Source organism: Pongo pygmaeus, chromosome 22, assembly GCF_028885625.2.
Source record: "Pongo pygmaeus isolate AG05252 chromosome 22, NHGRI_mPonPyg2-v2.0_pri, whole genome shotgun sequence".
NCBI classification, from domain to species: Eukaryota; Metazoa; Chordata; class Mammalia; order Primates; family Hominidae; genus Pongo; species Pongo pygmaeus.
In genome coordinates this window covers 36916173-37204530 of record NC_072395.2, presented here as the reverse complement: position 1 = coordinate 37204530, position 288358 = coordinate 36916173, and the positions used below count along the sequence as shown (strand labels likewise).

The following is a 288358-nucleotide window of genomic DNA, read 5'->3' as shown; positions in this document are numbered from 1 at the left end:
TTCATATGTTGAACCAGCCTTGCATCACAGGTATGAAGACCACTTGATTGTGGTGGATAAGCTTTTTGATGTGCTGCTGGATTCGTTTTGCCACTATTTTATTGAGGATTTTCACATCAATGTTCATCATGGACATTGGCCTGAAATTTTCTTTTTTGTGTGTGTCTCTGCCAGGTTTTGGTATCAGGATTGTGCTGGCCTCATAAAATGAGTCAGGGAGGAGTCCCTCTTTTTCTATTGTTTGGAAAATTTCAAAAGGAATAATACAAGCTCCTCTTTGTATCTCTGGGAGAATTCAGCTGTGAATCCGTCTGGTCCTGGTCTCTTTTTCGTTGGTAGGCTATTAATTACTGCCTCAATTTCAGAACTTGTTATTGGTCTACTCAGGGATTTGACTTCTTCCTGGTTTAGTCTTGGGAGGGTGTATGTGTCCAGGAATTTGTCCGTTTCTTCTAGGTTTTCTAGTTTATTTGCATAGAGGTGTTTATAGTATTCTCTGATGCTATTTTGTATTTCTGTGGGATTGGTGGTGATATCCCCTTTATCATTTTTTATTGTGTCTACTTGATTCTTCCCTCATTTCTTCTTTATTATTCTGGCTAGTGGTCAATCTATTTTGTTAATCTGTTCAAAAAGTCAGTTCCTGGATTTACTGATTTTTAAAAGGGTTTTTTCATGTCTGTATCTCCTTCAGTTCTGCTCTGATCTTAGTTATTTCTTATCTTCTGCTAGCTTTTGAATTTGTTTGCTTTTGCTTCTGTAGTTCTTTTAATTTTGATGTTAGGGTGTCAATTTTAGATCTTTCCTGCTTTCTCGTGTGGACATTTAGTGCTATAAATTTCCCTCTAAACACTGCTTTAGCTGTGTCCCAGAGATTCTGGTACGTTGTGTCTTTGTTCTCATTGGTTTCAAAGTACTTATTTATTTATGCCTTAATTTCATTATTTACCCAGTAGTTATTGGGGAGCTGTTTGTTCAGTTTCCATGTAGTTGTGCTGTTTTTAGTGAATTCCTTATTCCTGAGTTCTAATTTGATTGCACTGTGGTCTGAGAGACTGTTATGATTTCCATTCTTTTGCATGTGGTGAGGAGTGTTTTACTTCCAATTATGTGGTCAATTTTAGATTAAGTGCAATGTGGTCCTGAAAAGCATGTATGTTCTGTTGATTTGGGGTGGAGAGTTCTGTAGATGGCTATTAGGTCCACTTGGTTCAGAGCTGATTACAATTCCCGAATATCCTTGTTAACTTTCTGTCTCGCTGATCTGTCTAATATTGACAGTGGGGTGTTAGAGTTTCCCACTATTATTGTGTGGCAGTCTAAGTCTCTTTGCAGGTCTCTAAGAGCTTGCTTTATGAATCTGGGTGCTCCTGTATTGGGTGCATAAATATTTAGGACAGTTAGCTCCTCTTGTTTCATTGATCCCTTTACCATTATGCAATGCCTTTCTATGTCTTTTTTGATCTTTGTTGGTTTAAAGCCTGTTTTATCAGAGACTAGGATTGCAACCCCTCCTTTTTTGCTTTCTATTTGCTTGATAAATATTCCTCTATCCCTTTTTGAGCCTTTGTATGTCTTTGCACTTGAGATGGGTCTCCTGAATACAGCACACCATTGGGTCTTGATGTTTTATCCAATTTGCTAGCCTGTGTCCTTTAATTGGGGCATTTACCCCATTTACTTTTAAAGTTAATATTGTTATGTGTGAATTTGATCCTGTCATTATGATGCTAGCTGGTTTTTTTTGCCCGTTAGTTGATGCAGTTTCTTCATAGTGTCGACGTTCTTTACAATTTGGTACGTTTTTGCAGTGGCTAGTACCGGTTGTTCCTTTCCATGTTTAGTGCTTCCTTCAGGAGCTCTTGTAAGGCAGCCCTGGTGGTGGCAAAATTCCTCAGCATTTGCTTGCCTATACAGGATTTTATTTGTCCTTTGCTTATGAAGCTTAGTTTGGCTGGATATGAAATTCTGGGTTGAAAATTCTTTTCTTTAAGAATGTTGAATATTGGCCTCCACTCTCTTCTGGCTTGTAGAGTTTCTGCAGAGAGATCCACTGTTAGTCTGATGAGCTTCCCTTTGTGGGAAACCTGACCTTTCTCTCTGGATTCCCTTAACATTTTTTCTTTGGTTCAACATTGAGGAAACTGATGATTATGTGTCTTGGAGTTGCTCTTCTCGAGGAGTATCTTAGTGGTGTTCTCTGTATTTCATTAATTTGAATGTTGCCCTGTCTTGCTAGGTTGGGGAAGTTCTCCTGTATAACATCCTGAAGTGTGTTTTCCAACTTGGTTCCATTCTCCCTGTCACTTTTAAGTACACCAATCAATCGTAGTTTGGTCTTTTCACATAGTCCCATATTTCTTGGAGGCTTTGTTCATTCCTTTCATTCTTCTTTCTCTAATCTTGTCTTCATGCTTTATTTCATTAAGTTTATCTTCAATCTTTGATATCCTTTCTTCCACTTGATCAATTTGGCTATTGACACTTGTGTATGCTTCACAAAGTCCCTGTGCTGTGTTTTTCAGCTCCATCAGGTCATTTATGTTCTTGTCTAAACTGGTTATTCTAATTAGCAGTTCCTGTAACCTTTTTTCAAGGTTCTTAGCTTCCTTGCATTGGGTTAGAACATGCTTCTTTAGCTTGAAGGAGTTTGTTATTATCCTCTTTCTGAAGCTAACTTCTGTTAACTCATCAAACTAATTCTCCATCAAGGTTTGTTCCCTTGCTGGCGAGGAGTTGTGATCCTTTGGAGGAGAAGAGGCATTCTGCTTTTTGGAATTTTCAGCCTTTTTGTGCTGGTTTTCCCCCATTTTTGTGGATTTATCTACCTTTGATCTTTGATGCTGATGACCTCTGGATGGTGTTTTTGAGTCGGCATCCCTTTTGTTGATGTTGATATTGCTTTCTGTTTGTTAGTTTTCCTTCTAATAGTCAGGCCTCTCTTCTGCAGGTCTGCTGGAGTTTGCTGGAGGTCCACTCCAGACACTGTTTGCCTGGGTATCACCAGCAGAGGCTGCAGAACAGCAAAGATTGCTGCCTGTTCCTTCCTCTGGAAGCCTCATCCCAGAGGGGCACCTGCCAGATACCAGCTGGAGCTCTCTTGTATGAGATGTCTGCTGACCCCTTCTAGGAAGTGTCTCCCAGTCAGGAGGCATGGGAGTCAGGGACCCACTTGAGGAGGCAGTCTGTCCCTTAGCACAGCTTGAGCACTGTACTGAGAGATCTGCTGCTCTCTTCAGAGCCAGCAGGCAGGAACATTTAAGTCTGCTGAAGCTGCGCCCACAACTGCCTCTCTTTCCAGGTGCTCTGTCCCAGGGAGATGGGAGTCTCATCTATAAGCACCTGACTGGGGCTGCTGTCTTTCTTTCAGAAATGCCCTTCCCAGAGAGGAGGAATCCAGAAAGGCAGTCTGACTACAGCGGCTTTGCAGCACTGTGGTGGGTTCTGCCCAGTCCGAGCTTCCCAGTGGCTTCAGTTACACTGTGAGGGGAAAACAGCCTACTTAGGCCTCAGTAATGGTGGATGCCCCTGCCTCCTCCAAGCTCAAGCATTCCAGGTTGACTTCAGACTGCTATGCTGGCGGTGAGAATTTCAAGCTGGTGGATCTTAGCTTGTTGGACTCCGTGGAGGTGGGATCCACTGAGCAAGACCACTCGGCTCCCTGACTTCCACCCCCTTTCCAGGGGATGAACAGTTCTGTCTCATTGACATTCCAGGTGCCACTGAGATACAAAAAAAAAATTCCTGCAGCTAGCACAGTGTCTGTCCAAATGGCCACCCAGTTTTGTGCTTGAAACCCAGGGCCCTGGTGGTGTAGGCACCCGATGGAATCTCCTGGTCTGTGGGTTGCAGAAACCATGGGAAAAGTGTAGTATCTGGCCGGATAGCACTGTCTCTCAAGGCACATTCCCTCATGGCTTCCTTTGGCTTGGGGAGGAAGTTTCCCAATCCCTTGCACATCCCGGGTGAGGTGACGCCCCACCCTGCTTATGCTTGCTTTCCATGGGCAGCACCCACTCTCTAACCAGTCCCAATGAGATGAACTGGGTACCTCAGTTGGAAATGCAGAGATCACTGGCCTTCTGCATTGGCCTGGCTGGGAGCTGTAGACGGGAGCGGTTCCTATTCAGCCATCTTGCCAGACCTCTCAGCACATGTTAATACAGACCAATACAATGACGCTATACAAATGCCATGTTGGCTAAAATGCCAAGCAAATGTTTGCAAACATGCTTAGTGTAAATTGTCATCATGGCATTATTATCACTTTGGGGAAAAATGACCCTGTGATACTTTGCATCAAGGTAATTAAATGAGAAATTGCATGTTCAGATAGTTAGCCCAGGTCCCAGCTCACAGCAAAAGCTCAGTAAAAAAGTGAATTATTCCAATTACTAAATTTGTGGTTAGTCTTGTGCTTACCCTAAGTTGCTCCTGATTTATATTAATGGAAAGAAATGTGAATTTATTAGATATTTTTAGTTATTCCAGTTAAATATACAAATTTTCTATTACTCATCTTCAAACATCTGAAACAGTTTAATTAAAAATTATTCTCAGACTAGACACACAATAAAAGATAATGTCCTCATTTAGTAGTGTGTCATGTGTGCTCTTTAAGGCTGTAAAAGTTGAGATTCATGGAAAAAAAGAAACTGATATGTCATTAACCATAAGCCTTTATTCAGAATATAGCAGCTTGCAAAATACCTCAAAGGTGTGTACTAACTTGGGAGAGGGTAGTTAAAATGTTCTTGGGGCTTTGCCAATGGTTTCAGCAGATGTTAAGCTGCTTTGGGGGAATGTTTGGTCAAATACAGGTCTCAGAAGAAATAATTATTTTGGGCTTTAACAGCTGTTTGTTTGAGTAATATAGTTTTAGCAAGAAGGTTGGGTTAGAGGTTAAGATTATGCAAATATCAGAGTGGGAGGACAAGCTACATGGACCAAAGTCAAGAGGAAGCAGGTAGGTGGCCAAGCGGTAACTTTTCAGTCTTCCAGAGTCTCCTACAATAACTCCTTTTAGTCAGAGAAGGGATTGAGTCTTATTATTTGACAAATATTGTTAATTCCTTCAAATCTGTACCAATAGGGTCAATTGAACTTTCAGATTTATTGGTAATAGCTGCCATCAAACTTCTCATGACTTGTACTCATTGTAGTTGAATTTCCATAAGTTATCAAATGAGTTGTTATATGGAATACTTTAAGACACTGGAAAAAGTGAATTTTAAAAAGCCCTATGAATACAAGAAGAATGAAAATTAGAATTATTAGAAAGTCTTGAATAATCTCCTTAAGCCAAGATTCTTTCCAACCTGAAATCATCAAAGAACATATTCGATCCCAATAAAAACTCTGTCAGAAAAAGAGCTTTGATATTAGTAGGTCTATTTAATACAGCATATCACCCGATATACAAAGTAACAAGTTTAAGGGTAAAGCTCTTAAGAATATCAATGTAACCCTCAAAAACATTAAATGAATAGAAAGATGGAAAAATGAACATGGAAAAGAAGATAAAGAAACAAAGGAGAATCTAATTATCAGTGAATACCAGCGTTTGTGTGTCTCTATCTGAAGATCTTGGGCAGAAAAATTTCATTTCTAATAATCTCCTACTATCTAAGTTACTTGGAAGAGATTTTTCCCTAGTTATGACTTGTACTTCTGGAAATACCTGAAGAAATCTGCATTTTAGATCTACCATCAGCGGGGAAATCTTGGAGGTAAATAGGTGAAGTTTTAATTGGGAAACATAAATTTAGTGGAGTTTTCTGAGTGTTTGTGGTTAACAGTAAGGTCCCTCCATTAAGCCTAAAGAGCATCCTTACATGGCTGCTGTTTCTAGTAAACTGGATCTCTGGGCTGAAGGTCATGCAGAATGTTTTTAGGTTTTATATTTGAAAAAGGCCACAGAACCTATTGTTGATAAGCGTAGGCATAGAGCAACACACTTGTATATTATTTGGTTTTATCAGACTATTTAAAGAGCAGAATCAAGGTTAGGGAGTGAGAAGTCCAGATGCAGAGTATATTTAGTAATGTGATCCCATGGGAATGTATGTTTCTGTTGGAGTGGACATAATGGCCATGAGAACTCAAAGCAAAGCCTTTGACCTTGACAGTGTTTCTCAAATAGGTTTGCAAGTATCATTTCAAATATCCATCCCTTGATATTTCCTGAGTACTGAGTATAGCCAGTACAGCGAGACTTCTTGGTGATAGAATTTTAAAGATATACATTTTTTTGATGGAGTGTTGCTCTGTCATCCAGGCTAGAGTTCGGTGGAGTGATCTTTGCTCACTGCAACATTCCCCTTCCAGGTTCAAGTGATTCTCTCGCCTCAGCCTCCCAAGTAGCTAGCACTGCAACATTCCCCTTCCAGGTTCAAGCGATTCTCTCGCCTCAGCCTCCCAAGTAGCTAGCACTGCAGGTACCCGCCACCATGCCCAGCTAATTTTTTAAAATTTTTATTAGAGAGAGTTTCCACCATGTTGACCAGGCTAGTCTCAAACTCCTGACCAGAGGTAATCCACCCACCTCGGACTCCCGAGGTGTGGGATTACAGACGTGAGCCACCGCGTCCAGCCAGAATTTTAAAGAATTTCTTAATTATTGTTCCAATGAAATACAGACCCTATTGTGGTAAGTTGAATAATTCCTTCTTCTCCAAAACATATCCATGTCCTAATCATGTTCAGATAAAAGTACACATTTTAATATTTAAAAAGTTATGTGATGGATAAGTATATGTTGCTATGAAATAAGTTTATTACAATTGGGCATCGTGGCTCACACCTATAATCCCAGCATGGGAGGTTGAGGTGGGACAATTGCTTGAGCCCCAAAATTGGAGACCAGCCTGGAAAACAAACTGAAACCCTGTCTCTACATTAAAGAAAAAAAATGCAGGTATTGTGGCTCAGGCTTGTAGTTCTAGCTCTCTGGAAGCTGAGGAAGAATTGCTGGAGCCCAGGTGATCGAGGCTGCAGTGAGCCAAGATTACACCATTGCACTCCAGCCTGGGTGACAGAGCAAGACCCTGTCTCAAAAAAAAAAAAAAAAAAAAAAAAAAAAAAAGAAAAGAAAAGTATATTTGAGATTTTTTGTTTGTTTGTTTTTAACTATTGTTTAAACAGTTTTCTAAAGCAAATACTCCAATGCTTAAAATAATAATTGTTTCTTGTGCCTATAATTCTCAGATTGGGTAATGCTTGTTAGAAATAAGCTTATTGCTTCTCAATATAATGTCAGCAGGAAGATCCCAGCTGGAACTGGAGTGTTTTCCAATATTGCCCCCTCACATCCCTAATGGGTAAGGCTGTTTTTTAATTGTAAGCTCAACTAGACTTTTGATCAGAATATTTTTTTCCTCTTCATGTGAGCTTCTTCCTGAGGTTTCATATGCTCCTTCAGATTATAGTAACTGAATCCATAGAGCACATTAAAAGACCAGGTAGGAATCTGTAAGACTACTTCTTATCTCACCTCAAGGGCCATGCAGTGTCACTTCTATTATATTCAGTTAGCAAAATCAACTATCAAACCACAGCTCTAAGGCAGTGGACAATATAGGTGAACTGTTGCTGAGAAGAGTATTTCACTGGGGCCACTTCAGTTTCTGCTAAGGAATAATTGATTAAGTTGATGCTTTAAAAATGAGCATAAGTTAGATTGGCAAAGTATGCCAAGGAGAGTTTTCTGATTGAATAAATAATGTGTAAATGTCTTGAAAGAGGAGTTATTTCATTAAACGAACTTGAAGTCTAGTGTGAATAAAGTCTAGTGTGACTAAGAAACCTTCATCCAAAGAATATTTCAACAAGGTTTTCAAGAAATGTTTTATTCTCAAATATTAACTTACAGACTTTTAACTGGGCTCAACAATTCTATCTTTTTCACTAACTCCTATAATGTATGAGCTATGTTCTTTTTGTTTTGATAGGCAGTTTCATGGAAATATTGATAGATAGATACCGTACATGTATAGATGAATATTGAATTTCAAATCAAAAATATTTTTTACTATTTATTTATTCTATAATTGCTTCCTTAAAATATTTCTCAAATGTTTAAATTCACTCTACCACTATTTTCAGGGTCATTATTAAAGTTTAACTTTGTTGTAATGCATAAAATATATTTTTCAGTAGCTCAGGATATAATTGGAAAAAATAAAAACATGCAGGAAAAGTCACTAAGAAATTAGACAACCACCCTCTAAACCAGGATTGTATGAAAACTACTACACATGATTTGAATGACATTAGAAAGCACACAGGTTTGGAAATATCCAGAGGTTATTCCTTAAATGAATAAAAACAATAATTTATTCAACTTGAAAGTATACCCAAGGTGTTCCAAAGTATGACATTAATGTGAATTCAACTTTTTGCAATCATTAAAAAGTCCATGGGTTCTTTTTATCTTTAACTAAAAGCAAAATATAACTCACTAAGGACCTACATGTTTTCCTTTTGAAATTTTGGCTTGCAGTGAATTTCTGCATCATTTCAGGTTGAAATTCTGCTGTTGATGTCGATACAGCCTTTCCCCATGGAAATTAAATCTACATCTTAAAGAACTTCAATGTGAAGCATTTGTTTTGTCAAGAAGGTTCCTCTTGTGGTTGTGTTCCCCTCTTTGCTGGGAAGCGGCGTGTAGTTCAGCATCCACATTCAGGCTCCTTGCTGCCATTATAAATGTATGTGAAGCCAACTCCCACGCAGAAAAATGGCTCTAGGACTGACATATTACAAGTAATATAAGAAGCTAGTGTTCAAGGAATTGCCACAACAATGAAATATTTCTTCCTCAGTCACCACTTCTCCAAATAAGAAAGAAAAAAAAAACAGGAACAGAATGCAATATAGCTTAGCAGGGATCCATTCAACTTTAAAATGTACAGTTTTGTAAGTAGTATGTTTAGCTGTATCTGCATACTTTACAGAAAATTTAATGCAAATTTTTATCATAAAATATACTTGACAAGAACTTTAACAAAAACTACATAAATATATCTATTCATTCCAGAGCAGAATCCAGAATAAAAGGGGGCATCAAGATTGGGGCAGGGACAGGATAAAAAACAGTGGAGCTTCTGGAGCATTAGGATACAGATTATCTAGATATGTCTAAGTTTATGTCGGCACTTGTTTACCATGTCACAGATCTTGCCACAGTTGCTTTCTTGTTTCCTGCTCAGAATAAGAAAAGAGATAGACCGGCCACTGTGGTTTAAGCCTATAGTCCCAGCACTTCGGGAGGATGAAGCCAGCAGATGGCTTGAGCCCAGGAGTCAAAGACCAGCCTGGGCAACATGGCCATCTCTACAAAAAAACACAGAAATTAGCCAGGTGTAGTGGCGCATGTCTGTAGTTCTGGGTACTCGGGAGGCTAGGGCAGGAGAATTGCTTGATGTCGAGGCTGAAGTGAGCCATAATCACACCACTGCACTCCAGCCTCGGTGACAAAGTAAGAGTCTGTCTCAAAAACAGAAAGAATGAAATGAAAAGAGATATTATTTAAAAAAATACATTGAAAGCTGTGAGCTGTGTGTGCTAGTTTACAGAATGCTCTTTACGTCTTGACCAGTGTCATCATTAAATCAATAATGATCTAACAAAGTATAATATTTCAGATGCTATTCTTTGAAATAATGTAGTTGTGCACGGAGGCAGGGATTTGAAGTTCAGAATTTAGAAAACTAAAATTCATTTTTCTGTTTTTTTTCCCCAAAAATATGCCATGAGACAGAGTGCTTATTCTTCATAATTACCTAAAAGAGAATGTTGATCCATGTTTTAACTTATATATATAGTTTGTGTGACAATTTAGCTGGTCATTTTAATTAATTTATCTATTTATTTGGCCACTGTTTCAAACAAAAAGCATTAAGTAAGTGTATGACCAAACACAGCATAAACCAACTCTTACCTTTCCTTTCTCTAAAAAAAAGGCCCCAAATGCACACACACACACAGACAAACACAGACACACACATACACACACACACACACACACCAGTAGGCTTAAAATGTCTATAATTGAATACTATTAATTTTGTTTTACTAAAATTACACTAGGTTATTGGAAAAAGAAGAATGAGAGCTGTATATATTGAAATATTTGACAGATCTAGTATTCTCCTTGGAATCTCCAGATGTCTTCTGGTCTTAGCCTTGGAAAGGTAAACATTAAGTGAAGGAAAAACTAGGCTTAATAATGTGTAATTGAAGAAAAGGCTTTAATTATTTTTTTCCATTTTATGCCCACATTATTTCATTAAAATGCCATTTTAACCAAGTTCAAAAAAAGTCAAAGAACAATTGTTTGACAAATATGAACGAGCTTGCTTTGGTCAGAGAGGTTAAATAAATGAAAGAATGCCATACAATTTGCAGTTAATGTTTCATTTTCGTATTTTGAATATTTAATTTTGTAAATTCTATATTTATGTGTATGGCAATTACTTTGGTTATTACTTTGGTAAATGACTGAATAAATTTTAATAAAAGCATTTTATAACCTTTAGTAGGGTTAACAATAATTTTGAAGATGGTATTTATAACAACCTGGTTAATTTTATCTAAACATGCTTCTTTTTTGTAATGCATGGAAATTTGCACATTTATTTCCAGGTATTTTCAGCTAATATTTTCAGGATGTGGCATCAATTCTTGAAATTAGTACATTATATTCTATTTATACATTGTTTGTAAGATTATCTTGACAAAGTTAGAAAAAATGTTATGTGTTAATTTATGTAATGAGTTTAGTTAGATTTTTAAACATTTTGCCTGGATCCAAGAAAATACAAATTGTGAGACATAACAAATGTAAATGGAATCCTTTATTAGTTTTTATCTTTTATCCAAGCTGAAGAGCTTATTGACAATAAAGATGCCTTCGAAACTTTCTGTCTAAAAGTATTAAAATTCAAGACTTTCCTAGAACTCAATGGATAACAAAATTTGATCACTATAAACTTGAGAAACACTGTCACCTGTAGCACTAAAAAAATACATACTGTTTTATGTCTAAGCAAATATATTATTTTTAACCAGAAACTTAAATTTATAGAAAAGTGTCTAATTAAAATTCTGCAACTAAAAATAAGAATTAACACGTGTCACATACCCAAGTCTACCCATTCCAGTAATATCACACTTGTCAGAACCGCTTTGTATTTGACTACCATTTGGGTATGTGTCCTATAGTTCACTGCAATCTGTCATCATGTATTTGATTTTTGTGTGGCCAAACAAGTGATTTAAATGAGAATACAGTAGAAACTGTGCCTCTGCAACTTTTTAGGTTTTTAAAAATGGCACTGATCTCTTCTATTATATCTGGAAGGCAATATTGCTTTATGAAGTCTCTTGGCTGTGGCTTAAAGAAATTTTTCAGTCTTTTCCTTGACCTTTGCTATCACAATTATTATTCATTCACATTTCAAGGAACTGGAGTGAGTGTTCTGCCAGGTACTATGTATGTACATCTAAATTATTAATTCAGGAAATAAAGTTTTATTGTGCATATATGGATTCATTGGACCCATTGTGAAATGAATTCGTGGTTAAACTAAATTTATTACCTGATTTTCATATGTACCCACTCTTGAAGGGAGGCTATGGTAAAAATGGACTTTCCTTCAATTCACACTATATCAAAAAATGTGGGTGCTCCCTTTTCCATATGTACCTATGGCTATAGACACTTTGAGTAGAGGAAGAGAATTATCTTTACAGTATATATTTGCTCTGCCATCAGGTCATTTCTCAGAAAAACACAGCTTCCGCTTTAATCATTGGACTCTCAGTCTGAAAGTTGGCTCAAGCTTGGAAAGTAGATGAGTGACTGAAATTTCCACTGGAGTGACTGACATCGACCTTCTGCTTCTCCACATTAGCTGCTTTCTGAATATTTATGTACACGAACAAAAATCCTTGTTGGAAGCCTTTCTATAGTTCCCCTAAAAACTGTGATGATAGCTTATCTGTGATCTTAGATTCCTACATAATAGAGTTCCTTAGTTGTTGAGTTGCTAAATGGCAGGGAAATTATGTTGGTCCTTATCTCTCTGTACTGTTTACATGCTACCACCTTTCCTTTGCTCTTCTAGAATTGTATATCGTCTTCAACATTTGTTTCATAAAGCATTACTTGCTAATCCATCTTGGCCCGTAGACAACAGCCATTGTTAAGCCTGTAAAAAGTTCAGTCTTTATAAACTTAGTGAAACTAATGTTTTTGTTAATCCTGAAGTGCACAGTCACTCTAGCTTGTCCAGTGACTCAGTCTTTATATTGGTTCCACAACACTGTATCAGGGCAGGTCTAGAAACTTGACACTATGTAGTGTGGTCTGTCGTATTTCCAAGAGCCATGGCTAAAGCACACTAGGGCTGATGTCAGACGCTTTTGCAATCCACTGAGTTCGGTGTTCCCTTTAAACCCTAATACTTCATATCATCAAAGTCTCTCTCATCCAGCTTTATATTCTACTCTAGTACTTGCAAGATGCGGCCAACAGAACTGCTTTTTCTGTTTCCTTCTGGTACATATTAACCAGGTCCAGTGACTCCAACCATGAATGATGTCTTTTCTCATGTATAAGGTCCAGAAGTTCTAAAGGCCATGGAAATGAACTTAGCCTTATCTTCTGGTTAAGTTGCCAAGAGGGAATGTGGGGAAAGTTCTCAGGGAGGGAAGTTTTCTTTTGCAAAATATCTGCCTCAGGGGCGTCCAGTGGAAAGTCTTCAGGGGTCTGTTACAGTCTAAAAAAGAAAAGTGAACCACTTCTTTAGGTGTAGAGAGCTAAGGAGATCTGGTTCTTTAATGTTCCTGAATCACTTGTCTCTGGGTCCCGTCCCTTCACTTTATGACCCTGATTTTGACTTGCTGAGAAAACAGTTCAATTTGAAATTCTACTCCTCTTATAATCAGATCTTGGGCCAGACCATCAGCATCAATTACATTCCACTTCCAAGAAATTATGGTCTCTTTAAATAATTCCATGGATACATTGTAACTTTCCTACAATGCATTCAATTACCAATTGGCTGATTTGAGTCTGTCATTTTCTCTGTTAAAGGCATTAGTGATTACAGCAACAAACAATAAATTCCATTGTCCTTGTATTAGGTTGGTGCAGAAGCAATCGCGGTTTTTGCCGTTAAAAGTAATTCACTTTTTTTTTTTTTTGCCAATACTTGTAATAGCAAAAAATAGGCTATACAGAGGCCTGAAATGTCCAGTATAATTTGACCTTGCATTATTTTTCTTACTTATATCCTACTATTCTCTCTCTTGCTCCTCCTTTGATGCCTTTGTATAATGGAAAGATATGACCCCAGCCCAGAAACTTTGCACTTTCTTTTATATATACTTTCAACATTCTTGCCCTAGAACACAACATCGCTACCTTTTTTCTTTGTTCTTTGATTAAACATTATCTTCTTAGTAGATATTCTCTTATAACCCTACTTAATATTGGAATAAACTCTCCAACTTCTGGAAACATTTTCTCCCTCCCTGCCTTAGTTCTGAAGTATTTGCAAACTTCTAAGTAGTTAAAATATTTACTTTGCTTAATATTTGCCCATTATCACTAAAAATAAAAGTTCTAAGAACAATTTCATATTTGCCTCACTGCTAGAATCAGAGTCCAGAGCAATGCTGACACATGGGAAGCACCAAGTCACTATTCGTTGAACAAATGAAAGAATGACTGAAAGGAATAAAAGATTTTAAAAAACTTTGTATTTTAGAACAAATTATGATCCAATAATTATCCAATTACTAGTGGATTCACTGATAAATATCTGAGTGATTTCAATAGCATAAATCACTAATGAAATCACTCAGATATTTATCAGTGAATCCGTTAAGTGAAACTATTTGTTTCTGAATAATGCCACACCATCATCAACAACAAGGAATGCAATGTATACGTGAAAATCAACAAATACAGAGCAATTAAACTTTGGACTTTATGTTTTAGATATGTTTTATCATGGATTATCTTGTTATTTACTTTGAGTCTCTATGCAATTAAAATTTTGAAAAATAGTTATGCTAGGAAAAACCTGCTTATTGTAACACTAGCAATGTAAGATCACTTTGGAATGACTTAATTTAATTGGTTTATGGGTTAAAAGTTATCAGTTTAGGTTAAATGTGTATGGAAAGTATATATTTATGCATGCTTAAATACATAATCAGTTGTTCTGATAAGTTGCCAAAGAGTGAAGTTTCTCACATATCGCTCTTATTTGAATACTTTTTAAGGTGGCATCTTTTTTTAGAAGCTTAAGAAGGAACTAATTTTGTTCCAGCTGACAAACATTCTATTTGATGTGATTAAGAAAGGTTTTTACATAAAATTGTATGCGTTGCAAGCCAGTTATCTTTCAAATTTATTTCTTTCAAAAAAACAATGTGTCAGTAGAAATCTGTGGTTTTGCTCCATCATTTGAATATAATGGGAGCTCTGGAATGTGTTAAATGCATAGAGTTGAAGCATGATCTATAGATTTATAGGAAAATCTGCAGATAATGCCATCTCAGTATGATGCTACCTCATCCTTGTCTTAATTTTAAAACATATTTCATATTTTAAAGAAAAGCAGCATATTCTGACTTGTTATGGAATGACAATTTTATCTTTTGTATAAAATATTGTTCCAATCAATACCACCTGCAAAAATTTACTTATTAATGGTCTTCTCTTCCTACAGAAAGTAGTGCATAAGCTTCTAACTGATATGAGGAAAAAGTAATATAATATCAAAACTTAATTCCATAAAATATCCTTTTTCATCCATAACAAACAAAGACAAACCGTGATGATTTGAAAAGATTAGCAAATTATATTCTTAGGAAGAATTCTGGGATATTTATTTCAATTATTTTGTTTTCTGTATGGTCTCTGGTGCAACAGGATCTCCGTATCTCCTTTATTATCCCACTCCTATCTACCTTATTTTTTTCCCAGACTTTCTGCTAATGCAACAGAAGCATCTCAGACAATATAAAGTAAGTTGCCTCAAAAATTGTTATTCCATAATCTAATTTTAAATGAAGGGAAATTCAGTCAGATGCCAAATTTATTTTCATTTGTTACAACTGGGACCTACTCCACTGGTAAGAGTCAATGATTTTGAGGCATGTTGTCAGGCTGTATCACGTAGTGGGATGAAGGAATTTAAACTGAATAAAAGATAGGATGATATTCAAATGTGAGAGAAAACCTGGGGTTTATACCAAACGGACTTTTCTCTAACACTCTCAATTTCACATTAAAATTCTGACATTTTAAGCCTGTTTTTGAAGGGATTTTATGTATTTGTTTGCATATGTAGTGGAACAACCTGTGTTCATGCGTGTCTTAAGAAAGACATCATACAGAAAAATATTGTAAATCCTGATATTCTAGTATCCACAAAATGAAAAACACAGCCCTTATGCTACTTTAACTCGCTTTATTTTTGAAATATCTTCACATTAGACTTCAATAATGTGCACCTGTACACACACACACACACACACACACACACACACACACACATCCCAAACTTTTATAAATTTAGAGTAATATTATAACAAACCAAAAATTTTATAATACTGGTTTTTATGTTTGCTGATATAGTTACCTTTACTGGAGATTCTTATTTCTTCATATGATTTCAAGTCATTGTCAAGGGTTCTTTCATCTTAACTTGGAGGACTCCCTTTAACATTTCTTGTAGTGCAGATCTAGTAGTTATAAATCTTTTTGTCTTTATTTATCTGGTAAAGGTATTTCTCATTTACTTAATTTTTTTTTCTTTAAATACTTTAAACATGCTGTACTACTTCTTCTGCTCCCATGGTTTCTGAAGAGAAACTGTGAGTTTTATTGAGATTCCCTTGTAAAGGGTGAGTCACTTCTTTATTGCTCTTTTCAAGATTTTCCTTTCATCTTTGTCATCCAACAGAGTGATTATAATGTGTCTCAGTATGTGTCTATTTGAGTTTTTCCCTACTTGGAGTTTATTGAGTTTCTTAGATTTGTAAGTTTATGTCTTTCAACAAATTTTGGAGGTTTTTGTCATTGTTTCTTTAAACATTCTTTCTTTTTCTCTCTTGGTTTACTTTCTGGAACTCTGGTGATGTATATTTCATTCTACTAGATGGTGTTTCACAGTTCCTTAGGTTCTGTTCAATTTTATTCATTTTTTTTCTGCTCTCAAAACTCAAATGTTTTTATATTCAGCCAACCAAAGATTAATTTGAAGATTTGTGTTTGTTCTAATCTGCTTTTGTACCCCTCTAATAAAACTTTATTTAAGTAATTATATTTTATTACCAGAATTTTTGTTTTGCTCATTTTTGTAATTTCTCTGTCTTTATTGATATAATCATTGTGTTTATACCACACTTTCCTTATTTCTTTTAGTCCTTTGACCATGCTTTATATAACTCTTTGAACACATTTTAAAGTTATTGTAATATATTTCCTATAGTTAAAATGCTATTTTCACCTCCAAAATTTATGTTGAAACAACATCCAAGGCGACATTATTGGGAGATGTGACCATTTAAAGGTGATTGAGTCTAGAGGTTCTGCCCTTATAAAAGGGAGTAGGGACCTTTATAACAAGTATGAAGGGAGTTGCTGGGGAGGAGTTTATTCTTCTTTTGCCCTTCCACCTTCTGCCATGTGAAGACACAGTGCTCTTCCCATCCATGGATGCAGCATTCAAGGTGCAATCTTGGAAGCTGAGACTGAACGCTCACCAAACAAGAAACCTGCTGGGGCCTTCATATTGGACATCCCAGCTGCCTGCTTGTGCTAAATAAATTTCTGTTTTTCAGAAATTTTCCAGTGTCAGGTATTCTGATATAGCAGTATAAAATTGACTAAGAAAAAACTGATACCAGAGAAGTGAGGTGCTGCTATAACAAATACCTAAAAATGTTAAAGCAGCTTTTGAACTGGGTAATAAGTAGAGCTTAGAAAAGCTTTGAAGTGAATTCTTGAGAAGCTTGTTTTGCCATAACTTGAAACTGAAGGGTGATTCTGATGAGGGCACAGAAAAGAGAAAACTTCAAATAAAGACTGAATCATTATTAGATATTTTTTAAGTAGTTGTAAATAGAATCTTGGGGGAAATATGGACCGTAAAGGCCATTCTGATGTGGTCTTATATGGAAATGAAGAATATATCATTAGTAACTGGGTCTTTCATCTTGTTACAAAATGGCAAAGTACTTTGCTGAATTATATCCATATCCTAGGACTCTGTGGAAAACAGAACTTAAGGACAGTGAACTAGGATACTGACCACAAGAAATCTCTAAGAAGCAAAGTATTTAGAATGCTGCATGGCTTCTCTTAACTGCTTATAACAAAAGTTGAGAAGAGAGAAATGATTTAGAGATAACCTTTGTAATGAAAAGGAATGCTTAACATACAGATTTGGAAAATTCTCAGCCAGGCTATGTAAAGAATGAAAAAGCATGTTTTGGAGGGAAAAGCAAGGGGGTGGCCAAATGCCTGTTTGGTAAGGAGATTAATGTGGATAGAAGGAAGCTACTTGCTACTTACCAAGACATTCGGAGAATGACCTCGAACACATCTTGGAGATCTTTGAGGATACTCTTCCTAACACATCCATGGCCATCTCATGTCTCTGCTCCCCACATTCCTACACAGTGCTCCTTAACTATCCTAGCTATGTCTCCAGTAGGCCCATGTGAGTCAAGAACTACACCACTAGAAGGTACAGCCATTAACATTGGCAGTCCATATAGTGCTAATTTTGCAGGAATGCAGAGTACAGGAGCTGTGGAGGCAGGCTGCCTCGACCTACATTTAAAAGTACGCCTCAGAGAGCCTTGAGGTTCAGGAGTAGACCTGCCACAGGGGCAGAGCCACTGCAGCAAGTGCCCACTAAACCTATATCTAGGCTATGATGTCCCCAGTACCCAGTGACTGTGGAGCCACCAGTATGCAATGCCACTCATAAAGAGCCACAGGCACCCAACTCCAGCACACAAGAGCTATGCTGTGGGCTATGCCTAACAAAGTCATGAAGGTTGTACGCTTTTGGACCTTGGAGACTCAATTCATAGCCCAGTGTGTTGAGGAGGTAAGCCAGGGAGTCAGACATTATTCACAAACCTAAAGATTTAATTTTGTTTGCCCTATTGGGTTTTTGGCTTACTTGAGATCTATTGTCCCTTTCTTCTTTTCTAGTTTTCCATTTTGTAATGGGAAAATCTATCCTATGCCTGTTCCACCATTGAATTTTAGAGGCACATAATTTATTTTCACAGGCTTCTCAGTTCTAGAGGGAATTTGCCTCAAGATAAATCTTATAAAATAAGATTCTAATCTTACAAAATATTATAAAATAAGTCTTATAAATATCTGATTTACATGAGACTCTACATTTTAGACTTTTATGTTGGTACAAAAATGAGTTAACATTTGGGATGAAAAGAATGTATTTTTTATTTGAAAAGGGCCTGAATTTGGGGGGACCAGGGACACAGTGCTATGGTTTGAATGTTTTTGTCACCACCAAAATTCATGTTGAAAGGTAATCCTCCATCCAACAGTATTGGGAGGTGTGGCTTTGAGAGGTGATTGAGTCAAGAGGGCTCCACCTTCATGAATGGGATTAGGTGCCCTTATATAATGAGGGAATTTATTCTTTCGCCCTTCCGACTTCTACCACATGAAGACACAGCATTCTTCTCCTTTAGAAGATGAAGCATTACAGGTGCCATCTTGGAAGCAAGGACGGGACCCTCATCAGACAATTAACTAGCTGGTGACTTGATCTTAGACTTCCTAGCCTCTGTAACTTTGAAAAATACATTTCTATAGTTTATGAATTACCCAGTCTCAGGTATTCTGTTATCGCAGCACAAAATGAACCAAGACATTCTCTGTCTATTTAATCTAATGTCTATTTAATTTCTGTCTATTTAATCTAATGTTCGGTTGATTTACTTTGTTCCATTAAATGACACATAATTGTGTGTTTCTTTGTATTCCCTGTGGTTATTTGTTGAAAACAGCATATTTGAATATTAAAATGTGGTAACTCTAGAAATCAGGTTCTTTGCTGTTCCCAGGGTGTGTTTTTTGTTTGTTTGTTTGTTTTTTATTTTGAAGGCTTTCATAATCTATTTGTCTAGTAACTTTCCCAAACTATTTTGCAGAGATTGTATTCATTGCTGTGTGTTGGTTACTGAAGCCTTTGTTCGGTAGCTGTATGAATGTAATGTTTCAATATACATTTCTTTGAACACTAGGAGCTAGAAAACAAACAAACTATCAAAACTTGTGTTTCTTACTTTTTGCCAGTGGATTTCACGCTGCAGTTCTCTTTCAATACTTTTAGCCAGATTTGCACTGAGTCTAGAGATTGGCCAAAGGTGAGAGCCCCTGATCTTCCAAAACTTTTTGATCATGCATCTTATCCTCATCATGTGTATAGCTTTCTAAGTTCCCCCATCTACACAGGTGACTTTGAACACCCTATTTTCCCAAAGAACTGTCTAGCAGATTTTCCTCCCTGGTTTTAAGAATTCTATTTTATGTCTGTCTCAGCCATGATTTTTAGCCCCAGACATCTGTGGTTTGTTATTCACCAATGTTTTCAAAAAATGCCTACTACTTTTCTGGCCTTAGGTGAGTTCAGTGAAACAGAGATGAGTACATTTTTATTAGTCCTTCAGCTTGTCTCCAGGTAGCTAAGAACAGATTTACACGATAATTTATGAATAAGGTATGCTTTTTTTTTTTTTTTCTTCTGAATCCAAGGACCAGGATGGCACCCTAGCAACACGGACAGTTGTCTTCAGGACTAGGACTGCCACCAAACTGGGCAAGAGGTGTGACAAGAGCAAGTAACAATGCCACAGATCTTCTCTATCATTGTAAAATTGCCTTTTTCTTGTTTCAGTGTTCACTTGGTTGCTATAAATCTTTGGCTGTTTTTCAGAGTTCTGACAAAGTTGGTTCTGACGGTTGTTCATTGTTCTTTAATGTTTTAGTTGTGAGAAAAGGAGCTTAGAGCTGCCTACTCCACCATTTTTTTTTAAATCACTTTTGTGCCTGTCATATTTTATCCTCACTTAGAAATATTTCAAAATGCTACACAGGGGGAAAAAAGCAATCTGTCTTCAAAATCTCTGCTTTTCAGATGTTCAACAGGCCTGGGAATACGTGTGACCTTCACTGTGACAGGAATAAGTCTATCTTTCTAAGAAAATTGTTGGCTTTCTCTACTTTTCCATGTTGGTAGATAGTTCCCAGATATAAGGTACAGGCAGAATTCACAAAAAGTCATTTGCAACTGTCACAAAAATATTATTTTGCTATTGTAAACATTGGAATTAGGGAAATATCATAATTGTACATGTTTTAAATATATTACATTAAATACAAATCACCCTCTAAGGAAAAAAAAGGGACAGAAAAAAATCTTATTTAAAGTTACTGATTATTTTTAAAGTATTTGGGGCTCAGATAAAGCCTAATTGACATTGTTGGTTTAAAACTTTTATTTTTAAAGCAAGAAGAAAGTCTAACGTGAGAGAAATGTTTTTTGAGACAATAAGGTCTAGTGAACTCTAATGTTTTAATCTATATACAAGTTTATTTATTGAAAACAATTCATCTTTTAACTCTTAAGACTCTAATAAATTTCTTTGTAAATGATGAACAATTTAGGCATATTATTTTAATCATCTTAATATGTGATTATTTCTGGCTATCTTTAATTTTTCTTTTAGATTTTCTTTTTTTTTTCTTAGACAGGATCTCACTTTGTTGCCCAGTCTGGAGAGCAGTGGTGTCATCATGGATCACTGCAGCCTTGACCTCAGCCTCCCAAGTAGCCAGGACTAAAGGTACATGCCATCATACCCAGCTAATTTTTGTATTTTTGGGGGAGATGGGATCTTGCTATGTTGAACAGGCTGGTCTTAAACCCCTGGGCTCAAGCAGTCTTCCTGCTTGGGCCTCTTAAAGTGTTGGGATTACAGGCATGAACCACTATACTTAGCCTTATCTTTAATTTTATAGGAGGCAATAAAATGAGCAGGGAAATGGATGACACAATTCTTTCTTTTTTGCTTAGACAGAGTCTCTCTCTGTCGCCCAGGCTGGAGTGCAGTGGCACAATCTTGGCTCACTGCAAGCTCTGCCTCCTGGGTTCATGCCATTCTCCTGCCTCAGCCTCCCAAGTAGCTGGGACTATAGGCACCTGCCGCCATGCCCAGCTAATGTTTTGTATTTTTAGTAGAGATGGGGTTTCATCATGTTACCCAGGATGGTCTTGATCTCCTGACCTCGTGATCTGCCCTCCTCGGCCTCCCAAAGTACAGAGATTACAGGTGTGAGCCACCACTTATTGTGAAATGTAATTTAAATGTAATTTTTCTTTTATTTCTTCCTCTAATTAACAACCAGAAATTCACAAATTTATTATCAGCCACTTTGTTAGAAAAATAATATTTGTATTTGCTCTTTCCTAATTAGGCAAATAGATAACAAGGAAGATAGAGAATAATCTTTAAATTAAAATTCTATAAGTTGACTGCATTTGAGGGTTTATGTATTTAGCATAATTGAAATATTATATGAATACCTTAATGAGGCAGGTTCTTTCACCACTTAAGATAGTCCCAGGGAGCTATTCAGGAATTTTTGGAACCTAGGTTTCAATTATCAGGCTCAGTTGGACCATTTAGTTTTAGTTTTCTGAAGCATGGTTTAGTTAAATTGTTTCCTGAGGGCCTGATACACTTAAAAAAAAGTCTTACAACTTTCTATAGTGTCAAAAATATCTTTAGAGAGGATCTTAAACACAAAAATTACCTAAAATATGGTAAACTGGTTTTGCATTTTTAAATAATGATATTCTCCTCAAAGTCTTTTATTTTCTTTGTTTTCTTTTTGAGAGAACTGGTTACCATTCTGAGCATAATCATATTTTATATTCAAATCAAATTTCAGAATTTGATTCTTTTTAAATGAATAATTGTAATAGTCCTAAAAAACACTCTCAGTCCATTTTTCTCCATACTTTAATGATCTTGAGGATTTCCTTGAACCTATTACAAAATGTCACAATTTTATTTTTTTCTAGAGCTTAGAAGGTTTCCATTGCCTTATTAAAATGTGCTCTATGGTATTTATAAAATGATGCATCACAGTAAATGAATGTTTGCCAGATGAATCACTAGATGAAAAGGAATATGAGGTAGTGGTTAATGTAGAGTAAGACAGTGAGGATTTGAATCTAACCTCTGCCATTTACAAGTCTTAAGACTTGCTATTTAGCCAATTTATATCTCAGTTTTGTCAACTATAAATATGAGTATTGATATGGTTTGGCTGTGTCCCCACCCAAATCATATCTTAAATCGTAGCTCCCATAATTCTCACTTGTTTTGGGGAAGGGACCCAATGGGAGGTAATTGAATCATGGGAGATGGGTTTTTCCCCATGCTGTTCTCATGATAGTGAATAAGTATCACAAGATGTGATGGCTTTATAAAGGGGAGTGTGCTCTCTTTGCCTGCTGCCATGTAAGACATGACTTAGCTCCTTATTCACCTTTCACCATGATTATGAGGCCTCCTGAGCCATGTGAAACTGTGAGTCAATTATACTTCTTTCCTTTATAAATTAGCCAGTCTTGGGTATGTCTTTATTAGCAGCGTGAGAACAGGCTTATATACCAGTAGGCAATACATCCATGTAACCAAACTGCTAATGTACCCCCCTACATCTATAAAATAAAAAAAATTATATTGTTGAAAACCCCAATAGGAAGAACATCATAAAAGTCTGGAAAAAACTGAAGTTCATATGGAACCAAAAAAGAGCCTGCATTGCCAAGTCAATCCTAAGCCAAAAGAACAGAGCTGGAGGCATCACGCTACCTGACTTCAAACTATACTACAAGGCTACAGTAACCAAAACAGCATGGTACTGGTACCAAAACAGAGATATAGATCAATGGAACAGAACAGAGCCCTCAGAAATAATGCTGCATATCTACAACTATCTGATCTTTGACAAACCTGAGAAAAACAAGCAATGGGGAAAGGATTCCCTATTTAATAAATTGTGCTGGGAAAACTGGCTAGCCATATGTAGAAAGCTGAAACTGGATCCCTTCCTTACACCTTATACAAAAATGAATTCAAGATGGATTAAAGACTTAAACGTTAGACTTAAAACCATAAAAACCCTAGAAGAAAACCTAGGCAATACCATTCAGGACATAAGCATGGGCAAGGACTTCATATCTAAAACACCAAAAGCAATGGCACCAAAAGCCAAAATTGACAAATGGGATCTAATTAAACTAAAGAGCTTCTGCACAGCAAAAGGAACTACCACCTGAGTGAACAGGCAACCTACAGAATGGGAGAAAATTTTTGCAATCTACTCATCTGACAAAGGGCTAATACCCAGAATCTACAATGAACTCCAACAAATTTACAAGAAAAAAACAAACAACCCCATCAAAAAGTGGGTGAAGGATACGAACAGACACTTCTCAAAAGAAGACATTTATGCAGCAAAAGACACATGAAAAAATGCTCATCATCACTGGCCATCAGAGAAATGCAAATCAAAACCACAATGAGATACCATCTCACACCAGTTAGAATGGCAATCATTAAAAAGTCAGGAAACAACAGGTGCTGGAGAGGATGTGGAGAAATAGGAACACTTTTACACTGTTGATGGGACTGTAAACTAGCTCAACCCTTGTGGAAGTCAGTGTGGTGATTCCTCAGGGATCTAGAACTAGAAATACCATTTGACCCAGCCATCCCATTACTGGGTATATACCCAAAGGATTATAAAACATGCTGTTATAAAGACACATGCACTCGTATGTTTATTGTGGCATTATTCACAATGGCAAAGACTTGGAACCAACCCAAATGTTCAACAACGATAGACTGGATTAAGAAAATGTGGCACATACACACCATGGAATACTATGCAGCCATAAAAAATGATGAGTTCATGTCCTTTGTAGGGACATGGATGAAGCTGGAAGCTATCATTCTCAGCAAACTCTCACAAGGACAAAAAACCAAACACCGCATGTTCTCACTCATGGGTGGAAATTGAACAATGAGAACACATGGACACAGGAAGGGGAACATCACACTCTGGGGACTGTTGTGGGGTGGGGGGAGGGGGGAGGGATAGCATTAGGAGATATACCTAATGTTAAATGAAGAGTTAATGGGTGCAGCACACCAACATGGCACATGTATACACATGTAACAAACCTGCACATTGTGCACATGTACCCTAAAACTTAAAGTATAATAATAAAAAAAAAGTCTGGAAGGATTACACTTTTGAAGATGCCGTTACTGGTATAGAAGCAGCCTTGAAAGTAATCAAGCCTAAAACAATAAATTCCTGCTGGAGAAAACTACATTCACAAGTTGTGCATGACTTCACAGAATTTATAAAAAGCCAATCAAGGAAATCATGAAAGATGTGAATATAGCAAAAACAATGGGGTTTGGTGAAGAATTTCATGATATGGGTCACAGAGAAATAAAAGATCTAATAGTTTCTACACCAGAGGAATTAACCGAAGATGACTTGATGGAGATGAGTGCTTCTGAACCACTGCCAGATAATGAAAAAGGAGACATAGAAACAGCCAGAAAATAAATGGATCTTAGGCAATTTGGCAGTAGGGTTCCAATTACTCAAGACTGCTTTCGACTCCTTCTATGAAACGGTGGGCACTGAAACTAGAGAAAATGATAGAAGGATTAGTATCATATAAAAATATTTTCAGAAAAATAAAAAAGCAGAAAGTCAAGCAAAAATCACAATGTATTTCCATAAAGTTATACCAAGTGTGCCTGCCTACTCTGCCTCTCCTTCAATCTCCTCTACCTCTTCTCTCTGCCCTGAGAAAGCCAGACCTACTCCTCCTCTTCTTCTTCTTCCTCAGCCTACTCGACATGAAGACAAGGAGGAGGAAGACCTTTATTTTGATCCACTTTGACTTAATGATCAGTAAATATATTTTCTCTTTCTTATGTTTTCTTAATAACATTTTTTCTCTAGCTTACTTTATTGTAAAAATATAGCATATGATAAAATAACATACAAAATATGTGTTAATTGATTGTTTATATTATAAGTAAGAATTTCAGTCAACAGTAGGTCTTTAGTAGTTAAATTTTTGGGGAATCAAAAGTTATATATGGATTTTTGAGTGCTCAGAGGGGCTGTGCCACACCCCCCTTGCAATGCTCAAAAGTCAAATACACACACACACACACACACACACACACACACACAGAGTTCTCTTTTTCCCATTATGTGACTGGTTTTCATATTTATTTTCATGTGTGATTGCTTGTATTAAAATGTTGTATATCATTGAAAACATTACACATATATTTAAGCTATGTGAAAATAACAAAGTTTTAAAAGTATTACATAAAATGTTAAAGACATTTACATCTAAATCTAAAAATTTTGAGAGTAAATTAACACACTTTAACAATGTTGGACTTACTCTGTGAAATATCAATATTATGAAAGTATTGAGAAAGATTTGAAATAGAAAAGAGGATATTTAAGATAATTTACAGATAATATCAGATAATATATGGGTTGAATACTACATTCCATATCTTATGTTCCTTTAAATATACATATGATTTTACGATAGTGAAAAAGGATTAATATCTCAATAACTAATACATATGCAAAATGTCAATATATATGTATTAGTTTGGTCTGCTATTCCGGAGGTCAAAGATGGTGCATGCCAGGTCTGTTGTGTGTATTGCCAGGGTATCCCCAATGTTCAGTCAAGGACCAGACTCCTCAGTTAGCATGTGGTGAATGCCACCAGGCATGAGATGCTCACTACAGGTCAGTGGGCTCCCTTCTGGCCCAGGGCAGGTCCAGAAATGCTGCTAGAGAGCCAAGGCCTGGAATCAAGGCCCCAAGAATCTGCTTTAGTGCTCTACTGCGCTATGGCTGAGCTGCTATCTAAGGTACCTGACAAAGTCCACTTTAGTCTTCTCTCTGCTTTTCTCAAGCCAACTGAGTCTCTCCCTTTAGCCACCACAGGTGAGAATGTGCTAGGTCTCATCTGAAACCAGCACATCTGAGTCTCATCCAAGGTCCATGGCAAGTACTGCCTGGCTATCACTGTTGAATATCTTAGGGCCCAAGGGCCTTTTTAGGCAGCAGGGGCTGAATCCTGTCAGGACTGGATCCTCTTCAAGGCAGTGGTTTTGCATGTGGCCCAGGCCTTTTCTAGAAATGTCCATGAGCTAGGGTCTAGAATGGAGGCCTGCTTGATGGCCTGTTTTACTGTGGCTGAGCTAGTATCCAAGTTGCAAGACAAAGTCTTCTTTACTTTTCCCTCTCCTGTCTCAAGCCAAAAGAAGTGGTGTCTCCCAGAGCTGTGAGCTGCATTGCCTGGGGTTGGGGAGGGATGACATAAGCATTCCCTTGGCTGCCCCAGGTCACAGGCCCCACAAATCCACTGGCTCCAAGCCCAGCACAGCGCCAGGACTTGACCAGGAATTGTAGTCCTTGTGGCCTAGACTGTCTTTCAAGTTTATTTAGGACCCCAGACTCCTTTAGCTCATAGTGGCAAGACTTGCTAGAACTCAGGTTCTGACCACTGGGATGGGCGATTCCCCTCTGGCTAGGGCTAGTCTAAATGCCTGCGGGCACTGACTGACTTCTGCCTGGTGTTGCTTTCTGCTTTGACAGGGCAGCACTGAGGTTTAATGGAAATTCCCACAATTACTGTGTTGTCTCTTCCCCAAGCACACAGAATTTGTCTCCATGTCATGGGGCCACTGCTGGGATATTAGAGAGGGGTGGCATCAGCTCTTCAAGACTGTCATTCCTACCCTTCTCAGTGCTTCTTCCAGTGATAGAAAGGGAAAACCAGTTAAAATCAGGTGATCACTCCTGGGGTCATAGAGACCTCATTGCCACAGAAAATTTTAAAAGTAGCTGGGCATGGTGGTGCAGGCCTGTAATTCCAGCTACTTGGGAGGCCGAAGAGAGAGGATCACCCAAGCCCAGGAGATCGAGGCTGCAGTAAGCCATGATTGTGCCATTGCACTCCAGCAAGGGTGACAGAGCAAGACCCTATCTCAATAAGAAACAACAAACAAAACAAACAAAAAACAAAAACAAAAACTCAAGAATGGGCTAAAAACCACCTAGTGTATGCTGTTCTGTTGTAACTGCCTAAATGGACTGAGACAGTATGTTTGAAAACTGACTTGTATAATTCCCTAATATTCACTCTTGTTAACTACAAATATTGATTAGTTCCAAGGCATACTTGGGCCCAGCTGTGCATCCTCCTGTCTTGGTTCTGCCACCTCTCCAACTGCCATGGAGCAGGCTTGGCTCAATGTATAGAAAATGGCAACCTGATCTCTCAACTTCTTGCCATTCCCTTTACCCCATATTATAATCTCCTCTAGGACCTCAGGGTTTAGAAATAAAAAGTCAGAAAAACAAGTGTGTGCAGAAAACTCCTATAGTCCTGTAGTACCCATCTATCTTGACACAACAGAGCATGGGGTTGCCTTTGTCTGTGTTTTCTGCAATGGTGTCCATAGGGAATCTTGACAAAGTTAACCTGGCGAAAGTTCACTGACAAGTTTTATACTCTGAAAATGGATTAAAAATTATACTGTTAATCTAGCAGCTGTTTATCTATGAGACAATGAGAGTAATCTGGGCATTAGAGGTCTTTTCATATAGAGCGTCTCATTTTGATGTTTATTTTTTCAGCATTTGTATATACCATTATCCTATTTACTAAAGAGGAAATGACCACTCTCTGGCATTGGTGTTAAGTGCTAAAAGCACAATCAGAAAGTGAATGAGCATAGCAGTTAAAGGCCAGAAAGAAACAAATACCGTAGGCATCCCAGTTAGTTTCTGGTTTTGACCAAATGGTAGAGTTCTGTGCCGATTATGATGTGCATCTGGACAGCCACAGACCTTACTGATTTAAGGCAGACCTGGCAGCAAGAAGAAAAATAAGGGCTTTCAAAAATGGAAATAATAAAGCACCTTTCCCATTCATCTTCAACTGTGATAGAAAGGGAGGCTGCTGAAATTGCAAGCAACAATAGTAAGTGCAAAATAATTATACTTTACATAATCTGTCTGTAATTCAGTCAGACTCCATTCTCTCTCTCTCATTCCCAAACATGCATCTTCCTTAACATTCACTCAGAAAATTTCTCTCCTCTCTTCTGTTTACCTACTTGCTCATGGGAGTTATGTTTGGAATATAATCCCCATTTATTTTCTAAATATTTTAAATTTTTATCACTATTTTATTATTTCCTAATTGTGAAGAACATTATACTGTGTATGAACAGTGAGATACAAATATAAAATTTTATTTCCAATACAAAATTCAAAGAGTTTTATGAACATAAAACAAGTGCCAATGGGGGGGGTATCCCAATTAAAAGATAAATTTAATTTGATGTCTCATTTCTTCAATTGCTTCCTCTCAAAAAAAAAAAAAACAGAAAAACAAACAAGAGTTTGACTTCCACTGTTCATTGTTTTCTACTTTCGGGTAATATACTTCTTTGATTACACACACAACACACACAAACACACGTATGTGTATATTTATACATTTATTCAAAACCATATCAGTCAAATGTAATAAATTGGGTCACATAATAACGTCCATAGGAACAAAAGAAATCAGTGAGTGGATGGGAATGGAGTGAAAGAGATAGGAAAATAGCTAAACCTTATAGATTTTAAACCAGAATGCTAGTTAGGAACAAAACCCTGTTATCAAACAGGACATACCCCATCAATGTAGCTTAGCTCCAGGTGTTTTCATTGTTTCACCATCTAATCAATTCTGTCACCATACTTTGGTTCCTGTCTCAAAGCAAATCATTTGATAAGCCTATTTAATAGCCATCACCTGTATTCAAGCAGAGTCTCCTACAATCATATTTAGAAGTTTCCAGGATTACTTTGAAATTCTTCAAAATTGCATCTTAAAATTTCTAGTGATATCCATTTATCCTTTAAATTATAGATTAATCCCATCAAAGTCTCTTTTCTTAAATTTTGCAAATTACTTAACAAATGTTTAGTTCAATCCAAATACAACCAATTAAAAATACGTAAACAAGCTGGCAAAAATAGTATATTTTTAAAGAATTAGAAAAGCCAAGAGTGATAGGGTAAATAATTCATCAAATTGAATATCCAAATTTAGAGAAGCAAAAAAATTTAAATACAAGTGGAAACAAGTTTTTATTTCTGAAAATGTTTATGGGGCATGGCTGCTCTTCATCCCTACCTTTTGATACTGACTTTCCATGTTGTCCTAGTTTGTACTCAACAGCTAGATGCCGTTCTTTGCCTGGTGATCAAAACTAAAGCTCTTTTCCAGTCATGAGAGTTCTTGAAATGTGTCTATCAGTATGTACCATTTAGCGAACTCATTTAATGACTGAAGTATTTTACATGCATTATTTCATTTTTACCTCAAAATAGCCCAATATGGTAAATATTAGTTACACAAAAATCTTGGAAATATTTACACATACAATTTTCACATAACAACTATTCTCTGTTTTCATAGGTGATATGGTTTGGCTGTGTTCCCACTCAAATCTCATCTTGAATTGTAACTCCCACAATTCTCATGTGTCATGAGAGGGACCCAGTGGGAGGTAATTGAATCATGGGGGTGGATCTTTCTCATGCCGTCCTCATAATAGTGTCTCACATGATGAGTCTCACAGGTCTGATGGTTTTATAAAGAGGAGATCCCCTGCACAAGTTCTCTGTTTTTGCCTGCGGCCATCCATGTAAGATGTGACTTTGCTCCTCTTTGCCTTCTGCCATGATTTTGAGGTCTCCCTAGCCATGTGGAACTGTGGGCCAATTAAACTTCTTTTCTTTCTAAATTATCCAGTCTTGGGTATGTCTTTATCAACAGCATGAAAAAAGACTAATACAATAGGTATGTTCTTATTCATATAGTGATGCAAAATACATTGGTAAACAAGTTTTCTCTTTAAATATTATCATTAAATAATTTTTAAAAATGTAATGTTAAATAATTTTAATGTAAGTTCATTTTATTTTCATGTGGAGCACCAATGCATTATTTTCTTGGAAATAAGAAGTAATTAGCTTCACTTTAAATTCCTATCATGATCTAAAATCATGTCAGAAAAATAACCCATCAAATCTGAATACATTAATTAACAACACCATAACGTCTAACATAATAATCTGCTGAGGATAAGCTGGAGAAGTTATGGGGTAAGTTGATTGATTGCAATTGATCTGAAATTATCTGTTCATTACCACACTACTTCTTTGACAGCTTAACATGTAAACCTTCATAATGATAGTGAAGCCTATAACACTACACTATACATAAAGATGTGGTTTGACAAAATTCTAGGTGTTTACTCATAAGATACTAAAGCTTGACTATACTTTTGAATATAGTTTAGAAAACTATATTCAATTGCATGTTTATCAGTAATTGAAGCTGTGTTTTTTTAACTAATCTAAAATGTGAGCATTCTTCTAAGAGCATATATTTATGATTTTCTAATATTTTATATATGTATACAGTTGAATATTTAAACAACTATTTAAATATAATTTGATAATATTGCACAATGCCTATGAGTAATTAAATACTGAAAAAATCTTTTTAAATAATTTTACGGAAAATATTGCAAGTATAATCACAGTGAGAGCTATTATTATAAATTCTTGGGTTTTAAAAATGTTTTGGATATTTGTTACACTTGAATGTCTTCTACCCCTTCAGTAAATCAGTGTGATTAAAATTTTAATTACAAAATTTATTTTGAAAACTTTAGTAAAATTTTATTTACTTTAGAAGCCCTAGGATTTCTGAAGAAGCCATGTGAATCTTGTAAGTAAAAAGCATTTAATTTAATAAAGACTCCAATAGGCTTTGTTGGAAATGACATGTCTGAGACATATAATGGAAACATTGTCTCAATTCATTGCTATACATTGCTGCTTTTTTTGTAATGTGTTGGTGGATGATTAGGGAGGCATTAGAATGTGAAAAAACATGAGTAAGTATCTTAAATACTTCTCACTGTTCTTCTTTAAGAATGAAAATAGGTCTTTCTTAGCCGGGTGTGGTGGCAGGCACCTGTAATCCCAGCTACTGGAGTGGCTAAGGCAGGAGAATCGCTTGAAGCCGGGAGGTGGAGGTTGCAGTGAGCCAAGATTGCGCCACTGCACTCCAGCCTGGGCGACAGAGCGAGACTCCATCTCAAAAAAAAGAAAAAAAGAAAAAGGAAAAGGAAAAAAGAAAATAGGGCTGGGCGCGGTGGCTCACGCCTGTAATCCCGGCACTCTGGGAGGCCGAGGCGGGCAGATCACGAGGTCAGGAGATCGACACCATCCTGGCTAACGCGGTGAAACCCCGTCTCTACTAAAAATACAAAAAATTAGCCGGGCGTGGCGGCGGGCGCCTGTAGTCCCAGCTACTCGGGAGGCTGAGGCAGGAGAATGGCGTGAACCCGGGAGGCGGAGCTTGCAGTGAGCCCAGATGGCGCCACTGCACTCAGACCTGGGCGAAAGAGTGAGACTCCGTCTCAAAAAAAAGAAAAGAAAATAGGTGTTTCCATAGATTTAAACTTTCTTAGAAGTCATTTTGTTTCCATGCTCCTACTGCCAAAATAATTTAAATACTGAATTTAAAAAATCAAGAAAAATGTAAAATATACAAAAGTCCCAGGATATGTATTTTCTTTTTGGAAGTATGCAGGTTCATAGAATTGATACTGTCTATAATCAGATGATTGTAAGGAAACATGAGGTGAGAAACTATTTTAGGTTTATAAAAGTAGAAACTCACTAATGCAACAGCATTTCCTTAAATCAGTCGTACAATGTTAATGAATTTTGCGGCCATAACTGAAAGAAACTAGGAGAGATTAAAAGTGAATCACTTCTCAAAATACACTTGGGTGTACTGAAATTGCCTAATGAAAACATGAACATTAAAATAAAGAATTAGCCAGTGCAGTGGCTCATGCTTGCAATCCCAGAACTTTGGGAGGCCGAGGAGGGTGGATGGCTTGAGCTCCTGGGTTAGAGGCCACCCTGGATAACATGGCAAAACACTATCTCTATCCAAAAAGATACAAAAATTAACTAGGCATGGTGGTGTGGGTCTGTGGTCCCAGTTATTCCGGAGGTGGAGGTAGGAGGATCGCTTGAGCCCGGGAGGCATAGGATGAAGTGAGCCCAGATCGCATCACTGCACTCCAGCCTGGGCAAGAGGAGAATTTGTCTTAAAAAAAAAAAAAAGATAAAGTAAAAACATATAAATTACAAACATAATTTATAAGAAACAGATTTATATAGGTCTACAACATAAAGACCTCTATAGCTTCTCCCAAATAGAATAACAATTTCTAATTTCCTAAGTATCCTTTTAATACATCAAATTATTTTTAATTGTCTAAACATGAAAATGGTGAACTAATTTTTCCCACAGTGTTTTGTATGAGGCTGTGTTTCAACAGACTATCACAAGAAGTTGCTTTATTCAAAACATTTTCAAATAATTGATACGCATTTCCAAAGGATTGCTCTAGCAAAATATAAACTTTTGATACTGATGATAGTGAAAACTATGTATTTTTCAATAACAAAATACAAAATTAAAAAATACCAATTAGAGAAGCAGTGTATGTGTTTCTATATCTTTCAAATGTTTAATGAAAAGTGATCAGGCCTCTTCTGTATAAGGTAAAATAGAAAAAAAAAACAGCTAGTAATAGAGATTATTAAGAATATAGGAGAGAAATTTGTCTTTTATCTACTTCATGCTTGTATCTACCACCATAACTCAAAATACTATGACAGGAGGGAATAGTAATTGGCATATGGCTCCCAAATGACTCTAATAACAAAGTACATATATTTGGTGCTGTTGGCACCAATCCTATAATTAATAAGATATGAGATTTATGATGCAGTTGATATTGTGGATGAGAAAAGACCCTGATGCCTGAGGTTATTATGGAGCCTATGGATCAATCAACCTGCGGATACTTGTTAAAATCATACGTTTTCATTGAAATGTGAAAGGTCATAATTGATTTAAAAGAACAGATATGTTCTTTGAATACTTACATTACTTATGTTGATTATGCCACTGAAAATGATGTGACTGATTTTAAACCGTTCTAGATTTAAAGAAAGAATTAGCGATGTTGAACATTTTTCGTATTTCTGGTTTGCCATTTGTATGTCTTCTTTTAAGAAATATCTGTTTGGGTACCTTGCCCACTTTTGATTCCAAAATTTGTTTGGATTAAAACAGACCATTATTTGTTTGTTTTCTTTCTATGATTTGTTTCTTTCTATAGAAAGAAACAAATTTGTTTTCTTTGTTTAGAAAAAAATTGTTTTCCTTCTGTAGAATTGTTTGAGTTTTATAGAATTTGTTTTCTTTCTATAGGATTGTTTGAGTTCCTTACATATTTTGGATATTAATCCCTTATCAGACGTATGTCTTGCAAATATTTTCTCCTGATCTGTAGGTTTTCTCTTTATTCTGTTGTTTCCTATCTTGTACAGAAGCTTTTTATTTCTATGTAATTCCATTTGTCTGTTTTTGCTTCTGTTGTTTGCACTTTTGGGGTCAAATCTAAAATACCATTGCCCAGATTAATGTCATGTAATTTTTTCCCTTGTGTTTTCTTATAGTAGCTTTACAGTTTGAGGTGTAATGTTTAGGTCTGTATTTCATTTTGAGTTGATTTTTCTGTATGATGTGAGATAAGGGTCCTTTTCTTAGCCTTCTGGTTTTTTTCAATTTATATTTACAAATTAAAAAATAAATGTACTGATACATGGTACAAAAAGGATGAAAACATACTGATTCAAAACACCAGTTACAAAGGACCATATATTATGTGATTTATAAGAAATGTCCAGGATAGGCAAATCTATAAAGACAGAAAGCAGATTAGTGGTTGCTTTAGGCTGGGTTGTATGAAAAGGTTTTAGAGGGTTTTTTGGAGGGAAATGATGAAATGCTCTAAAATCGATTGTGGTGATGCTTTCACAACTCAGAATATACTAAAAGCCGTTGAATTGTACACTTTAAATGAGGGAATTTTATGGTACAGGGATTATATCTGAAAGCTGGCAAACATTTTTAAAAATAAAAGACAGTAAGTAATGAAGAAAACTTTCTAGAAGATTTTACTTTCTGAAATTAATTATCATGCAGTATTAACAGTCTTATAATCACTTTGGGGTCACTGCCATGACTAACTCAATCAATGAGTCTAAATCTTTCCTATAGAACCAAGAAACAACAAAAGAGAAAACTGGATCAAAGACTATATAAATATAGAAGTCATTTAAATTATTTTTCTCTATTTTATGTTAAAATATAATATCACATTAAATTCTAGAAAATAGAAATTTGGGATACATGTGCAGAAGTAAAAAATAAATAAATAATAAAAATGCACTGAAAAAAAGAAAATACAAATTTGAGAATTTTGTGGTAGATTAGGTTAAATGCATAGTAGTTCTGGGTATTGTTGACACAAAACTTCTCTTATAATCAATTCTCTATGATTCCAGTGGATTTAGCATTCAAACAAAATCTGTTTGTGTAACCTCCCCTGTTTAAAAGCTTTATTGCTTCTTTTTCCCTGGCATCAAGACTACCCATAGTTGGACCCATTTTAGTCTCATTTTACAGATTACCCGCCCATGCAATATACAACTTTGTCCAGAATTTCACAAATCTTTTTGGTCAGATAATATTATTTATTTTATTTTAAGTATTATAATGACACAGTATCTGTGTACAAAATATATACACTTATCTTTAATAATTTATGTAAAGTATATTTCATTTTACTTTTATAAAGTAGCAAAGATGGTTGAAAACTCATATTAATGTTGCGTCAAATGTTTTGTGTGATTTTACCCTATTAAAGAACACAAGAAATAAATATCAATTAATATCTTTCACAAACTGCTTAACAAATCCTCTTCTCTTTTGACTTTGCTTTTCCTATCTCTTCTCCTAGGTAAATTTCAATAATGCATAGGGTTTATGATTTTTAAACATAATTGTGCTTTAATCTCCAGTCTAGTTCCTTGCTTGAGATAGGTTGTGTTGATTCAAGACATAATCACAAGATATGTAAAGATTGCCACACCTGAAATTGTTGTTAGTGGAAAACCCGCATTTTCTAATCTTATTCTTTTATTTGAATGTAATTATTTTAGAAATACTAGGGACCTGGGACCTTTAGGGAGTGTGGTGGGAGGGAAAGCATCAGGATAAATAACTAATGCACATGGGGCTTAATACCCAGGTGATGGGTTGACAGGTGCAGCAAACCACCATAGCACACATTTACCTATATAACAAACCTGCACGTCCTGCACATGTATCCTGGAACTTAAAATTAAATTAAATTGAATGAAAAAAAAAGAAATACTAGGAAATATTCTTTCCCTTTGCCCTCCTTTCACTTTTTCCTCTGGATAAAAGACAGGATTTGCATGCTTCCCTTTGGTTTCTTGAAGACAATATTAAATTCTCTTCTTGAGAGTCAGCATCTTCACCCAATTCTGGTGTCTTGGCCATGGTCAGTTCCCTGCTTTGTGGTCAGGGTCTGCACGCATGGGAGGAGCCTGCTGTTATCCACATTTGCCAGTGAACATTTGAAAATGACTTTTTCAAACTCAGGGATAAAATATTGATTGTCCTAGTAAACACAGATTTACAGACATATTTTGTAGTCAGTATCAACAGCCAATATATCCCTACCATATTTTTTGGTTAGTTACATGTAAGTTCTGTAGTGATGTAATCATGGTGAGGAACTGAGGCCTCTCCCATCAACCAGCATTAACTTGCAATCATTTGAATGAGTTACCTTAAAAGTGTACCATCCACACCTGTTCAAGGATTGAGTGAAGGCCCAGACAACATCGTAACTGCAACATCATAAAAAAACTTAAGAGGCCGAACTACCTAGTTAAGACACTGAAATTCTTGGCTCTAATAAATTGTGTGAGACAAATATGTTTATTGTTATTTAAAGACACTATTTTTGTGGTTAATTTTTTACATACAATAGATACCTGATACAGGTGTGTTATTAATTGAAATGAATATTTATTTTTGACATACAAATATTCAGGATAATTTGTCATATAACAATGGGTGTCTATCTACACAGGGGTGTCACTAATTGCCCTTCTCCAAAGCCCAAATTCAATACCCCTAACTTTCATAAAGGAAAAACCAATCTACTTTTCTCATCTCCATAAGTAGAGTCACCAGTGATGTTCCTCAAATGTATCTGAGACTTCCTTTTGTTCTTCTACTGTATGTATGTGATCAGTCATCAATTCATTCATGTTGTTTCTTGCAATTTTTAATCAAATTTTTTAATATACTGAACCTCTTGAAAAGCAATCTATGTTAAGTTGCCCTAGATTATAATTTATGTGCTAAGTCTCACTTGGTTTCTTCAAAAACCTTAAATACATTCTCTGCAACACAGCAAATAGGAATATTTATGAATTTAAAAATGCTTCACTTATAAACACTGTTATATTTAACACCTTAGGGTCTTGAACATGTAGATCTCATCACATAATTTACATAGTTGTCCACGTTTATGTTTCTGCTTCCTCTTTCATCATTATCTTCTCTACCTTTTGCTTCATGAGCTTAATCAGGTGGTGCTCTATATGGAATGTATCTTCTAGGTATTAGCTCCTAGTGTGGAACAATTAATTTAGTGCTTGGTTCTGGATTCTCACCTCTTGACTTAAAGAATTCATTTCTTCAATTTTTATAACCAAAAACATCAGAATATATTTTATTTTACATCACTGAGACAAGAGAATACTTTAGCTATTCAGTCTAAGTAGTAATTTTTCCTTCTCAAGAGATGTGCTGTATATGGAAGTATTCAGGATATAGATCACGTTGTCTACAATGTCTTTCAAATGGTTCAGGAAATAACTCTTTCTTTTTCTTTTTCTTTCTTTTTTTTGAGATGAGTTTTCGCTCTTGTTGCCCAGGCTGGAGTACAATGGTGCAATCTCAGCTCACTGCAACCTCTGCCTCCCAGGTTCAAGCAATTCTCCTGCCTCGGCCTCCCAAGTAGTTGGGATTAGAGGCATGCGCCACCACGCCCAGATAATTTTGTATTTTTAATAGATTTGGGGTTTCACCATGTTAGTCACGCTGGTCTGGAACTCCAGACCTCAGGAGATTTGCCCCACCTTGGCCTCCCAAAGTGCTGGGATTACAGGTGTGAGCCACTGCACCCGGCCCTATTTTCTTAATATATATAGAAATAAAGAAGGCAGAATTTTAAAAATTAATGAATCTAAGCAAAAGGTAATTAGGTATTGATTATAGTCTCGAAAATTTACTATAATTTTATATTGTTCAAAATATTTTAAAGATAAAAGTAAGTTCTTATGCCATAACAGGGACCAAATTCCCATCTGAAACAACTGAAAACCAACATAAATATATGAAAAAAATTGTTCAAAGATATTGGATAAATAACAAGTAAATCTAATAATTGCTAAGTGTCAATGAGCAAACCAACCGAGACCTAAAATTTTCCCAGCTTACTAGCCAGAAAGAATCCAGGCTATGAATACAGAGGAGGAACCCAGGAAGTACTCCCTGAATTGAGGAGACTGAGATAGTAATCCAGGGAAGCCAATGTGTCTCGAGTTTGTAGGTCACAAAACCAACATGCCAACGAGTAAAAAGCTGTGCAGAGAAAAGACATTGCGGATGTGCAAATTTCTCATCATACCTTACAGATCTGAGTATAAATTAGGATACATGTAAGAGAAATTCACCTGAGGCCAAGGAAAAATTGCCTGAAATGCTTAGAAGTAACTGTGCCAAAACACACACATGACAAGTAAGACGGGCCTTACTTTGGTACCCACAAAAAATTAGCCAGAGAGAAAGTAAGCACTGCATAAGCAAAGCATAAAGACTCAAGAGAATCGAACTGGTTTTAAGTAACTTAACTGAATCCCCCAATAACCTCAAGAATATTTATTTAGGAAAGCAAATATTTAGCACCCAACTGGGTAAATTCACATTATCTAGTATGCACTCAAAATTACCAGACATTCAAAAAGGCAGAGAAATACAACTCATAATTAAGAAAAATACACAATTAACCCAAAATAAATAAAACAAAATGACAGTCATAATAAATTAGTAGAAAAATCTTAAAATACTTTAAAAATAAGAATTTTGAGTCTAAACAAAATGAAACATAGCAAAATTATTATTTCATCCAATTATATCTGCATCATTGAAAAGCCAAAATAAAACCTGTTTCCCGTATTTATTTACCCAGTGAACATATATTTCAAGAAGAAAGTGAAAAACTTTGCTTAATATATAAAAACTTAAAGACTTAGTCACCAGTGGATATGCACTATAGCATATTTTAAGGGAGTCCTTAAAACAGAAGAAAATGGTAGCAGATAGAAACCTGGATATATAGAGTACTGTCAATGGTAGCTCCATGGATTACTATAAGAACTTTTACCTCTTATCTTTAATTGAATGTTTAAAGTAAAAATACTAATGGTATTTTTAGAGTCTAAAACATATGTTCCAGGAACATCACAAAACTTGGTCCTACCAAGAGAAATGGAAATACACTGTTGTAAGAGTCTTCATGCATAACTTGAAGGTATATTGTGACAACTTAAAGTTGCATACTATAAACCTTAGAGTAACCACAGAAATAATGCAAAGTGCTACAGCTAATAACTTGGAAAAGGTGATGAACTAGATAAAATGAACAGAATAATATTTAAACCCAAAGAAGGTTACAAAAAGAGGAAAGAAAAAAAAAGGAATGAAGAGACAAAAATAAAAAAAATAGCAAAATGGTAGACAGAATATTTGCTTTACAAAGATGTGATGTCCTAATTCCCATAACCAGTAAATATGTTATTTTACATGGCAATAAGAACATTGCATATATGTCTAAGTTAATGATTTTAAGAGAGGGAGATTATCCTGAATTATTAAGTTGAGTTCAGTGTAATCACAAGTTTGTAAGAGAGAGAGAGAAGTTTCAATGTCAGAGAAGTAATATGACAACAGAAGCATAGGTATGTGTTTGCGTGTGTGTGTGTGTGTGAGAGAGAGAGAGACAGAGAGAGAGAGATTTAAAGATACTTTACTTTTGTTCATTTAATTTCATTTTTTTAATCTTCAACTTTTAAGTTCAGGGGTACACGTGCAAGATGTGCAGGTTTGTTACATGGGTAAACATGTGCCTTGGTGGTTTGCTGCACGGGTCAACCCAACACCTAAGTATTAAGCCCAGCATTCATTAGCTATTCTTCCTAATGCTCTCCCTCGCCCCCGTTCCATCCCCGTGATAGGGCCCAGTGTGTGTTTTTCCTCTCTGTGTTCTCATTGTTCAGCTCCCACCTATAAGTGAGAACATGAGATGTTGGTTTTCTGATCCTGCATTAGTTTGCTGAGGACAATGGCTTCCAGCTCCATCCATGTTCCTGCAAAGGACATGATCTCATTCCTTTTTACGGCCGCATGGTATTCCATGTGTATATGTACCACATTTTCTTTATTCAGTATATTATTTATGGGCATTTGGGTTGATTCCATCTTTTTGCTATTGTGAATAGTGCTGCAATAAACATACACATGCGTGTATCTTTATAATAGAATGATTTACATTCCTTTGGGTATATACTCAGTAATGGGACTCCTGGGTCAAATGGAATTTCTGCCTCTAGATTTTTGAGGAATCGCCACAGTCTTCCATGATGATTGAACTAATTTACACTCCCACCAATAGCATAAAAGTGTTCCTTTTTCTCCACAACTGAGCCAGCATCAGTTTTTTTTTAACTTTTTAATAATCACCTTTCTGATTGGTGTAACATACTATGTCATTGTGGTTTTGATTTGCATTTCTCTAATGATTGGTGATGTTGAGCTTCTTTTCATATATTAGTTGGTTGCATGTATGTCTTCTTTTGAGATGTGTCTTTTCATGTCCTTTGCCCACTTTTCTTGTAAACTTGTTAAAGTTTCTTACAGACTCTAGGTATTAGGACTTTGTCAGATGGATAGGTTGCAAAAATTGTCTCCTGTTTTGTAGGTTCTGTTCACTCTGATGATAGTTTATTTTGCTGGGCAGAAGCTCTTTTTAATTAGATGCCATTTGTCAATTTTTGCTTTTGCTCCAATTTCTTTTGGTGTTTTTGTCCTGAATGGTATTGCTTAGGTTGTTTTCCAGGGTTTTTATAGTTTGGAGTTTTGCATTTAAGTCTTTAATCAGTCTCAAGTTAATTTTAGTATAAGGTGTAAGGAAGAAGTCTAGTTTCAATTTTTTTTTTTTTTTGCATATGGCTAGCCAGTTCTCCCAACACCATTTATTGAATAGGGAATCCTTTCCCCATTGCTTGTTTTTGTCAGGTTTGTCAAAAATCAGATGTTTGAAGGTATGTGGTCTTATATCTGAGTTTTCTATTCTGTTGCTTTGGTCTATGTGTCTGTTTTTGTACCAGTACCATGCTCTTTTAATTACTGTAGCCTTGTAGTATAGTTTGAGGTTTGGTAGCGTGATAATCTCCAGCTTTGTTCTTTTTGCCTAGGATTGTCTTGGCTATTCGGACTCTTTTTTGGTTCTATATGAATTTTAAAATATTTTTTTCTAATTCTGTGACAAATGTCAATATTAGTTTAATGGGAATAGCATGGAATCTATAAATTGCTTTGGGCAGTATGGCCATTTTAACAATATTGATTCTTTCTATCCATGAGCATGGAATGTTTCTCTATTTGTTTGCGTCTTCTTTGATTTCTTTGAGCAGTGGTTTGTTATTCTCCTTGAAGAGGTCCTTCATTTCCCTTGTTAGCTGTATTTCTAGGTGTCTTATTCTTTTTCTAGAAATTGTGAATGGGAGTTCATTCATGATTTGGCTCTCTGCTTGCCTGTTGTTGGTGTATAGGAATGCTAGTGATTTTTGCACATTCATTTTATATCCTGAGACTTTGCTGAAGTTGCTTATTAGCTTAAGAAGCTTTTGTGCTGAAGCGATGCGGGTTTCTAGATATGTCATCTGCAAACAAAGATAACTTTATTTCCTCTTTTCCTACTTTTTTCCTTTATTTTTTTCTCTTGCCTGATTGCCCCGGCCAGAACTTCCAATACTGTCTTGAATAGGAGTGGTGAGAGAGGGCATTCTCGTCTTGTGCCAGTGTTCAAGGGGAATGCTTCTGGCTTTTGCCCATTCAGTATGTTATTGGCTACAGGTTTGTCATGTATGGCTCTATTTTTAGCTATGTTCCTTCAATACCTAGTTTATTGAGAGACTTTAACATGAATGGATGTTGAATTTTATTGAAGGCCTTTTCTGCATCTATTGAGATAATCATATAGTTTTTATCTTTAGTTCCATTTATGTGATGAATCACATTTATTGATTTGTGTATGTTGACCCAATCTTGCATCCCAGGGATGAAGCCAACTTGATCATGGTGGATAAGCTTTTTGATGAGCCGCTGTATTCTGTTTCTTAGTATTTTATTGAAGATTTTTGCGTCAATGTTCATCAGGGATATTAGCCTGAAGTTTCCTTTTTATGTTGTATCTCTGCCAGGTTTTGGTATCAGGATGATGCTGGCCTCCTAAAATGAGTTAGGAAGGAATTCCTCCTTTGCAATTTTTTGAAATAGTTTCAGTAGAAATGGTACCAGCTTTTCTTAAGATATTTTATTTAAGTGATGGATTTGAAAATGTAAGACAGAGTCATGAGTTAAGAAGTACATGTAGTCTCTAGAAGTTGGAAAAGCCAAAGAAACATTTTCCTAGAACATCCAGAAGGAATGCAGCCCTGTCAACATGTTGTTCCCATGACTTCTGACTTTCTGATAAGATAATAAATTTGGGTTGCTTTAAGGTGCCAAATTTGTGGTGATTTGTTATAATAGTAATAGAAAATTAATACCCATGTCAATAATCACAATAATGCAAATGGTCTGAACATCTCAATTAAAGGGCATAACTTTTCAGAGTGGATGAAAAAGCAAGACTTAGCATATGCTTGCTCCCACTTTAACATATGAAACAAATCGGTTAAAACAAAACAATAAAAAATATATCACCTGATAACACTAAGGAAAAGCAAGCTGGGATAACTATATCGATATAAGGGAAACCATTTTCAGAACAAGGAAGATTGTCAGACAAAAGAGAGTCATTTGATAACAGGGTCAATTAAAAATATGACATAACATTTATTAATACTTATCAATCTAAAACAGTTTTAAAATTAATCAAGGAAAATGATAAAAAATGTAAAGAGAAATACAAAATCTAAAATTATAATCAGATTTTAAACATCCTTTCTCAATAGAAAATTATGAAAAAAGTTACTAAATATGTAGAAAATTTAAAAAATACTATCAATTTGACCTAACTGATATTTATGAAAGACTTCACTTAGGTACAGTAGAAAAGCGCTGTTTAAAATGTAGACCAGATTTTATTACCTAAAACAAATCTCAGTAAAATTAAAAGTATTCAAGTCATACACAGTATGTTCTCCAACTACAATGAAATTCCATTTAAATCAATAGCAGAACAATATCTGGAAAATCATCAAATATTTAGAAAGCAAATAATGCTTCTAAACAATTCAAGAGTCCAAGTAAAAAATCGAATGGGAAATTAAAATGTATTTTGAATTGAAAGAAAATTAAAATTCAACATATCAAAATTTGTGGGAAGTAGAGGACACAACACTCAGAGGAAATATTGTAGCACTAAGCACATGGGAGAAAAAGAAGAAAGCTCTTACATTGTTGAGCTCAGTTTACAAATTGAGAATCTAGAAAAATAAAATCAAATAAATCTCAAAGTAGAGTGAGTAGATAGAATAATAAAAACAGCAGTTTAATAAAATCAAAACAAGGAAAAAACAGAAGAGAAAACCAAGGAAATCAAACAATCAAATTTATCTGCTTATCCACAACTTAGGATATGAAAGAGGAGAAGAGGAAGAAGGAAAAAGAGAAGGAGCTTCAATGCAAACAAGATCCTGTCTGTCTCAGGGAGTTATTTGCAGACACTTTTGGAATAATGTATGGCCCATGGGAGGATCTCAATAAGTAGTCGGTGAATAAATTAATTAATATTTCATTGAATATATTCTTATAAGAGCATCCTTTTTTCTGATTAAATAGCATGAGACATTAAATAGAAAGCATTGTGTGTTCCCAGGTGTGGTGTTGTGCCAAAATATTTTGTGATTAAAAAAAATACTCTCTATATTTTTTGACATAATGAAACATCATTTTGTTAAATTTTTCCTAGCACAATGTATTATGCAAATGTAGAGAACATGCAGAGCAAAATGAAGGCTAGTCTTAAGTATATGCTACATGAGAAGAGTGAGCACTGCATATAGAACATCTGTCCAAACTTCAAGCAAGCAACAAAAGCATTCAGGTGTATTTTAAAATTTAATTTTACTTTTATGTAATGTTTCGCTTATACTTGCCTGTTACAGTGATCACATTATGGATATGTCTAGCAAAAAAAATGCTATTTCTTGTACAATACCCCTGTGCAGAATCACAAGAATTCATGCTACTTCTTTGAAAATATACTATTCAAGGAATATATAGTATTTTACAAATAAGAATATTTTCTTATTAATTCTTATATTAAAATTCTACATTTTAATAAATGGACATTTTATTTCCAAGAGATAAGTTTCTTTAAGGTATTTAATGTCTCTAATCTATGGTTGCTAATTTAAGCTAACAGTTTTCCACATCTACACCATATGTAGTATTATGTGAGCAAACCCAAATACACATTTATTAAAATAAATGAGATAAATGCATGTTTTAAGTGAAATATTCTCTTTTAAACTGTCTTAAGCAATGTAGAATATTAATGACTACTTTAGCCAGGAAAATTATCTTCAATCATTCTGTAAAGACAATAGTTTATTAGTTTTTTCCTAGTCACATCATAGTAATGTCTATTTCCTTGTGAAAGTGCTTAAACTGTAAAAGTAAACGGAATAAAGTGCACAGCAGTTAAGAACCTAACAGATGCATAATTTTGATAATTATTGCACACTTCATTTAACCATAACACAATCACACATCAGCCTGGTCTTTTCTAAAAATATTTGAATAAGAAAATATTTTGCTTTGAGCAGCATGTGCGACCACTAGGTGGCAGTATCTCCTTTATTCTTCATTGAATAAGGGCATTGAAATGGCATTCAGCATCTGGAGATCACAATTTCTGTTCATAGATTTAAATAGTGATGAATCAAAGAAAACGCATTATTTGCAGTGAAATTTTGCTTCTTAACCCTCAATATTCTGTAAGACATCAGCTTTCTTTTATTTCATGTTTCCAGGAGTCTAGTAAAGATGTATGAGCTAAATGTATTTACAATGGTTATTGTTGAGGTTTGTTATTATTAAAATAATAGGAATGTCATTGAGCTTCTTAATATCTTGAGAGTGGTCTAGACAATATGTGTTGCCCCAGATTGAAATCACATCACTCTGTACAGCTGGATTATTTTGATACTTAGGTTATAATTTACAGACTTTCTATCTCACCACCCCTACAAAAACAATTGCTCTTCTATAAATGTTCTACTTGGTGAGAAGGATCAACATTTCAGTATTTTCAAAAGAGCAGAAAACACAATGTAATATAATTTATTTTTTAGTTAAGTATAACAAAAGATTTTACGGGGATATTAGTGAGCTATTTCTCTTCCCTGCTTTTTTCTTTTAATCGGTGTTTATATTGGTTCTAAAGAAGTCCTGAGAATACCTATAACATTGTTATTTTCAATACTTACCACCATACATTTTATGCAATGTTTTTGGAAATGTGATCTATTTCTAAGATTTACTTATTATGACAAATTAAACATTCTTAATATGAAATATTGGTAAATTTTTAGAGAGTTATGCTTCTCAAATACAAATGATATATATGTAAACCAGGATAAACAATCTGGAGGACAATTGGGCAATATGTTTGTATTTTGAAAAGATAAATGAGTACTGAATATATATTTCCAAAGAAATATTCAGAAAGAGTGAACAAATCGGCCATGAAGATGTCTAGTATAGTACTATTTATAGCAGTAAAACATTTGATACAATCTCAATATTCAGTAATAAGAACTTGTCAATTTTTCATGATACGTCATACAATGGGAAATAAATATGAAAATACTATTAGATAAGAATATTTATCAACATGAAAAATTTATGGTTAAAAATCAAAGTAAATTTTTTAAAACATTAAGAAAATTACTTTTGTAAAAATATACTGACATGTTTATACCTATGTGTGTATCTAAAACCATATGTATAACATCATGCCTCCAAATATTTTTTTGGGTTGGCATCTCTGGAAAACAACATTGACCTTCAGATTAGCTACAATAATAAAATACTTAACTAAATACAGGCACTTCAGAAATTTATTTTTAGAAAATCAACATCAATTAGATTTTCAGAACACTCTAATCAATGATATAGTTCGAGCGTGGAATGAGAAAGCGCATATTATATCATATCATCCATATTATATTATATCTCATACCATATTATATCATATATCATATCATAGCTCATATGATATATGATATATCATATATCATATCATAGCTCATATGATATATGATATATGATATATCATAATATATCATATTATGATATATCATATATCATAATATATCATATTATGATGATATATCATACATCATAATATATCATATTATGATGATATATCATATATCATAATATATCATATTATGATGATATATCATATATCATAATATATCATATTATGATACATGAAATGAAGTAGAAATCACCTAACATCAATTTACAAATATCAGTTGATATCATATGATGATATATCATATGAGATATGATATAATATGATATATATTATATATATCATAGATATCTCAAATCATCCATAGAATAAATGATTAAAAGCTTCAACAGTGGATAGTTAATATAATAACTGCGAAGTGCAAATCCGATATACAAAAATTAGGTAATCTCAATCTAAAAGTCGATTTTTAGATGCATATAAGTCCATTTGTCTTTCTTTTGGTACTATGACTAGCAAACTCTTCCTAAGCTCCTCTTAGGTAGAGAACACTGGACATGATGAAACTCTATTATGCATTTTGCAGTACAGGAATCTCAGATAATAAAGTTACTTCATCATCCCTAGTAGACACGGAAGGGGCTGCAAGCAGGTGCCGAACTTCATTTGACAATTTTCAGAGTAGGAAGGAAATGAAATGTCAAGGCTAAAGGAAAATAATTACTCTTGCAACTTCCACAAGCATATTGTCTCTTCTTGTCAATTCTTATTTCTAATTACATATGAAGTGTGTACACAAACTAATGTTTACCAAAGAAAACTCTTGAGTATAAGGCCAGTTTCATGTTTTTTTCGTTGTTAATTATTTTTTGATAACCTATTTAATCTAGCCTTATGAGTGCTCCCTTGAAAAACAGAATATCTCATACCACCCTTTTTATATTCATGTTCTTTTCGTAAATTGATGTTAGGTGATTTCTACTTCATTTCATAACAAGTCTTAGTTTCAGTTTTCCAAGTTTTTTTTTTTTAATTTGGTACCATTAATCCTCATAGTAACCACTTTATTTTTATTTATTTATTTATTTTTGAGACATAATCTCACTCTGTTGCCAGGCTGGAGTGCAGTGGCTCAATCTTGGCTTACTGCAATCTCTGCCTCCTGGGTTCCAGCTATTCTCTTGCCTCAGCCTCCCAAGTAGCTGGGACTACAGGCATGCACCACCATGCCCGGCTAATTTTTGTATTTTTAGTAGAGATGGGGTTTCACCATGTTGGCCAGGATGGTCTCGATCTCCTGACCCCATGATCTGTCTGCCTTGGCCTCCCAAAGTGCTAGGATTACAGGCATGAGCCACCGCGCCCAGCCCATAAGCATCCACTTTTATGACACACAATTTGAACATTTAGAAGTCAGTCATGATATTAAAGACTTTACATTATCTCGTAATCTGTACTTTACATTATCTATTTCTGTTTTATTAAAGTAATTAGAATGTTCTTGCCTATTTTAAAGGCATAGGATGATTTTTTTTTCATAAAATTTTGTAACCTCTTTAAACCACATTTTAATTGACCAATCACTCTAGGGAGCACAGGCTCTGAGTGAACAGAAAATATCAAGTAGCAAAAGTTGTAACTCATTTGTTATCCTTATATTTCAACTAAGCAATTATACTTGATTGAATTGCTGTCTATTCACTTAGAATATGACTAAATGATATAGTTGCCACATTTTGAACCAAATTCTGGTTCAAATTATACTGAATTTTTATTTTTGAGACAGGAGTTTCTGTTTAAATAAAAATACACTTTGCATAGCTCAAGCACCTATGTCTTATTCAAATCTCATATGGTTAACAGGTATCCATTTCTAAACAATATTTTTACAAAATAAATGCTCTTCAGATGACACCATTTCATTTCAGGATCTCCGCTAACGAATTTGTCAGTTGTTGTTTGTAATTATTTATGAGCCATTAGCTCAATGTTGTTATTACATACTGACAATAGTGTCATTTTAAAGAGCTTTGGATAATAAAATACACTTCTTATATACAATGCAATGTATTCTCCATTATTTTTATAACAACATGTCTCTAGAAACCAGAATTTCTAATGTCTCCCAATACAATCGTTTGCCATGAAGCAGCGGTTCCTTCTCAAAGTGTTTGTTGTGCCCCAACCAGTAGCACCAGCATAACCTGGGAAGTTTCTAAAAATAAAACATTATCAGGCCCCCCTTTTACTGAATTAATCAGAAGCATTGGCAATGGAGCTCAGCAATCCATATTTTAATACTTCTTCCAGGTGACTATGATGCATAGGGCAATTTAATAGCTATTGTTATGTATTTAAAAGAGAGGTGAATAGTGTTTAATTATTATGTTATTAATGTATGTTTTATGAGATACTCAAAGTTTTCACTTTAAATTACAAAGGATCTATTAAATCTATGAATGACTAACCTGTAGATTCAACTGTCCAGTATTAGCCCAAATGCTCAACTGCAGAGAATAATAGCGCAGGAGGTGTCACCATACTGCTTCTTCCAGAAACATAGCACATAGTTGATGCATGTAATAGAGACACATGTTTGAATTTCAGTTTTTTATTAAATGAGAAACATTCTAAGGTTTTCTAGAAAACCATTCAGAGTAGGTTAATTTTTTCCCAAGACAACTATGCCTGAAGACATTCATAAGTAAAAGCAATAATCTTCTGATAATGATTTACCAGGTTCTCCTTGGCAGGGCAGTCTGATGGCCACATTTCAATTAGGACTTGGTGGTACAGTCACCACCAAGAAATAAATGTCACCTGTAGCCTTACCAGTCCTCACTTCCAAACATCCTCAGTTCTTACTATCTAAGTAAGATAGTCTGCCTTCCATCAATGGCAGTCTTCTTACAGCCTTCATTCTTTTCAGGGGTGTCCAATATTTTGGCTTCCCTGGGCCACATTGGAAGAAGAAGAATTGTCTTGGGCTACACATAAAATACACTAATAATAGCCGATAAGCAAAAGAAAAATGCCAACTATTTTCATAATGTTTTAAGAAAGTTTACTAATTTGTGTTGGGCTGCATTCAAAGCCCTCATGAGCCACATGTGGTCTGCGGGTCATGGGCTGGACAAGCTTGTTTTAAATCTTCCTCAAGCTATTTAGTTGGTGTTTTCAAAGGTACTGGATTGTCCTTCAAACAATGCATTACTTCTCTATATGTTCATATTTCTAAAGTTGTTAAGGCCCCTTAGCGATTCACGATCACATATCCAGGGAAAAAAGATGATAACATGTTTCGTTTTAGTATTAAGAACCTGTTGTATTTTGACCCCTCTTAGTGTGAAATAATAAAGCTTCCACAGCGTGTAAGGGGACCTGAGTGGGTTGCTGCTACTGCCTGGGGTGGCCAGCTTTTATTCCTTTATTTGTCCCCACCCACATCCTACTGACTGGTCCATTTTACAGAGTGCTGATTGGTGCATTTACAATCCTTTAGCTAGACATAGAAAAGTTCTCCAAGTCCCCACTCAACCCAGGAAGTCCAGCTGGCTTCATCTCTCATTAGGATTTATACAACACTGAAATCTAAATAATTGTATATGTTTAAAATGGAAGTTATAGACTTAGAAATCTAGTTATTGACCATGTGATGATTTTGTAAGAGTTTACAGAACAATATTTAACTTTTGTCAGTAGAAAGATTTCTACCTGTAAAATTAGAGTACTCACAATAGTTTCTACTGAAGAGTAGGCTAGTCCATGGGGACAATTTATATATATCTGGAGACAGTGTTGTCAAAACTACTGCAAGCGATTCTCTTTCTTTCTCCTCTTCTCTCAAAATAACAGCCAACAAATAACTGAGCCATAAATCAGATTGCTCTATTTGTTAAATCAGCAGAAGCAAGCTGGTGACTGCTTTGTGCACCATTTATTTTAGTTGAATTCTACTCAGTTCTTCGCATGCCCTAAATTTTACGTGTATAATGGGTTAGTGGGGTTTTCAGAGTGTTCTGACAAGAGATCTAAATATATATGTTTGTTAAAATTCAAAGATGTGTGCTAATATATAAAATATTTTGATGACCTTACTGCTTGGAAAAAAAACTTATTTGCTTATAATTTATTTAACAACCAGTCAGTATTAGAGTATTGCATAAATACTTGTTCTTTACAATGCACTGTGGTACAAGAGCCTTAAAAATAAGGTAACAAAATCCTTTCTTTCCATGTGTTTGAGTAGAGGCATAAACATGATAATACCACGTGAGAGATGACAGGAACCTTAAGAAATTAGAGTGAGCAAAGAACTGAGAAAATATCTATAAACATACACAGGTAAAATATGCAAGTTTTCTTCTACAATATCCTGCTAGAGGCTGGAGTCTAGAACTTGTAACACTGCTGAAACATTTTGAAAGTATTCTGAACCACGTTACAGTTCACATGTCTTTCCTGAAGTTGTTGCATTTCCAGAGTAACCACGAGGTAGTATAAGTAATACAATTTGAAGTGATATCTGAAGGTAGAGTTGCTGGATATAAATTTCTTACACCAAGTTATGTTACTGAGGTAGGGAGGGGCGCGGATATTCTCGAGCATAATGAGCAGGACACTTTTTTGGTTTTGGTCACAAAAAATAAATTGTCTGATTTTCTTTGAAGTGAAATAGAGTAGGAAGTAGGATGAGATCTGTGAAAAATATACCTAATAACTGTTTGGAAATAAGGGAAGAAATGTTCATAGGAATAGGAATCTAGTCTCCAAGTAGTTGAGGAAATGTTTACAGCTATCTGTTTAGATACCAAACCTTATTTTACTTATAAAATTAAATTAAATTGTGGTAATAGGGAGAGGGCATAGGTGAATGGAACAATATTCAGTATAACCACTTTTCTTTTGGTCCTAGCTCGAAGGTCTTACTAAAAATACTTCAAGTCTCTTATAGAAAAAAATAATATGTCAGAGGCATGCAGAATAAAATTTATGGCCAGGAGCAGTGGCTCACACCTGTAATCGCAGCACTTTGGGAGGCCGAGGCGGGCAGATCACGCGGTCAGGAGATCAAGACCATCCTGGCTAACATGGTGAAACCCTGTCTCTACTAAAAAATAAAAAAATTAGCCAGGTGTGGTGGCAGGTGCCTGTAGTCCCAGCTACTTGGGAGGCTGAGGCAGGAGAATGGCGTGAACCTGGGGGGCAGAGCTTGCAGTGAGCCAAAATCATGCCAATGCACTCTAGCCTGGGCAACAGAGTGAGACTCTGTCTCAGAAAACATAAATAAATAAAATAAAATAAAATAAAATTTATGTATCAATGAGAAACAGCACTTCCAGGATGAAGAACAAAAAATAATTCAGAATAAAATGATGTATTAAGTAGACAAATTTAATCTCTATCCTAATTAGGTGATAGAGTTGAAAGAATTAGGTAGAAGCTCAATATAAACTTTAAAAACTCAACTCTACTAGCAGAATAACGGCCCTCCAATGATGTTCACATCCAAATCCTCAGAACTTGTGAATATGTTACCCTATATGGCAAAAGGACTATAAATATGTGATTCAGCAGACTTTTCTGGATTTTCTGTATAGGCCCGATGTGATCAAAAGAGTGCTTTTAAGAGGACTTAGCCAAGAGCCACGTCAGGAAACAACTCCCATTCACAATTGCCACAAAAAGAATGAAATATTTAGGAATGCAGCTAATTAGGGGGGTGAAAGATCTCTACAAAAAGAACCACAAAACAATACTCAAAGAAATCAGAGATGACACAAACAAATGGAAAACCCTTCCATGCTCATAGATAGGAAGAATCAATATCATTAAAATGGCCATACTGCCCAGTGCAACTTATGGATTCAATGCTATTCCTATTAAACTACCTTTGAGATTCTTCATGGTCCTAGAAAAAACTATTTTAAAACTCATATGGAAACAAAAAGAGCCTGAACATATGAGGCAATCCTAAGCAAAAAGAACAAAGCTGGAGGTATCATGCTACCTGACTTCAAACTATACTACAGGGATACAATAACCAAAACAGCATGATACTGGTATAAGAACAGACACACAGACCAGTGCAACAGGATAGAGAACCCAGAAACAAGGCCACACACCAACAACTATCTGATCTTTGACAACCTTGACAAAAAACAAGCAATGGGGCAAGGATTCACTATTTAATAAATGGTGTTGGAATAACTGTCTATCCATATGAAGGAAATTGAAACTGGACCTCTTCCTTACACCATATACAAAAATTAACTCAAGATGTATTAAAGACTTAAATGTAAAACCCAAAGTATAAAAACCCTGGAAGACAACCTAGGCAATACCATTCAGGACATAGGCATGGACAAAAATATTATGACACAAATGCCGAAAGCAATTGCAGCAAAAGCAAAAATTGACAATTTGGATCTAATTAAACTAAAGAGCTTCTGCACAGCAAAATAAACTATCAAAAGAAGAAACAGACAACCTACAGAATGGGAGAAATTTTTTGCAAACTATGTATCTAACAAAGATCTAATATTCAGCATCTATAAGAAACTGAAACAAATTTACAAGAAAAAAACCAACCTTATTTAAAAATGGGCAAAGGATATGAACAGACACTTTTTAAAAGAAGATATTCATGTAGCCAACAAACATGAAAAAAAGCTCAACATCACTGATCATTAAAGAAATGCAAATCAAAACCACAATGAGACACCATCTCACACCAGTCAGAATGGCTATTATGAAAATGTCAAAAAGTAACAGATGCTGGTGAGGTTGTGGAGAAAAAGGAGCACTTATACATTGTTGGCAGGGGTGTAAATTAGTTCAACCATTGTGGAAGACAGTATGGCAATTCCTCAAAGACCTAAAGACAGAAATACCATGGAACTGGAGGCCATTATCCTTAGCAAAATAATGTGGTAATAGAAAACCAAACACCACATGTTTTCACTTAAAAGTGGGAACTGAATGATGAGAACATATGGATACATATAGGGGAGCAACACATATTGGGGCCTATTGGAGGGTGAAGGATGGGAAAAGAGAGAGGATTATGAAAAAGAACTAATGGGTACTATGCTTAACACCTTGGTGATGAAAAATCTGTACAACAAACCCTCATGACACAAGTTTATCTATGTAACAAAGTTGTGCACATACCCCTGAACAAAAAAATAAGAGTTGAAAAACAAGAATAAAAGAGGAAAAAAAAAAGAGTAAGGCAGGAGACACAGAGTTAGAGAAGGAGATGAGACCACGGAAAAGTTGTCAGAACGATGGCACTGCTGGAAAGGGGCCACAAGCCAAGGAGTATGAACAATCTTTAGAAGCTGGAAAAGACTAGGATCTTTCAAAACAAAAAACAAAAAACAAAACAAACAAACAAAACCACAGCTCTGCAGACATCTCAATTTTAACCTTGTAAAGCCCAATTTTGAATTCTGACCAAAAAGTACTATAATAAATTTGCATTGTTTTAAGGCCCTAAGTGTTTGGTAATTTGTTACAGCATCAGGAATCTAATATACTTGCTTAAAAATATATGTAATAAAAATCTCCATAGAATTTTAGAAAGAATCGGAGCCTCATAACAATATACTGAGGATATAAACCAAATTAATCTGGCATATAAAGAACCAGGAAAATGTCAACTTGCATGGTAGAAGAAATCAATAAGATATAAAGCATAGACAGGCACGGTGGCTCACGCCTGTAATTCCAGCACTTTGGGAGGCCGAGGTGGGTGGATCACGAGGTCAGGAGATTGAGACCATCCTGGCTAACATGGTGAAACCCCGTCTCTACTAAAAATACAAAAAAAAAAAAAATTAGCTGGGAGTAGGTGGTGGGCCTACTCAGGAGGCTGAGGCAGGAGAATGGTGTGAACCCGGAGGCGGAGCTTGCAGTGAGCCAAGATGGTGCCACTGCGCTCCAGCCTGGGCAACAGAGCAAGACTCCGTCTCCAACAAACAAACAAAAAAAGCCCCCAAAAACAAAACAAAAGAGATATAAAGCCTAGATGTAACAAATACTAGACTTACCAGAAATTAGTTTAAAACCCATTACTCAAATGTCCCACGGAGTAAGGGCAGTTCTTCTTGAAATAAATGGACAACTAGAAAGACTAAGGAAAGAAATATAAGTTATTAAGACAAAACCACCAAAAAACAAAGACAACTGAAAAACGTAGTAAAGAAAATTAAAGATTCAAATGGTTTGAGTAGCAGAACAAAGATGAGTCAGTGAATTTGAAAATACATTTAAACAAACTGAAACTATCAATTTGAATAATAGAGGACAAAAGATTGAAAAAAATATTGGCAAAACATCAAGAACCTGTGTGACAATTACAAAATGTCTAATATTCACGTCATCAGACTCATGGAAATAAAAAGGAGAATGTGACATGCACAAATATTATTTGAATAAATGGTGGATGAAAATTCCCAGATAAACTGAAATATATGTAACTAAAGAATCAAGAAACTCCATTATCCCCAAACAATATAAGCACAAAAAGAAATCCATTCTCAGACATATAAAAATCAAACTTAAAGACAAAGGAAAAAGTCTTGAAAACAGCCAGAACACAATGATACATTGCTTTAGGGGGGCAATAATTTTAAATACTGAGCATATCTCAGGAACTACGGAAGCAAGCAGAAATGGAACACTGTTTAAATATTGAAAGAATTGTCAACCCAGAAATTGGTATCCACCAATAATATATTTTAGGAATGAATGTAGAATATAGACATCTTATAGTAAAAAGGAACTGAGATAATTTTTCTCCAGCAGTCCTGCTCTAAAAAAAAAATTCTATAGAATGATCTCCAGACAGGAAGGAAATGATATTAGAAGGAAACAAAGAACATCAGAGTTAAGAAAAAAAATCATAAATAATAGTTATCTGAATAAACACAATTGACTATTCTTCCTCTCTTAAGTTCTTTAAGATATGCTTTCTAGTTGAAAATAGAATTATAAACTTGTCTGATAGTGTTTTCAATATATGTAGAGTCAATGTGTAAATAGATAACTACATCATGAACATCATGAAGAAGAGAAGTAGGCACACCAATATGGTGATAAAGTTTCTATATTTCCTAAATAAAGTGATAAAATATTGATTCCAACTAGACTGTAAACCTTAGGTGTGTATATTTTAATTTTCAGAAAAACCACTAAAAATAAAAACTAAAACATAGGTGAAATAAAAAGAAACAAAATAGATGAAATAAAAAATGAATAATAAAATATGTACAAATAATCTCAAAAAAGGATAAATTGAGAATTAAAAAACAGAGAAAAGTGACAGAATAACAAATAAAAATATGGTAGACATGAATTCAAACATGTATATAATTGCATTACATTTAAATGATTTTGATACTACTAAGAAAACATTGAGATCGACAGACCTGATAAAAAAGACACGATTATATACTGTCTACCAGAAATTCATTTCAAAAAATAAAAGAATTAAAATTAAAGAAATGGAGATACACTGCATAAAACCTGGTTTTAAAAAATGTCTATAGTGGTGATACTAATACCAAAGTAGAATTCAGAGCAAAGAAAAGTACTAGCAATAAAGAGAGACATGAGATAATTGTAAAATTGTCTATTTACAAAAGATACATAGCAATCCTAAATAAGTAGTAGGGTGTCATAAATTATATGAAGCAAAATGATAGAACTGAAAATAGGCATGAAAAATCCAGAATTTTAGAAATAACTACTGGACAAAATAATCAGTTAGAAGATGAGAAAATTGAACAACTTTGTCAAACTAAATCCAATTGATATATAGAACACTTTTTAAAAACAAAAGTAGATACAAATTTTTTTCAGATACACATAAACATTAACCAAAATGGACCCTACTATTAATTATAAGTAAACAGAAACATGGATGCATACATACATACCGTACATAGATATACCATACATAAATATATGCATGAATATAACAAATAACAAATAAACATTTTAATAGATCTTAAATTTAAAATACTTAAAAGCATGTAAAGTATGTACTCTGGCCATTCAACTAGAAATTAATACAATAAATATTACAGAAAAATGTACAAACACTTAGAAATTAAACACTACAATTCTAAATAATCTAGGAAAGTATTAAAAGAAAATATGGCCTGAAGGAAATTATAAATTATTTTAAACTGACAAAAATACAATGAAGTACATTAAGTTTCTGTGACACAACTGAAGCACTTCTTGAAGGGGAATTTATACTGTTGAATCTGTATCTTAGAAAAGAAGTCTTAAATCAATTACCTAAGCTTCAATTTGAAGAAACTAAAGAAGACCCACACACAAAAAGAAGAAAATAGCATCACATATGCAGAGGAAAAGAAATAAATATAGAGGCAGAAATTAATGAAATGTAAAACTGAAAATCAACAGAAAATCAGTGATACTAAAAGTGGTTCCTTGGAAAGATCAAGAAAACTGGTAAACTCTAGCACTGATGACAAAGATAAAAAAGGGACACATGCAGTGACAATAGCAGGAAAGAAACAAAAGATATTAATACAAATCCAACCAGTAATAAAATGATAACAAGGTAATGCTATAATTGAGGACCTAAATAAAGCAACTTAGACGGAATAGACCAATTCCTAGAAAACCACATTGTCAAACCAATGTCAAAATTTAACCAAAATGAAAAAGTTAACTTGTGTATACCTACACTTTAAAAGCTTGAATTTGTACTTTAAAATTTTCTAATGATTAAATATCTAGTTTCAACTGGTTTTATGATGAGTTATACCAACCTTTTAAAGCACAAGGGACACAAATAAACACAGGTGGGGCACAGTGGCTCATGCCTGTAATCCTAGCACTTTGGGAGGGCGAGGTGGGTGAATGACTTGAGGTCATGAGTTCAAGACCAGCCTGGCCAAAATGGTGAAACTGTGTCTCTGCTAAAAATACAAAAATTAGCTGGACGTGGTGGCATGCACCTGTAATCCCAGCTATTTGGCAGGCTGAGTCAGGAGAATCACCTGAACCCAGGAGGCGGAGGTTGCTGTGAGTTGAAATTGCGCCACTATACTCCAGTCTGGGGGACAGGGCAAGCCTCTGTCTCAGAAAAAAAAAAAAAAAAAAAAACAGAAAAAAAAAAGAGAAAAATAAACACAAAGCTCTTCTGAAACATAGAAGAGGTGGACATATTTCTCAACTTATTTTAGGAGGCAGAGTTGCTCTCATATAAAAAACAAACACATATAGCTCATGATAATAAAAATATAGACCAATTGCCCTTATGTAATAGACATAAAAATCCACAATGAAATACCCAAAATATGACAGCAATGTGCTATTGAAGTGATATTTATCCTGTGAGTGCAAGACTGTTTCAATACTTTCAAATAAATCAAAGTGACAAATCATATTAAGAGCCTAAACAAGAAATAATCACGATTCTATCAATTAATTCAGTAAGTTTTTGACAAAATTCAAAATACACAGAATCAGTGTGCTGTAAATGACATAACACTGATAAAATAATTAAGATGTGTAAATGAAAATATGTATCACAATCATCTATTGAAAGAATAAACATGGTAAAAATGTCATATCTCCTAAAATTAATCTATAAATTCAGTATGTTCCAGTGTATAAGCAATCCCTATTCTCCACAGCCTTGCCGGGCATTTGCTATATTTTGTCTTTTTAATAATAGCCATTCTGACTGGTGTGAGATGGTATCTCATCATAGTTTTGATTCTCATTTATCTGATGATTAGTGATGATGAGCATTTTTTCATGTTTGTTGGCTGCTTGTACGTCTTCTTTCTAGAAGTGTCTCTTCATGTCTACTTCATCCCTACTTTTTATTGGGGTTCTTCGTTTCTTGCTTGTTGATTTCAGTTCCCCATACATTCAGACCTTTGTCAGATGTATAGTTTATGAATCCCCCTTCTGTGGATTGTTTACTCTTTTGACAGTTTCTTTTGCTGAACAGAAGCTTTTTTTTTCTTTGGGATGAAGTCTCACTCTGTCCCCTGGGCTGAAGTGCAATAGCAGGATCTCGGCTCCCAGGTTCAAGAGCTTATCGTGCCTCAGACTCCCAAGTAGCTGGATTACAGTTGCACACCACCATGCCTAGGTAATTTTTGTATTTTTTAGTAGAGACAGAGTTTCACCATATTGGCCAGGATGGTCTCGATCTCTTGACCTCGTGATCCACCACCTCGGCCTCCCAAAGTGCTGGATTACAGGTGCAAGCCACCACGCCTGGCCTGCATATTCTTATTTAGAAGTGGGAACTAAACATTTGGCAGTCATGGACATAAAGACGTCAATGATGGATACTGGGGACTACTAAGGGAAGTGGGAGGAATGAAGGCAGGGGTTGAAAAACTATTGGGTACTATGCTCAGTACCTGGGTGACTGGATCAATTATACCCTAAACCTCAGCATCATGGAATATACTTATGTAACAAACCTGCATATGTGCCCCCTGAATCTAAAATAAAAGTTGAAATTATATAAAAAGGTAAATGCAGATAATGAAAATTGTATTAGACAATAAAGAATAAAAAAAATCTGCTTACTCTTTTCAGGAGCTTAGATATATAGTGTGCTTTATCAGGCTTCACCCTTTTGAAGCTCCTTTTCCTCTTTCATGGAATATTTTGATTTTAGAACTATAGGACTAATGAGAAAATCGATAAAACTATGCTGGAGTTCAAAATGTAATTAGTAGAAGAGCAAAGAAAACTGAGTAGGGATGAAGAGGATTAGTATAGTAGAGACATACAGAAGTGATGGTCACTATTGAGAAAACAAAATTATTTCACTTGGTATTTTAAAAAATTAGAAGATAATTACATGAAAATTAAAAACACAATACAGATAATTTTTGTATATTCTTCACTGAATTTTCTCTAATATTAACATTTCTATATGAGACACTATTGAAAAATCTTAACTAAATAAGCATTAGACTAGTTCTATTAATTAGACAGATTTATTTACAATTTGCAAATTTTTGTCATATTGTTCTTGTTCTGTCCCAGGTTTAATCTCTGGATACCATATTGCAGTTAGGAACATGATAATTTTAATCATATACATGAGAAGATATCTTCCCTACATCTTAGTTTTATGGAATTCGTAAATTCAACTTTTTTTTTTTTGAGGCGGAGTCTGGCTCTGTTGCCCAGGCTGGAGTGCAGTGGTGCAATCTCGGCTCACTGCAAGCTCCGCCTCCTGGGTTCACGCCATTCTCCTGCCTCAGCCTCCCGAGTAGCTGGGACTACAGGCGCCTGCCACCACGCCCGGCTAATTTTTTGTATTTTTAGTAGAGACGGGGGGTTTCACCGTGTTAGCCAGGATGGTCTCAATCTCCTGACCTCGTGATCCCTCTACCTGGGCCTCACAAAGTGCTGGGATTACAGGCATGAGCCACTGCGCCGGGCCCAGTGCAAACTTTTGATTAAGAAGTGATGGCCATTTCCTGTTATATTAATCTTAGGAACTAACCTGATTCACCAAAACTTCCTCAGAGATTATGTCAATGAGCAGATTTGTACAACTGGATTCAGGTACAACTAACAGAACAGAAAAAATAATTTACATCTGATTTCCATTTATCACAATCTAATAAAGTACATTTTTTGCAGAAAACCCCACATTTATTATGTCTCTACAATAAATATGACAAAGAGATTGTATTTTGTTATACATTTTATTTTCTAAATTTTTATTCAGATCATTGTACTTAGTAATTCTGGAAAACCTCTTTAGAAGTCAGTAGACTAACCATGAAGGAAGCCTTGGTGGACATTTGAGTAACTTTACAAATGTTTTTTAAAAAGTTATACGGCTCTTAAAATTCATACAATTTTCCTTTTAGCACTTACCGGAAAATAGAAAGTGGCTGAAGTCATTGGTTACATTCTGCTTTTATTAAAACATTGACATTCAATTTTTCTGTGGGCTATATGCAATAAAACTGATTTCAATTATATTGACGATTTTATGGATAAAGAGTGATCTGCTCATTAATGCATAATCTAAACCATCATATAGAATTTAATTTGGAATGGGTATCAAAATAAAATGCTTATTGAACTACTTTGAAAGTTGGATCTCCTAATGTTAAAATATTTTTATTAATCAAAACTTTTAGAAAATAGCTGGATGTGGTGGTATGCACATGTAGTCCTAGCTACTGAGCAGGCTGAGTTGGGAGAATTGCTGGAACACAGGAGTTCAAGGCTAAAAGGGGGTATGTTCACACCACTGCATCCAGCCTGGGTGACAAAGCAAGACCCTGCCTTTAAGTATATATATAAAAAATATATACACATATGTATATACTAAATATATACATTATATATTATACTAAATATATATTAAATATATACATATTTAATAGTAGTATAATATATATTGTACTAAATATATATTAAATATATACACATACATATATACATAATATATTTACTTATTTTACTCAATATATATTATATATAATATATGTCATATATTATATGTCATATAATATATTATATTATATATGTCATATAATATATTATATTATATATGTCATATAATATATTATATTATATATGTCATATAATATATTATATGTCATATAATATATATGTCATATATTATATGTCATATATTATATATGTCTATATATGACATATATTATATATGTTATATGTCATATATATGTTAACATATATGTTATATGTCATATATAACATATATTATATATGTGTATATATGTATATTATATGTCATATATTATACGACATATATTATGAATATTATATATGACATATATTATATATATTACATCATATATGTTATATATTATATATAACATATAAAATATATATTATATAACATATATAAAATATATATTATATAACATATATAAAAGATATAATATATATAACATATATAAAAGATATATAACATATAAAATATATCATATATAACATAAATAAAATATATATTATATATAAACATAATATATATTTATTATACTAAATACATATATTTTGTATTTAGTATAGAAAACACAGGACCCTTCCTCAAAAGACAAAGACTGTTCATTAGCCATGATAAAAGCCAGCAGCCACAACCATACGTTGTGCTGATTCTGTGAGCCCCAGTTCCCACAGGGCTGCGCAGTAAAGGTCAAAGTTATTTTTCAGTTTCTTCGAGAAATATTTCTAAAACAGCAAAGTACAGTTCAGTGAAACATTATTTTAATTTATAAACAAGGTATAGAGGTACTTGAGTTACTTAGAAAAATAGATATTCCTGCAATGCTTTGCATTTGTAACTTGTTTTCTTTTTTTTGAAAGACATGCTTGGGTCTGTAAATACTAAGTGTTTTCAAAAGTTAAGGCCTATTAATGCTTATCTTTTAATAGTATTTTCTTACAGTGCGATGAAGAAATTGATCAAGAAAGATCAGGCTGGAAAGCAGAATTTAAGGCCCCAAATAGGAAAAACAAGATGAATAGAAAATATGAAGAAGTTCGAATGTATACTAATGTCTGATTGTGCGTGTTCTGACCCCTTAGAACACTACTAAGGTGTTCTCTTATTCAATGTATTTACCACATTCTACTACAAATTAGAGTATTATGAACTAAAGTATTATAAATTTAGCAATTAAAAAATCATACAATACCAATATTAATGTATGTGATAAATGGTTTCCTCATGCCTGGATTCCTACTTGGTTTTCAAAGAGCATTCTGTTCATATAATTTAATCCCTTTTCCTTCCAAGCATCTCGCTTCCATTTTTCTCCCCCTTACTTTCTATTTATTTGCCATGAATATGCTGCCTACAAATGAGCAGGTAAAACCTTTCCAAACTGGCATCTTTTTATGTTTGAAGCATTTTGATGCACTGCTTATTGGGCCTTTCTTAATGTCTATTAGAAAAGCCTAAATCCATCTCAAGATAACTTGTGCATTCTATTTGTATATTTTCAAATACTTTTCAGTTTGCCTTCTAGATAACATAGAAACTTCTATAATCCAAATTGGCATTGTCTTGTTTTCTTAATCAAACCTCTTGATTTGATTCTATAATCCATTGGTTCTGTCTTTCCAGTCACCAGAACTACAACTTCAAGTACTTCCTTTCTTCTTTTTGGCCTTTATAGTAAATCTATAATCAAGTTTTAATATTTTGTCATTTTGTTTATATGTTCCTGTCTATCATATATATCCAACAACATAATCTGGGGCAATTTTTGTCTCATAACTGCATTAGAGAAATTAACTGTAATTCATATTTTCTAAATGTCCTCTCATTGCAAAGTGCAAAAAAAACTAGATTAATTTTCCTTAAGGACTGATTTTATAACAAAATCTCAAACTCAAAATCTTCTGTAGAAAATAAAGACTAATTACTGTAATCTGATATGACAGTCCTTCATAGCTAGGGTTCCACATTACTGTCAACCTTATTTCATCTAAATATAGTATACACATTTTAATTGACATAGTAATTTTTAAAAAGTGAAACAATATACTTTTCTCTATTTTTTCCTAACTCAAGTTTTTATTCTATGTGAGTGTCAGAACACTCGGAGTAGGTTTGAAATTCCATGTTGCCAGCATCTGTCCTTGAGTTGGAATTAGTTCTAGGTGGCGTATTTACGGCCAAGGCATCAATGTGGACAGGCCCACAGTCTCAGATATCTGATTGCATTTTTCAACAAAGATATTTTGATTTTTCTTCTTGAGTCTCAGTTATTAGTCCATGTATATTGCTGCTAAGATAACCCTGATTCCCAAGAAGATGTTCCCTTCTGGTCCAGTGGCAATCTCCGTGCCTCATTTTAGTGTGTGAACTGCAGGTCCAATGTCTCACTAAAGCCTGAGAGTCACTGAAGTTTGTTTAAATATGTGTCTGCTTCGATCGAATATACAGGCTTTCTTTATTAGACTTTTTGAACTGTTCAGGGTTCTTCTCTTCAATTTTGCAAATTTCTTTTGAGTATTACCATTTCATTCAAGCCAAAACTAGAAGCAGCATATATTTTTCCTCCATATATGAGTTGATAAATTTAAACTTCATTGTCATTCCTTCTGTCCTCTTCTCCTGCCCTAGAAATACCTATACTTCTATATCTGTATCTATATATTATGTTTCTTTTTTTTTATTTGGGGAAGGGCAGGCCAAATCTAATCAAACCATATGTTAGCAAACCATTTGTTTAAACTTCTTTATTTCCTTAAGGATATCTACTCATAGAGTTCCAGGGGAAAAAATATTTTTGTGATCATCCTTGAAGTAATGAACATAGAATAACCCTATTTGTCTATGGGAAAGGAGAGAAACACAAAGAAAAGAAATACATGAGAAAACAATGAATAAGTAAAAATATACTCCAACATCAATTAATGTACCAGAATCTAGTGCATATTAAATATTTTTCAACTTGACAAACCAGTATATATGATGGTCCACATAACCTGCATTTAATTTTCCCATTTCTCGTTTGCACTTATGCAAATCCTTTTACCTGTCAGTCTCCTTCAAATTTAAATTATTCTGTAAAAATTTTCATGACTACATCAGATGAAAGTGGTTTCTTTTTGTGGTTGATCCATGCAATAAGAATGTACACTCAACCAAACATTTAGTCAAGTTGTCGAGGCTGATAATACCATACACAGACATCAAAAGGGTATGAAGCAGTTTATTACTCACATAATGAGGCTTTGTGGGATGAACATGGCTAGTTCTTAAGCAGGAAGAAAACAGTTTGAGACAGCAGAGTTTGAGATGGGGGTGCAGCCAGCGGCTTGACTTTTCTTATGGTTAGGGAGAGGAATCAGAGTGAGGGTTCGCACATGCAGGCCTGAATTTGGATCTGCATTTGCCAACAACCAATATCAAGAGAATGAGACAGACTTACTTATAAGCTCCTGCTTTGCACTAAAATATTCCATAGTGTGCATAGATGATGTGACCCCAAAAATAATACATTAAAATAAAATTAAATGTTTGTCACTTACAATCAGCTTCACAGAATTGGACCTCATGGGTTTTCCCCTCTGGTCAAAATACTTAATGTGGCCACATACAAAGTTAAACAGAGCCTTCAAAGATCAAAACACATTATACAAGAACTATTTAGAGAAGGGGTAATTATCCCCACAGTTTCTCTTTATTTAATAACTGTATTTGGTCTATTCTTAAAACTGGAAATAATGAATAACACTTAATGATGGATTATTGCAACCTTAATGTCATAATCTCACCCATTAAGTCTTCTATACCCGATATTACTTAAATTACTAACTCCATTCAATCCAATTAGAAACCAGTAAGTACTTTGCAGTCACAGATTTAGCTAATAAATTCTTTTCATTGCCTATTTCAACAGCTTCTTAGCTGCAGTTTTTCTTCACCTTCAAAAAGATGATACATCCTTATGCAGCAACCCAGGGGCATCGCAACAGATTTACTGTTGCACACAGCCTTTGTAGATAAGACCTTAATCTCATTAACATTTTTCTAGGAACATATGTATGACATTATATTGATGTCATCCTCCTAGGAGACTCTATTTACACATTTGTTCAGGACAACCAAACAGTCACAAAAGAGCTCATCAAAATTAGTGGAACAGAGCTCATCAAAATTAGTGGACTATTGACTCACACAAAGTGAAAGGCCTCACCACCTCAGTAAAATTTCTCACTATCATTTAATTAGAGGGTGCTCCGTTCCTGACATTATAAAGAAACAGTTGTTCACTCTGTCATCACCCACAATGTTAAAACAAATTCAACATCTTTTCGACCTTTTGGATTCTGAAAGAAACATATTCCTTATTTACATTTATTTAAGCTCATTTATGTTGTTGCTCACAAATTGACTTACCCTGAATGGGTCACCCTACAACAAAAGACTCTAGAATCTATCAGTATTGCAATACAACAGAGACTTAAGTTAGTGTCCCCCAAAGATGGTTCACTGTAGAAGCTTTGGCAACCTCCTCTTATGTCTTTTAGAGGTTCCAGACTACCCATGTGATATGGTTAGGCTGTGTCCCCACCCACTTTTTTTCTTGAATTGTAGTTCCCATAATCCCCATGTTTCACGGGGGGACTGGTGGGAGATAATTGAATCATGGAGGTGGGTTTTTCCCATGGTGTTCTTGTGATACTGAATAAGTCTCACTAGAACTGATCGTTTTATAAAGGGCAGCTCCCCTGCACACTCTCTCTTGCCTGCCACCATGTAAGACGTGCCTTTGCTCTTCCTTTGATTTCCACCATGATTGTGAGACCTCCTCAGCCGTGTGGAACTGCAAGTCCATTAATACACCATGATGGTTGGAAGCACTGCCATTACACATAATAGAGCCAACTGCATAACAGCCACTTTCTGTTGCTTAAACAGAATGTCCCTGATCAAGAATGAGACCCAAGGCTCAGTGCAACTGGCCAAACATCATGCAGTAATCTTAACAATAAATGCTCTGGCCAAGAATCAGCCACATCTGCATAATTTTACGGAATATTTATCTGTGGACAATGGTCTGGCCATTTGGGCAGGCCAATGGTAGCAACAAAATTTTCATGTCCAACATTCTCCTGTTTGGAAAAAATAACTCTGAAATTTTGTGAATTACCAGTACCCACTATATAACCAGGGTTGCATGTCTTTTTACATAATGATGCCACAATACAAATCTTTATCAAATTATTCCTTACCCCTTCAGGGTTCTACACATTAATAATAGTGAGCAATTGATTGTGAGCAATTGTGAGCAAGGAACACATTTTACTTTACAAAATACACAATGCTGGGCTCACGTACTAGTTAGAGTTTTCCAGGAAAAAAACAAAACAAAACAAAGCAAAAAAAAAAAAAAAAACAGAACTAAGAGAGGAGAGAGAGAGAGAGAATGAATGAGATTTATTAAGGAAATTAGTAATATCATGGAAGTTCATGGAGGCTAGCAGGTCCCAAGGTTTACAGGGCAAGTCACAAAACTGGAGACCCAGGAGAACAAATGAAGTAGTTCCAGTCCAAAGGCTGGCAGGCTTAAAAATCGGAAAAAGCTGATCTTTCAGTTTGAGTCTGAAGTCAGGAAAAGAAGCCAATGTCACAGTTCAAAAAGTGTCAGGTAGGAGGATTCTTTCTTACATTAGGGCTATTCAGACTTTTTGTTTTATTTAGATTTCCAACTGATTAGGTAAGGTCCAACCACGATATGGCAGAAAATCTGCTCTACTCAGTCTACTGACATAAATGTTAATTGCATCCCAAATACCCTCACGGAAACATCCAGAATAATGTTTAATCAAACACTGGAACATCCCATCACCCGGTTAAATTAACAAATAAAATTAACCATCACATCTGCTGACTAAGGTATTCAATGAAAGTTTTATTTCCTTACTGTTCTCATGCTGTGAGCCTCATAGGTAACCATAATGGCTTACTATAACAACTTCAAATGCAATTAAATAAATCATAGCACATTTTAATCCTCAGTCAAACATTGGAGTGAGTTATAATAAAGAGTCTGGATTGATTTTTATTGCCTTATTGTTAATAATTTTTATGCCTTACTACCCACCCTTCTGTTTTGTTCTACATCTTGGCAAGCCAGTTATATATCTTAGATCTCTACCTCAGTGCCAGTGGAAAGTTCAAAACATGTAAACTTCATCCCAGATGCACAACTCCCAATCCCAAGCAAAATAACAGGCAAGCTACTCATCCCTCCATATTATCTTAAGCCATTTTCAGATCTGTTTTTGAGTTTGCCATGATCTGTCCAGAAAGTCTCATTATGTGAGAAATAAATCTTTTCATACTCTCTTTGTGTATGTGTGATATAATCAGCTTTAATATCCAAATTAAGTTTGGCTCACGGGTTTATTCTTCTATCACATAGTACTCGCAAATTCTCCCTTTCTTCTGTCTTCCTGTAAAATCACATATATCACTTTCTAATCTAGAATTCTTGCCTGTATATCCCTACCCTTGCAACTAGTGATTAAGGTATGACCTTATAAAATTGGCATGAAGATGCTATATGTACCTGAAACCCAAAATTCCCAGAGAAAATGAGGTTATTAAAAATGTGATTATTAAGGAAATAAATATGAAGCATATTGAATAAGGTATTTTTTTTTTCTGAGAGATATAGTGAAAAGTGTTATATGTGTTATCCAGGTAGGCAGCTTTTTTTGGTGCCACCTGTTAATCGAATTTTCTTGCTGGAAAATGTGTGTCAATGTGTTGTAAACTAATGATGATTAGTATTTTCCTATTGCCTACTTTTCTGCCATATTACTAAATTGTATAAGGAAAAAAGTAAAAAAAAAATATATAATGGAGCTTACTAAAGAGTGTATATAATAGTTATGGTTAACAGTAAAATGGCTCCAGATGAAGCCCTTAAAATATAAAATAACCTAAGATTATAGAGCAGAGCAGTATTGTAGCATTCATTATCAAGTTCAAAATGTGTTCGAAAGTAGACCACTTATTTTCTTTCCTTAAGAAGCACAGACTGTATAGGTCAGGTAGTCAAGCAAAATCTCCACAGCAGGATACATAAATTTGAAATCTTTCAAAAGGCAATGTTTTTATTCCTTATAATTAGGCAACTAATTCTATTGGCATTTATAGGCTGCATGTGGTGAGAAAAAGAGATGAAGAGTAGTAAAATTAAATATTTCAATTTTACTTTAAAGGTCACTGAATTATATGACCCACCTTAGGAGTATTTAACTTGGAATAAAGAAGTCAGGAAACAAATGAGCTGAAAAACTCAAGTTGTGAAGTTTGCTACTTTAATTAGAACATAAAAGATTTCCTTTTTAAAGAACTCACTGGTGTGTTTGAATACATGATCTCTTTATGTCTTGAACTAAATCTTATTTACTCCCCATTGTTTTATTCTATATATGCATATTCTGTATTCCATATCTGGTTTCTCTTTTATGATACAAAATACTGAATTAAAATAATAGAATTTAATTTCTCTCATATGGCAGAAAATCATATGTCCACAGAGTATAAATGAGCTAGTGGAAGTTTAACTGTCACACTATTGGAGCAGAATGACTTTATCTGCTAATAAATCATCAATATTTACCAAATTTATTTATTATCATTCTAAAAAATTCAGGTAATAGTGTTAATAAATTTGCCTCTTTATTAATGATTTCTCCTTTACTGGAAAAAATAAAGAAATATTTCTGAAGTATAAACTTTGACTCATAAAATAATTCAAGAGAGATATCTACAAAGGTTTTGAATATGATGCATAATATAGCTCTATGTGAAAAATGTTTTCTAAAAGAGATATTTTTTATTTGAAAGCCCCAATAGGACACACAGGAAATATACATTTATTACATATTAGGCAATAGTAAAATCTGAATACATTTCTGAAAGGGGAAAAAAAAGTACTGACAACAAATAACTAATCTTCCATGAGTAATAGTTTATGTGGTAATTACAAATTAGTGCATTTAAAAATACTTTTCTCTTTCCTTTTTTTACATATACAGGGTCTGTTTATACATAAGAATATAAGGATGCAGCAGTCTTTATCCCAGAGATAACACACACAAGTTCTCAATAACTTGATTATCCACATGAGGTGCTCTTTAAATGCTGTCTGTTATTATCATTATTATATTACAAGCTTTAATTTAATGCACTGAAGTTTTACTGGATTAAATGTAAATTTCAAAGTATTTTTCCTCTGCCCAGAAATATATTTTTTTATTATGCTTAAGTTCTAAGATACATGTGCAGAACGTGCAGATTTGCTACATAGATGTACATGTGCCATGGTGGTTTGCTGCACCCATCAACCCACCATCTACATTACGTATTTCACCTAATGCTATCTCTTCCATTGCCCCCAACCCCCAGACAGGCCCCAGTGTGTGATGTTCCCCTCCCTGTGCCCATACGTTCTCATTGTTCAACTCCCACTTATGAGTGACAACATGCAGTGTTTGGTTTTCTGTTCCTGTGTTAGTTTGCTGAGAATGATGGTTTCCAGCTTCATCCATGTCCCTGCAAAGGACATAAACTCATTCTTTTTATGGCTGCATAGTATCCCATGGTGTATATGTGCCAAATTTTCTTAATCCAGTCTATCATTGATGGGCACTTGGGTTGGTTCTAAATCTTTACTGTTGTGAATAGTGCTGCAATAAAGATACGTGTGCATGTGTCTTTATAGTAGAATGATTTATAATCTTTGGGTACATACCCAGTAATGGGATTTCAGGGTCAAATGTTATTTCTAGTTCTAGATTTTTGAGGAATCACCATACTGTCTTCCACAATGGTTGAACTAATTTACACTCCCACCAACAGTGTAAAACCGTTTCTATTTCTCCACATTCTCTCCAGAATCTGTTGCTTCCTGACTTTTTAATGATCGCCATTCTAACTGATGTGAGACGGTGTCTCATTGTGGTTTTAATTTGCATTTCTCTAATGACCAGTAATGATGAGCTTTTTCTCATGTGTTTGTTGGCTGCATAAATGTCTTCTTTTGAGACGTGTCTGTTCATATCCTTCACCCAATTTCTGATGGAGTTGTTTGTTTTTTTCTTGTAAATTTGCTTAAGTTCCTTATAGATTCTGGATATTAGCCCTTTGTCAAAAGGATAGATTTCAAAAATTTTCTCCCGTTCTGTAGGTTGGCTGTTCACTCTGATGGTAGTTTCTTTTGCTGTGCAGAAGCTCTTTAGTTTAATTAGATCCCATTTGTCAATTTTGGCTTTTGTTGCCATTGCTTTTGGTATTTTCGTCATAAGGTTTTTGCCAATGCCTATGTCCTGAATGGTATTGCCTAGGTTTTCTTCTAGGGTTTTTTTGGTTTTAGGTCTTACACTTAAATCTTTAATCTATCCTGAGTTAATTTTTGTATAAGGTGTAAGGAAAAAGGTCCAGTTTCAGTTTTCTGCAGACGGCTAGCTAGTTTTTCCATCAGCATGTATTAAATAGGGAATCTTTTCCCCATGGCTTATTTTTCTCAGGATAGTCAAAATTTCGATGGTTGTAGATGTGTGGTGTTATTTCTTAGGCCTCTGTTCTGTTCCCTTGGTCTATGTATCTGTTTTGGTACCAGTACCAAGCTGTTTTGGTTACTGTAGCCTTGTAGTATAGTTTGAAGTCAGGTAGCATGATGCCTCCAGCTTTGTTCTTTTTGCTTAGGATTGACTTGGCTATGTAGGCTATTTTTGGTTCCATATGAAATTTAAAGTAGTTTTTTCTAATTCTGTGAAGAAAGTCAATGGTAGCTTGATGGGAATAGCATTGAATCTATAAATTACTTTTGGCAGTATGGCCATTTTCATAATATTGATTCTTCTTATCCATGAGCATGGCATATAAGAATATTTTCCTTGGCAGAGACTGCCATTTATCACTTAATGGAAGTTCTCAACTTACCTATTAACTGTAGTTTTGGATGGAACTCTGTCCAGCAACTGAAGATTACTTTAATAAGCCTCTCTTCCACGTATACATGGAATTGGGCCTGGATTCTGACCCATCTTAAGATGGTAGAAGTGGTGTGTACAACTGTTGGGTTCTGCCATTAAAGGGAAAGCACACACTACCACTCTCCTCTTTCTTCTTCCATTTGCCTGCAATGAGAATGAGATGATGAAAGCAAAAACAGCCACAAGGATGGTTTGCTGAACATGACAGAGTAACAAGAGAGAACCTGGAACCATGACACTGTAAGCTATTTCCAGCACTGAACAGAACTACTTGGATTCATACAAGACAGCTAGCAGACCTTCAATTTTTCTACACTACCATACCTGAGATTTGTATTTCCAGTTGTAACACTGGCGCTTTCCACTACAGCAGAGGAAATACAATGCATTGCTATGTCTACCGGAATTCATTTCTTGCCAAATTATTATGTAAATTAAAGTAATAACAGTAAAAATTATCACTTTAAATTAGTTCATTTGTTTGGAAAATTATTTAACTGCAAAATAAAAATAATTTAAGAAAATAACTGAAGACTTATGAAGACTCTTTCAAAAATGCTATTAATTATAAAGCAATTAAATGGTGATATACTAGAACAAACTGAAAGACTAGCTATAATAAGGACTGTGGTAACAAATCTTATAAGAAATTTAATATATACAAATTTATTGATGGCATTTAAACACTTGACAGCACATGTGAACAAAATAAAGTTAAAACTCCTACTTCATTCAATGTTTGCAACTTATGAGATTCACTCAGGAATAAAATTTTCAACAAAAAAGATTCAGAAAAGAAAAATCTACAAGAAAAAATAAGCAATTGGTAAAATATTTTTAAGAGACATACACCTATGTATCACAAAAGATGAAATCAAATGTTCAATTACACTAATAATCGAATAAGCAATTGGTAAAATATTTTTAAGAGACACACAGCTATGTATTACAAAAGATGAAATCAAATGTTCAATTACACTAATAATCAAGGCAATATAAACAGAAATGCTAGGTTAATACTTTCCAAGCTACTAGAGGTTTCCTAATACAGTATTAGACAGCATTTGGGGTTAGGGTGGGATTACCTGAATCAGCATTTTCTAATGCAGTTGGGAGACACTATGTTTGATGCAAGGGGGGTTGGGAAAAGTTTGCTTTTCCTACATTTTCAATATAACTAACTCATTTGTTACGTAATAATAATAATACAGTAGGGCACTCAAGCTTAAACTCAATTTTTAACATTAATTTTATGAAAAAGTAGACTTGTCAATTAGCTTCTGTATTTAATTTATTCAAATTCATGGTGTATATGACATCCTTAACATTTGTTGCCAATGTTAATGCCATATTAAAAAGGTGAAGTGGCTTATCTATGTAGTATTGCTTTAAACGGAACAGATGCTGGCTTGTGTTTATTTTCACTTTCTTGATGAAAACTCTACAACTATTGTTAAATTATCCACTCAACAACAATTGGGCAATCTCAAGGTTATTATGCCCTTATAATATAGAATTATCATTTTGTCATTTTAAAAGGAAAATAGACAAGACATTACAAACAAAAACCCGAACAGAACACAGCAGGGACTGATAAAGTAAAGTCTTTGACCTTTTGTCTAGATGATAATATGAGCTGCTAAAAATAAACAGAGATGACTAAAAAATAGGTGAATAGGAACTGACATAATGGGGATTGTGAAAAGGATTGGAGAAGATATATGCAAAATAGTTGAGAAGTAGATTCAGGATTCTTCTTGCTTTAAAGGGTGTTACTTTATGAAGCATGCCTAGCTCAGCTGAAGATTCTGATGCTACATAAAATTTAATAAATAAATGTCTTTATTTTGGGTTTTGGTTTTTGGATTTTGTTTTAGAGACAAGGTTTCACTCTGTGGGCCAGGGTGGAGCGCAGTAACACAATCATAGCTCACTGAAGCCATAAACTCCTGGGCTAAAGGGATCTTCTTCTCTCAGTCTCCAGAGTAGCTAGGACTATAGGCATGTGCCACCATGCCCAGCTTTTATATATATATATATATATATATATACTAGAGATGGGGGTCTCGCTATGTTGCCCAGGCTGGTCTCCCACTCCTGGCTTCAACTGATCTTCCTGCCTTGGCCTCTCAACATTTTGGGATTACAAATGTAAGCCGCCACACTTGGTCTTTTCGTTTGTATTGATCAACTATTTTCTATTTAATACCGTGTAAAAATCTATGTTTATAAGTGTATTCTACATTCTAAGACTATCCTTGTCACATTTTTGTATTTAAGTTACTCTAGCTTCAGAAAATGATTGAACTAGTGTTCTTTTTTTCATACAGTAGAATAATTTGTACTATGTTAGAGTTATTTATCAACAGGACTATTCTATGAATTGATCTATTCTATTCCCATTTCTGATGTATTCTTAAATTCATTGCATTGTTGATAATTGTTGTTTTTATGATATACATATACATTGATATAGATATAGATATAAATGTGTAGATATATTTTATGGTGTATAAACTTATGGCATATTATGGTATGTATGCTTTTGATTCTCATTTTCATGTATTGCTTATTGGCAAATGCACTTACTTGCTAAAATTTGTTTGCAGCTTGAAAATCACTTGCTGTGCTTTCATGGTCATTTATGGATATCTGCAGAGAGCCAAAAATACAAGTTGCACAATGCATACATTCCCAAGTGAGATTAAACACAGTGACACTTTGCCTTTCTGTTTCAGCTCACTTACTGCAAGCAAATGTCCTTTCTGTACTTTATTTAGAGCTGTGTTTTTCACATTTTTGTGTTTTTTGTTGAAAATTTCACGTTTAAGATGGCCCCCAAATGTAGTGCTTAAAGTGCTATGTAATGTTCCTAAGTGCAAAAGGTGGTAATGAGACTTAAGGTAAAATTATGTGTGTTAGATAAGCTGTGTCTAGGCATGAGTTGCAGCGCTGTTGGCTATAAGCTCAATGTTAATGAATCAACAAAATACATTAAATAAGTTGTCTTTAAATGGAGACATATAAAACAAAGGTATGTGTTGATGGATTAACAAAATAATGTGAACAAAGGGTCACAAATCTAACTGTATTTTTGTCTGAGTTCAATATTGGCTAATTCAGTGTTTGTGGGGACTTATAAAACAGAAATACTGCAAATAATAAGAATAAACTATAGCTATGTGTAACTATATTTTAGCTATAAATATAGGGACATAGAGATAGAGATGCAAATAGAGATGTGTGTTGTATGATAGTGTAATTTTTATATTTATATAATTAAATGTATACACATTTTTACGTGTCCAACTTTGACACTCATGTTTCTAGTCTCTGCGCTTTCTTCCTGCATTTATGTTATTATTATTTTTTTTTGTAGAGATGGACTCTTGGTCTGTCACGCAGTCTGCAGTGCAATGCCACAATCATGGCTAGTTGCAGCCTTGAACTCTGGGCTTATATAAGCCCGCTGAGTAGCTGGGACTATAGGCATGTGCCATCATGCCTAGCTAATTTTTTATAAGTATTGTTTTAGAGACAGGGTCTCTCTTTGTTCCAGAGGCTAGTCTGGAACTCCATGCTTCAAGTGATCCTCCCGCCTTGGCTTCCCAAAACGCTGGGAGTATAGGCGTGAGCAACCACACCAAGCCTGTATTCTTAACAATGTGTATTTATGTGGTTTTTTTTCCCATATTATTCTCACTAAAGATTTGTCAGTTTTATCTCTTCAAAAATTATCTTTTGCTTTTTCTTATATTTTGGATTTCTTACATGTAAATAATTTCTGATGATAATATACAGTTTTGTTTGTATTCTGTATTATGTTAATTTTTCGAGTTCTTGAGTCTTAAGTTTGGTTATTGGCTCATTCACTTTCAGTCTTTCTTTTTTACTGTATAATCAATTAAAGTTAAATATGTTTTATTTAGGTGTTAGTTTTGATATGTAATATTTATATTTTATTCAATTTTATGTGTTTTCTGATTATTGTTACAGTAACTTTGGACCATAAGATGTTTAGAAGTGTCTGGTTTTTTTCATAATTTCTACATATAAGGGTTTTTTTTCTCACTGTTTAAACTAACATCAAACTTAATTTTATTGGAGTTTTGAAATATATGACCTACATTACATCAATGTTTAAAATTTGAGATTCAATTTTTGATCAATTTTTAGGCAGTTTCCATAAACTTTTTAAATAAAAGTAATTAGCAACAAAATCACTATGAAGTATTGTTGAATATGGTTTTCCATTTATTTCTGTTTAATCACCTACCTAGTCTTCTACATTCTTATTATAGAGTCTGGTTGATTTACCAATTTTAAAGAGAAGCAATTTATACTATATCTCTTAAAATGATAGTGAATTTTTTCCCCCTTTTTTAATTGTATCAGTTTTTCTTTATCTATTTTAACCTAGATTATTAGATACACACAAATTTATTAGATGCGTGCAAGTTTCAATGTAATTTTATCGATAACATTCATCTACTTATCTATATATATAGATGAAGTAGGCAAATCTTAGTAAGATAGAACTATTTAGCATCATACATTTTCTCCTACATTAATTTATGGATTTAATAGAAAATGGCAGCTATTTAGTTGCCAAAGGAATAACATGTGTATGACGACATTGATGCTTTTTGTTTTTGTTCCTTTGTTTCATTATTTTTACTATTTTATTTTATTTTATTTTATTTCATTTTATTTTATTTTTGAGACAGAGTTTTGCTCTTGTTGCCCAGGTTGGAGTGCAATGGCACAGTCTCTGCTCACTGCAATCTCCACCTCCCAGGTTCAAGCAATTTTCCTGCCTCAGCCTCCTGAGTAGCTGGGATTTCAGGCACGTGCCGCCACGCCTGGCTAATTTTTGTGTTTTCAGTAGAGATAGGCTTTCACTATGTTGGCCAGGCTGGTCTCGAACTCCCGACTTCAGGTGATCCATCCACCTTGGCCTCCCAAAGTGTTGGGATTATAGGTGTGAGCCACTGTGCCCAGCCTGTTGCATTATTTTTAAAAGTCAAGAATAGACTGGGTTTCAAAAATGAAGAGAAAGTTATCAGATGAATTTCTGGAGATAAGTAGATAAAATTAAGAACAGGAATATAAGTATTGGGCTTAGAAATAATTTGTACCAACATATCCATTGCAAATAAGGGATAAAAGGAAAGAATATTTGCTAATCCAGCTATGTTAGCAGTTCATTTTTTCAAAGATAAGATGAATTTTCTGTATTTTGTTTGTAAAGTCAAAGTGACAATATAAACTTTGACTTAGATGGAAGAAGGGTAGCAAGTTTAAGAAGAGTAAGGAGAGCAATGACAGAAAAGGGAGAAATAGACCGGGCTTGGTGGATCACGCCTGTAATCTCAGCACTTTGGTAGGTCAAGGCAAGCAGATCCCCAGGTCAGGAGCTCAAGACCAGACTGGTCAACATGGTGAAACCCTGTCTTTACTAAAAATACAAAAAATTAGCTGGGCAAGGTGACGCGCAGCTGTAATCCCAGCTACCGGGGGGGCTGAGACAAGAGAATTATTTGAGCCTTGGAGGTGGAGGCTGCAGTGAGCTGAGATTGCGTCACTGCACTTCAGCCTGGGTGACAGAGCAACTCTGTCTCCAAAAAAAAAAAAAAGAGAAATAATTTCCTTGGGTAGTTCAGCATCTAGTCAGATTAGAAACCATAAAATTGTGAACAGCATCATTTAGTAAATGTTCTTTTATTTTTAAATTTATTTATTTATTTATTTATTTATTATTATACTTTAGGTTTTAAGGTACATGTGCGCAATGTGCAGGTTAGTTACATATGTATACATGTGCCATGCTGGTGCTCTGCACCCACTAACTCGTCATCTAGCATTAGGTATATCTCCCAATGCTATCCCTCCCCCCTCCCCTCACCCCACAACAGTCCCCAGAGTGTGATGTTCCCCTTCCTGTGTCCATGTGTTCTCATTGTTCAATTCCCACCTATGAGTGAGAATATGCGGTGTTTGGTTTTTTGTTCTTGCGATAGTTTACTGAGAATGATGATTTCCAATTTCATCCATGTCCCTACAAAGGACATGAACTCATCATTTTTTATGGCTGCATAGTATTCCATGGTGTATATGTGCCACATTTTCTTAATCCAGTCTATCATTGTTGGACATTTGGGTTGGTTCCAAGTCTTTGCTATTGTGAATAATGCCACAATAAACAAACGTGTGCATGTGTCTTTATAGCAGCATGATTTATAGTCCTTTGGGTATATACCCAGTAATGGGATGGCTGGGTCAAATGGTATTTCTAGTTCTAGATCCCTGAGGAATCATCACACTGACTTCCACAATGGTTGAACTAGTTTACAGTCCCACCAACAGTGTAAAAGTGTTCCTATTTCTCCACATCCTCTCCAGCACCTGTTGTTTCTTGACTTTTTAATGATTGCCATTCTAACTGTTGTGAGATGGTATCTCATTGTGGTTTTGATTTGCATTTCTCTGATAGCCAGTGATGGTGAGCATTTTTTCATGTGTTTTTTGGCTGCATAAATGTCTTCTTTTGAGAAGTGTCTGTTCATGTCCTTTGCCCACTTTTTGATGGGGTTGTTTGTTTTTTTCTTGTAAATTTGTTTGAGTTCATTGTAGATTCTGGATATTAGCCCTTTGTAAGATGAGTAGGTTGCGAAAATTTTCTCCCAATTTGTAGGTTGCCTGTTCACTCTGATGGTAGTTTCTTTTGCTGTGCAGAAGCTCTTGAGTTTAATTAGATCCCATTTGTCAATTTTGGCTTTTGGTGCCATTGCTTTTGGTGTTTTAGACATGAAGTCCTTGCCCATGCTTATGTCCTGAATGGTATTGCCTAGGTTTTCTTCTAGGGTTTTTATGGTTTTAGGTCTAACATTTAAGTCTTTAATCCATCTTGAATTCATTTTTGTATAAGGTGTAAGGAAGGGATCCAGTTTCAGCTTTCTACATATGGCTAGCCAGTTTTCCCAGCACCATTTATTAAATAGGGAATTCTTTCCCCATTGCTTGTTTTTGTCAGGTTTGTCAAAGATCAGATAGTTGTAGATATGCGGCGTTATTTCTGAGGGCTCTGTTCTGTTCCATTGATCTATATCTCTGTTTTGGTACCAGTACCATGCTGTTTTGGTTACTGTAGCCTTGTAGTGTAGTTTGAAGTCAGGTAGAGTGATGCCTCCAGCTTTGTTCTTTTGGCTTAGGATTGAATTGGCAATGCGGGCTATTTTTTGGTTCCATATGAACTTCAAAGTAGTTTTTTCCAATTCTGTGAGGAAAGTCATTGGTAGCTTGATGGGGATGGCATTGAATCTGTAAATTACCTTGGGCAGTATGGCCATTTTCACAATATTGATTCTTCCTACCCATGAGCATGGAATGTTCTTCCATTTGTTTGTATCCTCTTTTATTTCCTTGAGCAGTGGTTTGTAGTTCTCCTTGAAGAGGTCCTTCACGTCCCTTGTAAGTTGAATTCCTAGGTATTTTATTCTCTTTGAAGCAATTGTGAATGGGAGTTCACTCATGATTTGGCTGTCTGTTTGTCTGTTGTTGGTGTATAAGAATGCTTGTGATTTTTGTACATTGATTCTGTATCCCGAGACTTTGCTGAAGTTGCTTATCAGCTTAAGGAGATTTTGGGCTGAGACAATGGGGTTTTCTAGATATACAATCATGTCGTCTGCAAACAGGGACAATTTGACTTCCTCTTTTCCTAATTGAATACCCTTTATTTCCTTCTCCTGCCTAATTGCCCTGGCCAGAACTTCCAACACTATGTTGAATAGGAGTGGTGAGAGAGGGCATCCCTGTCTTGTGCCAGTTTTCAAAGGGAATGCTTCCAGTTTTTGCCCAGTCAGTATGATTTTGGCTGTGGGTTTGTCATAGATAGCTCTTATTATTTTGAGATACGTCCCATCAATACCTAATTTATTGAGTGTTTTTAGCATGAAGGGTTGTTGAATTTTGTCAAAGGCCTTTTCTGCATCTATTGAGATAATCATGTGGTTTTTGTCTTTGGTTCTGTTTATATGCTGGATTACATTTATTGATTTGCGTATATTGAAACAGCCTTGCATCCCAGGGATGAAGCCCACTTGATCATGGTGGATAAGCTTTTTGATGTGTTACTGGATTCGGTTTGCCAGTATTTTATTGATGATTTTTGCATCAATGTTCATCAAGGATATTGGTCTAAAATTCTCTTTTTGGGTTGTGTCTCTGCCCGGCTTTGGTATCAGGATGATGCTGGCCTCATAAAATGAGTTAGGGAGGATTCCCTCTTTTTCTATTGATTGGAATAGTTTCAGAAGGAATGGTACCAGTTCCTCCTTGTACCTCTGGTAGAATTGGGCTGTGAATCCATCTGGTCCTGGACTCTTTTTGGTTGGTAAGCTATTGATTATTGCCACAATTTCAGCTCCTGTTATTGGTCTATTCAGAGATTCAACTTCTTCCTGGTTTGGTCTTGGGAGAGTGTATGTGTCGAGGAATTTATCCATTTCTTCTAGATTTTCTAGTTTATTTGCATAGAGTTGTTTGTAGTATTCTCTGATGGTAGTTTGTATTTCTGTGGGATCGGTGGTGATATCCCCTTTATCATTTTTTATTGCATCTATTTGATTCTTCTCTCTTTTTTTCTTTATTAATCTTGGTAGCGGTCTATCAATTTTGTTGATCCTTTCAAAACACCAGCTCCTGGATTCATTCATTTTTTGAAGGGTTTTTTGGTCTCTATTTCCTTCAGTTCTGCTCTGATTTTAGTTATTTCTTGCCTTCTGCTAGCTTTTGAATGTGTTTGCTCTTGCTTTTCTAGTTCTTTTAATTGTGATGTTAGGGTGTCAATTTTGGATCTTTCCTGCTTTCTCTTGTGGGCATTTAGTGCTATAAATTTCCCTCTACACACTGCTTTGAATGCTTCCCAGAGATTCTGGTATGTTGTGTCTTGGTTCTCGTTGGTTTCAAAGAACATCTTTATTTCTGCCTTCATTTCGTTGTGTACCCAGTAGTCATTCAGGAGCAGGTTGTTCAGTTTCCATGTAGTTGAACAGTTTTGAGTGACATTCTTAATCCTGAGTTCTAGCTTGATTGCACTGTGATCTGAGAGATAGTTTGTTATAATTTCTGTTCTTTTACATTTACTGAGGAGAGCTTTACTTCCAACTATGTGGTCAATTTTGGAATAGGTGTGGTGTGGTGCTGAAAAAAATGTATATTCTGTTGATTTGGGGTGGAGAGTTCTGTAGATGTCTATTAGGTCTGCTTGGTGCAGAGCTGAATTCAATTCCTGGGTATCCTTGTTGACTTTCTGTCTCATTGATCTGTCTAATGTTGACAGTGGGGTGTTAAAGTCTCCCATCATTAATGTGTGGGTGTCTAAGTCTCTTTGTAGGTCACTCAGGACTTGCTTTATGAATCTGGGTGCTCCTATATTGGGTGCATATATATTTAGGATAGTTAGCTCTTCTTGTTGAATTGATCCCTTTACCATTATGTAATGGCCTTGTCTCTTTTGATCTTTGTTGGTTTAAAGTCTGTTTTATCAGAGACTAGGATTGCAACCCCTGCCTTTTTTTGTTTTCCATTTGCTTGGTAGATCTTCCTCCATCCTTTTATTTTGAGCCTATGTGTGTCTCTGCACCTGAGATGGGTTTCCTGAATACAGCACACTGATGGGTCTTGACTCTTTATCCAATTTGCCAGTCTGTGTCTTTTAATTGGAGCATTTAGTCCATTTACATTTAAAGTTAATATTGTTATGTGTGAATTTGATCCTGCCATTATGATGTTAGCTGGTTATTTTGCTTGTTAGTTGATGCAGTCTCTTCCTAGTCTCGATGTTCTTTACATTTTGGCATGATTTTGCAGCGGCTGGTACGGATTGTGCCTTTCCATGTTTAGTGCTTCCTTCAGGAGCTCTTTTAGGGCAGGCCTGGTGGTGACAAAATCCCTCAGCATTTGCTTGTGTGTAAAGGATTTTATTTCTCCTTCACTTATGAAGCTTAGTTTGGCTGGATATGAAATTCTGGGTTGAAAATTCTTTTCTTTAGGAATGTTGAATATTGGCCCCCACTCTCTACTGGCTTGTAGAGTTTCTGCCGAGAGATCCGCTGTTAGTCTGATGGGCCTCCCTTTGAGGGTAACCCGACCTTTCCCTCTGGCTGCCCTTAACATTTTTGCCTTCATTTCAACTTTGGTGAATCTGACAATTATGTGTGTTGGAGTTGCTCTTCTCGAGGAGTATCTTTGTGGCGTTCTCTGTATTTCCTGAATCTGAATGTTGGCCTGCCTTGCTAGATTGGGGAAGTTCTCCTGGATAATATCCTGAAGAGTGTTTTCCAACTTGGTTCCATTTTCCCCGTCACTTTCAGGTACACCAATCAGACGTAGATTTGGTCTTTTCACATAGTCCCATATTTCTTGGAGGCTTTGCTCATTTCTTTTTATTCTTTTTTCTCTAAACTTCCCTTCTCGCTTCATTTCATTCATTTCATCTTCCATGGCTGATACCCTTTCTTCCATTTGATCGCATCGGCTCCTGAGGCTTTTGCATTCTTCACGTAGTTCTTGAGCCTTGGTTTTCAGCTCCATCAGCTCCTTTAAGCACTTCTCTGTATTGGTTATTCTAGTTATACATTCTTCTAAATTTTTTTCAAAGTTTTCTAAATTTTTTTCAAAGTTTTGAAACAGCTCTGATTTTTAGAGTTTACAGTTTTTCTGCTCTGTTTTTTCCCCATCTTTGTGGTTTTATCTACTTTTGGTCTGTGATGATGGTGATGTACAGATGGGTTTTTGGTGTGGATGTCCTTTCTGTTTGTTAGTTTTCCTTCTAACAGAGAGGACCCTCAGCTGCAGGTCTGTTGGAGTACCCAGCCGTGTGAGGTGTCAGTCTGCCCCTGCTGGGGGGTGGCTCCCAGTTAGGCTGCTCGGGGGTCGGGGGTTGGGGGTCAGGGACCCACTTGAGGAGGCAGTCTGCCCCTTCTCAGATCTCCAGCTGCATGCTGGGAGAACCACTGCTCTCTTCAAAGCTGTCAGACAGTGACATTTAAGTCTGCAGAGGTTACTGCTGTCTTTTTGTTTGTCTGTGCCCTGCCCCCAGAGGTGGAGCCTACAGAGGCAGGCAGGCCTCCTTGAGCTGTGGTGAGCTCCACCCAGTTCGAGCTTCCCAGCTGCTTTGTTTACCTAAGCAAGCCTGGGCAATGGCGGGCGCCCCTCCCCCAGCCTCGCTGCTGCCTTGCAGTTTGATCTCAGACTGCTGTGCTAGCAATCAGCAAGACTCCGTGGGCATAGGACCCTCTGAGCCAGATGCTGGATATAATCTCCTGGTGCACCGTTTTTTAAGCCCGTCAGAAAAGCGCAGTATTCGGGTGGGAGTGACCTGATTTTCCAGGTGCTGTCTGTCACCCCTTTCTTTGACTAGGAAAGGGAACTCCCTAACCCCTTGCACTTTCCGAGTGAGGCAATGCCTTGCCCTTCTTCAGCTCGTGCACGGTGCGCACCCCCACTGACCTGCACCCACTGTCTGGCACTCCCTAGTGAGATGAACCCGGTACCTCTGATGGAAATGCAGAAATCACTCGTCTTCTGTGTCGCTCACGCTGGGAGCTGTAGACCGGAGCTGTTCCTATTCGGCCATCTTGGATCCTCCCCCAAATTTTCTTATTCTCTCAATACTGTTCAACTTTTCACTTGTAGATTCATAGTAAGAAAAAAATTTCCAAGGAGACGAGGAAGTAGAGAAGGTTTCCAAAAAAAAAAAAAAAAAATTGTTGGGATTAAAAAAGGAAAATCTCAAACAATTGAGGAAGTAAGGATGGCCACCTAGTTTAAATGAAAAGGTTCAGGTCACACTGGAAAAAGTCCTTATGAAAAAAATAGAGGTTCAGGGAATAGATATCTTTACATAAAATACAGGTATAGTTATATAATTATTTAAAAATGTAGAAGATTGTGGTCAAATAATAGGATATCTCAATGTAATATTGCACATGCTGAAGGTTAAAACTACTAGTAAATTCATGAGGTATGGAGAAACTTCAGTTTGAAGTAGAGGTGAATTAAAGTATCTGAAAATGTGAGGTAAAGAACTCGTCTAGAGCAGTGTTTCTCTAGAAAGAGGAAAAGGAGATTTTTCCTTAATTTCACATTTTTTTCACAGCAGTGCTTTTATCTAAAAATAAACTAATGAATTTGGCAAATTATTATATGCAGGGATCCTGTGGTTTTAAGGTTTCTAATGTCTTACTTTCAAATTCTGTGCTTATCTCATAGTAGACGAATTATAGTTTTTTGACTGGAAATCATATTTTCAGTAATACTAAACAGTTGGAATATCAACATGAAAAATCAGACTAATTAGGATGTTGGAGATAATTTGGAATTGAAAGAAAACAAAAACAAAAACAAACAAAAGCCTCCATTCGGTTGGGCACTAAGTATAATAAATGGGGCATTAAAATGTTGGTTGAAAACCAGAGGAGAAACAGATGAAACATGGTAAAGCCAAGATTTTCAGGAGTAAGCATATTTTCTGGAGGTTAGCAAGGTAGTAATGTAACTTATAGGATAATGGACATAGTATAGGATACAAGAGAGATGATATAATGGAAATACAGTTAGTTTTTAGTTATTTAAAAGCCTTTAAAAATGTTTAAGTTTTGTTGATGTTTAAACAAACAAAGTAAAAACAAACAAGTGTTCCAGCAAGAGAAATAGGTATCAAGCTGGTAAGAAGAGAAAACTAATGAACAGTCGGGGTGGAGTACAGTGGATGGCTACCCAGAGGGGAAGCAAATACGACGATGACCAAAGATATGGTTGTATTGACGGTGTTAGTTGATGCTACGTTGTCACAATAATTTTGATTGAGCTGATAAATGGCTGGGGCAGGCAGCCATTTAAATGATAAAAGGAGGGGCAGGCAGGGTTTAGGGTAACTCTGGTAAAAGCCTATTACATAGCCTTGTTTCAAAGAGTGCCAGGAAAATGTTCTTTTCTTACTAAGATATTATTTTTCTGCATTTTTAAATTTTATTTTTCTTTCTTTTCTTTCTCCTCTGGTCTCTTAATGCAGACTTATGCTAAAACTGATTACAAATGAAATCAGATCAATGACCTACAAAAGTAAAATTAAATATTATACCATTGTTGAATTGATTAATTCTATTTAAAGTTAATGAAAGATTATTAACTCTTTTGTAAGGTAGAACAAAAATGTGTATAGTAAATAATATCCAAAAAAGTACCTGATGAATTCCTCAGTTATCTTAGTATCTAGTTTTGATTCCTGTTTCACAAAACTGTAATTTTTTGGGAGATAGATTTCTAGGTCAATGTTCAAATTAAAGAGTTTATTGTTATATTTGCTTACAAAATGTAAGTGATTTAGCTCCGAATTTTAACTTTGCAAGTGATTCGGAATTACTATTGCCACTAATAATCATGTTTATTTTTAAGGTGACTGATTTCTTCATGAGACCTTATCTCTCAGTTTTGATTTTAGATTTCTTTTATGTAAAAGATATTGGACATTTTTGATTTGTGCAGGGAGGAATAGAGAATTGGCAAGAAAACTGCATACAATAAAGTTTATAAACATTCAGCATGCAAAAATCTTCCTGGCTAACATGGTGAAACCCCGTCTCCACTAAAAATACAAAAAAAATTAGCCGGGCGTGGTGGCACGCTCCTGTAGTCCCAGCTACTCGGGAGGCTGAGGCAGGAGAATGACATGAACCCGGGAGGCAGAGCTTGCAGTGAGACGAGATCGTGCCAGTATACTCCAGCCTAGGCAACAGAGCGAGACTCCGTCTAAAAAAACAAAAAATCAGCATGCAAAAATCTGTTGCTGTAGTGCATGCTTATGCTATTGTTTCCGGGTGAAAATTACTCTGTTTGTTGGGGAGGAAATAGGCTTTTGTTTTTACCCAACTCAGGAAATGTGATTGGTGAAGATAAAAGTGTTGTATGATTGATAAACAAAAAACTCCACACACTTAATATATACTATTTGGTGAGTTTTGACATATACATATACTATTTGGTGAGTTTTGACCCATGAAACTATCATTAAAATCAAGATAATAGACATATCCAAAACATAACATATTCAGCACCTTCAAAATTGCATGCTTTGTGTGTGTGTGCATATGTGTGTTTGTGTGCATGTGTGTGTTTGTGTGCATGTGTGTGTTTGTGTGCATGTGTGCGTTTGCATGTGTGTGTGCGTGTGCATGTGTGCATGTGTGTGTTTGTGTTTTGTGGTAAAAACACTTAATACGAGATTTACCCTCATAATAAATTTTTAAATACACAGTATAGCATTGTTAACTGTAGACACTGTGTTGCAGGGCAGATCTCAGGAACTTATTCATCTCACATGACTGAAACTTTATACTCATTAAACAGCTTCCCATTTTCTCCTTTCCGCAATTCCTGGCAGCCACCTTTCGTCTTTCTGCTTTTATGAGCTTAACTATTTTAGATACTTTGATAAGTAGCATCATGTAATATTTGTCCTGTGACTGACTTATTTCACCTACCTAATGTCCTCCAGGTTCATCATGTTGTCCCATGTGGCAAGATTTTCTTCTTTTTGAGGCTGAATAATGTTCCATCATATGTATATACTGCATTTTTAAATCTATTTTTTATGGGTGGATATTTAGGTTAGTTCCATATCTTAGCTATGGTGGATAATTTAAATTCTTTAAACAATCATAAATGCTGATGGCTTAGAGCATGTTATTTAATGTTAACTGAAGATTACAGAACAGAAAAATAGTAATGAAGAGCTTAATTAAAAGCTACCACATTTTCAACTAAGTTAAGAAAACTCAAGTGAAATTTGCTGTTTTGCATGAGTTAAATGATGATGATTTTACGTGGCAAAAATAGTCCATGCTTTTAAATGTTACACATTAATATATTTTATTTATATAATAAAATAAGAAAAAATATAACTATCATTCAAAATTTCCTGTAATTCTTGACTTGATATATGCCAAAAAAAAAAATCTGGTTTTAATTGTTAGTAGGTACTAATTGGGTTGGCTATGTTCCATTATCTCTCAGTTCCATACCAACCTTTCTCTGTTCAATCACAACATTTGCAGATTACACTTTTCAGGCTCTTTTTATAATACATATAATTTCTGTTTTATTCTGTCAGTAGGATACAGAAGATAATATCTTTGTAATTACTTAATAATTACTTTGTGATTCTGGCTTGAACAACAAGGAGTTTACTGGTAGTTGCTGAGGGTTGAAGAAGCAGCAGCAGTTAGTTGATTCTGGAATCCAGCAGCCCAGCAAATGTAACATTATTTTGACAGTTCTAGCTTTGGTTGAAAAAGTACCTCTTCTTCATTCTATATAAAATGCAGCAGCTGGCATAGGCTTATGGCTTCCAAACTGGGGGGCTTTAGCTGCTTCAAATCTCTGAGATTAAAAATTTTTCCTTTTGTTCCTCCATTTCTTTTCATTTAGACGATTCCCTGTTTCTCTTTTAACTAACTGATTTGTAAGATTACTCTACATTAAATTGCCTCTATTTGAAACAAATTTTATTTCTGTATTCTAGTTTTTAAAACAGCAAAATGAGAATATATTTTCTTAAAACATATTTTAGAGCATTTTCTATAATATTTTTTCCATATAAAATAATTTTGAGATATATACCTCGTATGTTCCAGAAATTATTTGATGCCTTTAGGAGATTAAAACATCAACAAATAAGAAAGAGAAGGGTCTTTTCAATGATAGTGCTTAGATTATAGCAGCACAAAATAAACAATAAATTTGAGAAGTATGTTATCTAATATATCAGGTATTAAATGTTATTCATACAATGAAAACATGGAGATGGCTCAAGGAAATGGGAGGGCTAATTAGAAAGAGAAACTTAATGATTATCATTGGACATCCAAGAAAGAGACCTCATTGTGAAGGTGACATTTGAGCAGATTTCAAAGAGATGTGAGTGAGTACTGGGAAGAACCAGTGCAAATGCTACAATGCCAGATGGTGCTTGGTTCACTGATATCTGGAAGGGACTCATGTGGCTGTAGTGTGGTGTGAAGGGAAAAGCAATACAGAGATGAGCTCACTGAGAAAGTGAGTGGAGGACAAATCACAGAGAGTGAAACTGTGTAAGGACTTTGTCTTATCTCTGAGTAAAATGCAGGACTACTTTTGGGTGATGAGCTGGGTATTGACATGATCATATCTTCACCTTAAAAGGATCTTTCTGTATCAGAGAGCACATGAAGAGGTGGAGAAACTTAGCAGGCTTTTGCAGTAATACCAGTGAAGGTGGCAAAAGAGGCTGAAATAGAGATGGTAGCAATGGATGTAATCTAAAGCAACTGAATGTTGAATATATTTTGATGAAATCAGAAAGAGAATATTCCATTCCTCAGTCAAGGTAGTAAAAGACCTGGAGTTCCTCCTAATTTTAAAGATGTATCCAACTTTGATCTGATGAGTATAACAAAAACAAGGTCCGAGGATAAGAAGAGTGACTCTCATTTTGCATATTTTCTTTTTTTTTTAAATTATACTTTAAGTCCTAGGGTACATGTGCACAATGTGTGGGTTTATTATGTATGTATACATGTGCCGTGTTGGTTTGCTGCACCCATTAACTTGTCATTTACATTACATATTTCTCCTAATGGCATCCCTCCCCCATCTCCCCACCCCATGACAGGCCCCAGACTGTGATGTTCCCCACCCTGTGTCCAAGTGTTCTCATTGTTCGATTCCCACCTATGAGTGAGAACATGCGGTGTTTGGTTTTCTGTCCTTGTGATAGTTTGCTCAGAATGATGGTTTCCAGCTTCATCCATGTCACTACAAAGGACATGAACTCATCCTTCTTTATGGCTGCATAGTATTCCATGGTGTATATGTGCCACATTTTCTTAATCCAGTCTATCATTGATGGACATTTGGGTTGGTTCCAAGTCTTTGCTATTGTGAATAGTGCCACAATAAACATACATGTGCATGTGTCTTTATAGTAGCATGATTTATAATCCTTTGGGTATATACCCAGTGATGGGATTGCTGGGTCAAATGGTATTTCTAGTTCTAGATCCTTGAGGAATCACCACACTGCCTTCCACAGTGCTTGAACTAGTTTACAGTCCCACCAACAGTGTAAAAGTGTTCCTATTTCTCCACATCCTCTCCAGCACCTGTTGTTTCTTGACTTTTTAATGACTGCCGTTCTAACTGGTGTGAGATGGTATCTCATTGTGGCTTTGATTTGCATTTCTCTGATGGCCAGTGATGAAGAGCATTTTTTCATGTCTGTTGGCTGCATAAATGTCCTCTTTTGAAAAGTGTCTGTTCATATCCTTTGCCCATTTTGATGGGGTTGTTTGATTTTTTCTTGTAAATTTGTTTAAGTTCTTTGTAGATTCTGGATATTAGCTCTTTGTCAGATGGGTAGATTGCAAAAATTTTCTCCCATTCTGTAGGTTGCTTGTTCACTCTGATGGTAGTTTCTTTTGCTGTGCAGAAGCTCCTTAGTTTAATTAGATCCTGTTTGTCAATTTTAGCTTTTGTTGCCATTGCTTTTGGTGTTTTAGACATGAAGTCCTTGCCCATGCCTAAGTCCTGAATGGTATTACCTATGTTTTCTTCTAGGGTTTTTATGGTTTTAGGTCTAATATTTAAGTCTTTAATCCATCTTGAATTAATTTTTGTATAAGGTGTAAGGAAGGGATCCAGTTTCAGCTTTGTACATATGGCTAGCCAGTTTTCCCAGCACATTAATTAAATAGGGAACCCTTTCCCTATTTTTTGTTTTTGTCAGGTTTGTCAGAGATCAGATGGTTGTAGATGTGTGGTGTTATTTCTGAGGCCTCTGTTCTGTTCCATTGGTCTATTTCTCTGTTTTGGTACCAGTACCATGCTGTTTTGGTTACTATAGCCTTGTAGTATAGTTTGAAGTCAGGTAGCATGATACCTCCAGCTTTGTTCTTTTTGCTTAGGACTATCTTGGCAATGTGGGCTCTTTTTTGGTTCCATATGAACGTTAAAGTAGTTTTCTCCAATTCTGTGAAGAAAGTCATTGGTAGCTTGATGGGAATGGCATTGAATCTATAAATTACCTTGGGTAGTATGGCCATTTTCACGATATTGATTCTTCCTATCCATGAGCATGGAATATTCTTCCATTTGTTTGTGTCCTCTTTTATTTCATTGAGCAGTGGCTTGTAGTTCTCCTTGAAGAGGTCCTTCACATCCCTTGTAAGTTGGATTCCTAGGTATTTTATTCTCTCTGTAGCAATTGTGAATAGGAGTTCGCTCATGATTGGGCTCTCTGTTTGTCTGTTATTGGTGTATAAGAATGCTTGTGCTTTCTGCACATTGATTTTGTATCCTGAGACTTCGATGAATTTGCTTATCAGCTTAAGGAGATTTTGGGCTGAGACAATGGGGTTTTCTAAATATACAAACATGTCATCTGCAAATAGGGTCAATTTGACTTCCTCTTTTCCTAATTGAATACCGTTTATTTCTTTCTCTTGCCTGATTGCCCTGGCCAGAACTTCCAACACTATGTTGAATAGGACTGGTGAGAGAGGGCATCCTTGTCTTGTGCCAGTTTTCAAAGGGAATGCTTCCAGTTTGCATATTTTCTATAGATCACTGACCCTGCTTGGATCCTTCTTTCAGAATACTTTAACTCAACTTACTCAACACTTCAATGCATTTAAATTGACATATTGATTACATTTGACAGCACTTTTTCTTGGCAATTGTGTTTTTAAATATGTAAAGTAATAGTAGACTGTATGCATAAGTAATATAAAGTATAGCTTTGGGAAAGTGGATTACGTATTTTAAAGAAGACATTTTATAGAGTATATTCTCAGTCTATTGTTTGAATAAGTAAACTAACATGGGCAATCTTCTATTATGAGTCACTATGATTAGCTGAAGGAATCCAACATGTTCTAATGTTCATTCTAAGTAAAATAATGGCTAATGTAATTGAATTTTGCATATAAAAATTTAATAGTAAATACTTGAGCATAACAGACTTTTCTTATTACAAAATATAATGCTTTATATTTCAAACGCCGAATTTATGATAATTGTAAAGGGACAACTGAAAGAAATAAAACTAGAAAAATTATATCAATAATTTAACATTTTCTACCTTAAAGAAGAAGATTGGTATAAAAATTAAATGGTTTTATGTTTCAAACATAATTCAGTAGAAATAAACTGCCATCTGTTCCATTTAAGATCATTATAAAAAATAAGGCATATAGTGCATCTCATTTTGTGATCTTATTTAGGCTATTGAGAACAATTTTTTCCCAATACTTCATAGATTGAACAGTCTGCATAAATAGCAGCCTTCTTCATTCCTTATTTAAAGTAAATGGAGCCATTTAAGTAAGATGAAAAAGATTACCGAGCGAACTAGTTTGATTTAATAATACATATTAGCATCCAAATGTAACGTTTCTTAGTATTGTTCTAAGCTATGAAATGGTGCATATTTATATCATTTTTCTCACATACATTTTAAAGCATTTATTCTTTATTAGTTATGAAAGTGTGAAATCAACAATAAAGCACACCTCTAACAATTTGTATAAGAAACACACATATCCATATGCACACACATACATACCCATATGTTAAAGGTTGTTTGTATAGTATATTCGTATTTTAAATAAAGTGTTCATGCATACATATGATTATATCCAAATACACACATGCATATTCACTGAAAAAAATATTTCTTGAAGTCCTACATTAAGAATGTACAGCCAGGGTTAGCCAGGGCATGAGTACCTATTCTGCTCAAGAGAAAGATAATTTTAAAATAAATTGAGCAGAGTGATCAGAAATGCAAATAACCTAAGTAAATGCAAAGTCTGGATAACAGGTGGCACATCTTTAAATTCCAAGGGACCACTCAGACTGATGAGGTGGTAAAGTATGTTAAATTAAGTAAAGTACATTTTAAGTGTGGAGAGAGGTTGCGTGGTGTGTTTTTCTAGACAGTGGTCTATGGAAGGCCCAATTTGCCTGTAAACTTAAGACCTGGTATCTCTGTCTCCACATTTGGCATAATCCAAACCTTTACACCTTGCCAGATATTAGTCCAACCCTGTGTGGTTTAGCCAAGCAGGCTTAAGAACAAGCCTGACTGGATAAATAGCTAACTCATTTAGAAAAAGAATGAAAACATGATGGAGACAGCTCCAGGACCCTGAATCTTTATATTTTTTGTTTTTATTGCAAGTTTAGATTCCAAAATCAGGTAAAAACAAAGCTACGCAACATAGCATTTTTCAAAAGCATTGTCAATTATAAGCAGTTAATTTCTATTTAATGATACAAATGCATCATTAGACTTATTAATTCATCTGTTGATTATGCAATTAGCACTATTCTTCATACTTTGCAAATATAGTCACTGTTTTCAGCCTTCTATAATGTCATAAATTATGTTTCCAAGTTAATGAAGAACTGTCATTTATTAAAAATATATAACTAAAAAAGTACAACATCATTATAAGATATCACTTCCTACAGTTAGAGGGTGCACATTTAATTTTTGTTCTTTCATTTGAGTCTGCAAAAATATTTAGTCTTGAAACTTACTGTAAGTTCTGAAACTTAGAAATTAAGCATTCTTCAGCTACTTACATTAGGTTACAGCAGGTTGTCTGGAAACAATCCTGGAGCAACACACTTATTTGAAAATATTTATTCCATTCCTTTTAAAGGAGTATTTTATATAAATATCCAAAGCAAATAAACTTCTTTAAGATGAAATTTAATGTTTGCATTTTATAAGAAAAAAATATATATTTGAAATAATTACACCTGACACATGCAATCTTTACATTCAGTTTCTTAATCATCTGTCATTATATAAATAGAATTTGATGCCACCTAAAAGCATAAATACTAATAATGCATAAAAGTTATTAAATGATATATTCAAAGGCAGTGATATAACTGGAAGTGTTAACCTTCAGGGTGATTTCTGTGAGTTATCATTTAGTATAGCTACCTCATATAACTACCTTACAAAATCATCATTTGCCTGAAACAAATGAAACCAAAGATTTCCCAAAATATCATGACAGAAATGTTATTGTGAAAGCTGACATTAGTTGATGTTTAGGTTTTCTGGTTAATCCAGATATTGAATAAAATAATAATTTCACATTTGAATTTAAAAGATAAAATGTTCCTTTAATGTGTTATGCATGATTGCTTAACAAGCTGATTTTTAAATCCATCTCACACCAATCAGAATGGCTATTATTAAAAAGTAAAAAAAAAAAAAGCAAAACAGTTGTTAGCTGATGGGAATGTATATTAGTTCAGCAACTTTGGAAAGTAGTTTGGAGATTTCTCAAAGAACTTAAAACAGAATTGACCCAGCAATCTCATTACTAAATATCTACCCAAAGGAATATAAGTTATTCTACCAAAAAGACACATGCACTTCTATGTTCATAGCAGCACTATTTGCAACAACAAAGACTGGAATCAACCTAGATGTCCATCAGTGGTGGACCGGATGAAGAAAATATGGTACATATTCACCATGGAATTCTATGCATCCATTTAAAAGAAAAGAAATCATGCCCTTTGCAGCAACATGAATAGAGCTGGAGGCCACTATCTTAAGCAAATGAATATACAAACAGAAAACCAAATACCGTGTGTTCTTACTTGTAAGTTGGAGCTAAACACTGAGTACACATGGATATGAAGATAGGAACAATAGACATGGGGTCTACTTGAAGGAGAAGGGTTGGAGAAGTGGGAGGGTAGAAAAACTACCTATCAGGTACTATGCTCACTACCTGGGTGATGGGATCATTTATACATCAACCTCCAGGGACAGACAATTTATCCAAGTAATAAATCTGCACATGTAACCCTCTAAACTTAAAATAAAAGTTAAAAAATATCCAATTTTTAGAGATAGCTAAATTGTCATTGGATCTAACAAATTACAGATGTTTAAAATCAAAATCTCTGATTTTAATATTATGTAGTTGAATAATTTGGATTTAAACTCATTTTACATTGTCCTAAGCTTCTATAAGTCACCTTGATAGGTAAAGGGGAGAACAAAGGTTGATTTTCTAGGCCCCCAAACCACACTTCCTTCTCTTTTCCTGGTCAGAGGAACCTGAAGACAGAATGTTAAGAGGAATAAATTTTAAATAATAAATGAATCAATAGCAAAACTGGAGGAAAATCAAAGATTGCTGGCTTCCTCCCTTGTACTACAAACATCTGATGTCTTTCTCAAAAAGCCTCTTAATATTCTCTTTGACTTAATTTGAGATCCCTTGAAGCCCAGTTATTTCTGTCTTAGTTGCTACTCTTTGCCCTAAATCCATCCATGACTTCACGTGGCACATACAGTTTTTTCAAATTTTTTTACTTACTGATTCTCTTATTTCACTCAAAATGCAAGCTAGCTGTTATATCAGCAAATAATGTTGAGATTAATATTTTTTATTTATCGTGACAACAGGTTTACAAGAGCACAGTTTAGAGTTTGTCCAAAAGCTTCATTTAACAATAAATAGGATTCAGCAAAAATTTACCACACAGTCTTAGATTGTGAGGTTATAATTTACCAGTAGGTTCAAATACTAGCCTATTTGACCAAGTAATCATGCCAATACAATAATATATATTAGTATTCATTAGTCACACTTGAATTCATCAAATATTAAAAAATTGGTCCTGTGCATTAAATACACAAGACTGGAAAAGTTGATAAACTGAAAATGATTAACACTAGAAAATTGCAGAAAAGACATGAAAAGAAATAAATAAGAAGAGATATCATATTCAAAATTATAGAACAGTAAAATTAAAAAAATGACATTTTTCAAGTAACAGCTTGGAAAAAAATGTTCACAGTTTGCATTACAAGCTTTTTGCAGTATTAGGGGAGAGGGAGGTGTAATGTGAAGTTGTTATTTGTTGCCTCGATGGCTTCCTGAGTGCCAGCACCTGCCATTCTTGCTTTGAACTATTACACACTTATTGCCCATTTCTGGGTACCCGTCTCCAACATGTGTCTTCAAGTGCCAAGCCTCATGATGACTTCCCCATTTTATCAGTTCCTCCTTTGCATGTTGACCCAGCTACATTCAAATTACTCAGATAGAGCGTCCCCCATGTGCAACAAACTACCCCTGCTATGAGCCTCAATAAAGGAACTAGCCCAGGGGTCCTTGCTGCATTTTCTCTCTGCTTGCCGTGACTTTGTGTGGCCCTCTGGACTTGCCATGCCTCCCTCTCTAGGACCTGTGAGTATAATAAACCCTTCAATTTCATATGCCTCTCGGAGTGTAATTTCTGCAGTTACACTGAAGTGATTCTTAAAGACCCCACAAGAGAGACTAGCTCTCCCAGTGACAACACAGTGGGTAAGTATAATTCCTATACTATTTACAGGAATATGAAATAACTAATAAATGACATAGCTGATAACATAATTGTTGAAAATTTTTGGAGGAAAATGTGAAAGTGTCAATTTAAAAGGTTATGCACATGTTACGTTTCTTTCACAAATTCCAACCTTAGGACTTTACTCTTCAGGAGGACTTAAGAAAATATTAGACTATAGGTATAATGTATTTACTATTGGTTACATTTGAAATAAAATGGTAGGAAATGACATTTATATTCATTAGTAGGAAACTATTTTAATATGTGGTGATTCATGCACAAGATGAAATAATTTGTAGCCATTAAAAATGAATGAAATACACCGGCATGTGATACGTGGAAAGTTCTCCAATGCATATTTTAAGGTAATTAAAGCAAAATTCAAAGAAAGTATATGTGAAGCCTCTGAAGAAGGACTGTCTGAAATTGGTATCCTCATTTTGAGGGTTATGTTACACTATTTCTATATCTATTACACAACAAAAGTTTCAAGACAGTTCTCATAGAGTTATTTCTGATTGTTTTCTAATGATACTTTATTTTCCTTCTATTCATTACAATAAATGTAAATATTTGGCTAAATTATTGTTTAGTAAATTATATATTTTCATTTATATTGATTTTCAACTTTGGACTTTTTGGGAGAATGGATCTGAATCACAGAAAACATTGTTCTTTGAAGTAGTAAATCTGTTAATTCTCACTTCTCATTTACAAATTACATTTTGTTCTAAAATTTGTCTGTGAACATTTGTTAGATCAATAAAATAAACAATGTTTCAAATATTTATACCATCATTTTTAGCAAAATGCACCATGAATTTACATGTAAGTTACATTTTTTGATAGTCACATTTTTTTTTCCACACGTTCTCCATAAAATGTAGTTTCAGCCCCCACCTACTTGTTTGTCATTCAACAGACTTTTTTCCAAAATTCCCACAGTTTTCATTTCCACCAGCAATATATCAAAGGTCCTTATTTTTCACATCCTCACCAATATTTGTTATTTCTGATTTCTGTCTTTTTTTTTTTTTAACTAGACATACTATTAGTTTGGTGCAAAAGTGATAGCGGTTATCATTGGAGGTAACGGCAAAAACTGCAATTACTTTTGCCCCAACCTAATAGTATGTATGAAATGGTATCTATGTTTGAAATTTGCATTTCCTTGATGACTAAAGATGCTTTTACTGGTAATATAAATCTCTTATTAGTAATTTGTATACCTTAGTTAATAAAATGTCTACTTTTATATTTGTCCATTCTAAAATTAGGTTGGTTATTTTCTTATGGAGTTTCAAGAGTTTATTGTATATCCTAGATAAAAGTCCTTTGTCAGATATATGTATCTTTGTACTTCACAAACATAGTCTCCTAGCCTCTTGTTTATAGTTTTATTTTCTTAATACTGTCTTTTGAGATATAAAAGTTTTGAATTTTGATAAGGTCCAAATTATATTTTGTTGGTTTAACAGACCATGTTCTCACTATCAAATTTAAGAAACTATTACCGAATCCAAATCTGAAAGATGTCTTTCCACATTTTCTCCTAAAATTTTTAATATAAGCTCTCATATTTAAATATATCACCCATTTTCGGTTAGTTTCTGCGTGTTGTATGAGGTAAGTAAGGGTTTAAGTTAATCTTTCTACATGCAGATAATCAAATGTCCCAGCACCATTGGTTGAAAATGACAATACGAATGCTAACATACCCTGATTTTGTGACTGTGAGCAGGTTACTCAAGTTCCTTTGTTTCTGCATGGTTTTTTTTTTTCTGTTTCTGTTTTTGTTTTTTGTTTTTTTTTTTTGAGATGGAGTCTTTTTCTGTCACCTAGGCTGGGGTGCAGTGGCATGATCTTGACTCACTGCAACCTTCGCCTCTCAGGTTCAAGCGATTCTCCTGGGATTACAAGTGCCCACCACCACACATGGCTAATTTTTTGTACTTTTAGTAGAGATGGGGTTTCGCCATGTTGCACAGGCTGGTCTCAAACTCCTGACCTCAAATGATCTGCCTGCCTCGGCCTCCCAAAGTGCTGGAATTACAGGTGTGAGTGACTGAGCCTGGCCCTTTTTTCTTAATGAAAGGGTTGAAAAACCCCAAATATACTGTGGAAGCACATACATGTGAAAGCATATATGAAGACTCTTACTGGGTACTGACTAAGCAACACTTGATGATATTTTGCTGTTTTAACAGAGCCCTGATGAATATAATCCATTTTTGTAATCAAAAATTAAATATCCTTCAGACATGTATATATGTTGGTAGACAGATAAAATATTTTCTCCTAGAATAAAAAGCCCACTAGTAACTATGATTAATTCGGGGAAGAAAAATTTGGAGTGAGAGCTGAGAAGAGCTTTTAATTTTATATTTTCATCTACATTTTGAATTTTTAATTAAGTTTTTTATCATCAGCACTTTTGTAGTTTATGAGTTTTTTACCCATTTCTCTATTTCTTTATATGTTATTGTGTTTTTACAGTGTACCAATCAAATTTTAAAAACTATATTTAAATGTGTACCTTGTTAAAAGGTGAATTCGTTTTTTCTAGACTGTTATTAACTTAACGTATGATTTCTCATGAATTATGCCAGCTTTGATTTTAAATGGCATAATGGTAATATTAATATCAGCCTAAGTGTAAATCAGCTATTTGTTTATACATTGTGATCTGCATATAAAACACAATACTCACACATTCGATAGGTCTTCTGGATTAGAAGATACATTTCCCAAGTACAAACATAAAAATCTTGTAAATATGTATGGTTGGATGAAAAATATTATTTACTTATTTATTTATTTATCTTTTGAGATGGATTCTTGCTCTGTCACCTGGGCCAGAGTGCAGTGATGTGATCTCGGCTCTCTGCAAGCTCCACGTCCCGGGTTCGCACCATTCTCCTGCCTCAGCTTCCCAAGTAGCTGAGACTACAGGTGCCCGCCACCACGCCCGGCTAATTTTTTGTATTTTTAGTAGAGACGGGGTTTCACCATGTTAGCCAGGATGGTCTCGATCTCCTGACCTCGTGATCTGCCTGCCTCGGCCTCCCAAAGTGCTGGGATTACAGGCGTGAGCCACCGCGCCCGGCCAAAAAATATTATTTTTTTCATGGTCAAATCATCAATTGCTTCGTAAGTTGAATATGAAACTGTCAGACTAGTTATTTTTGTTCAAAATCTTGGCATTTCTGCTGTCATCGAGCCAACTGAGAAAAATTTAAATAAAATCCAAATAGTACCATTGAGAAAGCTAATTAAAATAACAGTATACCTCCACTTTTCTAGAACTGAAAACAGTTTAATGCCTCAGCAATCAGAACATCGTATACTAATCTTAGATAAAGATGCAGTGTTGATGTGGAACTTTAAAAAATATTCAACGTCTAGACATATGGAAAGAGACTTCTTAGCAATAAATAAAACATAAAACAGGCTGTGGGTTGAATATAAGAGATTTTTTTTCGACATGCCCTGAAACACACCAGGGGGTTCTTTTTTTCATATTGTGCCTTAGAATTCTTAATAGATCTGTAAGGGCCTCTGAATGAAGGCAAAATGGGCTCTGAAGGTCCTTGTGCCTCTATCAATTAGAGAAGACCAAGTTTATAGGTTGTAAACAGTCGTGTGTTTTATAATATTGCACTTGAGATAAAGTTATGCTAGATAGAATAATAACCTATAAAAAGACGTCTACATGCAAACAGTAAATGATATAAGTCTGAAACTCATATTCAAACTCTCAACAACAATAATAAATGAAAAAGAAAGTTTAGGTGGGAGATTTCATTAGGGTAAAGGATGCCTACAAAATTAGGATCTTAATATTTAGAATGCCAAATTGATTCCACTTTTAAATGTTATCACTCCCTGAGTCTTACTGTTTAGCTCAGTGTGCTCTTCCTATTTTGCCCAAAGGCCAGTCTCTTTCAAGAATATTTGTAGCTATGCCTGTACCATTAGTATCACATCAGATTTATGGTCATGCTCCTATATGCATTCATGGTACCTATGACCACGCTTCTTCATAAACATAACTCAGTTTCTACTTTCTTTGTGTATCCTGGTAATTGGTTCATCAAATGTTTGTTGTTGGTGGTGATGTTGTTTTATGTCATGGTTATGTGTCAGTTACTTTACTAATGAAAACATGAGTGAGAGAACCAGTGTTTTTATTAGTTATCTGCCTTAAAGGGGAAGACAACTGGGTGACAAGTATGTATAAAAATAATTACATCAAAAGAGTGGTAAACCTTCATAACAATACATATGGAAAGCTGTAGGGCTATGAGTTGATTTAAAAAGGTTTTAACATTTAGAATCACACTGATTTGGGAGCTGTTTGATCAATAAGCACACTCAACTTATATGTGATACACATACAAGTATGTACTTTCTACTTTCAGGGCTAGTGGAAGAGTAGATAATTACAAGAAATCTGGGGGGCATAACCAGCATTCTTTCACCTTACAAGAATTCTAAATCAGTTTAAAAATGAAGACAAAAAAACTGATACAGGTAGAACAAAAGTATCTGTTTAGTATTGTCAAACACTAAGGTAAAAGGTATAGCTTGATTAAGAGACAAAAACACTTTGTTGATGCTTTAATCCTGGAACACCTTGGGACATCCTACTGCAGGGAAAGTTGGAGCTCTTATTCTATCACATCATCAAGCTCAAATTTTCCAAACGTTTGAGGTTTGCTTCCCTTTTAAACATAAGTTCCAATTTCAAATCATCTCTCTCAAGTTCAATGTTACACAGATCTCTAGGGCAGGGGCAAAATGCCAAGAGTCTCTTTGCTAACGCACAGCAAAAGTGACCTTTACTCCAGTTACCAACAAGTTCGTCTTCTCCATCTGAGATCACCTCAGCCTGGACTTCATTGTCCATATTGATATCAGCATTTTGGTCAAAACCATTCAACACATCTCTAGGAAGTTTCAAACTTTCCCACATCTCCCTATGTCCTCTGTGCCTTCCAAACGGATCAGTCTCTGCCTGTTACCTAGTTCCAAAGTCACTTCCACATTTTTTGCTATCTTTATAGCAGTACCCCACTCTCTGCAGTGCCAATTGACTATATTAGTTTATTCTCATACTGCTATAAAGATACTATCTGAGACTGGGTAACTATAAATAATAGAGGTTTAATTGACTCAGTTCCACATGGCTGGGAGGCCTCAGGAAACTTACAATCATGGCAGAAGAGGAAATAGGCACATCTTACCTAGGGGGAGGTGTGAGAGTGTGTGTGAAGAGCGAACGGGGAAGAGCCCCTTATAAAACCATCAGATCTTGTGAGAACTCATTCACTATCATGAGAACGGCATGGGAGAAATTGCCCCATGTTCCAATCACCTCCCTCCCTCAACATGTGGGGATTACAATTCAAGATGAGATTTCAGTGAGAACACAGAGACAAACCATATCATCTGTAGTCATAAGACTCTTCATTTGGCGGGGCTGGATGGCTTATGCCTGTAATCCCAGCACCTTGGGAGGCCAAGGTGGGTGGATCACCTGAGGCCAGGAGTTCGAGATCAGCCAGGCTGAGATGGCGAAACCCCGTCTCTACTAAAAACACAAAAATTAGCTGAGTGTGGTGGTGGGCACCTGTAATCCCAGCTACTCGGGAAGCTGAGGCAGCAGAATTGCTTGAACCCAGGAGGCAGAGGTTGCAGTGAGCCAAGATTACATGATTGCACTCCAGCCTGGGTGGCAGAGCAAGATTCTGTCTCAAAAAAGAATCTTCATTTATTCTCTATCACAAAAATTAGCATTGCTAAAAATTATTAAAGAATACATTACTTTCCTCTCTCACTGTCACCTTGTCGTCTTACACCCAGCACTGTGCTAAGGTCATGAAAGCACCCTGCTTCCAGAATAGATGTATACATACAAACTCATATACACAGAGTTTGGTTACTTCCTCAGATTTTATATTTGATTAATAAGTTATACGCCACCATTGTTGTTTCTTTATTTCCAATATATGACTATCTGTGTCTTTGTAGAATTAGGCAACATTTAATGAATTATAAGCTTGGGATTTTGAATAAAAAGTATTTGTTTCAGTATGGCTTACTACACGCTCACAGATACATGTTTACTTTTGAAATATAATCTGAAATTTCCCTGTTTTTCCAAACTCATACAACCTTATCCTTGCTAGGCAATGTTTGCTAGGATTTTCCCATTGTCAGACAAAATTCTAAAATGTTCAGCTTTACTTCAGTAATTATGACTTTATTTAAACCACACAGGAAGAGCAATAAAAAGACTACAAAACATTAACAAAAACCCTGCATCTTTATATCACACAGAATAAGTTATCATGCAGAAACTAGAATAACCTTCATGATATAACACAAACTGCATCTTGCTCTCTTCACAAAAGACACAAATTCAATTTTCTCCCTTCCAGTATTTCTCCTTTGTAGCTATTTCTTCTTAGGCTCCAACAAACTAAAGCTATTCTTTCCTATATATTATGGCTCATGCATTTTACTTTATCTTTGTGTTTCTGTAGAATACTATGATATTTATTATTCTCTTTCAGTTAATGACCACAAAGAGGACCCAGTTACAGAGATATCTGGAATTAGACCCTGTCTTAGGGATTTAATAGCCACCCAACAGCTGACTTAGAATTAGGTATCTATCTTTATTTGTTGTTGACAGCAACATGCTTTTACAATTACAAATATGGTACTCAGAGTATGTATTTATAGTAATATTTATATGTGTATTTATTTTTAAACATATGTATACTTATACATATTTTTATATCTGAATATATATATTTATAATATATATGACAACCTTTGAACATGATAACACTTCCCAACAGTTGCATCACAAGGTGGATGAATATTATAGAATTGGCGACAAGTTGGGAAACTATAGCATTATGTTTATTCATTATCTTATCTGAATGAATCAAGTGTTACTTTCCTAGTTTAGAATAATATTACAAATATTTCAGTTTGACCCGATCGTTCTTCTGAATGAGGAAAGTTTATGTGTGTGGGTGCATATATGTAAATGTGATGTTGGCTGTATGTATAACCTCATATGTTTCATTTGTTAAATGATAAATAAACTTTTCATAATAAAGAAAATGTAAGGCCACATTAAATCAAAATACTTAAGAAGTCTAATTTTAACATAGATATTTTACAGGTCATTGTTTCATGTCACCATTGTGTGATCGTCCTCAAATAATTTGAGGGTATTTACAGAGAATAAATATAAAAAAATAGAAATCATTCTCAATATCAAAAGAGAAACAGAAATATGATGGCATATATCATGAGTTTCTGACTCCCTTACAGAATTTAATATAGGAATTACAAAAAAGAAAAAGGAGAAGTTGACAGACCCCAGACTCTCATAAAAGTATTAAGATACCTCAAGTATACAGAAGGTGCTCAGCCATTGCTGGGTGTATGGACTAAAGAGGAAAGTACACTGAGAGCTAAAGTTTGTGCGCTCCAAGGATCAGGCAGTCTTTGCAGGAGCTTTACGTTCGTTCATTTTCACTTTTATCACATTTCCTGTTTTATTTTATTTCACTAAGTTTAATTTTAGGATTTTTCTTTGAGAATGCTAATACATGGAAATGATTTAAAAATGCGAACTATAAAATATTTACAAATGAAGTAATTTGAGGGTTTACACAAAAAATGCAGCCATCTGTTTGTATCATTCTCATAGCTCATGTTCTCACTTCCTTTAAGTCTATTTCAGTGTTGGAACACCTTAGACAAAACAGCATCCACCACCGTTTCTCTGTCCTCTTTATATTGCATTATTCTTTTTCATAAGTGTGTCTCTTACTTGCAGTACCAGTATTGATTGTATATTAGCATTTGTCTCCCTACATTGGAAGGTATGTTTAGGGATATCAATATGTCAAGATCAGTGAAGGGTCTGAAAACTTACTTTATCTGTAAGCTTGTGAGTTAGTGTGTCACAGCTTTGTAGATGCTGGCAGAAGACACAGCCTCCTGGTTTAGAGCCAAAGGCATTTTTTTTTTTCCTCACAGCACAGTAGGTAGCATACATTTGCAACTATTCCCCTTTCCCTGAGGACCATGAGGCTGATGTGAAGTAGTGCAGGATGATACTGAAAACACAGTAAATTTATGTCACAGCTGAGGAACCTTAGCTTGGGAAGCCCAAAGCCTTATAAGTGTGTTGCTGAAAACCGGCTCAAATTTTTCCCTGAACAGGAGTATCATCTTTATAATCCTGGTCAGGAAACAAATCTGCCCTCCTGAAAGACACGAGTAAGGAAAATTTTACTTATATCTTTCAAAAGTGTTTGATATACAAAATATTCTTAAAAAGACAATCTGGAATAAAGTTGTTAATGTCCCTTGCTCAGAAAACAGGCAGTAGTGCGAGAGACCCATGGAAAATTTCCACTCCCTCTCCAAAATTTTTCCCTTATTTCCCCACTGTTTTGGCTTCTGGAAAGTTTTCTCATGAATACACCATTTCATCAGCTAATTTGACTGATGTGTAATGGGACAACTTTGTTAATTTTGATTCATGCATCATTTAACTGAGGCCACTATCAATGTACTGAAAATAGCAGAATGATGCAAACCTTCAATGATAACTTAGTCATGCCCAGACCTCGCCAGGTCCAGTTGCCCAGCTTAACTAATCCAATAAACTATCAGAACCTACCTTAAAAAGTTGGGTATCTTTCTTTTCAAGCTTCCATATTCCACTTGTCAAAATGCAAATATTACTTTTTTCACATGCAAAATGGTACAGTCATTTTTGTTTTGTTTTGATTTTAATTTAAACCTTCAATTACCGAATGACTAAGTATTTCTACTGTATGTGTACACTCAAGAGAAATAAAACTGTATGTCCACACATGCTTGTAAATGAATACTCATAGAAACTTTATTCATGAGAGTCCCAAAAGGAATAAACTAAAATGTCAAAATGATAAATGGATAAGCAAACCTTGGTGTATGCATGCAATGAAATACTGCCCGGCAAATAAAAAATAAGCAAGATACTGATACAGCAACCTTGAAACCTCTAAAAATAAACTAATGATAAGTGAAAGAAACAAGTCTCAAAAAGGACATACTGTATGATTCCATTTATATGAAATTATTTAACAGGCATAACTATAGTGTCAGAAATCTAGTCATTGCCAGTGGCCAAGGATCAGAGGACAAATTGAAAGCAAAACAACATGAAAGAACATCTAGGGGAGACGGAAAGTTTTCTAAAGCTATATAGTGGTAGTGGTTACATTTCTTATAGTTTTACCAAAACTCATCCAACTGGATACATAACATGAGTGGATTTTCGTGTATGTAAATTATACTACAACAAAGCTAAAGAAAATAACCTTAGATGAAGGCATATACATTGAATTATGTTGAAACATAACTATGAAATTGATGATAGCAAAACTCATCCAACTGGATACATAACGTGAGTGGATTTTCGTGTATGTAAATTATACTACAACAAAGCTAAAGAAAATAACCTTAGATGAAGACATATACGTTGAATTATGTTGAAACATAACTATGAAATTGATGATAGTAGTTGTCTTGAGGAGAGAAACGGATAGACATTAAGGCTGGTTTCTTCTCTATGCAACTGACGAAGTAAGTAGGGCTTGATGGTGGCTTGAGTACCGTTAGTTACAGTCTCAACTCCATGAATATACATATGATAAGTATAGAATGTAAGTACTATATAGTACTAAGTATAGAATCTAAGTACTAAATAGTACTAAGTACTAAGTACTAAGTATAGCTTACTCAGTCTATAACTACTTTCATAAAATTCCTTAGACCTTTGTTTATTCATTCATGCTTGCAATAAATACATTTATTAAGACCCTATTGTGCATCTAGTGATCTTATATTTCTCATATCCATATTCCTTCATCTGCATCTTAAATTTGAATTAGATCTATCTAATAAATATGTCATATCATATTTTTTATCTTCAAATTGTCTTTAAGATTAATTTTATTTGGTTTCATTGAGATTTTCTACCTGTTCACTTATTTTAAGCATATATTACTTTAATTCTGTTAATTAATATATTTAGGAAATTAAAGAAGCATTTGTGTACTAAGTCTGATATCTCAGTCTAACTGGAGTCATTTTATGTTGAATGCTTTTTTCAGATCAAGAATCACATTTTCTTATTGAATGTGATTTTTGGCAAATCACATTCTTCTTCCAGTACATAATCATGATTTGGCAGTACAGTTATGGCCTGTTGCTATTTGAACATGCATCTATTTTCTGAATTCCAAGATTCACCTTTTTCACTTTATAATTTTTACATATCATAATTTTACAGGAATCTTAATTTTTATGTATTCAATAATGTGTGAGTGATATTTTCATGAAATGAGAATTCTTCATGCTGTCAGGAACCTGTGGGTCTTCAAAGAGTATAGGATTTTAGAAGCCAGCAGTAGAATCAGACACTACTTACTACAGCTAGTGCACATTTCACCAAGATTTTCCTTACGTAATGTGTCTAGAACTGTCATATTCAATTATATAAATTATTTCAGTTTTAGAGATAAGAAAACTGAGAGTTTGAATAAGTAAGTGATTCTCAGAAGCCTCAGAATGAGCAAATGGTGGACACAGCACTCTAATTGACTTCTACTTAATAATATATTAGGCAGGACACAATAAGTTTTGTGCTAAAAATAAAAATATGTAATTATTAACAACATATCATGCCATATCTCAAAGTCAAAGCTTTGGCCAGGCATACAACATGTATAGGTAACAGTTAATTAATGTGAGATTATTCATGTCACATAAAATAAGAAACATGAATTTTTAAATTATGATTAATATTAATATTTAAGTATATCAAAGTTATATTTAAAAGTAGTTGTTCATTGACATTGTTATTCAAATAATTTTATTATCAATTAACTTAGAATTCACAAAGTTAAATATTAGGATGCTGTTAAGGGCAAGGAGTTCTTTTATATTACAAGTTTTCATAATCTCTTATTTAAATTTGTATAAAATAATTTTAAGAAATAAGATTAGCATTTTACTTACTAAAGTTGTTTTGCAGCATCATCTAAAATAGTTTAAAAGTGTTATACAGCTATGGTAAAAAAATGAAATGTATTGTAAACTTAAATTATGAATGTAAAAATATCCTTGGCAAAATCATGACATATTTTAAGTGGAATGAATAAAAAAGAACTCATTAATATACCTTCATTAATATCACTGAAATAGTTTAAGTATACATATGTATATGAGCAAAAAATGAAGTAATTTTTGGGTTTGGGAAATTAGTTTCAGATTTTAAAAAATAATATTATATGGCTTTTCAATAAAATAAAATGAACTATATTCTATCTAACCCTATTAAATTTTTTTTCATTTGACTCATATTAATCAGGTTCTTCTCAAACGAAGGGAAAAGAAGAGTGTAGAGGTAACAAATTTGACAAAAGAGTGAATGTATTTTAATAATATAGACTAAAATTATTAAAAATCTATTAACTGCTTCCTGACACATCTATTAGGGCTATTAGGGAATATGAGTGCATTTCAAAATATTTTATCATAAATATCATCATTAATAACATAATGATAGAATGCATACATTCTAGCTTCTCATTGGCCATGGACCATTGATAAGTTTTCTCTCACCTCAATTCGTTGTTTACTTCCTTTTTGTTTGCTTGCTTGATTTTTTCTAGAGCAACAACTGTGTGGACTTAGAATTTCCTGATCACACGTTTTTTACTTGTGCCGCAAGAAGTTTCTATTTCCATGTTGACAAATAAGAAACTAATCGATTGTAAACTAAAATTGATGATTTACATTTGGAGCAATGAGAAACAGGTTTTTCTAAATTTTTCAAACAAAAAATATTAAAATTATAAAACACATTATTTCTTCCAAATGATGGCAGTGGTGGCCTGTGTACAGCAGCCACTGCCATGATACTGGCTGTTGTTGGGGAGGTGCAGTTGGAGTTGCTTGTGCTCCACAGAGCCACTGGGGGCCAGGAGCGGGCAGGAGCCCAGCTCTCCCCTGTAGAGTTGCAGCTGCCCAAGCTGAGGCTGCGAACCTGGCATCTCTGCAGTCTCAGGGGCCCAAGAAGGCCCCTCACTTCCCCAAAAGCCCTGGAGATGTCTTCTTCCACTTGCCTGCCTCTCCCCATTCCCAGCTTCCACTCCAATCTCAGAGCAAGATTGGGGCCAAGTCCAGATATTGTGGCAACCTGGCTGAGTGTGAAAACACTTCAGGCAGTGTTGACATGCCAGCCCTGTGCCACCTCAACCCCTCTAGACTTTGGATGTCAATGAGCATGGGAAGGAGGCCGAAGTGGGTATAACGGGAAGCTTGGCAATGGCCTGCAGGCACCCCATGGCACAAACAGCCTGGGTTCCATGAACTGTGGCAAGAGGTTGACAGGCTTCTGGGCAGAAGGTGGAGGGTCCCCAATGGAGCTCTACCTTCAAGCCGGGGAGAGCCTGAAGCCTCGGGGCCAGGTGGTGGGCTCTGCATACTGGAGCGGAAACTTGGGGTCCTTTTTCCAGACCAGCCCATGGCCACCCATGGACCAATGGGCACTCACTTCCTCTGCTCTGAGGCCCATAAAAGCCTGGGACTCAGCCAGACTCAGAGAGTTGATGGGACGGCAGACTGTGGAGAGGAGCTACCCACTCCAGGGTCTCCTATCTGCTGAGAGCTGAGCAGACCATGGAATGACTCGACTGCATATAGCAGCTACCCACTCCATGGTCTCCTGTTTGCTGAGAGCTGAGAGCAGCTACCCACTCCATGGTCTCCTCTTTGCTGAGAGCTGAACATTTGTTGGGACAACAAGCCTGCAGAGAGGAGCTACTCACTGTGGGTCTCCTCTGAGCTGTTTTGTGGCTCAATAAAACTCTTTGCCTTGCTCACCATCCACTTGTCCATGTACCTCCTTCTTCCTGGATGCAGGACAAGAACTCAGGACCCACCAAATGGTGGGGTAAAAGAGCTGTAACAAAAACAGGGCTAAAATACAACCCTTCCTTGCTCACCACAAGGTTGTGGGAGACAAGAAGGAGAGAAGAGAGAAAGAGAGAGGAGCTGAAGCCCTTTGGGGAGCCCTGACCCAGGAGCTCCCCAAGCCAGGGCTATACCCTCTTTGGGACTTCGTGGTCCCTGGCTTCTCCATGCTTCACCACATTCCCCAGTGCCAACCATGGAAGCTGCTTGTGGGACACCTGGTCCAGCTGCAACTTCACAGTTAACCAGTACCCATGACAGAGTCTGATGCTACCGACCCTGCCACACCCAGCATGCTTGGCTGTGTGCAGTGATCAGAATCCATGCTTGCTTACACACCCCTTGCCACTTTGCACTTGGCTTGCCTTTGACAGGCATGGGATCCAGGCCAGTAGCACAAGCTGAGCACAGCGTGCCATGCTGAGTGGGCAGAACAAGCCCAACAGCCGAGCACAACTCAAGCAATGGTGCCACTGACCACAGAGGTTTCTGGCTGGTGAAGCAATACCCCAAGATTCCTGTGACATAGGTATGAATGTTTTGTTAAAATGCCATTCCAGAAAATTGAGGAATGCAGTTACTGGTAATTATGGCTATTCTAAAATGAAGTTAACAATAGAAGAAAAAATTAAGGAGAGGCCAGCGTTTGTGTATAAAGAGAATGTAACCATTCTAACCTGAGGGATTAAAGCAAGAGGCTCCCAATTATATTAATCAGAATATCAGGAATATTTAGAATAATAAAGATCCAAACAATACTTCACATAGGTTTACAATATTATACCATTTAGTAGTGAGATATTTTATGTTGAATTTGTCACCTTAATCAGGTTTAGTGGTAAACTCACAATTACGTATACATCATATTTATTCTACTTATTAACTCATGAGCAAATGCTGCTCATGACCAGATACTGTCTTCCAAAAGGTGATTGTTGCATTGGAGTAACTGACATATTTTGCAACAACCAAACATTACACAATAGCATAATTTTTAAGTAAACTTACCATAGGAAGAGTCTACACTTGCTTTTAAAAACATGTGCACTAAATTGCTCTAGTGCCTTTTAAATTCCTCTTATCAATAAACATTATTAATGACAATATGTGCTAAAATAATATTTTAAGTCACTAACTGTATAAAATATGTCACGTAAAATTGGCAAATGAGTCTTTTTTGTAGTTAAAGATTAAGGTTGCTATTCTGATTAAGTGAAAAAGTATAATTATGTCTTTAATTAAATTCACCATTCACCATGGTGTGACTCTTCTGATTACATGACAGTTAGCCCAAGTGAGCTTCATTTAAAATAATGATCTAGTGTAAAACTGGAATTCTAGTTATCTGTTTGAAGAATGAGGAAAGAAACATTCCTGATGGTTATAATTCCACATATTCACAACACAATGGCATTTAGTAACCTAAAAATGAGACAATCCATTTTACAGCCTGAGTATAAATAAAAATTCCAGTATTGATTGTCTTTGTATTAGTTCAAAATTAAGTCGAATATAAATAAATTTATCCAAATCTTACGTTTTACCCTAATTAATTCAAATGATCTAGAAAATAAGTCAGGTAAAAGATCTGTCAGTATGCTCTAGTTCTGACTTTATTTGTATCAAGTTTTTTAATACCACACTAATGTTAGGTCACTTTTGTAATAAAACAAGCAATACTCTTAAACCCTTTTCCAAATATAGAATAACTCCTCTGCAGGCTTCTCTGAAGTTAATACAAAAAGAATGAGTTTGAGCCATTTAATTAATTATGAGAGGTCATGTGCTCATAGGCAAAGTAATTTAACATCTGATGTATTCATTAAATTTACCAAGCAGAAATTTAATTTTTTATAATTATTACTAGAATTTATTTTTAAATACAAAATGGAAGCAATCAATAAAATTGCATTTAGAGGGCATCTATTACAGACAAACTACCTAGAAGAATGGAGTAATTTTTTGTTGCATCCCAGAGTTTCGTAATTACTTGTTTGCCAGTTTTCAATCAAATGTTTCCTAAAGGTAAAGAGCTATAACAATTTATTACACAACTGCTTTAAGAGTGCTAAAAATGTCTAGCAAATTTAAAAAATGGGGTAACAGCAACAGAAAGCTTAAAATCAGAATTTGCTTGAAATGTGTTCTATGAAAAACAAAAGTGAATGTTTGAGGAGAATAAATCATGCATGCTATTTTTACTGAGCGAAAATAGATCTAGAAAGTTTCTTATGGACAACTGCCAAACTATTGTCTTATGTAAGTCTCCTGGATAGAATAGTTCTGTCTGATTCAACATGCTTTTTCTTAATATCTGAATTTAGACATATTAGATATATTTGTCTCAATTTAGCTTATTTGAAATTGGAATCATAATGTAGAAAAAATTGGTTTTGGAAATGTAATAGAATGTAAGAGAATAAGAGTAATTCTAATATTTAGGTCAAAGCTAATGAAGTGTAACAATACTGGGGTCGGTAGGCATTTAATTGACTCAAATTTACAAATCAGCAGACACACTGTGATTAGAAGTGTAGTGTTCAGAAACAACAGAGCTCTACTCCTCAGATCACACCTTAACTAGTCGTTTATTTTTAAGATCAGTTTTCAGTGAGGGATATTGACAAACTGAAGGATAACCAAAAGGATTACACATTTGAAAATTCACGTGTTGTATAGTGGAATTAGTTATTCCTCAGTGTGGGAAACTGCAAACCATAATAAGTTAAATATATATTTTCATTTAAAAGATTGTCTCATGAGGAGGAATGCATCCCACATCATACAATTCAAAGATCAAAACCAGGACTAAAGGAAAGATGTCATAGAAGTTTCTTGATCATATCAGCACTTTTGCAATGATGAAAGCTATTATCACACTGTGATAAAATGAGTTCCCATAATGGTGAATGCTAAATTAAAGTATTGATGACCCTATGACCTTTCAAGCAGCAGCAATTACTTCTAATTTTGGTATGGGATTGTGCTGAATGATCTCTATTATCTATTTATAATTTAAGACTGTAATTAATTTCATCTACTATGCTACATTGTTCTAGTTGGTGGAAGCATATTTGTATACAGCTTCCTGTTGATGTCCCACTAGGATGTTTGTAGAATATATTATGATATATCCTATATAGAATATATCATGCAATAAAATGCATAGATTAGTGTACAGCTCAATGATTTGTAGTGTAAGCTCAATGACAAATATATTTGTTTCTGTACTCACCATTTCAGCAAAGATACAGACCATTATCATCACCTTAGGAAGATCCTGTTTTTCCTTTTAGGAAATCTCTTTCATGTCTTATCTAAAGCAAACATTGATCTGACCTTCACTATCATAATTGTGCCTGTTCTAGAGCTTCTTGTAAGTGAAATTGTACAATATTTTCTGTTTGACTTCTTTCATTCAACATAAACTGAGATTCTTCCATACTGTTGCATTATTGGCAATGACTATTAGCAACATTTATTTTTGTTGTTGTTGAGTAATATTCCATTGCATGGCTATACTATCACTTGGGTTGTTTACAGTATTAGATTTTTAAAAAATCAGAGCTCTATGAACATTAGTATAAATTCTTCCTGTGCTTACATACTCTCATTTATCTTTGGTGAATAACTATAAGTTAAACTTCTTGGTGTAAGAATGAATGTGTGTTTAACTTGATAAGAAATTGTCATATAGATTATAAAATGGATATACCATTATATGGTCTTTTCAGTATAATGGGTTCCGGTTGCTTCATGTCCTCAGCAACATTTGGTATTGTCATTCTTTCAAATTTAAGCCATGCTAGTGCACTGAATAATAGTAGTATCTTGTTGTTCTTAATTTGCATTCCCTTCCTGACTAATGATATATTGAGTATTGTTTTACTCACTGGTTTTCCATTTACATAACTTTTGTTGTGAATTGCCTGTTCCAGTCTTTTTGTCTATTATTTAATTTTAATATCTTCTCATTATTGAGTTGTTGGAGTGCTTTTTTGTACTCTATGTAAAGCTTTTTAATTATGAATATGTTTCTTTTTTTGGTTAATTTATGTATTAGTGTCATTTCTTTTTCTACAAAAAAAATATTGTAATGAATAGATATTTTTAACTTTGATGTATCCCATTTGTCCTCTATTTCATATGTAGTGCTTTCATGTTCTGGCCAAGAAACATTTACCTCCCCTAGGTTTACAGATATTTTTGTACTTTTAAAATATTTTTTCTATGATTGATTTGCAAGTTAATTTTTGTATAAAGTGAGGTTGTGATCAAGGTATTTTGGTATTATTGTTATTTTATTTTTTAAAAATACAGATAATAGGTTATCTTAGCACTAACCAACAAGCTAAGGGTCATTTTATTCTATAAACTATTTGATTAATTCTTTCTTTTCAGGAGAAAATAAAACATTATTTGTATTCCTGTGGGGTTGATTCCAATACATGTTTATTTTCACCCCCAGAAATATTAAAATTATACTTCTTATCACCACAACCTGAGGTCTAGATTTTTATTTAAAATATTGTCATTCATTATGTTTATGATATAATGTTGATTTCTCCCTGGACTCATCGTTTGACAACTGGGGGTTAACTAATAAATAGCTAGTTAAAACACTGGGACAGCAAAATGGTGAAATTATTAGGAATTACCTGGGTCAGAGATACCAGAGCTCTTACACACACACACACACACACACACACACACACACACACACACACACACACAAGTTATTCTCTGCAAGCTCCAAATCCAAAAAAGTGCACAAGACTAATTGGATTTTTGGTTTCTAGACAAATTTCATACTATATTGAGGAACATACTAACCTATTATTCAAACTAATTTTTTCTTTGTTTTGTGTTTACCAATTTATTTTTCTGAATGTTAATTTGCATGGGACTCTGAGCAAAAGCCATCTCTCTTGGAGCTTTAAAGAGTCATAACCCAGCTAATTCCTCTGAGAATGCAAAACAGGCTCAACAGTATTTGAAATGTCAGCCACTGTACTCACATTACTAGGAATTTTGGAATAAGTTCTTAAATGCCACCCATGACTGTTAAGATTTTACTAGAAAGTGACTTGAGGCTGCTACCAAATACATTTCTTTGAAAGACAACTGTTATTCTGGGCCTTATTTAAAACTGCTTTTATAATTATTATTTTTAAAATTCTTCATTATAAGAATGCATAAATTATTATTTGATATCATATACCCATCATGAAATGGACTATGTCAGAACGACATTCCAGTAGGGAGGGAAATGTACAAACATGTTTCCACATCAAATGCTCAAGCACCTGTGTCGGAGGACCCCTGGAGGCACATATTGCCTACATGAAGAGTTTCTTCCATGTCTTTGAGTCTTGTTATTTTGGTTCCTCCTGAGGAGTTGCCCTCACTTCACTGCCAAATGAGTTCCTATATATGATCAGTTACTGGAGGCTGCTAAACAAGCAGCAGATTGGCCAGGCACTGTGGCTCACACCTGTAACCCTAGCACTTTGAGAAGCTGAGGCAGGCAGATCACCTGAGGTCAGGAGTTTGAGACCAGCCTGGCCAACATGGCAAAACCCTATCTCTACTAAAAAATACAGAAAATTAGCTGGGCTTCATGGCGCCCACCTGTAATCCCAGCTACAGGGAGGCTGAGGCAGGAGAACCCAGGAGGCAAAGGTTGCAGTGAGCCAAGATCGCGTCACTGCACTCCAGCCTGGGTGACAAATTGAGACTCCATCTCAGTAAAAACCAACCAACCAACCAAAAAAAAAAAAAAAAAACACACACACAGCAGGGTTTACTTTTCAAGGGTGGAGAGCTGGCCTTCAATCTGGAAGCAGCTGTATTACAACTGGTAGATAATTGCACGTATTTCATAAGAGATAAAGATAAATCCACTCAATGGGAAGAAAATAGTGTTGCCCATGCTGTCAGAGAAACTGGGGAGTGATAATAATATTAGTGTATGGATTTATATCAGTTTTGGACTGTAGCCAATAAACTGGCTATGTGGTCAACAAATGGGCCTTAAATGACTGGAAACTAAAAGGAATCACAGTGTCGAGTGCTTATTATGAAAAATTATCATGCAGTTAGAGAAGGAAAAAAAAGCATTTCTTACTTCAGCAGGGGAATAGAATAAACAAACTGATGACCTCATTCTTTTATTGGAAGTGGCCTCTTAGGTAGACATAATGAGAGGTAATTAAGTCATTTGAGCAATGCAACAATTAGCAGAATAAAAGGAGAATACTCCACTTTCTTTTTCAAAAATTTAACTTTGAATAATGCTTGGCCTTTTGTCAACAGAAATATAAGCCTAAAGACAGTTATGTTTCATGTTACCAAGAGGATCAGACTGACCCATAAATGACAAATCTGTTACATTTACCCATCTTCCAGGATTCTAACTGAATAATTAGGGGATACTGACTTCAATTACATTGATTCTGGATTTGGACTTGCATATCTGATATCTGGTACCTGAACAAGATGCCATAAAGATACTAGGGGTCTTGGGCTAAAAACATTATTTCAGTTTGGATCCACTGCTTTGTCAAATGATGAAGAGATCATTCTTCTGCAGGTGCACTATAACACTTGTTTAAGATTAAGAAACATGTACAATGAAATTATCATTTTCCTTACAAGTCACAAGATAGTAGACTGATTTAAAAAAAAAAAAGGACAATTGAAACACCTGTTTGAAAAACTGAGGTTTCAGAAAAGACCGAAGAGATGAGTCACATGATTGAACAAATGTATGTAGAAGTGAAGAGGTCACCATCTAATCAATGGTTGAGATAAGGTAAGGAATATAGGAAAGAGATATCGGGGAATGGCATAGGAATTTACATACATTTTCACTTCTTCTATTTTTTTTTTCTCTGCCTAAAATTGCAGTGGCAGGAAATAGATTAAATTTATGAAATCCTAAGAAAAGCTTGGTCACTAAACATGACATCATGATCATACCTTTAAATGTTGCTGTGAAAAAGAGACTTAAATATAATTGACATAAAAATAGGATTCCTAGAAAAGCATAAATGAACCTAAAAAAGAGTCATATTGAGGAAAAAAACATTGATTATATTGGCTAATTAGAAGGGATGATATTTAAAAAGTGTCAAGGAATTTGAACAGATAATATAGATTAAAAAATAGATTACACAAACTCAGCAAACTGTTGGACGATATGTTAGAGGACGTCAAATTTGGGAAAGATCACGGACACTGATTCAAGATGAAAAATGAGACATATTCCTACAGATATTCAAACAGACAGGTGAAGCATCTTGTTAGTAGAAGTACAGTAAATCGATGTACATGATAATTATTATCCCACCTATCTATGAGAATTTAAACAGGCAGAGTATAATTTACACTTGGTTCCTCTGCCAGCACCCAATGCCCAAATTAAAAACTGGCTGTGGGATCTCCTCCAAAACGATTTCTACCTGTTAATATCTGATACTGATATTACTTTGCATTGCATATGGAACTGTGTGGATGTGATTAGTTGAGGATCTTTAGATGGAGAGGTTACCCTGCATGGGATCACAAGGTCCATATAGGATGGAGCCAGAGGATCAGAGTCAGAGAAAGAGATGTAATGAGAACAAGTAGAATTTGGAAGGATGTGGAGACACAAGCTCAGACATGCTGGTGGCCTCTAGAACCTGGAAAAGTAAAGGAAATTGTTCTTCCCTACCTCTTCCAGAAGGAATGCAACCTTTCCAATCCATTCTGTACAGAATATATCCAGAATGCATGTTTGCATCTGGTGACTGTTTTGACCTATTTCTGCTATTGAATATGGCCATGCTTCCAGAGGGGTATAAAATACAAACAACACCCCCTCGAGTATGAATGAGTCTTCCCCAAGCCAAGATATTATACATTTTTGGCAGTTCATGATCTGGAGACAAATTACATCCTATGTGATTGACAGTTAACCCTGGAAGATATGCCTCAATGTCTCAATCATCTTAGATGTTTGTCTGTATTTTCTTTCTACTGCTGTATTTTATCCTTTGACCATCATAAAAATCTTACAGTAGTATCGTATCCCTTGTTAACATCTTGATTAACTGAAACCCTGTGTTGTCTCGAAATGCAGATACCTTGCAGTATCTGAATCTTGAGTGGGGGTCTGCTTATTCATGTGATTCATGTTTAATTTTCATTGGCGCTTTTAAATCACAAGCTGCTGTTGTCCTGCAGATCCTGAATAAATCAGATTTGCTAAAATCTATATTTTTAATTTATTTGTATAGTTTTTTAAATTTGTAGAAAATACTCATTTATTCTAAGTTTTGTATATTGCTTTAAGTGTATACGTTATGCTTATAAATTTAAAATATCCACATGGAACATATACAAATGGAAAGCACATATAGTTAAAAATATGATTAGTTTTTTAACATTCTTGCTTTGCAAAATGTTATATGAATAACCTGTGAAGTAAGAACCTCCTTGGGAATAAAATGAAAATTTAACAAATAACCAATTAATGTCAATGTTTCTTGAGAACTTATGCCATGCTTAGTGCTAAGTACTAGAGATATAAAGAACCCCAAACCAAAATTCCACCAAGCTTACAAGTTTGAGGGTTAAATGAACAAAACCAAGTTCAATAAAATCTGAAGAATTCTAAGATTATGAAAACTATAGATTGACACGAAAGTGCTGGTTTCATGGATTATGTTTAACACATTTAATCAAAATGAATGGAGTGGGGTAGTGGTCAATAAATATATTCTGGAAAAAATTGATGACTAACTAAGATGCCAACAATAGGTGTTAACCAGAAATCTCTGGGCCTGGGGAAACTGCACTGGGTAAGTGAGATTGAATGAACATCACATAGCAATAAAGAAAACAGGTGAAAATACCTTTTTTGAAGAAGAAAAATATTTCCTGTTGGCAAATAACAGAGTAATTGTGGTGGTAGAGTGATATGGTTTGATTCTGTGTCCCCACTCGAGTTTTATCTGGAATTGTATTTCCCACATGTCAAGGGAGAGACCTGTAATCCCCAAGTATCAAGGGAGGGAGGTGATTGGATCATGGGGATGGTTTTCTCCATGGTGTTCTCATGATAGTGAGAGAGTTATCATGAGATCTAATGAATTTATAAGTGTTTGGAAGTTTCTCCTTCGGTCTTCTCTTTCCTGCCCACTTGTGAAGAAGTTGCCTGCTTCCCCTTCCACCATAATTGTAAGTTTCCTGAGGCCTCCCCAGCCATGATGAACTGTGTGTCAATTAAACCTCTTTCCTTAATAAATCACCCACTCTCGTTCCATGGATGTGAGATATGGAGTCAAAGGAGATCATTTTGGAGCTTTAAGATTTAATGACTGTCCCACTGGATTTTGGACTTGCATGGGGTCTGTAGCCCCTTTGTTTTGGCCTATTTCTCCCATTTGGAATGGGAGCATTTGTGCAATGCCTAAATCCCCATGGTATAAAAGTTACTAACTTGATTTTGATTTTACGGGCTCATAGGTGGAAGGCACTTGCCTTGTCTCAGATGAGACTTCAGACTGTGGACTTTTGAGTTAATGCTGGAATGAGTTAAGACTTTGGGGGACTGTTGGGAAGGGATGATTGGTTTTGAAATGTGAAAAGACATGAGATTTGCTAGGGGCAAGGGGCAGAATGATATGGTTTGGCTCTGTGTTCCAACCCAAATCTCATCTTGAATTTAATCCCCATGTATCAAGGGAGGGACCTGTAATCCCCAGGTTTTGTGGAAGAGAGGTAATGGATTATGGGGGCAGCTTCCCCCGTGTGGTTCTTGTGATAATGAGTGAGTTCTCATCAGATCTGATGGCTTTTTATGTGTTTGAAAGTTCCTCCTTTGCTATTCTTTTTCTTGCCAACTTGTGAAGAAAGTGTCTGCTTCCTGTTCCACCATAATTGTAAGTTTCCTGAGGCTTCCTCAGCCATGCCGAATGGTGACTTAATTAAACCTCTTTCCTTTATAAATTACCAAGTCCCGGGTATTTAAAGCAGTGTGAACATGGACTAATACATGGAGGATTGTAGAAATGATATCATATCATGCCTCAGAGGTGCAAGAACACAAGTTTATGTAGTTAGCAGTGGGGAAGAGATCCATAAGGTAGAATTCCAATGGCCTGTCATGCCCATGTAGCACCTAAATGGAGAAATCAATGTAACAATTTCCTGTTTCCGATAATATGCTCCACCTATTGATCAATATTGGCTTCACAATGTCATTCTAGGTTTTACACTTGCCTTTCCATTTGAAATCTTTTGTAATAATCTCCAGGTGATATCCCATTTATCTCTTCAAAATGAGGTGATATCTGGAAATGAAATGAGCGAACCATTTCGTCTTCCATTTTATTGGTGGATATTTTAAATAATAAAATAAAACATGCAGCAGATGTATGTTCCACTTATTCTGCCTGAATTGAAACCAGTGCTAAAATATTTTTATGATTTATTTTGCAGTCTTCAGTATTAATGAGGCTCTTATGTAGTACATTTGAGAAAATGAATATATGGACACACACACACAAACACAAACACACATATGACCATTTTTGCATTCTTGGAGTTTCCTGTAGAATTTCAGATAATGGCAAAATGATCACTGATATTTTAGAAGTAAAATATTTGCTTCATGTACAGAATTGAAAAAAAATTATTGAAAACAAAACCTGTGCATTGTTTCCTACCTTTCTGAAAATCCATCAGCTTTCTTCATTCTGGGATTCAAGACAGAAGGATGGTGATATTCAAATAATGTTGTTTCCCTATTGTGATATTTATTATTCAATTAATTTTTTGATGCTTCCATCTCCTAGTTGCAAGAGTAATAAGAATTCCCCTAATCACTTTGCATTGCACATAAAGCTGTTTTGAGTGTTCTCAGAAAGCAAATTCTAATTAAGAAACTTAGAAAAAAACTGGGAAGTAATTTTACCTTATGATTTTCAGTGACTGTTGAAATTAAGGGTCAATATAGCAACAGTCAAGATTATAAACAAACCAAACTCAAGTCTGTATCAAATCCTTTTTAATTTTTTTGTAGTTTACAGAATTTTTAATTTACTTTTATATTTATTATCTAGATTAAGTCTGTGATAATGAGGTATGAGATTCAGAATTATTTACGATGAATTTAAATTTAATAAATATTCTGAAATGATTATAGCCTTACATTACCTGGATTTTTTTTTCTGTTTTTGATATTTTGATGACTGTGCTGAATGTTTGCACAGTGGTTATTGTGCAGCTGATCAGAACTCTCCATTTTAGTCTGATGTTGTTATAAACATGAACAAATATGGTCACAAATACATTACTCCAAAGTCTTTATAGCAGAGATACTTCTTCATTTCATCATATAAGCCATTTTACAGGCTGGCATCACTATGAATTAAGTCTACAATCAAGTATTCAGTCCAGTTGTGCACATATATCTATAATCTTTCAGTCAGATAAAATGGCTATGTGGGAAAAAATAAAGATAGCTAGAAATCAGATCTAAATTCTAATCGAGAAAGTGGAAAAGTCCAGGTAAGCACACAGGCTCTAAAGTCAAACCACTTCGTTCTAATCTCAGCTCTGCAGTTTACCAGCCCTGTGATGCTTTGCTTCTCTGCTCTTCTTTTTCATCTATGTAATAGGCTTAATGATATTTCCTTTTTCACAGAGTCATTTGAAATATGAATTATTTAATCAATAAAATCACATAAAATAGTCTCGAAAATAGTATGTGCTCAATTAATTCTTGTTTTTACTATTGTCACTGGTTACAGAAAACTAGGACATAACTCTACTTCTTGTAACTTTAACCAAAAAATGTGATGGTAAAATAAGCAAGTACAAATATAAATAAACAAATAAATTTTATTTCCAAACAACAGTTTATTATTATCTCAGAATTCTATAGTATCAACCTTCTGCCTTAATAGTGTTTCCTTTATTTGCTCTACTTCACTCCTATTCAATTGCCTTGCCCAAACCATAGTTTCTACTACCTTTTTACTCTCTAACCACCAAATGCTCTCACTTTCCATTTTACTAAACTTAAATTCTGTGGCTTATCATCATAATCTTCATCTTTCACATACCCACAATTCCCATTAACATCCTCATTTTATGCAAGTAGGAAAAGCACAGGTTAAATCCAATTATTTACTTGTTCACATCTTCTCATCATGCAGGTGTGAGAGGACTAGTGAACACAAAATCGTTATGAATGACTTCATTTTAATTTGATCACCTCCAATAGGCCCTATACCTCTAGGGAACCCTATAATCCTTCCCTGGACTAATTACTCTTCAATTATCTTAGATAAATATTTAAGTATCCTATTTTCTCAAACTTCCAATGTGTAGTACTGCCTCCAGACATATGGAGAAGTAAATAATTAAATGGTTTCAAAATCATAGATAGGGATTAAGGTGCATGTTTTAGACTGGGTTTCCAAATATGGGGTCCAGAACAACAGGCACATTAGTAGAAGCACATAATTCAACCATCTTTGAGACTGTGTTGGAATCAACAGTCCTCTTTTGCAACTCTGGCTGCACCAACACCATTATTACTTGAAATCAAAGAATTTGATAAATGGCATCTGTACATCATAGAATATCTGAAGCTGTCATTGTTTTCTGCACCTGCAGAAGCAATCCTTGAGTGTCAGGAAAATGGCTGCTGTTTTACTTCACCTTTCCAAGTTTGTTTCAAGTTTATTTAATGATCAGAATCTCATTTGAATTCCCCTCCTCCCCCGCCACACACACCTCGACATTCTGTCCCCCTTACTTCTATGTCCATGAAACTTACCACGTCAAGTGATGTGCTGTGTGCTTTGTTCACCTTTGAATCCTCGTGCCTCAGAAGATGCAACCTGAGACTCCTCATCTTCTGCCTTCACTGTGCACTTTTGTCTTGACTTATGGTTTCCTTTTTGACCCTGGTGTGGGAACTTGTTCTTTTGAAGGCATAGGCCTATGCAGACAGGAAGTGTGGGGGAGTTAATTCTTCATAGTGTGGACTTTTACCAGTTGGAAGCCAACTAGCTTTATTTTCCTGCAATCATACTTTCTGAATTTCACCAACTCTGCATTGTACAGGTCGAGTATTGTCAATATTTTTTCATCTTTCTCCATAAACATCTATAAATACATATAACTTTCTTTTGTTCTTCAGTTTAATAGCAGGTACTCACAGTTAAATGTTGTGCTTAGATCCATCAAAATTCAAAGTTCAAAGAGTCTTTGTCTGTGGGCAGTAGAATGTATTCCTCCTTCTTTCTAACTTCGGATAAGTCTCAAGAGATTACACAATAAACATGTCGCTCCTATGATGGTGTCAGCAGTCTCAGAAATTCATCATCTTTGTCCATTTTGTGCTTCTATAACAAATACTTGAAAATGGGTAGCTAATAATAATCAGAAAAGTATTTCTCATAGTTTTGAAGGCTGAGAAGTTCAAGATCCAGGCTCTAGCAGGTTTGGTTGTCTAGGAAATGGTTGCTCTCTGCTTCCAAGATGGTTCCTTGCTGCTAAATCCTCCAGAGGGGGAAATGCTGTGTCCTCACATGGCGGGAGGCAGAAGCACAGCTAGAACCAAATGGTGTGTGAAGCCTCTTGTATAAGGACCTTAGTCCAACTAACGAGGGAAGAAGTCCTCATGATCTAATCACCTCTTTAAAGCATCACCTCTTAATATCATTGTATTGGACCAGGCATGGTGGCTTATGTCTGTAATCCCAGCGATTTGGGAAGCCAAGTCAGGCAGATTACTTGAGGTCACGAGTTCAAGACCAGCCTGTCCAATATGGTGAACCCCATCTCTACTAAAAACTACAAAAATTAGCTGGGTTTGGTGGCATGTGCCTGTAGTCCCAGCTACTCGGGAGGCTGAGGCAGGAGAATTGCTTGAACCTCGGAGGTGGAGGTTGCAGTGAGCTGAGATGGTGCCACCGCACTCCAACCTAGGTGACAGAGAAGGACTCTGTCTCAAAGAAACAAAACAAAACAAAGCAAATCATCACATTGGCTACACCTGAATTTTGGAAGGAACACATTCAAACCACAGCATTCATCTAACATTCATTGTTGTGAAAGACCCATAGAAAGTTATATTTCTATGAGATGAACAACACAAGTGCTATGAGTTGAATTGTGTCCCTCCCCCCCAAAATTAATATGTTGAAGTCCTAATCTGTAGTACTTCAGAATGTAACTGTATTTGGAGATAAAATATTTAAGGAGCTAATTAAATTAAATTAGGGTTGTTAGGGTGCAGATTTAATTTAATATGACTGGTATCCTTGTAAGAAGAGGAGATTAGATTGTAGAACACACAGACAGAGGGAGACAGTGTGAGGATACAATGAGAAAGCACACAACTGCAAGCCGAGTGGAAAAGCCTCAGGAGGAGTCAAACCTGCCGACACCGTGTTCTTAAACTTCCGGCCTCCAGAATTGTGTGAAAATAATTTATGTTGTTCAAGCCATTTAATGTGTGTTATTTTGTTATGGCAGTCTCAGCAAACTAATGCAATTAGGTATTCACTAAAATACTTAGCAATCATTTAAAATATTTTTCCAATATTATTTTTGCATTTTATTAAGTATGTTTGCCCCCTTTCCATTTAAAAAAACACCAAATAGCTAGTCTCATCAAATAAAACATTATAATTAAGTACTTTAAAAAATATCTCACCACATATATCAAACAATGCACATTTACGCTATTTTTAGAAATGCAATTAAATAGGATATTTAACCAAGAAAATTCACTTTTGTTTAAAACTTTCAAAGTAGATAATTTTAGAATCCTTTTCTCTATTTAATGTGTTAGACTTTGGACATGAAAAATACAATCATGCACTTCTAGTATTTTCTAACACAGTAGTTTACCTACCTCTCCAGAAATCTAAGTATGCAGATGTTGGATAACAGCTACTGGACAGAGGTGATCCTACAATTATATTATTTCTTCCTCACGTTGCCTTGTCCCAATACATATAAGCTGTCTAGAGTCTATAACAACAGGGCTTCAGTTAAACACAAAAATAAAGTGATTATATGAAGAATAATGTTTGTATCAAGATGCAAGATGTTAACAAATAATTCATCTAAAGGTTAAATTATAATCATCAATAGAATATAACTATTCTCTATAAATTTTATATTTGGAGAAATTCAAGCTAAAATAAAATATGTTTTGTTGGAAAATGTGTTCAGTATACTATCCCTTAAAATTTTTAATTGAGCGTGTATCCTCTGTAAAAAGGTTTGAGATGCAGAACTCTTGACAATACAACCATGAAATGAGAGTTTACAAAGAAGTCTATGCAGCCACCTCATCTGGCTGCCATGAGTTTCTACCTCTGGTCACAATGCTTGCCTGAGAATATTGGAATTTGTTTTTCTCTCCCTTCCAACATTCACATGATTTAATCCCATTGGTAAACTCTAACCTGGAAAGAGATTCTTGGACATGTAGTTTCTGCATTCTTCTCTTGATTACAGAGGAGAACTTGGATGCAAACGGTAGTCATGTAACTCACAAAACACAATTCTCTTTCAAGGGTTTCAATATTGTAGATTTGCCATCAAGAGACCAGATAATCTTTGAGAAACAGTGATATATGACATTGATCCCTGTTAAATATGCAAGGATTGTAAACATTAGTAAATAAATTGGTCTTGGTAAGTACAAAAGTCTCAGTTCTTGGAACCATGCTTAACCCCATCTCTGCCACTGTTATGAGTCTGTTTATATTGGTGTGTACTGGCATGTCCAAAAACAAATATAGTCAGAGGCTGAGGCAGGAGAATCGCATGAACCCGGGAGGAGGAGGTTGCAGTGAGCCGAGATTGTGCCACTGCACTCCAGTCTGGCTGACAGAGTGAGACTCCGTCTCAAAACAAACAAACCAACAAATAAATACAGTCAGCATATGAACAATCTGTTGTCCAGTTTGTTATGTATGCTGCCTCCATATTCCTCTAACACAGCACTCCTTGTCCTTGAAGTTCCAGTACTTGTACTTACAGGCCCTGTCATCCCCATTAAGATGCTAATATATTCCCAGTCCTTCCTGGTGCTATAGCTCTTACTGTTGGTTACTCCAACTGCTAAGAACATCAATCCCAGCAGCGCACCTACTGGACCTCATTTATTATATGGTCCCTGTAATTCCAGATTGTAAAAGGGGATCCAGGATGAGACTTTGGGTATCCAAATTGTAACTGGTCCAGGAATAGAGCAAAGAACCATGATTTTTATTGGGATGACTCTCATCACCCTCTTACCCTTTTCTGATTGTAGATATTAAACAGAACCTTATTTTTTACTTCTAAAGAAGGCAGCTTCCACTGTCACTACAACTCCCAGCGTCTGACTTTCTGACTTTGCCAATTCTTAGGAATTCTGTGGTTATGTGCCACCATCTGGTCTCTGTTGATCCAGGATCTCATGTTCTCCATCACTATTAACAAACTAAACCCTGTGATCACCTTTTCCACCATCAGTCCTGATCTGCAAAAGATAGCTAATCTTTTATGATGTTGGTGCCCTAATTAACAGCATATTTCCGGTGATCTTAGCGAATAGTGGGTCTTCTGGGACCTCTCATATATGACAATCATCTGGTAAGTTTCATGGCCTCACACAACCTCATTTGATCACAGCTACTTTTCTGAGCTTTTTAAAAATTCCTTCCTCTACCATCTGGCATAGAAACATATATTTAAACTTCATGCAGCATAGACAATTTACATTTTCTAGGCTTCTACTTAACTGTGCAGTGAATTTGCCCTACACCCTAAGGTTCTAAACCAAATGTTAAATCTTGTGTTTCATAAAGGGCCTCTAGTTAGTGATTTATTACTTATCCATTTTACATTCTAGGTCCCTTGATGAAGAAGTCTTAAAATATACTTTAGTCATATTTGCGGCCCAGCACATTGCCAGATGGCTTATACTGGAAATTAATGGTAATTATTGGTTAACATCTAGGACGCAAGGTAGGCCACATTCCTATAGGAAACATCTATTGCCTTATGAGGGAGTGAATGGTAAAGGGTCTTTTCACATGTGATATGGTTTGGCTCTGTGTCTGCGCTCAAATTTCATTTGGAATTGTAATCCCCACGTGTCTACAGAAGAACCTCGTGGGAGGTGATTGGATCATGGAGGAGGTTTCCCTATGCTCTTCTCATGATAGGGAGTTCTCACAAGATCTGATGGTTTAAAAATGGCAGTTTCCCCTGAGTTCTCTATCTCTGTCTCTCTCCTGATACTGTATGAAGACGGTGTCTGCCTCCCCTTTGCCTTCCACCATGATTGTAAGTTTCCTGAAGCCTCCCCTTGCAGAACTTTGAGAAAAATAAACCTCTTTTGTTTATAAATTACCCAGTCTTAGGTAGTATCTTTATAGCAGTGTGAAAACAGACTAATACAACATGGTAGAAACATGAACTCTTACTTAAGAAGGGGGGGCAAAAAACATGTTGCACATATTAAATAAATATAAACAATTTTTTTTGAGACAGAGTCTTGCTCTGTCACTCAGGCTGGAGTGCATTGGCACGATCTCGGCTCACCCTTTTGGGTAACCTCTGCCTTTAGGGTTCAAGTGATTCTCCTGCCTCAGCCTCCTGAGTAGCTGGGATTACAGGCACCTGCCAACACACCTGGCTAATTTTTGGAATGTTAATAGAGACAAGGTTTCACCATGTTGGCCAGGCTGGTCTCGAACTCCTGACCTCAAGTGATCTGCCCGCCTTAGCCTCCCAAAGTGCTGGGATTTCAGACATGAGCCACCACTCCCAGCCAACAATTTTTTTTTAAAAGAGTGAGTCACTGTTGCAAGCTGGCATAGATATAGCATGCCATATTTTAGAGTTTCAGATTTTCTCAATTAGGACCTGATTACAGCATGACAGATCTAATTTAGCTAATCATTTCAACATATTTGGCGCTCTGTGACTCTACTAAGTCCTGTACTTGCTTCTCAGCTGTATCCTTTCTTATACTCCTTATAAGCTGTATAAGAGGCCAACTTTCACTGTTAAATATTATTTGTGCAATGGCATCAGGTTTTTTTTTATCATTTCTTTGTGGTATCGCAATATACCTTAGCCTTTACAAGTTAATTTCATTACCCTAACATGCATACCCCATTCATTGCCCTTGCCCTTTCAAATATCTAAATCATCTCACTGGGAAGAGCTTTCCCTTATATCAGACTGTTTTCCTAGGTCACCACTGGTGAAATATTTGTAAGTTGGGTCACCACCTAGTTTCAAAAACTATCTGCACCCAACCCAACATGCTACTTAGGATGCAATATTGATTGCCATTCAGAAGGTGGTAACACAATTATTTTACCTAATCTTACCACCAGCTTTTTCAAGCAACTTCAGTTTCCAATTGTGTCAGCTTATGTCTTCTGGGATGCACACTCCAGGATAAAATTAGAAGAGCGGTGATTTGGAGGGAGCAATGCCTATGAAATTTGAAAGAGGAGTGAGTGCAAAAATAGGCATGTCAAGTCTCAGGCTCTGATGTAAGTCTGACACCTGTGAAGGGAGAGAGAAAAGGAAGAAAGATTGGAGTAAGAAGAGCAGGGCAGCTCTGAGATGTTTTGCCAGGTCTCCAAAGAGGTTAAGAGAAGAAAATACCCAATAAAGGAATTCCACTTTTGACAAAAATATTTTAATTCTGTCAGTCTTGCTATGCTGAGACATTTGTTAACGGCATTTCCACTAAGAACACGTTCTTTTTTTTTTTTTCTTTTTTTTTTGGGACAGAGTCTCACTCTGTTGCCCAGGCTGGAATGCAGTGGCACGATCTCGGCTCACTGCAACCTCCAACTCCTGGGTTCAAGATATTCTGCCTCAGCCTTCCCAGTAGCTGGGATTACAGGTGCATGCCACCATTCCCAGCTAATTTTTTTTTGTACATTTTTTAGTAGAAACGGGGTTTAACCGTGTTGGCCAGACTGGTCACAAACTCCTGACCTCAAGTGATCTGCCCTCCTCGACCTCCCAAAGTGCTGGGATTACATGTGTGAGCCACCATGTCAGTCCTAAGAGCAAGTTCTTGACATGAATGGTGCAGTAGGTCCCCAAAGGTACAGCAGCTGAAGGACTTCAGAATGTGCTTTTTTTTTTTTTTTGAAATGAGGTTTTCCTGTGTTCTCATGGCTGCAGTGCAGTGGTGCAATCACAGCTCACTGCAGTGTCAAACTCCTGGATTCAAGCAAGTGAGCCACCCACTGCATTCAGCAGAGTGTGCTCTCTTGATGGGAGGTACAAGAAGCATATTCCACGACTGCCACACTATTAATATATTTTCATTGTTAGGGGCTATCATAGCAACTTTACACTTTTGATACAGCATTTATTAAAATATCAGTTTTAGTCCAATATCTCTTTCTTGTAAACCACGCTTCTCCAATATTTGTGTTCCCTAAGAGAAGCATGCTGTTTTATATGCTGTTTGATATATATCTGTGCTTCATTTCACATGCAAACACCTAGCACAGTAAATTGTACAAACGTATATATTTAGTATTATTATCCATTTGTGGAAGGATGGAAGAAAGGAAACAAGAAAAGTAGGAAACAAGTAAAGAAGAAAGAACAAACAATGAAAGAAAGGCTAGAATGTAGGTTAACCTATTTGCAAGAACTAATAATTTACCTTAACGGAGGACAAAGATTTCTATTTTGTTCTTACTCAATAATGAGTATCACACACATCACAAATACAATCATTATTGAGCAGTACCCATCCAGAAACTCAAGGAGGTCAGGGTGAATGACGAACTGGCACGAATGAATGTGAAAGAAAGTTTAATAATCACAGTGTAAACTTCAAAGGAATTCTCCAAATGGAAGGGCTCCTATTTAAGCTAGAACAAAACAAAGGAGGCTGAAGTGATGATGGCAGCTCTTTTGCATGGGTGTGTGTGGTTAGAGGGTGGGGTTAGAATGATATTTTGCAAAGGCACAGTTTGTATGTGACTTTACCTAGTTTCAATTTACCTGTGGGTGCCATGCCAGGCAGTTGGGCTTTCTTATTGTCTTCCTTAGATGTGGAGCAGAAAAACAGAAAGCAGTCAGCTATCAAACAGAAAAAATGGAATCATCTACTTTAGTACTCATAAATAAAGCATATTATACAATAATCTGAAATTTAACTGTATATTAAATGAATTATATTCATAAGCATAAAACTAATTACACAAACTCTATTCATAATTATGTGTACCAATTGCACCAAGAACAGCAAAATGTACTTTTAAAGAGCCTTTAAATATGTTACTTATATATACAACTCTATGGCATCATGAATTAGATATACTTTATTAAACTATTTATAGTAAGCATTAATTACATAAACAAAACTAATAATCTTACTTGGCCCCTCAGAGCCAGAAAGGACGTGCAGAGGTGGCCTAAATGACGAAAGAATTTTGCACAGTTAACATGAGAGTTAGTGGATGCTGTTTTTTCCCATGAAAGAGTTTTCCTGAAAAAAAAAAAGAGACAATCTTTACTATTACACTATTTTAAAATATATCCAAAATATTGTACTATGTTTGAAATATTATAACTACGTTTTAATGGGAATCTTGGCAAAATGTTAGGGAAGAATCCTCACTGTTGAACAAGATTTTCCTACCCTTCTTAGTAACAATTTTAAGACCATACTTTCAATGCTTATAATTATGTAATAATGGTTAATAATTGGAGATGTTTATAATATTGCATGGCTCTTTCTTGTTGTGTCTTCTTTTTTTGAATCATTTTTAAAGTTTGAAGAGAATTCCATGCTTCTTTTCTTCTTATATCAGTGGATCATGCAAAAAAAAAAAGTTTTATCTATTCCATCTCAAAGTTTATTGACATAAACTGATCCCAGATTCACACCTATGAAAAGAAAATTGTTACGTCTCATTTTTAATCAAATCATGCAAGTAGAAAAACTATATTGTTTAAAACAAGATGTGGGCTGGGTGTGGTGGCTCACGCCTGTAATCCCAGCACTTTGGGAGGCTAAGGCGGGTGGATCACGAGGTCAAGAGATCGAGACCATCCTGGCCAAAATGATGAAACCCTGTCTCTACTAAAAATACAAAAATTAGCTGGGCATAGTGGCACGCACCTGTAGTCCTAGCTAGTCAGGAGGCTGAGGCAAGAGAATCGCTTCAACCCAGGAGGTGGAGGATGCAGTGAGCCAAGATTGTGCCATTGCACTCCAGCCTGGCAACAAAGTGAGACTCCATCTCAAAAAACAAAGAAAAAACAAAAAACAAAAACAAAATAAACAAGATACGAATAACATGTTTGAATATCTCATGCATTTGTTTCTACTTACTTCTCATTTATAAAAATGGATTAACTTTATTTTTATTGAGCAGTTTTAGGTTTACAGAAAAATCATGTGTAGAGTACAGAGCTCCCGTAATTCTCTCACACTCATCCCAGCTTTTCCTAATACAAAACCTTGCATAAGTGTGGTACATTTGTTACAATAGGGGAGCCAAGTTTGATACATTATTGAGTAAGGATTATAGGATACATTAGATTTCACTCTTTCTCTTGTACATTCTATGAATTTTGACAAATATATAATGACAGATATTCACTATTACAATATCATACAGCATAGTTTTACTGCCCTAAAACAATCTCCTGTGTTCCACTTATTTGTTCCTTCTTTCCTCCTCCCAAAGCCCTGGCAACCCCTGATCTTTTTAATGTCTCCGTAGTTTTCTACCTCCAGAATGTCACGTAGTTGGAATCAAACAGTATGTAGCCTCTTCAGATTGTTTTTGTTTACTTAGCAAGATGCACTTAATTATTCCTTATTTTTTTTTCATGGCTTCATAACATTATTTCTTTTTCATTCTGAGTAATTCACTGTTTGTATGTACCAAAGATTATTTATCCATTGGCCTATTGAGGGACATCTTGGTTGCTCCCACATTTTTGAAATTATAAATAAGGGCATTATAACTATTTGTGTGAATGCAAGTTTGCAGTTCCGTTAGGTAAATACCACGTAGCACAAATGCAGGATAACATGGAAAGAATATGCTTAGTTTTCTAGGGAACTGCCAGACTGTCTTCCAAAGTGACTACCATCTTGCATTTAAACTGGCAATGAATGAGAGTTCCTGTTGCTCCACATCCTCATCAACATTTTCTATCATTCATTTTTGTTTACGTAAACTATGTCTTAAGTGTGGTTCTGTTCAAATGTTAGAGTTTCTATATTTTACACTGTTTTAAGAATAGGAAAGTATTTTCACAGAACAAACATCAAGATTTTCTAGGAATCCCTTGGGCACCCACTACTGCTGGTGTGGTCTTTTGTGCTAAGGGTTATTTTCTAAAACACCCCACAATTCTCACATATATCATTCTTTTCTGAGTCCAAATCTAGCAATTGTAACTGCCAATTTATATAAGAATAAGCCAAAAACTGTGATCATCTTTGAGACACTAATTGATTTCCTGGTGTCAGCAATCAAAATATTTTTTCTTTATAAATACTTCTAGACTACTGTCATTTCATTACTGTGATGTTTTAAAAGTTTCCTTTGTAAAATTACTAAAATTAGCCTTTCATAAATAGACTAGATTTCCAGTGTTTTATACACATGTAGAAATTTAGTCATAAAGGCTCTGAGAAGCATGTTTATAAATTACACATATGTAGAGAGGAGAGTGCTACCTTAACTGAGCAAGGTAGAATATGCCTGGGGTACAGCAGAATTCAAGACAAATCTAATCTCAGCTTTCAGGGGGTTTACATTCAGTGCAGAAAAAAGAGAAAACAGTATTCACAAAACACATAACTAAAAATAGATTAGCAAAATCAGAAATTACAAATTCTTAAGGGTTGTGGAGGAATCCAAAACTAGTAAAGTAATTAAAAAACGAATTACTTTTTTAAAATCTGGGCCCAGTGAAGTTATTTTTTCTAATTTTTTTTTCAGAAATTCTTCTTTTATCATCATCATTGCCTTTTGAGCATCACAAGTCTGAGGAAGCATTAGCAAAAAACCATATCCCATCTGATGCCCAATTTAGCCTAATATTCTTTTCTGCTTGTTAAATTCCTCTTACATAATTTCAATTCTAGAACAAATATTCTTCTAATGACATTTCTTCCAAAGTTCAATTTTTGGCTAATGGATCAGAGAAAATGCATTCGAGAAAATAATGCTCATTTTGGTGAATAGTGTGTGCAAATATAAAAATATAATCACAAGTGATTCTCCAGGGAATTAAAAAAAAAGTGATTCTGCCACGGCTTTAGGAGGAGGAAAGGAGGAACAAAAATGTGGAACACAGGAGATTTTTTTAGGGCAGTTGACTCAAAATATCTTTATATTATATTTTCAAATAGAAGACTCCAAGGCTCACTGCTTTACTGTTGAATATTGGAATATTTTCCTTAAAAGTTTAGATTTTTTAAAAATGACTTGAGTATACTCACTAAGCTTTTAAGGTAAATATTTTAATAGCTATATTTGACAGCAAAGCAGTAAGCCTGGTTTAGATTATTCTTTTAAAACATAGCCTAACATGGAGTCTATATCTATATATAATATTTATAAAGTATTTATAAAGAAAAAATGTTGCCCAGTTCTTTTAGATTTCATTTATCTGTTCCCACAGAAGTGTCCTAAACTTTCAAAATAAAGCCTGGAAAAGCTTTTTAATATAAAGACTGGTTTCAAACACACATGGTGGATCAGAAAAGTTACTGAGACATGATCTTGTCCAGTTGCCTCCTATTATGTTAAAATACACTAGATAAAGGGTAAACAAATTATTTCTTCATAAATAATCTCAATACAAGTGAGAAAAATTATTTCCCCTAATTAACCCATTACTAGCTCTGTCATTCCTATCTGTGGGTCACTAGATAAATTGTATAACCAAACCTCATTTTTCTTTCACAATATCAAGAGACTTTGGCAATTCCACGAATATCAAAAATCTTCCTCACATAAGGGAAAGACTTCTATGTTGAATAATATTATTTTGCATTTTGTGTTTGAAAATATCTTATCAACAAAGGTACCATATACCTAGGAAGGAGAACTTCATTTTTATATAACAAAAATAAATGTGGTCATTTTGCCTAAAATAATCTTAAATTAGGTGTCATATCATTACAATTAATTTTAATACAAGTAAACATTAAATTTTATTTTAAACAGGTGAGAAAACACTCTTGTGCACATATCTAAAAAGTCCAATTGTTTCCATTTTTAGCATGATATTTGAAAAAGAAACTCTTCTGTCAAAAAGAAGTTGAATAGAAATCGATTCACATAATATACTTACACAGAATTAGGATCCTTTTTCCCTGCCATTAATCTAATTTAGTTTTATTGGGCAAATTTTTCTAATAAATGTATCTATGCCCTGTGAAAATGTCAATGAATGTGATAAAGGAACTTCTTTGGAGATTTATCATAGTATGTAACTTGTGAATTTTACATTTTGTCTTACTGTGCAGTGTCACAGATAAAAATGCTTGTGAAATTGCTGTTTGCTGGATGATTCTGAAAAACTTGAAAGGTCATGAGACTCCCTTCTGTAACTGTTAGATAACAAGCAAGGTAATATCTCAACAAGTATAATTAAACCACTGCATAAGATCATCACTAACATTAATGCAAGTTTTCTTTTGTTTTTTTTCCCCAATACGTTTAAATGCGTAAGGCTTATTTGACATAAATCTTTATTTAAAAGCTTATGTTTATTTAGAAGCATAAGATTAAAGCAAGTGTGGATAAATCAATGTGCTTAATCTAAACTTCAAGCAGTTGGTTAAAAATACGAGGTTTTTGAATAGCAATTTCCATATCAAGAATAGAGAAGCTAGTCACACTGCTCCAGGTACTTTGCTATTTAATTGAACATAGTAAATAAATGAATATAAATGGTATGTATGATCAAAGAACATAGCAAAAATATTTATTTGTGTCTACTTACTATTCAATTTAATTGAATCATAGAATTATGAAACACAAGTGAAAATAAAAGGACTGGGATATTTTAAATTCTGTTAATATTTTCACCTGATTAAATTTGACAATACTGACAATATTCAATTAATATTTAATTTAATTTAATACTGAGTTCAAATAGATTTGATTCTGGGCATATAAATTTAACAATCTATAAAGACTTTAAGGTTTAGCTTTCACCTACATAAGCTGGGTACATGGTGGAACCTCAGTACGAATTAGCTTCAATTGTTGCTATAATGAATACCAACCAAAAAAGTAATAAAACCTCCCTTCCCAAAAAGGCATTTCCCAAAGAACGGATTTTCTTACAGAGTTTGGTTACAGGAACTGATAATTAAATATTATAAAATCTTGATAAAATTTTGGAAAATTGTATGAGACAATTTTTTTCTTTAATTTATAAAAGCGGTATTCTATTTGTAAACATTGTTATTTTTATTTTATATTTACTTTTAATACTTATTAACTCAGATTTTAAGTTGCAGAATGTAACAGAATCGAGGCAGGGAGTACAAGATAAAGACATGGGTAGAAGAGATAAAACACAAAAGATCGGCGGGGCGCAGTGGCTCACGCCTGTAATCCCAGCACTCTGGGAGGCCGAGGCGGGCGGATCACGAGGTCAGGAGATCGAGACCATCCTGGCTAAGACGGTGAAACCCCGTCTCTACTAAAAATACAAAAAATTAGCCGGGTGTGGTGGCGGGAGCTACTCGGGAGGCTGAGGCAGGAGAATGACGTGAACCCCAGGGGGAGGAGCCTGCAGTGAGCCGAGATCGCGCCACTGCACTTCAACCTGAGCGACAGCGAGACATTGTCTCAAAAAAAAAAAAAAAAAAAAAAAAAAGATCAGGCAAAGGAAAGTGAAGTTGGGTAGTATACGGCAGTGTCTCATTATTCTGTAATTGTGTGGTAAGACTGCTTATAATCTCCTTGGATCCTAGACTCTCATAGCATTGCAATGATTAGGAAAGAACACACATAGAATATCCAATGTTAAAAGAGAAGATATCATGCACTAATAGTTAAGGTAGTTTTGTGGTTGAGAGAAAACATGTATACTCATACTAATTTGTCTCAAGAACGGTAAAGGCGTGCAATTTTATCCTAGTGGCCAACTAACAGATTTATCTGCTACTGTTTTGTTGATGCTGACAGAAAATGAGACTGCTGGGCCAGTGATAAAGTAGGTTTATTACTCATAGCAGTAGCTATAGCCAGAGATCAGCATGTTCTTGTGATGTTACTCTCAACCCAGAAGAAAAACCAGGCGACACTTGAATCCACAATGGGTTGTATTACAGGAAAGGAATACTGGGTTTAGGAAATCCCATTCTATTAAAATGGGCTTTATGCAAACCTTCCTGACCTTTGGCACTGAAGAAGACATTATCTTTATTAAACTGGCATGTATGCTCTATCTCTGGAGGGAGATACTAGCTCTGTCCACTAAGGCTGGACACTACAAAAACATCGTTAGTATTAAGAAAAGGGAACTCTAACACACCGTTAGTGGGAATGTAAACAGTAAAGCCACTATGAAAAATAGTATAGAGATTTCTCAAAAACCTAAAAATAGAACTGCCATATGCTCTGGCAATGCCACTGCTGGATATTTATCCAAAGGAAATTAAAGCAGTATATCAAAGGGATATCTGCACTCACAGATTTATTGCATCACTATCCGCAATAGAAACGATATGCAATCAATCTATGTGTTCATGAATGGATGAAAGGATAAAGAAAATATGGCATATATATATATATACAATGAAATACTATTTGGCCACACAAAATGGCAAGATGGATGGAAGTGGAGGTTACTATGTTAAGTGAAGTAAGCCAGACACATGAAGACAAATTTTGCACGTACTCACTACTGTACAGGGGCTAAAATAGTTGATCCCAGGGAAGTCGAGAGTGGGATGTTAAATACCAGGCTGGGCAGGGTGTATGAGAGAAAGGAGGGATGAAGAGCGATAGGTCAATGAATACAAACATACAGTGAGATAGAAGATATAAGTTCTGTCTGATAGAACAGAAGGATAATTATAGTAAGCAAAAAGTATAATGCATTTCAAAGTAGCTAGGAGAGAGGACTTGAAATGTTCCCAACACATAGAAAAAAATGGATACTCAAAGTGATGGGTACCCCAAATACAAATCATTATACATTTTATGCATGCAACAAAATATAACGTATCTCATAAATGTGTAAAATATTCTATATCAATTTTTACAAAATCCTTGGGAAGACAGTCTGGAATCAAAAGGTGATGCCTCCACTTGCAAGATGTGCCAAAACATGAGAAACTCACAGAGATTGGTCCCACGAGTTTCTACACTGCCCCTCGTTTCTAAACTGTCTTACCTTCTGGCCATGAGTACAATGCTCCACTGGCTACTCAGATGATTGGACTAGCATAGGCTGTGACCAAATTTGTTATTTGTATACAACGTTTAATTAATTAAGGCTATTCTCATCAAGACTCCAAACAGCAGGATGTGCCAACCTGAAGTAGTGACCTTAAAAATGTTCTGCAGGGTCCTGAACGCAACAGCTGAGCAAAGTTTCTAACCATCAGGAACACCTTAGAAATCCAGGTGGGTTTCTCTTTGAGATTCTGTACTGACCTTTCCACTTATCCTGAGGCATTAATCCAGGTATAGGGATGTATATTGTATAGAATCTGCCTTGGCCCATAAGGAAAATGTCTAGGACAAAGCTGTCTTTCATAACAACCCTGGCCCATTCATTGAGGCTGAACTGAATGCTTTCCGGACCTGAAAGGATGTCACTGATCACTTCAATTAGAGTGAGAGACAAATTTCATACCAATATTTCCAATTGAATAATTCCCATAGTGTAAGAATTGCTGACCATTTGTGCATAAATTAGAATTCAGTTATCCTTTTCCAACCTCCACATAACCTAGGGTAGCCTCATTTGGGAAAAATAAAATAAAATAAAAAATAAACAAACCTTCACATTCATCTGAGTGTTACATGATGTTCTAGTGGTTTGTCCTGAAATGCTTGTGCGTCTCTTCAGACTGCTTCTCAGGGGTAAGTCACCATGTTTTGGAAAGATGTTAGTTAGTTCCTGGTTCCACACAAAAATATTACCACTGGGGAAATAAAATATTGTTTATAATTGTGGTGACCACTCTCCTAAGTGGGACCTACATCAATCAGGGATGAAAGTTCTCATTGCCTCCAAAGTGGCACCATAGCTCAGCAGTAGACCTTTAGGGTCTCTCTTCCTTAAAAATTGAGTCTAGTATTTTGTTTTTAAGGGAGTCTCTTAAGAGAGGGTAGTCAAACCTGTCCTTTATATCCATTGTACCAACTGAGTAGCATTCTGCCCTAAGAAATAATGAATGATGGCTTTGGGAATGAGGACATGGTAGAAAACCAGAAATGTTGACAGGAATTTTGCATGGGAGGTGCAGTGTCTTGGACCATCTTACTCTAATAGACTGCATCTGGTAGACTTCAGGGAGAGTGTAAGTGGACTGGCAATCCAATTGTGCTCAGGGATTTTTGTTGCGGGATGGAAGATCCAGTAATTAGTTAAAAATAATGTACTTTTAATAGTTTTGAAGACACACAGAAGAGTGCTTCTGTTGGAGAAGAAGATTAATTAATGTATCTCTCTCATCTTTTCCATACCACCTGGAATCTAAGACGTTTTCTCCCCAAATGCCTGGCTCATTACTTTCTGGAAATGTTCTATTTTATCCAGAAACTCAATGATATCATTATCCCATTCCCTTTTTAATTAAGAAAATGAGTTTCTGCTTTAAACTTAGAAATTCCCATATATCCTCCAGAGTTCTTTTTATAATTTTATTTTTCTAGATGTGCTCCTTCTCCATTTCTCTTGTCAATTTATGAGTTAACTAAAATATTACTAAGACCAAAAGCTACCAAAAACTTGGACAGAATTCAAATACTAGCTTTATTTTCCATTTTAGTATTCCTGTCAGCATTACAAGCAGAAGTCCTGTTTGTTTGGTAAAGGCAAATTAAAGCAAATAACAGAAAAAAGTGTGTCAGTGGTAAATACAGCTGAGCCATGTTCTGTGTGACGAGAAATGCTGCACGTTACAATGAAACACTGCATCAAAGCTGCAATGCGCGCACACACACTTCTACTATGGTGTATTTAACAATTCAATTGTCTTTTCTGTATTGAATATTGTTAGCACATGTGGTTTCATGAATGAAGCCTCAGAATTTGAAATATTATGATTTTGCACATCATTCAAGACCATGTTTAATGTGTGAAGAAATTGAAAATGAGGGAAGTTATATGATTTTTCTTCTGAGGTTATATAAATGGTGGTAGGACTTGCACTATATGCCAACTAGCCTAACCTCCTCTCCAAGGCCCATTCTCCTATGTCTAAACAATAAGAGCACACCATATATTCCCAGCTTTCTAAGTACCTTACAGGTATTAATTGACTTAATCCTTGAATGGTATTATAAAATAGCATAAATTGTTCCCATTTATCCTACAAGAAAATTGTGGAACAGAGACGTTGAATAATTTCCCCAGAGCCACCAGGACTGGTAATCTGAACCCTGGAAGCAGGTGCTTCAACTATTCAGCTATGCTGCCTCTTATTTGATAACAATGTTGAAACTGAAAGCTGTAATATTTTAGACCATGAGAAGACCTTAGATAGACTGGAAAAATGATCAGTTATGTGTTTTTTTCTTTTGTAGAATTTTAATATTTTCATTCAAGTATTACATAATTGAGGGGCCATAGGGTGGCACCAATGGTATCTTCATCCTGTACCAGTGGTTCTCAACCAGAGGTGGTTGTACCCTCTGCCCCAGTCCCCCAACAGGAAGAATTTGGAAATGTCTGGGGGCATTTTTGATTCTGACAGTTGGGGAGAGGGTGCTTCTAGCATGTGGTGTGTAGGAGGCCAGGTCTGTTGCTAAACACCCTGGCAGTGTATATTACAATTCCCTATAACAAAGAGGTATACAGTTGAAAATGTAAATAGTGCCAAGGATGAGGAAACCTGTCTGGGATCTGGGAACTGGCTTTTCTTTTTAGCTGTGTGCTTTGGATGTCAAAACACCTAGGAAAACTGGTAAATATTTGGAAAATATTGATATCATTTAGGCTTTTTAAGGATTTGTATTTATTTACACGTAGTTACAAAGCATAAGTTTAAAAATGTAGTCTTGGTAAGATTGCATGGTAACTACATATATAAATTGATCCTTAACTTAAAATATATTTGATAACACACCCATGGATAATGTGAGAGGGGATGGGGACCCAGAGACAAGGACACTAAAAAAGAACTGGGAAGGTAACAAATGCAAACTTATTCTCTGGAAGTGCAAGTAAATGGATACATTGAAGAGAGGAATTTGCAAAGCTTTTAAATTTGACAGGCATTCAATAATAGTGATGCCTGTAAGAATTATAGCCAAAATATTTCAATAACCTGAAAATATGACCACATGGTCTGATCTGATCTTTGTTTTGTAAGAGCAGAGACCTTCATCCTGTCATCTTACATATTGACTATGATACAATGTTAAAATAGGACTTTTTCTAAACTTGTATTAAGTTCAGAGTACAGGTGCAGGTTTGTTACACAGGTAAACTTGTGTCACACGGGTTTGTTGTACAGATTATTTCATCACCCAGGTATTAAGCCTTGTACCCATCAGTTATTTTTCCTGCTCCTCTCCCTCCTCCCACCCTCCACCTTCTGATAAGCCCCAGTGTGTATTTTTCCCCCAAAGTAAACCATTTTTAATCAAATATTATATGTTGAACTTGAGAGTGGGAAAGCCATTGCATTCATTTTCAGATTCTGTAAGAAGAGAATAATCTTTCCAGGTAATTTCCAATTTTGTATATATGAAATCAGTATTTATGGACACAACCACACTCCACATGGAGATTTGATCTGGCACACGTGAGAGGGTAAGTTGTACTTTATTCAAGTGGAACAGGGCCAATCCTGTTTTCCTAATTAATTTCTCATTAAGCAGTAATAAAATGCTTTAGTCCATTGAGAAACACAGGCAGAAAAATTTTGTCACCCCATGGTAATTTTTCAGTGTTATGTAATTTCTGTCTATTACTAGTATTTTCCCTCTTACCTTCTTTTCTCAGCACAAGATAAATAGGTTCTGTTACGGGAGATATTGGAGAGAATACAACAAGAACACCCTCAACTTCTAATTTGTCATGTCTTGGCAGAAATTAAGTGGTGCTCTCAAGTTGGATAATTTGTGATGTGTTTAATAAAGAGGCTATTTATAATGATGTCAAAAGAATGTAGAGAAAACTGAGTAACTGGTAAGAGCATGACATGGACAGAAAGTAGAGCTCTGGGCAGCAGCTTACAACCTTTAGAATAAATGAGACAAGAGGAAGTATTGGTTATCAAATCCTATATGCAAAAGATGACCTTTTAGTAACCAGCTACAGTCACTCCCAGAGCGGGGGAGGTACCTAGCTCTCCTGCCGCTCTTTGATCTCTTACTGTTGGCTCAAACTGATGAGAAGCCAGATCCCAATGGATGCAAGGATACTGTTCAGGAGCACAGAGCAGGATAGAGAAGAGGGAGTAGGTCTGGTGGAGCCGATGGAACTGCCTAACACAACCTCAGAGGCAAGAAATGATGGAAAATGAGCTTGGACATTGTGTTCTCTGGTTATGTGACTAATTTTTGAGGATCCTATGACAATAGAGTAGCAGAAGAAGTAAGTTTCCGTTGTATACATAAAATTTAAAAGTAACCAAATTGTGTCCCTCCTGCTTTTCCGTTCCCTTTCTTGGCTTCTTTTCTGCATTCCATTTCTTGTCTTTTCACCTTCAATTATTTTCATCATAACTTCTGCATACTCATCATAAAACCTCCCTAAAGGTAAAGGTTTGTTGTTGGTTGAAAGGCTGTCTGTCATTTATATTTCTTCGTGTAGAAGTCTTCTCTCTTGGTTGCTGATTAAGCACTTCCTTCATGTGTGGTTGAGACGAATTATCAGGCTCAGGCTGGATGAGCTGTCAAGACCAAAAAATAGCAAAATCACAAAGATGTCTCTAAGAAGCTTCACGGTTTCAGCAGCTCTAAGCGCAACTTGATTAGGCTCCAAAATGAAAACAAGAGCTAGCTAAGAAAGACAAAAATTAAGACATATAACTTGGATTATATCATTTATATCTTCAAATTGGGAACTGTGGAAGTTTCAGATAGCATTAGCAATTCTGTTTCAGATTTTTTAACAAGTGTGATTATTTCTATATATGATATGCACTTTGTTCAAGAATCTGCTAGTCCAAGTAAATAATTCGATATTTGATGAATGGGAATAGGTAATTCTTCTTTATGTTATTTGTACTTTTCATTTGGTATTTGAATGCTTAGGTGATTTTAGTCCTGTTACATAAGAAATCTAGGTTACTTTAAAATTCTATTTTATATTAAAATAATTTATTTTACTTAATTTTATTTTATAATTGATAAATGTTGTATCATGTGCTATGTAAAAGATTTATGTACTTGGGATCTCCTAAGCAAATTATCACTTGTATGTTGGTAGTTTTTTGTATTTACCCTGTTGAGGTCTGATCTCTTGCTGTAGGAATACATTCAAGGAGTTTTTTGCAGAGTACTTAAATGTATTTATCATGATAAGCACCAAAAAATATAAAGACGTCTTATAAACGCTTGCTTGGTCATAACTTAAAAGTGAAATTCACTGATGACTTTGTTGACATGATGGTGATCTTATCTGTTCTGTTGATGAATTTTGTAGACAATGCTAAAGAAAGTTATGCACTTAATTTATAGCAATACTATGAATAAAATAAATACGTACCACTATTGCAGCTGAGTAAAAGAAACTCATGAATATTACTGCTCACAAAAAGAGGTGGGCAATTTGCCAAGGGGGCCCTCAAGGCTATAAATCTAGGAATTGTAGTCAACTGAAACAATACATTATAAATCACCTTCTCACTACCCGTATTGTGTTTTGCAATTCCAGCCTAACGCTGCATGTAAAGTAGGCAATGTAAACTTGCTCTCAGTGGATAAGAATAAGCCCTGAAGAACTACTTTTCAAACACTGCATTTCTCCTCAGAAACTGGACTTCAAAAATATTCCAAACACACCATAAAGTTTCAAACTTCAGTGCCCTCAAAAGCTGCCCATAGTTCCCATTGACATCAATCAGAATTTTATGGGCATGGATTGGGGGCAAAAGATAACCGTTTATATGATCAACAATATGTTTGATGACTAAAAAACTTGAAACTTCACTGTGCTGACTTTAGTTTCTGAGACTCTTAGTCTCAAAAGCTCAACAGCTCTCTAAATATGGTAGGCAATGCTATTTTCATTTTAAAATGTAAAAGTTAAAATAAATACTTCACTTGTAATTGAAAACTTAGAGTTGAATTAACTGAAACATATTGAAGAGATTTAAAGTGGTGTAAATGTTTTCATAACTGAATTATTTCTTTTCATACAAAGCATCAGCTTATTAATACTATAAACATAGGTACAAAAGCATATATGACTTTTTCAATTAAATTGAATATTAATAATGAACTACAGGAAATTACTACCTAGTAAGTAGGAAATTTTTCTTCAATTGCAATTTCAACATTAAACTGATAAAAAAATCTCAAAATATATTTAAAAAAGAATGCTTCAAACCCTATTCACTCATTACAATTGAGATTAAGCTTTACGTAGTTTCAATGTCTTTAGTTTCCTAGGTTATAGTTTTGTGCTTATTCATTAGAAATTATAAACCTAACAGATTGACTTTTGACTACTAAGATATTTTTTAGTGCTGTTTGGTTCTCTGAAATAATGTGGAATTTCTTCTTTGCTTTCAGGCTGAATGATTAAAGCTAACTCTAGAGCAGCTATTCTCTTTAACTTTGCATTGACATTTTCGGCAAACAACCCGCTGTTGTGGTGGTCTGTCCTGTACATCGTGGAATGCTGGGTAGAATCTTTCTTTTTTATTTTTGTTTTTAATTTTTTTTGCAGTTGCAAGATTTAATAGAGTGAATTAATAGAGTGAAAACAGAGCTCCCATACAAAGGAAGGGGACCCAAAGAGGGTAGCCATTGCTGGCTGGAATGCCTAGGTTTATATCCTGATCATTGTCCCTCCTGCTGTGCTCTCAGGCAATAGATGACTGGCTATTTCTTTACCTCTCGTTTTTGCCTAATTAGCATTTTAGTGAGCTCTCTTTACTACCTGATTGGTTGGGTGTGAGCTAAGTTGCAAGCCCCATGTTTAAAGGTGGATGCAGTCACCTTCCCAGCTAGGCTTAGGGATTCTTACTCGGCCTAGGAAATCTGGCTAGTCCTGTCTCTCAGTCCCCTCTCTCAACAGGAAAACCAAAGTGCTGTTGGGGAGGTTGGCTGACAACCGCTCTAACTGCTTCCTGCTGAATTGGAGCGTCGTGGGGTTGCACAGTTGAGATTTCCTCGGGAGGGGTGCCTTAGACGTCATTAACATCGGAGCATGGGCTAGCAGGCCAGTCCAGGGGTCCAAAATGCTGAGTAGAATCTCTAGCCTCCGCCCACAGCTGCTAGTAGTATTCCCACACCAGTTTTGTCACCCAAAAATTTCTCTAGATAATGACAAATACTCCACTGATATAGAAGAATTCATTTCTAGCATTGTGTTCATTGTCCATCTCAGTGGATAGAATTTCATTTTTAGTAATCATTAACTTAGTCCAAATAACTTTTTTAAACCTTAATAAATGTCTTTAAAATACAAGTATGACTGAGAAAGCAGGCAAGTATGTTGTCACTAGCTAACTTCTTAGCGAAGATTAATAGGTCACAAAATTTTTTTAAAAAGCAATAAGACATAATATAAGGACTGGAACATAATATAGAACAAAAAGAGCCAGATAATTAAAATTATGGGGAAAAGTTGGGAAAAGTGAAATAAGAAGCTATGAAATTTAAACTTCAACTACCTCACTACCTGGGCTTTTTTTTGTTATGCTCCAAGTTAGAGTTTATTATATCAGAAAGGATACAGATTAAAATCAGCAAAGGCAAAAGGTGCAAGAAACAGAGCACAGGAGAAACCAGGTGCAAGTTTCCAATTGTCTTCTCTCAGTGGAGTCTTAGAGACACCACTTAATTCTGCCAGCAACAATGAGTGACAATACACAAAAGGTATTGCCAACCAGAGAAGTTCACTGGACCCTTGGTGTTCAGCATTTTTATTGGGGATTGGTCATATAGATAAGGCACACTCTCATGGCTGACATTAGTTACTCAATCTCCATTCTCTCTTTAGGTCAATGAATACTGCATGATCCAAGGCCCTCACCACAATTCGCAATGTTATCCCAGACTATCTGGCCTGGCGCAAGGTCACAGAGAAAAAAAGACAGTCTTCTCAGTTAGGGTATGCCAAGAGTTTGGAGATTATCTGTAAGATCCTGATAAAAGAACCAATTTTATTTGGAATGTGCTGAATTTGTACAACACAGGCCTGCTCAGTAATTCTTTACATATGCCTTTTCCTCACAACATCAAACAGGTCAGTGAGGTACAACTATAGGAATGTCAGGATGTTCTCTTGCCCTTCAAGATCAACTTCCTTAATTCATGTCATAATTATCTATATAGTTATGAATATTATTATTACTTATATTCACTTACATATCTGATACTAATAGGAGAAGAAAGCATCATTTCTTGCACTGTAAAAGAAATTCAGGGAGTGCTAATATGTATTGTTCTCCCGTGCTAAACACTGTGCTAAGGACTACACACAGTTTAATAATGTAAAGTTCACAGCAATCATATGCAATGATGTATTAGAACTAGCTTCTACCTGCATACAAGGGCCAATTGTTAGATTTCAGAAATGTTGCAAGCCAGTTGACATCACACTGATAACTTGATACTGGTCATTTTGGTAATATTTACATGGAAATTAACAAATAATACAAATCAGCTTTCCCACATCCAAAAACCCAGTAATTAAATATTTTAACCACCACTTCACCTCATGTGGAGGGTAATTGTTGTACTCCAGTAAGTGGCAGAGTCACGGGGAACTTCTTTTCCCCAATACTTTCTAGCCCATGTAACTGAATCCCTTTGAAAAACATTTGACTTTGTTATTTGACTTTCTACTCAGACCTCAAAGGAAAATGACCAATTAGTGTGCTCCTCTTCTGGAAATTTGCCAAATGATCATGGGCTCTTCCCACGGTCCACATCTTTTGCCACCTTTTATTAGATAATCACTGGCTCCCTTTTGGAAAATATGTAACTTTATCTATGTTCAACAAATACTTTTGTATCCTTTCATGTTTCCCTCAATTTGCCTATATGGGGTCTTTACATATTAACTCCAGCACTTCCTCCACAACACCCTACAAACCCATTTCCCATATACAGGAACTCTTACCTGCTATTAAATGATGTTGACAAAGTTCACTTTTTTTTTTCCACTGCTCAAATAATTAAAGTATTATAAATTGCAAGATTTCACTTTTATTTTTCAGTTCAAAGTCACATGAAAGACATCTTCCAATTTCTTCTGTCAGACACAAGTAGAGGGAACATATATTAAAACAGTTAAGTACAACTGGATCCTGGACTTTTCATATCATTTTGTTCAATTATGAAGTTAAATAAATATTACCAAGTCCAATGCTTTCATGTAGAACAGTGGGAAAAAAAACCCTGTCGTATATTTTAAAGTCAACATTATATGTCTTTCTTATTTTCCATCCAAGCATATTGAAATATTCCCCATTTCATGATTATAATAATTGTAACCATGTGACATCTATCTTTTGGGAAGATGTGCATTTTAAATTTAAATATTTTGTACAACTGAATTTAAGAGACTGGCAGGATATTCACCCAATATTTTAATCTGTTTGCAGTGGTTATTATAATATAATGTACCTGTGATGCTCTTATTAAGTAGGTTTACCTTAGTATGTCAATTTACACTCTGTATCTGTTCTGATTGGCTGGTGTCTAAACCATACAGCTTAATCAGTGTTTTGAATATCCTCTTGCAACATGAAAGTAACTATTAAATGGTGAGAGAAAAAAAAAACCCAAACAACAAGAAAATGCATTCAATAAATTTGAAATAATGTAATAAAATAAGTTAGTTTGTCAGAATATTTCAGAGATATTTCCAGTCTGGCTATATGTTCATGATTGTTTTCCATCTCAGATGCACAGGGTTGAATTAACACTACTACTCAGTTGCTGGCGTATTATCAACAACCTGTGCAATGCAGTCTTTCATTTGTTTATTCTCTTTCATCTGCATAGCACACACTTGTTTCTCTCAACATCATAGATACAATTAAATGTCCTTTTTGCATATTATTTTTATTTGTGTTTTCTAAAATACAGAATGTTGTATGTACATATGTTAACATATACAAAATTATATATGCATGTACCTACATCGTCACATTTATGTGAGGGGTGTGTGTGGCATGTCCGTGTATATATTTTGGTTCTCTATACACTACGGTACTAAACTCCATCAAGTAGCTGTGTGAACATCTAATCAATTGCATCTAACTGTTGCATCATACTCCATAGTTTTCCTCCAAAATATCTTATTCCCTGCCAGTGATGACTCCAAATATTATATCTGACCTCAAATATCCCTGTCAAATACAGTGTTATTATGAACATTTTAGTTCACACAAGTTTATAGACTTATGTGAAACTTTTCTTACTGGTTGTGACATAGCTGAGTCCCTTGCACGTTTCTATATGCAATTTGACTTTGAGATGTTGAATGGTTCTTTGGTATGGCTATGCCACTCTACCCTTCTACCAGCAAGGCCCGGACATCCTTTTTGCCTCAAATTTCCACCAATGCTTGACTTTATTTGAATGTCTAGGCGTCTCATTGTTTTTGTTGGAATTTTTCCATTACTAATAACTTCTGAACATGTTTAGCCATGGTAGGCTAAACAAAGCTTCTTTCTCCCTAAAGATGTCCAGGCCTTATCTCTGGAACCTGGTGGATGTTACCTTATATAGTACAAAGGACTCTAATGATGTGGTTAAATTAAGGACTTTGAGGTGGGGAGATGATCCAGGCTTATCTGGGTGTACTTAGTGTAATCACAAGGGTCTTCATAAGAGGGAGACAAGAAGATCAGAATCAGAAGCAGCAGATGTGATGACAGAAGCAAGAGATTGGAGGGATATGAGGAAGGACCACGAGCCAGAAAATGCAGGAGGCCTGTAGAGGCTGAAAAAGACAAGGAAACAGATTTTCCCTTCAGAGCCTCAGAAGGAAGCAGTCCTGCTCACACCTTCACTTTAGCTAGTGGAGAGTAATTTTAAACTTCTGAACTCCACAACTATAAAAGAATATGTTTTTATTGTTTTAAATCACTAAGTTCGTGGTAATTTTCATAGCAGTAAAAAGGAACTAATATCCCTTACGTTTTAAATTTCCTCTTTATATTTTTAGAAAATTGCATGTTGTGTTTTTGCCTTGTTTATTTGTGAAGTTTATGTCCTAGATATCATTCTCGGAAAAAATTTTAGACATGACAAATACCTTCTTTTCTGTTGTCAGCTGTCAGTAACTTTTATTTATGGTATTCTTTATTGAATATGCCTTCCAATGTAATCATTCTTTTTACTCTTTGGATTATACTTTTGAACACAATTTTCATGAAGTCCTTTTACTTAGTTCACAAAGAGTCTCCATTTTCCTCTGCTAAATATATAGTTTTACTTTGTCATTGAGGTTCGTAACCATCTGGAGATGACTTTTCTATTTAGTGTTAGAAGGCCATTTTTTTCCCTCATGTAATGTGTCCATCTTTTCAGCATCAGTTTGAAAACAACCAATGCCATCTACAATTATCAGTGATATTACCTTTATTCACAATTAAATTTTAATATATTCATATGAGTCTGTCTTTGTACTTTTTATTTTCCTCAATATTACCATTTTCCTGTTTTTGACCTGATATTGGAGTATTTATATTTAATCTTTATTTGAATCATGAAGCTCATGGTTTCTCTTTTTTTATTTTAATTTTTTTTTTTATTTTACTTTAAGTTCTGGGATACATGCACTGAACGTGCAGGTTTGTTACATAGGTATACATGTGCCCTAGTGGTTTGCTACACCTATCAACCCGTGGTCTAGGTTATAAGCCCCTCATGCATTAGGTATTTGTCCTAATGTTTTCCCTCCGCTTGCCCCTCACCCCCCGACAGGCTCCGGTGTGTGATGTTCCCCTCCCTGTGACTGTGTGTTCTCATGGAGTGAGAACATGCGGTGTTTGGTTTTCTGTTCCTGTGTTAGTTTGCTGAGAATGATGGTTTCCAGCTTCATCCATGTCCCTGCAAAGGACATGAACTCGTCCTTTTTTAGGCTGATGCTTTCTCTTAAAGATCATACTCAGATTTACTTATTATATAACAATTTTTCACCTACTCCCAAACCACAAAATTCACTCCACAATAGCAACAAGGATCAAAAACACACTGACCATTTGGTTTCTATTGAAACATGAACCAAATAAAGTGTTGTATATTAGGAACAATAATATATTACTTGGCTCAAACAGGGAAGGAACAGCAAAAAGCAGATGGTGTGTGTGTGTGTGTGTGTGTCTGCGTGTGTGTGTGTGTATCCATTTAGGGATTTTACTTACAAATTTTAAGAACTACAAATATATTTTATTTATAAATGGGACAGGATCATTTGAGGAATTAGGATAACATGACCCAGAAATTTTGAACAATTTGAATCTCGTTTTATGTAAATAAGATTGCTAAATATACCGAAAATAAAAAGTGAGTTTTAAGACGAGAATTAGCCTTTGTATTTTCCAAATAATGCCGAGTCTCATGTATGTGTTAAAGATTTGATGCTCCTTAGTTCAAGATTTAAAGAAAAAAAATAAAAAGAAAAAAATTTCACCCTTTCAGACATATATTTGGATGTTCACAATTCCAGAAATATCACTTATTAATTCTGACCCAGTCATTCTTCTAATTATAAAACTACATATGTTGTTTATGAAAACTTTTACTCAGTAATGTAAATAATCACTAACTGTCCTATGTCAGAAACAAATTAGTTATTATTTGTTTTAGCTTCTAAAAGTAAAGGAAATATTTTGCAATATGCCAGGCATCTGTGTTACTTCTAAGTTAAGCACAGATGTGTACTCATTCATAAAAATATGATCATGTCAAGCTTAAAACACTTGAGACAATCCACATGAATGGGAGAAAATATTTGCAAACTACCCATCTGACAATTAGTAATCAAAATATATAAGGAGCTCAAATAACTCAATAACAAAAAAAAATCTAATTTAAAAATGGTCCAAAGATAAGAATAGACACTTTTCAAAAGAATCCATACAAATGACCAACAAGTATATGAAAAAATGTTCAACATAATTGTCATCTGAGAAATGCAAATCAAAACTACAATGAGATTTTATCTCACCCCAGTTAAAATAGGTTTTATCTAAAAGGCTACAATGAATGCTGATGAAAATGTCAATGAAGAGACACCCTCATACATTGTTGATGGGAACACAAATTAATACAGCCATTATAGAGAAGAGTATGGTAGTTTCTCAAAATCTAAACATAGAACTACCGTATGATCCAGCAATTCCATTGCTGGGTATATGTAGCCAAACTAAAGGATATCAAAATATCAAAGAGCTCTCTGCACTCCCATATTTACTGCAGCACTATTCACAACGGCCAAGACAGAGCATTAACCTAAGTGTCCATCAACAAATAGATGGATTTAAAAGTATGATACATATACACAATGGAATATTATTCAGCCATAAGAAAGAACGAAATCTTGTCATTGGCAGAAACACAGATAGAACTTAAGTGAAATGAAATAAGCCAAGTTCAAAAAAGATAAATGTTGGATGTTCTCACTCATATGTGGGAGCTGAAAATGTTGATCTCTTGGAGTTAGAAAGCAGAATGACAGTTACTGGAGGCTGGAAGGGTAGTGGGGATGAAGGCATAAACAATGATTAGTCAATGAGTACAAAAATACATTTAGAAGGAATAAGATATAGTGTTAGGTAGCACAATAGGGTGACTATTATAAACAATAATTTATTGTTCAAAATAGTTAAAAGAGTGTAATTTGAATGTTCCTAACTTAAAGAAATGATAAATGTTTAAGGGGATGGATATATCAACTATCCCGATTTGCTCATTACACATTGCATGCTTGTATCAAAATATCACATGTATCCAACAAATATGTGCAACTTTTATGCATCTATAAAAAACTAAAAATTAAAAATAAATAAACAAACTGAAGCTAACTGTGCTATTGGAATGAATGTATCATGCTCTGTTAGATCTTTTGTTCCCAGGCATTCAGGTTTAGGCCAGAAGAAAGTGGTGTTCCAGAGAAAGAAGAAAATACCAGAGTCTCATACGTGCTCCTTGCTTTGTATTGGAGATGTGAGCTGTTATAAAAGCAGTTAGATTATTTTTATATTTATACATTATCTTTGTTATAGAGAGAAAGAAGTGAACAAACTTGTCATAGATGGAGGAGAAGGGGGTGACCCGCGAGGAGACTGTTGATCCGACAGCAGTCACAGTGGCTGCTGGTTTCTCCAATAGGCATTGAGATGTGGCCACATTAGAGCAGGAAGCTGTCTTCAATCTCTCTAAGCTCAAGCACATTGTTCAAGTACATGTCAGTAATAGTTGATATGGGAGTGAGGTAGGTGGCAAAATGGGTAATTTTACTTATTTTTATTTACTATTTTATTTCATTTTCAAACTGCAATGAAAGATACATTTCTTTTTTTTGGAGGTGAATGTTTCAAACTCAGCAAGAAGCATATGTGTGTTTGTGCATGCATGTATGTGTGTGTACCTAGAATGTACCCATCCATGAAGTATTTTTTTTTCTCTTTATGGACACGATGTACTGGAATTGATTCTGTATACCTCAAACTTACATTTACTATAGCTACATTCTGAATGTAAACAACCTGTCCAATTAATGCCTGTGTGTTAGAAATAAAGGCAGTAGAGTAGAAATTCTTAGTAAAATTTCACCGTATATGTTTTCCCACCCAGGAAGGTGAACAACTTTCAGTACCACTGAATCTGACAAGAAAATGGCTATGATGGTCACATGTGCCATGGTTGTTTTTTTTTTTTTCCTCCTTTCCAGCTTTCCTGTCTTTTAACATTTCATAGTGGGAGCTGGCTATCTTACCCCAATGAATGGGGAGAAATATCTTTCTAAATTGTTAACATAACAGTTTTATTAATAAAATGTTTTAAAAGTATTTTGGCACATAATTTTTGCCTAAAAAATATTTAGTAGGAGTTACTTGTTAAATAGAATTTCTGAGTTATTCCAAAAAAGTCTTGAAGCAAGATATTATCACATAACCGAAAAAAGTTTCACAGTGACATCCCACAACAGAATAGTACACTGAGAAAGACTTTATTGAGTAATGCTTTTTAAAATATAGCATTTTAGTCAGCTTGGTTAGACACTGCCGTAAAGCATGCCAATGCTTTTCATTTGTCATAAAAACATTCTGGTTACTGAGCAGCAGTTTAGTCATGGAAGATATACTTTTAAAGTATATTAGGAACAGAACATTGTTAATTCCTCCCATAATTTTGCTTGTTTTTGCCTCAGATATGAGAAATTGTATTGTTTGGAAATAAGATAGTGTTTTGCCCTTAAATTTTGGTAATTTTTCACTAGAAATCACAGTTTTCCATTCAAATAGACATTATAAACTTTATGGTTTTATATAATTAATATCATTAAAGACTATTCAAGTAATTTATAGAAAAAGAAAATAAGAGTTTTATTAATAACATTAATTGATAGTTCTATTATGAAGCTATCTATCTATCATCTATTTATATCTAGGTATACTTGTATTTTTTTGAGTAGTATCTTCATCTGAATCTGTTAGTTTCCTCCATTTCAACTGATTTTACTCTCATCCAACACACTATTATTCTTCTATTTACTCTTTTATATTATTTAGTTTAGTATCTTTTTTCCCTAAATTAGTGTTTCACGCTTCCTTCCCTAGATCTCCCTCGTGTGTTCTCCACCCAAATAATATCACCTCTAGTAAAACACAAACCTGATAATATCACCAAGGAACTTCAGACCATCTTTGTGCTTCCCATTGCTCTCAGTCTAAAGATCTGCATTTTTTGTAGTCTTACAAAAACCTTGCACATCCTGGTTTCTTATCCTGAATTTCGTTTTATTCCACACGTCCCCTTTTCTTAGTGATTTTGCTACTTGTCTACCTGTAGTTCCTGGAACAAGAAAAGCATTTACCCAGTGCTCTCCCTCCACTGTATGCACATCAGTAAAGTGCTCGCATGTAGAGGTTGCACAGCTGTGTCTAGAGCGTTCCTGCAGCCGTAGCATACCTAAACATTAGAGAGAACTGATGGGAAAAAAGTACAAACCATGCCCCAGGTGAGGCACTATTGGGTTCCTACAGTGTTAGTGAGACTTGAAAAAGCCTCTGGCACAAAAGTGGGTGCCTCAGCAGGGGCTGAAATAAGCAAGCACAGAGCAGAACAATTGTATGTGGTACCAGAAGTGTCCCAAACAATGGGGATAATAACAGTACTTACCTCATAGTATCAGGTAAGGAATAACTCGGTTGATATAACAAGATATAATAACAATCGATAATAAGATATAATTTAAAAGGCAACATCTGCCTTATTGTTAAGGCTAAGTCAGTGTTAGACATTTTAATTATATAATTTGACATTTCTACTAATTTATCAACTTTTTTGATTTATAATTGACTTCTGGACTATATATATATATATAATGTTCTGGACATTAAAACTGATTATTTAGATGATGAAAATATATTTCATAAGTTGAAAAATATTTTTATATGGTTTATAAATTTTTATATGGTTTACACATTTTTATATGGTTTACAAATTTTTATATGGTTTATTTTATATTATGATATAAATGCATCCATTCTTTTCTGATTGAGCTTTTTAGAATGTTTTCTAATATTTTAGGCATGTACCATGTTTTAAAGATATTCCTCTAATTTTCCTCTCTTTTTTATTCTTATTTCATTTATAATTTATTCTTATGATATAAGGTGAGTAATAATTTAACTTTTTTTATATGGAAATCGAATTTGGGCAATACCAGTTCTTGAAGAATACATTTTTATCAATTAATATTGAATGTGACTTATGTTATTTAGCAAAGTGTCAGAGACTTTGGTTTATATGGAAGTATCTATTTTGCTCCATTGATGCCTGTACATTAGTCCTGCTCCAATGTCAGTTTGCAAAATATTGTTTCTTTTTTAAAATAATTACCATGTTACCTCAGCTGTAATCTTTTGAAGATATTTTAAACCAGTTTATCAGGTACCATTGTTTGAAATGGTTGGATTTACAGATTTATTTCTGGATAACTGATATCTTGCCATCACTGATCCTTTTCATTCTTAAACATAGCATATCCTTCAATTTATTTGAATGATTTTTAACGTGCTGCAATGAAATACTCTAATTTCTCTGTAAAGAAATCGCTTGAGTTTTTGATCCCAAGTAGTGCCTATCTAATTCACATGCATTTTGTCACTGCAATGCTAAAAGCTTACTTTGAGGGTTCTGATTTCAAGACAACTGGGAAATCTGGTATGTACAGTACAATTTTGATTGAGACACTTAACTGTATTTGTTCTGAATAGTAAGCGTCCCCTGATGATCTTTATTGTTGTCATTAAAAGAATAAAATCTACTCTATATCATTGATTTCCTTTTTGTATGTTTTACTTTTAGGCATGGTTCAACTAAATTTACTAATGTAACTGGCTAAATTTAATGCCTTTTCCTCCTCATATTAAATACATTCCTCCTGTGATCAATACTTTTCTCAGTAGTAATATTCCATTTTAGAGGGTTACTTTAGCCTACTTTTTATTGGAAAAAGAACTTTATCCTGTAGTTTAGAACAAACAGTATAGGATAAGAGTGTAGAGAGGTTGAAGAGAGAAATGAAGAAAAAGGAAGATAACCCTCTTCTATGATTTTCATCAGTTTCTTTTCCTACAATTTACAAGTTGAGCCAAGTTTCTAAGTTCTTAGGGCTGACTTATTAATGGTATACATTAATAACCTTGGTTGGCTTCTTTAGTTGTATTGAAAGGTGGTTGAAGAGCTTCTTACCTGAGACAGTTTGTTCTACCGGGTTTTTATTTTCGGTTCAGTTAGTACAACTAGGACACACTAACACAGAGTAAAAGTACGTCTTAGCAAAGAAATACTTAGAGGCTTCCTTATATCACATTTCCTCAAATCTAGAGTTTCAAAATCCTGGCTCAATTTCATAGTTTAGCCTTCTACAGGGAACAGTTCTGATAAGATTCAGTGCTAGTAAAGTCTGAATTCTTTTTGAGAGTAAAGCATGTCAAAATTAATTCTGTTTTCCAGTGTACCTCTTTGGTTTTCAATATAAAATAAAACAATTTTTTTCCTCCAGGGAAAAAGGAGGACAGAAATTGATAACACTTTATTTGAAAAGCAAAAAGAAAAGATATTTTCTATGACCACCCAAAGTTTGATTCTTAAAACTTTGTCAATAAGCTCTAGTTAATCTGTTAAGTGGAACTATTAACTTTTTGGATAACGTTACCATCCATATGAGTACCAAGCCTTATATAATTTTTGTAAAATGTCTGCATTACTGAAGAAAAATTTCTCTTTTCTTCAACATCTTAATGGATTTATACCCTTAAGAATCATCATTTAATTATTATAAAGGGTTTTAAGGTCTATTCGATAATGACAGAAAAAAATGTTATACATTTATTTATGATTGCTCATTTTCTTGGATAGGATTAGCTAAGGATGGTGTCTCAGGCAGAGTTTAGTAAGGGATTTGTAGGAGGATTTAACCCCCGGCAATTGTGACAGCCAGTTAAGCAGTCTCTGTAAGGATGTTGTCTTCCTGTCTGATTGATGGTAAAGCTCAAATATCATAGGACAAGCATTTGGGACAGGAAGATAAGACATATGGATGGCCAGAGCAAGAACAAGCTGGCACCCACAAGTGTGAGCTGTAGTCCACAGGTATAGGCAAATACTTCTTTAATTCTCATCTCATTGCCTCTGACCTGAGTAGGGTGGGGGCCCTGAATAAGCCCAAGGCCATTTATCATGGAGCCAATGCATGCAGACAGACACACACACACACACACACACACACACACACACAGAGCTTGAAGAAGCTGAAGAAAGATCCAGTAAAGACTTAGAAACTAATGATAAAATATTGTGATCAGCCTCAGATCATATTTTAGCATTCATTTGCTAAGTGAATGGAATGATTATAAAACAAATGTCTCATTTGCTGCTAGAAAAGGAATTAATTGCATACTAATAGACTCAATTATATTGCTTGTCTCACTGTCTTCCCATTTTCCATTTGGGCAGCATCTCATATATTTTATTTATTTTATTTATATCCTCTTCTGGTATGCAAAATAGATTGATGTGCTAGCATTGTGATCTCTGTGTTGTTTTTGTTTACAATTCAGCTTTTCAGCATCCATCAAAGGCAAAAAGGAGGCATAAAAGCAGAGGTTAGAAAACGTGTTTTCCTTAGGTATTGGTTTTCACATTCACTGTTTGTTTTTCAGTTTAATGGAGTGTTTCCTTTTTAATGGTTCAATTCATTGTTACTTCAAAGAACACCATTTATAAAATCAGTGAGAATGTTTTATTTTTCCTATCAACAATTGATGTAAAGGGCTAGGTTTAGTTTCTATCATATGTATTATGATTTGTCTTTTATACTTCTTGGTTTCATAATCTACTGGCATTAAAATCAAATTTTAAAATTGTTTAAAAATACTTGCTTAGAATATCTGCAATAGAAATGAAGCTGGAAAAAATGTATTATATATGAATCAAAGACCAAAGGGAGTATTTCTCCAGTTTTTTGGATAGTTATATGTTTTTTTTCTAACAGTGATAAGAAAACATATATAGGGTGTGAAAAGAGAAAGTGTGTTGGCAGGGTTGAGAGCTGTTTAATGAAATAGAAAAAGAAAGTGCATGTATATGCTCTGAAAGTTATAAAGGAAAGATTTTTCTATAATTGCATTTAGACATATAAAATATAGTGGTGTTCTTTATATACTATGAAATCTACTTTAATCCTCACAATTAACTGAATCACATATTATCATTATAAAAGTTTTAGAGTTGAATAAAATGTACACATAATACTTTTCAGAATTGAGTTAAATCCATCAGACTACAAAGCCTGTACTCCTTTCTGTACCACACAGGCTGCACACTGTAGGTTTCAGTGAATTATGTAGGTGGATGCCAATAACATTCCATTATATGTCATGGAATCATTTTTAAAAATTGTATTTACAATAGTGGCAACGTATCATATTTTGGTTTATATTTAATAAAGAACATAAAAGATCTTTAACTGAAAACTGCACAATATTGTTGATAGAAATTCAAGAAGTCCTAAAGAAATGATGGACTAAATCATGTTCATGGATTGAAATATTTAATATAATTAAAATGGCAATTTCCACAAAAATGATCAATTGATAACAGATTCAAAGCAATACTGAAAAAAAATTAGGTTGTTTTGAATATAAGTGATAATAATTTTTAAATGAAGAAAGATATCGGAGGATTTAAACTACTTGCAATAGTGTTTCAGTAATCAAGACATCATAAATATCCAGAACACAATAGAGAATATAGAAATGGACTCATACAAAATGGCCAATTGTTTTTCAACAAAGGTGCCAAGTCAGTTAAAGGGAAAAGAAAACATTTCTGAACATACTTTTTGGGTAACTCTGTATCTGTATAGGATCTATCTATGTGAAATATAAAGAACACTGGCCTTCCTTTCACATCCTATACAATATTAACTCAAAATGTATCATAATCGTCAATGAAAAAGCTAAAATAATAAAGCTGCTAGACAAATTTAAGAAAATAAAAATGCAAGATATCTAATGGGAAAAATATTTTCAACATATCTAAGAAATAACTCAGAAGCAGAATATATAAAGGACTTTTACAACTCAATCATAAAATGGAAAACAACTGACTAAAATAGGCAATTTCAAAAGGCTCTAGATAAAACAAATGTAAAGCTGTCTGTCCATTAAGCACAGAAAACAATGCTCAGCAAAACTTAAAATAATAAGCATTTAAATTAAAACCAAAAACAAGATTCTACCAAAAAGATCATTCTAGAATGATCAAATATTTTGTGAGCAACTGAAATGTTCATACATTAGTAGTGATATGAAATTGAACAATCACTTTGCTAAAGGCTTGTCAGATTCTTAAGTAATTTAAATACACTCCTATCACATGATACAGGCTTTCTACTCCTAGATATTTACCCAAAATAAATGAAAACATATGTCCACACAAAGACATATACATGAGTATTAATAGCAGCAAAATTTACAATAGCAAAATATGGGAAAAAACCCAAATGTTCATGAACACATAAACAGATGAATAAAATACATTATGTCCTTTCAATGGAATACTTCTCAGCAATGAAAAGAAACAAACTACTGGTACCCATCACAGCATGGATGAATCTTTAAATTATATGGAATAAAAGAAACCAGACACAAAATAGTACATGGATAATGCAATTAACCTATAGTGACAAGAAGCAGGTCAGGCATTGCCTGAGTCCAAGGATTGTGGAAGAGATGCATTGCAAAACGGTGTGCAAAATTTATGGAAGAGGGAAGAGTGACAGAAATGCACTGGATTTTGATCATTAAGGTGATTGCAGAGGTTTATAAAATTATCACAGGTCATTGAATTGTATAGTTTCAATGGATAAAATTGACTGTACATAAATTATTCCTTAGTGAAACTGATGAGAAATAAGTGAAAATTATGACTAAACATAGTATGATAAGTAAGCTAGCCTGAGCTAATGATGAGATTTCTGTTAAGTAGCCACAATTCTGGTATTAGTATATTATAATTCATAAATGCATTTGATTCACTTACTAAGAGGTACAGTAGCACTTAATAAGAATCAATGGAATAGCAACTTGTATTAATATTTAAATTCTAAAGATTGCTTAATGCTAAATTGATTTAGAAAGTATAAATATATTGCAGTATTTTTTAATCATTAGAGAATAAGTTGAACATAATTTGAAAAAAGTACTTGGAGAATGTGATGGAATCATTTCTTAAAAAGAACCAATACCATTAATAAAAACAGGAAAGAAATCCACTTGAATTGTTTCTCAGTATTCAAAAGGTATCAGAAGTTTTGTGACAAAAAGGAGAAAAATTACTAAAGACTTGTAGATATTGGCATCACTTAAGTTTTTAAAACAAAATGACTGGTTAGTTGCTACTATTTGCTATTACATTTGATTAAAATTTTATACAATAATTATCTTTTTGTCATTTCTCTATTTTATATTTTTGCCATCCCATAAAGTACTGATGGGAGTTTTAATATGTGGTTAACTATAAATTACTTGCCTTCATGGTAATAGAAATAAGAGATGTGTTTCTACTTCCCAGAATATTGCTTCCCAGAATATTGCTATAATACTGAATTTAAATTGAGCGTTCTCTGAATTTTTAAAATGAACTAAAATTTCTAAAATTAGTGATAGTATAAAATCTTTTAATTAAATCAAAGATAATATGAAGGTAAAGAACTAACTAAATTCATTGGACTCTAAAGGAAAGTGGCTAGTAACCTCCAAATTTTAATAAGGATTTCTGCATATATTACAATGTTTTAATAAGAAAAAGATAATTTCAAAATGTCTACCCACTCTGAAATAGCCATGAGCAATAAAAAACTCAATGAAAAATAATGAAATGGGCAAAATAGAGAACAAAAAGCTTAGCACAATGTTATTTATATTGTATAAGTTATTTATATTTTATGAGACAGTGTCATATCCAAAGAAATATACACTATGATAAACATATTCAATTACATTAAATTGATACAGAGGTGACAAAAATCTGGAATCTTAAAGGAGTATTGTATTAGATTCCTGGGACTGTCATAACAAAGTAGCAAATACTGGGTAGCTTAAACAATAGAAAAATGCATTGTTGTACTGTTCTGAAGACTGGAAGTCAGAAATCAAGGTGTAGGTAGGATTAGTACCTTCTGAGGATGGTGAGGGAAAATCTGGTCCAGGCCTTTTCCACATTTGGGTAGCTTCTGGCATTGCTTGGCTTGTTATTGTTTTTCTCTTTGTGTCTTCACATTCATTCCCCTTTTGTGTCTGTCTCTGTATCCAAGTTTGTCTGTTTCAGAAGGACACCAGTGATATTGGGTTGGTTATCTTGATTAGCTGCAAAGATCCTGTTTGCATAAAAGGTTATATGCACAGGTACAGGGAATAAACACTTCAAGATCTTTTGGGAGGACACAATTTAATCTATAACAAGTCTCACTGCAAAAAAAAAAATTCGAAAATCTATTCAGGGAATAATGTAATAGAGATTATTTACCACTATTAGTTTATTGTTTTCTGTAGCCAAGTTTCATTACATCCTCCGATTTTAAAATAACATCTGTGAGCACAGTATCCAGAATGTGGGAAAGCTGGTCAAAAATGGAGAGGGGATCATGCTCCCAGAAAACAAAACAAGGGAATTTCCTTATATTAATGTTCAACTGGCTGGATGATGACTTGGAAATAAAAAAAATTAATAATAATGATGAAAAAAGGTGATTACTAAGATGCAGCAAAGTTTCAATAAATATAAATGATGGTTTTATTAAACATGGTTATTGGTCAATCAGTAAAATATACACCACTCTATATCTTAACTACCAGAAACATTTCACAGTGTTTATTGTGTTAAAAATGGATAAAATTGGGTTGAGTTTTGAAAATTTCCATTGTATTTTACCTAGTAGATAATATCTAACTATTAGGTAAGTGTCCAATATTATCTAAGTATCTAGTATTTCCTAAGTATTAGCTATGTATCTAGTAGATAATACTTAAATATTATCACTGGAAGAATGTAAACTTGGACAATTGACCTAAACCACTTCTGAACTATGAGTTCCCAAGCATCATATTTTGAATTTACAAAGAAAATGAGAGGAATTTTTTAACAGATGCTAGAATAGAATTTAAAATAAACAATAAGCACCACAATTGAAAGGCAAAAAAATTCCTTCTGATGTGAGAGGTGTGTTCACTTAATAAGATCTTGGAAACGACATTTTACATCTTTACTAAAGATAAAATATTAGCTAAAAAGTAGTGGAACAATAATGTCATCTGGTACGTAAAATTTAATTAGTCCATTTCATTCTTTACTTTCTTGTTCAAATACTGACATCATATTATCATACATATATTGCAAACCAGAATAACATATAAATACATATTTGAAAGAACTTGATAGAGTATAATGTTAACTGAATCAAATGTTTAAACATCTATTTTTGGAATATGATAAAAACTAGACTTGCATAACTCCACAGAGAATTAAAATCAATTAAATTATAAATATAAACAAATTCTGCTTAATGTAAATAATATATACCTGGTCCTGGTAAAATTTTAACTGCTAAGAGGTAAAATGGGCCTGGTGCGGTGGCTCACACCTGTAATCCCAGCACTTTGGGAGGCAAAGGTGGGTGGATCACGAGATCAGGAGTTCCACACCAGCCTCACCAAGATGGTGAAAACCCATCTCTACTAAAAATACAAAAGTTAGCCAGGTGCAATGGTGGGCACATGTAATCCCAGCTCATATTTAAACAGAAATTATTTAGTTATACTAGGACTTTTTTCAGACTGTTGTTTGGAGCTTATAAACATTTCTGTGCAGTTAGAAGCTCAGAATCATTGGAAATGAGAGCAAGCTACTAAGGGAAATAATGAAAACCCACTACTCTGCAGTTCATTGAGTCATTCATTTTGCATTTTCTCAAAATCCTTGCTGGTCTTTAACTTCAAGTACAGAGAATGGGAGATTTTTCTATTCCAGTGAGAAATTGAAATATTTCCGAAATCTTGAATAGTGCACTGGTTGAGACATCTTAGTTTCATACTTCATCTCCTTGTCTTGAATAATTTCTAAATGTTTCTCACCAGCAGTTTGCATTCTTTCCTGCTCGCCACTGCAAGTGGAGTACAGGTGTTTGTTGTCTGCTTTTAATGTTTCTATTTTAATGATTGTTTTATTAGATCATTTTATTAGAAGTTCATGCAAGAAGACAGCTAATAACATGAAACTAAATGGTTGTGACGTAACAGGCATTTGAGGAGTATCTTCTGTATAATATTCTGTTATGATGAATGGAAGATAATTTTGTCCTGATTTCTATACCTTATTGATGGTTTTTGGTTCACCTTTGCTCCCTGCATCTTCTCTCTACCAATGATCTGGTAACATCCATGCATATACTATATATATATTTATGAACAAGAAAGTGTTCCTTCTTGGTACTACTTAGATCACAGTTGTGGATGATTTAGTTAATCTCAAGGCTTGCCATTACTGAAATGATATAAATATAAATATATATACACACATATATAACTTTTATATGTATATATTTACATATATAATATATTATAGGTTATACAAAGATATTTTGTTAAGGCCTAATAAATGATTCATTGTTATGTCTGTTTAGGTTATATATATAAAATATATTATATATGTAAATATATACGATATGTAAATATATATGAGATATGTAAATATATATGAATACATGCATATATATACTCTAACCTTTGGCAAAAGAAGAAGATAAGGAACTGCTTTCTCTTTTACTTATTTACTAGATGATAGAAGGGAAATCTGAGTGTAATTGATATTTATTTCCAGTTCTCTCTACAGGTTGTAAGTAAATTTTATTTTTAGGTTGATATATTTTAAGACATTTTTGAAAAGCTCAAAATTAATGAACCTTTTAAATTTAAAATATATGCAAAATAACTTTCAAATAAACATGTATTAAATTATTTTCTATTTCACATATGCTTTGTATAATCAAATTGGTAAAAGTTTCTTTTGCTTTTAGGATTGATGAAAACACTCTGAACAGAAAAAGCTACATCATTTTGCTGGCTTAAAGGGGACATTTCACAGCACACATCAGCAGAAACTGACAGTTTTATTTTTACGACTAATGTGATACTCAAAACAACATTTAAAAAATCACAAAAAGTTAAATTTATACATTATCTGCTCAACTGATTAATGCCACAATAAGTGCATTAAAAATGGGGAATTAAGAGCATATTTACATTTATATGCTAACTAAAGCCAATGCATAGGTGTGGTTAAAATAATCAGAACATTGTCATCTCCTTGTTATTGGCTGACTCTAAATTAAAACAATAAAAATGTAAAAAAAGAAACCAACATTCCACTTAGGAAACAAATAAAAAGAAATGTCACAGTTTTCCAAAATATTTTCTCTTTTTTCTTTTCTTTTTTTTCCCACAAATAATGCATGTTTACTGGGAAAATTCAAATTATAGCAAAAAGGCCAAAAAAGGTAAAAATTACTTAAAATCCCATGAATCTGAAATGACCATGGTCAACACATTGATGGAACATCTTACAAGACATCTCTTTATGCACATACACACACACACACACACACGCACACACACATAAATAGCTGATATTGATTAAGCACTTACTTTACGCAAAGTACAGAGCAACAAAAAAAACAAAAAAAAAACTTCTGAGAGTTGTAAACCCACACAGGCTGTAGGAATATGTGCATTCACAACAGCTAGTTCTTTAATGGCTTGTGCCTTAGTTTCTTCCTTTATAAAAAGGAGAATGATAATGTTGGTAATCATGACTACATTGTAAGGTTATCGTAGCATTTCCTTTTTCTTTTTCAGCTTCCCTTTCAACTATGTTATGTGTCTCATTTTTCAATCTTTATTCTCTAAAATCAATAATAAACAATTAGAATATGCAGGTTTTTTAACATTAAACTAGACATTTTTAAACAACTAATAAGAAAGAGCTAGTTTCTCACTACAGGCACAAATTCTGAAGTATTAACCCCAAAAGACTGAACTATGTTGAAGTTACTTACTAGTAGTATTGAAGAATAAAGCTAGGTTAAATTTATGACCACACTAGTCAATCGCTACAAATATTAATGTTAGCTGAAATCTGAGTCTTATTAATTTAAAACCTAGATTAGCTAACTTTTTATTGTAACTACAGTGAATTATCCAGGGAGCTGAACTTTTACACTAACTTAATAATACCAAAGTCATACATCCAATAAGTGTCACTGTATTTGTCCATTCTCACACTGCTATAAAGGACTAATTGAGACTGGGTAATTTACAAAGAAAAGAGGTTTAATGGCTCACAGTTAGCAGACTGTACAGGAAGCATGGCTTGGGGAGGCCTCAGAAAACTTACAATCATGGTGAAAGGCAAAGAGGAAGGAGGCATTTCTTATATGGCTGGAGAAGGAGAAAGAGAGAGTGAAGGGGGAGATGCTACACACTTTTAAACAAGCAGATCTCCTGAAAATTCACCCATCATCATAAGAACAGCAAGGGGGAAATTTGCTCCCATGATCCAATCATCTCCAAACAGGTCCCGCCCCCAACGCAGGGGATTGCAATTCAACATGAGATTTGGGTGAGCCAAACCATATCAGTCACATTTTTGTTTTATATAAAAGCTATGCAAGACTGTTCTACTTTAAAATCAAGAAAATATAAAAAATAATTTAGAATTTGGAATTTTGGAGTTGCACAAGTTATGAATAGCCAAAGGCAACTCTGCTTCTGTTGCCATGAGAAAGAGTATGAATGTTACAGGTCATGTCTATAAAAAAATTATTAGACTTACACATCTTGCTATGCCACTAATTATCTGTGAAAATACAAATCTTTAGAATATTTCTGCTTGCTTCAAGAGACAGATTAATGATGAATATCGCATTTATTTAAAAAGAAAATGAACTCCTTCATCAATCTATAGATTACTTAAAATTGTTGGCCTTCAGCATTAGAAACTGTGCATTAAAAGAAGTATATTTTTCAAAACACTACATAATTTACTAATGCTTTCTTGAGAGACAAAATGGTTCTATATGATTAAGGCTGTAACCTCTGGAACCAGGCATCCTTGATTCAAATTGCTTCTGAAATTTACTAGCTCTGTTAACATTGAGTAAATGACTCGCTCTTTCTGTTCCTTGGTTTTCTTATCATTTGAAATTAGAATAATATTAGACTTTATTCAAATCAAAGGGTTTTGTGAGATTATATGAGCTACTTTACATAAAGTACCCACAAGAAGATCATCTAATGCATTGCATGTACTCAGTGTATGTAGCCATTGCTGTACTGTTGTTTGTTTTTTGTTTATTGTTCCTGTCACCTTTGGAGTCAGTCAGTGTGGTACAGCACCAAACTCTTTTTCAGCCTACATGAACATTTTTATTTGTAGCTATACATTTCTGCACCAGTTCCTGCTGCTATGATTCCCTGAGAAAGTACCATCAATTGCAACAGTGGATTTTTTATCTGATGAAATTGTAATGATACAATAAATTTTATAGTGAATATATAATATTTTGCATATAAACTTAATATACATTATGTTATACATATATGCATTCGTGTGTGTGTGTATATACACACACACAAATATATACACATCAACATCACCCAGCCTCTCCAGCATCACCCACCCATCCATTCTCCTATATATCTGTGAGAGAGTATTCTTTTTCACTGATCTTTTATTTTCTTAGAGCAATAGTTAACTTTCTTGATTATTGTAACTTTATAGTAAATGAGTAAATAATATGGATTTTTTAATATAGTTTTTCTTTTCTGAATTCTGTGAACAAAAATTCTCAGAAGAGGAATTTAGAGAAAAGACACCTATTCCAGGGAACAATTTGCAAACAGGGGAGATGCAGTCCTTGCTGTAAAATGAAGGTGCACTTCAGAGAACAAAGGGAGGGCTGGTCTTTTGTAAAGAACGTTCTTGGTCAGGTTCCCACCCAGGTCACTTGTGCAACTGAAGGCTCCAACATTTTAGTTCGGATTGGTTGGTGCTTGCTCATTTCTTATTGGTCTATGCAAGTCACAGCCTATTGGTTGGCTCAGGTGGTGTAAACAGAAGCAGGCATTTATGGAAGCCCCAAAGTTAAGCATACACGTGGGTTTTCCAGGAACTCTAAATATATGTGTGACATCAAGTCAGCAAATGGCCACTTGCCTCTAATTTGGATTTAGGTCCAGTCAGTCACTAAAGATTCATCTTGAGAAATGGGCATTTTCAGGGGTTACAATGATAAACATCTAGTATTTTAGGTATAATTTTTACATTATAGAAGGGATTCCTTTGAGTTTTCTTTAAGATATAAGTTAATATAGAGAAATTAATGTAACTTTGAATGGTCACCATTATATTTTACAAATATGCCACTGATAATCAAACACTGAATGTTTAATTTTAACTTGCCATTTTATAGCCAATCTAACTATAACTAGTTAGATTATAACACCAAAAATTGGGTAATAAATATTTAGACTATACTCTCAAGTCCACTTTGGCAAGAAAACTATATTGAATATAACGGACAGGTATCTTAAGAAGGAAAAATAATCAAGAGGCCATCTGTAAGATTTGCTATAATTCTGTTTTTCTTGGTTTCCAAAGCCCATCTCGGCTTGGATTAAAGCAGATTAATATCTTCTTTGAGAAAAATATACTTACATTTTATTGAAATAATCAATTAACTTTGACTTGGTAGTATGCTTTGATATTTTTCACATTATCAAGTGGAAAAAATATATGTGTCTCTTTTCTCAGTATTTTAGATTCTATTAATTACTTAATTACTGAGAAGCAATAAGGCATATTTTAGGACAAAGGGTTTTAAGCCTTACCTGGTGCATTTAACGTATGTCTTATACCACATAATAAGAGACTACTAAAGGGAAATACAGTTAATTACTCATGGCCCTAGTTATCTCACTTACATATGCTGAGAGAAATATAATTCCATATGACATCACATTGAGAGTTGTGTGATATAATCCTTGTAAAGTGCTTAGAATAGTCTCTAACTTATAAATTGCTTTTGGGAAATGTTAGCTATTAGTAGACAAATATTCAAATATAGAAGAATATTTGGATTATATAAAATTTTCTATACAATGTAAAAAGCTATATCATTTGTAATATGAATGTCTAAAAATTTATAGTTTAGGATTATATCCTAGTCTATGAATATATTCATGAGTGATGGTTTTTTTGCTAGTCTATAATAAACAATCAGAATGGTATACCACTATAGTCTTTGTGGTTCCAGAAGGCAAATATAGCTAAATTCACTTACAAACAAACATCTTTCATCTTAGAAATCCTTCCCTTATCAGATAAATACAACAGCATCATAAATACTTTCTTCCTGAGTAAACAGCTCTGGATTAGCCAGAGAGAAAATGAACACAGCCACCAACCCCAATTCACTATTTCATAAATTAATTTGTAACATAGGAAGAAACATCACACATACAAAATGCAGAAAATCAATTGTTTCTGGAATTACTTGAGGGTGTTTGTATGTTTATCATGCTATGATGAAGAAATTCCCGAGACTGGGTAATTTACAAAGGAAAGAGGTTTGATTGACTTACAGTTCTGCATTGCTGCAGGGGCTCAGGAAACTTACATTCATGGTGAAAGGCAAAGGAGAAACAGGCACTTTCTTCACAGGGCAGCAAGACAGAATGAGAGCAAGCAGGGAAAATGACAGACACTTATAAAACCATCAGATCTCGTGAGACTCACTCATCTTCACAAGAACAGCATAGGGAAAATCATCCCTATGATATGATTATGTCCACCTAGTCCAGCCCTTGAAATATGGGGGTTACGGAGATCACAGTTCAAGATGAGATTTTTGGGTGGGGACAGAGCCAAACCATACCAGTCTGGCCCTGGCCCCTCACAACCTCATGTCCTCACATTTCAAAACACAATCATGCCTTTCCAACATTCCCTGAAAGTCTTAACTCATTCCAGCATTAACCCAAAAGTCCAAGTCCAAAGTCTCACCTGAGACAAGGCAAGTCCCTTCCACCTATGAGCCTGTAAAATCAAATGCGAGTTAGTTACTTCCTAGACATAATGGAGATACAGGCATTTGATAAATACACCAGTTCCAAATGAGAGAAATTGGCCAAAACAAAGTTCCTCATGAGGGCTCTGCTCCTGCAGCAAATTTCTGCCTGGACGTTCAAACTTCTGTGTTTCCATACATCCTCTGAAATTTAGGCGGAGGTTCCCAAATCTTAAATATTTTTTGGTTTTTTTTTTTTTAGAGTGGGGGACGGAGTTTTGCTCTTGTTGCCCAGGCTGGAGTGCAATGTCGTGATCTCGGCTCACTGTAACCTCCACCTCCCGGGTTTAAGGGATTCTCCTGCCTCAGCCTGCAGAGTGTCTGGAATTACAGGCATGCACCACCACGCCCTTCTAATTTTGTATTTTTAGTAGAGACGGGGTTTCTCCATGTTAGTCAAGCTGTTCACAAAGTCCCCACCTCAGGTGATCCACCTGCCTCAGCCTCCCAAAGTGCTGGGATTGACTTCTGTGCACCCACAGGCTCAACACCACATGGAAGCTGCCAAGGCTTGGGACTTGCACTCTCGGAAGCAATGGCCAGAGCTATACCTTGGCCCCTTTTAGCCGCAGCTGGAGCTAAGTAGCTGGGATGCAGGGCCCCATGTCCTGTGGCTGCATAGAGCAGGGGTCCCTTGGTCCAGCCCACAAAACCATTTTTTTCCTCCGGGGCCTCCAGGCCTGTGATAGAAAGGGCTGCCAAGAAGGTCTCTGACATGCCTTGGAGACATTTTCCCCATTGTCTTAGTGATCCACATTCAGCTCCTCATTACGTATACAAATCTCTGTGGCTGGCTTGAATTTCTGCCCAGAAAAATGGGTTTTTCTTTTCTATCCCATCATCAGGCTGCACATTTTCCAAACTTTTATGCTTTGCTTCCTCTTGAATGCTTGGCTGCTTAGAAAGTTCTTCTGCCCGATACCCTAAATTATCTCTCTCAAGGTCGAAGTTCCACAGATTTAGGGTAAGGGCAAAATGTCACCAGTCTCTTTGATAAAGCATAGCAAGAGTCACCTTTGCTCTAGTTCCCAAGTTCCTCATCTCTACCTGAGACCACCTCAGCCTGGACTTCATTGTCCATATCACTATAAGCATTTTGGTCAAAACTATTCTACAAGTCTCTAGAAATTTCCAAACTTTTCTTCATCTTCCTGTTTTATTGTAAGCCCTCTAAACTGTTCCAATCTCCACCTGTTACCCAGTTCCAAAGTCACTTTGACATTTTCTGATGTCTTTATAGCAGCACCTCACTGCCTCAATACCCATTTACTGTATTAGTCTGTTCTCACGCTGCTATGAAGAAATACCCGAGACTGGGTAATTTATAAAGGAAAGAGGTTTCATTGACTCACAGTTCTGCATTGTTGGGGATGTCTTAGGAAACTTACAATCATGGTTTGTAAGACAAGAGAGAAAGAGGCACCTTCTTCACAGGGTGGCAGGATGGAGTGAGAGAAAGCAGGGGAAATGCCAGCCACTTAGAAGACCATCAGATCTCATGAGACTCACTCACTGTCGTGAGAACAGCATGGGGGAAACTGCCCCCATGATCTGATTGCTTCCAACTGGTCCTGCCATTGACAAATGGGGATTTGGGGATTGCCATTCAAGATGAGATTTGGGGTGGGGCCATATCAGCGTTCAACCCACGTGAAGCTGGAAAATGTTGAAAACACATCTCAAATATCATACTTAAATTTGTAACCCACAATATTAAAAATACATGAATAGACATTTCTCAAGAGAATATATACAAATGGTTAACAAACATATGAAAAAATGTTCACCACCACGAATTGTCAGGGAAATGCAAATTAAAACCACAATGAGATACCAACTTACTCCTGCAAGAATAGCTATTATTAAAAAGTTAAAAATAGCAAATGTTGGTATGGGTGTGGGGAAAATCGAACGCTTATATACTGCTGGTGGCAATGTAAATTAGTACAACCTCCATGAAAAACAGTATGGAGATTCCTTAAAGAGCTAAATGTAGACTGACCATTCCTTCCAACCATCCCACTACTGAGTATTTACCCAATGGAAAATAAGTAATTATAAACTTGCACATGTACATTTATAGCAGCATGATTCACAATTGCAAAGATGTGGAACCAACCTAAGTGCCTAAAAACTAATGAGTAGATTTTTTAAAATGTGGTGTATATTCACTGTGGAATACTACTCAGCCCTTAACAGGAATGAAATAACGTCTTTTGCAGCAACTTGGGTGGAGGTGGAGATCATTATTCTAAGTGACGTAACACTGGAGTGAAAAACCAAAAACTGTTTTCACTTTTAAGTGGGAGGTTAGCAATGCGTACTCAAAGGCACACAGAGTGATATAATGAGCTTCAGACACTCAGAAGCGGAGGACTGAGAGGGGTGACATGGACAAAAATCTGCACATTAGGTACAAAACACTACTTGGGTGACAAGTGCACTAAAATCTCAGAATTCATCACTATATAATTCATCCATAAAACCAAAAACCACTTATACCCCAGAAGCTATTGAAATAAAAAAACAATAAATTTAAACATATTACACTAAGATGTTTATTCCATTTTGAAAAAAAAAGTATTAAAATCATTATACTTTCTTTGAATTTCACATGGTCTGTTGTTGATATTTTCAAACTCTACTAGTTAACATTTTATTTCAAGACCAAAAAATAGGTTATGTAATAATTACCTCCTTTCTGTTCGGTAAATGCTCAGTAGTGGGATCCCTGGATGGAATGGTCCATCTATATTTAGCTCTTTAAGGAATCTCCATACTGTTTTTCACAAATCCATTACATACACAGACACTTAAAACATTAAAGAAAATTGACACTATGGATTGTATGACAAAAATATTTCTGAACAATTTAGGAGTAAATGAGGTTTTGATATATTTTATGAAAATATTGTTCATCCCCTTTTAATATATATGGTATTACACTGTTTAACCGAAACAAAATCATATTAGCAAACATTTAGATAAAGGAGCTGATAAAATATCATAACATTTTCATCATATATTGAAGGGTTTTTGTTTTTGTTTTCATTTTTTAGTTAGCTACACCTGACAAATAGACATGTTCGGGGAAATATAGTAATAGCTATTGTGCTCTGAGAATTTAATACCAGGCACTGTGCCAAGTGCTTTGCATACAATATCACAAATTCTTCTAAGAATTTGAAAAGAAATTTCTGTTATTATCTCCAATTTACCAATGCAAATTGACAATTATAGAGATTAAACATCTTGGCCATTGTACAAAAATGTCTGAAAGATAAGGCTGGTATTTGAAACTAGATTTACCTTAGTTCAGAACCTCTGCTCTTATCCGGTATATTATGCTGTCAATTAGATCACTCTAGAATCTTGTTTTTTTCATTTTCCATCTCTTCTTCCATTTCTCAGACAAGCACCATGTCATTTATTTTCAATTACTCCAAGCCCATTATTATTAACTTGTTGCCTTCACAACGTAAATCTCATCAAGTTATTCATTACTTTGCAGTGTAAAACATGTCCAAGAAATACAATTTATTACCTGGCTTTGGTTTTCCATTGTATCTTTAGTCTTCAAAACTCCTTCATTTATAGGTAGTGCCCCAAGTCTACTTTTATTTATTTATTTATTTATTGTATTTCACCAAACATGCCAAGTTATCCCTTGGCAGGGAACCAATGCCTGAAACCCTCTTCTCTAGCTACATTCCCTTAGCAATGCTATCTCTATTGTCATCTCTCTCTCTCTTTTTTTTTTTTTTTTTTTTTTTTTTGAGACAGAGTCTCACTCTGTTGCCCAGGCTGGAGTACAGTGGCATGATCTCGGCTCACTGCAAGCTCCGCCTCCCAGGTTCACGCCGTTCTCCTGCCTCAGCCTCCCGAGTAGCTGGGACTACAGGCGCCCACCACCACGCCCAGCTAATTTTTTGTATTTTTAGTAGAGACGGGGTTTCACTGTGTTAGTCAGGATGGTCTTGATCTCCTGACCTCGTGATCCGCCCGCCTCAGCCTCCCAAAGTGCTGGGATTACAGGCGTGAGCCACCGCGCCCAGCTATTGTCATCTCTTATATCTCAAATATCAGATATTACTCAAAAATTGATCTTACTGAAAAGCCACCTTAGGTGCCTGCAGTACAGCTGCATCTAGGTTAGACAGTTAACTAGTATCCTTGATTAAGAACACTGTATATATCAGGAAAGTGTTAGAGGAACTTAGACTTTTCTAAGTAACAGTGGCCAATTCTAATCTGAGAGATTTCTCCATGGTTCCACCTGCATATTATCTTTGCTCAGTCACAGAACTAAATACTAACTCAAATACTGATTTTTCTGGAGTCATTAGCCTGTTTTGTAGCAATGTTTTTTTTTTCAGGGGAACTCAAATTCACAGATCTCTGGACATCACTGCAAATTAAATCAGAGGTAAAACACAAATACGCAAAAATGTCAAGGTCCTAATTGCTTCATGATTATGGAAAGTGTATCCCTTTAAAACACCTTGTGTTCTAATTTGATTTCTTGACACACTGCACTTGTTTAAGAGGTAGTAGATGTAAGGAGTAACAGGTTTCAGTTTCTCCTTCCCTTATCCTTCAATGTGTTACCCCTCCCCAGCCCTACGGTTGGCTCTTGAAGCTCTAAAGCTTTGTCCACCTTCACCAGGTAAGATGAAATGTTATTCTCTATATGGATATTGTATGTTTATTTTAATCAGGTCCCTGACCTTAACGTCCCTCAAATAAACAAATAATAACCACTGCAAGACCTTACAACTACAATTGGTGCCAGGAGAACATGTTTGATGTCTGATTTCTTAAAGCCACAGATAGATACAATTTTGGAATTAATTAGCACTCTTTTGAAGGTAGTACAGGAAAGTGAGGTGCGTATTAGTTCGTTTACACACGACTGATAAAGACATACCTGAGACTGGGAAGAAAAATAGGTTTAAATACACTGAAAGTTCCACATGGCTGAGGAGGCCTCAGAATCATGGTGGAAGGTGAAAGGCACTTCTTACATGGCGGTGGCAAAAGAAAAATGAGGAAGATGCAAAAGCGGAAATCCCTGATAAACTCATTAGATCTTGTGAGACTTGTTTACTACCATGAGAATAGTATGGGGGAAACCGCCCCCATGATTCAAATTACCACCCATCAGGTCCCTCCCTCAACATGTGGGAATTATGGGAATACAATTCAAGATGAGATCTGGTTGGGACACAGAGCCTAACCATATGAAGATGCAATCAGTCATTTCTTTTTCACAACTTTTTAGAAATCTCTTACACTGGGTAATGGTGAAAAACTACATGGCATTTATCTTAGTTCAGGCTGCTATAACCAAGTACCATAAACTGTGTAGCTTATAAGCAATATAAATTTTTTTTCACAGTTCTGGAATGCTAGAAGCCAGTTCTGGTGAGGGCTCTTTTTCAGGTTGCAAATTGCTGAATTCTCATTGTATCCTCACATGGCAGAAAGTGGATACAAGAGAGCCCTGGGGTGTCTTTTATTTTATTTTTATTTTTTGTTTATGGCAGCTTTATTGATAATTTGCCAAAACTTAGATGCAAGCAAGATGTTCTTTAGTAGGTGAATGGATAAACTTTGGTATATGCAGAAAATGAAATATTATTCCATGTTAAAAATAAATGAAGTATTAAGCCACGAAAAGACATGAAATAATGTTAAATGTTTAATAACATTAAACATTATTTTTAATAATGTTCATTAGTGAAAGAAGGCAATCTGAAAAGGTCATGTACTGTATTATCCCAAATATAATGTTGTGAAAAATGCAAAACCATGAATATAGGAGAAAGATAGGTGATTTCTAGAGGTTGCAAGGAGAGAGTGATGAATAGGAGGCATACAAAAAATTTTTAGGGCAGTGAAACCATTCTATATGATACTATTGGTGGATATGTTGCCATATATATATCTCAACCCATAGAATATACACCACAAAGAATGAACTGTAATGTAAACTATGGACTTTGGATGATAATGATGGGTCAGTGTAGCTTCATAAGTTGTAACAAAAATAGCACTCTAATATGGGATGTTTATAGTGAGGAAGGCTGAGAGTAGGGAATGGGGGTATATAAGAACTCTGTAATTTCTCCTCAATTTTGGTGTGAACCTAAAACTATTATAAAAAATAAAATCTACTAAAAAAAGACAAACCACAGACTGGGATAAAATATTTGCAAGATGTGTATCTGATAAAGGATTTGTATCTAAATATATACTAAGAACACTTAAAACTCAACAATAATCCAGCACTTTGGGAGGTCAAGACAGGCAGATCACGTGAAGTCAGGAGTTCGAGACCAGCCTGGCCAATACGGCAAAACCCTTTCTCTACTAAAAATACAAAAATCAATGTTGATGCATGCATGTAGTCCCAGCTTGGGAGGCTGAGGCAGGAGAATCACTTGAACCTGGGAGGCGGAGGTTGCACTGAATGCACTGAGCTGAGATTGCACCACTGCACTCTAGCCTGGGAGACAGAGCAAGGCTCCATCTCAAAAAAAAAAAAAAAAAAAAAAGAAAAAGAAAAAAAAAATTGAGCAAAAAGATGTGAACAGATACTTCACCTAACAATATATACATATGGCCCATAAGTTTATGAAAAGATGCTTAACATCATTTGTTATTAGGAATTGCAAATTAAAAAAAGCAATTAGATACCACTACATGTAACTCAAATGACTAAAATTCAAAAAACACTGACAATAGTAGACACTGGCAAGGATGGAGAGCAATAGAAACTCTCATTCACTGTTGGTAGAAATACAAAATGGTACAACAATTTTGACAGTTCAGGAGTTTCTTTTTTTTTAGAATAATATCTGCTTATTTGTTTATTTATTTATTTACTTTTAAGTTCAGGGGTACAAGTGCAGGTTTATAACATAGGTAAACTTGTGTCAAGGGGGTTTGTTTTATAGATTACTTCATCACCCATGTATTAAGGCTAGGACCCATTAGTTATGCTTTCTGAACCTCTCCCTCTGCTCACCCTCCACCCTCCAAAAGGCCTCTGTATATGTTATACCCATCTATGTGTCCATGTGTTCTCATCGTTTAGCTTCCACTTACAAAAGAGAACATGTGATGTTTGTTTGTTCCTGTGTTAGTTTGCTAAGGATAATGCCTTCAGCTCTATCTATGTCCCTGCTAGGACATGATCTCACTCTGTTTTATGGCTGCATACTATTCCATGGTATATATGTACCACATTTTCTTTATCCAGTCTATCATTGATGATCATTTAGGTTGATTTCATGTTTTTGCTATTGTGAACAGTGCTGCAATGAACATGTGCACGCATGCGTCTTTATAATAGAAGTATTTATAGTTCTTTGGGTATATACCCAGTAATGAAATTGTTGGGTTGAATGGTATTTCTTTCTCTAGGTCTTTAAGGAATTGCCACACTGTCTTCTACAATGGCTGAACTAAGTTACACTCCCACCAACAGTGTATACGCATTTTTTTCTACACAACCTATCCAGAATGTATTATTATTTGACTTTTTAATAACACTCATTGTGATTGCTGTTAAATGGTATCTCATTGCCACTGACCCCACAAAAATACGAACAGTTAGAGAATATGATGAACATCTGTATGCATATAAACTAGAAAATCTAGAAGAAATGAATAAATCCCTGAACATATAAACCTTCCCAAGACTGAACCAGGAAGAAACTGAATCTCTAAGCAGACCAAGGGCGAGTTCTGAAGTTGAAGCAGTGATAAATAGCCTACCAACCAAAAAAAGCTCAGGACCAGACAGATTAAAAGTAATGGCAAAAGCCGCTATTACTTTTGCACCAACTAATAATTAAACTAAGTAATTAGTTTATTTACTTATTAAATTAATTAATGTAATCATTAAATTAATTAATTTAATGATTAAATTAATTACTTATTAAGTTATTAAATTCTGCACAGCCAAAGAAACTATCAACAGAGTAAACAGACAACCTACAGAATGGGAGAAAATTTTTGTGAACTATGCATCTGACAAAGGTCTAATATCCATCCAGCATCTTTAAGGAGCTTAAACAAATTTACAAGATAAAAACAACCCCATAAAAAGGTGGTCAAAGGATGTGAACAGACACTTTTGAAAAGATGACATACATATGGCTAACAATTTTATGAAAAAAAGATCAATACAACTGATCATTAGAGAAATGGTATCTCTTTTATAAGGGCACTGATTACATTCACAAGGACATAATATTTTCTCTCAAAAGCACTACCATCCATCAAATTAGGTGATGGGACTTTAACATATAATTTGGGGGGTGGGTAGCGGCACAATTATTCAGATCATAAGAGTATTGAGTGGTATTTTGACCATGGACACCAAGATAATGTAAACACATCCCAACTATTACATGTCTTCCCATAATGACTCCAAAGTAAATGAACAGGCAAAGTTATAGCAAATAATCTAGCCCTACCAGAATTAGCTCTGTGATCCCCTTCCCACTGCTTCATATCTAATGGTGAAACCAACCCATTTAAGGTTTAGGGAACCGGAGAAACTACTGTCCCTTCATTGCCAAAGACTTTATACTGACTAACTCTTAGTTAAGAGCAGGAAGTTATGGTGCATAGGTGGTTAGAAAGTAGTCATTTTACCTGAAGATTTGAAGCACATTATATTTTCTAAGAATTGGTCCCAGCTTTAATTAACCTATTGACCTGCTAACATGTAATTAATTTAACCTGCACATGGAAAAAAGACACTTGACTCTATCTGGTTTATCTTTACTTATTCCTAAATAGAGATTATAAACCAATCTTCTAATAAATAAGTGATCTTTCTAGAAAATATTTTTTAAAATAAGTAAAATATTGCACACAGTGATTTAAGCAAGTATTAGCTGAAGCTCTTTCCTTTAGTACAAACTCTAATAGTTTAGCTATATTTTAGAATATAATATTTGGGTCATTTCAGACCAATATAATGATGAAAAAAAATCCTCATCAAATGACAATCTTGTCTTTGGCATAACATAAAATTATAAAATGCAGGAAAAAGTAAGTGTATTGTAGCAATGTTGAAAATTAAATGTCCTACTGTAATTTATAGATTTTTTCAACAATAAGTGTTCTTTGAAAAAAGTATTTCCTATGAATCTGCCAGATTAGGATGAATTGAAGATATTAAGCACTGAAAATCTAAATTTTGTATATATGAGAGAAATATATTAGGTAACGAAATCCAGAAATATAAAACACTATTTTTTACAAATGCTGTTAAAACAACTCATAACTATTCTAGAATGTTCATTTTTCTTACAAGAAACATCATTTCTTTTCAAATATTTATTGTTTAAATAAAAAATATGTATATTTCTAAAATAAGATTTTCTTTCTTTTTTTTTTTTTTGATGGTACAAATGTGTTTATCAACCCATCTTTCAAAGGAGTTTTTTATTCTTATAATGAGCCTGTAACTTAAAATATGGCATGCCCCCCAACAGATGAACAAAATAAGGCCCAAAACAATAATTCAAGTTCCCTCAAATAGGAAACAAACAAACAAAATCCCAGGTTCCCATTAATGCACTCTCAGTCTGAACCACTAAACAACTTTAGTACCATATTCCTCCTAAAATCCAGTAATAATACATTATGGTAAATAATTCTTTTTTTTTTTTTCTTTTATTATTATTATTATTATACTTTAGGTTTTATGGTACATGTGCGCAATGTGCAGGTAAGTTACATATGTATACATGTGCCATGCTGGTGTGCTGCACCCACCAACTCGTCATCTAGCATTAGGTATATCTCCCAATGCTATCGCTCCCCCCTCCCCCCACCCCACAACAGTCCCCGAAGTGTGATGTTCCCCTTCCTGTGTCCATGTGTTCTCATTGTTCAATTCCCACCTATGAGTGAGAATATGCGTTGTTTGGTTTTTTGTTCTTGAGATAGTTTACTGAGAATGATGATTTCCAATTTCATCCATGTCCCTACAAAGGACATGAGCTCATCATTTTTTATGGCTGCATAGTATTCCATGGTGTATATGTGCCACATTTTCTTAATCTAGTCTATCATTGTTGGACATTTCAATAGAAAATCTCATGTATGTGCAGATTAGAAATTTCTTTTTCTATAATCTAGTGATTATTTTGAGCTCCATTTCTACCTGGAAAAAGAAAATGTAATCTTAAGCATCTGATGTAGTTTGAATGTATTATGTTGGTGCAAAAGTAATTGTGCTTTTGCCACTGAAAGTGATGGCAGAAGCCACAATTACTTTTGCACCAACTTAATATCTACCAAAAGTTTGTGTTTGGAAAACTTGGTCCCCGGTGCAATAGGTGGCACCTTTGGGAGGTGGTCAGTTTATGAGTGCTCTACCCTCAGGAGGATTAGTCCATTTATATATTGATGGATTAATAGAATAATGAGTTACCAGGGAAGTGGGTTAGTTAGCACAAGAGTGGATCTGTTATAAAAGCCAGTTTTTCTGTCCTGAGCCCTCTCGCCATGTGATATCCTGTCCTGCCTCAAGACTCTAAAGGGAATCTCCACCTGCAATAAGGCCATCATCAGATGTGGCCCTTCAACCTGGGGTTTCCCAGCCTCCAGAACTGTAAGAAATATATTTCTATTCTTTATAAATTACCCAGTTTCAGGTATTCAGTTACAGCAACATAAAACAAACTGACAGTATCTTTAGTTAAACTCAGATACTCTAGGGAGATTTTTCTTCTCCTCCTCTCTTCAGAGTTGACTTTAAATTGGAGAGTTGATGAAATCCTGTGGTGATTATGAAGGGGCTGATTACTTTTACAAATTGTCTGCTCCTAAGTTATACTATTCATATCTGTTTCTTAAGGAATATCATCAAAAATATGGCACATTTGGCATCTAGTGAGAGATTTACGTCTTAAATTGATGTATAAATCAGGACCAAAACTAAAGTCAGTGAGTCACCTAGAACACAAAATAGAAGGAACACTCACACTTGGGTTATTTGAGTACTCCCCTCTAATGTAAATATATGCTTACATTATATTAAGTTGAGGCTTCTCATTTTCTTTTTTTTTTTTTTTCTTTTTTTTGAGATGGAGTCTCGCTCTTTTTGCTCAGGCTGGAATGCAATGGTGCGACCTCAACTCACTACAACCTCCGCCTCCTGAGTTCAAGCAATTCTCCTGCCTCAGCCTCCTGAGTAGCTGGGACTACAGGCACCCGCCACCACACCCAGTTAATTTTGTATTTTTAGTAGAGACAGGGTATCTCCACATTGGTCAGGATTGTCTCGAACTCCTGACCTCAGATGATCCGCCCGCCTCGGCCTCCCAAAGTGCTGGGATTACAGGCATGAGCCACCGTGCCCGGCGAGGCTTCTCATTTTAAAAATTAGAAAAAAAAATTAAATCAGGCCTTCATCTCATAGTGCTCAGTGAACTATTGATCACTTTAATGACAAAGGTAAGTTCCATTACTTTCTTATGATTTTACTTAAGCTAAACTTTAGTGAACTCTTCCAAAAAAAAAAAAAAAAAAACTTTCTACTATATTACAATCTACCCTGGTGGCTGGAAAACATCTGCAAGCTTGCCATCTCTTTAAAAGAAGCTAGAACATGCGTTTCTAGCCTCACAGCAAAATTTCAAACTGTCACCCTAAAATTCTATACTAAGCATAAATATTTTTCAAAAATAAAGGTGAATTACAGACATTTAAAAGCTAGAACAATTCACCAGCAGCAGAACTATATTACAATACAATCTTACATTAAGACAATCAAGGAGAAGCAAAATTGTTGTCAAGTTCAAATCTAAATCTATGGAAAAAAAAATGAGAATTGAAAAGTAACTGCAACAAAAGCAAAAATTGACAAATGGGATCTAATTAAACTAAAGAGCTTCTGCACAGCAAAATAAACTATTAACAGAGTAAAAAGACAACCTACAGAATTGGAGAAAAATGTTGCAAAATATGCATCTGATAAAGGTCTAATATTCAGCATCTATAAGGAACTTAAACAAATTTACAAAAACAAACAAACAACCCCATTAAAATTGGGCAAAGGGCATAAACAGATACTTGTCAAAAGAAGACATACACGTGGTCAACAATCATATGTACAAAAGCTCAACATCACTGACCATTAGAGAAATGCAAATCAAAACCGCAATGAGATACCATCTCACACCAGTCAGAATGGCTGTTATTAAAAAGTCAAAAAATAACAGATGCTGGCAAGATTGTGGAGAAAAAGAAATGCTTTTACACTGTTGGTGGGAGTGTAAATTAGTTCAACCATTGTGGAAGATAATATGGCGATTCCTCTAAAACCTTGAGACAGAAATACCATTCAACCCAGTAATCCCATTACTGTGTATATACTCAAAGGATAATAAATTTTTCTATCATAAAAACACATGCACGTGTATATTCACTGCAGCACTATTCACAAGAGCAAAGACATGGAATCAACCTAAATGCCCATCAATGATAGACTGAACAAAGAGAATGTGGTACCTAGACATCATTGAATACTGTGGAGCCATTAAAAAAAGCATTAGATCATCTCCTTTGCAGGGATATGGATGGACGTGGAGGCCATTATCCTTAGCAAACTAAGACAGGAACAAAAAAATCAAATACCACGTGTTCTCACTTACAAGTGGGAGCTGAATGATGAGAACACATGGACATATAGAGGGGAACAATGCACACTGGGACCTACTGGAGGGCAGAGGATGAGAGAAGGGACAGGATGAGGAAGAACAACTGATACCAGGCTTAATACCAGAGTGATGAAATGTGCAACAAACCCCCGTGACACATATTTACCCATGTAATAAACCTGCACATCCTGCACATGTACCCTGAACTGAAAAGTTAAAATAAAGAGAGAATCAAAAGCAGTAAATATGTAGGCAAATATAAAATATGTATTCTGTTTGGACTCTGCCTGGCCAGAGACCAGAGGACCAAAACTAAAGAATCAACATCTTGGCACTATAATTAACCACGACAGGCAGTAAGAAATAGAGTTGCTATTAACATTATGGGGCCAGGCAAGAATGTCTTTTGGACTCAGATGGTCCGGTTGCATTACCCTTTTTACTCTCTCTCTCTCTCATAATTGTGAATGTGAATGGATATTTGCAGTAACCTTTCTAATAACAGGGCTCCGACGTCTCTGGAATGAGAATTTTTACCACACCACAAGTCAAATACTATGAGTAGCAGGTGTGGTTTTGTAAGAAAATGATCAGTATCAATCTTGAAGTTATCTTCCTTGATAAGAGCTGTAGTTAATTCCACTAACCTCTGTCTTATGTTTGTTTCCTACCGCTCAGAGAAAAAGGACCACAGAAATCTTGGACCTCACCTATATATGAAAAAGCAGTTTTATGTTGTGCAAATTATGCACGCTGAGAGTAATTTGTACAGTTCAGATAACCGTTCACAAATGAACATGCTGATTTACAAAAGAACATGCAAGGAGCGTAGCTAGCTGGCAGTCTTCAGTTCTTACAGACTTCTGGATCAGACACATCTTTAGAACTGAGGCTACACTCCTTCAAGGAAGCCCCAGCCAATGACTGAGGTGGTATTGAGTCTGCCATCACTTTTCAACATGGGACTCCTCTAATAGGCAGTCTTTGCTCTGGACCTCTGTGTTGTACCTCTGCACTGTGGTCTGAGTCTCTCTTTGCCTTTTGTGCTTTTCTTCCTTTTCTTACATGTATCATATATGCACTGCAGTCGAAGAATTTCTTTCTCCAACTCCAATTTGTCCTCATTTTATCTTTCACAGGTATTAACCCCTAATAAGCGTCTTGGACACCTCACTCAATCCCAGCATTTACTACTCATAATTACATATATCCAAAAAGTCAATAAATCATTATCTGCAAATGTACACTTTTAAATACATAGGTGGAACAATTACCCCATTAATTTGATGAATGTAAAACAGAATTATAGCTGATTGAAACTTTAAACAGTTTTTTATTGTTGTTGTTGTTGCTTTGTTTTGCCTTTTTTTCTAGTGGATGCATACAAATTGTTTTATTTCAATTATTTGGACCATTTTCTTCTTTTACCTTTTAACATTACATATGAAAGAATTTAACCAATTCCAAAAGTGAGTCTTGTAAGTAAAGTACTCTCTATTATGGACGTTAACTTTATTCTTAAAATATCATCATAGGGTATTTAAATAAATACCTTAATAATACTATCCTTACCCAAGGGAAAAGGGTAGAAACAATACAACAGTTAACTAAACTTTTTATTTTTCAAGTGTGCTATTTACTGTAACATCCTTTCTGCTTGGATTCTCAATGATCCGTTCTTGGATATTTTTACTGGTATCTTCCTTTCTGTCTCATCTTTGTCTGTCTATTTATCTTTTAGATGCTGATACTTTAAAGTATAAGTATTAAAGGGGACTTTCCATTATATCCCAAATTCTGTTATATATTACCACAGAGGACTTTTTTTTTGCCTCCTGCTAATTGCTCATATATTACGATTATTTACTCATCCGCAAGTTTCATAATAATATATATCTCAATAAGGACTATCACTTTAAAGCTTAAATTTACTTCTTAAATCTGTGTATTTATATGAATGACTTTAAGCTTCTGTATTTGTTTTAAAATATCTGTATGTATTTTTTCATTTTTTTTAAGGGGTGAGGTCTCGTATTGTTGCCCAGGCCGATCGCGAACTTCTAGGCTCAAGCAATCCTCCAGCGTCGGCCTCCCAAAGTGCTGGAGTTACAGGCATGAGCCATTGTGCCTAACCATAGAATTATTGGTATGTTCTTGTTATGAAAGATTAGGGTGACTATAAATAAATAAATTGTGTTTGTAGTTCAAGTTAGTGTTACTGACTGTGGTAAGCAGAGTTCTAAAGATTCCCATTTTCAGGTAATTAATCCAAACACAAATCTCAGTACTGCTGTCAGGGGACTTTGCAGATGTAACTAAAGTGATTAATCACCTCCCCTTAAAATAACGACATTATTCTGAATTATTCAGAAGTGTTCAACATAATCACAGAAGCCATAAAAGACAGATAATTTTTCTTTGGTTAGGGGCTGAGAGATGCGTCAGAAGATGAAGTCAGAACACAAGAGGAAGAAAGGAAGGTGAGAGAGTCTTGAAGTGTGAGGAGGTGGGAGGCCTCTGTAGGCTAGATTGACCGCTGGCCATTAAGGAAACAGGGACTGCAGTTTTACAACCGCTGGGCACTGGATTTGAGCAACAACTTGAATGAGCATAAGAGCCAGTTCTTCCAAGAGTCTCCTGACAAAGAGCCAAGCCAGCCAACAGCTTGATTTTGCCCTTGTGAAACTGAAACCAAAGAAACCAGCTGAGCCAGCTTGGATGTTTGGCTTACAGAACTGAGAGATAACAAATCTGTGTTCTTTAAAGTTATTACATTTGTGGCAACCTGTTATAAGAGAAAGAGGAAACTTGCAAACTGATAGAGGATATTTTCTTAGATTTTATATTGCAAATTTGCATATAATATGAATGCCAAGCCTTTATAATATCGGATTGGTGGGAAAGTAATTACAGTTTTTGCAATGAAAAGTAATAGCGAAAATCACAATTACTTTTGCACCCAACTAATAGAATACCCAGATTCAATCTGAAGTTTCCACTGGGCTTCAAAGATATTTTGTATTCTCTCTTCCCTTTCGGTGGTGAACATGGGGGTCACATGCTGGAAACAGCGGCATCGAAGAGGTAAGGAGACTGTAAAAACAGGTTGTTACTTCAAGGATTACCACTCATGTGAAATATACAATCTTCATTGAAGTGTGCCACGAACGAGAAATAAAACATATAGTGTTAAACCACTGAGATGTTTTTGTTCTCTTGTGTATGTGTGTGGGATGGATGTAGAGAAAATCATGTAAGAAACACGTTTCATTATTCTGCTTCTGACATGTTGGGAGGTACTTCATCCCTCCTAAGGGGCTCAGTGAATGCATTTGATGAAAAGAGTATGCAAAGAAAGTTTTGACTTACAGTAATTTTGACTTATTTTCAGATGATGGAAATATATATGAGACAACAAGAAGCAGGTATCAGTTTTTTTCAGTATTGATATTAAGTATTATATTAGTCCATTTTCACGCTGCTGATAAAGGCATAACTGAGACTGGGTAATTTTAAAGAGAAAGAGGTTGAATGGACTCACAGTTCCACACGGCAGAGGAGGCCTCACAATCATGGCAGAAGGCAAAAGGCATGTCTTACATGGCGGCAGCGAAGACAGAATGAGACCAAGTGAAAGGGGAAACTCCTTATAAAACCATCAGATCTCATGAGACTTACTCACTACCATGAGAACAGTTTCAGGGAAACTGCCCCCACGATTCAATTATTTCCCACCAGGTCCCTGCCACAACATGTGGGAATTATGGCAGCTAAAATACAAGATGAGATTTGGGTGGGGACACAATCAAACCATATCAAGTATTTTTGTTTGTTTGCTTGTTTTTTGAGATGGAGTCTTGCTCTGTCAGCCAGGCTGGAGTACGGTGGTACAATCTCAGCTCACTGCAACCTCCACCTCCCAGGTTCAAGCAATTCTCCTGCCTCAGCCTCTCTAATAGCTGGGATTACAAGCATGCACCACCATGCTAGGCTAATTTTTGTATTTTTAGTAGAGATGGGGTTTCACCATGTTGGCCAGGCTGGACTCAAACTCCTAACCTCAGGTGATCTGCCCCCCTTGGGCTCCAAAAGTGCTGAGATTACAGGCATGAGCCACCATGCCCGGCCCCTATCAAGTATTAACAAGAGTTTCTCCTGGATCCTACAGTCTCATCAGGTATAAAATTAAATACACTAGTGCAACGTCTTTGCCTTTCCATGTATTCTCCTTGATATGCAGAACTAGGGTTGATAATAGCCATGACCTCAGCAATATTAGCACTGTTGTGGTTGGAATACTATGCAGCCATAAAAAAGTGAGATCATGTCTTTTGAGGGAACATGGATGGAGCTGGAGGCTATTATCCTTAGCAAACTAACACAGGAACAGAAAACCAAATACCACATGTTCTCACTTTAAGTTGGAGCTAAATGATAAGAACTTAAGAACACAGAGAAGGCAAAAATGGAAACTGGAGTCTATTTGAGGGTGGAGGCTGGGAGGAGGAAGAGGGACAGAAAAGACACCTATTGGGTACTGGGCTTACTACCTGGGTGATGAAATAATACGTACAGCAAACCCCTGTGACACGTGTTTACCTAGGTAGGTAACAAACATTCGCATGTACCCCCAAACCTAAATTAAAAGTTAAAAAAAAAACAAAAAAGAAACACAATGCTGGTAAGAAATACATCCGAGGACAGAAAACAAAGGGATCAAGGCTTGGAGATGGCACTAAGCATGTGGAGTTAGCCTAAAATCGGAAGGTTACTAGAGGTCCTTTGAACTAGGGTATGACCCAGTGAAGATGATTTTATCAACAGTGTGAAAGATGAATGTGAGGGTCCCGACACTGGAGGTAGAAACTGACCATAGTGAGCCAGAAGTGTTGGAGAGAATGAGATAGATGTGAGAACTATTTTAGAAATAGCATGTGGCAACTTGTAGAAGTATGGAGTGTTGAAGGAAATAAGGAAAGGGGAGTCTACAGAAACTAACAGTTGATTATGTCATTGATGTTTTGATGATTTGTATAACCACAATCTGATTGAAAGTGTTCAAGAGGAAAAAATATTCCCCATGCATTTTTTTTTTAATTTTAATTTTTGTAGATAGGGTCTTGCTCTGTCATCCAAGCTATAGTGCAGTGACGTAATAGCTCACAGTAACCTGGAACGCCTGGGCTTAAGCAAGCCTCTCACCTCAGCTTCTTGAGTAGCAAGGATAACAGGTGCGCCACCATGCCCAGCTAATTTTATTATTTATGTATGTATGTATTTATTTATTTATTTTTAGTAGGGACAGTATCTCACTATATTGCTCAGGCTGATCTCGAACTCTTGGCCTCAAGCAATCCTACCATTCTGGCCTCTTGATGTTCTGGGATTACAGGCATGAGCCACCACATATGTTTTATGCATATATTTTTCTCTGAGTTTCTTCAAAGGTGGTTTCATGTTCATAATCTAAATCTTAGTAGAGATGAATGGAATTGCTATCATGTATTACCTGATACAAGAGCTCATTCGGTTATTGTTCTAATTATGTGAATGAACAGGTTAATGTACCGTAAAATCCCAGTCTATAGAGAAAAGCATCACCAGGTCTGAGATCCAAATAGGATTTTTAGAGTGGTTTTACCTATGGCTTTTAAATTAAAAACCTAATGTGTTTTCACCTTCAATTAAGCACAATTGCCAAGTATAATTGACCGCAGTAATATAACTAGTAATTTGAGGACATTCAACATGCACATGCTGTACACACTTAAAAATGGGTTTAGCTTATTTCATGGAGCTTTAGGCCTAGAAATCACTTCATGAAAAATCTAATTTAAACCTTTCTCTGTAAGGAGGAGAAATAATTATGAACCGCGGTTGCTCAGCAAGTGTAAGTTATATCCAAAGGAAAAACCAGGCCTAACCCTTACATGAAACAAAGCCAGGCCAAAGCATTCTCTATTTGTCACTGTTTCCAGAATTCCTGTTTATTAACTAGCATTCCCATCTATCTCCTTCCTTCCTACTCACTCTCCACCAATCAATTAATAACCTTTTTTCATTCTCCTATCTGGCTACCAGATATTAGTAGCTCAGATAGGATACATCGCCAGTGCATTTTTAAAATGAGAAGGTTTCAGACACAAAACAGTGCTAGTTCCATTTAGAAAACACAGATATTGGTGAGATAGAAAAAGACAGGGTTAGGAAACATGGGTATTGGAGAGATAGAAAGAGACACAGGGAGGGAGAAAGAAAATCTTGTCACTAATTTAATACCATTAATGGAAAACCTTAGATGTGTTCTTTCTGAAGGAAAAAAAAGTGGGAGGTAAAAATGTGGTTATATTTAACCACACCAGATTATTATACATTTTAAAACCTTTCCAAATAACTATTTTTTGTTTTGTTCATTCTCTCCATTGTGTGCTCCATTTTTTCCTGTTTCTTTACTTTGATTTCATCATTATCATTCCCTTCTTTCTGCATTCTATAGGTCAATTTTTTCAATCCTAACTTTCTGAGATCGATGGGATAGATTAATTTTCTCATTTATGTTGCATACCTATTACTGGTCATTACTGCTATGTATTTTTGTTTTATACTGCTTTTGTGCATTCTTCAGGTCATCACCTGTATTACTTTGGTATAATTCAGTTAACGATATTTTTGAATTCTATTGTGAATTTACAGGTAATTGATTGTTTAGTCTTTTATTTGTTGATGATTTCCAAGTTTGTAAGGACAATCTGGTTATCTTTTATAACTGATTCATCAATTACATTTTGAAATTTGTTACTATTTTATTATTTTATTAATTACTAAGAAATATTTTGCTGAAATTGTAGGTTTGTCTATCTTGGTTTTCTGTAAATTAGTGAGTCTGCATTTTAAAATAGTATTATTAAGTTCTTATACATTTCTTACAACCTTTCAGGAATTGATTTTATTATCAATACTAAACATTTCATTCATCTCTAGCAATGTATTTTTGTCTTAAAATTAGTTCATCTGGCATTAATATAGGTTAATGTTTTTCATTGTTTTTATTTGCAAATTTCCTGTGGTTATGATTCAGTGTTTCTCTTCTAAATAACTTAGGTTTTTTTCCATTTTGAAAGTATTTTTCATTGGCCAACTAATGTAATTTTATATATATGTATGTGTATATATATATACATATAGATGTATGTATATATGTATATAACATAATTATATATAAACATAATAAGTGCTTTTTATTTGTTCCTCTAATGATATACTTTTTCTCTCTTTGATTTCCTTAATCTGTATCTTTTTTTGTTTTTTCTGCCTCTATTCTATTTGTTGCGATGTTATACACAATATTTTATCATCATTTAATAGTAATGGTTCCATGAGGAACTTCAACACATCAAAGTATCTCAGACTTATAAGAGTCTTACATTACAGGCTACTTTTTATTCTTCTCTAAACGATGAACTGCCCTTTTATTTCCCCCTCCACAAGAATATCCTATTATTTTGCTGTGCCTTAATTAAGTCTATCTTATAAATTTTAAATATTGCTCTTTTGGTTTTATACAGTCAAAACTTATTTGAACATAGAATATTCATCTTTAACTTTTCACCTGCCTGAACAATACATTCTAGTATTTCCTTCAGTATAATTATGCTGGTTACAAATTTTCTCCCCCTCCTCCTTATTATCCTCTCTCTCTCTTCTCTTTTCTCTCTCTTTTGGCTTTCAAATGTGTACATATTACCTTAATTACAAAAGGGTATTATAGGTAGTAAATTTTTTTAGTACATGGCAGATTGCATTCAGTATACAGCATTTGCAGCATTAGAATTATTTATCTTTTTGTTTCTGGCTTTAAAGATATCTGCTATTTGCCTTTGCTTTCTGCAGAAATAACAGTGGTAGATTTACAAGTTTCATGCTGCTTAGAGTTTTGTAGATTTCTTATATTTTTATTGTTTTCATTTATTTCATTAGTATAGAAACATTCTTAACCTCTATCTATTCATTAACTACAAATTTTTCTACATTCTGTATTTTTCTTCTGGTAATCCAGACATTAGACTTCTCTTACTATCCCCTGTATCTTTTATTTGTCAAAAATATACACTTATTTTTCACATGATAGCTGCAGTCTGTTTCTTTTGCCTGAAATTATCCCCACAAGCATTTTGTGCAGATGATTGATTCAAAAGTTCAGAAATCAGTTCAAATATCAGTGTTTTAGAAAAATGTCTCCCTATTACATCTGTTGACTTACCCAATCTCACCATAACTCTATTTTCTCCATTTCCTCATTTACTATTTTTTTTGTGTGTTTTTGCTCACTTTTAAACCTGAATAAACTCTATAACTCCAAGGAGCTTATTTGTTTAATTTATGATAGCTATACCATCTATAAAATTGAAGACCAAACGTACTTAATAAATATCACTTAAATTAATAAATAAAAGCATGAGATAATAGTTATAACTATATCATAAGATTGTTAGAATTACATAACATAATGCTCATATCTTATTAGTATCATGCATGGCATCAAGCAATGTTTCTATTTTGACCATCACCATTATCATATCACACAGTAAGATAAAATGCTATTCAATGAACTTGGGATCACAACCAAATTAATCTTCTAATTTTGGAGTTCTATGATATTTTTAGAAGTGAGTATCTCTAACAAGTGAATTCCAATCTCATATCTATTTAAGAAGATGACATACAGAACTGCGACTGCTTTAACAAGTTCTATCTCTACACTGTCATGAGCTTTTACTTTCCACTTGTATGATATTCTATGGTCAGCTCAATCACCTGTTCCCTTGTTTTCTTTCTTTTTATATTAGAACATTATGATTCTTAAGTATGATTTATATGACATAATTTTAACCGTAATTTTGGAAATAACAATAATAAACTTTGAAATCTTAAAATTTCATTTTAACTCAGAGTCCATAAAGAAATTACTTTCTCATATACATTGAAAATTGTATAAAGCAAAATTTAAGTTGGTATTAAATTAATATTGTTTTACATTGACTATCTTCCAGGGAATAAAGGGTTGGAGTACAATAAAGATGCAAGGAAAGCACACACTTCTTAGCTCTGCAAGTTATTAATAGGTCCAAATACAAGCAATGAACACATCATATTGAAACAAATCAGTTGGCAGTGGGATTTATCAGTTCAGTAGACATTTGAAGCCTGTTTAGTGTTAATGAAATATCTTAAAACAAATTCTAAAAATTGTAATTTGTAGCAATATTTGTAATTTCTGTATTATGATCATGCTATATCCATTTCCAAATATCTTATCAACAGCCATTTTATACCTTAAATGAATAGTGATATTTCACATCAGATCTCTGACAATTTTATTATGTTTACCACTATTATCACCACATCATTTTTATGCTAAGATGGCAGTGCTAGGAAATTCCATTTATGACAATTTGTACATTTGCATGTGATATCCTGAGCATCACATGCAGAGAACAATCATATATTCATTCACCTTAGTGTGAGTGACCATGAGAATTGACTTTTCATGTGTGTAATATGTGCACATTACATGTTACTGAAATCTAAGAGAGTATTATTTTAATGGAATAGTTGAAAAGTAATGCTGTATTCATAAGCAATAACTTGAGTTTCTACATATATATGTAGAAAATTCTCTCAACTCAAGAAATCACATTAAAATAAACTGAAACAATTTTTCTCATTTCAGTGGTCCATTTTGTGAAACAGATTTCAGTGAGAACAAAATAATTGAAACCTGTTTTTTCAATAACTCTTCCAACAAACTTAATAAAATTAATCCGTTGTACATCCAAACTGTCAGACTAAAAACTATAATCCGATGTAATTGAAACCTATTCTATTTTCCAAGTGATTAAAAGGTATTTCCATATATCTCTTCCCTAAATTTTTATGAGGTGTCCGAAAAGACATGTTACTATTTTCAATATTTTTCTGGGCTCCGGATATGGCCAATTTTAAAAATGATGTGTTTGTTTTAGTTTCACTTTAAAGTGTTGTAAGATGTTAACCTCAGAGCTGAACCAACAGACCAGAATAATAGTAAAAAAGTAAAATAAAAATTCTCACCTCTTTATATTCAAAGCATTTGAAATCCTTGACCCTCCATGTCAGCTTGTGCAGCTTCTCAAAAGAGTTTCTCATGTTCTTCCTGCCCTTAACCTCCTAAATTGGGAAGGACATAGCTGTGAACTGGCAAGTTCATTTTCCATTCATCTAAACCTACAGTCACTTCCTACATCTATCGGGCTCTTGCTCTCAAAGTCGCCCTTTTGCTTTGAGGACTGGATTTACTTCTTTTAAGGAGTTATTTATTATTGCCCCAAATATACACATTTCTCCTAAGAACTCAGCTTTTTGAGGATTTTCAGTTTTTTTCTGATTGTCCATTTGTAGATCTAGTTCTGCACATTAATAAGATGCATAATTTGTGCCTCTTTGAAAGTGAGATTTTTTTGTAGGTACCCAAGAATGTGGCATTTGCTTTACTCACTAAATATTCCAGTTAGTATTTCTAGTGATGGTATTCCCAGGGGTTATTCTAAAACACTTAAAAAAAAGCCTCATTACATCTGACCATTAAAGGGAAATTTCACATGCCAAATACTTTCTGACTTTTGCCAACTTTAATCGATCAGATACTGGGAGAGTTCAATAATTCTTTACATTTTAATTAAAGTGTGGTTTTCTGAAGCATAGTGTTTCTGACTTTAGTTGAAACCAGAGCACAATGTTTCCCTATAATTTTTTTACTTGGCCATCTTTATGAAAATTGCAATATAACACAGTAAATAAAGATCTTTAAGGATTAAAAGTTTTAGGTAAAATAAGAGTACTTTTCTATTGATAAATCTTGGTCACAAACATGAAGTGTAATAAGTAAACTTTGCCAATGTTGTCCTTTTAAATTCCGATTCTCTTTTTCATGAATGTGCTATAATAGCCCTATAGTAAACATTCTTGTTGCCCCCTCAATTTTAAAAATATAAGATGATCTACAGGCTCTTTATTGTCACAAATTAATAGTACTTTTCTCATAGAACCTTTGCTTAATAGTCATTATTTTTGAACTGAGTGAATGTTTCCATGTAATACTTCTTTTTTCCTTCTCAAACTAGGGGTCTTCAAGGTGTTCATAAAAAATAGATGTCATAAAAAATTATGTATCAATTTTAAACATTTTTTTGTACCAAAATAATAAACTTATACTAACTTGTTGCAACTTTTCTTTTCTTTCTTTTTTTTGAGACAGAGTCTCACTCTGTCGTCCTGAATGGAGTGCAGTGGAGTGGTGTGATCTCAAATCACTGCAACCTGCACCTTCCGGGTTCAAGCAATTCTCCTGCCTCAGCCTCCTGAGTAGCTGAGACTACAGGCGCCCGCCACGATGCCCAGATAATTTTTTGTATTTTAGTAGAGACGGAGTTTCACCATGTTGCCCAGGCTGGTCTCAAACTCCTGAGCTCTGATCTTCTGCCTGCCTGGGCCTCCCAAAGTGCTAGGATTACAGGCGTGAGCCACCACGCCAGGCCCGTTGCAACTTTTCCTAACTTGTCTAAATATGATCTAGTTTGAGGCACCAAGGAGAGGACACTGGTTTGACAAAAGTACTATCAGAGCAACATGAATCCTGTGAAAACTGAAGACAGAACAAACATCAAATTTATGGTAATCCTTAAGTGGAAGAATGATCACATCATTAATACCTTATAAAAAGTTTATGGGTAATGTCCATCACAGTTTCCCTTTTATAAATTGGTATATTTGATGTCTTCATAATTTATGTAGGATTTTACATGCATCCATTAATAAAATTGGCTTGTAATTCTCCTGAATTGTAATGTCCCCATAAAGTTAATTCCAAAGTTATAAAAGTCTCATAAAGTGAGTGGGAAATTTTCCCATATTTTCTATTCTGTGGAAGAAAAAAAAAGAGAAAACTTTATAGAAACAATGCCCCTAATAAATCAGCAGTTTACGACAGATAGCTAACTTTAAGAAGGGATGAGATGATGTTGAAGACGAAGTTTGCAGTGGCAGAACATCCACACCAATTTGCAAGGAAAAAAATTCATCCTGTTTCTGCCCTAATTGTAGCAGACAGAAGACCAATAACAGAAACAATAGCCAACAACATAGATATCTCAACTTCTTCAGCTTACATAATTCTGACCGAAAAACTGAAGTTGAGAACGTTTTCTACTTGATAGGTGCCAAAATAATTGCACCGAGATCAGCGGCAGACCAGAGAAGAGCTTTCAGTGGAAATTTTAAACCAAATGGGATCAAGATCTTGAAGCAATTATTTTAACCATATAACAAGAGATGAAACAAAGCTTCACCAGTACAATCCTAAAGACAAAGCACAATCAAAACAATGGCTACCAAGAGGTAGAAGTGGTCCAGTCAAAGCAAAAACAGACTGGTCAAGAGCAAAGGTCATTGCAACAGGTTTTTAGAATGCTCAAGGCATTTTACTTCCTGAGTTTCTGGAGGGCCAAGGATAATAACATCTGCTTATTATAAGAGTGTTTTGAGAAAGTTAGCTAAAGCGTTAGCAGAGAAACACTCAACAAAGCTTCACTACCATGACAATGTTCCCGCTCATTCCTCTCCTAAAACAAATACAATATTGTGAGAATTTCAATGAGAAATTATTAGTCATCCACTTTCCAGTCCTGATTTGCTGCCTTCTGACAATTTTTGGGTTTCCTAATTTTTAAAATTATGTAAAGAACAGCCATTTATTTATGTAATAATATAAAAACAGACTGCATTGACATGGTTAAATCCCAAGGACTCTCATTTCTTTATGGAGGAACTAAATGTTTGGAGTCACTTATAAAAGTGTTTTGAACTTAATGGAACGTCTGTTGAGAAACAAAGTTTATATTTTTTTTATTATACTTTAAGTTTTAGGGTACATGTGCACAATGTGCAGGTTAGTTACATACGTATACATGTGCCATGCTGGTGTGCTGCACCCATTAACTCGTCATTTAGCATTAGGTATATCTCCTAATGCTATCCCTCCCCACTCCCCCAACCTGACAACAGTCTCCAGAGTGTGATGATCCCCTTCCTGTGTCCATGTGTTCTCATTGTTCAATTCCCACCTATGAGTGAGAACATGTGGTGTTTGGTTTTTTGTCCTTGCGATAGTTTACTGAGAATGATGATTTCCAATTTTTATTTTTATATTTTAATTCAATTTTTCCATGAATTTTTGAAGTCTCCTTATAGCTTCACCTTTAAATCGGGATGTGGAAGTTGACTCTAGGCTTTTGATTATTTATTATTCTTATTAATTTTTAAAAATTATTATTACTTAGGTGATGGCTGAGTTTTTCACACAGTTATGGTTCTTACCCCTCCTCTGAAGGCATGAGAATTTGTTAAAAACAAAGTATGAATTTAAAAGCATGAACTATTTTTAAAAGTCTGTGATCTCTAGACATGTGGTCTTGTATATTTTATTATTTCTTTGTGAATATAATATTGCTTTAAACTCCTACTCTCAAATTCTCGGCACATCACTGCATCCTCAGGACATCTTCTATAGTGATTCTGCCAAGGTCAAATAATTAGTAATTCAGAATATCCATAGCTCAAATTCATTAAGCTCTCACTATGCTTCAGAGAATGTTGTTTCAGAGCATTTTACATAAACTTCACATGCATCATCGTTATCACCCTTACACTGGCTAAAATTTTTTATAAACACAATTGCTAACTACATGAAGCATTCCCTTTAGATTCTTTTAAAACAGAAACTAAAACTTTCAGAGTTTGTGTAACTTACCTAATGTTACATGGCTTTCAAATTTCAGAAAGTGATGGAACTTTTTTTGAGCACTATATTATACTGCCATATTTCCCTTATTATTATTTTAACTTATGATGCTTCTTCATTACCAGTTATACAAGTTGGAATGTAACATTCATATCTGAAACTTTTTTTATCATCATCTTTTCATATATGTGAGTATAAGATCCACTGGGGTAAGACAGATTCTTGTTTGACTTACAGCTGAATCTCAGACACCCTGTAAAGTGCCTGACATGTAGAAGTGGATGAATCATTTGTGGGAGAAAATGAGGAAGGAGTAAAGGAAGAAAGAAAAGAGAAAGGAAGGGGGAGATGATTAAAAAAGAAAGTGAAAAGGAGGAAAGGCAGAAAAGAGAAAGCAGAAGCACTTGCAGTTTTGTGTTTTAGATTCAGCGTGGTGGACAATATTGAGAAACAGGCCATTCCATTTTTCTCAAACTTACTTAATTCCACATATTTGCCTTTTGTGATAATTTAGCTATGTCCACACCTAATTATAAAAGAGGGAGAGACATGTATTCTAGTTGGGCAGCCATGTTAATTATCTCTGCTAATTATCTCTGCTGAAGATAAAAAGGGTAAAATTTGGTAACATCATAGGGATTTTAGCTACAAAGACTTTGCCTAAATTCCTTTGCAATCCCTACTCTGTATATATAAAATGTATTTTTCTTTATAGAAGGAATCCAATTTCCAATCCTTCCATGACACCTTTCCTAATTTTACTGTGTAACATATGCAATATATTAGCATTCAATTATATATTAAATTAATTTACTTAGTGACCTGACTGTGAATATTATCTATCATAGCCAGTCTCTCTTCCACTTTCTCTGTCCTCGCTGTGCTATTATCCTTGTTGTTTCTTGAATAGCCAAACATGACTCCAGCTTAAAGCTTTTGCTTTCATTGGTCCTGCTCCCTAATCAACTTCTCTCTGTCATTGTGAAGGTTCACATCCTCATTTTTAGATTCTTCATTCAGATACTGTCTTCTCATTAATGTGAACTTCTCTGAACATCCTCCCGAAAACCCCAAAGTCCCCATGATTTCAATCTGTTTCACTGATTATTTTTTCCCTTGGCTTTTATTATTAAGTTACCATTTGTTTTGCTTATTCGTTTTCCCCATGTCTAGAGGGCAAAGATATTTTCCCCCCTTGTTTACTGCCTTATCCTCCACATTAGCATTACTACATGTTTAATAATTATGTACTGAGAAAATAATCATTATTTGCCATAAATATAACACCATCAGTATAGAGATCAATTTGCGTTAGAACAAAATGTGACTATTTTTGCATTTTTGCATGGTCATGACTTTCTGGGCAAAATGTACTGGCAATCCAAGTTAAAAAAAAAATGAGGAAGAGGCAAATAAGTCCTGGAAATTAAAGATAAAAACCCTAGGGAAATTTATAAATTCATCATCTCTAGAGCCATTCATTTACATAACAACAGGTAATCAATTTCTGACCCATTCATTTACATTTTAAAGAGTTGAAGCAACTTAGGGACCTTTTGTACACTTCCCAGAGGGGATTTGTTTACATTAGAGAAAAAAGCTTTCTCTTCTTTTTCAAGGAGGGAAGAAAAAATATGTACAAATTGCCTTATATAAGTTTGGAGATTTTTTAAGTGTAGAGCTCCAATCCTGTACTGCAGATGCCTCTTCTATATGTGCAGGTTACTTCTGTAGAAATGAAACATGCAGAACCTGTGTTAAGATATTCTATAAGCAAATAATATTTTTAACCTCTGATTCATAAACTTTGTTTTTACTGTCAGATTTTAAAAAATAAATATAAGTATAAAAAATATCAATTTAGGTAAAGAAGGTGGAATCTTGTCATAAACACGATTAGCTGGAAAAAAGAAAAACAAAACAAAACAAAAAAAAGCGTTCATTAGCTAGTAGATGTTGGTAGCAAGCTTACTGACTAAATCATTTAGCCAATTAGTAATATGTGGTTCTCCTCCTTTTTCTTTAAGGAGGAATTAAGAATATGTTTGTTATGTAGGAAGTAGGATTAATACAAGGAGCTTAATTGTTGCTGCTGTTTTTCACTTTCTCCTTCAAAGAGAAGTGAAAGATTATTTAATTTCTATAGCTGGAACATGGCTTTGGGAAGCTCAGCTGCTATTCTTGAACTTGAAAGGAAATGTGTCTCATTCACTGACACAGATATAAGTTTTTCCATGTTCACCTGATCTCTTGTGTCTTTGTACAAAGGACTTTACTACTTTAAAAATTAGGGGTGAGTCCAAGGTCTCACTGTGGATGTTATAGCCCATATTTGGAAATTTCAAGCAGAGAAGGATTTTAATTCTTATGGCTCTTTTGGATACTGGCACGTGAATGCCCATTCTCTTATGGATAGTGGGTACAGAGGTGGCTGAAGGCACCAAGAAATGTAAGATGGAACCAAGGTAGGATCTGAGGGGACATAGTAAATGATCCCTTGGGCCATGGTTACTCCACATACACAGTGATAAAAACTCTGTTGTCAAGTAGTCAAAAAGGAGAGAGAGAGAGCATGTGTGCCCAAGAGCGTGTACAAGCATGCTCACTCTCCTGTTGCTTAAGTGATCTCTCACAGAGCTTTTGCCACTTGAGTTCCACCTTTGCATTACAAATTTTCAGCCAGGAAATAACAAGATCTCACGATCTTGTGGCAGCTGTGAGTTTATCTCTAAAACAATAAAATAATGGCTTTGAGCAAAACTTGTTGTGGAGAAAAAATTAATTAAATGTTTTATTGTAGTGTTTCATTGCTTCTGTCTTTGAGTGTATTTTAGGAATAGATGTGTTATATTATTTGCTTGTTATTTTATATCTCATAAGCTCGAGTAGACTATCCCAATAAAGCAATAGGGGAAAGTTGTAATTACACAAGTGAGACACACTCCTCTGCCCTTTACAACCAGCAGGTAGTTTGGATTTAATACAAATGCCTCTAGTTTCTACGGTCTGGCAGTCTTGCAATTCAAATTCTATCTCTTTTGCTCCTAACCAAGGAAAAATGGGAGCAGCTATAGATACCCCCTTTTGGAGTTCTAAACTTGAGGTCTGACTAATTGAGAGACATATCCTTTTTCAAAGAACAGCTATTGGGTTGATAATGAGCCTTTGTTGAAATCCAATGCCTAACTCATCCAGGCTTAATTATTCTCCAGCATGAGATATTCCCTTTTGACTATGTAATTGACATGGTGGAATGGTCTCAGCAGAGTCTTCCTGTTCAATCGGATATGCCATGATAAATAATGTCACTGCCTGACCCCATAAGCATCTCACTTTTACATTAGAATTTAGCAGCTATTACTCTTCTCCATTCCTACATGTAACTGTGGTCTTTTGATATTAAAACTATATACTAAATGATTGGAAACAAAAGATGATTACCCAGTAAGGTAAAATAAAACAAATGTTATAAAAAATCATATGGCAACTGTCCTCAAAGTCAGCAATATTTTTTTAGTTTCTTCTTTTCCATTTAGATTATAAACTTGGAATACAAAATAAATATGGCTGGCTTAACATTTTCTAAGTTATTCTAAAATAAATGCAATTTGAAATGTTGCTTGTAAAATAAAAAGAAAAATCCAATTGTAATTGTGTTAAATATTGACCGAAGCTTTAAAGGCTTGTTAGTAGACAAAATGACATGGCAATAACTTTACTGATCGGCAATCATTCATACATCCATCCACTCAACTATTCAAGGAACATCTGTAATGTGCAACATAATCATTAATGTGTCAGCCCTGACGAACGTGGAGATGGATAAGTTATAGCCATTATTTCCAGGAACTCACAACCAAATAAGAAATACAGCATTGAAAGAAGTAGTGGATAATTAAACATAAATAAATTTGGTGAAATTTGCCTTACCATACACATGAAAATCAAATTAATAAAGTTAAAACCATCAAATACAGCAAAAGAAATTATATTTAATTATATCAAAAAGAGATTGGAGAAAAATAATGAATAGTTAAGGTCAATGACTTATTTAAAGACAGGCTTTTCAATTTTCCATGAATTGTGACATTGTGTAAGAATCATCCACTGTTTTTCCTTTATCTCCTCCCTTTTCTTTCTTTCACTGCTAGGATTTGCCAGGAAAAAAAAAATAGCCTGACTGCATATTCTAGTTACCTTGAAAGCTGTTCTTAACTACAAATGCAAATAAGGATTTCATCAATTTGCAAGGAGTGCAAGTTCTAATCCCCAAATTCATGAATATGTTAGCTTACATGGTGAAGAGAAGTTAAGGTTGCAGATAAAATTAAGGTTGTTAATCAGTTGATCTTAAATAGAGAGATCATCCTTTCTTATTTAACTGGGTGCAAAGTAAACTCAGAAGTCCTGAAAAGTGGAAGTGAAAGAGGAGTTGTGACTGCACAAGAGTGGTCACAGAAATGCAGTGTTGCAGACTTTGAAGATAAAATAATGGGGTCATGAGCTAAACAATGTGTGAGACCTCTAGAAACTGTAAAATACAAGATAATGCATGCCCCACTAAATTCTACAAAATGTAATAAGTCTTCCCAAGACCTTGATTTAAGCCCATGGAGACACTACAGAACTGTGAGATAATCCATTTGTGTTTTTTAGACACTAAATTTATGGTAATTAGTTAAACCAGCCAGAAAAAAACTCATCAAAAGAAGAGAGTTCCATGAGATTCATATAAACAGAATAATCTTAATCTTTGTGGCAAGTAAGTATAAAACAACTCAGAAAACTCTTGAGAATGTTGTTTTTGTACATTAAGAGACTATAGGAAAAAGAAGAGTTCTTTCAGAGAGGTCTCTCTAATAAAATAATGCATTCTTTTCTAAATAACACACTGATTTTTATTCAAAGCTGATTCAGGGAGAGTCCATAAAGTGAAAGCAAGTTTATTAAGAAAGTAAAGGAATAAAAGAATGGCTACTCCATAGGCAGAGAAGCCCCGAGAATTGCTGGTTGCCCATTTTTATGGTTATTTTCTTGATGATATGCTAAACAAGGGTTGGATTATTCATGACTCCCCTTTTTAGACCATGTAGAGTAACTTCCTGACATTGCCATGTGATATGGTTTGGCTGTGTTCCCACCAAAATCTCATCTTGAATTCCCACATGTTGTGGGAGGGACCTGGTGGGAGGTAATTGAATCATGGGGCCAGGTCTTTCCCATGCTGTTCTCATGATAGCAAATAAGTCTCACAAGATCTGATGGATTTATAAGGCAGAGTTTCCCTGGAAAAGCTCTCTCTTTGCCTGCTGCTATCAATGTAGGACATGACTTGCTCCTCCTTGCCTTTCACCATGATTGTGAGACTTCCCCAGCCATGTGGAACTGTAAGTCCAATAAATCTTTTTCCTGTATAAATTACCCAGTCTCAGGTATGTCTTTATATGCAGCATGAAAACAGACTAATACTGTAAATTGGTACCAGGAGTGGGGTGCTGTTGAAAAGATACCCAAAAATGTGGAAGCAACTTTGGAACTAGGTAACAGGCAAAGGTTGGAAAAATTTGAAGGGTTCAGAAGACAGGAAAGTTTGGAACTCCCTAGAGACTTGTTGAATGGGTTTGACCAAAATGCTGATAGTGATATGGACAATAACATCCAGGCTGAGAAGGTCTCAGATGGAGATGAGGAACTTGTTGGGAACTGGAGCAAAGATGACTCTTGTTATGTTTTAGCAAAAAGATTGGCAGAATTTTGCCCCTGCTCTACAGATGTGTGGAACTTTGGACTAGAGAAAGATGGCTTAGGATATCCAATGAAGAAATTTCTAACCAGCAAACCATTAAAGAGGTGTCTTGGGTGCTGTTAAAGACATTCAGTTTCAAAAGGGAAACAGAGCATAAAAGTGAAAAGTTTGCAGACTGATAATGCAATAGAAAAGAAAATCCCATTTTCTGAGGAGAAATCCAAGCCAGTTGCAGAAATTTGCATAAGTAACAAGGAGACAAATGTTAATCTCCAAGAAAATGAATGGGGAAAATGTCTCCAGGGCATGTCAGAAGTCTTCATGGCAGCCCTTACCATCACAAGCCCAGAGGCCTAGGAGGAAAAGATGGTTTCGTGGGCCTCGCCCAGGGTCCCATTGCTATGTTCAGCCTAGGAACATGGTGCCCTGAATCCCAGCCGTTCCAGCCATGGCTGAAAAAGGCCAAAATAGAGCTCAGACTGGGTGCAAGCCTCAAGCCTTGGTGCTGAGCCTGTGAGTGCACAGAAGTCAAGAATTGGGGTTTAGGAACCCCCACCTAGATTTCAAAGAATATATGGAAATGCCTGAATGCCCAGGCAGAAGTTTGCTGCAGGGGCAGTGCCCTCCTGAAGAACCTCTGCTAGGGCAGTGTGGAAGGGAAATGTGGGGTCACAGCCCACACAGAGTCCCTACTGGGGCACCTCCTAGTGGAGCTGTGAGAAGAGGGCCATTATCCTCCAGACCTCAGAAGGGCAGATCCATCAATGGCTTTCACTGTGCTCCTGGAAAGGCCACAGACACTCATCACCAGACCAAGAAAGCGGCTGGGAGGAAGGCTGTACCCTGCAAAGCCCCTGGGGCAGAGCTGCCCAAGACCATGGGAGCCCACCTCCTGCACCAGCATGACCTGTATGTGAGTCATGAATTGAAAGGAGATCATTTTGGAGCTTTAAGACTTGACTGCCCTGCTGGATTTTGGACTTGCGTGGAGCCTGTAGCCCCTTTGTTTTGGCCAATTTCTCCCATTTGGAATGGCTGTGTTTACCCAATGCCTGTACCCCCAATGTATCTAGGAGGTAACTAACTCGCTTTTGGTTTTATGGGCTCATAGGCAGAAGGGATTGGCCTTGTCTTGGATATGACTTTGGACTGTGGACTTTTGAGTTAATGCTGAAATGGGTTATTACTTTGGGGGACTGTTGGGAAGACATGATTAGTTTTGAAATGTGAGGACTTGATATTTGGGAGTGGCTATGTGTGGAATGATATGGTTTGGCTCTCCAAATCATATCTCATCTTGACTTGTCCCCAATCAAATCCCATCTTGAATTCCCTCATGTGGCAGTAGGGACCTGGTGGGAGCTAACTGAATCATGAGCAGGTCTTTCCCGTGCTGTTCTCATGATAGTGAATAGGTCTCCTGAGATCTGATGGATTTATAAGGCGAAGTTTTTCTGTACAAGCTCTCACTAGGACAAAGACACACCAGGTAGAAGTGCAGATAAGGGCTGCCTCTAGCATAGCTACGGGGCGTGACTAACTCCACAAGTCCCTGGACTTATTTAGAATCTCATGCTCCAAAGCAGGTAAACTGAACAATTTTCAAAAGTCAAACAAGTAGTTCATGACCATAAAGCATTTAGTGAACTTAATATCTGACCCAATTTAGACCAATTGTTGACATTTTTGAAGATATTATTTTACCAAAATCTTTAAAACTCTTTATTTCCCACAGATTACTTAAGTAACATGAACTCAAAGACATTACACTTTTTACTTTCTGACAAAATGTTTGATTTAAGCACTTATTTTTAAGCCAATTAATCAAAGCTCTTTTATATCACACACACAACACATATGAATACACAGACAGAATAAGATAAAGGACTTATCTCCTAAGCAGGGAATGAACTCTGAGCCTTGGTCGCCATTGTGAAAAGAGAAGACACTGCCACATGGTTACGAGTTCAAGCTCCCAAGTATATGACTGACCAATTTGCTGGCCCGTCTTGAAAAGCAGGCTTACAGGTGTCCTAAGGCCACGTTCTGTCCTAAGGTACCCCTCATTATGACGGAACAATACAGGAAGACACAGAAAGCACACAAATTGGCTACAGCTCAAGATTAGCCTCACAAATCCTTTTTTCTGACTAAAACTTTACAGAGTAGATAAACAGTGATTTTTACCGTTTAACCAGTTTGCACAGGGAGACAGACAGAGAGGCAGGGTGAGGAAGGCAAGGCACTCAGAGAGCACAGAGAAAGACCCACCAATGAGAGTGGACACTGAAATGTTCAGGCAGCTACTTCTCGGTAGTGAAGGTATCTTTTCCAGCACTCCCATCAGCTCTCAAGTTTTCTCTTTTCAGGGAAGAAAAACTTTCTCATGTCCCACGATCCTGTACATGCCTAATCCTGTCACCCACAGCCATCAGCCAAGAGTGCAAGGCAGATTATTCCAAAGAGAATAGCAGTTAACATCCCATAATGCCAAACCTGTTCTTAACCAAAAGGGACTTTACGGAGAGTGACTTTACTGAGAGGGGTCTCTAACCCCCTAAATCTTAGAAGGGACGCAAAGCCTCCTAAGTTTGCCCTCGAACCAAATTTGGCAAGTATCCTTGCCTTCCATTGAGAGGAGCTTTTAACCCTGTCTGTCTTAAGAGAGACTTTAACTCCCCTAAGTTGGGCCTCTAAGCCAATACCATCCTTTACCCAGGTACCCCACCACTTACCCAAAGTCATCCAGTCAGTGTTGCAGTCCCTTTCCTTTGGGTCGGAGGGTCCTCCTCAGTACCGTTCCTTCCGTGGTTCAGGAGAAAGATGTTACAGGACCTCACCACTTACCCAAAGTTAGCCTTTGTGTTGGGGGTTTCCTATAGAACCCCACCACTTACCCAAAGTCAGCCTTTGGGTCAGGGGTTTCTCACTATAGTCCCTTTTGTGGTTGCCAGAAAGATGTTACAGGAAAGGGGTCCTGATCCAGATCCCAAGAGAGGGATTTTGGATTTCATGCAAGAAAGAATTCGGGCAAGTCCATAGAGTAAAGTGAAAGCAAGTTTATTAAGAAAATAAAGGTATAAAAGAATGGCTACTCCATAGACACAGCAGCCCCTGAGGGCTGCTGGTTGCCCATTTTTGTGGTATTTCTTGATGATATGCTAAACAAGGGCTGGATTAGTCATGCCTCCCCTTGTTAGACCATATAGGGCAACTTCCTGATGTTGCCATGGCATATAGCAGTGAGGACAAGGAGAGGTCACTCTCTTCACCATCTTGGTTTTGGTGGGTTTGGGCCAGCTTCTTTACTGCAACCTGTTTTATCAGCAAGGTCTTCATGACCTATATTTTGTGCTGACCTCTTATCTCATCCTGTGAGTTAGAATGTCTTAACCATCTGGGAATGCAGCCCAGTAAGTCTCAGCCTCATTTGACCTAGCTCTTATTTAAGATGGAGTTGCTCTGGATCATGTGCCTCTCACAGATATGGCTGGATCTTGGTCAGCACCTTCGAAATGGAAAAAAGAGATCTTGAGACCAAGGCCTAGGATACACCATCAACTTGTTTTCTGTTGATTTTGTTCTATGTGTAGAGCTTGGACCTGTATTGCTAGCAACATTGTACCTTGCTGAAAGGGAAGCAGTTCTAGGTGTTGACACTTGAAGGAAACAACCTCATTAACATTAATTTTTGTCATTTATATAAAAACAATTTTTGCTGTCATGAAATCTTGTCATATCTGTTGAAAAAACACATTTATGTAATCTAAATGCCTTGCTTTCTAAGTGTGAATCTCAGTAATTTATTAACTTTTCATCCCTAATCCTTTCTACAATGTTTTTCTGGATGACTTTGTGTACAGAAACATAACTACTATTATTATAGCAAATGAGACTATGTTATCAAATATAATACGTATGAGTCTTTGCTGTAATATTATTTTCATGAGTATTATGGCAGTGGTAATTAGCATAGCTGGCCAAATTTGAAGTGTGCCTGGGAATAATGATTCAAACGCAATAAACTAGGTTAATGCAATTGCTGGTAGTGGCTTTTGAAGCTCATGACCTGGAATTCTATTGCTGTTAGATTTACAAGGAATAGTTACTACGCCAAAATCATCGTTCCAAAATAAACGAACATCTCCTGTCATCTCCTACTCAACAACACACTAACAATGTGCAGAAAGAGGCAGAAAGTTAAGCCTTTGAGAGAGTGAAATTAAGTATCCTCCGTCCTACCTTTACTCAGTGACCAGTTACAAGGGTGACTTTTAAAAGATCAAATCCACAGATAGATTTTGAATCAGTAAATGTTGATATTTCAGTATTTTCAAAGACAACCAGAAGAGTAAAGCAGTTACCATATTTGGTTCACTTTACTCTCAAAATGATCCTCCTTCCAATATTGTAAACCAGTCAAATGTGTGAAGAATAAAGGAGTAGGAAAGAAAGAGGGGATGAAAATGAATTTTTCAAGTACAGGGAACAAGGAAAATTATCTTCTAGAAAGAAGAAATTAAATCATTGTATGAATTTTCCATAATTTTGTGTTATACTTCTGCTAGTTGGTCCAGATATATGTGTTTTGCATACAGAATAAAAGTAGAAAGAAGAAAGAAAATGGCAAATGAAAGAGGGGCCAAGAAAATGAAATCATCATGGTTTCTATGTCTTTCTCTTCTAAACAAAATTATATTGCAATTTAATCATTCAAGTTTCCTTCTTAGCACTAAAAAAAGCCACAGTTTTGCAACCCAAATTCACGCACTTCAGAGTACTATAAAGGCTCTGAAAATAAAATGCAGTTTAAATTATTTCTAAATAAAATATATTATTTGTTTTGTTTTATTAAGGCATTTATTATTAAAATACAATTTTCATATTTATAGTATTGATGTCATTAGGGAAATACTATTTGCCGTAATTTGTGTTTGCATATATAATTATGTGACAGAAAGAATAATTCATGTTTAAATTATCCACTGAGAAACCTTGTTGTACTCTTATTTCTCGATCTGACAACAGTCTTAGACACAGTTGACCAAACCCTGTTTATTTATCTTCTTCTCTTGAATCCCACATCGTCTCAGTCTCTTGGCTCTCCTTCCTTGTCACTGTACAAACATTCCAAATCCTTTTCACTGGCTTCTTCTCTTTGAAATTATTAAATGCCCATTTCTCAAGGGCTCATTCCTCAGTTGTATGTAATCACTTGCGCACATGATATTGCTACATGCCAGTGACTAAAACATGTACACCTCTGACCCTTCTTCACTGAACTCCAGATTTTTACGCATTACAGAACATCTCCACATGACTGTTAGATACACAACGCAAACCTCACAATAAGATGATGGTATTTACCAGTAAAACCTATTCATTCCACATTCCTCAGAACATTACATGAACCTTTACTCAGTGTTTAATTTTAGAGCAAGAAATTAGCCTTCTTCTCTGTCTTCCAATTCTCTATTGAATTTATTAACATGCCCTTGCACGTCTTTCTACATGTATATCCTAAATAAGTCTACTTCTTTTTCCCTCCATTTTAACCATGATTACCCAAATAGCCTGAAAAATATCCTCACTGATTTCTACTTTTTGACACTTCTGAAATATATTTTTTCACATAGCAGTAATAAACATAAAGAATGTACTTAAATAAACAAATTAAAACCACCTACTGGTTTTTTAATGCATTTAAAATAAAATCCAAAATCCTTATCTTGACGCAAAAGTTCTTCTGTGTTTGGCCCAGGCCTCCATTTTTGATATTATTCTCTACTCTTCTCTTTCTAATTTATAGTCTCTAGATTGGTAGTTTTTGCTGTTGTTTTGTTGTTGTTGTTGTTGTTGATTTGTTTTTATTTTTCTGATCCATGATAATATCAAGATTGTTTTCAGATCACCATATATAAAGTTACCTCCAGACTACTCATTTTTATTCTTTATTACACTTATAATAGTTAATATTTTCTTGCTTGATCAAGTCTAATTAATGTCATTTTAGCGCTCTATTGACCTTCAGAGACTGATGGAGAACTGGGGTGGGTAAAGCTAAAATTGTAAAGCATCTGACAGTATTCCTGTGCTGTTTAACAAAGAAATATGAATTACACTCCTTTAGTTAGTGGTGTCTGGATACTTCATTCAACAATACTTATTTTAAAAATGTGTCTGCACTGGACTGTGCTTAGGCATTGTTGATACAATAGTAGACAAGACTTGGGGAGCTCAATTGTGAAATAGATGTATGGAGCATTTTCATCTCCATACATCTCCAACATATATGGAGCATTTTCATCTTGGTTGACAATTAAAGATAGACTTTTGTGTCAAAAAGACCAAAGCATTGCTTTTACTACATGCTTATTTTCCACTATCATATTTATCCTATAATTATCAGTAACATTTTCTGTTTTCTTATGCTTGTAATATAGAAATAAAATCAAACTTTACATAATAAAAATAGTTATTTTGATTAAATCTAGTTAATGCTATTGAGATTGTGGAGTTCAATGAATACAGCTGAAGAAACTTACACATTGTACATAACATCATCTTATCTGGTTTTATATGCTATATTCTCCCCAGTGGATACATAATAGAATAATATCCCACTGTGAAAATAATTGTTTATAACAAAGCATCATAGCAATCTCTGTAAAATAAGAGTATGAATAAACATAAACTGTCATATAAAATCTTATCTAGTACAAGAGATACACATATTACAAGAATATATATATGTAGAGAGAGATACATATATGCATATGTATCCATATGTACATATATAAGTCCGTTCTCACAGTACTAATAAAGACATACCTGAGACTGGGTACTTTATAAGGGAAAGACTGGGTAACTTAAAGGGAAACTTAATTGACTCACAGTTCTGCAGGGCTGGGGAGGCCTCAAGAAACTTACAATCATGGCAGAAGGGAAAGCAGGCACGTCTTACATGGCAGCAGGCAAGAGAGTGTGTTTGAAGAGCAAAGGAAGAAGCCCCTTACAAAACCATCAGATCTTGTGAGAACTCAATATCACAAGAACAGCATGGAGGAAACCACCCCCATGATTCAATTATCACCACTTGGTCCCACTCTTGATACATGGGGATTATTACAATTCAAAGTGAGATTTGGCTCCGTAGCCAAACCATATCATTACATAAACACTGTACCTATATGCATACACGTATGATGTGTACATATACATATGTATATGATACAGTGTTATAAATAAAAGCTGACATCTGGTGAGGGCAAAGATTTAAAAAATACTTTAAATCTGAAAGGAGGCGTCATTTAAAGTAAGGTTGAAATCTTGATAGACTTTTAACTAAACCATTTTATTTGTTAAGAAGAAAAATTTGAGTAGGAAATTCTAAAAAAATCATTTCTTATGTTTCCATTTGTACAATTGTTCTAAGCAATATTGTAAGCTGTTCACATAGGGATCATTCAGCGAACCAACTACATTAAATTATGAGTTTTCACTGCCTTATCCAAGAGTTTATGTTTGTTTATTTTTATGACCAATTATAAATTTCAAAGTTTTATGAGCAGTTACACATTTCAAGATATTTTTCAGTCTTGGATACATATTTACAAGGCTAAGTTAATGCCCAAATTTCATTTTTTATAATTGAGAAAATCTTTAGGGATGTGTGCTTGCCAAATATTAAAACTATATATAAGAAACTTAGAATTCTGGTCTTTCACTCTTACCACTCTTGCCACTCTTACCACAGATAACTTTTAAAGAGGTAAGCACTGCCTCGAAGGAATCCTGTATTTTGTGAGATAACTAACCATAGAAATTGGTCAGAAACAAATCTCTTTTTTGTCTATTTCTTTTCACTATGGAAGATCCTTTATACTTTGAAGATCTGATGACATTTTTAAATACCAGCCTTAACAAATGTAGTTAGCTAGGCATATTTACCATGTTAAGAAAATGAAACTACAAGTTGAAAGAAGACTTCTCTCTGAAGCCTATGAGCATTAGAACTTCAGTGACAGGACAAAAGGGCAGGGAGTATGACACCAGTGCATATCTCTCTGACTTCATATTAGGATGAACAATCTTCAAAAGAAACTGAGACTTGGAATGGTGTCTCCTGTGACCCAGGTTCACATCCCAGTCTTACATGAAAAGCATTTGTGAGATTGAGGTGATAGCCCAGCAAGAAATTGAAGCAACAATAACAGAAGCCTTGGAAGGTATACTGAGAAACCTCCTTCACTTTAAACGTGCTTGCATTTTTAAAAATAAACATTGTGTTTGGTTGATTTCTGAATTAAGTATAATGCATAAACATTGTACATAACATGAATAATATATATAAGAAATATTCATCCCTAAGTCTGTAATACAACCAGTAACAGTATATTTTATTCATCTATTTCCTTCAGTCACATCTAGTGATTGTAAGTATGAGCAAAAACATTTTTTTCTGCTACAAACAATTGCAAATGACATCAAACTCTCTTGTATTCCCTTTTCTTGGATAGAAAAGATAAGAATTGAAATGTGTGATGTTGGGAGCAAGCCCCCCAAAATCTGGCCATAAGCTGGCCCCAAGACGGGCCATAAACAAAATCTCTGCAGCACTGCGACATGTTCATAATGGCCCTAATGCCCATGCTGGAAGGTTGTGGGTTTATGGGAATGACGGCAAGGAACACCTGGCCCACCCAGGGTGGAAAACTGCTTAAAGGCATTCTTAAGCCACAAACAATAGCATGGGCGATTTATGCCTTATGGGCATATTCCTGCTGCAGTTAATTAGCCCAACCTATTGCTTTAATTTGGCCCATTGCTTCATTTCCCATAAGGGATACTTTTAGTTAATTTAATATCTGTAGAAACAATGCTAATGACTGGTTTGCTGTTAATAAATATGTGGGTAAATCTCTGTTCAGGGCTCTCAGCTCCGAAGGCTGTGAGACCCCTGATTTCCCATTTCATCCCTCTATATTTGTGTGTGTGTGTCTTTAATTCCTCTAGTGCTGCTGGGTTAGGGTCTCCCCAACCGAGCTGCCAGTGTGACAAGGTGTTAAATTGGGAGTGTCTATTGAACAGCTGAGCTAACATAGAGTAGTCTGTGGTTATTTGTAAGATGGAAAAGATGAGAGGGAAGGATAGGCTGAAAGAGAGAGACTCTGAGTGAGAGTTGGTGCTGCTTTGTAAATGACTGCAAACCCCTCCATGACCTGTAAAAGACCCATGAAACCCTGGGACCAGACTTGGACTCCAGGGAGCAATGTTAGACTGGGATAATTTAAAATGGATACTTTAAAAGATTTGTTTAATAAATACTGCACCAAAACAGTGAGAGTTTACATGGGTTAGAATGCCTGAAAATAATTAAAAATTGAAACAGGGACAGAAACTGCCACCTGAAGCCAAGTACTGCCCATCAAAGGAGTCACACATGGAAAGGCCAGGCTGGAAGCAGCCATGAAAATACTCACCAGGGAGCAACCTCACTTCATTACAGCAGGGATTAAAGAGGAGCTGACCTTTCTGCTACCTTCCCTATCCTTAAATTTTGTAAGTTCTATTACAGTAGCTTTGGGAGAAGGAGGTGAGGAAGAATGTGGGAAGAGGGACAAAACCTCCTTCCTCGGACTAGACAACGATCTGCTGCCAAGCCCTTGCTGGTGCAGGGAGAAGGCAGGAATGAGTATCACTTTTAAAACATTATGATTGAAGTTCTGAATAAATATATTTGGATGAGCATTCTAATTTCATAACCCAGACTGTGTTTTTCTAGTTTAGAGTGAAGATGAAATTGTATCTTTCCTAGGAATAACCCTTGAGCCACCTGAAATTTTTATTTAATGGCAAGGGGAAAACATAATACTACATTGAATATTAGAGGGACTGTAGGAGACAAAAGAAAACTATTTTTAATTACATTATTTGTACCATCCTTATACAGCATGTTATTTGTGATTTCCATAACAATTTGGCAATACAGCTTTATTTAAACTATGTATTTTAGATTACAAAGAAAAGAGAAAAAAATATTTATAATTACACATTAGGTGTTAGAAGTCAAAAAAGTTCCTGAAATAAGTATGTTCTTCAATGGTGATCTAAATTATTTAATTTATTTCTAACTTTCTTGCCTATTTTTTCAAATTCAACTAAAGACATTATTATTTGGAATTATTTAATTTTAAGCACAATTAGGAACTAGGACCTATATGTCTGTTTTGCAGATTGAAATGAAAAACAGTAATACAGTAAAATAACAAATTTGTTTAGGGCAGGAAAGTATTAACATAAAAAGAACTTGCTTTTATATTAAAAGTACTTGCTATGGCTTCTGTTCAGGGTCTCACAGGGCTGCAATTAAAGTGTCAGTGGTAACTGTCCTGTCATCTGAAGCTTATGGTTCTCATTCTACCTCATGATTTTTGGCAAAATGTATTTCCTTTCAGTTATAGAATGCATTGTGTTGTGTCTCTTCAAAGCTAGCAGAAAGTGACGGAGTGATATTAAGATTAAGAGACAGAAGAATGGGGAAAGAAGTCTGTTGCTTCCGGTCTTTTACATTGAGTGCTTTTTGTATTTTATTTAATTTCATTTACTTATTTACTTTTTGAGATAGGGTCTCACTTTGTCACCCAGGAAGGAGTGAAGTGGTGTGAACACAGCTCCAGGAAGCTTCCAACTCCCAGGCTCAAGTGACCCTTCCACTTCAGCTCCCCAGGAAGCTGGGACTATGGGCACACGCCACCGCTTCTGCCTAATTTTTGTTTTTTTTTTTTTGTAGAGACTGGGTTTCACCATGTTGCCCATGCTGACGTTGAACTCCTGAGGTCAAGCAATCCTCCTGCCTCAGCCTGCAAAATGCTGAGATTACAGGCATGAGCCACTGAGCCCAGCCTAGACCCTATTTCAAAGGGCTTGTCTGATTTAATCAGACCCAGCTAGGTAACCTCTCTTTTGATTAGAAACCTTAACTACATCTGTAAAATATTTTTGCCATACAGTTCACCATAAACAGGAATGACATGTCATCATACTCAGGGTTTCTGCTCACACTTAAGGGGGAAGAATTACATATGATGTGTATTTCAGGGGCAGAAATTTGAGAACCATTTTCTTTCCATTTCTCCTTTCCAATGGAGTTTAATATTTTTCCTCATGGTTATTTGTAGGAAGGTAATAATCTATACCCTCTAGGTTTTGCATCTAAAAGTGGGCTTTATATGACATAGGGGTTTATACTTAGAGGTATCAGAAGCCACAAACTAAAATTGGAGCCTCTTAAGTGACAATTATAGAAAAAAATTGAAGAAACGCTAACCATATGCTACAACAGTGGAATATGATATCATGGGAAAATTTTCACCTGAATCCTAAGATTTGAGGGATTCAAACTTCTCTGTTCTAAAAGAGCTTCAGTGATGTTCCCTCCCCTGCCAGGTACCTCAGGGTTGAACATTTACTGATCTTTGCCTTTATGACTATGTTAGCGGAAGAGGGTTAAACTCATTGTACTATAGGGTAGAATATCCATATGAGAGATCTGAAACTGTGGTATCTGGATAATCATAAAATAAAAAAATTAATGAGGAAACACTATCATTAGGGGAAAACCTCTAAAAATTATCCATAATTTTCACAAAAAATTAAAGAAAATTTGAGTATTTTTAACAAACATTTAGCATTTAAAAATTTCTAGACAATTATTTCTAGAAAATAATAGCTGTCTTGTTGCAATAAAAAATTCAATTGAATCACTTAAAATTAAAGAAATAAAAATTCCAGTTTGTATGCTAAGTTCACTGTTATGTCTCACGGGCCTTTTACATACATTTCAGAGATGAGCCCTTAGGTATCATCAAAAGGCAAAGCAATAATATTTGAGCCTGAATCCTGGGCATTGCAATGTTTAACTCTGTTGATAGTATTAATATACTATCCTCCTAAATATGAGTATTTTCATCAATAAATATAAATTGCAATAGCTTTATTCTAAATGTTTATGTTTACAGGCAAGAAGATCCATTCAAAACTAACTAAAAAAATTCTGAAATACTCTGGCTGACTCATGTCTTTTCAATTCACATTTCCTAAATTGCTAGACGTCTTAATCCAGCTACATTATGACATCTGAGGTCCTTAGAGCTGAATTTGTTGCTGCTTTTTTTTTCGTAATTAGCAGATTTTGTTGTTTGTTTCTCAATGTAGTTGCCACAATATTTCAGCAAATCCTATCAGGCAACTTCTGAATGAAGAGTTCACTGATGAAATCCATGGGTTGAAATATACCAATGCTTAATTACATTTGAAGAGCTCAACATAATTGCTTATCAAAATTTAACAACCCAAAGTAATAAAATAATCTGATATTTGCAGTATAACATTGATTCACTCTTAGGCTCTACCACTGCCTTTATTTGTCCACAATTTAAAAATATAAAATTGAGAAAAATAAAGTCAACTTTTCTATTAAACTAATAAAAATGATGATATATTTTTCATATGTCAAAATCTCATTAATGAACAGATTTTATTATACCAAGCAAAAACATTGTAATATGAAAAACACGGTATTTTTATTAATTTCAATCTACCTATTTTATTCTAAAATAAATTTCAAAATTAGACATAGATCAAATATCAGAAGTGAAATACTAAGGATATATTAAACGTACAATCCATAGTCCAAAAATTAGTATTTTAAACATTGCTACTAATTACTTTGCATATAATAGCTTCAATTTGTGGCTTCATTAAAGAAAATTAAAGAAGAGCTTTCCTCAAATGTATTTCATTACAGTTCATAGTGGATATTGTCAATCATTTCAAGGCTGACTGGCTCTGCCACTTTTAATTTGAAAAAATTAAAAAAAAACTTTTTTTAAACATCTGCATGAATGACCTCAATCAATTAAAATATCTTGAGCCAAATCCATAACCCAAGAACGCACACACACACACACACACACTCACACACACAAACACGTATGTTGCAAGCAAACTTCCAGTGCATGTTTCATAAATCATTCGATTTCAAAAACTAAACATTATATCTATTTTTAGGTTAATCTGCAAATGGAGAATATATGTATATGTTCAATTGAAATTTTATATATTATTCACAATCTCTGGGTCTGAATTAATGAAAATGAATTAAGTAAATATACTAGAAGGTAGTTAGACTTTAAACTATTTGCATACAATATTTGTTGAACTAGGCTTATATATGTGGTTGAAATGTTGTATATTAAAAATGATTATCAAATATATCCATACATTATATTTATTCTTAAATAACAACCTTAAATAATAATGGTGAGATTTTGCAAAAATTTCTAACAGAAATTTGTAACCTTGATGTGCAATTATATTACATATGTTTTAAAAACAAATCAAATACATTTTAGCTAGTTTATGCATGAGTATGCTTGTATATGCTGTACATTTACAAAGTCAAGCTTATTTTTGTCTCTGAATGAGTGTTTATAAATAAGCCATAGTAAAAATTAAAGACAGTATCCATTACATTTACATTTATCTGCTATATACTACCCAGAAATTGGTAAAATTAGATGACAACCTGTTTGTTAGTGCTTGGTCCATCAATGCTTAATATGACTATTGATATAATATGGTTTTTGTAAGCCATTTTATAACTTGTTTTCTATTTGCTTGCTCTTTTGAGATCTCTCCCTTCTGCTCTATGTTCTTGATTATTTGAATATTTTTAGTTATACTTCTCTAATGTTACACTTTGCTTGAAACTTTAGATTTCTGTCAGAGATTTGCTTTTTTTCATGGTCATTTCTACTACAAAAGAAGAGAAAGCAGGCTGGATGCTGCTACTTGTTAAGTACCTTATCATCCAGTAAACCTACAATATAGAAATTTCTCCTAATATCCACATAAATAAAAGACATTTTAACCTCTGAAAATAATTTTAATACATTTGAACAGTTTTTGATTTACAGGGTATTTCTAATATAATACAGAGGGTTATTATATACACAGTGTTCCCTTTTATTAATATCCTACCTTAATACAGTATACTTGTTACAATTAATGAACCAATTTTGATAACTTATTATTGAATAAATGACATCCTTAATTTGGATTTTCTTAGTTTTTACCTAATCTCCTTTTCTTTTTCAGGATACCACATTACATTGAGTTGTCATGCCTTTTTAGGCTCCGTTTTCTGCAGTATTTTCTCAGACTTCGGCTGTTTCTGATAACCATGACAGTTTTGAAGAGCGCTGGTCAGATAATTAGAATGTCCCACATTCTAATCCGTACATTAGCATTTGGATGAAGTTTTTCTCAGGATGAGACCAGGGTTCTGGACATTTGGGAGAAAAACCACAAAGTAAAGTACCATTTTACTAACATCCTATCAAGGATATATTGTATCCACATCACTTATCATAGTTGAAGATGATTTTTATCACCTACCTGCAGTAAGGTTTATCAGCTTTATTCACTGTAAAGTTATATTTTCTCCAACTTTTCATATCATATTTTTTGGAAGAAAGTCACTATGCACAGCCCACACTTAAGGGGTGAGGAGTCACACTTCACCTCTTTGAGGACAAGGTATCTACATAAATAATTTGGAAATTTTCTGCAGGGAAAATTTTCTCCCCTGAATCTATGTATTTATTTATTCAATCCTTAATTGATTACAGCACGAATTCATGGATATGTATTTTATTTTTTAGATTAGAATCCAATATTGCTTTATTTATTGTTACTCGACTCTTTCCAGGTTTGGCCACTGGGAGCTCTTTCAGTTGGCTCCTGTGTTTTTTGTTTTGTTTTGTTTTGTTTTGTTTTGTTGTGTTGTGTTTTTTAGCATACTCCATAGTTGTGTGAAGAGAGTTTTTTGTTTGCGTGTTTGTTTTTACAGCATTTACTTAATTTCTGACACTGCAAAATGCTCCAGGTTCATCTTGAAACTTTTCCTTCCCAAGTATTAAAGTCAGTCATTTCTCCAAAGACACTTGGTTGCTTGGTTCATTTTATTAAAGAATATTAGAAATCAAGAACAGGTTAGGTATTAATATATTTTTTGCTACTGGGATATCTTGCTTCTCTTCTCTCTTAGCTGTTAGAACAAGAAAATATATGCATGTATATACTAACCAATGGATTTATACATCTCTATAAATATTTATATATGTAACCATCCATGTCTATATTAAGTAAACATCTGTTCAGACTGATGTTTCTAATTCTAATCCATTACTATATGGATCATTCTCCCCTCCTTCCCTCATTTATAAATTCCCATTCCAACAGGAGGAAATCTGGCTCCCAACATTTCTCATCCGTCTACTTAGTTGTTCAATTCCAGTATACATGAATACTACTATCAGAATTTTTAACTTGTATCACCATGGAATAAAATTTTAGCAACGAAGCTTCAGTGGTTATGTACAATTTCTTGCCATTAGTTTTATGGACCTCCACTCATTTCCAAAGTTACTCTGAGGTCAACACCTTTTTCTCCTACCTCCTTTACTGAGGTTGTTTTACATATTTGCAGTACAGTTAGATTACATATATTATTTTACATTCAATCTTGTGATTTCTCCAACCTTGTAAAAATGTTTGTAATTTTCATGCATTAAAGTTCATTGTGTGCTGTAAATCTCAATGTGTTTTGACATAGGAATAGTCTCACATATCCACAATTAAAGTGTGATACATAATAGAATCACTACCCTAAAATATTTCATTTCACATATTTAATCCTCTATCTTCCCCATACCCTTGACAGCCACTCATCTTTTTGTGTCTCTATAATTTGCTTTTTCTAGAATGAGGTATAATTAGAACCACACAGTACATAGCCTTTTCAGACTGGCTTTTTTCATTTTGCTCCATGAATTTAAGATGCTTTCGTATTATTTTGTGCTTGATAGTTTATTTCTTTTTATCTCTGAATAATATTCATTGCATTGGGGTACCATACTTTGTTTATACTTTCACTTATTGAAGAAAATCTTGGTTGCTTCCAATCATTTTTGGTGCTTATAAATAAATCTGCTATAAATATTCAAGTGCAGGCTTTTAGACATTTTTCAAATTAGCTAGTAAATATAGAGTAGCACAATACTGGATCATATGGTAAAACCATGTTTACTTTAGTAAGAAACTGCCAGATTTTCTTCCAACATGGTACTGTTTTGTATCCCCACCAGCAATGAAGAAGGATTCTGGTTTTTCTCATTTGCAGCTGGTATTGCCAGCTTTGTTTTTGGTTTTGTTTAGCCATCCTAAAATGTGTATAGTGATATCACATTGTTGTTATAATTTGTGACTCCCTAATGACAAATGATGTTGAAAATATCTTCACATGCTTATTTGCCAACTATATTTTCTTCGATGAGGTGTTTGTTTAGATATTTTGCCCATTTTTAATTAACAGAGCAATTTTAGGTTTACAAAAAAAAATTGAATGGAAAACACAGAGAGCTCTCATACAGCCCCTGTCCCCACACATGCACAGCCTCCCCACTTTTGCCTATTTTTAAATTGGGCTGTTAGTTTTTTTACTGTTGGGTCATAAGGATTCCTTGAGTGTTTTGGATACAAAGTTACTTATCAGATATGTTCTTCTGCAAATATTTTATCTGAGCTCTGTCTTGTCATTTCTTTTTTTTCTGTCTCTCTCTTAGAGGTGAAGTCTCTCCATATTGCCCAGGGTGGTCTCAAACTCCTGGGCTCAAATGATCCTCCTGCCTCAGCCTCCAAAGTAGCTGAGTCAACAGGCACGTACCGCCACACCTGGCTTGTTATTTCATTCTTGTCATAGGGTTTTTCACGAAGTATTAGTTTTAGTAAAGTTCAAATAATCTGTTTTTCTTGGACCACGCTTTTGGTATTGTATCTAAAAATACGTTGACAAATACAAGGTCAGCTAGATTTGTTCTTATGATGCTTCTAGGAGATTTTTAGTTTTGTATGCTTACATTTATGTCTCTGATCTATTTTGAGTTAGTTCACCTGAAAGGTGCAATGTATATGTCTAGGTTGATTTTTCTTTTACATATGGACAGCCAAATGTTCCAGCACCAGTTGGTGAGAAGACTATCCTTTCTCTATTCAATTGCCTCCGCTCCTATCAAAGATCAGTTTACTATATTTGTGTAGGTCAATTTTTGGCCTCCCTAATCTGATCAGTTAATTTCGACGTGTATCCTTTTTCCAATATTTTGCCATCTTTATTGTTGTAGCTTTAGAGTAAATCTTGAATCAAGAGTGGCAATCCCCTTCCTTTGTTTTTCTGCAGTATTGTGTTGGCTCTTCTAGACCTTCTGCCTTTACATGTAAACTTTCTAACCAGTTTGTGGATATCCACAAAACAGTTCAATGAAAATTTTATAAGGATTACATTGAATCTAAATATCCAGTTGGGAATATTGGCATCTTAGCAAATTCATAACATGGGCTATCGCTCTTTGTTTAGTTTCTCTTTGATTTCTTTCATCAGAGTTTTGTGGGTATTTTAATATAAGTCCTGCACATATTTTGTTTGATGTATTTATCCCTGTTATAACAAAAAATAATTGACTTTTTTTTCAGACGGAGTCTCGCTCTGTTGCCCAGGCTGGAGTGCAGTGGCGCGATCTCGGCTCACTGCAGGCTTCGCCTCCTGGGTTCACGACATTCTCCTGCCTTAGCCTCCAGAGTAGCTGGGACTACAGGTGCCTGCCACCATGCTTGGCTAATTTTTTTTTTTTTTTTTTTTTTTTTTTTTTACTAGAGACGGGGTTTTACCATGTTAGTCAGGATGGTCTCCATCTCCTGACCACGTCATGATCCACCAACCTTGGCCTCCCAAAGTGCTGGGATTACAGGCGTGAGCCACTGCGCTCGGCCAAATAATTGACTTTTTTATTGAAACCATGTGCGTAAGTTTCCTAAGGCCACCATAACAAAGTACTACAAGCTAAGTGGTTAAAACAATAGAAATGTGTTCTCTCAGTCCGGAGGCTGGAAGTAAATATTCAAGGTTCATGCTCCTTCTATGTAGAATTCTTCCTTGCTTTTTTTTAACTGCAGATGTTGGTTTTCAATGCTTGGCCTTCCTTGGCTTGCAGCTGTGTTATTCCAATCTCTGCCTCCGTTGTCATATGATGTTCTTCCTTTTGTGTCTTTCCAGATTTCTCCTTCTTATAAGGACACCAGTCATATTGTATTAAGGTCCACCATAACGACTGCACCTTTTGTTTGCCATTTCTGAAAAGACCCTCTTTTCAAATAAAGTTACATACACAAGTAACTTAGGATTTCTACAGATCTTTTGGGAGGCCGCATTTCCATTCATAACACTATGTATCCTGTGGCATCATTATACTAGCTTAAGTCATTACAGACATTGTTTCTATTGTTCCTCATTCTTTGGAATTTTCTACATAGATAATCATATCATCTGCAAACAAAGACTGTTTCCCCCCTTATCGTTTGCATCTTTTTCTTGTCTTGTTGCATTAGCTAAGACTTCCAATAGGATGTCAAATAAAAGTGGTAAGAGAACATTGCTTCCTTGCTCCAGATCCTACAAGGAAGATGTGAAGTGTCCTGCCATTCATCATGATGTTAGCAGTAAGTTGTTTGCAGATGTTCTTTATAGAGTTGACAAAGTCCCCCTTTGTCCTACTTTGAACAGTTTTATCATGACAGGGTGTTGCATTTTGATAAGTGCCTTTTTATTTTATACATCAAATGATATATGACTTTTCCTTTACAGCTTGATAGGATGAATTATTTTGATAGATTTTATAATGTTGAACTGTACTGAAATATTTCTGTTGAACATTATTGTATCTACATTCATGAAAAATGATATATAGTTTCTCTTTCCTGTAATGTTTTTATCTGATTGTGACATTAGGATAATTAGGAAGTATTCTTTTTGCTTCTATTTTATGGAAAAGTTTGTGGAGAATTGATAGTATTTATTTTTTTAAATGTTTGGTAGAATTTACTGGTAAACTCTTTAGCACCTTGTGCTTTCTCTTTGTAAGATTGTTAATTACAGATTCAAATCCTTTAAAATAGGCCTACTTAGATGATCTGTTTCCTCTTTTGTGAGTTTTGGAAACTTGTGTCTTTTAAAGAATTAGTTCATTTCTTCTAAGTTATGAATGCCTAGTGTTACTCGTATTTCTTTACCATCCCAGTTAACTGGTAACTATCAAACTCTTGTATTCTTTATTCTAAATTCTATAAAGATTTCTAATTTTCATCATGTCTCACTCTTTAAACTGAAAATAATGAGCTGTGGCCCAACTTCCTTCATATGATTTTTTTTGTTGTTTTTTTAAGTAAGAAATAGGAGATAATTAAAAATGTTGGTGGCATCCATAATCTTTACTTCAAATTTCAGTGAAGAGATGAAATGCTCTTGACATGACGTCACACTAAGTTTGAAATGTAGTATATTTTCTATGCAAAACATGATTTGAACACAACATTGCTTCAAAGACTGAAGAATAGCACAACTTCTGTTATATATGGCCTCTGCCACTCTGTAAAAATAAGGAAAGCTGTAGCTTAATAAAAGTAGTAGTAACATAATAATATTTGATACTGATGAAGTAATGTATACTTTGATATATTTTCACATGTGTTCTGTGAAAGGGTCATATTTACAAAACAACCTCCAAATGCAGAAAGATGTGACAAACCAAAGAAGGAGGCAGAGAAATCCAGTTTGTTTACTGGGGTAACTTACTGATAGAAGCATGGTCTCAGGTGGCAGCAAGACAGTTAGATCCCCAAACTGTTGCTCCCCAGACTCAGGGCTTATATACCACTGCGAACAGTATATGCTCTGTGCACGACAATTAAAGGCAACCCTCCAGGACAGGTAAGAATGCCGTATGCTGATGATTTGTATCAAGACTGACATGTTCTTATGCTAAGGACAGCATATCAAGTAGAAATCTGGAGGCATTCCTGAAACTGGAGTTAAACTGAAGTGAACAACATGGATTAGCATCCAAGATTAAGTCACTTTTGTTTCCACAGCATACATTGTCTCATTTGACATAGTTTGTTTAGTGAGCATACTCTACAAGAGATGAGAATGTTACATAAAGACGTAACTTGAAAATCTGACATAGTTTAAGCTAGGAATTTTCTTATAAATGTATGTATTTACCCTCATATTTACAAATGGTAAAAAGTATCTTATCTAAGGGTGATTAACTAGGAACAGATCATTTCCCATGTTACTCATATTCTGGGTTGATTTTCACTTAAGAGTTACTCAGGTATTAGTATTCACAGATTTACAGAAGGAATAAGAATATGCATTAACTTAAAGTAATCTTATCAAGCTTTACCATTTCTAATTTATATGGAGGAATTCACTTACTTGAATATTTATTCAAGAAGTTATTGCTATTCAATATAATACAATTTTTCTTACCACATGCAGAAAATCTTGAGTCATGTGCTGAAGGTATAAATGTACAAAGCTAATTATATCATAATTTTAAAAACTACATCACAATCAAATAGCTTTACAAGGATGTCGGAATAAAATATATTTTGTAAAGTATAGTATAAATCGAAAACTCTGCATAGACCTGGGTTTAGGAATATAAATTCAAGGTTTTGAGGTCATGATAAATGAAAATTATAGCATTTAGAATAGCTTTTTGCATATTAAAACATTTATGGAAAAATATTTTAGAAGAAATAGAGCATATTTTAATTAACTTACAATTATAAAGCTGTAATTTTGTTTTAGTGTTCTCTAGCTCTGACAGATTGATTTCTTGATGTTCTAAAAGATAGCTTTCTAAGTGAATACTTAGCCAAAAGTCAAACCTAATTATGGACAATTGCTTTGTGTTTTATTTTCCTCATCAGTACAATGGAAAAACAAAATTATATACTCCATTGACTTAGTGTAAGGCCTAATGGAGTTAACAGATTTATGCCCCTTTGAAGAAGGCTTAACAAATTGTAAAGCCTCAGGAATTGAGAGTTGATACTAATTTTGAGGATCAAATACTAACTCCTTTAAGTCTCTATCCAAGTACACTCTTTTCCTAATCAATTGACTTACAACATTTTTATTAGAATTACAGTATTTTAGATTTTTTAATGTTTTATTCCATATTTAAATATAACAAATTAGTACATGATAACCAACAATTCATCAAACTATTTAAGGAAGAGATTAGCCATTTTAGCTCTTCCAAATCACATTCTCATAGATCCTTGACCAATATTGATGAATATCCTGATAATTTTCTTTATAATCCCCATTCATTTCTGAAGATGTTTCGTAGTATCATTTTGTATATTCATTTACTCTTTGCTTCTTATAAGTAGCCTGCCTTTTTTCTTTTAATATTTTCTTTATCTCCTTTAGTGTTCTAAATTTTCAGTATAATTTGTCCAAGTGAAATTTTTTTAAATTTATTTTCTTGGTTTCAGTATGATTCCTGAAAATACAGAGGCATGCTTTTTATCAATTTGGGAAAACTCACAGCCTTTTTTTTTGTTAAATCTTGTTTCTTCCCTCTTCCATTTTCTGTATTGTCTCTTTTCAGAATGCCAGTTGGATGCATACTATACCTTCTCATTCGGTCCATAATCTATGCCTCTCAACTCTTCCCAGCTTTCAGAATTTTCATTCCTTGCCTTTCATCTCTTAACACACATGCTCAGCTATATCTTCCAACTCATTGCTCGTCTCTTAGCTGTGTCTAATCTTCAGATTAAACCATCCATTGAACTTTTAAATTCAGTGAATACATTTTTCATTTCTACAAGTTCTTATTAGTTAATTTTAAAACTGTCTTCTGATATTTTCTCATTTCATATTCCTTGCTCATATTTTCAATTCTTTCATTAAAAAATTACATGTATTTTATAGTGTATATACATATAAATTCACATATCTCAAATACTTAGTTGTCTAATTTTGTTTTATTAAAACTAACTTATGATAATTTATTTATTCTATGTTGAAATTTAGGTTTGTAAACATATATTTGAATGGTCTTAATCAGTAGTAATTCTTAGGGCTTAGGCTAATAGGCATTTCCTTTAGAGAGAATTTGTGTTTGCTGCTGCCAGTTGCCCCAGTTACTACCAACTTGAAAACACTTTAAAGCTATTTGTTGTCTTATAATGTTACAGTAAAAATCCAAATCCCAAATATAATTAAGAACATGGCTAAAGTATCCTGTCCTCTTGAGAGGATAGTTTCCACTACCTGGAGCTAAAACTAATAAAGAACTTATCTTTTCCTTGTAGTCCAGGTTGGACTTTGTAAAGTTTACCTTTTCATTGAGTGTGTATCTCTTTGTGGTCCACAAATTCTGAGGTGCTACTGTTTGAACTTCTTACTTTATGAGGTTACAAGCCCTCGTATCCCTTATACTGGGCTGCTGTTAAGACTCTGTCATTGACAAACATTTTTAGGAGAATCTACATTTTATTTTATGCCTACCAACCATTTTTTTTGTTTTTGTTTTTGTTTTTTATTTTCTGGGCTTTCCTTTATTGCAAGCTTTGAAAAATTGTTTGTTGTATTTTGCCCAGCCTATCTAATAGGCTTAGGGAAGATTTCTCTTTTGGATTAAGTAAACATCCATGAAATAAAAAGCAGAATTTATTAATAAAGATTTATTCCATTTTGTCTAAAAGTACAAGTCAAATACATAATAGTAAGGTTGAAAATTTATGGGTCTTATTTATTAACATAATTTTTCTAATAGAAATGATTTTAAATGATAAAGCTTCTTTTTTCTTTCAGAGATCTTACAGTCAAAGAATTAGATTCCATTGTAATAATATAATTACAAGGTAATAGAAAATATTAATTTATTGCTAAGGCATTGATAGAAAGTGTCAAAATGCTGCAATAAAATAAATGAATTTGAAGGGAAAATCTTAATTTGGCTTAACATTTCATTTTTATTGTAAAATATGTCATTCCAGAAGGCAACATATGCACATTAAAAAATTCCTCTTTATAGTGGATCAATAACATTTAGGATCCATCCTGATGTAGCATTTTGCTGTTAGCTAGTGTTGAAGTAAGTCATTGTTTTCTCCAGTTTCAAATGTTATAGTCATTATGTTAAGTGAAATAAGCTAGGCAAACGTCACATAGTAATGATGCTTTGCATTTACATAATAATTTGCAATTTATAAAACATTTTACTTTTATTTTTTATTTACTCTTCATCATCTCAAAGGGAAACAGTTTATCTTCAATTTTTTAAAGGAGCAGATACTCAGAAATTTTATGTCATGTATGACATCTCATGAATAGTAAACAAAAGAGCTCAGATTTCAATTGGTTCTTTTTATTCTGGTCTAACATTCTTCTGGTGCTAATTTTATTTTGAATGGAATTTAAGAATATAAAAGAGTCTTTTTAGCATACAATACTAACTTATTTTTGCGTTATGTATTTCAGTCAGTGGGCTGCCTGAAGTAAAAGTACTTCCTTTATCTTTAACAATATAGTCATATTTACAAAACTGTGAGTCTGCTCTGATAAGGGGTATTTCATCAATACAATAGCACTCTCTATTTCAGTGTGCTTTGATTGTGAAGGTTTTAGCTACATTTTATCTTTCTTCCAGATGTGGTTCTTACAAAAATAAATTATTCTGAACATAAATAAAATGTCAGGGCATTTGCTATTTCTTTTGTCAGGGTATCTGATATTTCTTTAACTGTGGCAAGTGTTTCAGTAACAAAGTGTGAAAGACTTGAACAATTTTAGTTTTCTTGATCCAAAGTACTGCTTTTTCTTCCAATACAGAAATTGTGTACACCTGCTCACACAGTACTAACCTCAGGCACTGACAAAGCAGCTTCCTGGTGAGGAAAGTTGCAAAGTTCATTCTACTTAAGTAAGAGACCAGAGCAAATGAACCCCTCAAAAGCCACAGGCAAAGTCTTAACCACAGTTAAGATATTCACTGTACAGAGACATCCAACTATTTTTTTAAAGAATCTGACAAGAACATTTATTTTTTGGGAAAAGTGGCTCCAAGAAGGAAACAGAAACAGTGACTCAGCAGTTATACAACTTTGCCAATCAATTAAAAGAAAAATCCAGCAACATTGGTATAACTTGCTTGAAATTTGTCATCTTTGACCTCGCCATAGATCCAGTAAATCAGAATCTTTATTTCAACCTGTGGACATTAAAGTTTTGAGAGCATTGCTACAGGATTTTTTTGGGAGTACGGATTTCATGATTAGTAAGTAGTTTTCAATCACTCTAATGTATATTTAAAAAGTTTATTTCCTAAAAAATAGTAACCATTTCAATTAAATTACTCTTATCCGATAATGGAGAGTGATAGTTAATTCTAAATCGATATTCACTTTCCTCCATGTAATTCTGCTACCTTAAGTTGAACAAAAATTCATCACTTTAGTTATATCTTCTTTGAATGTCAAGCTCGCGGGAGGCAGTGATTCTCACGTTACTATTGTATCCCAGCTGCATAGCATATTGCTTGTTCCAAAATACATGGTCAGAAAATATTAGTATAAGTGAGTAAAAGACTGGAGTTAAAATGAATATAGTATCATTTGTTATTATAATTGTTTCCTTAGAAAAAGTTGAGGAAATGTTATAAACCTTTCAAAATATTTTTTTCACATAACTTGTATGTTTAAATTTTTATATTATAAAATCTTGTTGTATACAATCATTAAGGTATATTTCTTATACAGTTATTGACAATCAGCTATTGCATTTCATGACTGCCTGTTTGAATAGAACATTATCTTAAATATTTATGTTCTTAGTTCACATAGAAAAATATTAGTTTTATTTCAGATGGTATAAATATCTTTTATTTATTTTAATTGTAAATGTAATTCATATTTCAATACTAGAGAATCAAGACAATAGTGCAACAATATGGCACCCTTTCTGGGTTTATGTTAGTTTTCATATGGTTCCAATTTAATAGTAGCTTACTGACATACTGGGATCTTGAAGTCTTTAAGGAATATTCTTTAGGTATTCTCAGATGTGTAATAGTTTTAGTCGCAGAGGAACCAGAACCTTTTATTCAACCTCCTGTTAATTAAAGAAGAATTTTGCTTTATGGTATGCTAAATGCACATTTTGGTGACAGCTTTTAATTACATATCTCTTTCTGGGTCTCTAGTTTCCTCTATTGAGAACAACTGGAGTTTTAAGATGTAAACAATAAGATAACTGAAGACTGTTTACTCAACAACAACCATCAAGTTTATTTCACATCAGTTAAATCCAGTAGGTACTCTTTACAAATATATTTTTTAAACAAGTTACCTTACTGTACAAGTTGTTGGACATTGAATTAGCTTGGATTATGAAATTGACTAAGTGAGCAGCAATATAAGTTGTCACAAGCTGTTGACAGAACATGCCTTTTCTTTAAAGTGTTCAGACCTGTGTACATCAGGATAGCCAAGAGTAATGCAAATTTCACCTGGAAATACTGTTAACCTGTTGATTCCTATTCAAAATGTCTGTGATAAGTCCTGGGATTCTGAGGAGATGCTGATGCTGCTATTCTGCAGTCCACATTTTGAATAGCAAGGCTTTAGGGCAGATTTAAGCAAAATATTGAAATAAAATCTCTTCCTTGGTCTTTTTTGCCTTCATCTGTTCCTATGATTTGAATGTCTGTCCTCACCAAAACACATATTGAAATTTAATTGCCAGTGTATAGATATTGGGAGCTGAGTTTTTTTAAAAAGTGATTAGGCCATGATGGCTCCACCCTCATGGGTGGAGTTAATGCCTTAATCAAAGGGCTTTTATGAGCAGGCTCCCTCTCTTGACTCTTCTGCCACATGAGAAACAGTGGTCTCCCCTTCCTGAGGATGCAGCACACAAGGCACCATCTTGAGAATAGAGACTGGTCCCTTCCCCCACACCAAAATTTCAGGTGTCTTGATATTGGACTTCACAGCCTCCAGAATCATGAGCCAATATATTTGTCTTCATTATAAATGATTCAGTTTGTTACATTCTATTATAGCAGCACAAATGGTCTAAGACACTGGGACTAAGACACCTGTTGTTAATTTCTTAGGCTTATATACCCCATTGAACACCCCCCAAAATATATTGTATTTTTTTCTGTTTCTACCTAATCACTTCACAATATTTAATTGTTTAATTATATGGCCCTACTCACCCAATCTTAAACTAAAGGTAGACCACTCACATTTACTTTCAAACTATGACAAAATGACTTCTAGCTTCAAAAATTTTCCAAAACTTATCTTAAAAATATTTATTCCCAAGTATAAAATTCAATAAATATTTTTATACTTACAGTGCTTGATTTTTTTTCTTCTGACATCCTTATGTGACATATTGACAGCTTCCTTCCTGAAACTGCCTTGGTCTCTTATACTTCACTATCTCCTTGTTCTCTGCCTTGGTCTCTTATACTCCATTATCTCCTTCTTCTCCTCATTCTTGATATTTACTTCTCAGTACCTTTCAGTGGAATTCTCAAAGTGGTCATTGCATATAAATTCTTCCATAGAATACGATACTCGTTCATACGGCTTTGCAGGTCTTCTGCATGCTGATACTTTTCAAATATCAAACACAAAATATCCAAACCTAAATATTTTGCCTTGCTCCTCAATCTTTAACAAATGAATTCTCCTAAATTCCCTTTTAATGTATTTTCAGCACAATTTGCTTAATTCATGTAGTTCCAAATCAATGACTCATCTTTTTAAATTGTATGACACATTCTATCAACACCTCCTAAATACCCCAGAAGGCATTTCCCCTACCTTATCATTACTGATATTTTCCAATATATATGTTCATTATATAGTTTGATCTATTTTAGTAAACTCCTGATTTTCCTATGTTCTATCATCCAAAGATAATTATTTTTATATTATCGACACTATGATGTTTTTAATTAAAAACATTTTAGATACCTTTTAGAAAGTAACCTCCCAACTAATTCAGGATAGAATATCCTTAATGTAACAGGCAAAAACCTTTATAATTTAAAAAATTCCCACTCAAATCTCTTCCTTTTGATTTTACTGTTTTTTTCACATTCATCCTAAGTATTACATGCTTTGATTGAACATACCTTGATATTTTCTTCCTTCTGCCATAATATATATTATATTTATATAATGGCAGAAGGAAGAAAATATTATATTCATAATATATATTATGACTGTATATTACATATAATATAATATATATAATATAAATATACATTATATATTATATATTATAAATACTATATATATATCCTTTTTTACTTATGGAAAGGTTTACATTTCTAAAATGACTTCTTGAATGAAAGAATATGGAAACACTTAATTTGATAAGAAAATAACCTCTATTCTTAACCTTTTATGGCAATTTAATACAGTACTTTTTGATTCATTTTCTATTTCTATTTAAGAATAATAATATATTCCTATCAATGTTCAGCCACTTTAAAAAAATATTTTATTGATATGAAACTATGATTCCTAATCAGTGGAAGTGCTAGCAAGAGAAACCAATAATTACTTGAAAAAATACAGAATAAAAGACCAAGCATTTGACCATAAAATAGAGAAGCACTATCAGTTTACATATACTTGAATTCAACTTAAATGCCATTAGTCCTACGCCCACTCACACCAACATGGACCTCTCTCTCACCTCTCCTTCTCTCTCCCCCTCCAAACACACGTTTCTCTCCACTCTTACTCTTGCTTTCCAAAATTTCTCTGCCATGAAAACACTCTTAAGCCGTCCCCTTCATGGTCTCTCCTAGTATTTACTCCTTTGTGTAATATCCTCTTCTTGCAAGGCAGAACCCATGACTTACTTCTAACTAATAGAATAAGGCAAAAATAATGAGATGTGGAGATTATATGCACATGATTACATTATATAATATTATAATGCCCATTATGTAAGGAGACCCTTCCCTGTTGGCTTGATGAATCAAACAGCTGTGTTTGGGGGAACAACAGACAAGAAACTGAGACTGGGCTCTGGAAGTTGAGGGTGGCCTCCTGTCAATAGCTGGCAAGAAAATAAGAGCCTACTGCTACCCTAAGGAGTTCAGTTCTACCATCAGTAACATGAAACATATCCTTCTTTAGTCAAATTTCAAGAGTAGAATCCAACCCAGGTGGACATATTGATGGAAGCCTTACAAATAATCCAGACAAGGCTGCTGGAGTCCTTGGAAATGGCAAGATAATAAATGTGCATTGTTTTAAGCTGTTGAATTTATGGTAATATTTTGATATAGCAGTAGAAAATGAATACATCCTCATTCCCAAGTATTTTACATTTATCATAGGGAAAATTCTAAAATGGCCAACTTAATGTTTCCATGACTAATTCCTAGCTAGGACTGTTGTTATGATGAGATATCTAGTCCATGACTATATTAATTTAAATGCAAAAGGCATTTTGATGATGTAATCAAGTTTACTCATCAGTTGACTTTGCTTGATAAACTTTCAGAATAGAAATGAATTTAATTAGCATAATTAATCTCTGGTCTTTCAAAAGAGGGTTTTTTTTCTGTTTGTTTGGTTTGTTTTTTCCTTAGCTGGTAGAAGATAAGGAAGTCAAAGCCATCCAAGCATGAGGAGAATTTAATGTTGCAGTGCTCATTTAAAGAGGAAGGAGTTCTCTAGAAGATACGGTGAGTCCTCTCTGACAGTGAACAAGGAAATGAAGTCTTCCTTCCTACAACCATAAGAAACCAAATTCTGCCAACTACCTGAATAAGCTTAAAACAAATTCCTCCCAGGGCCTCTGGCCAAAAGCCCAGCCTGACCAACACCTTGATTTTACCTTTGTGAGACCATAGGCAGAAAACCCAATTAAGACTGCCCAAAAAGAAATCATAAAATAAGATTGTGTAAGGTTGTAAGTAAAGATTGTTGGCATACTGACTATTCATTGTGAACGGTATGGGTATATATTGGAGTATTCTCAGCAAAGTACTGGCATAATTTAATTCATGCAGAAGAAGCAAATCTCTGAGTATGATGAAGTATCTGGAGGAGAGACAGTGCTAGAAGTAGTAAGAACAGCTTGACTTCCATTGCAATAATGAGGAAAAAGAAGATAACCTCTTGGTCCAAAGAAATATCACTTAAAGGTGGTGAGAAGCAGGGATGATATGAAAAAGCTTAATGCCTAGTGTGTCAAGGATAATGACAATTCATAATAGATACCATAATCATTAGAGTTGCTAGGCTGTACACCATGCTGGAAAATACAGAATGAATAGACTTATTGTCAGGATATATTTTGAAAACGCACCTCATACATTTTGCTTATACATTTGACAGAAGATGTGTTGTTATGCCAGATCATATTAAAGAACAATTTTAGCAAATATGGTTTGTCAAGGGCAAGGCAATTCAAAAGTTAAAATCTGAGTAATTTCACTAGGAAAGGTATTTCTACTAGCTACAGTGAGAAATCTGAAATGGAAGATGGAGAAGGGATTCATAAACATCAGATAACAGCCACACTATCCTGAGAATCGGGAATACTTAATCATTGTTTATTCTTAATCATTGTTTATTCATGTATTCATGTACCTGTTTCTTAGGGCAGATTTGCGAAATCATGAAATTAAATCCATTTTATAAGAAATCTATACTTATACAAACATTCAATCGATAATATATTAATACATGTATTTATTCATTAGTACATAAGAAAAAATGGCAGCAATTCTAAAACCATTATAACTTCAAAGTGGTAGCCAGTATATTATTTGAGATATCTGGAACAACTGTTGGTTTATATGAAAAATATGTGATTTATATTGGTGACAAGTAATACAAGTTGATTATGCCTCATCCAAAAATATGACATCCAAAATGCATCAAAATTTAAAATTTATTGAGCACCAACATGACACCAAAAGTAGAATATTTCACACCTGACCTCATGTGACAAGTCACAGTCAAAACACAGTCACAGCTTTGTTTCATACTCAAAATCATTTAAAAGATTGTATAAAATTACCTTCAGGCCATGTGTATAAGGTGAATATGAAACATAAATGAATTTTGTATTCAGATTTGATTCCCATAATTAAGATATCTCATTTTGTGTATTATAATATTCCAAAATTGTTCAAAATTTTTAAAATTTGAAATATCTGTGATCCCAAGCATTTCAGATAAGGGATATTCAACCTGAAGTTAATCCTCATAGTTTTATAATTTGTTGCATATCTTCATGTAGAATTGTTAATTTCAATTAGAAATTAGTGAACAGAAATAATTTTTTCCATCGGCCAAGTTTACGCTGTCTCTGAATTCCACTGATGGTCAACTCTAGTGCTTGCTCTGCTGGACACCTTGATACTATCTGGCTTCTCTTTCTCACTCTATCATATCTCAAAATATTTTAATATTAAATATTGTAATAAGGAATCCACAAACCGACAACCTAAAAACTTACAACATAAAGTAAGATAGATGTCACAAAACATAGTGGAGGACCGAACTTTTCCGAAGGACATTAAATGAGATTTCATATTTGTTAAATTTCATGAGTAACAAGAATAATTTTACTTACAATAATTAAGTCTCCTCTAAGCCATTATTTTAAAAACTTACCTAAAATTGCTTTACTTGCAAAAGACAAAAGAATGTTGTTAATATTCTCTTTGTCATTGAGTTTAAGAGATATAAAGATTTAACGGCCTTGACATTGTACATAATAGGCATATCTTTGTATTTTTTCTAGACATACAAACTTATTGGTAATTTTATAAAATTATGTTCCAGTAAGACAGAATCTTCTTAGATCAGATATAAGTCAGCCATATGTCTCATTCCTTGGAAAGTTATTCAGTCAGTATGCCAAGAAAAATATTGAATAAAATTAATGTTTTCATGGTTTGGGAACCAGTGAAATGGAGTGAATTAAGCAAAAAATCATAGGAACTACTTCTACTGAATAAAGCAATAGGAATACTTGAGTTGGTCACTTGCCCTAATGCTTCTGGCTCATTAATTTAGTTAAGCTTACTAAAATGACTTTATCTTGAAAGAAAATGCTTGAAGGGCAAAAGATATCTGTGTAAATGTATCTTTGTATGATTATAAGAACATTAAAAGCAATATTTTAAAAGAGCATTATAAAAATGTAATAGAAGGAAAAATACATATTGAGTAAACATGTAAAGGAAAATGTAATTTCTCTTTACTGAAACAACTGAAATGTTTTTAATTTTTCAAAAGCTTGCTTTCAATTTTATAGATTTTAAATTATTAAAATGTTAATGTTAATAACAGTTAAACTTCATTATTGTATTTTTTTAATCCAAACGAAATAGGAACAGCTATAATTATACACACACACACACACACACACACACACACACACACATCTTTTAGATTTTAGTTTTTAATTTAAAAATGTTTGGCTTCTATGCCAAATTCTCAAAAGATGAGATAGGTATGCAACACAGTTAAGCACAGGGAAATATTGTTTAATGACATTAAGCCAAATAACTTTCTGATTTTCGAGTAATCAAAACAAGTAAAAAGAAATTTGAAAACAAGTTAGAAAATTTGTTTGAGATTTTTCCAGTTAAACCCAAATTAATGGGTACTAGGCTTAACACCTGGGTGATGAAATAATCTGTATAACAAATCCCCATGAAACAAGTTTACATGTGTGACAAACCTGCACTTGTACTCATGAACTTAAAATAAAACTTAAAAAAAGAATTTTCTCAATAGTATATCTTCTTCCTGAGTGCACACTTAATTCATGTCAAGAGACAGAGCTTATTTTTCCCTCCTGTTCAACATATACCATCCTTGAGACTGGTTTTGACTAATAGTTGTATCAGAAATCATGATTTGGGATATCTGAGCTCAGGCATTGTAACAGTGTAGCAAGCTCCACTTCTTATCTTGTGGAACCCAGCTGATGTACTGCAAAATGCCCAAAAAGCCACCTGAGTGACCAACTGGGGAAGAAACAAGCAGAGAGTGAGAAATGAGGTCCTAGACCTATGGGCCAAACTGAATCATTCCATCCATTTATCCCCCAGGCATTTCAGCTACTCTAAGATACTAGACATATGAGAAAAGAAGTCATCTTGAATGTGTAGTCCAAAAGACATTGTGTAGAGCAGAGGTTAATTGTTACTACTGGACTCACAAAATTGTGAGATATGGTAAAATGATTGTTATGGCACTACATTTTGGTGCAATTTATTCTAAAACAATTGACAGCCAAAATAAGAGTGAAATACTATGACTTGCAGTCTTATTCAAAGATTAAGCTTTTGTGTTCCACAGTTTTTTGTAGTCCATGTGAGTTAATTACAAACACCAACTCCCTTTACCAAACTGAACTTTGCAGTAAATAATTTATTAGTATCCACCAGTAAACATTGGGATCCAGTAAGAGAGATGATAGGGTTTGGCTCTATGTCCCTACCCAAATCTCATGTTGAGTTGTAATTCCCAACGTTAGAGGTGGGGCCTGGTGGGAGGTGACTGGATTATGAGGGTGGTTTCTAATGGTTAAGCCCCATCCCTCAAGTATTGTCTTATGATAGAGTTCTCATGAGATCTGGTTGTTTAAAAGTGTGTAGCACTTCCCCTTTCTCTTTTTCCTGTTTCCACCATTAAGATGTGCTTGCTTCCCCTTCACCTTCCACCATGATTGTAAGTTTCCTGAGGTAATCTTCCCCACTCTTTTGAACCTAATTTTGAACTTAAGGAGACAGCCTTATGATCTCCAAATATTTTTCTGAGTCATCCTTCCCTTGTCTTGAAGAGTATAGCAGTGTTGACAGCCAAACAGCTCTATGGTCCCAGCCTATAAAACCTAAGAAGTCTGACCTTTCTTCATTCCTTTCTCTTTCCCCTTCAGTTGGAATTGGCAATTTTCCTGCTACGGCAGCTGATTAAGTCCACGGTTTACACATGTATTTATCTCTTTATCAAAGGGTAAATTAAACTCACCCTCAGTGTTCTTTCCCAAACATGCTTTCTTATTTATTGCAATATTTATAGAATAAGAATTTGCCATGTCTTTAATCTCTAGTTCCTTTTGATTAATCTGTCTTCAAGTTATTTTCTCTTCTTATGTTTTTCTAGAAGCAGTTAGGAGGAACCAAGTCTACTACTTCAGCACTTTGATTAGAAATCTCTTTAGCTAAGTATCCAATTACACGTTGCAAGTTCTACCATTCCTAAAACACTAAGATAAGAACAATGTCATTTTATAACAAGGATGACCTTTTCTGTATTATCCAGTAACATGTTTTTGATTTCCATCTGAGTCCTCATCAGATTGGGCTTTACCATCCATATTTCTACCAAAATTCTGTTTATGTTACTTTTGTCTTCTCTAAGAATATGGAGAGTTTCTTTCCCACCTTCCTCCTTTTTTTCTGAGCCTTTACCAAAATAACCTTAAAAATCCTTTCATGACAATCTCAGCCTCTTCTAGCATGCACTTCAAAACTCTTTCAGCATCTTTTTATTACCTGGTTCCAAAGCTGCTTCCACATCTTTAGGTATTTGTTACAGCAACGCCCCACTTTTGGCACCAAAATCTATATTAGACTTCTCCTAATAGAGCCCATAGCATGTTTTATACTTATAGAGGAGAGGTATTACAAGATTATTGACTCACATAATTATGAAAGCTGAAAGTTCCATAATGCAGTGTCTATAAACTGGAAACCCATGAAGACTGGTACTGTGGTACAAAGGACTGAGGGCCCGAGAGGCAGTGGTGTAGATTCCAGTTCAAATCTGAGGGCCTTAGAACCAGGAGCACCAAGGACAGAAGAAGTTCCCCCAGATTAAGTAGTAAGGCAGAAAGAGAATCCAACCTTCTTCCACCATTTGTTCTATTCAGGCCTTTGATTAATTGGATAATGACACCCCCTTCCACATCAAGGAGGGCAATATGCTTTACTCAATCCAGCAATTCAAATGCTAATCTCTTCCAGAAACACCTTCATAGGTAAACCCAAAAATAATGTTTAAGCAGATATCTGGGCGTCCTGTGGCTCAGTCAGGTTGACACATAAAATTAACCGTCAGAGTAAGATTCCGAAAAGATTAGAAAGGAATAAGAATGGCTGAATAAATTTGTGAAAAAATAGACTGAATAAAGCTGTTGAAACAAAACTTTCAATGGATAGATTGTAGAGAAGATAAATCATAGTTGAAGACAAAGTCAAGGAAATAGATCTGTCTGTAAGATTTAACTAGAATGAAGAAGAGGCAAGTAAGTGAAAACTACTGAAGATAGTTTTGAGAAATAAATCAAATAATGAAGTTCTACCATGATATTAATTAAAGTCACAAGAAAAAGGAAATTTATGAAAGGAGATAATGACAATATTCACAAAAATGATTAAAACATTAATGAATTGGAATTATTTTTCTAGAGAAGAGGTATAAAAAACATCTTCACTCTAGGTAGTGAAATTTCAGAACACTTTCAAAGAGAAAAAGTGCAATGCACTGAATTTGCTTACCCCAAATTCATACATTGAACCTTAATCCCAACGTGATGATATTTGGAGGTGAAGCCTTTAAAATGTAATGAGGTCATGAGGATAGAGACTTCTTCATAAATGGCATTGGTGCCTTTATGAGAAGAGTGTAGAGAGCTAGGTGGCTGTTATCTGCCATGTGAAGATACAAAAAGACTTCAGCTCTCTGCAGTCTAAAAAAGAGCCCTGAACAGAACCCAATTGTGCTGGACCCTGATCTAAAACTTCCAGCCCTCACAGAACTGTGAGAAATAAGTTTCTGAAGTTTATAAGACACCTAGTTTACGGTAATTTGTTAAACCTGCCCCAAATGACTAAGACTGAAACAATTTTATATCAGATATAGATTTGCATATTATCAACAGAAGGCCAAAACCTTCTGTAGAAATATAGTGTCAGTGTATTTCTCAACAACAATGAAAGCCTGAAGATGATGGCATAATATCTTCAAAATATTGAAATAAAATAAAGTGTCAATCTAGAATTTTGCTTCATTAAAAGTATAATAAATGTTAAAAAATTTTTAGTAAAAAACACATAGCTTATATATAAAAGCCTTTATTAATAGAATAGAATACAAAAAAAAGAAAAAAATTCCAGAATCTATCTGAAATGCAAGAAGAGTGTTTGAGAAAATTAATGGTAAATACAGAGTTTGCTCTTTCCATATATTTATCTGTATATATATATATATTTATATATAACTGTATATATATCTGTATATATATTTATATATCTGTTTATATATATATTTGCTCTCTCTCTATATATATATATGTATATATATATATACACATACAAATACTAATAATTCAAGAAGTTGAAAAATGACAAAACCAAAATACTGGAGGAAAGTAACTTAGATGGACTACGAACTTTTGACTTAATGCTGAAATGAGTTAAAACTTTAGGGAAGTTTTGGGAAGGTATGACTGGTTTTGAAATGTGAGGACATGAGATTTGGGGGGGACCACGGGTGGAATGATATGGTTTGGCTGCATCCCTACCCAAATCTCATCTTGAATTGTAGTTCCCATAATTACCATGTGTCATGGGAGGAACCTGGTGGGAGGTAATTAAATCATGGGGGTGGGTCTTTCCCATGCTGTTCTTGTGATGGTGAATAAGTCTCATGACATCTGATGGTTTTATAAAGGTGAATTCTCCTGTGCACACTCTCTTCGCCTGCTGTCATGTAAGATGTGACTTTGCTCCTCATTTGCTTTCAGCCATGATTGTGAGGCCTACCCAGCCATGTGGAACTGTGAGTCAATTAAACCTCTTTCTTTTATAAATTATCCAGTCTTGGGTAAGTCTTTATTAGCAGTGTGAGAACAGATTAATATAGTAACATATAAGTTATAGAGAAACAATCAGAGTTAAAGTGTTCTGAAATATCTGTATTGTTCAAGAAGGCAGATAAATATAGTTTAAATTTTAAAATATTAATAAAATATTTAGATAAAATAATATTTTAAGTACACAAATACAAGGAGATTTCATATACTGAAACTGTTGAGTCAAAAATAAAATATAAAAGAATCAATCAGAGAGAAAAAACAAGATGAAAATCAGGAAAGCAAATGACGTTTAATAAAAGATTGATAGGCGTTCAAATGTATCAACAACATTCAAAAGTTATGTTAATTAACTGAATTCATCAGTTTTTATTAAAAGACTTTGAGAGATTTTGTTTATGTATGTATGTATGTATGTATTTATTTATTTATTTATTTTTGAGACAGAGTTTTGCTCTTGTCTCACAGGCTGGAGTGCAATGGAACAATCTCAGCTCACTGCAACCTCTGCCTCCTGAGTTCAAGAGATTCTCCTGCCTCAACCTCCCCCGTAGCTAGGACTACAGGCACGTGTCACTATGCCTGGCAAATTTTTATATTTTTAGTAGAGATGGGGTTTCACCATGTTGGCCAGGATGGTTTCGAGCTCCTGACCTCAGGTGATACACCTGCCGCAGCCTCCCAATTCCTGGGATTGTGGGCGTGAGCCACCACGCCCTGCCAGTGAGATTTTATTTTAAAATATTAACCCAACATTATTTTGAAAATAACAATTCCTATTCGTTTGTTTTAAAATTAATCTTTATTAGGTAAGATGGCTATATCATGGTAGGCTAATAGTTCCATTCCAACAATAAAAATTCCCAAATAAATTGAGATCATGTGTTTTATATGGTATTGAACACCTGAAGAAGAGGCAGGGACTGCACAAACTAAAATTATAGAGAAGAAAGATTCTTCCTTGATAAACTGATAATCCCTGACTATTCCCCCAACCCCTGGAGGATTTTACTAAATATAGACATGTCCTAAGGATTAGGGATCTTCCTAAACAGTAGAAAATTGTGAGGAAACAGAGACCAGCAGAAGTTTTCCTCTCATGCAAGGCACTTGCAGCGAACCAGAGCCCCAATTAAAGGCTTATGAGGTGGTATAAGACAATGGGTTACAAAGCCAGAAAAGCAGAGTAAAATTTCCGGAGACCTCATAGTACTTGGAAAACAAAGCCTCATTATAGACCATGAGACTTCCTAATGCCACATGAAGAAAGTGTGACAACTTCAAGACGTATAGTATAAGCCCTAAATCAGCCAATGTAACACATTTACAGCTAATGAGGGAACAGAAGAGATGAAAAGGTATCAGCTAATTACTCGATGCAAAAGGAGATGAAAAAAGGGAGAGAGGAACAAATAATAGACGGTTCAAATGGAAAATATATCAAATGGTCAGTTAAACAAAAACATATCAACAATCACATTAAATATATGGAGTGGACACATTCCAATACAAACCAGATTGTCATTTTCGAATAAATACCAAGACTGAACTGTTTGCTAACTACAAGAATCCCATTTTCAATATAAAGAAACAAATTTTTTATAAGTAAAATGTTAGTGAATAAGCACATATACCATGGCAATACTAATAAAAATTAAATTGGAGTACCTATGGTACTACCATTCAAAATCAATTTCAGAACAAAGAATATCACTAGGGCTAGGGGGAGACATTATATTCTGAAAAAGATATTCAATATTCAAATATTGAAATATTACCAGAGCTTCGAAGTACTGGAATTAAAAACTGATAAAATTGCAAGAAGGAATAGTGAAGTTTACATCGTCAAGACTTCAAGATTCTTCTCTCAGTAATTAACAGAATATATAGAAAATGCATAAGCCTGAATTAAAGTACCAACAAACTTGACCTAATTGACATTTATAAACACTCCAAAAACCAGCAAAGTACACTTAAGCATAAATGGAACAATGACAAACATAAGTCTCTATTCTGTGCTAAAATTCAATTCATAAAAAAGATTGTCTCTTATGAAATTAATTATAAATCTATGACACAAAGATATCCAGAAAATTCACCAACATTTAAAAGTGCCAAATAAAAAATTAAAAAACAAAATAAAAAAGTTTGATTTATAATAAAAGTAAAACATCAAAATTTGTAAAATGAATTAATCCTGAAATTACAAGAATGTTACAGTACAAAATATCCATATTCAAAAATAAAAGCCTCATCTCAGTGACCTCTGTTGCCACCTTAGAAAGTAGAAATAGAAAAGTAGAGAAAATCCAAGTAAACAGACATAAGATCATGAAACTCAGGGTAGAGAGGGTTAAAATTGAAAAAAATAAATTAAAACAATTGAAAGAACTAATGAAACTAAAATCTTTCTTTGAAAAGATCTATAAAATTAATAAGCATCCACAAGACTAACAAGGAATTTAGACAAATTTACAAGAAAAAGTATAAAAACAACCCTATCAAAAAGTGGGTGAAGGTTATCAACAGACACTTCTCTAAAGTAGACATTTATGCGGCCAATAAACATATGAAAAATAGCTCATCATCACTGGTCATTAGAGAAATCCAAATCAAAACCACAATGAGATACCGTCTCACACCAATTAGAATGGCGATCATTAAAAAGGCAGGAAACAACAGATGCCCGCAAGGATGTGGAGAAATAGGAACACTTTTACACTGTTGGTGGAAGTGTAAATTAGTTCAACCCAATATTGTGGAAGACAGTGTGGTGATTCCTCAATGATCTAGAACCAGAGATACCATTTGACCCAGCAATCCCATTAGTGGGTATATACCTAAAGGATTATAAATCATTCTACTATAAAGACACATGCACATGTATGTTTATTGCACCAATATTTACAATAGCAAAGACTTGTAACCAACCCAAATGCCCAGCAATAATAGACTGGATAAAGAGAATGTGGCACATATACACCATGGAATACTATGCAGCCATATAAAAGAAGGAGTTCATGTCCTTTGCAGGGACATGGATGAAGCTGGAAACCATCATTCTCAGCAAACTAACACAGGATCAGAAAACCAAACACCGCATATTGTCACTCATAAGTGGGAGTTGAACAATGAGAACACATAGACACAGGGAGGGGAACATCACACACTGGGGCCTGTCGCAGGGTGCGGGGGAAAAGGGATGGAGAGCATTAGGACAAATACCTAACGCATGCGGGGCTTAAAACCTAGTTGCAAACCTGGTTGATGGTTGCAGCAAAGCACCCGGGCATATGTATAACTATGTTACAAACCTGCACATTCAGCACATGTATCCCAGAACTTAAAGTACAATAATAATAATAAAACTACTAAACATAATCAAGAAAATATAATAAGGAGGTATATAAATCGATCAAGGTAGTTCAATTTAAGTAGCACATGCAGAAAGCGTTTGATCAAATTCAATATTATTGATAAAGTAGTCAGTAAATCAACAATAAAAGTAAAGCAATTGAATCTTCATCTTGTCATAGAAAAAGGTTTAAGAGAGAAGAGTCCAAAAGGTAATTGTAAATGAGGTGAATCTTTTTTTTTTTTTTTTTTTTGAGACGGAGTTTCGCTCTTGTTGCCCAGGCTGGAGTGCAATGGCGTGATCTCAGCTCACTGCAACCTCCGCCTCCCAGGTTCAAGCAATTCTCCTACCTCAGCCTCCCACGTAGCTGGGATTACAGGCATGCACCACCACGCCCGGCTAATTTTTTGTATTTTTAGTAGAGACGGGGTTTCTCCATGTTGAGGCTGGTCTCGAACTCCAGACCTCGGGTGATCTGCCCACCTCGGCCTCCCAAAGTGCTGGGATTACAGGCATGAGCCACCAGTCTTGCTCTGTCGCCAGGCTGGAGTACAGTGGCACAATCTCGGCTCACTGCAATCTCTGCCTCCTGGGTTCAAGAGATTCCCCTGCCTCATTCTCCCGAGTAGCTGGGACTAGAGGCGCGCACCACCATGCCCGGCTAATTTTTTGTATTTTAGTAGAGACGGGGTTTCACCATGTTGGCCAGGATGGTCTCGACCTCCTGACCTCGTGATCCGCCCGCCTCAGCCTCCCAAAGTGCTGGGATTACAGGCGTAAGCCACCGCGCCCAGCCAAGGTGAATCTTGAAGTTGAGTGGTATTCCCAAGTACATGAAAAGTAAATTAGGCACACACAGTAGGCTCGTAGGCTTCAACAAAGTTGAATTATTATTTTTTAAAGGCTTACAATTACACTTGGAATATGAGGCATTGGAGAAGTAGGATGGGGAAAATATAAGATCACACAATAAATATAGATTTTGTTTTGTTTACTTCTGTTTGGTTTCCCTTCTATGCTTAGTTTGCTGAGAATTTCTGTCAGGAATAGATATTGGATTTGCCAGATAATTTTTCTGCATCAATTAAGATCATTTTTTAAAAATTTTGAAAACATAGAATTTATCCTTGTAACTATTTTTAAATGTACAAGTCAGTGCCATTAAACGTATTCACATTGTTGTTCAACCACCCTTATAAATCTTCAGAACTTTTTCGTCAACTGAAACTGTATCCCCTAATCAATAACTCCCCATTATTGATTCTCCCAGGCCCTGGTAACCACTGTTCTACTTTTCATCTTTATGAATTTGACTACTGCAGGCACCTCATTAAGTGGAATCATACAATATTTGTCCTCTCGTGTCTGGTTATTATTATTTTTTACTTGGCATGATATATTCAAGGTTCATTATGTTATAGCATGTGTCTGAATTTCATTTCTTTTTAAAGCTGAGTAACATTTCATTGTGTATAAATACCAAATTTTGTTTATCCATTCATTCATCGAAGGACATCTGGATTCTATAAACATGGATGCAAAATAAGCTGTTTGAATCGCTGTTTCAATTATTTGGTGTATGTACTCGAATGCAGAATTGCAGAGTCATAGGGTAATTTTATGTTTAGTTTTAAATTGTTATACTATTTTCCATAGCAGCACTATTTTACTTTCCCACCAGTAAGACAGAAAGTTCTAGTTTCTCTCTCTTCACAAATACCTGTTTGTTTTGTTTTTTTAAATATATGATAGCCATCCTAATGGGTATGAAGTGGATTTTTAATTTACTCTGTTAATAGGCTGAATTACATTGATTTTACTTTGCTAATAACAGGAATATTTGAATAAAAGTTTTAAATGACATTAAAATTGCATATTTTACAGATTTTGAATTTATTTCTTAGTGGATTTGTTAAATTTCTTCATAAATTTAAGTTTGTGGGATGCATTGGAAATTGTAATGTGGAGTTTTAATTTAGAAAGGCCCTAAAAAAGTACCAAATTAATTAATCCACCATTATTTTCCCTAGAGTAAAGAATCTCTTTTAAATCTTAGATTTCATTATGTATGTAAAATAGAGTATTTTATATAAATTTCTACTGGGAACTACTGTATATATTTCTTAATATATAATTTCTAACAAATACGAAAAAGTCATAGCTATGTTAATAACATACTATGGGTAATTGAATAAACCACCTTTTAAAACTTAAGGGTCAATGAGGTTTTATTTTGAAGTTTATTGGTTTATTAAATTTGGTTTAATTTTATTTCTTAATAATATTATTGTATGATTTTGGATATATTAAGGTGTTTTTATTTCCTCATCACAATCCTTTGTGTCAGAGAAGCAGATGTGTGTCTGAGACTATCCACAGATCCATCAGCAGCTGAGTGACTAATGCAAGGCGAGAGTGAGGAAAATGGGAGTTAATGTTTTGTTGTTAATTTAGGTATCGGTTCATTATTTACATCTTAATGTATTGAATGGATTCATTGAAAAGAAATGGTATAATGAACACTTATAATATAGAGGTGGTTCACAGTGGCACCGAACCTATAAAAGTAATCTGTGAGGCTAATATTTATCCCTTTTTCTCTAGTTTAATGATCCTTTGTGTACTGAAAGCAGATATGAACACCTTTAATTATACTGGAACTGAAAAACTGATTAATTGGGTTTCCAAATCATGCAAGCATTATTGCATACCATGGACTGAGAACAAATGGTTATTAAATGGAAAATTGTCTTTTCAGCTTCAGAAATAAAACATGTTTCCATTCAGGTAATTATAAGGTTTAAATGGTACGACAAAGCCGTTATCGGCACATGGATTTTTATGATGTATCTTTTTTATGTCTGTGATATATGATCAGGCAGAATTTTGTTTCATTGGTGGTTTAGCTCCCCCTGAAGGTTGTATACTTACATTCTAAAGGTAGTTGCCACACACATTCCTCGGTTTTCCACTTAACCTCTATCTTTAAATTATTTTTATAATAATAATTATGCACTAAATGTTTTAAATAATTGAATTATATTGATGCAAACAGACTTTACAGAAAACTAAGAGCAATAAAAAATTACATGATTGAGAAAATATAAGCATAAAATTAATGTTCCAAATTACATTTTTCCAGTCCTATGATTATATAAAAACAGTCTCTTTATGAACACTGTCTGGATTCTTTTCTGCCATTTGATTTCACCTTTTAATTTTTAGTTTATGCCTTGCCCCTGGGATCTCTTGCCTGGATATTTAGTATCTAACCTAGACCAAGGCCAAATAAATCAGCTTTCATTATTTCAGCTTACTAAGGCCTTCCCATTAGTTATGATTTGAAGTCAGCGAAAAAGAAGGTCACAGTTGTCAAAAGGAAGCACATTGTTGGTTAACATTTATCAATCTCAATAAGATGTCAAACTCTCCCAAATTTAGGTTATTTCTTTGTCAAACTCCAGGGCATTAATGACTTAAGGAATGTATTTATTGCTGGCTTAAATACTGTTAATGAAAAAAGCCAGCAACTGAAGTGTATCTTAAAGACAACCTTATTTCTAAAATCTACTATCTATATGCAAAATATTTTTATTGCAATTGGAGTTATAAATCATCTTAAATGCACAATTGACACTAAAACATTTTACTTTTGTTTGCTCAGGAATACCCTCCAGTAGAAACCTAGATGAGTTTAAGCACATTATTTATAAAGTATTGAATTAAAAAGACGAGGCAAAATGGGGGATAGGAGACAGGACTAACTGGCAGCTCGCACTCAGATAGAAAAAGCAAAGTGTGCAGACCCACACTGTGAACTTTCACTTCAAGAACTACCACAGGAACATACCAGGAAAGCAGAAAGAATCCACGGACCCTTTGAAGGATGTGGATTGCCTCTGCAGGCTCCATGGGATGCCTGAGAAACTGTGAGTTGGCTTGCTTTCTCAGCTGGGAGGCTTGTAGCCTGGGGCACGTTCTCAGCCCTGCTTACCAGCCGCTTGGAAATAAACTTGGTGCTGTTGTGGGGGCACAATAGGAGTAAGACCAGCCTTTCTGGCTGTGGGCAGCATGGCAGCCGGGTGAGGCATGTGGCTGTCAGCTTTTCCCCACTTCCCTAGCGACCTGTATGATGCAACAGAGGCAGCCATAATGCTCCTGAGAATATGACTTCATTGGCCTGGGAACCACACCCCCATACCCCACAGCAGCCGCAGTGAGCATCACCCAAGGAAAATCTGAGTTCAGACATGCCTAACCCTGCCTCTACCTGATGGTTTTTCTCTATCTGCCCTGGTAGCTGATGACAAAGCTCGTAATCTCTTGGGAGTTCTAGGTCCCTGTCCACCACGTGATCCTCCTCATACTACAGCAGCTGATGCACTCTCAAAAGCGCCACCTTCTGGCTGGAGGCCAACCAACACAAAAGCAGTGCACTTAACAAAAATAAAACCAAGGACCCTCACAGGGTCCGCTTCACTCTCCTGCTACTTCCACCAGAGCAGGTGCTGGTATTCATAGCTGAGAGACCTGAAGACAGATCACATCACAAGACTCTTTGCAGACACTCACTTAGTACAAGCCTGGAGCCCAGTAGCTCTGCAGGGTGGCTAGATCCAGAAGAGAAATAACGATCACTGTGGTTTGGCTCTCACGAAGCCCCATTCATAGGGGAAAGGAGAAAGCATCACATCAAGAAAGCACCCTATGGCACAAAAGAGTCTGAACAGCAGCACTTGAGTTCCAGATTTTCCCTCTGACATAGTCTACCCCAATGAGAAGGAACCAGAAAATCAATTCTGATGATGTGATGAAACAAGGTTCTTTAATGCCCCCCAAAGATCACACTAGCTCACCAGCAACAGATCCAAACCAAGACAAAGTATCTAAATTGCCAGAAAAAATATTGAAAGGTAAGCGATTAAGCCAATCAATAAAGCACCAGAGAAAGGTGAAGACCAACTTAAAGAAATAAAAAAAAGACACAGTATATGAATGGAAAAACCTTCAGTGAAATAGCAGAAATAAAAAACAATCACAACTTCTGAAAATGAAGGACACACTTAGAGAATTGCAAAATGCACTGAAAAGTCTCAGCAATAGAATAGAACAAATAGAAGAAAGAACTCCAGAGCTCAAAAAGAAGGCTTTCAAATTAACACAATCCAAAATAGACAAAAAAGAATATTAAAAACATGAGCAAAGCCTCTAAGACATTTTGAAATTATGTTAAATGACCACAACTAATAAAAATTGGTGTTCTTGAGGAAGAAGAGAAATCTAAAAGTTTGGAAAACATATTTGAGAGAATAATCAAGGTAAACATTCATAGCCTTGCTAGAGATCTAGACATCCAAATACAAGAAGCTCAAAGAACACCTGGGAAATTCATCCCCAAAAGATCATCACTTAGGCACCCACTCATCAGGTCATCTGAAGTTAAGATGAAGAAAAGAATCTTAAGCACTGTGAGGCAAAAGTGTCAGGTAACATAAAGGAAAACCTATCAGATTAACAGCATGTTTCTCAACAGAAATGCTAGAAGCTAGAAGGAATTGGGGTCCTGTCCTTAGCCTCCTTAAACAAAACAGTTATCAGCCAAGAATTTTGTGTACAGGGAAACTAGCTTCATAAATGAAGAAAAGGTAGTGTTTTTCAAGCAAACAAATGCTAAGAGAATTTGCCACTACTAAACCAGCACTACAAGAACTGCTAAAAAGAGCTCTAAATTTTGAAACAAATCTAAAAATACACCAAAATAGAATAAGTGTAAAGCATAAATATCACAGGACCTATAAAATAACAACACAGTGAAAAAAAGAAGGTATTCAGTAAACAACTAGCATGATGAATAGAATAGTACCTTACATCTCCATACTAATGTTGACTGTAAATGGCCTAAATACTCCACTTAAAAGATACAAAATGGCAGAATGGATAAGAATTCACCAACCATCTGCTGTCTTCAAGAGACTCACTTGACACATAAACTTAAGGTAAATGAGTGGTAAAAGATATTCCATGCAAATGGACACCAGTATCAGAAAAAAACAAAACAAAACAAAAAGAACTTTGAAACAACACCAGTTAAAAAAGACAAGGAGGGACATTATATAATGATAAAAGGACTAATCCAACAGGAAATTATCACAGTCCTAAATATATATGCACCTAGCTCTGGAGCTCCCAAATTTATAAAACAATTACTACCAGACCTAAGAAATGAGAGATAGCAACACAATTCGAGTGGGGGACTATATACTCTACTGATAGCACTAGGCAGTTCAACAAGACAGAAAGCCAAAGAAGAAACCTGTAATACCATAGGTACTATTTTTATTATTAATTTCATTTACTTTTAATGTTCATTTTTTTCTGTGACAAAAATTTTTTCAAATACATGGAATTTATGTCTGTATAACAGTCCATCCAGTTAACAAAACGCAATGTATTTTCCCATTCTCATTCACCTTTCTTTATTGTGCGGAAAAAAAAAAAAAAAGCAAAACTTTGGCTAGACACCATAGGTCCCAACTGTAATTTCAGCACTTTGGGAGGCTGAGACAAGAGGATTGCTGGAGTCCAGGAGTTTGAGACCAGCCTGCACAATATAGTGAGACTCTGTCTCTACAAATTTTTTTTTTTTTTTAAATAACCAGGCATGGTAGCATGCACTTATAGTCCCTGCTACTTGGGAGCCTGAGATGGGAGGATCACTTTAGCCTGGGAGATCCAGGCTTCGGTGAGCCACAATCACACCAGATCACAACCCAACACTCTAGTCTGTGTGACAGACTGCTACCCTGTCTCAAAAACAAAAACAAAAACAAAAAGCAATCATGAGCTCTACACTCAACACATGTACACATTTTTAGCACAGGATTGTTAACTATAAACACAATGTCGTACAACAGATCTCTAAATTTTTTTCATCTTGCGTAACTTTAGCAAACTTTATAAGAATTGAACAGCAACTCCCCTTTACTCCCTTCTCTCAGCCCCTGGCAACCACCACTCAATCCCCTGCTTTCATGAGTTTGACTACTTTAGTCATCTCAGATATGTGAAATGATTAACTCACATTGCGTGATGTTTTCAAAGTTCATCTATGTTGCAGCATATTACAGGACTTTCTTGTTTTCATGGGTGAATAATAGACCATTGTGTGTGTATATATATATATATCTCACATTATTTTTGATTCACTCATCTGTTGGTACTTTGTTTCTACTTTTTGGCTATTGTGAATAAAGCTGCAATAAATACGTGAGTGCAAATATCTCTTTGATATTCTGATTTCAATTATTTTGGATAAATACCCATAAGTGGGATTGCTGGCTGATATGGTAGTTCTATTTTTAATGTTTTGAGGAAGCTCTATATTGTGTTTCATAGTCACTGCATCATTTGACATTCTCACCAAGAGTAGACGAAGGTTCTAATTTCTCTACATCCTCACAAATGCTTATGATTTTCTGACTTTTTTATAATGGCCATGCTAACAAATCTGTGAGATCATTTTAATTTTTATTATTATTTAAACAGCATTTTGTTAAATCTCAGTATTTGTCTACATTTCTGGAAGTTTCCTAAAGATAGATTTTTGGTTCAAAAACCGTCAACTTTTTGCATCCCTTATCAAATATCACTCATGCCTAAATAACAAAGGTAATTGAGGTCAAATAATTAGATTACTAATAACAATGATTTAAACAAACAATCAATCAGTACTGATGCATTTAATGTTAGGTTACTTCAGATAAAGTGCATCCAGTGTTCAGAAACAACGGATGTCATTCTATGAAAGTAACTCGAAATGTAAAAGTAATATCATAGTTAGGTTAAATGGCATGTTTTACTTTATAAAAATGGTTCAAAAGTTTAAAATGTGCTACCTCAGTCCATTATTGAACTACTTATTTTGGCCTTTCCTTCCTTTATGATTGACACTAGTGACCCAAGAGGAAATTCCAGTTTTTTTGGAAATTTTTACTGGTTTCTTTACTGATCTTTGCCTTTCTCACCTAATTTGTCAATATTTGCCATCAAACTCTACCTCCAGAGATTATAAAACATGCAAATTTCACTCCTTTTCTTTACTTTGTGACTGATCACCAATATACCGACTGGAGGGAATTTTAGGAGAGGGTTTACCTCTGAGTGGTAGAGGAGGGGCGAGGGCAATATATACCTTGCTTTAAGTATATATACATTGCAGGAATGTCCCATGTTACATCAGTCATCAACTAATGCAGAGACTGCCTAACGTGTACTCTTTTTCTAACTTGTTTTATTTTTTTATTTTTTTTTAGTTTTAGAGACAAGGTCTTGCTCTGTCACCTGGGTTGGAGTGCAGTGGTGCAATTATAGCTCCTTGCAGCCTTGAACTTCTAGGCTCAAGCAATCCTTCTGCCTCAGCCTCCTGAATAGCTAAGACTACAAATGTGTGCCACCACACCTAGTTAATTTTAAAATTTTGTGTAGAAATGAAGTCTCACTATGTTGCCCAGGCTGGTCTCAAACACCTGGTCTCAAGTGTTTCTCCGGCTTCCATCTCCAAAAGCACTGGGATTACAGGAATGAGCTACCATGCTAGATGGTGCTTTTACATTTACTTCTAGTAATTTTATGTTTTTTCTTCTATACACTGTCTGTTATGATGTTCTATGCTGTATCAATTTATTAATCCTTTGATAATTGTTTGCATTGCTACATTTTCATCCAGAAATGTTATACTGATGTTTTCTCATTGTGTATACAATACATCTGAGAGCTATAGAAGTGTCCATTATATGATCCACTCACCAGCAAATAATATATTTACTTTATTAACATTTCTAAAATTGTTTAATAAAAAGGCAAATTTCATTTTTGTGTTTATTGTTGATATTATAGACAGTTATTAATTTGGTGAATTTTTCTGCAAAATATTCACATATTTTGACTTACATCTATTTAAAGGTAAAATATTTAATATTTTAAATAGCTTTTGTATTAAGGATGTGTGAATGTGTTTTATATTCATTACAATTGCTTTCTAGCATATTATTTATAATTATTTGGGAGATTTTTAAAAAAAATCATAAATACCAATTTTTATGTAGCCAAATATATCGATTTCCCATTAAGATCTGTAACTTATTGTTTTCTTCATCCTTCCTCATCCAACAAAAATTAGCAGAGAAAGGGCTTCTCACAGGCAGAATGTTTGTAACAAACATGGTGTACCTAGTGTATTAGGGTTCTCTAGAAGGACAGAACTAATAGGATTGATGTATATATAAAGGGGAGTTTATTAAAGAGTATTAACTCACATGATTACAAGGTCTCACAATAAGCCATCTGCAAGCTGAGGATCAAGGAAGCCAGTCCAAGTTCCAAAGCTGAAGAACTTGGAGTCCAATGTTTGAGGGCAGGAAGCCTCTAGCATGGGAGAAAGATGTAGGCAGGGAGGTTTAGTCAGTCTAATGTTTCCACATTCTTCTGCCTGTATTTTATTCTGGGTCTGCTGGCTGCTGATTAGATTGTGCCCACCCAGATTGAGCATGGGTCTGCTTTCCCAATGCACTGACTCAAATGTTAATCTCCTTTGGCAACACCCTTACAGACACACTCACGAATAACACTTTGCATCCTTCGATCCAATCAAATTGACAGTATTAACCATGACACCTAGGTTATCTCTCTTTCCAACACACATTTCCACCACTTCTATATGGTTGCAAACCAGACAGAGAAAGTTTCATACATCAGACGGCAGTTCTCCTTACTATTACTTAAAGCAAGAAATCATAGCTATTGCAAAACTGAGTTATCCCTGAGGCCTGCAGCTGCAGACGTCTCCTTGGCCATCTTTTGCATCACTTCTTGAAGCCTTATGTTATTTGGCAGCTCTTCATCATATGTTGCAGCTTTAGGTTAAAAATATTTCCTTATTTTGTGAACTATTAATTTGCATTTTTTTTCTTGTCTTCTTGGTATCTGAAGGTGTTTTTTGAGGGAGGAAAGCAGCAATGTTCTTTATATTCCATTATCTTAAGCCAAGCCTTTTTTTTCATAATCAGAAATAAAGAAACCATAAAATACTTTTAAAGTGGTATTTTTCCAATCAATGTGATATTTCCCTTCTTGATCTCTCATTTCTTATATGGGGACCAGAATTCTGTTTTATTTCTACTCTATCATCATTTAAAAGTTTCCGGGTTAGCTGTTGCTAACATGGCTGAGTAAAGCAGGCTGGAGTATCTGTCACTTTTTTTCTCTTGTAATCATTTAGTCTTTATTTGCAGTTATATGTCAATCAAAATATTGCATTACAAAGTGCAATTCTGAAGTGTCATATGAAGTGTCAAACATACATTACTTTGCATGGCTGTAAACAGCAGAAGAAATTTACATGTTAAATGTGATAAGTACTTTCATGACGCCTTTCATAAAGTTGTATTATATTAGTCTGTGTTTAATCAATACAACTAATAGAGTTACATTTATTAATTTTAATCTGAATTTAAAATGTATTCTGGAAATTTTCATAAAATATTATTATAATTGCTTATGTTTAATCAGCACAACTTAAAAGTTAATGTTCATTAATTATAGTCTGAATTTAAAATGTACTATTCTAGGAAGTCTATTGCTAGGTATCATTATAGGTATGATATTCATGAAACTAATGAAATCTCTAACAAGATCCATAATCATTCATTCATTTATTCTTTTATTTATAAATTGGTTGAGTGCTTTCCATTTCCATACATGGTATGTTTGCTAGGGATACAGAGAATAAGTACCTTGCTCTTAGGCAGTTCTTAAGGAGCTTCCTATAGTACAGAGTGCCGATCATATACACATGGGTGAAAGGAATCACAGCTACAGCTGTTGGCATTAGAGCCCTGATACAAGATTCCAAATGCCATTAACTTTCTTATTAAATATTAGCCACACAACATAACTGAGAAGAGTGCACAAATCTGTCATCTAAAGTTAAAGATGGTGATGCAGGCAATCCTTCAGTTGAATCTTCATTATGCTCTAGTGACTTCAACTAAAATTCAACATTAGTCATTTCAGACTTATTGACCTACAAGTCCTGGAAAAACAAGACCATCACCATAAGCAGTCCTGGGATCTTGGACTTCTCAGCCCCCATAAGTGTAAGAAACAAACTCCTTTCCTTTATAAATTACCTAGTTACAGGGAGTCTGTTGTAAGCAACAGTAAATGGACTAGGACAGCCATATAGTACAATATTATTACAAAATGACATATGAATGTTTTATAACTCCAATAAAATAATTAATTAAAAATTTAAAAATTAAGGTTATTAAACAATTAAGATAAAATTTTTTCCAACCAACATTTGATCATTTTTCAAATTGAAATTTTGGACTTATGATTTTTATATGTATTTTAGATGATTTGTAGTAAATTTTATATGTTTTGTGCTTTCTAAAATTCCTCATATTATTTCATTGTTGATGAGAAAATCTATTCATTACTTCACTCTATATTGACACTCACTCTCTAAAAGATTTCCACTAGTGAAATCATATAAAATACTCATTTAGAATAAAGTTGACCCTGCTAACTTGCTCTCATTCTTGAGAACTTAGTCATTTTACTTTCTCACGTTTATGAGCCACTCCTCATTCCATTAACTCTCCTCTTGGAAAACTGCATTGTCTCCAATGCTTCCTCAAGTCTTCTGGATTTCAAAGACACATCTTGACTTGAAGATGAAAATAATCCCTGTCCCTGGATAGTGTCTTAGAATGTGAATAAGAATAGCAGGGAGTTCAGTGTGTGCACAAAGTTTCTTGAGAGAGCAGGCTGTTGGGACTCAAGGATGGAGGTTGGATTAAGGTCAGGCAATGGGTTTTTGAAAGAAATTCTGAAAAAGAATAAAGCATAGCACTAGGATAAAGCAAAGCAAAGCACAGCACTTTGCTAGGCAACACGTTATTCAAATTTGGCCCGAAGGACATGTGTTTGATATTCTGTGACAAAGGCCACACATGACTTCCTTATTGTATTGCATTAACAGGCCTTTGTCATTCCAGCTTGTTGCAGCTAAGATACAACCATTGAAGTTACGACAATAAATTATTAAAGGAATGAAATACCCTTCTATTTGTTTTTATGAAGGACTATTTCTCAGTAAAAGCATGAGAAACGTATAGCATGTAGTACACTTTTGCATACCATAGTATATATTTATAGTAATTTAAAGCTTTCTGATTTATTATTAGTAGTAATAGAATTCTATTTTTTATTGTTTTAATTTTTTAAAAGAAGTTATATCAAAAGATTAACAGTGCAATTAATAAGACTATGAGGAATTAAATATCTTATACTGAAATGGAGAGAAACAATCTCATATTTACAAAGCTCTTTTTTCTTGAGGAGAATTGCTTACGTTACTATTATTGTCTGCCAACTGTCTCATGTTATTTCAAACCAATAAATTAATAGTCACCTACAGAGAGCAGGAAAGTGATTATCAACTGATTGAAAAATACTTGATTTTTAATATTTAAAAGTTCTCATCTAACAGCTCACATTTAAGATGATTAGCTACATTAGGTCTACAAAAAAAATGAAGTAGAATGTTTTCCTCTAGAGGCAAAGATTTTTTTTGTTTGTTTTTTGTTTTTTGAGACAGAGTCTCGCTCTGTCGCCCAGGCTGGAGTGCAGTGGCGCGATCTCGGCTCACTGCAAGCTTCGCCTCCCGTGTTCACGCCATTCTCCTGCCTCAGCCTCTCGAGTGGCTGGGACTACACGCGCCAGCCACCATGCCTAGCTAATTTTTTGTATTTTTAGTAGAGACAGAGTTTCACCGTGTTAGCCAGGATGGTCTCGATCTCCTGACCTCGTGATCTGCCCGCCTCGGCCTCCCAAATTGTTGGGATTACAGGCGTGAGCCACAGTTAAAACAGTAATCCTCATTTATAAGGAACTGAGCAAACACTATTACTAACTCGTTGCCTCTCAATCAGAAGACTTAACTTTATTCCTGCCTGCCAGTTTATGTTGGAATTAGGTACTGGAAATAACAATTATTTTCTACCTTCAGTGTCTTGAGTAAGAAACTGCTACTGAGGCGTACCTTGAATTAATCCAGACAAAATAATAAAAAAATTCATGGCCCACAACCTTATCATTTGGTTTGGTTTTGTTTCGTATGTATAAAGTTTATTTAAGTAGCCAATTGCAATTAAGTACCATATTGAAGAATAGTAAAGTAAAAGTTGTGAATTATAAAAATTAATAGTAATAAAAAAATAGCAATGAAAGATGGGAATGCTTTCACAGTGATCTATATAAAAAAAGTCTTAAATATTTTTGTATAGTCTTGTACAATTTAGTTCTTCATTACACTGATATTAGAAAAAAAACTTGCAAATAAATATTTGTCTTTAGCTAATGTAACCCACAGAGATTGATCTGTAAAATAAATTACACTCATTTAATTCCATTATTGATATAGCTATTATTTTATGAGTAGTCTGCAGTATTTCAAATCAGCTATAACATTACTATTTTCTTTATCTCAGATGTAAATGTGATTTCAACTGCAGTTGTGTTATTGAAGTGTTAATGTTTTTTTTAAAGGACCTTCCTGACAATGCATTAGTCACTTCCCTACATATGTTAACTCTTTCGGGTCTTTGGACTAGAAATTTCAAATTAGTGTCTCAAACATTTTTTAAATGGTATAACAATTTTGAAATCATTTATTAAAAATAATCATTTCTTCCATCTCCTAAATTTTCCTTATCCAATTTTCTATTAATGGTTACTTTCATGGTCAGTGCAAGTTCAGTTGTACAAGCAGCTCCACCCCTATTCTTTTCTCTAAAGACTCGCTCATTTTTCTCCAATTTTTGTTCCAATATGTTTACTCTGTAAAGTGTTTTCATATTTCTTACAAACACTTACCTTTTAATAGACTTATCAATGACTAAACTTCATGTTTATTTCTTTGTGACAACTAATCAGCATCAATAACGGCTTGTTACCTGTTCTTTCTACACAGCCAATTTGTCACTAGATTTCCTGGCATAGCCAGGGGTTCATTATTAATTACTCTTTCATAAGCTTTTTAAAATCTCCTCTCCTTTAACTGCTTATATAATATTATAATTGGTCTACCTATCTGTCTGCTTATCTATCTACCTATCCATCTAGAAGGAGAGAGATGGAAAGGGCAGCAGGGAAGAAAAGAATAAGTATGCAAATACATACATACAAACATACAGAATAGATCCCAAAATTTAGCTTATAGAGAAAAGACATAAATATCTGGAGAATTATTTATGTATATTAATAAATTTGCTTCAAAATTAAAACTAAACTAATATTTAATGTTTACCTAATACTGGCTGATGTTTAGTTCTATTTGTAATTATATTTTCTGCTTCCTCTTTACTGTATTTTATGTTTAGACCTCTAAAAAGCCTGACAGAAATCTTTTTTACTCAAGATTTTCTATGAGTTTGGACAACTTATTTAAGCTTTTTAAATTATAAATCAATATATAAAATGAAAACAATAACACTATCTTCACAAGATCTTTGTGTTCATTTGATGAAAGAGAGCTATACACTGACCTAGTTTGTACACAATAAACACTAACACAATTTTTATTGTTAGCATCATGTACAATAAACACATTTATTTTATTGGTGCACTGGAATTTTATTTCAGATCTCTGCATGCTGGGATGTCTTATTTATTCCATACATTTTCTATGAGAATAAAGTAAAGCAAATGAAATTCTTAGTGGTGACAAATGTGTTCTATTTCAGAGAAAATAAACATTTCTAGCTTTTAAATGCAAAGTTTGATACACAGCTACCACAATCAAACAATTATGAATGAACTAAAAGAATCTTCCAAAAAGCTGGGAGGATGAGTTTTGGAAAATGTTTAAATTTTACTGTTGGAAATCATTACAGATAAAGCAATTGGCAGTACAAAAAAAGTAGTCATTTTATTTCCTGTATTATCTCTATAAATTTAATTTTCCAATTGGCTAAGCAATTACATTTTACATACATGCATACATGCACACACGATCCATGTTTACCTCCATGCATGTGTGTTCATGTTTTTAGGTTTAGTTTATTTTGTGTTGCAGAATATCTATATATCAAACAATGAATTAAATAAGGTGGACATTTGGGCAGGTATATAAACTTGGAAGATTTACTTTGCTCAAAAAAAATCAGATAAGTACTTCCACTTACCAGTTATAAAACATTTATAAAATGTTTGATTGAGTTAAACCTTCCACATTATCTTCTCTAAAAGTAAAATTCTAGCCTTGTAAAAAAAATTTAATTTCAAAATTCAAACTATATATATTTTTATAGCAATATGGAGAAATCTCACAAACGAAGTGTTGACCAAAGAAATCCAGGATAAAAGTACATTTGATTTAGTTTATATGGAGTACAAACAATTTATGCTCATTGATATTAGAATACTGGTTGCACTTTGGAAGCTATAGTCAACAGAAAAGAGCACAAAGGATCCTTTGGGACCTTATACTGTTCTGTCTCTAGATTTGGGTGGTAGTTTCATGGTTACATTGAACTTGTCAAAATTCATCAAGATTTGTGCATTTTCCTGCGTGTATATTATAATTTAACAAAAATGTTTAAAAATCTAAATAGATTATATTTTAGCCTTCTAAATTTAAATATTGCAGATTCATGGGAACTTAAGAAGGCCTCTTTTAAAAAATATGTATAGTCCAGTGTTGCCCAAAACTATAGTGCTTACCAAAAAAACCTTTCCTGGAACTACAGATGGACACATGCAAATGCCAACTGGAAACCTCTGCTTACATATCTAATGTAAAATTGCCATAAAAATAATGTATTTCCTCTGGCCATGGTGGCTTATGCCTGTAATCCTAGCACTCTGGGAGGCCAAGGCGGGTGGATCACATGAGGTCATGAGTTCGAAACCAGCCTGGCCAACATGATGGAATCTCGTCTCTACTAAAAATACAAAAAATTAACCAGGCGTGGTGGCGGGCATCTGTAGTCCCAGCTAATTGGGAAGCTGAGGCAGGAGAATCGCTTGAACCTCAGAGGTGGAGGTTGCAGTGAGCTGAGATTGCACCACTGCACTCCAGCCTGGGCAACCAAGCTAGGCTCCATCTCAAAAAAAAAAAAAAAAAAAAAAAAAGTTTATTTCTTCTCATACCTCTTGTTTGCCTAGACTTCCTTTTCTCAGTAAACATATCAAATACACAGTTTTAGGAGACATCCTTTATTTTTCCTTCTGTTCTTCTCAAATCCTATAATAGCTTCAAACATATTTAAAATAGGCACATGGTATTCTCAACCAACTGCTCTCACCTAACCTCAAGTGATTAAAAGCCAAAGTTTATAAGATGGCTTACATGCTCATCCAGGACCTACCACTCACACATCTCTCTGACCTCATCATGTTCTGTTCCTCACCTTCAGGGCTTCCCTGACAAGCCTATAAAGGAGGAAATAGCACGTTTCAATTCCTTTCACTACTTTTGCCTGCTGTATCATTCTTCATAATTCTCATCAGCAGCTAAAATATTATGTCATCTTTATTCTTTACTATTATTTTTTGCTCTCCCAACCCACAAAAATGTAAATTCCACGAAGTTAAAGAGTTTGTTGTTTAAGCACACTCCTGTATTCCCTACACATGGGAAATGGGAATCATTAAAAAAGAGTATATATGTAAAATAAAATTTGTCATTAACTATAATTTCCCATTTCACATTGATTAAAATATGATAAAATATCAAACCATTCACAAACTTGTGCAACCTGGAGGACTTATGCAACAACTATCTCTCCAACTTAACTTTTTTGCCACTCCCCCATTTTCTCTATGCACTTGAACCATGCTTGTCTTTCTTTTCAGTTCCTGGAGAACCAAATGACTTTACTCTGTTCAATTCCTTTATACATACCATTTTCCCCTCTATCTGGAATGTGTTTCTAACATCCAAAAAGCTTGCAACTCAATCTTCAGATTTTAGTATCAATTATCCTTCTTACAATGTATCTCTAGTCTCAGTTTGGAATTCTATACACACACATTCATGTGTATACTTAATATGTTTTATTTACGTCATATTTTTTTCTCTTTGATGAAAGGTTTAGAGCCTAGACAATCAATTTTATAACCTCAGCACCTAATACAGTTAGTGTCACAGAATTTTTGCTTTCTACATTTTTGACAAAAATAATTAAAAATTAAGGAAAACATTCTGAACAGTAATGTAATTTTTTAAAATTTTAATTATAATTAAAGCAAAATTTTATCAATGTCTTCACAGTCAAAAGTATTCCTCAAAGTACATATGGGCAGTTTATTTAAACTGACTCTTGTTAACCTTGTAGAGTGAAGTCTTTTGCCATAATGTTTCATTATGTCCTGAAACCAGTAAGCAGTTAAGGCCATAAACTCAAAATTTTTCAGCTGGATGAAAGAGACAGATCTTACAACATAGTTATATAAAAAGATAAGTGTTCCAAAAGGAGCAAATGTATAGAGAAAAAAAAAAAACATTGAACTCTAATTTGAGTGCTCTTAGTAGATCCTTTAATTAGCTACACTCCCAGATTTTTTCTGCAAAACAAACTGTCAAGATTCTTGGAAAGTTTCACAATTTAGTAATATACTGTGAAGTTTATCATAAGTTCATATTTGTTATACTGACAATAATATTTATAGCCATTTAATGTTTTAAGTAACTTTTTGAAGCTATTATTATTAGATTCTCAAAGGAACATTGAGTTTTTGAAATCAATTTTTTAAATGAGAAAACTGAACTTTAATGGACCAAAGTTAAAGTCAAAGTAAAGTAGAAATCAGACTTAGGATTTTTGATTCACTACACTCTACTTCGTGACACTAGGCAACATTCTTACTGATTTATTCGTTTGGCCATACTATATTTTCCAAAGTAGCTTCAATATGGACAATATATTAAATTAATAACAATTTCTTGATTTACTGGGTGTTTCTGTTACAACTTTCTTTCTAAAGACCCAATGGACTATAAGTCAAAAGTCTGTTTTCTATTAAGGTTACCTCAGAAATTATTCAAGTCCTAATGGCAGTATGTAAAGAGAAATTCTGATAACCTTAAAAGTTAAGCATCTTTAATGACAGTGTAGTAGAAACTACTAAAATTGAGTATTCCCTGGAAGCTTAAAAGAACCTCCAGGGAGATAATATATTAAAGAGGCTCTGAGCAATTGAAGTCTTATGCCTAATGGCCATGTAACATACTCTTCTATCTGTTTTCTAGGCTTTCCAGAAGTATACAAGGTTTTTAAAAACATATTATATTACCCACTATAAATTTTCTTTAAAAAGTGTCAAGCTCTTTTCTATGCTTCTTATATTAAAAAAAAGGGGCTTCACAAATATGGATTTGAAGTAAATCAGATGATGGAGAATAATATTGACCTAGGTAAACCAGATTGAAAGTATTCTTCATCCAAAAATTATGAAATAATTCAAGATTACTTTGAATGCTGAAATAAATATTTGAAGATCTTTTGCATGATTTTCCAAAACTAGAAAAATAGTTTTTTCATTATCTTTCCATATACATTCACATACACGTGTGTGTGTGGGCATATGTGTATCTGTTGCCCATATGTATGTATGCATGTATGGATGAATGGATATATGTGTATATGTATGTGCACATATGTATGAATATGTGTACACATGTATGTGCATTTCTGGATATGTGGGCATGTATGTGGATGTATATATGTGCAAAGAATATATAACACATGGATCTTTTAAAATGGTGGACATTTTGTTAGTCATAACAGATTTAAAAATAAATCTTGATTTTTTTTTCCTGTTTTAAATAAAATTGTGTGTGCAAATACAATAATTCATTCTTAAATATGTTACACAACTTTCTCTCTGGTATCATGTGTGTACAAAACAGGGTTTTGTTTAATGTGAGTTTACCATTTCTTAATAGTTCTCTTTGCTGTGAGTTCATTTGCTTTTAGAACTGAGTCTGAAGTTGTATTAATTAGCATTTCTCTTAAATTTAAGTGTTTGACAAGGGAATGTAAATATTTTCAGAGGTCCATAAGCAAACTTTCATTCAAAAATCTTTTCTTTTTGACCTTTTGAATGTTTTCTTTTTCTTTTTTTTTTTTTTTTTTTGTGAGACGGAGTCTCACACTGTCACCCCAGCTGGAGTGCAATGGGCGTGTTCTCGGCTCACCGCAACATCCGCCTCCCAGTTTCAAGTGATTCTCCTGCCTCAGCCACCCGAGTAGCTGGGATTACAGGTGCCTGGTACCATGCCTGGCTAGTTTTTTGTATTTTTAGTAGAGACAGCGTTTCACTATGTTGGCCAGGCTGGTCTCGAACTCCTGACCTCAGGCGATCCACCCGCCTCGGCCTCCCAAAGTGCTGGGATTACAGGCATGAGCCACCTCACCCAGCCTAATGTTTTGTAACTATAGAAATTATTGCAGTTAATTGATATGGACTTAAGAGAGGCATATTATGCATTTTCTCAGGAAAATTTATTTATTAAATGGGTTTATGTTGGAAAGTCATCAAGGTATCTGTGTTAAAAGCTTTTGGGAAAAGTAAGAAAATTATAAGTACATGAAAAAAATCTGTGTATTAGGGAAAGTGATTATGAAGCACAAAAGATATTTTTCCGCCTGCCTTTCACATATTTGTAACGGAGATAAATGAGAAAACAAAGAGAAATACTCAGGAAAAATGGGAGTGGTAATAAATGTTAGTGCAATTACGGATACTAAATTCTACTGAGTTTAGCAATTCAAAGACTGATTATTAAGCAAGTAGTGCATAAATATATCCCTTTCAAGTGATTCAGAGGTGATTAAGACACAGTACCTATCTTTTAGGGGTTTAAGAACTGGGAAGAATTTGGGGGTTAAGAGAATAGAATACAGTCATAAATGGTGTATACCAGGGTTTAGAATGATAATTGCGATAAAACAGGTGAAAAATGGTTTAACCAAAGGTGGCAGAGCTATTATATGATTGGAAAATCAAAAAATTATCATTGAAAATGTATTTTCTAGGGTTATTTGTGAATGGTAAATGAGTCTAACTACTAGAATGGGAAGTCTTCTTTAGGTAAAATGGATGGCAGGAGCAAATGCGTGGTATCAAAGAGCATATTCGGGAGACTTGTGTAGTTAAAGCTAATTGGAACACAAAGCAGCTGGAAGTGCCTAATGCTAAGCCTGGACAGCTGTGTATGGCTGTATCATGCAGCAAGATGCAGGACCAGCCTTTTCTTGTATATGCCTCTCAGTAGGAAATGTGGAACAATCTCTTATTCGGTTATCTGCAAATAATCTTGCCATAGAACTACAGGAAGTTGCTCCCAAAAAGGAAAGTCTCAGACAGAATCACATTATTCCTCCATCCCTCAACATTTTAGATTATTTTTTAAAGGAAAATCAAGAGAAATATTGATGTTTTTGTGTGTGCATGAAAGTTTCTATCTAAATGTGCTATTATAACTGGTTAGCAGTACTTTCTTAGTCTTTAGTTGACACTCTATTGAATGACCCTGGATTTTAAAAGTTCTGTAGTGTGCTCAAAACTCACTATCGGTTTTGTTGATGGCTACACAGTCAAGTTTGCTTTGTCGTCTTATGTGACATAAACCTTTTCAACTTACTCTTACGTCAAAGTCAGATCTCTAATGAAGAAATAATGGGATTCTGAAATCTGAAATGGGAATATTTGGGTAGAAAAGCCTAACTGCTTGATCCTTGCTTCTCAGTGATAGTGGTCCTTTCAGGACAGCACATCCTAAGCCACAATCTTCCTCTTTGGTATTGCCTTAGTCTTGGGTAGCCTGAGACAGTTTTTGTTATTGTGAATAGAGGGCAGCAAAAATAAAGACAAAATGCAAGAGAGGCAGGCAAGGAGGGAGAGCAGCACTTCATTGGGACATGGAGGTAACAAAAGCAACCTTAGCCCTTGGAGTCTGGCAGTAGCTCTGGTCCAGGTGGTCATTCCGTAACTTTTCCATAGGCTTCGTCAAAGCCTGGCCTTCACCCTGGCAGAGGCTAAAGTGTTCAGTGGTGTTAGGAAATTGAGACAATGACAGTGATGATCGATTTCTGAATTGAGTACCCAAGACTTAGGAGGCAGGTGAGCCCAAGAAAATCTGAGAATGAGGAAAATATATGACACATAAATACGATCTGTCACAAAATTTGTTTTGTTTTCACTTTTACCAATATTCCCGGATACTATTACACTGTACATACCTCACGTTCAGATTTCTAATTAAATAGCTTTCATTGCTTATTTAGGCATACTGACTATGTATAGATACACTTTTGATAAGTAAAATTTTGTTAAGTCATTCTTACGTTTCTAAAACACATACATCACTATTGCTATCATGCAACGGGAGCTTTTTCATGGCCTTGTGGCACTATGCACCGGGATATTTCCCAGATGGTGTGGCATGGAAAAGAACCAGACTAATAGAGATATTTACAAATAAAGTGGTAAATGTCAGTTCCTCAATTGTTCATATATCTGTTGCTCCTTCTTATTAAATATCAAGAATAAGAGAAAGGTTTTAAGTGGAAAAACTGGGCAATACGGATTTGGTGTATGAGCTGGCTGCATGAGCAATTTGGGAAATCCAGCTAATCAGCATGTGGAAGGCTCGGATAGTGTGGAGAGTAGTTGGAGGTTGTTTATGATACAGCCTTACAACCCATGGGGGACAGGGCCATCAGGTCTCTAGAATGGGATCAGACATGGTTACAATATACAGCATGACATCCTCATTTGAGATAAAAATTATTCACTATAATTGTACAAGATCACTGGGTATTTCGAAAAGAATGAAAAGAAAAATGGAAGGAAGAAAGGAAGAAAAAAAGATTGGAAAGAAAGATTTTATAAATTAACTTTAGTTATTATTTATTAAAAATTCAAATACATTGTTGCCTCAAGGTATGAATTGAATAAACAAAACTAGGAACACCTCTATGCACACAAACTAGAAAACCTAGAGGAAACAGATACATTCCTGGAAATACACAATGTCCCAAGGCTGTACCAGGAAGAAACTGGAACCCTGAACAGACCAATAATTAGTTTCTAACTGAATTAGTAATAAAACGCCTACAACCAGAAAAAGCCCTAGGTCAGAGAGATTTATAGGCCAATTCTACCAGACATATAAAACAGAGCTGGTAACAATCCTACTGGAACTATTCCAAAAAACTGAGAAGGGACTCCTTTGTAATTCATCCTATGAGGTCAGCATCATTATGATAACCAAAACTTGGCAGAGAGACCATAAAAAAAGAAAACTTCAGGCCAATATACCCGATGAACATAGACGCAAAAATCCTCAACTAAATACTAACAGACCAAATCCAGCAGCACACATCATAAAGATAATTCACCATAATCATGTAGGGATGATGATGATGATGATCTTTATTCTCAGAATGCAAGGTTGGTTCAATATATGTGAATCTATAAATGTGATTCACCACATAAACAGAGCTAAAAACAAAAACCCCGTGATCATCTCAAATACACACAGAAATGGCTTCTGATAAATTTCAACATCTGTTCATGTTAGAAACCCTCAAAAAACTAGGCATTGAAGGAACATGTCTCAAATTATAAGAGCCATCTATGACAAACCTGTAGCCAACATCATACTCAACAGGCAAAAGCTGAAAATATTCCCTTTGAAAACCAGAACAAGACAAAGATGCCCACTTTCAACACTCTCATTCAACATAGTGCTGGAGGTCCTATCCCGAGCAATCAGGCAAAAGAAAGAAATAAAAGACATCCAAAGGAAAAGAGGAAGTCAAACTATCTCCCTTCATAGATAATATAATTGTATACCTAGAAAACTTCATAGTCTTTGCCCAAGTCTCCCAGATCTGAAAAACAACCTCAGTAAAGTTTTGGAATACAAAATCAATATACAAAAATCTGTAGCATTTCTATACATCAAACTTAAAGCCAAATCAAAAACACAATTCCATTCATAATAGCCACAAAAATAATAAAATACCTAGAAATATAGCTAACAAGGGAGATGAAAGATCTCTACAATATGTCAGAGATGACATAAGCAAATAAGAAATAATTACTTGCTCATGAATAGGAAGATTCAATATTGTTAAAATGGCAATACTGCTCAAAGCAATTTACAGATTTAATGTTATTCCTATCAAACTACTAATGTCACTTTTGACAGAATTAGAAAAAAACACTATTATAAAATTCAAATGGAACCAAAATTCTTGAACAGCCAAAACAATACTATGCAAAAAGAACAAAAGTGGACGCATCCCACTACCTGACTTCAAATTATACTCTAGGGCTAGTGTAACCAAAACAGCATAGTACTGGTACAAAAACAGACACACAGACCAAATGGAACAGGTTAGATAACCCAGAATTAAAATTACAAATTTGTCATGGCTCATGCCTGTAATCCAAGCACTTTGAGAGGCTGAGGAGGGCGGACCACTTGAGTTCAGGAATTCGAGACCAGCATGGCCAACACTCTACTAAAAATATAAAAATTAGCCAGGAGTGGTTACAGATGCCTGTAATACCAGCTACTTGCGGGGGCTGAGGCATGAGAATCGCTTTAACCCAGGAGACAGAGATTGCAGTGAGCCAAGATCGCTCCACTGCACTCCAGCCTGCGCAACAGAGTGAGACTCCATCTTAAAAAACAAACAAAAAACAAAATTACAACCATCTGATCTTTGACAAAGTTGACAATAATAAACAATGGAGAAAGACTCCCTCTTCTATTAATGGTGCTGGGATAACTGACTAGCTATATGCAGAAGATTGGGACTTGGCTCTTCTTTTCACCATATAAAAAAAAATCAAATTAATATGGATTAAAGACTTAAATGTAAAACCTAAAATTCTAAAAATTCTAGAAGAAAACCTACAAAATGCCATTCTGGACATAGGCCCTGGAAAAGATTTCACGATGAAGACTCCGAAAACAAGTGCAACAAAAACAAATATTGACAAGTGGGACCTAATTAAGCTGAAACATTTCTGCACAGCAAAGGAAATTATCAACAGAGTTGATAATGAATGGACAGATAACCCATGGAATGGGAGAAAATATTTTTAAATTATGCATCTGACAAAGATCTAATATTCAGATCTATAAGAAACTTAAACAAATTAACAATTAAAAAACATCAAACAACCCCATTAAAAATTGACAAAGGACATGAACAGACACTTTTCAAAAGAAGACATACAAGCAGCCAACAAGCATATGAAAAATGCTCAACATCACCAATTAGAGAAGTGCATATTCAAACCACAATGAGATACCATGTCACACCAGTCAGAATGGCTATTATTAAAAAGTAAAAAAAACAAAAAACAGATGCTGGTGATGCTGTAGAAGAAAAGAAACACACATACACTGTTGGTTGGAATGTCAATTACTTCAGCTGCTGTGGAAAGCAGTTTGGAGATTTCTCAAAGAACTTAGAACTATCATTCAATCCAGCAATCTTATTACTGAGTATATATACAAAAGAGTATAACTTGTTCTATTATAAAAACACATGCATACTTATGTTTATCACAATTCTTTTCATAATAGCAAAGACACAAAATCAACCTAGATGCTCATCAATGGTGGACTGGATAAAGAAAATATGGTACATATACACCATGAAATACTATGCATCCATACCAAAAAAAAAAAAAAAAAAAAGGAAATCATGTCCTTTGCAGTGACATGCATGGAGCTGGTGTCCATTATCCTAAGCAAATAAACACAGGAACAGGAACAGGAAATAAAATGCCACATGTTCTCACTTATAAGTGAGAGCTAAATATTGAGTAGACACGGACACAAATAATAGAACAATAGACACCTTGGCCTACTTGAGAACGGAGAGTGAGAGGAGGGTATTGAATGAAAAATTACCTATTGGGTACTTTACTCATTACCTGGGTGATGAAATAATCTGTACACCAAACCTCCATGACATGCAGTTTACCCAGGCAACAAACCTGCACATGTAGTCCCTGGAAATTAAAAACAAACCCATTATGTTAGAATTATATTTTTTAAAGCAATATCTCAACTTTGGGGAAAAATAATGCTGTACTGTTAACTATTAATGATGTTCTTTCTATTACAAATCTGACTGCTGTCAAAATTTTTTTTATCTCCCATTTTTTCATATTTAATATCCAGATCCTATCTCAATCCATATTTCAGACATAAGATTTTATAACATTAATATTAAATATTCTATATCTAGAAGAAAAATTAATGTTGTTTCTAGTAACACATATTGCAAATGATATTGTTTGTTATTTCAGCCTAAAAATATATAGGGTAAACACTTTTGTATTATTTACAACACGACTGAAAGGCATGTATGATACAAATGAAATAACTAAAACATGTATTAAATTACATCACGCTTAGATATTCAATATTGTAACATATAAACCAAAATTTATATTCAATGTTTTCATAATAAAATCGATAAAAAATAAAAATTTTATAAAATATGCATTAGTCTAAATGTATTTTATTAAATATGTGCTTTTTTAATACAATGCAAAGGAGAGATTAATCAATTAAATAATTAATAAAATGAGTTTTAATGAAATGACATAACACTTTGACATCAATTATTTGAATAGTAAAACTGGAGTGTAGGATTATTTGAAAAAATGAGTATCAAAAGGCTCTGGTGATTCACATATTACCAGCTGTCCATGATATATCTAACTGGAATGCTCGCCCAGTTTTCACCCGCTTCCTCCTTCGAAGAAATCATTCCTCATTAGCCTTGACCTATTCTTCCTCTGTGCTATACAATACCACTTAATACAGATTCATATTGTACTTTGCATTTAAATTTTTATTTACTTTCTCATAGTTTTAGTTTCACAATTCAACGGCAAATTCTTTGAGAAAAGGCAACCTATTCTGTATTGATTTATCACATACATTGCATCTGAGCCATCCCCAGGAGAGAGTTGGCAACTGCAAAAAATCAAATAGTGCTGGTTGCTCAAGATAAATGAACTTGAAAAAAATGTGGTTCTGGACCCTCTGGATATAATTAAGGTTGAAACTGTGAACTTACATTTCAATAATGTTCATAAAACAGAGTAAAGTTTAGAACCGTTTGGCCTCCCTTCCCAAGCAGAGGTCCCCGATGAGTAATCCCATTTTCCCTTCCCAAAAGACTCACCTAATTAGCCAAGTTTGAAACTCAAATTTAATATTTGTTGAGTTGAAGTGAAAGAGTTACAAATCTATTATTTAATAGCTTGTCCCAATCACCTTTTATGAAAGGCATATTAAATTTGAATTTTACTTATATCTTAGGCATTTCCTTTCCTGGGAACTCTGCACATACTCAGCAAAATATTATGCTCCAATCCCAAATCCTCATGTAGATGTTGTGTGATTTTATCCTCAACTGAAACTTCAAAAGTACCGTCCATCTATCGAAACACTGAAAATTAAAATTATATAATTTGCTTGTCATAAAAAAGCCATATATGATTACAAGATGTACAATTACCATTTAAATGTTATTGAATACTTTGTATTTTAATTTAGTACACTGACTACCTAGAATGGCAGATCACTTTTTGGTTAAATTATTGAGACAATTGCTGGAGAACTCTTTACTCTGAGGGAAAAATATGCCATTTTATTTTGGGGGATTCTGAAAAGAGCCTGTAATTTCTTTCCATAAAAGTTGCAGCTGTCTTAATATAGAATAAATGCTAAATGGAAACAGCTGTATAAGGAAGACAAAGCCACTATCACCCTCTCCTAACACTGCAGTTTCCCTTATTCATGTGAAATACCATATGTATCATTTGGGGGAATTATCTGGAATAAAGTGGTAAAAATTCACAGCAAGTCATACAGGTCTGTTGCCTGAGGTTAAACCATATGCTTCTCATCCTCTTTCTTCTGGGTATTTTAGTTTGCACATCAATAACTGATAATTTGACAAGAGTAACAACTGCTTTTTTGTAGCATCACCTTTCCTGGCTAATATATTTGCCGCCGAAATAATCTATATCTAGTTAGAAGAGTGGATAAAAAATTCTACTTACATTGTTTGTTATTTTTACTTGTATGTCACTTCTATTTACCACCAAAACTGAAAATTCAAATGAATTGATTGTATTTCTATTCCTACTACTTGTCAAGAATGTGTAAAATAAGCTATAAGAAATCTATATAAACAAGTGCAGTGATTTGACCATTATGTGCAAATAACTGTAAATAATCCTGCATATTGATTAGCCATGGACTGAATTAAACAATTTTTACTTTGGATCCTTTAGTCTTGGAACAGTAGTGGTTAATATTCTGGGTGATTCTATGAGACACAATTACAAATAAATTCAAATACAAAAAATCTTCACTGATTTTATTCTTAAAATTATCCCATGAGCAATATATTATTATTAGGAAAACGTTACAGATGAAAAAACTGAGACAATGGGGGTTTAAAATAACTTCTAGAGTCAGATCAGTGAACAATAAGTTGTATTGACAGGCTTCAAACCAAAAATAGCCATTTCACTATCAGAAATTTTGGAAATGTCAATAATTAATAACAGGTCAAAATTCCAATAGTAAATCTCCCATTAAAAGTTATCTATAAGACTTTAGTCAGTCAACTAGCCTTTTGAATCTCAAGCATATTCTGAAATTCACGCCCATCCAAAGCCTCATATTTCTACTCAATGCAGAATCTCTCTCTGGTCAAACCTGTCTCCTTAGTGGTCATTATACATCCATGTCTTGAAATATATTGTGGCTTTCATCTTAATAATAATTGTCACCTAGCATTGTGATTAGATGTAAAGTAATAATAAATGCAGAATTTAGCACATTTTTTGGCCAGAATGAACACTTAATACATCATACGTAATATTACTACTACTATGTTATTATTTATTAATGCTCCCATCTCTAATACTACATTAATACTATAACTAATGAAATTAAACTCTATTTCTAAAAAGCAAATAATTTTAACATTTTGATAAAATATTTTATTGTGATTTAAAGGTTAGTAGGGGTCTTAAAATCCATATATATACACACACAAACATATATATACACATATATATACACACACACACACACACACATATATATGCACACACACATATATCACCAAAACTGAATTTTAAGGTAAAACATGGACTTCGGGTGAACGCGACTTGTCAATGTAGGTTCATCTATTGTAACACGTGTACTCTCTAGTAAGGGATGTTGATAATGTCCAAGACTTAGCCATAAATAATCAGTCACACCAAGAAGAAGGTTCATATGATTAAAAACCAACTCTGAGGCCGGGCACGGTGGCTCACACCTGTAATCCCAGCACTTTGGGAGGCCGAGGAGGGCGGGTCACGAGTTCAGGAGGTCGAGACCATCCTGGCTAACAAGGTGAAACCCTGTGTCTACTAAAAATACAAAAATTAGCCAGGTGTGGTGGCAGGCACCTGTACACCTGCAGTCCCAGCTACTCGGTAGGCTGAGGCAGGAGAATGGCGTGAACCCAGGAGGCAGAGCGTGCAGTGAGCCGAGATTGCACCACTGCACTCCAGTTTGAGCGACAGGCAAGAATCTGTCTCAAAAAACAAAAACAAAAACAAAAAACGAAAAACCCTCTCAGTTGAGGAAATGTAAAAATGTAAGAGTTATCAAAGGAAGACTTTAAATTATTTATAATATTCAGTAAATTATTTATAATATTCAGTATATTATATATTTTATATCTCTATCACAAATCTAAAAAAATCTGAAATATTAGATGCTCCAGATCTGAAACTTTTTGGATGGCGACATAGCAAGGGAAATGCTAATTAGAACATTTTGGATTTCAGATTTTTGGATTCAGGATGTTCAATTGGTAACTATATGAATAGTCTAAAAACCCAAATACAATCTAAAATCAGAAATACTTCTTGGCCCAAGCATTTAGAATAAAGGATACTCAACTTATCATGTGTAACATTCATATATGTGAATATTTATGAAAAATAAGAAAACATAGCTAAAATTAAAAAAAATACAAAGATTTCAATATGTAAATCTATTCAAAAATCAGATGAAAATGTTAGTAATTTAAACAATAAAAGTATGGAATTAGGAACTAAATTGATGAGTTTAACAATAGGCTGCAGTTATTTCAATAGAGAATGACTGAACTGGAGACAAGTAAATAGAAAACATTCAAACTGAATCACAAAGATTTGTGCATTTGACCTGTTTCTTCTTAGTGACTGTTAAGAATAGTGATGTTCTATACTTTTTTTCATGTTTTTGGGAACGTAAGTATACACCCTTGTTAAATATACAGCTGCTAGCTTTCAAAACTTTTAAACAAATTTTAAAAGGTCTAATCAAATCACATACTTTTGTCTGCATTCAAAAGCACAGTTAGGTAATAGCTTCTTGATTATCTTTTGATTAACTAATAATCTTCTTGCTTATTAAACTTAAATTAAGAATTATCAGAGTTATAAGCTGCTTGGTTTCCTTTCTTTTTTAAAACTCAGTACTTCATTTGATGCACAAGCTGTTTGGTCCTTATTATATAAGAATCAATGGCATAACTCACTATTAATAATTCTAATAAAGTTAATGATTTTAAAACCAATGTTTTCTGCCACAACAAGAAAAATATGGTTTATAGGAGCAATAGAATTACATTATATCATACTGTATTGGGAAGTATACTGGAATATGATTCTATATCTTGAATCTGGTAATTATTATTGATAAGGGTTTGGAAAGAATCAGTTCATCTAAAAAGTTTAACAATAAATTTTTGTCTAGTTATTTTTATAGTAAAGTTGAAAATAAGTTACACAAAGTATAGGAAATATAGATTCAATAATTGCTTTTCTAAAAAGAAAACAATGAATCAACAGATGGTTTATGTGAAATTAACTGAACGCATACGTGGTAAGAGGTTTCATAAGATTAAGGTATTACTAATGTCAGCTTGAGGAGACAAGTTACTTACATATCAATAAATAATTAGCCATATGTTCTCTCTCAACAAATGTGATCAAAGGATACATTTATATAAATCCAACAGTAAAAAATTGAGACTCTGACTAATAAACATACAAATATTAAAAAACCTAATGAACAAGTACTTTTTCTAAAATATTTGTTCCAATATTTCTAGCTATTTTTAAAAACAAAAATTTGCTATTTGTTTTCAAATGGGTTTGCATGTATAGGCTCAGACTAACGAATTCCATTGTAAAGTACTTGGAGAGAAAGCAAAAATAGTGTAAGTCAAACACTGAGTATTTTCTAAGTCTTTTAAACATCAACAACTAAAGTTATAACAGCTCCATGAAATAAAACCAGTGAATTATGGTTTAAAGTTTGCAATGGGGGAGATAAGAAACTAAATGAAATAGCATCAAAATTGGTATTAAGATCAACTCAGCTATCACTTATTAAGATTTGAAGCTGTAACAAAAATAATAACTTTCAATTGAGTGTTTTCAAGCCTCCAGTAACATTCAAATGTATTATTCCCTTTATTCAAACTTAACAACTACTAATCTGAAGATTGTGAGCAGAAAAATCATTTAACCACTAAATCTATGTTGTGTAAAGAAACAAATCAGTTAATCAGTTCGTGATTACTTCAAGTCTAATAAATCCCCACGAATGTATGTGATTTTTTAACTCGCACACACATAGTAGTATATTACATCTCTCAAATTATTAAAGAAAATAAGAGTTAAAACTCTTGTACACACAAAGACAATATATATAGAAAACACACAAGAGAAAAAAAGAAACAAAGCAAATCACCATAAAAAATCAACTAATCACAAAGAAAGGCAGCGTAAGAGAAAAGAAGGATAAAGAACTACAAAAAAGACAGAAAACAATTAACAAAATGGCATAATAAATCTTTCCCTAATTTTTTTAACCCTTTTCCTGTTTAGAAAAAAAAATGCAGCTTACTGCCAGCACTCATTTAATTTTACATAAGCATCCTCTTTGAGGCTGAAGCAACCTGACTGGTTTTAAATGTAAGAATAAAATATAAAAACTGTTCTTGGAGTTATTTCTAAACAGAACTAATATTAGAATTTCTAAATCACCAGAATCATCTATTTCTGAAAAATCGAATTTATCAAATGAATCCTTGGTCAACTGTTTGAGAATGATGTTAATGACACATTTAGGAATGCTACTGTTAAATCAAGTTTAGTTTAAAGCTGCCTCCTTACATATTTTTTTCTTTCTTTTCGTATTTTTCGAGACAGAGTCTCACTCTGTCACCCAGGCTGGAGTGCAGTGGTGCGATCTCTGCTCACTGCAACTTCTGCCTCCCGGGTTCAAGCAATTCTCCTGCCTCAGCCTCCTGAGTAGCTGGGACTGCAGGCGCATGCTAATTTCTTTTTTTTTTTATTTTTAGTAGAGATGGGGTTTCACCGTGTTAGCCACGATGGTCTCCAACTCCTGACCTCGTGATCCGATCGACTCGCCCTCCCAAAGTGCTGGGACTAGAGGCGTGAGCCACCACGCCCTGCCCTCCTTACATATTTCATGTTTGGCCTAAACGTTTCTCTGTACATCGCAAACTCTAGCCTAAATGAAAGTGTAAATATACTATAGTCTACTCTTGTGCCAATCACCAAGTTTTGGCCAATCGAATGTGGCCTACTGTTTGAACCTTGTTCAAATAAGGCAAAGGTTCAGCTGTAACCAATCCAGCTGTTTCTGTACCTCACTTCCATTTTCTCTATGTCAATTTCCTTTTTTCTTTCCATAAATCTTCTCCCACCATATGGCTGCACTGGAGTCTCTGAGCCTATTCTGGTTCAGGGAGGCTGCCCTATTCATGAATAGTTCATTGCTCAATTAAACTTTTTAAGATTTAATTTGGCTGAAATTTTGCTTTTAACACTACATTTTCTAATATTTGACATTTTCAACAGTCAAGAATTGCTATATTTTGTAAATGGAAATAGCACTACTAAAAACAGAATACTATAAATAGAATAATGTTTTTCTAAAGTTAATATACTAGAAGGATGAAAATTTAGTAATAAATGTGAGATATTTTGTGGCAAAGTTATTTCAAGGTAAATACTGTAGTTACAAATGTCTCTGGCAAGTATTCTCAGGGCAAATGGGAAAATGGTTAAGTGTAAATGAATTACACTCTTGAATCAAAAAACATACAGTAACTAGATAAACAAGTATATGTTGTTCATATAGACTCACTTTAGATTTAAGGACACACATAGGCTGAAAGTAAACCAATGAAAAATAACATTTCATATTCTATGCCAACGGCAACCAAAAGAGAGTTAGCGTTGCCAAACTTACATCAGAAAAAATAGACTTAGGTCAAAAAGTGTCACAAGAAGCGAAAAAGGTCATTATATAATGATAAAGATACTCATTCATCAGGAAGTATGTATGTGTCAAAGTCCAAAGCACCTAAATATATAAAGATTGCTTTACACAGAAGAACCTAAGAAAGAAATATACGGCAATGCAATAATAGTAGGAAACTTAAATATTACCACTTTCATTAATGGATACAACATCCCAGGCAGAAAACTGATAGGAAATCAGGGGACTTAAACAACACTACAGCTCAAATAGGCCTAACAGACACACAGACAACATTTCACCCAACAGCAACAGAATATACATTCTTCTCAAGTGTACACAGAACATTCTCTAGAATAGATCATATGTTAGGGCATGAAATACAACAATATTAAGAAGATTAAAATCATACCAAATATCTTTTTACCACAATGTAATAAAACTAGAAATGAATAACAAAAAGAAAACTAGAAATTACACAAATATGTAGAAATTAAACAACACAATATTGACCCAATGAGCCAAGTAAGAAATTAAAATGGACCTAAAAATTATTGAGAAGAGGTCGGGTGCGGTGGCTCAGGCCTGTAATCCCCAGCACTATAGTCATCTATAGATCTAAAGTCATCTATAGGAGGCTGAGGCGGGTGGATCACGAGGTCAGGAGATAGAGACCATCCTGGCTAACACGGTGAAACCCTGTCTCTACTAAAAATACAGAAAATTAGCTGGGCGTGCTGGCATACACCTGTAGTTCCAGCTACTTGGGAGGCTGAGGCAGGAGAACCGCTTGAAGCTGGGAGGCAGAGGTTGCAGTGAGCCGAGATCACACCACAGCACTCCAGCCTGGGCAACAGAGTGAGACTCTATTAAAAAAGAAAAAAAAATTCTAGAGAAGAAAATTAAAAATACAATATACAAAAATTTATGAGATACAACAATAAATCCCTTAGTACTCAGAGTGCTAAGTATTCTAATTCCTTAGTACTAAGAAGGAAGCTTATTATGCTAAACACCAACATTAAATAAGGAGAAAAACCTCAAATAAAAAAGTTTACACCTTAAGAAACTAGAAAAAATAACAAACCAAACCCAAATTTAGTATAATAAAAAAAAAAGTATTAGTGTAAGAATAAACAAAATAGACAATAGAAAACCTTAGGAAAAGCTCTACAGAACAAAAATCTGATTTTTTGAAAAGATCATCAAAATTGACAAAGCTTAGACAGGCTAACAAGGAAGATAAGAACAAATAAATACAATTACAAATGAAAAAAGAGACATTACAACTGATCCCACTGAAATAAAAAGGATCACAAGAGACTTCTATGAGCAACTATATGCCTACAAATTGGATAAGTGAAAACTAACAGACAAATCCTTAGAAAGATACAAACTACTAAGACTGTATCATGAAGAAATGAAAACCATGAGCAGACCTATAATTATTAGCAAAATTACATATTAGAAATAAAAAACCTCTCATAATAGAAAGTCCCAGGGCCATATGCCTTCACTGATGAATTATATGAATTATAACAAACATTTAAAGAATTAATAACAATCTTTTTCAAACTGTTACATAAAATATATATAGAAGAAGGGGGAACAATTACAAGTGCCTTTATGAGGCAAATATTAACCAAATACAAAAGCTAAATAAATATACAATCAGAAGAAAAAATACAACTACAGGCCAATAACCTCAATGAACATAGATTTAAAAATTCTTAACAAAATATTGGCAAACAAATTCAACAGCATATTAAAACAATTGCATGCCATGACCACATGGGATTTATTTCTTGGATGCAAAGGTCGTCCCACATATGCAAATCAAATAATGTAATATATCTAATTTACAGAATAAATGGTAAAAATTACATGGTCATCTAAAGAAATAAAGAAAAAAGCTTTTGAAAAATATTAACTCCTTTTTATGTCAAAAACTCTCAACAAGCTAGTTACAAAAAGAATTTAGCTCAATATAATAAAATTCATTTATGGAAAGCCTACAGCTATCATCAATCCCGCCTCACAGTGAAAAACTGAAAACTTTTCTTCCAAAGTCACTAACAAGGCAAGGGTGCCTACTCTGTCTTTTTCTATTCAAAGTAATAGTGAAAGTTCTAACCAGAACAATTAGACAAGAAAAATAAATTAAAGGCAGCCAAATCAGAAAGGAAGAAGTAAAATTATCTGTTTGCAGGCAACATGAACTTATTTGTAGAAAACCCTAAAGACAGCACCCACAAAAACTGCTGGAATTAATAAACAAATTCAATGAAGTTGTAAGATACAAAATCAATATACAAAAATCAATTGCGTTTCTATACAGTAACAGCAAACTCTTTGAGCAGGAAATTGAGAAAACAATCCCATTTTGTGTAGCATCAAAAAGAATAATACACTTAGGAAAAAACTTAACCAGGGAAGTAAAAGACTTGTACACTGAAAACTACAAAACACTGCCAAAGGAAATTAGTGAAGACACAAATAAATTGAAAAAATTCCATGTTCATGGGTTAGAAGAGAGAGCTAATATTGTTAAATTACCCAAAGTCTTCTATAGGTTCAGTGCAATCTCTATCAAAATTCCAATGAAATTTTTTATATACATAGAAAAAAATTCTAAAATTTGTATAAACCACAATATAGCCAGAATAGTCAAGTCAGTCTTGAGAAAGAACACATTTGAAGGCATTACACTTCTTGATTTCAAATATATTACAAACCTACATTAATCAAAACAATATGGTACTCACATAGCTGTGTGCATATTGACCAATGGAAAAAAAATAAAGAGCCCAGTAATAAACCCATGCTTATATATGGTGAACTGATCTATAAGGATGCCAAAAAGACACAGTGAAGAAAGAACAGGTTCTTCAACAAATGGTGTTCAGAAAACTGGATATTGACATGAAAAAGAATAAAAATATACTCGGTGTATATTGTATACAAAAATCAGCTCACAATGATTTAAAGACTTAAACATAAAACCTGAGCTGTAAAACTCCTAGAAGAGGGAGAAAGCTTCATGACACTGGTCTTGGCAATGGTTTCTTATACATGACAATAAAAGCACAAGCAAGAAATGCAAAAAGTGAGACTACATGAAACTAAAATGCTTCTTCACAGCAAAAGAAAAAAATCAACAGAATGAAAAGACAACCTGCTGGATGAATGAAAATGCATACAAACCACACATATGATAAGGCGCTAATATCCAAAATATATAAAGAACTTCAAATCAACGGCAAAGAAAAACCCTCAAAAAATGGGCAAAGGATTTGAATAGATGTTTTTCCAAAAAAGACATACCGATGGCAAACAGGTGTATGAAAACGTGCTCAACATCACTAATCATCAGAGAAATGCAAATCAAAACCATAATGAGATGTCACCTCACACCTATTAGAATGACCAATATTAAAAACAAACAACAATTAAAAAAACAAATTATTGCTGAGGATATTGAGAAATTGTAATCCTTATACACATTGTTGGTGGGAACGTAAAATGGTGCAATCACTATGAAAAATGCTATAGAGATTTTTCAAAAAATTAAAAATAGAATTACCATATGATCCAGCAATTCCACTACCAAGTATATATAGAAAAAAATGAAATTGGTTTCTGGAAGAGATCTCTGCACTCTTAGGTTCACTGCAGCATCATTCATAGTAACCAAGATGTGGAAACAACCTAAATGTCTATCAGTGGATGATTGGATAAAGAAAATGTCGTATGTGTATACAATACAATATTGTTTGTCACAAAAGAAGGACATCCTGCCATATGTGACGATGTAATGAACCTGGACGACATTGTACTAAGTGAATTAAGCCAGTCATAGAAGGAAAATACTTCAGAATTTCTCTTATATTGGATATTTACAACAGTGAAACTCCTAGAAACAGAAAACAGAATGGTGTTTGCCAGGGGCTGGAAGAAGGGAAAATGGGAAGTTATTAATCAACAGGTATAAAGTTTCAGTTATGCAAGATTAGTATATTCTAGAGAACTGCAGTATCACACTATGCTATAGTTAACAATATTGTATTATGTCCCTAAAAAATTTGTTAAGAGGGTAGACCTCATATTAAGTGTTCTTAACACACACACACGCACATATGCACGCACACACACACACAAATTGTGCACACTACAGGGAACTGCCATAAAGTCTGACTCTTTGAAACAAAGATAACATCTTGCATCAGTGTCACATAAAGCTCCAATTCCTTAAGAAATCTGCATTTAAAGGATATATTTTAAGCATATGGATATTAAACCACATATCTTTTAAAAAGTATTATTGATTGGGGCGGATTAGGGAGATGGCAGAGTAGTGCATTAGTAGTCTCAGTGACAACAAATTCCAAAAATAAATTATATTAACTTCCATGACTTATAATCTATTGACTTCTTTTAGAAAAAAATTTATTAATTTCAAGTCACTTGTTCAGGCTTGAAAGTATAAACATTTCTCTGTATTGTTTTATAAAGGGAAGCGCGGATCTTTTCTATTTGGTAGACTACTTTGAAAATGTCATAAAATGGCCAATAATAAGAAAACCTGGAGGCTAAAAGAAACATGATTTGTGTATTAATTACTAAAGAGAAAACATTAATTTGCTAAGGCATTGCAGCTAACACCTATCTTTATTTAAAATATGCATTCATACGTAATTTGCATGGCATGGCTAAATAACCACATTTTATTACCTAACACAGATATCATGCTTAAGAATATCTAAAACTGAATACAAACGGAAACACTATGCTAAGTGAGGCAATGTGCATAACTTGAAGCTCTTTGTCACAGAAAATGATGACAGAGTTGATTTAATTATGATCAGTAATTTTAGAACAATTTTGGTACATTTCTTTTCTCTTGTTGCTTTAATTGTTCTTTATTGTGTAGAGAGAAGATATTTACTAGAATTAGACATGCCCAGAGTCACTAATTTTGCTACTCACGAGTTACAGAAAGCTTAATTTTTGTATTGTCCAATGACATCATTCAAAATCTGAATTTTTGGTTAAACTATATCCTTTAGAAAAAAGAGTTTAAAGTTTTCAATTATGTACGATTAATTATATTTTGATTCAGATAAATACTATGTACCTAATGAGCTATATACTTTGATACAAAGCAAGATCTGAAATTATCACCAATATTTATTTTACAATTATCAATTATAGCTATTTAAATCAATATCCTATATAAATGCATTGCATTATATAACTTCATTGAAATATGCGAATTAATCCTACTCATAGATAAAATAATTCAAAATAGCTGATTAGATGAAAATGAACAATAAGAGACTTCAGCAGCCAATTTCCCAGAGGCCAGTTCCAGCATTTAATAACTTTATTATTTCTCACTAAAACAAATACTCATTTTGTACACAAAAAGAAGACATTAAAATGCATGTATAGTAGCACTATCATTTTCAGATGCATTAGGCTGTTTCCCTCTTTATATCTAGTTTGTTAGTAATCTCTCTCATAACACTGGGCATTGCACTGAAACAAATTTAAAGATCTTAACAAATTTTCAGAGAAATTTTCATGGAATTGTCCTGTGATATTAGACACTTTTTAAAGATGGGCAATTTATTAGTTCCTTCTGACTTAAAGCATTTATTGTAAGTGTACTTTCATCTAAAGTTAACCTTCATAGACTATTCTAGATTAGTATTGTCTCTTCCTATTTCTTTTCACAAGTAGAACTGGCAAATAGCTAAATAAATAACAATTAGCATCATTCAAGAGAAAGACAGCTGAGATAGATGATAGACAGTTGATAGATAGATACATAGACAGATAGATTTAATAAAGGAGGTTCCATAACATTCATAGTTTTTCTTTTGCAGATTCAGCTGTATTCAGTTATTTTTCCCCATTAAAACTTCCAAATCATATTTTTTTACCCACTTTTTTGAAAGCCCATTTGGGAATTGTGGCTATACTAGAGGGATAGAAATTATAAAAAATATTCTAAGTTAGGCCTTAGAGCAGGGGCTCCCATCTTCTGTGTTTATACTATCCCATGGCATTTTAGGCACTGGCTGCACAACAGAAAGTGAGCCAGGGGCAAGCAAGCATGATCACCTGAGCTCCGCCTCCTGTCAGATCAGCGGTAGCATTAGGTTCTCATAGGAATGCTAACCTCACTGTGAACTGTGCATGGGAGGGATCTAGGTTGTGTTCTCCTTATGAGAATTTAATGATAAATGTAATAGCTTGAATAATACCAAAACCATCCTCCCACCTTCCCCCATCTGTGAAAAATTGTTTTCCATGAAACTGGTCCCTGGTGCCAAAAAGGTTGGGAACCACTGCCTTTGAGAATAAATGCAAAGTTGCCAATAAATCCTGCAAATAATATTCTTTCTGTCACTAGCAATGCACAAATTTCCTATTTTAGGATCGAGTTGAGAATCCAAAATACAGTACAGTATCAGGCTGGAACTGTGCTATTCTTTGTGGTGTTGTTATTCATTTATTTTTATTTTTATTTTTGGTTTGGAGGTACATGTGCAGGTTTGTTAAATGGGAAAATATGTGTCGTGAGATTTGTTGTACATATTATTTCATCACCCAGTTATTAAGCCCAGTACCCAGTAGTTGTCTTTTCTGCTCCTCTCCCTCATCCCACCTCCCCCAGCCCCACTCAAATAGACCCCAGCGTCAGCTGTTTTCAATGGATATATTTCCCAGAGGGCCTCAAAAAATGATGGAGTTCAATTTAAAATGTATCCGCATCAGGCAACACATAGCAGAGTCACCCAGCCTGGAATCAGTTCTTACCTTATGTTGACTGCTCAGCCTGTTGCTGTTTCTGTAGCTTGAACCACATATCTCCTCCTGTTTGACCACTTGATGTTCTTTACCGAGCAATTCCTGAAGTGTCTCCATTGGAGGTGATCTCTGTCCTTGCCAGACATAATTTTTTTATTGTTTTCTTCTTCATATCCTGATCTGTTTTATAGAAATCAGGCAAATCATATAAACGGATATGGAAAGGTCCAAAAAAAAAAAAAATAGGAGAGGAAGGGGTAGTATAATCAAACATGAATCAGCAATGACACTGGAAAAATCAGTGTATGAAGAGGGCTGAAATCAGTATCTCTTAAATAAAAATAGTATGGTAACTTGAGTTAACAATTTTATCAGAACCAGGAGTCAATCCTTTGTCACTGAGCCACTCCTGGAAATAAATTTATGTTCCTGAGAACTATAGATACATTTATCATTCTGATGTTATTGCTTCCTGAGCATTCACTGACCAAACTTATCATACTGTTCCTTCTGATTAGTCTCGATGGCCACTTAATTAGCAGTATGATTTTATGTCAGTGTTCAAGAGACAAAAGCCATTCTTACAATGTTTCACTGAGAAGTGAAATATTTTCTTATTCTCAGAGGATTCTTAAATTATGCCAAAAATTATTGAATGTCTTATGTAAGTTACACCCTACGAATGTCATTTTCACTTTTATTACCTCTTTTATTCCTTATAGCAACCCTCTTTCAACAGTTTTATTATCCTTCTTTTATCTATGGGAAAACTGGGGGTCATAGACATTATTTAACAGCAGGAATATTACCTATGACCTCTGACTTTAAATTCAATTTTTAAAGATATTAAATCCATAATATGTTAGTGACATTTAACCATAATTTTGAAGTATATAAAAATTACCATCTGAATTGATTACAATAAAAAAACAGGCCACCAGTATTTTATTTAAATTTTTCTCCCAAGTACACTAACATATTTTTGTTTGTTTTAGTTTTTGAATTTTTCAGTGCCTAAGTTAATATTGCCATGAGATAAAAATAAGATGAGAAATAATTTTAGATCACATGTTAACAATTTTCCTTTAGTTATTATTTTTATTACTGTAGAGACAATTTTTATGAAAAACTGCTACCTGTTTAAATATTTAAAACTTTTTTTCAAATGTTTGAAACTTGCGTTTGCTTCAAACTCAGTTTTTCATTTTTATTTTTCAATAACTAGACTATTGATTATATTACTCTATTTGGTATTCTTTAATTTAATATGAATGTTAAAACCTATGAGAAAGTTTAAAGGAAAAAATGATGGTTACAAATGTGAGCACCATGGATTAAGAAATACAATATTTCCAACGTTCTCAATATCTTCTGCATGCCCTTTTCTGATAATATGCAGTCCTCACTGCCCATGTGACCACTTTTTTGAATTTATATTAATTTTAATTGCATTAATTCATAATTTATATATATACACATTCCCCAAAATAGCATGGGAAGTTTTACTACACTTAAAATGAGTTTTTTGGGAAAGAGCAAGTGAGGCTTCCATGAAGGTCTGAAAATGACTTGAGAGAGAAGAGTAGAAACTGGCTTTAATTATTAGTATTATGATTAAAGGTGGGACCAGGGTGAGAGTTCCTGTTTGGGCCAGTGACTTGCATTATTTAAACTTCTTGCCGGTACCAAAGGAGGAAGCAGCTGGGCTCTATTTTTGTCTTGCTTAGATACAGGCAAAGAAGGAGGAGTGGGACTTGAAACATTAAAATTTGTCTTCGTAAGCTATATGTCTGACATTCTATGAGAGCTGCAGCCTAGGCCAGTAAGAAAGTTTAGTTTCACTGAATGCTTTGTCCAAGACCCCAGCACTGGGCATTTTTGAGAAGTGAGAAGTACCTTGGCCACTATGAAAGCTATCTTGCAATCCAAAGGGTATAAGTGCCTTGATAAGAACTTGTATTGTGGCTTTACTATGTAGAGAGACATAGAGAACTGTGGTTTATATTGTTTACCCCATATGTTCTTTACCACAAATAGAGAAACTTTGGATAAAGAATTGTTGCTTTGGCCATTGGCTGGATCAGATGACCAGAATATGGGCAATAGCTCAAGAATCTGTAAAAATGTGCAGATGGGGCTGTTGTTGGCCAGGGCATCCAGTGGAAGGAATGAATGCCCAAAGCTGGGCCAATCGTGCTGACTTTTTGTGTGTCTTTGATCTGTGATATCATGATTGAAAGGTAGATGGCAAGAACGCTCCTGGGGACTTCATCATATGTAATGTGGTGCTGCCATCTATACAATTTAGAAATGCTCTGTGCTATTTACTCACTTGATCACAAGGAGCTGCCCAGGTAGCCAAGAGGTCTGGGAGAGGGATAACTTCATCCAGCACCACGGCATCTGGCAAACGAATGGGGACAGGAGGAGGCCAACACCTCTTGTATATGGGATATACCAGAGAGGCCGAGTTCTATTCTTAAAGGTCATGTTTTTATTTATACTAATCAGTATTAACTATTTTAACTGGTGGGGACGGAATAAGTCTCATTATGTCAATAGCATTTTAAGGACTAGAGATTTAAATGCAATTTAATTTAACTTAAATTCATTACTAACTAATTTTATTTAGTTACTGTTTATGAATATTTAAGTTTTGGCTTGTATGGTAAGAGTTTCTGTCTTTGCTGGAATATTTGAGGGCAATGGGTGCTATGACTATGGGGAATTTGGGCAGTGCAGTAGTTCTGGGGAGGTATATTTGTTTTCTTCTGTTTTCATTGGTAATTCCCCCTAGATTAAACAGGATATCTTGTTTAAAATTATTTCGATTCCCAGATGTAACTGTAATTTGAGACCTAGTGTTGATAAAGGTCATTAAATTTTTCTGATTGGTACACTTTAGCATCTGCTAAAGTTAATCAAGTTTCCTCTCTTGTAGCAGTACAAAAATCATCAAAGTTCTTTTATTTTTCTTCTTACATAAATTATTTTAGTACATTCTGGATTTCTAATTGTGTCAAATTGCAGATGTCTGATTTAGTTTTTGTTTGTCTTCGCCTTTATTCAAGTTTTTCATTGTTTTTGTTTTTTGATGGTTACTGGATATGCAATAGGGGTTTGACTGAGTTTCCTCTACCTTTCTTATATTTATACACTACCTTTTGCCTAGAATTTCAAATAAGCCTCACAGGAGTTAGTTAGAGGCCTCTTCCATGGTGATGGTAGCTTTATGGAGATTAAAGACTTGGGCTTAACACAGTTTAAAATTAACACCTTGCCTGTGCCAGAGAGGTGTCCTGGACTTTTTTCCTGTAGCTCCAAGAATCACTACCTTCTTTAATGAAGGGACACAGGCAACAACAGCAGCAAAGGCATTTGTGAGGTACTAGTGAGCCCTCTGCTTTTATGAATGTGGGCCCAATATACCAAATAGTGACTATTCTTTCTCCACAGGAGTGGTCACCTGGTGAACCCATATATTACACAGGGCATTAGTCTTTCCCAGAAGTGCTCTATAGAATGGAAATCATAGCCCGATTAAGACATAAAACCGACAGTCACTGGGCAAGTCTTTATCCTAAGCTTACTACATACAGTGATGTTATGGTCTGAATATATGTGTTCCCCCAAAATTCATATGTTAAAATATTAATTCTCAAGGTGATAATATTAGGAGATGAGGGCTTTTGAGAGGTGATTAGATTGTGAGGGCAGAGCTCTCATGAATGGTACTAGTGCCCACAAAAAAGAGGCCCCAGAGAGCTAGCTAGCCCTGTCCATCATGTAACAACACAAGGAGAAGATGACTATCAGTGAAGGAGAAAGCAGGCCCTCACCAGGCATTGAATCTGTCAGCACCTTGTTTATGAACTTCCCAGCCTTCAGAATTATGAGAAAGAAATTTCTTTTGCTTATAACCTACTCAGTTTTTGGTATTTTTTATAGAAGGCTGAAAAAACTAGACAGAATCAAGACACATGCCTTAATCTGAAATACAGATAAATGCAGGTTATGATGCATGAGCCAAGGCCCCTTTAAGGAAGGTCCCAATTTCTTAATCCTTTCTTCAGATGCCAGTAAGGATACTTCTGATATTGGTCAGTTAAGTCTATAACAGAAGCATGGCAGAACTCAGCAAATGCAGCACAAAGAAGCTCAACTCAAAGTGCAACTTTGCCTGCAGGCAGCAACACAACTCAAAAAGCATGCAGGAGACAGGCATGGTGGCTCACACCTGTAATCCCAGCATTTTGGGTGGCCAAGGTGGGCAGATCACCTGAGGCTAGGAGTTCAACACCAACCTGGTCAACATGGTGAAACCCCATCTCTACTAAAAATACAAAGATTAGCCGGGAGTGTTGGCACATGGCTGTAGTCCCAGCTACTCAGGAGGCTGAGACATGAGAATCACTTGAACCCAGGAGGTGGTGGTTGCAGTGAGCCAAGATTGCACCACTGCACTCCAGCATGGGCGAGAGAGAGAGACTCCAACTCAAAAAAAAAAAAAAATAGTACGCAGACAGAAGGTTACACACCATTTAGAAAAGCCAAAGCAAGATAAGACAAACACCCTATCAGTACTGATCATCACCTGCACACACTGCTTTGTGGCAGTTGTCTTGGAGGCAAGATGGAATTCCCCATATAAAATCCGCCTCAGTTGCTGAGTTGCCACACATATACCAACAGGGTATATAAATGTTTATGCTCACATAATAAGGCTTTCTAGAAGAGCAAGACAGCTAACAAGCAGGTCTAAAACTGGGTTGAAAGAGCAACGAGGAAGAACTGGCATTGTCTCTTGTTGTGGCTGGAGGATGAGAGCACAGTGAGGGTTCCCATGGCTGATCTGGTGTCTGCATAGGACAGAGATTCTAATTGGCACCAAAGAAGAAAGTAATCAGGTTTTCTTATTGGCTTTCACAGATATAGAAAGCAGAGAAGAGAAAAGAGTGGGAATTAAAAGCTGTCAGCTGTCAGATTTAAAAAATGGAATCAGAACATTACATTCCTGATCATGCAAATCAAAACCACAATGAGATACCATCTCACACCAGTTAGAATGGCGATCATTAAAAAGTCAGGAAACAACAGGTGCTGGAGAGGATGTGGAGAAATAGGAACACTTTTACACTGTTGGTGGGACTGTAAACTAGTTCAACCATTGTGGAAGTCAGTGTGGCGATTCCTCAGGGATCTAGAACTAGAAATACCATTTGACCCAGCTATCCCATTACTGGGTATATACCCAAAGGATTATAAATCATGCTGCTATAAACACACATGCACACATATGTTTATTGCTGCACTATTCACAATAGCAAAGACTTGGAACCAACCCAAATGTCCAACAATGATAGACTGGATTAAGAAAATGTGGCACATATACACCATGGAATACTATGCAGCCATAAAAATGATGAGTTCATGCCCTTTGTAGGCACATGGTTGAAGCTGGAAGCCATCATTCTCAGCAAACTATCGCAAGGACAAAAAACCAAACACCGCATGTTCTCACTCATAGGTGGGAATTGAACAATGAGAACACTTGGACACAGGAAGGGGAACATCACACACTGGGGCCTGTTGTGGGGTGGGGGGAGGGGGGAGGGATAGCATTAGGAGATACACCTAATGTAAATGATGAGTTAATGGGTGCAGCACACCAACATGGCACATGTATACATATGTAACAAACCTGCACATTGTGCAAATGTACTCTAGAACTTAAAGTATAATAAAAAAAAATTAAAAAAAAATCCAAATACAAAAAAAAAAAAAGAAACTGAAACTCACTATATTGCCAGGTTGAACTCAAACTCCTGGGCTCTTCAAGAGATCCTCTGGCCACAGCACCTGGAATTACAGGCATGCAACATCATGCCCAGCTTGAGGTTTCTTTATTTAAGAATTTCCTCCACACTTTATTAAAAACAGTATGGAAGATTCTCAGAAAACTAAAAATGGACCTACCATATGATCCAGCAATGCCACTAGTGGGTATTTATTTAAAGGAAGAAATATCAGTACATCAAAAGGATGCCTGCACCCCTATGTTTATTGCAGCACTATTCACAAAACCCAAGATGGAATCAACCTAAGTGTCCACCAATGGATGAATGGATAAAGAAAATGTTGTATATAAATACAATGGAATATGATTTGGTCATAAAAACGAACGAAATCCTGTCACGTGCAGCAACCTGGATGGAACCGAAGGTGATTGTGTTAAGTGAAAAAAGGCAGGCGCAGAAAGACAAACATTACATATTCTGACTCATACTGAAAGCTATAAAAGTTGATCTCATAGAGGTAAAAGGTAGAATGATAGTTAGTTACCATAGTGGGGGAAAGAGGGTGGGGGGCAGATAAAAAGTTTGGATAATGGGCACAAACATGTAGTTAAATAGACAGAATAAGTTCTAGTGTCTGATAGCACAGTAGAGTGACTATAGTTAACAATTATTTATCGTATTTTTCAAAATAGCTGGAAGAATCTAGTTGTTCTCAACGCAAAAAAAAATGATAAACGTTTGAGGTAATGGATATTCTAAACAGTCTGATTTGATCATTACACATCATATGTATGCATCAAAATATTGTATGTTCCCCATAAATATGCACAATTATGTATCAACAAAAATGATAAATAATTTTTAAAAATAGAAGATACACAAGATTATTTGCTGAATAGGTCTATTTCATCCATTAATTCACCAACATAAACATTCTGCAAAACATGAAAATAAAATGAATTTGTTTAATCCCTTCATTTATCCTAATAATCAACAAAATCATGATATGCATAATTCCTAATAAATATCTTTTCTTCTTCCTAAGAAAAAGTAGAAGACTGTCTCAGTTCCTTAATTGCAATGACATATAGACATTTTAGGCCAATATATTTATAAATTTTGCTACATGTTTTAGGCTTTGTTAGAGGGTGTGTGTATGTGTGTGCGTGTGTGTATGGCATATGTGTGATCTATGATGCATATATAATGTATATAGTTATCTCTATAAGCTAAAATAAATGGAGGTCTTCTTACATGTGACACACAGGTGTTTTAAAATACACATTAAATTTTCTAATCCACATAGCAATGTAAGAAATCTCTGCTAAATAATATTACAGCATCAGTATATTTGTTGAATACATCCTTGAAATATTAGGTCTCTTGATATTAAGGTACAGTGGAAAATGCCAAAAGGTAGTACATGATCCTAATTGGAATGAAATTCAGGATTTTCTTACTTTAATGGTATATTTTCCCCAGTATTATTTAGAATGTCTAAAAGTTGTAATGTAATTTGTTATCTCTAATATCTATAAATGTTAAATATAATTTATCAAAGTTTATAATTAATAACTTATTAATACCCAATGTTTTTAGATATTTCATGTAAAATTCTACATCAAATAATTCACAATTTCTTTTATTACGAGTTGCTCAATTATTGCAGAGTTAAAGCAAAAAATTATGTATACTATATAATTAATCTATACAATATAGAAAATAAAATACCAAGTTATGAAATTATCTATCTGGATAGCAAAATACATTTAACTTATAAAATTACTGTATATTCAACTTACATAGAATGTGTGCATGTTAATAATAATTTAAAATAATTTTCCTTTAATAAAGAAACAAGAATGCTGTCCTGCAGTTATAGAAAAATACTAATCTTATGAATATATAATTTTTTTTGAAATAATTTTTGATTTTTCGAAGTAGACCTTCAAAAATATTAACAAAGTATTAAAATTCTGAGGCTGTAAATTTAATTTTCAATACTTTTCAATATATCATCCCTGATCTTTCCAACTAATTTTGAAAATTCAAATTTAATTTTTTTCTTCAAAATACAGTCATGCGTCACTTAGGGTCAGGGCTGAGTTCTGATAAACACATGGTTAGGTGATTTCATCATCGTGCAAACATCAAAGAGTACACTTACACAAATCTCGATGACATAGCCTATTACACACCTAGGCTATATGTCTTACACTGTGATTTCTACATTACAAACCGATGTAGTTTGTTACTGTATGGAACACTGTAAGCAACTGTAACACAATGGTACATATTTGTGTATCTAAACATATTGAAACATAGAAAAGGTACAGTAAAAATGCTGTATTGGGCTGGGCACGGTGGTTCACGCCTGTAATCCCAGCACTCTGGGAGGCTGAGGTGGGTGGATCACAGGTCAGGAGTTCAAGACCAGCCCGGCCAACTTGGTGAAACACCATCTCTACTAAAAAATACAAAAATTAGCCTGGTGTGGTGGCGGGCACATGTAGTCCCAGCTACTCAGGAGGCTGAGGCAGGAGAATCACTTGAACCTGGGAGGCGGAGGCTGCAGTGAGCCGAGATTGCATCACTGCACTCCAGCCTGTGCAACAGAGTAAGACTCTGTCTAAAAAAAAAATAAAAATAAAAAATATATATATTTAAACTGTTGAAAGAAACAAAAAAAACCCCTAGAATTCCATATCTAGTGAAATTATCTTTCAGAAATAAAAAAGACAAAAATTTTCTCAAACAAAAACTAAGGATGTTAATCATCAGCATACATGCCCTTCAAAATATGTTAAAATAAGTTCACACAACTGCCTGTGAAATGGTTCACTAATAGGGTAGACTTAGTGGCCAAGATAGAGGCTAGGCATGGATCTAATAGTCTGTTGTTATCTTTTAAGGAGTATACATTTGGAATGCCACTGCTAAATGCCCACTGTGTCAGCAACAGAATCTGACATTGAGCCTGAGAGACGGCACGATTATTAAAGGTGATCAGCCAACCACATGGTAGAAAGCTGATTTTTCACATATTTTCTGTCTTGCTGATACATACTGATTTTCAGGATCCACTGCAGCAGGTTCCTATTTCACTAACCCATAAGTCTGCTTTACAGATTGTTACTGGCAGTTCCATTGAAGAGTGAGAAAATGGAATTAATGTGGAGAGTGACAGGAGGGCAGCAGTACAGGGGATCAGCAGTAGCAGAGGCTTTTAGGGCCCTGTGCTCTGCGTCCCCAGCCCACCTCTGACTTCATCTCCAGCTGAGAGAGGGGGCCCTAGTGCACACCAACAGTGCTTCGCTTCAAGCTCCTCTCATTCTCTCACTTTTCTTCCAGGGCTCTCCCCCATCCCCACCCCAGCACACAACGTTACTGGAATCTGCTAAGAGTTAACTAACACTCTCTGGAAATAGCTCTCAACTAGTGTAGGATAGGTGTCACTGAATAAATGTTTCTGTTTTCTCTCCTCCAAAGGGATAATTCTGAGGCACATGCTATGTGATTGTTCAGAAGATTCCTAGTGGGACTGAATTCCAGTTGCCTACCACAATGGTCAGCTTAATAATACAGGATCAATCAGCTCTTCTTTCTTCCCTGTCTCTATTTACCAAGACTTTTTGGAATCACTTCTCAAATAATTGTTGAGACCTGGTTTCAGAGTGAATTCCATTTACAAAAGTCAATAATTTACTATTTGAGTCACAGGATACCTAATGAGATGTAGGATTCAGCTATAAAAGGAATGATCATAGCCTAGAGATGAATAAGAGATTTCAGTAACTATGTTCTCTCTACAGAGATAATGAGCATGTTTTAATTGACTAATAAATAGTGTTCTCATATTAGATAGAGCAGCAAGATTGATTTTTATCCTTTTTTTCAGAGGTTTAAAATTGGTGGATCATTATTTGACAATAGGGACAACTTCCCTATAGAGTCTGTCCTAAACTCAGCATTAACACCTCCTTCTAAATTCTCTTCTGAATCTCACAGGAAAAGTTGATGTCTCAATTTCCCAGATCACCTTTCTTATATGCTTCCTGGTAAGTCTCTACCATTAGAGGCATTCACTCAAGATTCAGAAGATAAAAGAGTGAGAGAGACCATTATTCTAGGGAGGCTGTTATGTGTGTATACATGAGCAAATAATTTATGTGAAAATCAATTCAATGACTTGTCAAGCATCGTAAGAGTTACCTATGCTAGTGTTGCATGCTGAGATAGTCAGGAGTAAATGCCTAGACATATCTGAGTTTTGCAGCACCTTCTAGAATAATTGTTAAGTATCACCCTTCTAGTGTTGTACTCTGAGGACACCATTGTTGGCTTTAGGATCCCTTTTCCCTCAGTGATTGTGTGTTCCACTCTTTTCCTCAATTAAATCTTTTCCTGCTGGAACAAATATGAGCTGTATTTTCTTATCTAAACCACCAAAATCACAGAAGATTGTTTGATCGTTTCGATAAGAAATAAATACCAGCCGAATGTATGCAAATGTTAGTAAGAACAATGTGAGTGTAGATTTGCAAATAGAATTGGTAAGAATCACTGTCATATTTTTATAACCAGACCTATTTCTCTAGGCCTATGCTTGGTGTATGTATGAGTGTGTGTGTTTGTGTTTTTATGTGTGTGTACTTATGGTTGGTAAATAACAAACCATGTTTAATGAGGCCATTTTTCTGCACTTGTTTAATGTGTTCGGAGGTAATGTGTTATCGAAAAGTGAAGCCGAGGACACAAAAACCCTTACTGCTTATCTTCCATGGTTAGGAAGGAATGCTGGTCAGTTGTTTAAAACAAAATTTTAAACTCACTGTCTCCTTTAACAATGCTCTAGCCATTCATATTCATGGTGTTTAGTCTCAGTGAAAATATTAACAATATAATCAAGCATAGAGTGAAATTCGTCACTGAGAATTGATTGAGTTTGCATTGTTAATACTTATTTATCTCTTCTGTATCTATGCCAACCCCAAAATAAAACTAAACCAAAAAAACAAGTAAAACAAGCAAAACACACACTCACACAGACATAGTACAAAATTAAAATACCAGAAATAGTTCTCGTGATCACTTAAATATTATTTGTAAAAATAGAGACTGGACTTTGAAAAACAATGTCCTCGAGGAAGAATATGTTTACTGGGAAGAAGATAGTTTAATATACTTGGCACAAATATGTGGCTTTTAACAGATGCTGCAATAACAGCAGTGGGGAACGTCTGAAAGCATTCTTGACAGTCACCACTGGGAGCATGGGGATGCTACTAGAATCTAGTAGGTAGAGGCCAGGGATACTTCTAACCATCCTACAATGCTCAGGACAGCGTCCCACAAGAAAAAGTTACCTGGTCCAATATGTCAACATTGAGTGTTAAGAAACTTTATTTTAGAAGAGTAAAAGTAAATGGAAATGTGGGAGGGTGATTCCATTTGTTATTTTTACGCCATTTCTACAACCGGGTAAGTTGCTTTCTTTTTTTTTTTTTCTTTTTATTATTATTATTATTATTATTATTATTATAATACTTTAGGCTCTGTGGTACATGTGCGCAACGTGCAGGTAAGTTACATATGTATACATGTGCCATGCTGGTGCGCTGCACCCACCAACTCGTCATCTAGCATTAGGTATATCTCCCAATGCTATCCCTCCCCCCTCCCCCCACCCCACAACAGTCCCCGAAGTGTGATGTTCCCCTTCCTGTGTCCATGTGTTCTCATTGTTCAATTCCCACCTATGAGTGAGAATATGCGGTGTTTGGTTTTTTGTTCTTGCGATAGTTTACTGAGAATGATGATTTCCAATTTCATCCATGTCCCTACAAAGGACGTGAACTCATCATTTTTTATGGCTGCAGAGTATTCCATGGTGTATATGTGCCACATTTTCTTAATCCAGTCTATCATTGTTGGACATTTGGGTTTGTTCCAAGTCTTTGCTATTGTGAATAATGCGGCAATAAACATACGTGTGCATGTGTCTTTATAGCAGCATGATTTATAGTCCTTTGGGTATATACCCAGTAATGGGATGGCTGGAATGCCCACAAGAGAAAGCAGGAAAGATCCAAAATTGACACCCTAACATCACAATTAAAAGAACTAGAAAAGCAAGAGCAAACACATTCAAAAGCTAGCAGAAGGCAAGAAATAACTAAAATCAGAGCAGAACTGAAGGAAATAGAGACACAAAAAGCCCTTCAAAAAATCAATGAATCCAGGAGCTGGTTTTTTGAAAGGATCAACAAAATTGATAGACCGCTAGCAAGATTAATAAAGAAAAAAAGAGAGAAGAATCAAATAGATGCAATAAAAAATGATAAAGGGGATATCACCACCGATCCCACAGAAATACAAACTACCATCAGAGAATATTACAAACACCTCTATGCAAATAAACTAGAAAATCTAGAAGAAATGGATAAATTCCTCAACACATACACCCTCCCAAGACTAAACCAGGAAGAAGTTGAATCTCTGAATAGACCAATAACAGGAGCTGAAATTGTGGTAATAATCAATAGCTTACCAACCAAAA

At 34.9% G+C, this 288358-nt stretch overlaps 1 long non-coding RNA gene across 1 annotated transcript; it reads right to left on the bottom strand.

Moving 5' to 3' along the window:
* Positions 1-68305: 68305 nt before the first annotated feature.
* Positions 68306-188192, bottom strand: LOC129022449 (uncharacterized). Its single transcript, XR_008496432.2, has 6 exons — positions 188028-188192; positions 125298-125478; positions 122370-122553; positions 121811-121929; positions 72940-73002; positions 68306-70494 (listed from the first exon to the last, which is right to left on the bottom strand). It is a non-coding gene; the product is annotated as an uncharacterized LOC129022449 (long non-coding RNA).
* Positions 188193-288358: the final 100166 nt, after the last annotated feature.